General features: G+C 49.0%; 3 protein-coding genes and 1 non-coding gene across 8 annotated transcripts; 2 read left to right on the top strand and 2 right to left on the bottom strand.

Annotated features, from left to right (window-relative positions):
- Positions 1–11,662: 11,662 nt before the first annotated feature.
- Positions 11,663–23,691, bottom strand: RLBP1 (retinaldehyde binding protein 1). Of its 3 annotated transcripts, none has more exons than XM_019460233.2 (8): positions 23,460–23,690; positions 20,735–20,844; positions 20,327–20,455; positions 18,915–19,119; positions 17,020–17,198; positions 13,791–13,949; positions 12,544–12,654; positions 11,663–12,223 (listed from the first exon to the last, which is right to left on the bottom strand). In XM_019460233.2, exons 2-8 carry the CDS (start codon positions 20,744–20,746, stop codon positions 12,065–12,067), a joined length of 954 nt encoding a protein of 317 aa, XP_019315778.1. In that variant the 5' UTR covers positions 20,747–20,844; positions 23,460–23,690; the 3' UTR covers positions 11,663–12,064. The 3 variants fall into 3 exon arrangements, with proteins under 3 accessions (XP_019315778.1, XP_019315775.1, XP_019315779.1); XM_019460230.2 differs by having other exon boundaries at positions 20,735–20,829; XM_019460234.2 differs by lacking the exon at positions 20,327–20,455 and having other exon boundaries at positions 20,735–20,829; positions 23,460–23,691.
- On the top strand, positions 19,648–122,277 carry FANCI (FA complementation group I). Of its 3 annotated transcripts, XM_019460228.2 has the most exons (38): positions 19,648–19,887; positions 38,800–38,901; positions 49,708–49,780; positions 58,192–58,322; positions 58,733–58,889; positions 58,969–59,026; positions 60,409–60,450; positions 61,229–61,352; positions 62,057–62,142; positions 64,336–64,462; positions 69,519–69,611; positions 70,236–70,372; positions 76,914–77,094; positions 78,733–78,820; positions 90,691–90,821; positions 91,296–91,366; positions 92,883–92,997; positions 94,452–94,574; positions 99,109–99,177; positions 101,630–101,731; positions 102,714–102,884; positions 103,513–103,634; positions 104,144–104,308; positions 104,952–105,131; positions 108,144–108,310; positions 108,687–108,763; positions 109,891–110,007; positions 112,287–112,338; positions 113,129–113,256; positions 113,355–113,423; positions 113,597–113,690; positions 113,997–114,184; positions 115,761–115,814; positions 115,896–115,955; positions 118,855–118,929; positions 120,320–120,415; positions 120,687–120,809; positions 121,642–122,277. In XM_019460228.2, exons 1-38 carry the CDS (start codon positions 19,783–19,785, stop codon positions 121,702–121,704), a joined length of 4,116 nt encoding a protein of 1,371 aa, XP_019315773.2. In that variant the 5' UTR covers positions 19,648–19,782; the 3' UTR covers positions 121,705–122,277. The 3 variants fall into 3 exon arrangements, with proteins under 3 accessions (XP_019315773.2, XP_019315772.2, XP_053744653.1); XM_019460227.2 differs by lacking the exons at positions 19,648–19,887; positions 121,642–122,277 and adding an exon at positions 34,685–34,815 and having other exon boundaries at positions 120,687–120,843; XM_053888678.1 differs by lacking the exons at positions 19,648–19,887; positions 121,642–122,277 and adding an exon at positions 35,181–35,383 and having other exon boundaries at positions 120,687–120,843.
- Positions 121,957–138,722, bottom strand: POLG (DNA polymerase gamma, catalytic subunit). Its single transcript, XM_019460229.2, has 23 exons — positions 138,610–138,722; positions 137,070–137,849; positions 134,125–134,320; positions 133,061–133,225; positions 132,793–132,939; positions 132,562–132,641; positions 131,575–131,757; positions 131,321–131,475; positions 131,024–131,150; positions 129,916–130,152; positions 128,954–129,074; positions 128,649–128,735; positions 128,232–128,339; positions 127,275–127,435; positions 126,586–126,639; positions 126,366–126,483; positions 125,764–125,899; positions 125,423–125,669; positions 124,082–124,204; positions 123,784–123,952; positions 123,461–123,669; positions 122,522–122,682; positions 121,957–122,074 (listed from the first exon to the last, which is right to left on the bottom strand). The coding sequence occupies exons 2-23, from the start codon at positions 137,687–137,689 to the stop codon at positions 122,016–122,018; spliced, it is 3,663 nt and encodes a 1,220-aa protein (XP_019315774.2). The 5' UTR covers positions 137,690–137,849; positions 138,610–138,722; the 3' UTR covers positions 121,957–122,015.
- Positions 138,723–139,007: 285 nt separating this feature from the next.
- TRNAR-UCG (transfer RNA arginine (anticodon UCG)) lies at positions 139,008–139,080 on the top strand. The gene has a single exon. It is a non-coding gene; the product is annotated as a tRNA-Arg (tRNA).
- The last annotated feature ends 107,075 nt before the right edge of the window (positions 139,081–246,155 follow it).

Genomic DNA, 246,155 nt, shown 5'->3' with positions numbered 1-246,155 from the left:
TGCTCGCCAACCTAAGCCGATGCTGACGATGCAGGTTGGCTTGGGAGCCCAAGCGCCCGGGCCTCCCACACTGCAGTCTGGCCTCTTACGTGGCCAAGAAAGTTCTCTTGAGTCACGAGCCGGGTTTTTCCCTTACAGTCTTCTAAGGCAGTCTCCCACACTTTTGCCGATGATGAGAATTACCTGGGGCACTTGTTGAAAATTCAGCCTCCCAGGTCCCTCCCCTGGGAGAGGCCGATTCAGTGGGTCCGGGAAGGGGTCTGGAGATTTTAATTTTTGGCCAGTGTCCCTGGTGATCCTCACCACCAGGCAAATTTGGGAAACACTGTTCTGCGGGGCCTTTAAATTAGAAACATCTCGTAGCTCCTTTTACGGAAATGTACACGTAGACGCGTCTCTTGGCTCCCAGGGGCCTCCAAAGTATCGATCAAGGCCTGTCCTCGTGCAGCTGCCTTGTGTAATCACAGCGTGATGTCTCAGGGCCTGGCAGGGAGTAAAGTTTGGGCTACACCAGACTCTGCTTTTTACTGGCTGTATGACCCTGGAAAAGTCCCTTGAACTTCAGTTTCTTCACGTGTAAAACAGGGGACTTGAACCAGGTGGATTGCCGAGGTCACTGCCGGTTCTAAAGATCCATGACAAACTCAGCTCACTGAGGTCTGAGAGAAAGAGCATCCTTTCAGGGAGGCCTCCTGTAGAAGTCATCATTCACCTTTTTTTTTTTTTTTTTCCCCTGTCCCTCATTTTCATATAAAGTGGTGTTTTGGGGTTTTTTTAAACATTCGATTATCATTTTACTTTTTTAACCCAAGTCTTTCTAGTTCTGGCTTTTGATACCGAATAGTTCAAAAGCTGGATCTGAGTTTGGAGAAAGATCTTTCCAACCAAAAAGGGTGTTATTTTGAAACCAGATTTTTAATTTAATAGCCTATATTTACAGTCTGTTGGAGAGATCTTTCCAAAGTGTGTCTTTTCAAATGAAAATGTTATTCGAGGTTTCAAGTACTCCTTTCCTCCAGTCCTGTGGTACTTGAATATCTAAAAACCCTGCACTTTGAAAAATCAGCAGTTGCTATCTGGAACTAAATGGAACTGTGAGTGAAATTGTCTGAATGCTTTTTTTTTTTTTTTTTTTTTTTTTTTTTTTTAATGTCCCTGCTTCATCTCCTTTGCTCCAGGACAGACAGGATTATAAATAGTGGGTCTGTGTGGATCTTTCAGGGGTAAAGGGAGCCAGGGCCTAGATACGCCCCTCAGGGTTGCAGGTGGATGTCTTCTGGGCGTCGGTCCAAGTGGCTGTGACAGTCACGTCTGTAACCTGAAGTTGTCTGACAATCACCAGGTCATCCTAATTAATAACGTCAAAAGCAGCCGCTGTCTCAAAAGATGGAGATTTCTGTGGTCTCCACATTGTGTTGTCGTGCTTTCTCACACACGCCAGATTCATCATTGTGACTTTTGCGCCCAACTGTTATGTTTCTAGTGCATTTCCTTTCCATGTTCTTTTAGCACAGATTGGCACTTTATCATCTACCCCCTCAATTTGGAAGCCGGCCCCTCCCCTCTTGCTTTTCCCTCCACCCTATAACACAGCTGTAACCTAGAAGATTCACAGTCCTGTTTCCCACTGCTCCCTTTGTTTCTCAAGACCTTTTGTGAAATTAGGTAAACGAAGCAATATCTAAGTGGGGCTGAATCGCCATCCTGGGAAGCAAGGGGTGCCTTTGCCTTAGGTCACATCTCTTGACCTGTTCTGACAAAGCACTGGCCAGGTACCCGCCCCATTCAGGAAGAGAAAAGACACCAGTTCTGGAGGGGGACCAGAAGTCCCTGGGGCCCCATGGAGTTGAGGCAGGGGTTGGGCCAGGCCTTGGTCGCCACACGACCGGAATTTACCCCAGGGGAGCGTGGGGGCCCTGTCCCAGCTGAAGTCTTTCTATGTGTGTGACTCTGAATGGCACTCACATTCCGTTTTGGCTCACATGAGATCAACTGAAGCCCTTTGTTCAGGCTTCAGGCTCTCAGGCATGGAAATGAGAATGTGACCGTGGCGGTCTTACAGGAAAATTTTTGTTTGTCCCTGAATGAGAGCACAGAGGCATTGAATTTACAGAGATGCAAACCTGCCTAATAGACAAGGGAGCGGCATTTTATATGTAGGTCAGCCTTTTCCTTCCTGCAGCTTTCTTTGCGTGTCTTCCTGAAGCCATTCATTGCTGATGAAGGTCCTGTCTGGCTTGAAACAAGGCCGAATGTTCAAACATCATTTGAACATTATATCTTAAAATCAGAATAAAGATATAACTTGCGTGGACCTAGCCAGTCCTGTTGCAGGGGTAACACATCGCACCCGCATTTCTGCCGTACTCTCGGCCTCTTAAAGGGTTAGAAGGCACCTTGTGAGCAACTGATCCGGGTCAAATTAAGATTACCTGGAAAATGGCGTCAGGTCTCCTTGATACCTTGTGTCACAAGGAGGTTAAACAGACTTCAGGAAAAGCTCTTCTCTTCCCTGCGGTGAGTTTGCACCAGTGATTCCAGAGCGGAAGGAAAGCAGGAAGTGGTTTGTTGTCAATGTATTTGCACCTCTCTTTAGCACCTTACGCTTGCGAGGAACCCGGTGATGTACCGTAAGAGGTGAAACAGGGCTGAACAGGAGCGTGCCCTTTCTTGACCTGGTGGTAGGGGACCAGGGTCCAAGAGACCCAGGTTCTTGTCCTGATTGTCTCTAATTCAGGCTGGATTGCGGGCAACCACTTCACCTCTCTGAGCCCCAGTTCCCTCACCTTAGACCGCCTCTAAGACCATTCACCTATTTACACACCATTTGCCTGAGGACCCATCCTTGCAAATGGCAGTGGCTGCGTCCAGGCTCCAGCGTCATCTTGGGGGGGCTCGGACAGAGGGAACTTCTGCCGAAGACCCTCGATGTTGCCCAAAGCCCTGTGTCTGACTGGCTTCTCTTTAGACTCTCCGCCGGCATCTCAGTACCCTTGCTGTCCCGAGGGTGGTCTTGTGACTGGGACAGGTGCTGACCATTGGAACTAGGCGAATGTCCCCAGCCTTCTGTGTGATTCAGAGCATTGAGATTCATAGTCTTATTTCCCGGGGCAGAAATCCTTCCCGCTCAGGCTTTCATTCTGAAACTACAGTCTTCATTAAAGCTGAGCTTTCTGGATAGCTGAGCTTATATGCCTGGCATCTGAATGAGAGCTCTCTTTGTAGCTGTGTGACTTGAGATCCCTTCTGCCAGCTCCAGGGGAACAATGCATGCGTTCTTGTTGGTGTTTGCCAGGCGAGCAGATGTCTGAGATGTGAGAGGCTTTTCTTTTCCTGTGGCGTCGATTCGTAGAGCTCAAGGAAAGACCCCTGAAACGTCACGCGGAGTCCAGAGAACTCAGGGCTCTATCCTCCAGGCAGGACAGGAGAGTTATTAAAAAGCAATTCACCACAGCATCGCCTGGAATTGTTCTCTGTGCCCAGAAGGCCTTACTTTGCCTGTGGAGTATCCCCTGCTGTTCCAACAATAGTGCGGCACTGGAATTTAAAATCTGCCGTGGAAGTTCGAAGCGAAGCCACAGCAAAACCAGAGAATCCCTTCGTGTGGCCTGTGAGCTCCTTGTTACGTTAGCTCCCCCCCCACCCCCACCCCTCGACAGCACGCGTGGTTCACAACTGGCCAAATGTCTCGTCCTCCGATGCCTCTCTTCCTTCCCGGCCTCGCTCTGTTCTTCGGAGCCACTTTGGACTACTTGGATGCTTCACAAAGCCATGAAAAGTGGCCTGTCTGTGGCATTTAGAGGCCAAGCAGTGGAGGGAAAGGTTTTTTTCCTCCCTCTGTTATCTAAGCAGAAGGAAGGACCCCCCCCTTATTCATAAACTAGGATTGCTTTTGCCAAATTGCATTTGAAGCTGAGGGAAGGGGCACCGGCCCCTGCTGGCAGTGGGAACCGGAACGCTCTCCAAAACTAAAGCTGCTTCCTCGGGCCTGCCTCACTGCTGCTGCCACCCCCGGATGCCACCCAGGCATCCTCCCCAAGTGGCCCTTAGAAGCAGACTGCAGAGCCCAGCTCACCGGCCATTCCCAGACTCCCAGACAGTAGACAGCTGCCCCTTCTGGAAGAGCCAGCCCCCCACCCCACCCCACCCCACCCCGAACTGTTTTTCCTGGCATGTACGTGGGGAAAGCGTTCGTGTATCTCTAATGAACAAGCTGGAGTCAATTTCTAACCAGTGGGTTGTCTTTCACCTTGACTCCAGTCAATTAGTAATGAAATCTATAACCTACTTTCTCCCCGCTTCTGGTCCCCATTAGCCAAGAAATCTACTATTGCCATAAGTTGGGGACTGTCCATTTATAGCCCCTGCAGGAATACCCTTCATCTCCACGGGCATTCTCCTTCTAGACCACCCACGTTGAGGAGCCCAAGTCATTGACGGGAGTCCTTGCCGCCCCCCTCGGTCGCCACGCCAGCCGCTTCTCTCCCAGACTGTTCCCAGGGACTTGGTTCATCCTGGGCATAGGACTTCGGTTTTGTCTGGCTTTTGTTTTGGCCTCTTCGGTTTTCCTAAAGCACAAGTCCGTGTAGAATCCTGTCACCTCTCCACACCAGTTCCAGAATGACCCGGGCCTCTCCCCACTGCCTCAGGAAGACCTCCACTGTACCTGAGCTTTTGACTTCTGCCAATGCAGCTGCCTTAGCAACACCAGGGGCGGGGGGCGGGATGGGGAGCGGGGGCCGTCTCTCCTTTTTCTGGTTGGACTCGGTCAACCACATTCTTCCGTTGGCAGATCTGCTTCCAGATTGATTTTTGAGAACCATCGCTTTCGCATTCCTAATTTTTGTCTGTTTTGTTTTGATTTTGTTTTGTTTGATTTTCTGAAACATAAAATGCTGCCCTGAAAATCATGTGTTTCTCAGTTTGTGTTCTGACGGCCTCCGTGCTGCCGGATTTTGGGGGGGAAATACAGGATCCTCCAGCACAGAGGCGTTTAAGATTTGCAACTAGCAATGCAATTTTTTCTAAATATGAGGATATTTACCTTTATTAAGAAATTATACTAAACAATGGTGTCCTTGATCATTTTATGTTCCCATATTCCTTTGGGCTCTATTTTGATTCTGTGTGGTGGTAAACGAAGATCATTACAAACAAAAACTGTAATTTTGTTATCTTTGATTCAATGGAATTTCTTTACTTAAAAAAAAATAAAAGGCTAAAACTGTAGCATGGCTGTGTGTCCTTTGCACAATAAGAGTTTCTGTCTAAAAGGGTTCTTCCTGGGGCGCCTGGGTGGCTCAGTCGGTTGAGTCCAACTCTTGATTTCGGCTCAGGTCATGATCTCATGGTTGGTGGAATCGAGCCCCAAGTCGGGCTGTGCCCTGATAACACGGAGCCTCCTTGGGATTCTCTGTCTCTCTCTGTCTCTCTGCCCCTCCCCTGCCTTATGCGCATGCACGTGCATACATTTTCTCTTTCTCTCTCAGAATAAGTAAATAAACGTCAAATAAATGGATGGATGGATGGATGGATGGATGGATTCTTCTGGTGCCTTCGCCAAATGTGAACTTGAAGGAAATGGGCAAAACGCCGAGTTGTTATCACAAGCGCTTTTCACCCAGCCTTGCAAACAAACACCAAAGAAATGACCAACCCCAGCCTTTCTGAGCAAGAAGGCCTGGGCATGAGATACCAACACTGTAATCACTTGCTGTCTAGAGTGACCCTTGTAGACACAATGTAAGGGGACATGTAAATGGTGGGTCCCACGCATGATTTGTATGCTTTTCTCACAGTGTGCTTTGAAAAGACTGAGTGAGGGGCACCTGGGTGGCTCAGTCGGTTAAGCATCTGACTCTGGGTGGTTCAGGTCATGATCTCACACTCTCTCATGAGACCGAGCCCGGCGTCAGGCTCTGCACTGACAGTGTGGAGCCTGCTTGGGACTCTTTCTCCCTCTTTCTCTGCCCATCCCTACCCCCCCAAGTAAATAAACTATGAAAGAAAGTGGAAAGAAGGAAGGAAGGAAGGAAGGAAGGAAGGAAGGAAGGAAGGAAGGAAGGATTGCATGCATGCATGAACATCACCTAAATTAAGATGATACTGGGTGAACTGATTGGTGGCAGTGGTTTCTTCTCCTTTGTATCTGAATCCAAGCTAAGGGTCTTCAGGGCCAGGGACTGGCCCCACCAGGAGAGTTGTGCCAGTCCACACCCTCCCAGTTTTCTTCCCTCCTCGGCTGTGCAAAACCTTTGACGGGCAAGGTGGGGTAGGGAGTGTTGGTTTTGGAGGATGTGCAGTCACATGACCGGAGAATGCCCAATTCCAGGTTTCAGAGCGCGTCCCTCCCTAGTAAGCAAGATTCCCCCACTTCCTTACACCCACAAAATAGCCAGATTATTGTGATCCAAGAAAACCAACTCGCAAAGAATACTGCCTATGAAAAGTACCATATGGAAGAGGTTTCCGGTCCAGGGTGTCAGGTTGGTTGATGCCGACAGCTTCCCAGTGTGGTCGGCACGTGGCTGAGCCTCTCCGGAGGCAGCCCTTTGGATTTGTGCTCGGTGACATTTACCTACAATCACTCGCCATCCCAGTGGGGCTATTTTTTATGATACTTTTTGTTAACAGGCCCCTCTGCCCTAGCCCTGTTAGGGAGTACTTTCCCAGGGGAAGGACCAAACACCTAACTGGATGGTTCTCTGTACGTATGCCAGCCTCAGTGGCTCAGTGGGTTACGCATCGACTTACCCTCAGGTCATGATCTCACAGTTTGTGGGTTCGAGCCCCGCCTCAGGCTCGGTGCTGGCAGCTCAGAGCCTGGAGCCCACTTCGGATTCTGTGTCTCCCTCTCTCTCTGCCCCTCCCCTGCTTGCACTCTGTGTCTGTCTCTCTCAAAAATAAGCAAACGGTAAAAAAAAATTTTAAGAAATAACCAGCATCTCTACTGAAAACAGTTTGGTTTCCTCCTAAGGTTACCTCTGATGATGGTGACACTGACCTGGGATAAATCAAGTTCTAATTTCATTGTTCCTATTTCCTTCCTACCCATACTTCCCCCACCCCCAGAAATAAAACATCTGACGCAAAGCGTGAGCAGTGATGGGGCCAAATGGATTTGGAGCCAGAGTTACTGGTTAAGGCCCCATCCTAGCCACTTCCTGGCTCTCTGATCCTGAGCAAGATTTAACCTCAGGTTTTTGGGGGAAGGGGGGAGGTTTGCCTGTAAGATGGGAATACTTATAAGAATGCCTATCTCTGGATATTGAGAGGATCAAATAAAAGAATATTTTTCAAAGTGCTAGTGTTATTTTGGGGCAGTGGTCTGGCTTTGTCTCCTTGGTTCCCATTCACACATCACCTCCTGGGACAGTGTAGAAACCAGACGAAAAGAATGTACGACTCCAGCTGGGATGTCTTAACTGCTTGGCCCACTGGGAAAGCTGAGCTGGGCCTGGAAACGGTTTTTAAAAACATTCCCGGGCCTGGCGGTCATCATCAAACCCTGATCCGCATCTGTTCCTGCCTCTGGATGGTCACCTTGGGAACGCAAGTGCACCCGCCCACACACTTCCTGCCTGAAGGCCGGGCAGCCTCTGGGCACAGCCCCCAGGGAGGAAATTGCTCTGATTCTGGGCCGGATAGCCACCATGAGCTGCTGCCTTCCCACAGGGGCGTTTTGCAGCCCTGCTCCTCTGTCCTCCCCGCTCAGGAAAGAAGAGCCAAGTGCAAAGTTCGGGTACAAATCCTTAGATATTACAACTTGCCCGGGTGAATTCCTCCATATCCTCACCTCCTCCGTATGTCGGCACACAGGCCTTGGAGCCATGCGCGTTTGAGCCACCTGGGAAGCCTGGAGAGCTCTTCGTGCCCAGGCCACACCCCAGACCAAGAACATCAGAGTCTCTGGGGATGGGGCCCAGGCCTGGAAGTTTCAAAGCTGCCCAGGTAACTCCAGCCTGCAGGGATCTCATTAAAACTTAGATTCTAATTCAGCAGATCCGAGGTGAGGGAGGCCTAAGATTCTGCACGGCTAGCAAGCTCCCAAGTGGCACAGACACCACCCTGGCGGGACCCCACTTTAAGTAGTGAGGGTCCTGAGGATCCTGTGAGCTTCCAGACCCAGCAACACCAGAGCCACGCCCACCACAGTAAGTGGGATGAAAGATGGTCCAGTTCACCCCTCAGGTGCCTCTTCAGCCCTTTTCCTGGCTAGTTTAAGACCCATGCATCCCTCTTCCCGCAAGCTTTGCCGACCGCCAGGTGGCATTGGATTCCTCCAGCATCCCCCTAGGTAAACCAGAGACTGAGCGGTGTAGCCAGTCTCGTTCAAGGCTCTCTGAAGCTGGTGGCCCATTTCCCTACTGAGGCCTCCACCCACACCTTAACAAATTGCCGCCATCTGCTGACAATATTCCCCGAAGACCCGCGTGAGGATGGCAGAAGTGCATGGTTGGGACTTGGAAAACCCTCGCTTTGTTCGAGTTACTTCTAGGTGGCATGATTCCTGCCTCATCCCAGATGTCTCCGGAAAGAAAGCTGTTGAGGGCAGCAAGTGGCTAGCATAAAATTCAGGTTTCATCGTCCCCCGTTCCATACTTGGTGGTTTTCAAGAGAGTATTTTATTCTCTCTTTCCCTCTCATGGCTGTGGCGGTGGTGGCCGCATATAGGAAACCAGCATACAGGCGGCTGGGATTTTGCGAGGCTGAACATTAACCTTTATGGTCCTCAGACACATTCTCCCCAAAGTGGCACCACCTTCCCGGACAAAGGTCTGGCCCAGCTGCCCACCTCTCTTTCCTGTGGGGGGTGGTCTCTGTGCCTGGAGAGGCAGCAGTACCAGGACAAGACCAGCAGGGGGCGATGCCGGCCCACAGTCGGAGCTCACTCACTGGGTCCCAACCACACAGCCTTTCTTGTCAGAGCCCAGCCCCGAGTTAAGGCGCTAGCCCTGCTGACCGCAGCGGAGACCCCAATGATCCATTTGGATCTTAGTTGAGAACTAATGCTGCCCCAAGAGCTTCCTGGTCAGCATCTGCCTGTCGGTTTTCTCCACATCCTGATCTCATTTGTAAATTACAGCCCTTACTAATCAGAGGGTGGGCCTGGGCCGCGTCTACAAGGGCTTCTAGCAACTGGGGGCCAAGGGAAAGATAGGAGTCACGCAAGAGGGATCAGCCTCTGTTTCCCTCAGATTTGGGATACAACTCTTTCACAAAAGAATTCAAAGTATATCTTGAAAGCTTTAAAAATGTCTTTAACTCCGCCTCAACCCCTCCCCCACTCTACCAACACCTCTACCCTACGGTCGCCAGTGCCCCCCATCCTGGCCAATGCAAGTTTCCGTTCTCTTATCACTTGACTCCTCAGCACCGACGCACCGTGGTTCATGCCCTCATTCTTGAAATACTTTCGCAGCTCTAGATGTCCTAGGAGATCCCTTGGGGTACAACCAGAGCAGCTCCACTCTTTCCAGCTCAGATACGAGAGTCATGTGAAAGATTTGATGCGGAAAGGGGGACCCTCGCCTTTCAAAGGGTTTTTGAAGAGTTTGCAAAAAAGGGTTTGGGGAAAATCCTCCCTGGTCAAGCCTCCCACCCCTCCACCCACGATAATTTGCTGTGGTTCCTCCTCCAGCTCAGAAGTCTTAGGTAAATATCATTTATGACCATGGATTGTCGACTGTGAACATTATAAAGAAGGAAGTTACTGGGGTGATGAACATAAACTGCAAACCCTAGAAATGAAAGAAGGGGTATAAGAAATAAATGCATATATATGTACATTCACATATACGTGTACATGTATATACGTACCCACACCGGAAAACAAGAACAAGGATGCTCAGTGGATCAGAAAAATTCCTGGAGCGGGAAGCCTGGGGGGCTCAGTCGGTTAAGCATCCGACTTCAGCCGAGGTCGTGATCTCACAGTTCATGGGTTCAAGCCCACGTCGGGCTCTGTGCTGACAGCTCAGAGCCTGGAACCTGCTTCTGATTCTGTGTCTCCCTCTCTCTCTGCACCTCCTCCACTCGCTCTCAGTCTCTCTCTCTCAAAATAAACATTTAAAAAAATGCATTTTTAAAAAAGCTTTAAAAAATAAAAAGAAATAAAAAGAAAAATTCCTGGAGTGAAAGCAGATGGGACTGGATTGAACCGGCAGCCCAGTAAATAGCTGAAGGTCCTTTCCCAAAAAGTGGGTTCAGTACCAAGGGTGCTTCATGCCCACAAGGAGGGGCAAGAGTGGAGAAGCCCTGGGATGATCACTGGGGTCACTCCGGGGGGCAGGGGGCAGCTGGGCCAGCCAACCCTCACCCACCACACTGGCTAAACCATGGGAACAAGCATCTGTCTACAGGAACAAGGAACATCAGTGGAGGATCTCGGGAGGGGTATCGGTGGCCGCACGCCCGGTGTCCAGCAGCCAGTCCTTCTCCAAGAGGGAGCGGCAGGCTCAGCAGACGGGGGGCCTCTAACGGGGAGTCTCATTGGTAGAAATGAACACGCTTGGGGCGCCTTGGTGGCTCGGTCAGTTAAGTGTCTGACTTCTGCTCAGGTCATCAACTCACCGTTCGTGAGTTCAAGCCGGGCCTTGGGCTCTGCGCTGACAGCTCGGAGCCTGCTTGAGATTTTCTCTCTCTCGCTCTCTCTCTCTCTCTCCCTACCCGACTTGCCTGCGTGTGCACTCTCTCTCTCTCTCTCTCAAAATAAAGAAACTTTAAGAAAAAAGAAATGAGCACGCTCAAAAATCACCACTTGAGGAAGGCCAACTTTACAGACGGAAAGTATTTGCATGCGTCAAAAGATGCACAGCTGGAAAATGAAAGTGTATCACGGTAGAGTGCCTCAGGCTGCAAAGAACTTTCACCGATGAACATTAGGACAAGAGTACTCAGAGATATCATCTATACATGGGGTTTTTTTGTTTGTTTTTTTTTTTTTGAGAGAGAGAGAGTGAGAGCGAGCATGTGCACGCAGGAATGGCAGAGACCACAGTCAGCACGGAGCCTGACTCAGGGCTCGAACTCACGAACCTCGAGATCATGACCTGAGCGGAAGGCAGACACTTAACCTACTGAGCCACCCAGGTGCCCCAGAGACTGGTAGTTTTACCTACATGTACAGATGACGGGGCACCTGGGTGACTCAGTCGTTTAAGGGACTGCCTTCGGCTCAGGCCATGATCTCGCCGTTCACGAGTTCGAGCTCCCAGCTGGGCTCTGTGCTGACAGTGTGGAGCCTGGAACCTGCTTTGGATTCTGTGTCTCCCTCTCTCTCTGCCCCTCCCCTGCTCATTCTCTCTCTCTCTTTTATTTAATGTTATTTAATGTTAAATAAACATTAAAAAAACACACACACACAAAAACCTACCAGTACAGGCAAGGGGGCTAGAGGAGAGAGCCTTTGGTGGGGAGACCCCAAACAGGAGGGGACACAACCGTCACTCTGGAAGGGGATCCAAGTTCTGGACCATCACTGCATGTGTCACACTGCCCCCGACTGAGGGGACCAGGCTACCACAAAATGGAGCCACTTCGAAGCTGCTTCCACAGAAATCCCAGAATCCCATATGGAAACCCCCTCACCTGCCTACCAGTCGCCAAAATTGCATGTTTGCCAGATAATTTTATATCCCCCACTCTTTTATCCTTTAATTAAATTTATTTATTTATTTATTTATTTATTTATTTAGGCAGGGGAGAGACCTATAAATCAGCCTCTTTGCCTGTTTTCACAGACCCTGAGAGGCAACACTGCTAGAAAGGAAATCATCGAGAGGCTTAATTAGAAGAGTCTTTGAAACTCAACCCCGAGCAAGTCACTGTCCTGAGCTTCAGAGGCTGTGGGAATATAACTGCCCCCAATTCTTCTTGTCCAAGGGAACTCCCCCTGCTTTATCGTCCCTGAACTTGGGAGGAGGGTGACACCTGAACTCATCCAAGCACAGGGAGGAGCAGAGGAACCACCTCAGGCAGCCCTTTTCCCAACCTCCTGGGGCCAGGACGGCCGAGGAGAGCCCGGGATGCTAACTACAGGTTGCACAGCCGGAGACGTCAGTCCTCAGAAGGCTGTGTTGTCGGCTTGAGGCCGGGGGCCAAAGAGCTGCTCAGCGACCGCCTTGCCATCATACTTGGGCAATGTGCCCCCAAAGTCGGCGGGCAGGATGTCCTCATCGATCTCCTGGAAGAAGCCAGAGAGGTCATCTCCATGGACAAAGACCTGCAGGGAAGCAGGGGAGACAGAGCTGAGTAGGGGGGGTACCCTAAGTCCGGGGGACGGAGGGGAGGAAAGGGACAGGAGGAGAAAGGCACAGCGTGCCCTCCCTGCCTGGTGGTGTCCTCCTCCACGATGTGCTGTCACTCAGCTCGGGACCATGGCACGGAGTCTGAGGAGGGCTCCCGTGGGGTCCCCTCCACCTCCTCCCACCGTCGTCCCCCTTGTCCGGTGAACTCTCTCCTGCTACCAACAGCACCACCACGCGCTCACGCGCTCACCAGATAAGCACTGGGCACCCTCCCCGTGTGGCCCCGTGCCCTCACCCTTTCCAGCAGCTTGCTCTTCAAGAAGGGCTTGACCATGTTGTAGGTCGTGGTGAAGTACCACGGCTGGTGGATGAAGTGGACGGCTTTAAACCGGGCTGGGAAGGAGTCCTGCAGAGGCAGAGAGCACCCCACCCATGGCCGCGGGGCCCTCAGAGGCTCCCACGCACTCCCCCTCTGCCTCTCCCCATGGCTGGAGGACAGACCTGCCTCACCACCAAAGGTTCCATCCCCAGGCCAGCAATCGGGGGAACCTTGGCTTCGCGGGGGCTCCAAACTGCAGGGAGAAAGCCCCGGAGGCCAGGCACCCCCGCCCTCTCCCTGCTGATGCACCGAACCTTGCCGTTATTTGGTGGAATAAAGAAACGAGGGGCACCTGGATGGTTCAGTCGGGGAAGCATCTGACTTCGGCTCAAGTCATGATCTTACAGTTTGTGAGTTCAAGCCCCGCGTCGGGCTCTGTGCTGACAGGCTGGAGCCTGCTTCAGATTCTGGGTCTCCCTCTCTCCCTGCCCCTCCCCTGCTCATGCGCTCTCTCTCTCTCTCTCTCTCTCTCTCTCAAAAAAATAAACATAAAAAAAATTTTTTTTAATGAAATGGTTTTTAGGTGACCTGAGTTTTTTCACACCCGTTAGCCTGCTGAGCGGCCTGGAAACTATTATAAACCCCAGGGACACTACTGTCATGTCTCACTATCCTTCAGCGCGCCCCCCAGACCCCCATCTCCCACCCCTCCTTTCCCACATACACATAAAGCATAAAGCAGATTAGGGTTAGCTCTGAGAAAGGACTTCTGACACGTCAGCATATACTGGACCGAGTTGTCGGGGACTTTAGTGATAATCCATTTCTTGGGACAAAGTCACGTTCAAAGAGAGGCAGTGTGACATATGTGGACGGAGAACGGGATTCTAGGTCAGACGGTGTAGGTTCAAGTCTGACCTCTGCCACTTTAGGGTTTTACGACCTTGAGAAGTCACTCGACCCTCTGAGCCCCAGTTCTGAGGTCTGTAAAATGAAATGGGGAAGAGGGGAGGGACTGTTCTCAAGGAGTTAAGGAATTAACGAGCATGCGCGGCTCACTGCTGGTCACCATGCAAGCGCTCGTGGCTGCCATCGCTCATTAGGGAGCTAGGGGGTCCTCCTTTTAGGTCCTTGCCCACACGGTTAAACCAGGAGACTGGGCCCAGCCTCCCAGCCTCCTGCCCTGTGAGAGGCTCCCACGGGACAGAGCTCTGAGGCCCCACCTGGAGCATGTCCACCATCTTCCTGAGATCGGAAGCCCGGAGTCCGGCAGCCTGCTGCATGGTAAAGCCCTTGAAGTTCTCAACGATGCAGAAGCCATTAATTTGAGTCTCCTCATTCTCTAGCAGCTTCTCCAGGATGAAACAATACGCCTGCAAGATCTTAGACATAGAATGAAAAGGCTGTAAAACCCAACCTCAAAGATAATTAAGGCTTAAGGTCCTGAGGGGGAGAGCTAACCGGCGCATCCCTTACTGGAGGTAATTTGTCACAGGCTTTAAACTGGAACATTCCACCTCCGTGGCTGTGTCCCAAGAAAATAACCTTGAACGTCATATCCATGGTTAGATGCTAGGGTGTTTATCCCTGTACCCTTACAAGGGTAGAAACACTGGAAACAACCTAAATGTCCAACAATAAAGGACTGGTGAAGTTATGGTACGTTCATGCCATGAAATATTCTGGAGCAGTTAAAATTATATACATATGAATTATAGAGCAAAATATTCATTCATGATGTATTATTGTAGAGCGTGATCCCATTTTTATAGGAAAAAATATGTGTACGTGTGCATGTGTATGTGTGTTTCTAGAAAAAGTGGATTGGAAGGATGTCAAGGATAGAAATCTCTGGGTGGTAAATCGTGGATGATTTTTAATTTCTGGTTTTTTTGCATTTTCCAATATGCAGATATCATTTATATAATAAGAAAAAAGTACTCTTTAGTCTTTTTAAAGATTTTCTTTTTTCTTTTAAATGTTTTATATATTTTTGAGAGAGAGAGAGAGAGAGGGAGAGAGAATGTGAGTGGGGGAAGGGCAGAGAGATAGGGGGACAGAGAATCCAAAGTGGGCTCTGTGCTGAGAGCAGAAAGCCCAATTGGGGCTCAAGCTCAGAAATCGTGAGATCATGACCTGAGCCAAAGTCGGATGTTTAACTGACTGAGCCACCCAGGTGCCCCCCTTTAAGATTTTATTTTTAAGTGATCTCTACAACCAACACGGGGCTCCAACTCACAACCCTGAGATCAAGAGTCACATACTCTACCGATTAAGCCAGCTGGGTACCCCAAGAAGAAATATTTTTGGCAGCTCTTTTTGCCCATGGGTCCTGTCCCCTCCCCCCCCCCCCGCTTTAATAAAATCACCTTTTTACACCAAAAAAGAAAGAAAGAAAGAGAACTACTTTAAAGTCTTTTACACACACACACACACACACACACACACTCAGTCCTAAAGGCAGTATCTTAATTAATGTAAAACACCATAGGTATCCCTGATAAGATCAGGGACAAGATAAGCACTTCACCTCTACCACCATTTAACTCTCTGTTTACAGGCGTTAGCCAATGCAACAAAGTTAAAAAAAAAAAAAAAATCAGAGGCATAAGTAGAAAAGGGAAAGAAAAACTATCATCTCTATTTACAATAATATGACAGCATTCTTAGAAAACCCGAGAGAATCAATTCTAAAATTAACATAAGTAACAAAAAGAATTCAGAACATAAAATTAATATACTAAAACAATAATTCTCATATATACAAACAATAACCAATCGGAAGATATAATGGCAGAAAAAGCCCCATTTACAGCAACACTTAAAACAAATTTAATGAGGGGCTCCTGGGTAGCCCAGTCAGTTGGGTGTCCAACTCTTGATTTCAGCTCAGGTCACACGCGATCCCACAGTCGTTAAGATCGAGCCCCGTGCTGGGTGTAGAGATTACTTAAAAATAAAACCTTAAACACACACACACACACACACACACACACACACACAAATACAGTGTGGTCTTGGAGCATGAATAGACAGAAACCAATGACACAGAATGTAAGTCCAGAAATAGACCCAAATATATATGAAAATATAGACTGACAAAGATCTCAAATCATTGGGAAAAAAGATGAACTCCTCAAGAAATGATGTCAGGACAGCTAGACAGCATCTTTTTTTTTTTTTTTTTTTTTTTTTAAGGTTTTTTTTTCTTTTTATTTATTTTTGAGACACAGAGAGACAGAGCATGAACGGGGGAGGGGCAGAGAGAGAGGGAGACACAGAATCGGAAGCAGGCTCCAGGCTCTGAGCCATCAGCCCAGAGCCCGACGCGGGGCTCGAACTCACGGACCGCGAGATCGTGACCTGAGCTGAAGTCGGACGCTTAACCGACTGAGCCACCCAGGCGCCCCTAGACAGCATCTTCTAAAGTGAGTATGTACAATTTTTTTAAGGCTTGGGGGCACATGTCTCCCAAGACAAACCCTAATTCACCCACCTAGGGTAGCTCTCTTAAGGGCTTGACAAGCAAAATCACACACATATATATATATAAATGCAGAAACCAAAAAATACAAAAACACTAATTCAAAGGGATACACGCACCACTATGTTTATTGCATTATGTACAATAACCAAACTATGGAGGCAGCCTAAGTGTCCGTCGATGGATGAATGGATAAAGATGTGGTGTCTATATAATGGAATATTACCCATTCATAAAAAAAGAACGAAATCTTATCACATGCAACAACATGGTTGGAAACACAGAGTATTACGCTAAGTAAGTCAGAGAAAGACAAATACCAGACAATCTCACTCATAGGTGGAACTGAAGAAACAAAACAAATGAGCAAAGGGGAAAAAAGAGGGGGGGGGGGCAAACCAAGAAACAGACTCTTCACTGTGGTCACCAGAGGGGGAGGTGGGAGGGGATGGGTGATTTAAGGGATGGCGATTAAAGAGCACACTTATCATGATGAAAAAAATAACATATCATGATTTTAAAAAGGAAATTAAAAAAAAAGCATATTCTCCAAGTCATACGGGGAAATAAATAAATACATGCAGAGACCTCAGGCTGGTCAGTAGTTTGAAACCTGGGCTTTCCAGAATCTCTCCCAGTCCACAGTCCATTAATCCCTGTTGTGTGTGTCGCCCCCAGCCTTCAGCGTTTGGCAGGGCTGACCCACAGCTGTCACCCCCACGTGGCAGGAACGCCAGGGGGCAGTCATGTATGGGCCAGTGGACCCCTCCTGGGAGGCTACTAGGTTTTCCAGCTGCAGTGGCACACCCCAGGAATTCTCCCCTGCCCAGAAAAAGGCCGGCCTTTCCCCCTCCCCAACAGACCCTAGCCCCCTGGGGAGCCAGGAATGAGGGTCCAGAAGAGGCCAGGTTTGAGGGAGGGGAACCCAGCCCAGGGGATGGGAGGGAGCCAGGCGAGCCCCCACTGACCTCATCGAAGGTGATTTCTTCACTGTCCCAGTTCTCGATGTTGAAGAGCATGACCACTCGGCCATATTTGTCCCGACTGGAGAGGACACCAGGGTAGCCAGCCTCCACGGTGCAGCGCACGGCCTCCAGGGACAGGCTATCAAAGAGCTCAGGGTACTGCAGCCGGAAGTTCACGTAGCCTGGTGGAGGGAGAGCAGAAGAGCCCCTCAGGGAGCCTGCCCATCTGGGACTGGCACAGAAAGATTCCAGAGGCCTGGACTCCTGCCCGGCTCCTCAACGTGCATCCTGTGTGTTGATGCAGGATCCTCAACCTTTTGAGTCCCTTGTGGAGGAAAACATTGGCCTATCTCACCAAACTGCTGCAGTAACCAAGCAAGATTCTAGGTATGAACACCATTTGTAAACCGTGCAAGCGTGATGTATAATCTTAAACCCGAAGACGACTATTACATTTGTGATTTCCTCTTGCCCACGGGCAGAGGGACAGGTTTTCCAGGTGGGCACAGGGTTAGCTGAGTAGGGATGGGGAAAAGACCCCAAGAGAAAACCTCAACCCCAAGCAGAATGCAAAGGACCTTCCAGATTCCAGAAGCACTTCCACCCCCCACAAACCCCACCGTCACCCACCCTGAACAAGTCCGTGGTTTGTCTCTACCACTGAACCCTGGGAGGCCAGGCCCGGGGAAGTGTTTGGGCAGCATTTGCCTAGGGAATGCCCCTGGCCCCCTCACCGGTCCTACAGTCCTACAGCATCTGGGTACATCCCCAAGGCCTCCCCTCTCTGCCCTATTGCTCCTCCCCCAAGTTATCTCCTTTCCTGTGTTCTTCAAAAGTCCCCTTTGCACTGGAGCCTTCCTGGTCGCTTTACCTAAAACTTCAACCCCTCAGTTCTTTATATCCACTTCCTTTCTTTTTCCTCATTATCCCTTCTTACACAGTCTATGTAATTTTCTCTCTCTGGTTTGTGATTTCCACCAATAGAGCATGAAGTCCAGGAAGGCAGACGTCTTGTCTGCTTTGTTCTCTGCTGCATCCTTTGGCCTAAAAGAGTGGTTGGCAGGGGCACCTGGATGGCTCAGTCGGTCAAGCGTCCAACTTGGGCTCAGGTCATGATCTCACTGTTCAAGAGTTCAAGCCCCGTGTCCGGCTCTGTGCTGACGGCTCGGAGCCTGGAGCCTGCTTCGCATTCTGTGTCTCCCTCTCTCTCTGCCCCCCATCCTCAGACTCTGTCCCTCTCTCAAAAATAACATTAAAAATTTTTTTAATTTAATAAGTAAGAGTGGTCGGCACATCACGGGGGGGGGGGGGGAATTAACATTCGGGGAAGGAAGAAGGAAGAAAAGGAGAATCGGTGGCCTGCGGGAGGACCTGCTAGATACCCCTTCTCTCCACCAGCACTGAGGATTTCATTTCCTTGGGAAACTCGTCTTCCGCCAGCCAGCAGGGCCGGGGCCGCCCTGTCCTCAGGGCTCCTTCCCAGGGCTGGTACCATCCCCAGTTCCACTCTGCACACATAGCCACCTTTCCTGCCGCCCCCCAGAGCCCACGCCTAGGCTGGGGTAGGGGTGAGGGGAACGCGCTCCTGCCTGGGCGCGCAATCGGGGCGACTCAGGTCTATCGAGTGAGTCCCAGAACTGGGAGAGAGGAGCCGGCTCTCTGGGCACGCGGTGCGGCCACACTCATTCATTGCTGTCGGAGCTGAAAGGGATCTCGGCGGCCACTTAGTTCACACACCCATTTTGCGGGTAAGGACAAGGAGGCTCGGGGAGGCTGACTCTCACAGGGCAGGAAAAGGGAGGGGGGATGGAGGGGGCAGCCTCCTCAGCGCCTGGGTGAGAGCCAACACCAGCCTCCCCACCTCCCCGCTGCAGGCCGTCCCTCCCGCGCGGGCTCACCTCGGAGCAGCTCGTAGGCGCGCCCCACGTGGAACTTGCGCGCGCGGATGAAGCGCATGAAGAAGGCGCTGTCCCTCCCCTGCACCCGCTCGGCCACCGCCCGGGCCAGCTCCTGCCCAGACGCCGCCTCCGCCTGCACCAGCTCCTGCAGCTCTCGAACCACGTCCTCCCGGGTCTCCTCCCTCTCATTCAGCTCGTCCTTGGCCTGGAACAGGGTGGGGTGGAGGCGGCGAGTCACACATCGGCGCAAGGCGCGCACGTGGGGGCTGCCCTACCGGTGCCAGACTGGCAGAGGGACGGAGGGGTTGTCGCTGGGGCCGTCGCTCCCCTGCCCCCCGAGAGCCGCCGCCTGCCCCGGCGGCACCTCTCGCGGCCCATTACAGTCGCAGAAAATCGGGTCAAACTGCGCCCCCCGGGTTTGTTGGCAGGAGACCGCCAAAGGTGCAAACGTTTCTAATGACGCTTCTTGGAACCCTCACACAGCACTCTGCTAAATACCTCGGGCCACAACAAGTCACCAGAAAGTGGGTATTCTAGCACCATGCCTCAGGAGGAGCCAGCTGAGGCCCATAGAGGTGAAGGTCATCCAGGCAGGAGGGGGTGGAGCTGAGACTCCCACTCGGGCTGGCAGCTCCCCAGGCTTAATTCTGATCTCAAAGACGAAGGTACCGGCAGATAGCAGCCCGCCCCCTCCTTGCCCCCCGCCGAGCCTCACTCTCCTCCCCTAGGCTGCGCCTGGAAAGCTCTTCAGCGTGCCTCCTCCGGCAGCTCTGTCCTTGGACAGCAAGAGCAAGGGGAAGGCAAAGGAGGGGGGACTCCGATCTGGGGGAGCTCATCTCCCTTGAGGTGTCCAGAGGCAGCAGCAGAGATGGAAGCAGGAGCCCAGGCTCAGCTCAGCTCCAGGACAGCTGGGCCACTCTCCACTGAGCTCGGTCTGATGCGCTCTGAGCTGCTCCAACAACCTTCTCATAAGGTAAGACCCGGAGAGGGAAAGCAACTTGCTCGAGGTCACACAGCAAATTGCAAGTAGGTCTGATTCTAGAACCCAGGCCTCTCGGCTATCAGGTGGGGGCAGCAGTTGGATTTCTGTTCCCCAGGACCACTTGCAAACCAGTGTTCCCACATCTGAGTCCAGGATGATCCCCGGTCCAGATGCCCTAGGTTCCGGCATTGACATCAGGGAACTCTGTTGGTGCTATAGTCTTGGAATAGGCTGGCCCAGGTGTCTGGTCAGCCCAGGTGGCTGACATGGCCTTAACCTCCAGGATGATGGCCCCCTAGAACAGGCCAGTCCATTAGGTTCAGGGTAACCTGGAGAGCTAGGGCTGGACCCTTCTTCCTACAGGAGAGAGGATGCTGTCAACATCGCCCCCTTGTCAGCCCTCCCCTCGATGTACCCGGGGCCACCTCACCTTCTGTAAGGTGTGGCGGGGGAGCTGGCTGCACGGGCCAAAGACAGGCCCATGGTCCTTGGTTGTAAGCCGCTCCAGCTGGGCACGGAGCTCCTGCTCCTCTTCAGGGACCACACGGAATGTGCCCACCTGGGCAGAGAGAAGTCAGGAACACACAGGGAGAGGCCCCCCCATCAGCCTGAGCAAGCCAGGTGGGTGGGCCTGCTCAGACCCTAAATTAGTACTTCCGTCCAAAGTCACTGCTAAGGCCTCCTCCCTTTGGGTGGGGTCACGGACCACTGGGAGGTTGTGTGGGTGAATGCCCTTAACCCTGAGCAGACCAAACAATAGAGAAACAGAGGGGGAGAGGGAAGGGGGTGGAGGAAGGAAGGTAGATGGAGGGGAGACCCAAGGCACAGGGGTACTCACCCCCTCTGACATGCTGCTTCTGGAAGTCTCAGAGGCGTCAGAAAAAGAAGGGCCCAGCTTCTGTCCTGGCCTCTCCAGGCAGCCTCCTCCCTAGACTGTAAGAGTCAAGTCTGCAGCGTTATGGAAAGACAGTTCTCTTACGTCTCAGAACAATGGATCTCCAACTTTTGAGTGCTTAAGAATCACCAGAGGAATCTGTTAGAAATGCAAGTGCCTGGGGTGCCTGGGTGGCTCAGTCGCTAAGCGTCTGATGGCTCAGGTCATGATTTCACAGTTTGTGAGTTTGAGCCCTGCATCGGGCTCTGTGCTGACAGCTCAGAGCCTGGAGCCTGCTTCGGATTCTGTGTCTCCCTCTCTCTCTGCCCTTCCCCCACTCATACTCTGTCTCTCTCAAATACAAATAAATATTAAAAATTTTTTTTCTTTTTTAAATTCAGGTGCCTGAACCCTGCCTTCTGTGATTCTGACTCAGGAGGTGCGGACTGGGGCAGGCCCAGGAATCTGCACTATATTTTCATGTAAAAAAAATTTTTTTTAATGTTTATTTATTTTTGAGAGAGCGGGCGAGCACGAGTGGGGGAGGGGCAGAGAGAGGGAGACACAGACTCGAAGCAGGCTCCAGGCTCCGAGCTGTCAGCACAGAGCCCGATGTGGGGCTCGAGCCCACGGACCGCAAGATCATGACCTGAGCCGAAGTCGGAAGCTCAACTGACTGAGCCACCCAGGCGCCCCAGGAATCTGCATTTTAAAGCAGCGTCCCAGAGGACTCTGAAGAAAATGATCCTTGGGTTACACTTTGGGAAACTCTCCTTTGAGAAGGAATATATATAAAAATACCTCAAACCCTAGTTCTTAAGATGAGTTGGTCCAGCCAGGGAAAAAGTAGCCTTGGCTTCCATTCTGAAATTACATGACCACTGCAGGATAAGGCAATCCCTCCTGCTAGGTGTGGCCCTCTTTCTGCTGCCCAAAGGGGGATCCCAGAAACTTCCCAGCCTGGTGGTGGATGGCCCCTTCGGTGCATTCATGCTCTGCACGGGTGAGGACTAGTTACATAATCAAAATACCGGGTGTGTGTTCTGTTCTTTGTGATGCATTAAGTAGTTTCAAATCCATTATCTCAGGGCCAGAGCTGGTATTATTCCCCCCATTTTACACAGGAGGAAACAGACTCCAGGGAGAATAAGTGACTTGTTCACGATCACACAACCAGAAATAGCCAGGGATCAGGCTAAGCCCAGCTGTGACTTAACCGAGAGGCACGGAGAGGCAGCCTCTTGTGGCAAAAGTTGGACCTGGGTTCAAATTCTGTCTCTTCCACTTGCAGACTATGTACTTTAACCTGAGTCTTGGTTGTCCCCTGTAAAAGGGAGATGGAAGGGTTATGAAGGTTACATTAAATGATGTACACAGAAGCGATGCGTGGCCACCGGAACAAATCTCATCCATTGTCCACAGGACAACCTGCTCAACCCACTGAGTATTTTTGGAGATAGCTCTCCTGTTCCCAGATTTCTTTTCCTTTCTTGCCTAAATACCCCAGGGCCTTGAAGGAGCCGTCACTGACCCGGTCCCCACTGGTCAGTTTTGTCACCTGTTCACCACTGGTAAGTGGCAGAGGTAGGGCTTAAACCACTGCTGTAACATCTAAAGCTGAGACATCTCCAGGCAAACTCCCTAGGAGAATGGATGTCGCAGAAAACCCTTTAGGGTCAGAGAAACTTGGGTTCGAATCAGGAGTTGTCATTTACCACCTGTATGACCTTCAGAAAGTTAGTTAACATTTCTGAGCCTCAGTTTCCTCATCTGCAAATTGGGGATACTAACTGTACCTACCAAATAGAGTTGTAATGACGATGCTATCATTTCTGTAAGGTACGTAGCACGGTGAGTGTGTTGCTCTAAAACATAACTTCCCTTCCCTTTCTTAGCATCACACTGATCGTTGCTCTAGCGTGCCCAGAGAGGCTTGGGGGATCCCAGGGAATGTCTGAGGATCTCCCATTCCCTGCCTCTGCTGCTCCCCAGCCCTAGCCAGGGTAGGAAATCCACCAACAGGAACGAAATCTAAGCTTTCTCTCTGGCAAGTAGACTTCCAAATGTGTGGGCACAGAGATAGACAGACTGCAATCCTTTGTGGCCTCACTTGGGTTTTTCTGGAACGGGAATAGAGAGTCTTATCAAATTGGAGCTTAGACAGGAGAGATAGTGACTGGATACCCCCAGCCAGTTAAGCAGATCATTAGGGCAAGACCTTAGATCCTAGAAATTGAGGGTTAAAGTCAATACTGCAATTCTTTTTTAAATAAGCCCAATCTAATTAATTTTGAGGTTTTAAAATACTGGTTTATGAACTGTATACCATGAAAAAACATTCATCACCATTCCACGATGAGGCTGTTCCCTGCCATCTAGGGTTGCCGGATAAAACACAGAATGCCCAATTCCATGTCAATTTCAGAGGCACAACAACTACTTATGCAGTGTAAGTACATCCCATGCAGTATATGGGACATACTTAAAAAAGAAGTATCTGTTGTTCCTCTGAAATTCACATTTAACAGGGTGTCCTGTCTTTTTATTTGCTAAATCTGCCATCAGGTTGATCTGGCACAACATGGAGAATGGCCAGTGGGTTTCAGTTTTACAGGCACCCCCCCCCCCCCCGACTCCTTACCCCAGTCCTGGGCTCCCTGGCCCAGCTAGACCCCTGCTACTGACTTACCTGCCAGGTCACCAGCTCCTCCTTAGGGCTACCTGGTGCCTGTGTCCTCCTCCTTCTCGGGGAGCCTGGAGGTTGCCTCCGCTGGGGGCGTGGTCTGGTCAGCAGGCTGGGATTAATGTGTCACAAGGAACTTCTCAAAGCCCACAGTTTCCTGTTAAATCAGGTTTACAGGGAGGCCCAGATAGGGGCAAGTGAGGCACCAGGGGGGAGAGGGGATCAGCCTGGGCTGAGCTGCAGCCACCTCAAAGCCCTCTTTTGTGTGCGTCTGCTCCTGAGTTCCTGCTCAGCCATGTGGAAGCCGGGCAGTGGGGGTGGGATGTGGGCCAGCCCCATTCCCTCCTCCTTGCCCTCTCTGTCTCTCGTTGCAGGGGTTCTGAGAAAGACATGCAAGAGATAGAATTTTTTTTTTGATGTTTATTTATTTTGAGGTGGGGAGGGGCAGAGAGAGAAAGAGACAAATCCTAAGCAGACTCCGTCCTCCGCGCAGAGCCTGACATGGGGCGGGATCCCATGAATCAGGAGATCATGACCTGAGCTGAGATCAAGAGTCAGATGCTTAACCAACTGAGCCACCCCGCTGCCCCCGGATAGAGGGATATTTTAAATGTGACTGTGGATGCGGTGGCAGCGGTGGCAAAGCCAAGGCCTGTCACTCTTCCCCAGCCCAGCAGGACCTGGTGTGGTAGATGTCACTTGCACAGTGAGTGGGGTCAGTTGGGAAAGGTAGCTGGTTAAGGCAGAGTGGGACGAGGGCCAGACAGGCTGACCCGCCTTCTAGGCAGTATGGCGGAGTGATAAGAGCCTGCTTCGGAATGTGACCGCCCACCTTTAAATCCTAACTCTGGCACCTTCTAGCTGTGAAAAGTGACTTCAGCACTCAGTGACTCAGTTTCCTCCTCCGAGAAGTAGGGATATAATTAGAGGACAGGCTCATGGCTTTAGTGAGGAAAAAAGTGCTTAGTTCAGTGCCTGGCACTTAGAAAATATAAATGCACAGTAAATGGTGGCAGTTACTCCAAATACGCAATCGGTGTGCATCTGGGTGGAGAGGACCCACATTATCCATCCCTCTGTAAAACAAGAAACCCCTCTGCTGCCCCTCAATAGGTGGCTTCCCAGTCTCTGCTTTGGTATTCCCCTGAGCGCGGCGGGCGGGGTGTGGTGGTGATCCCTTTAGAATATCCTTTCTCTGGGATTCCAAGGGCAGGGAGCCCCCCTGTTTTTACTACTGGAAAATTCTCCTTGTTTTAAAACTCATCCTTGGTCTGACCTCCAAGCGGGCTTCCATAATGTCATCCTGGGTCCTGATTTTGCCTCCTGGGGGTACCTGGGGCAGGGGTCAAGATCCTGTGCATGGGACATTGTCCAGACTCCGTCCCCAGAAATGCTTTTTGGTTTTCCCCAGAAATAGTTCTTGTTTTTCAACCCATTCGTACTTGGATAGGTTTGGGATCCCCTCACCCTCCTATGCCCTCTCCAGACATCCAGGGGCTTATGAGAGTGTCTCTGAGGGGTGGTCCCGGGGAGCAGTGCCTGACCCCCACTTGTCTCTCTAGACCCATTCCTCTAGAGCAGGCTGCAATACCTGGGGCTTGGATCTTGGGGTGCAGCTGAGGAACCTTGAGTCCTTTCCTTCCAACAGCCCCTTTCCTGGGCTCCTGCTCTGGCTACTGTCTGGCTTTGGGCTGTTTCCCTCCCAAAGTCTCCCTGGGGCTGGGGAACCCCTCATTTCTATCACTCTGCTTCCTGGCATCTAGTCCTGCACTGGCCAATACATAAGCCTCTAACCACAGATAGTTTTTTAGCACCTGAAATCAGATAATGGCACCAAAGAACTGAATTGTAACTTTATTTTTTTTTAATTGTAAATTTAATTCACTTAAATTTAAAAGTGGATACCGGACGCAGTTATTGGAAAACTTTTAAGTATGTTTGGAAGAACTTAGGTGTGTGATTCTACTTCCTCAACTGTAAATTCTGTGATCAAGTATTTCTGATAAAAACTTAGAGTTCAACACGAGATGTGCTGTGCGTATAAAACACCTGCTGGTTGGGGAGCCTGGGTGGCTCAGTCAGCTGAGTGTCCAACTCCTGATTTTGGCTCAGGTTGTGATCGTAGGATGGTGGGATCGAACCCCACGCCGGGCTCCGTGCTGAGCGTGGAGGAACCTGCTTAAGAGTCTCTCTCTCTCTCGGGGCGCCTGGGTGGCTCAGTCGGTTAAGTGTCTGACTTTGGCTCAGGTCATGATCTTGCGGTTCATGGGTTCAAGGCCCACGCCAGGCTCTGTGCTGACAGCTCGGAGCCTGGAGCCCGCTTCAGATTCTGTGTCTCCCTGTCTCTGTGCCCCGCCCCTGCTCACACTCTGTCTGTCTCTCTCAAACGTGAAAAATAAACAAACAAAAAAAAGAGTCTCTCTCTCTCCCTCAACCCCTCTCCCTGCTCACACGCACTCTCTAAAATAAATAAATTAGGTAGGTAAATAAATAAATAAATAAAATACCTGCTGGATTTTGAAGATTAGGTACAAAAAAGAGTATAACATTTGTTATTATGGATTTTTACATGGCTTAGTGTTCTGACACAGTAATGCTTTGGATATATTGGGGTGAAGCTATATGAGTTCGCTTCACTTGTTTCTCTTTTTTCGGTGCAGTTATTAGAAAACGTACAATTTTCTAGTTGCAAGTGTAATGGCTCCCATTATATTTGCGATGGACAGCGCTGGTCTAAACCTTACTACTTGAAATACAGCCTGTAGACCAACAGCATCAACATTATCTGGGAGCTTGTTAGAAATGCAGAGTGTGAGGTTCTTCTCCAGACAGGCTAAGTCAGAATGTGCATGTTCACAAGGAGCCCCTGGAGTGAGTCTACGCACACAAAAGTTTGAAAAGCACTGCCCGAGAGTTTCTGGCCCTCTCCCCCTTCCGCCTGTGGTCAACACCCTACCTTGCCTGACCTCTGACGTCCCATCAGCTCTGAGGATTTGTGGGGAAGTTGATTAAGTTGATTGAGGACCATCCTCTTCCTCTTTGGGGCAGGCCAATGGTGGCCCGGTTGGGGGTGCAGGAAGCGGAGAAAGGACAAAGAGGGGGGTATCCTAACCTGATTCTAGGCCTGGCCCTGTCTACTATGAGCCATGGACTGAGGCCACAATTTCGCTTAGGCCTCTGTTTGACACTTGCAAAATGGGGTTATGAGCCGAATTGTGTTTCCCCAAATTCAAGTATTGAAGTACTATCCCCCAAGGACTCCAGAATGTGAGTGTATTCAGGGACACCTGGGTGGCTCAGTCGGTGAAGCAGCCGACTTCAGCTCAGGTCATGATCTCGTGGTTCGTGGGTTCGAGCCTTGTGTGGGGCTCTGTGCTGACAGCTCGGAGCCTGGAGCCTGCTTCCCATTCCGGGTCTCCCTCTCTCTCTGCCCTTCCCTGCTCACGGTCCATCTCTCTGTCTCTCTCTCAAAAACAATCACTAAAAAAAAAAAAAAAAAAAAAAGAAGAAGAATGCGAGTGTATTTGGAGATAAGGCCTTTGAAGGGGGTAATTAAGGTAAAATGAGGTCAGCAGCGTGGGCCCTGATCTAATCCAATGTGACCGGTGCCCTTATAAGGAGAGGAAATTTGGACACAGTTACTGAGGGAAGACCGTGTGAACACACAAGGAGAAGACTGACCTCTACGAGCCGAGGAGAGAGGTCTCAGCGGAAACCAGTCCTGCTGACACCTTGATCTTGGATGTCTAACCTCCAGAATTGTGAGAGAATACATTCCTGTCATTTTAGCCACTCAGCCTGTAGTAGTACTTTGTTATGGCAGCTTTAGCAAACTAATCTAGTTGTGATACTGGATTTTTTCCCGGGCACTTCACAGGGCGTGAGGTTCCTGGGAGATAAAGAGGGTGGGGGAGAGCTCAGGCTGCCCCACAGGAAGGAATCACAGTGGCCCCAGTGGCCTGTCAAAGCCAGGCGATGGGGTGCTTCACGAAGAACAGTCCTGTGCAGGGGCGCCTGGGTGGCTTGGTCGGTTAAGCGTCCGACTTCGGCTCAGGTCATGATCTCACGGTCCGTGAGTTTGAGCCCCGCGTCGGGCTCTGTGCTGACAGCTCAGAGCCTGGAGCCTGTTTCAGATTCTGTGTCTCCCTCTCTCTCTGCTCCTCACCTGTTCATGCTCTGTCTCTCTCTGTCTCAAAAATAAATAAACGTTAAAAAAAAAAAAAAAATTAAAAAAAAAAGAACAGTCCTGTGCATGGAGAACACTCGCGGGTTAACGGCGCAGCCCTGACAAAGGAGGGCCTGCACGCAGCTCTTCAGGAAGCTAGCAGGCCACAGGGCCCTTTTTAGGGAGCAGAGCCTTCTGTGGCACTATCTGCTGCTCACAGGCCTTCTCCTGCCTCTGCCTTGCACACTCCCCCCGCCCGGCCGAGTCACATTCATGTCTCGCTCCTGTGCTGGAACAATAGTGCCCTTGTGTGAGGGGAGACAGTGCCCTCATTGGCCCAGACACCTGTGCTGGCCATGTTGGCAGAAAACCGTGGGCTCCCTGGCTGTCCTCTGCCAGGCTGGGGGCAGGAAGAGAGGGGGCTCCAGTTTGCTGTGCCCCCTTTCTGTACTGTGACAGGCACCTTACCTGTGGTAGCTCATCCAGTCCTTCCAGATGTGAGGTAGGGGGTGTATTCCCCCGTTTTACAGAAGAGGGAACTAAGAGTCAGAAAGATGGGGGCCCTGCCCAAAGCTGCACAGCCGGGAGTAGGTCCTGGTCACTCTAAAGCCCTCTCATCCTTCAACACACAAGGCTGTGCTCCCTCCTCCAGAAGGGAGAGCGACAGGTGTGACTGCCCAGGGAAGTCACTCCTGGCTCCTGGGGAAGGTGACATCACCTCGCTTTCCTGGGAGCAGCCCCGGGGGCAAGAGTCTGGCCACTGCCATCCCTGGGAGAGGGAGGACCCCAAGGAATGCCCTGGCATCAACTCCTTAGGGAAATGGGAAAACCCAAATCAAGGGACATTCTGTACCTTCCTTAAAGTTACCTGGTGGTAATGAGGGGTGGCTGAGTGCTCAGCATCCAGTTTCGGCCTAGGTCGTGATCTCACGGTGCGTGGGTTCAAGCCCAGCCTTGGGCTCTGTGCTGACAGCTCAGAGCCTGGAGCCTGCTTCAGATTCTGTGTCTCCCTGTCTCTCTCTCTGTCCCTCCCCTGCTCACGCCCTGTCTGTCTCTCTCAAAAATAAATCAACATAAAAAAAAAAAAAAAAAGATTTAGGGGTAAAGCTGAGGTCATCTGCTGGGAGTAAAAAAAGAGAAATGTTTGAAATCATCCTCACGAAGGCAGGATAAACTTGCTAGGGAAGGTTGTGGAAGTGTTGAGGTCCCCTGGAGATTGGTTCCTATGGCTTCTCAGAGGTACCCATGGACACAGTCAAGAGAGTTCTCCAGCACAACCCAGAGGCCCACGTGTCCCTCCCATGGAGGGAAAGGCTGCCTTCAAACGGGCAGAGTCTGCCAGCTGGGTGGTTTGGAGGGACAGACGGGGGCGGGGGGGGGGGGCAAATGGAGGATATTGGCTAAAATGTGCTTTAAGTATTAAAGCTTGGAATTGAAGAGGGAGGACTGGGGGACAGTGAAGATCAGGGAATGAACAAGCAGGAGTAAATGAGCAAGCAAACTGACCAGATGGGACGTTGACATCTGAGTCGTGACTTGGGAGGTGGCACAGGATGGGCCCAAGAGCGTGAGTAGCTGAGGTGACGTGGGAGATGGGGACAGAAGCAAGCCGAGAGGCCCTTTGTGGGACACACACGCCACCCCTGTTCTGCAGCCAGGCAGATGGTTGTCTCCCTCTCCTCATCAAAGTGCAAAGATGGGGCCTCAAAGGGCAACTTCATTGATTATTTATTTATAAGCCAGAGCAGTCCACTAGATTCACCACTGGGCTGGGTTTTTTTGTTGTTGTCATAATTTCAGATTGACAGAATAGTTGCAAGAAGAGTACAAAAAACACCCATGTGCCTTTCGCCTGGATGTTAACATGTGACCACACTCGCTTTGTCATTCTCAGATACACTCCTTCCTTTTTCCTGAACCATTTTAGAGTAAGCTGGAGACCGGATGCCCCTCTTCTCCTGAATACTTCAGGATGTATTTCCGAAAAAACAAGGACATTCTCATAATTAACCACAGTACAACGAGCAGAGTCAGGAAATGAACATTGATCTATTACAATTAGAGAATCTACAAACCTTAATCAAATACCACCAATTGTGAGAGGCCAGTTTTTAAGGTTTACTGTCCTCCCTCCTGGTCCTGTCTTCCAGGCCTCTGAGAAATAAGAGACTGAATAGGGGAAGAGAACTAACCTTATTATTATTTTTTAATGTTTATTTATTTATTTTGAGAGGAGGCGGGAGAGTGCCTGTGTGAGCGGAGGAGGGGCAGAGAAAGAAGGAGAGAGAATGTTAAGCAGGCTCCTTGCTGTCATCGCGGAGCCCACATGCAGGGCTTGATCCCACAACCCTGAAATCATGACATGAGCAGAAATCAAGAGTCAGGCGCTCAATGGGCTGAGCCACCCAGATGCCCCCCTTTGTTTGTTGTTTTGAACTTTTAAAGTGTTTTGTTTTTTTAGTAACGTCTACTCCCAACGTGGGGTTCAAACTCACAACCCCAAGGTCAAGAGTTAGATGCTCTACCCACTGAGCCACCCGGGTACCCACTGTTTTGAACTTTTAATCTTCAAATGATTGCAAATTCAAAGGAAGCTTCAAGAGTAGTAATACATTTTTAAGCCAACATTTTGGTTTTGAAATGGAACATTTCGGGGCGCCTGGGTGGCTCAGTCGGTTAAGCGTCCGACTTCAGCTCAGGTCACGATCTCACGGTCCGTGAGTTCGAGCCCCGCGTCAGGCTCTGGGCTGATGGCTCAGAGCCTGGAGCCTGCTTCCGATTCTGTGTCTCCCTCTCTCTCTCTGCCCCTCCCCCGTTCATGCTCTGTCTCTCTCTGTCCCAAAAATAAATAAACGTTAAAAAAAAAAAAAATTAATGAAATGGAACATTTCATTGAGATAATTTTTTTAACTTTATTTATTTATTTTGAGAGAGAGAGAGAGAACGAGAGAGAGTGGGGGAGGTGCAGAGAGACAGGGAGAGAGGGAGAATCCCAAGAAGGCTCCGCACTGCCAACGTGGAGTCCAACGCAGGGCTCAAACCCATGAACTGTGAGATCATGACCTGAGTGATAATCAAGAATTGGACACTTAACCAAATGGGCCACCCAGGCGCCCCCTCATTGAGATGATTTAAAACCATATTTTCTAAGGGTGAGCTCCTGATTTTGCACCCAGCTAACAAATATTTGTGAAGCATTCTCTGTATGTCACTTTCCTAGACACTGAGGATGCACATAGTAAGCTGTTAAACCTCTGTCTTTGGAATTTCTCCAGGGTGGACTCAACTGGCTGTCCTTAACAATCCTGTGAACTGCCCGAGTAGCATTGTCTTTTTTTTTTTTTTTTTTTTTGGCTAATTATCTTAACCATTTTATTTTTTTCTATCTTCACCATTTTTTTAAAAAAAAATTTTTAACGTTTATTTGAGAGACAGAGAAAGACAGAGCATGAGCATGGGAGGGGCAGAGATAGGAGGAGACACGGAATCTGAAGCAGGCTCCAGGCTCCGAGCTGCCAGCACAGAGCTCGACTCGGGGCTCGAACTCACAAACCGCGAGATCATGACCTGAGCCGAAGTCAGACGCTTAACCCACTGAGCCCCCCAGGCGCCCTTATCTTCACCATTTTTAAGTGTACACTTCATAGTGTTAAGTGCACTCATGTTATTGTGAAACAGATCTCCAGAACTTTTTAAAGTTCATTTTATTTTGAGAGAGAGAGAGCGCGTGCATCCAGAGCAGGGGAGGGACAGAATCTTAAGCAGGCTCCACGCCCGCCCCACTCGGGCTCAATCCGCGACCTTGAGATCATGACCTGAGCTGAAATCAGGAGTCGAAATCTTAAGGGAGCCACCCAGGCTCCCCTGGAACTTTTTCATCTTCCAAAACTGAAACTCTGTATCTATTAAACAATAATTCCCTTTTTGCCCCTCCACCCAGCCCTTGGTAAACATCACTCTACTTTTGTTTCTGTGAATTTCGCTCCTTTTGAGTATGATTCCACCCGGTATTTGTCTTTTTATGACTGATTTAACCTAGCATAATGTGCTTAGAGTTCCTCTAGGTTTTGTGGCAAATGACAGCATTTCCTCCCTTTTTAAGGCAGAAGATTATTCCATTGTGAGGATATACCACATTCTGTTTATATGTTCGCTGTCCATGAAGATATGGGTTGGTTCTGCCTCTTGACTATTGTGAACAATGCTGCTGCGAACACGGGTGTACAAAGGGTGAGACCCTGATTTCAATTCTTCTATCTATATACCCAAATGTGGGATTGCTGGAAGGAACTAACACTATGAAGTGTTTCTAAGTGCTAGTCTTTTTATACATACTACCTTGATTTTTCTCTCAAGCAATATTGCCCTTAAACCCAGACGACTGGAGCTCTTGGGCTGGGTGGGTGCCTTATTAACCACCTTCGTAGATGATGAGGAGCTCAAGAAACCTAGAAGGTGACGAGGTGCCTGGATGGCTCAGTTAAGTGTTGGAGTCTTGATCTCAGCTCATGTCTTGATCTCAGGGTTGTGAGTTCAAGCCCTGCGTTGGGCTCCGCCCTGGGCATGAAGCCTACTTTAAAAAGAAAAGAAACAAACAAACAAAAGAAACCTAGAGGGTGTACCCTAAGAAACCCATATGCCTTCCTTCAGACCACACTCTGGGTAGTTTTCCAAAACTCGTCCTTCCCAGGTCGACCCTCTCCAGGACAGGTCTAGTGTGCACAGCCATAGGCCCAGACAGCAGCCACCGGCAGCTCTAGGGAGGAGGCATGGTGTGAATCTTCAGGCTGTGTGTTTACATGCAAACATACGAAGCCCCTCAACACTTCAGGATCAAGTATCCTGAATGATAGGGGGCCTCCATTTGTCCTTTTTCTCTGGACTCTTGCAAAAATATCAGTAGCCATAATGTTATTACACAAATGTGAACTATCGACAAGATCTGAAGAACATTTAGTTCCTCTATTGCAAACCTGTTTTGAATTGGCTGTATTTTCTAAACTCAGTTTGTCACTAGTTGCCCAGTGTAGGAGTCTAGTTGCTACTTAGTAAGGAAGCCTGCACCAGGGTGGGGAGTCTGTTCTTTTCCTTTGCATGTGTACCGCCCATTAGTGCTAATGGAAAACACAGATGATACATTCATGCAACCAGCAGAGAAAAGACCCTGAACTGTCAATGCCACCGGGTAGACACTGACGCAGGCAATTCAGTAAGTGCACCCTGGGATGCACAAATGGAGGGTCGAAAAGGTACATGAGCTTGTTTGACTACATGGACATACAAATTTGTGGCTGTATAGCCCAGTCCCATAAGCAGCCTGGGAAGGAGGTTTTGTGGGGAGATGAGGTAAAGTCGTCTTGTTTCCTTGGCAAGCTAAAATGATTCCTTTCAGGAATAATCTTCCAAATCAGCTGCTTATTACACATATTACAGATCGATATTGGGCCAGGAATGTAGTAGAAGTAAAACTTGCTTGAGAAGGGTCATAAGCAAGGAGCAGCCTTGGACAGCTAAGAGGCATCATTCTCTTCAAGCAGCTATGTTTCCTCCAGGACTGGCCAACTAGACCCATCCCATCCTGACTGGGGGTCAGGCTCCAGACTGAATGCCCCTGATCTTAGCGTTCCTTCCCATGCCACCCCACAGGAACCTCACATTTGGTAAGTCCAAATCTGAGGCCTGGTCATCATCACCCCCGCCCCCCTCCCCAAACCTGCACCTTTCCCTGTGTTCCCTGTATCAGTTCCCTGGCAGTGGCAACCCACCCCCACCTGTCACTCAAGGCTGAATATTCCTCGGCTCCTCCCACATCTCCCCCAAGCCCTTGTGCTCATTCAGCTCGCTGGATTTGCTAATCTCTTTCACATGCTTTTCGCTCAATTCTGCCTGTCCCCACTGCAACCTCCTATTTCCAGGACAATTTATAGCCCCGAAAACGTCCAGCCTTCAGTCCCTCTCACCCCCATCATCTTTTCCGAAGTCTCTGCGGCACTCACCTACCAGAGAGATTTTTCTACAATGTGAATACAATCACACCCTTCCATTTCAGCTGTTCCCCCACTACCCTAGATGTGAAAAGGACTTCCGAGCGTCTGCTTTCCCACCCCCACCCCAAGTATTAGCCAGGGGCTCGCTTGTTGCTCTCAGGCCCTTTGCACAAATTTCTTCACCCTATTTTCTTTTAAACGTTTATTTATTTGGCGGGGGGGGGGGGGGGGGGCGCGGGCACAGAGAGGGAAAGTGAGAATTCCAAGCTGGCTCCCTGCTATCAGCGCAAAGCCCAAATGGGGGTCTTGATCTCAGGAACTGTGAACCATGACCTGAGCAGAAACCAAGACTCGGACACGTAACTGACTGAGCCACCCAGGCACCCTGGCTTCTTCAAACTAAGACTCGATCCTCCTCTCCGTTGCTCTTAGTTTTACTGTTTTTTGTTTTGTTTTTAGTGTTTATTTTTGAGAGAGACTGACAGAACGTGAGTGGGGAAGGATGGAGAGAGAGAGAGGGAGACACAATCTGAAACAGGTTCCAGTCTTTGAGCTGTCAGCACAGAGCCAGACTCCGGGACTCCAACTCAGGAATGGCTAGATCATGACCTAGGTCATGAAGCTTAACCAACTGAGCCACCCAGGCGCCCCACTACTGTTGGTTATTTATTTAACAAATATTTACTGAACATCTACTGCTTTGCCAGGCTATGCCCTAAACGCTCAGGTTTTGGAATGGGAAGAACAAAAAGCCTCCTGGCCACGTGGCATTTACATATTAGGGATTACAGGCACCTCCCCAGCACAAGGAATGGGAGACCTTCATCTGCCCTCCGCCTTCGGAGGGCTCCCCACATTTGACTTGTGGGGGCCATCCCTTGATTTGGCCTCTATCTCACTGACTCTTTCCCTAACAGTCCACGAGAACGGCTTGACGGGTCTACACCACCCTCCGTCTACGTACAGGCCACACTGCGCATGCTCTCTGCGGTCCTGAGCGCGAGTTTGCAAGCTACGCCTACCCGAGGCTGGGAGTGGGAACTTCCGAGCACCCCACACCCCTTCTGCCTTAATGGTACACCCCACGCGCGTGCGCCCGGGCAGCGGAAATAAGCCTTGGGGGGCGGGGCCTGTTGTGTCTCGTGACGGAAGTGTGACGGCGTCCCGGCGCGCGGGCTTTTTGGAAGTTCGCAGCAGCGGTGGAGCTGAGGTAACAACGCCGAGGGGGCTCGCTGCCCGGGCCGTGGGACCCTGCGCCGGGGTAGGGGAGCGGGTGCGCGAGGGCGGGAGGGCTGCCGTTCCGAGCTGGCGTTCTGGTGTTTTCTCTGGGGTGTTTCCCGCCGCGTCTTTCGGTTTCCGCGGCTCCCTCCTCCCGGCCGTGCTACCCTCTCCGCGCTCGTCTTCGATTCTTCGCTCTCCGTCAGGGTTCAGCTCCTGCGCCCGAGAAACGTAACCCCATTCCGCCTCTAGCTCAGTCACGGTCGGCATCGCCAGCTGCCTCGCTCCGGGGTTTCTATTTTGTGGTTACGTGGTGCTGTCGGGGTTTCTGTTTGTGGTTACGTGGTGCTCTCGGGGAAGCCCCGGCGCGAAACCCGGCGCGTCTCCTTCCCGGGGCCGCTAAGCTCGGCGCCTCTGGGCGAGGGGCGTGCCGGGCGCACCGGCGCTGCGCAGCCGCCTGCTAGTTACTCATCTCTGGTGGTCGGCCGAACTTAGCAAAATGCACCTGCTGGGATAGGTTGATTTCAGCATATTCCGCTTCTGGCTGCGCGTCTCTCTTGGTCAGTATGCCCTTCGTGCATTTTCTCTGCCCACCCCGGGCTCTAACCGGGGTAAGGGGGTCGGAGCAGGCGATCTGGGGGTCTGGAGCTGGGCAGACCTAGGCTTTATTTCTGCCTCTTCCACTGCTGGCCTTTTAACCTTGGGGCGATTACTTTATGCCTCCAAATTCTAAAAGACGTTCATCTAAATTGGGGCTGATAACACCTACTCGACAGGGTTGGTATGAGGGTCAAATTAGCGGGTCTTGGGACTCGTAGGGAGTTCAGTGATTTATTCAGCAAATAATTTATCGGGAGCCTGTTATAAGGCAGGTACCGGTGTTGAAATACTGGAGGTTCACTGGTAAACAAAGCCAGACATGGCCCCCTGGCCTCCTGGAGTTCATAGTCAAGGGGGAGATACAGTCCTTAAGCTAGCATTAGAAATACGACTTTGGGGGCGCCTGGGTGGCTCAGTCGGTTAAGCGTCCGACTTCAGCTCAGGTCACGATCTCACGGTCCGTGAGTTCGAGCCCCGCGTCGGGCTCTGGGCTGATGGCTCAGAACCTGTAGCCTGCTTGCGATTCTGTGTCTCCCTCTCTCTCTGCCCCTCCCCCGCTCATGCTCTGTCTCTCTGTCTCAAAGATAAATAAAACGTTTAAAAAAATTAAAAAAAAAAACACGAAATACTACTTTGTTTATTTTTTTAAATTTACATTTTTTTAAAAAATATTTTTATTTATTTCTGACACAGCATGAGCAGGGGAGGGGCAGAGAGAGAGGGAGACACAGAATTTGAAACAGGCTCCAGGCTCTGAGCTGTCAGCACAGAGCCCGACGTGGGGCTCGAACTCACGGACTGTGAGATCATGACCTGAGCTGAAGTCAGACGCTTAACCAACTGAGCCACCCAGGCGCCCCTAGAAATACGACTTTAAAGGTGTGGTGATGGGGACGTAGTAGGATTCTTGCACAGAGAGTCATGACCCCGAGGCTTTTCTTTCCAGGAAGCGACTTTATTTCTGTTGGCACTGTGCGGTTGGGTTCCAACCCGAAGAACTGAGCCCCGAACTTCCCGTGGTGTAGTTTTGTTTTTTTTTTCTTAAATACGTTTTCTATTTCTTTGTCTCCTGTACATGGTAACACACACAAACATGTCGTGTGATTAAGTAGTCTCAGTACATAAGATCAGGAGGGATGTTGTCACGTAGGCGCATAGCCAGGTTACCTTGAAGTTTTTTGTTTTTTCTTTTCTCTCATCTTTTTTTCCTCTCCTTAGGGAAGGGACCCTAAGGAGAGAAGAGAAATGGCTGTTGCCTTCAAAGGATGTAGTAGGGGAGTGTTTAACCTAGACGGAGCTTCTGGGGAAGTGTAGATTGAGCTGAGCTCTGAAGGATTTGTAGGAATTAAAAGATTAGAGGGCAGGGGATGAAAGGAGGGGTATGTATGTGAGTTCCAGACAGAAAAACATCTATAAGGGCCTGTGGCAGGATAACTTGGGATTTGAAGGACTGAAGGCAATTCAGTGTGGCTAGAGTATATAGGGATTAAGGGTAGAGTTAGGTGTGGGCCTGACCCTGTAGGACTTTTTTTTTATCCTGACTTCAGGATATGGGACTGATAGGAGAGAAGATGGCTGAAGAGTTTTAAGGTGAGGATGGAGATGGAGTTTCAGCTGCATTAACAAACAGATTAATTGCTGTGTGGGGGACAAGTTAGGAAGCTTTTGTCGTAGTTCAGGTGAGAGGTGGTAGTGACTTTGGAGTGATGTGGGAATAGTGGATCTCAGAAGTAGACAGATTTGAGAGCTGATTAGGGGTTCACATTGACAGGACTTGGTAGTGGATGTGGAGGAGGACGGTGGAATTGTCATGCCCCTGTGTGTCCCTTTTTATTTATTTATTTTTTAAATTTTTTTTTTTAACGTTTATTTATTTTTGAGACAGGGAGAGACAGAGCATGAATGGGGGAGGAACAGAGAGAGAGAGGGAGACACAGAATCGGAAGCAGGCTCCAGGCTCCGAGCCATCAGCCCAGAGCCCGACGCGGGGCTCGAACCCGCGGACCGCGAGATCGTGACCTGAGTGAAGTCGGACGCTCAACCGACTGAGCCACCCAGGCGCCCCTCTTATTTATTATTTTTGAGAGAGAGTGCATATGCGCACACGCGGAGGGAGAGAGAGAGACAGACACAGAATCTGAAGCAGGCTCCAGACTCTGAGCTGTCCGCACAGAGCCTGACGCAGGGTTGAATCCTTGAACTAACTGTGAGATCATGACCTGAGCCGAAGTCAGGATGCTTAACTGACTGAGCCACCCAGGCGCCCCCTCTCTCTCCCTACTTTAATCTACATGCTTGATACCAGATTGTTCCCTCAAAACCTTTTTCAGTCTTAAACCGGCAGAATCTGAATCAGGCAGATTCTCTTTTGCTCCAGAAGTTTTGATTGCTGTCTATTATTTACAGAATAAAAGCTAAATCCCTTAAACCTGGCATTTAAGATCTTGTACAGTTTATTCCCAGTCTTTCTAGCCATCCTATTCACTGTTCCTCTACTTCAACTCTGTACCTCAGGCAGTTTACTCATTTTCCCCAAATAAGTTTTTCAAATTCTCATAGAAAGGTCTTTCTTCATGTCATTCTCCTTCCCGGTAGTGTATAGAGTATACCATCTGGTTATCTTGACTACCTAATTTAATCTCTTGAGTTCCAGTTCAAGCTTTCCTCTGCTGGGATGCCTTCTTGATGTTTGAGCACACATTTATTTCATTAGTCTTGTTAACTTCTTTTTTTTTTTTTTTTTTTCAATTTTTTAAAATGTTTTTATTTTTGACAGAGAGAGAGAGGGAGACACAGAATCCGAAATAGGCTTCAGGCTCCGAGCTGTCAGCACAGAGCCCGATGCAGGGCTCGAACTCATGAACCACGAGATCATAACCTGAGCCAAAGTCGGACGCTCAACCGACTGAGCCACCCAGGCACCCCAGTCTTGTTAAACTTCTTACTAGTTTTCATACCATTTCATTGACACTTTGCCTTTATAGTGTTTTTGATTTATTCATTTGTGAAATATTATTATATGCTTGTAATAATATTCTTGTGTGTATATTTATAATTTATCACACTATTAAGTGCTAGCTTTGTTCTAGGCAGTGTGCTGGGTAGATGCTAAAAAAATTAAAATGGGCAAAAATTCTGAAACCACTTGATTAGAATACAAGTTTCTAATACAGAAATTCCAGGGAATTTTCCAAATTATTTTGGTTTGGATGAAAATCACCTACTCATACTGGTTAGTAGCCCTTAACCTATGGAGTACCTGCTATGTACACTCCTGATAATGTATAAAGTACTCCGTTAACAGGGAGGGAAGGAAAACAGTCAAGCTTGTTTCCTTGTGGAAGTTTCATCCAGCTCTGACACTTTTCCCTTACAGTTCCCTGATAGAGCAACAATGGACCAGAAAATATTATCTCTAGCAGGAGAAAAAACAGCAGACAAACTGCAGGAATTGCTTCAGGCTGTGAAAGAAGATGATGTAAGTATTAAGCATGTTCTGCTATAAAGCAAATGTCAAGCATGATGACAAATTCAAAGAACATGTTAGAAAAATTACTCTGCCACTTTACCTCCTACCCACCTTAGGAAACAAGGATTTTTTGATAAATGTTAAGAAATGGGGAGAGGAATAAAATAGACAATCGAAGGGCTTTGTATACAACTATATAGCATTTAAGTATTTATGCAATTATATATAAATATATACACATACAATATATATGTACATACATACAAATTAGGGTACTTTTAAGGTTCTTAGAACAATCCTAACGAAGGTAATATCCTGATTATAGTTTTTGATGTGACATTTTGCCTACTGATGCTTCTTTATTAAAATTCATAAATTCATAAGCAATACAATATTTTGAAATTCTTTTTTTTAAATTTTTATTTTCTAACATTTATTCATTTTTGAGAGTGAGAGAGACAGAGTATGAGTGGGGGAGGGGCAGAGAGAGAAGGGAGACACAGAATCCAAAGCAGGCTCCAGGTTTCGAGCTGTCAGCACAGGGCCCGACGCAGGGCTTGAATTCACGGATTGCGAGATCATGACCTGAGCTGAAGTTGGACGTTTAACCGACTGAGCCACCCAGGCGCTCCAAATATTTTGAGATTCTTATGTGAATCTTCTTACTCTCCTGATACACTTCTCCTTTTTGCATAATAATGTGTTCTTAGCTTATTCATATTCATGTATGGAAAGGAATCCCTCCTTAACATTAACCTTAAGTATTAAGTATATATGTCTAAACGAGTTAAGACTTTGTGTATTATGTTTTTAAAGGAATTTTTGCATGCCTGTGTTGTGGTACATTGTAATTTCTGTTAAAATGTGACACTAATTGGGAATTGAGGTAGGGGTGGGCTCTGTTTTGTTTTGTTTTTTTAATTAACAAAAGCAGGACTGCTTTTGTAGCAGCTTTTTGAGACAACCCATTGCATGAGTTGCAGCTTGAGTTATTCTGTAGACATTAAGATTTGGTTAAAACCAACTTTTAATTAGTTTATTGATTTAGAACTTATGTTTTATATGCTTTTGAGCTCGAAGAGGCCTTAACATTAACCATAATAAGCAAACATAAGAACTAGAACAAAATTCATGATATAAATAGATGCTGTGAATTACTTCTCTGATTCTTGCTTATCCCTAGAAAAGATCTCTATCTTTTGGCTTTTGTAAAGATGAAATGAGTTAATGCATGTAAACCATCTAATAGACACTGAATAATTTTTTTTTTAATGTTTATTTTTGAGAGAGAGGGAGAGACACAGCATGTGAGTGGGGCAGGGGCAGAGAGAGGGAGACACAGAATCCGAAATAGGCTTCAGGCTCCGAGCTGTCAGCACAGAGCCCGATGCAGGGCTCGAACTCATGAACCACGAGATCATAACCTGAGCCGAAGTCGGACGCTCAACCGACTGAGGCACCCCGCACTGAATAATTGTTAGCAAAATTCCTTCACTGACACGGACACAGTCTTCTGAACATTTCTGTTTTGTTAACATTTGCCTTAAAAGTTTAATACCTCAAACTGGACAAAATTTCTCTTATTTTCCCATTAATGCAGAATCAACTTTTTGGCCATAATATCATACTGTTGTCTCATTGGTTTTATAAGCAACTAAAATCCCAACTCATTTTTGCGGATGTTGGTATTAGGCTAATTTTCTTCATCTCTGAATTTTTGTAGTTAGTTTTTAGAACCCACATATAAAATTATACACTTATATCTTAATTATCTTTTAAAATTAATTGCATTTTGCTCTATCAAGATCTTTTTGTATCTTGATTCTGTTGACCAGTGTAGTAGTCATCTTTTTATATCCTCTACAAATTTGTTAAGTATTCCAGCAATATATACATTCAGTTTATTTAATGCCCATAGAAGATATGCTTAGAGTAAAAAATTATAAAACACATAAAGAAGTCCATGACAAGAGGGGCACCTGGATGGCCCAGTTGGTTAAGTGTCTGACTCTCAGTTTTGGCTCAGGTCATGATCTCATGATTTTGTGAGTTTGAGGCCTTCGTCAGGCTCTGTGCTGACAGTGTGGTGCCTGCTTGGGATTTTCTCTCTATTCCTCTCTCTCTGCCCCTCCACTGCTCATGCTATCTTTGTCTCTCTCAAAAAAAAAAAAAAAAAGTCCATGACAAGAAAGACTGACATATCCAGCAATTGGAAAATTCACATTGAAGGATTTAGAGAATAGAGGGGAATCTAAAAGGTACTCTAGAGTACACAAATATTTGGGGTGCCTAGGTGGCATTCAACTCTTGATTTTAGCTCAGGTCATGATCCCCCAGGGTCATGGGATTGAGCCTCATTCATGGGCTCACACTCAGTGCAGAACCTGTTTAAGATTTCTCTCTCGGGGCGCCTGGGTGGCGCAGTCGGTTAAGCGTCCGACTTCAGCCAGGTCACGATCTCGCGGTCCGTGAGTTCGAGCCCCGCGTCAGGCTCTGGGCTGATGGCTCGGAGCCTGGAGCCTGCTTCCGATTCTGTGTCTCTCTCTCTCTCTGCCCCTCCCCCGTTCATGCTCTGTCTCTCTCTGTCCCAAAAATAAATAAAAAAAATAAATAAATAAAATAAAATAACAATAAAATAAAGTAAAACATACTTTAAAAAAAAAAAAAAAAGATTTCTCTCTCTCCTTGCCCCCCCCCTCCACTCACACATTCTCTCTAAAATAAAAAATATATATATTTCATGTAAATATTTAATGTGATTTTTAATATACTCAAATATGTAAATGAAGAAATAGAATTCATAAAATAAGAAGGGATAGATTTGGAAAACAGAAAACTTCTAGAAATGGAAACCTTGACAGTTAGCAGTGGACTAAACACTGCTGAAGAGGAAATTAGTGAAGTGGATTACAGACCTGGGGATACCTCAACAAAGCAAAGATTTTAAAGAGATGGAAAATATGAATAGTATTTAAAATATGTGGAGAATACTTTAATAAAAGAATATATCTTTGGGGCCGGCTGACTTAGTTGGTGGAGCCTGTGACTTGATCTCAGGGTTGTGAGTTTAAGCTCCACATATGGTGTAGAGATTGCTTAAAAAAAAAAAAAAAAAAAATTTTTTTTCTTTTTTTTTTTTAAGCGAGAGGGTGCAGGTGAGTGGGGGCAAAGAGAGAATGAATCCTACAAGAGGCAGAGAGAAAGAAGTGGGGCTTACCTGCGGCTTATGTTTTACTTGAAGCGGGGCTTGAGCTCACCTGATGTGGAACTCAAACTCATGAACTGTGAGATAATCACCTCAGCCAAAGTCAGATGCTTAATGACTGAGCCACCCAGGCACCCAAAAAATAAAATATTATTACAATTTTTTTTTAAGTTTATTATTTTGAGAGCATGTGAGCAGGGCAGGGACAGAGACAGAAGGGAGGGAGAGAATCCCAAGCAGGCTCTGCACAGCCTGACACAGGTTCTGAACTGCGAGATCATGACCTGAGCTGAAATCAAATCAAGAGTCAGACGTTTAACTGACTGAGGCACGTAGGCCTCCCTACCCCCGTCCAAAACCAAAATCTTAAAAAAAATATATATATATATACATATATATATATACATATATATATATGTATATATATATCTTTTTAAACATGTAGATTTGTGTCACGTACTAAAGCACAAAGAAAACGTTGATAGGTCTCATAAGGTAGAAGAAATATATAACCACCCTCTTTGGTCACAATTCAGTAAAACTGGAAATCAGAAATGAAATAAATACAAACGGATTTTCTACTGGGACATAAAATACCTTTTAAACAATTTTTGGGTCAAAAGGGATATGACAACAGAAATTATAGGATTTCTAAAAAAATAGTGAAAATACTACATATCAGAATCCATGGAATACTTTTAAAAATCACCTAAGTCAATTAAAAGGAAATAAATGAATTAAATTATCAAAAAGCAGTAAACAAGAGCACAAAGAAAGTACTAAAATAAAAATGGAAACTAATCAAGTAGATCAAATTATTTATACATCAAAATCCTGATTCCTTGAAAAATTAGACAAAACCATTGACTAATCAAGAAAGCAATGTGGTAAACCCAAATGTACAAAATAAGAAATGAGAAGGGGGAAATAACTATTAATAAAGAGAGAATGTCAAAAAATAGTAAGAGACTACTTCATATATATCTATGCAAATAAATTTGAAAATCTAGAGGAAATGGATAATTAAGAATATACAGTTTAATAAAATTGACCCAATTTGAGATGGAAAGCTTAACTGGAACCAATTTCCATAGAAGGAAGAGTTAATCAAACAGTTAAGTCACACAAAAATACCAGGCCCAGATAATTTCACAGGGGACTTCTACCAAACATAGAAATCAGAAGTTAGAGATAGTCTCAGTGCTACATAATTTGTTTGATAGCGTATATAATACATAAGGATCTGTACATACATAAGGAAAACTTGTAGATGCTTTTATAAAGTGTAACACTGAACCCTAAATTTGATAAAGGTAGCATATTTTCACTTACAAATATTGATGCAAAAACCTTAAATTAAATGCTAGAGGACAGAGTCTAATACCAGATTAAAAAAAAATACACGATGACCAAATGGAGTTTATACCAAGAATACAAGGTTGGTTCAGTAATAGAAAGTATATTACCACAAAGACCATGTGATTATCTTCAGAAATTAGAGACAGCCTTTGACAAAATCCAGCACTCATTCCTAGTAAAAACTCTTGAGAAAATAGGAGTGGGTGGCTTTTTCCTTAATAAGATAAAATACATGTATAGATCCGAAAGTCAGCATCCTGTTTTTCTTTATCTTTTTTCTTTTTAAGTTTTTATTTAAATTTCAGTTAGTTAACATACAGTGCAATATTGGTTTCTGGAGAATTCAAGTTAGCATCTTAATGGGAAACCCTGGAGGCATTGATGCTAAGATCAGGCACCAGGCTGTATGCCTACTCTCTCCATCACTATTTAACATCGTTCTGGTCTGTTAGCCAATGCAATTAGTCTAGAGAAAACAATGACGCATAAAAATAGAAAAAATATGTAAAACCACGTGTCTTTGTAGATACCATAATAGTACACCTGGAAAATCCTGAAGAATCCATGATCAAACCATCTACAACAAGAGCTAGGTAGCAGAATATAAAATTGTGTAAAAATCAGTAGCATTTTTTTTAAGTTTATTTATTTTGAGAGAGAAAGTGCAAGTAGAGGAGGGGCAGAGAGAGAGAATCCCAAGCAGGCTCTGCACTGTCATGTGGAGCTCAGTGCAGAGCTCAAATCCATGAACCCTGAGATCATGACCTGAACCAAAGTCGGACACTTAACTGATATAATCATCCAGGCATCTCTCAATAGCGTTTCATACACATAAAAACAAAGCTCATATAGAAAAATAAGAATAGCTAGGAAAACACTGAAATGGAAGATATCTGAGGAAGGACTAGCCCTACTGGACAGTGAACATACCAAAAACCCTCTGTAATGAAGAATGTGGTATTGGTGCATGAGAGGAAAACAGATAATGGAATAACAAAGTCTCAAAATAGACCCAACACATAAAATCTAGTCTATTATAAGGTGGTATCCCAAATAATTGGGGCAAAGATCCTATTTAATAAATAGTGTTGGGACAACTAGTTAGCCATTTAGGAAAAATAGATAAAATTAGATGTATTCTACATACACCGTTCAAGAATAAGCTCCACAATCAGAGGTCTAAATGTAAAAACCAAACCTAAATATTAGAAGAAAACGTGGGTGAATTCGTCTTTTGAACTGTAGTGCAGAGAAAGCTTTTCTAGGATTCAAAATCTGGATACCTTAAAAGGTTGATAAATTTATCTACATATCTATAAAATTTACATGACCAAAAATACCATACACAATCAAAACACAAATGACAAATTGGGAGAAGATATTTGCAGTTTTCACAGATAAAGGGTTAATATTCCTAATTCATAAATAACTTACAATAATTGAAGGAGAAGAAAAGTAAAAAAATCCTATTAAAAAGAGCAAAAGGAGTATAGAGGATAATCACAATGACATAAAAATGACCATAACATAAGAAAGGATGCTCGACCTCACTCATAAGAGAAAATTCAAGTAAAACCATTACTACCTGTCAGTAGGAAAAATTGAACAGCTTGTCTGTACACTCTTGCCGAGACCAGGGAAGCAGTCACTCATACGTTGCTGGTAGGAATGCAAACACAGTGAGACCGTGATTAGAATCTGGTTAGAGGGATAGATAACAAATAAACCCTGAACTTTTTTTTAAGATTTTATTTTTTAGCAATCTCTTTACCCAATGTGGGGGCTTGAACTCACAATCCCGAGATCAAGGTTCACATGCTATAGCAACTGAGCCAGCCAGCCAGCCAGGGCCCCCCCCCCCCCCCAAAGATTTTATTTTTAAGTAATCTCTACATCTAACATGGGGCTCACATTCACAACTCTGAGATCAAAAGTCGCACGTTCCATTGAGCCAGCAGGGCTCCCCAATCCTGAAATTTTAAAATTGGATTACTTATTGTAGTGACACAGGCAAAGCAATTCTGAAGTGATTTTAGATAGATTACAGAGTTCAGCAAATGAGTAAATGTGTCGATGTTGGCATTTTTACTGTTAGAAAGGACGTACAAATCTAGGATATAGGAAGGCAAGAAAGAACGCTGTGGGGATAGATTAGAAATGGAAGTATTGATACAAATTTATGGTTCTCACGTATATGTGTGTATATGCATATCTGCATGCACGTATATATTTGTATGTATTTGCATATACACGTGTATTTTTTTTTCTTTAGCTCTGTTCACTGGAAGAACTAAGAAGCAGTTAAGATGCCACGGTAGTAACAAGTACACCCATGACCTAGATCTTTGTTCTCTTAATAATCAATAATCATTCCCCACTGAAAGGAACCAGGGCTTTTCAGAGAAAGGGCGAATTTCAAGGGTGGGCATGATGGATACAAGATGAGCCGGGAACATCTTATAAACCAGAAAGTAAAGCAGTGCCCAGAAAAAATGATTGAGGGCATGTCACAAAGACGTAGGAACCAGCTTAAAGGGGCTTCCATCACCCAAATCTGGGACCATTAGAACATCAAAATAATTAAGTTCAATTACGAATTATAAACTATTGAAAAATAAATTTGTGAGTCCATACTGATAATAAAAAAATAAATGGAGAGAAGGAAGGTCTTGCCTCTGTGCTAGAGTTAGAAAATCACCATTTTGCAGCTATCATGATGAAGATTGTATCAGGCAAGAAACATCAGTGGGTGCTAAATCCAGGGAGATTTTTTTTTTTTTAGTTTTAAGCTACTTTTGGACTTACAGAAAAGTTGTAAAAATAATACAGAGAATTTCTGGGTATCTTCCTCAGCATCTTACATAACCTTAGTCACAATTTTAAGAATTAAGAAATTAACATTGGGGCAATACCATTAGCAAACCTGTTTCTCCCCTGATGTTGTTTCTCGCCCCCCAGAATCCTGCTCATCATACAACATGCACTTGTTATTTTTCCCTGACTTTCTGCAGTTTGCAACAGTTCCTCGGTCTGTCCTTGTTTCTCATGATCTTGGTAACCCTGAAGAGTATTTTGCTGAATGTTCCTCAATTGGTTCCTGTCTGATTCATCCCTGATAAAAGGAGCCCAGAAATGGTGCTGTACCTTTTTCAGTGTATTGTATCCCTGGGCTCCTGATGTCTGTGTCATTCTGGTGATACTGACTTTGGTAACCTGGTAATGGTGGTTGTTGTTGGGCTTTTCCATTATACAAGGGGAAAATTAGATGAGCAAGATAGGTGCATGGTCAAAGTGTCTGTCTACAAACTGCTCACTGGTTGCAACAGGAGGGAGGAAAGTAATTACAAAGTGGGAAAATTAAGCAACGCCCTTGACTGAATGACCAGAATTAATATTACCAGTGAGGGATAGATGGGCATCACATGCCTCCAGGTGTGATACTATGGGAAGGATGCTGTATCACCTGTGTTGAGACTGGGAATGCATAGACTCTGTAATCGTGAGAAAATATCAGACATTGCAAAGTGAGGACTGTTCTATGAAAAAAAAAAGTTTGTTTTTGGACTGTGCCATTAATTTGGTGGTTCCAGCCTCCCAATTAAAAGAACAACTTTCAGGGGCACCTGGGTGGCTTGGTCAGTTAAGCGTCCGACTTCGGCTCAGGTCATGATCTCACGGTCCGTGAGTTCGAGCCCTGCGTCGGGCTCTGTGCTGACAGCTCGGAGCCTGGAGCCTGTTTCAGATTCTGTGTCTCCCTCTCTCTCTGCCCCTCCCCTGTTCATGCTCTGTCTCTGTCTCAAAAATAAATAAACGTTAAAAAAAAAAAAAAATTAAAAAAGAACAACTTTCATGTTTTCTGAAAAAACAAGGACATGTAATCTTAGTTGACTTTTGTGTTTTAAAATGCAGTAAAAAGCATAAAGTCAAAAAGGAAGATGAAAGATCTAAATGGAGGAAGGAGGCGAGCTGAGGACAGAGGGAGTAGAAAACTCTATTTGAGTTTTCTACTGTTGTACATTGGGCTCTGTGCAGAGTCCTCTACCTGTCATCTAATTTATTCCTCCTAACAGTCCTTGGAGGTGGGGAGATGGACCCACATAACAGTGAAATAATTTGGCTGAGGTTATGAAGCTAGTAAGTGTCATGACCAGGATTCATCTTCTGATTCTGGATCCAGTTTTTTTTCTCCCATGCCACACTGCCTTCTATTGAAACATTGGTTTCAAGATGAGTTGGGGTTTCTTAGCCTTACTGCTTTTCGCGTTTTGGACTGTGTAACTCTTTGCTGAGTGGTGCTGTCCTTTGTCTTGTAGGGTGTTTATCAGCATCCGTGGTCTTAATCCTTTAGATGATTATAGCACCCTTCCAGTTATGACAACTAAAAATGTCTCCAGGCATTGCCCGGTGTACTATGGGTTTGGAGGGAGGGAGAAAATCAGACAAAAGGGTTGACAAATTCCCCTTTGAGAGTTATGTTAAGGGATGAGCATTCTGTTGAGAGGTTCCAGGCAGAGCAGTCAGGTACTCCTTATGTATTTAAGAAGGGAGAAATGGACTTGAGTCCGAAAGGTCAGGCACATGTAGTTGTGGAAGAGAACAAATTCACTGTTATATTAGTCTGCTTCTGTGACACTCCTTTCTATGGATATTGTTAGCCTCACTTTCTCAGTCTTTGTTGGCTGCTGCTTCTCCTCTTAATCCTTGAATGTTGGTGTTTCTCCTCTCTTTACATCTCTCCCTGAATGATCTCTTACATTTCCATTGAGTTCTTTCTTCACTGAGCTCCATTTTGGCATATCCAGTTGTCTACTTGGCATTTCCACTTGGATATCTTAAGAGTAGTAGTTCTGAATCCCACATCAGATTTGCTAAATCAGAAACTGTAGCCCAGCGATTTGTTTTAACAAACCCTCTGGGTGATTCAAATGCTCACTGAATCCCAGGTTTTCAGCATGTCAATGGCTAGTGCCACATTTACACATTTAGTTGCTTTGGCCAGAAGCTTTGCTTTCTTTTCCTTCATCATCACCCCCTTTTCACTTCTAAACTGAGGAAGTCTGTCTTAGTCCATTCAGGCTGCTATAACAAAATACAGCAGGCTTATATATGAGGAATGTTTGTTTCTCCTAGTTCTGGAGGCTGGAAGTCTGAGATGAGAATGCCAGTAGAAGGCCCTCTTCTGGGTTGCAGACTTCACATTGTATCCTCACATGGTGGAAGGGCTAGGGAATTCTGTGGGATCTCTGATAAGACGACTAATCCCATTCACGAGAATTCTACCTTCATCACCTAATTACCTCCCAAAGGTCCCATTCCAAATACTGTCACATCAGGCATGTGGATTTTATGGGGACATAAACATTCAGACCACAGCATATCCTTTTGATTTGACCTCTCAAATGTATCTTCTGTCTGCTTTTCTTCATCTCCTTTACTAGTTTGCCAGGCCTGCCATTTACAAAGTACTACAAATTGAGTAGCCTAAACAACAAAAATTTATTTTTACAGTTTTGGAGACTCGAAGTCCAAGATCAAGGTGCTAGTGATGTTGGTTTCTTTGAGGCTGTGAGAATCTCACCTAGCTTCTGTCAATTTGCTGATAATCTTTGTCATTTTTTAGCTTGTATCACCCTGATCTCTGCTTCCATTTTCATGTGGCACACTCACTTTTTATGTGTCTTTGTGTCCAAGATTCCCCTTCTTAGGAGGATGTTTGTTGTATTAACGCCAGTCTTAATGACTGCAACTAATTACATTTACAACAACCCTAGTTTCAAATAAAGTCACATTCTGAGGTCCTACGGTTTGGAACTCCAACATGAATTTGAGGAGGGACACTGTTCAACCGGTAACATCTTCCCTGCTGTTTGGTCTAGGCCACTATCATCTCTCACTTGAACTCTAGAACAGTCTTCTAACCTATCATTTCACTCATAAACCCCCCACCATTCTCTACATAAGGAGCAAGACTGATTTAAAAAAAAAAAGTACCGTGTCACTCTCTTTTCTCTTTAGTAACTTCTATTGTACTTAGACAATTGTAGAATGAATATATGAACAAATTTCAGTCTTGACAGCTGTGCATCATGTTAAGATTTACTCTGCTCTATCTTAATAAATGTTATTCGTGATACCCAAAGTCTCTGAAGGATATGAACTTGACAGATAAATGTGTTTCATATTGGGAATTTAGGTCACTGGGTACAGAAATTGTTGCCAGAGGTTTGTAGCTTTTCTCTCTTTGATTACAGTTGGCTAATCTCCTTCAGAATCAGGCAGTGAAAGGAAAAGCTGCTGGAGCGCTCCTGCGAGCTATCTTCAAAGGTAATAAAAAACTAATGCTCTTCTACCTCCGAGTACATTGGTAGATTTGTTTACTTGTGGCCCATATTGAAGCTTTTCTTACTGTTTAAAGCACCACTGAGACTTTGGGAATTTTACAAAATCAACTAAAGCTGCAGTCTCTCAGGGGGCCTGGGTGGCTCAGTTGGTTAAGCGTCCGACTTTTGATCTTGGCTCAAGTCATGATCCCACAGTCAGTGGGATCAAGCCCCATGCTGGGCTCTGTGCTGACAGCAAGGAGCCTGCCTGGGATTCTCTCTCTGCCCCTGCCCCACTTGTGAAAATGGACATCCTTATATTGTTCCTGATCTCAGGACGAAATCTTTCAATTTTTTTTATCATTGAGTGTGAAGTTAGTTGTGGGTTTTCCATAGATGCCCTTTATTAGGTTAAGGAAGTACCCATCTTTTCCTAGTTTGTTGAGTGTTCTCATGAAAGGGTATTGGATTTTTCAGATGCTTTTTTGTCTACTGAGATGATATATGCGATTTTTATTCTATGCTGTTCTATTTATATGGTATATTACATTGATTATTATACATTGAGCCAATCTTGTATTCTTGGTAAATCCTGCTTGGTTATAGCGTATGATCCTTTTTATATGTTGCTGGATTCAGTTTGCTGAATGTTGAGCATGTTTGTGTTTGTAGTCACAGGGATATTGATCTGGTTTTTTTTTTTTAATTTTTTTTTAATGTTTGTTTATTTTTTAATGTTTATTTATTTTAATGTTTATTTATTTATTTATTTTTTTTGAGAGGCAGCACACGAGCTGGGGAAGGGGTAGAGAGAGAGGCACAGAATCTGAAGCAGGCTCCAGGCTTCGAGCCATCAGCACAGAGCTGGATGCGGGGGCCTGAACCCACTAGCCGTGACATCATGACCTGAGCAGAAGTCCGAAGCCAACCAACAGAGCCATCCAGGCACCCCGATCTGTTTTTTGGTTTTTTTTTTTTTTTTAACTTTTTTTAATGTTTATTTACTTTTGACCCTGAGATCATGCCCTGAGCCGAAGTCGGTTGCTCAACCGAGTGAGCCACCCAGGTGCCCCCAATCTGTTTTTTTAATGATGTCTGTGGTTTTGGAATCCTGGCTTTATAGAAAGAGTTGGGAAATGTTCCCTCGTCTTCTGCTTTTTGGAAGCATTTCCAAAATATTGGAGTTAATTCTTTAAACATTTGGTGAATTCACCATTGAAGCCATCCAGTTCTGGGCTTTTCTTTGTGGGAAGTGTTTTGGCTGCTAATGCAATCTCATTATAGGTCTGTTGAGATTTTCTGTATTTCATTGAATTAATTTTGCTGGTTTGTGTCTGTCTAGCAATTTATCCATTTCATCTAAGTTCTCTAATTTTATAGTATTTCCTTATAATCCTTTTTGTTGTAAGATTGGTAGTAGCACTCCTCTTTCATTGCTGATTTAATAACTTGAACCTTCTCCTTTTTTCCTTGGTCACTCAAGATTTTTCCATTTTTTTTTCTTTTCAAAGAAAAAGATAATGGTTTCCTTGATTTTTCTGTATTCCTCTATTCCTCTATACCTTATTTCATTTAGGTCTGATTTTCCTCTTATATTCTTTTCACTTGCTTTAGGTTTAGTTTGCTCTTTTTGTAGTTTCTAATGGTGGAAGATTAGGTTATTGATTTTAGATCTTTTTTGTTGTTGTTCTTTTTTTAATAAAGGCATTTACAACTATAGCTTTTCCTCTAAGCACTGTTTTATCTGCTTTCCATAACTTTTGGAATGCTGTGTTTTTGTTTTCTTTCATCTCAAGGTACTTTCTAACTTCTTGTGTTTATTCATTTGACACATTGGTATTTATGACTGTGTTAATTTTCATATATGTGTGAATTTCTTAGATTTCCTTCTGTTAATTGATTTCTAGTTTTATTCCACTGTCATCACAGATCATAAATGGTATGATTACAGTCCTTTTAAATTACTCAGAATTTTTTTTATGGCCTGATATGTTGTTTATCCTGGAGAATGTTCTACGTGCACTTGAGAAAATTGTGTCTTTTGTTGTTGGACGTAGCGTTCTATAGATGTCAGATTTAGTGTGTTTATGTCTGTTTCCTTGATTATCTTCTAATTGTTTTATCCATTATTGAAAGTAGGGTATTGAAGTTTTCATTTGTTGAATTATCTATTTCTCCCTTCAGTTGTTTTGGTTTTTCCATTGTATATTTTGGGAGTTCTTTTGTTAGATGCTTATATATTTATAATTGTATGTATCTTGATGATGGATTGACCCTTTCATCATTATAAAATTTCCTTTGTCTCCAGTAATAGTCTTTCCCTTAAAGTGTGTTTTTTTTAAGTTTATTTATTTATTTTGAGAGACAGTGCAAGTGGGGGAGAGGGAGAGAGAGAATCAGTCCATCAGTGAATCTGTCAGCAGAGCTGGACCGGGGCTCGATCTCACAAATCGTGAGATCATGACCTGACCCAAAATCAAGAGTTGGACAACTCATTAACCAACTGAGCCACCCAGGTGGCTTTAAGGTGCCCCTTAAAGTCTTTTTTTCTTTAAGTTTTTTTTTTTTATTTTGAGAGACAGAGTGAGTGTGCTTATGCGTGGGAGAGGCAGAGAGAGAGAGGGAAAGAGAGTGAGTCCCAAGCAGGCTCTGTGCCATCAGCACAGTACTAGATGTAGGGCTTAATCCCCGAGGTTCTTGAGATCACGACCTGAGCCAAAATCAAGAGTTGGACGCTTAACCGACTGAGCCACCTAGGCGCCCCAAGTGTTTTTTTACTAATATTTGTATGGCCAATCTAAGTTTCTGGTTACTGTTTGCATGGTGTATATATTTTTTGAGATATTTTTGAGGTATTTATTTTGAGAGTGAGAGAGTGTGAGTGGGGGAGGGGCAGAGAGAGAGAGGGAAAGAGAATCAGTCCGTCAGAGCATCTGTCAGTGCAGAGCCGGACACAGGGCTTGATCTCACAAACTGTGACATCATGACTGGAGCTGAAATCAAGATCAGATGATTCTTCAACCAAGTGAGCCAGCCAGGTGCCCCTTAAAAGTCTTTTTTTCCTAATATTTGTATAGCCAATCCAAGTTTTTGGTTACTATTTGCATGGTATATCTTTTTCCATCCATTCTTTAACTTTCAAACTATGTGTCTTTTGAGTCTAAATTGTGTTTCTGGTTGACAGTATATAAATGAATTTTTAAAAATTTATTCTGCCAGGGGCTCCTGAGTGGCTCAGTCGGTTGAGCTTTTGACTTCAGCTCAGGTCATGATCTCACAGTTTATACGTTCGAGTCCCGCGTTGGACTATGTGCTAACAACTCAGAGCCTGGAGTCTGCTTTGCATTCTGTGTCTCCCTCTCTCTCAGACCCTCCTCCAGTCATTCTCTCTCTCTTCTTTCTCGTCTCGTCTCTGTCTCAAAATAAATAAATAAAAATTAAAAAAAAATTTATTCTGCCAATCTTTGTCTTTTGATTAGAATGTCTGATCCCTTTTCTGTAGTTACTGATAAGGTAGGGTTTACATCTGCTATTTTGCTGTTTGTTTTCTTTGTTTTAGGTCTTTTTTTAACTTTATGTGTCTTGTGTTAAATAGATAATTTCTAGTGTACCATTTTAATTCCTTTGTCATCTTTTTTACTATGTTTTTGAGTTACATTCTTAGTGGTTGCCCTGAAGATTATAGCTAATGTCTTAATTTATAACAGTCTAGTTCAGATTAATACCAGCTTAGTTTTAATAGTTTACAGCACTTTGCTTTCTATATAGCTTCTTTTTTCTCCCTCCTGTGTGTTGTTACTGTCATACAAACTAATCTTTACATATTTCTGCCCATCAACAAAAATTTTTTTAAGTTTAAAAATTTTTTTTTTTTTTTTTTTTTTTACATTTATTCAATTTTGAGAGGCAAGGAGGGACAGAGAGAGGGAGACACAGACTCTGAAGCAGGCTCCACGCTCTGAGCTGTCGCAGAGCCTGCCTGATGCAGAGCTCGAACCCATGAACAGTGATGAGATCATGACCTGAGCCAAAGTCAGATGCTTAACTGACCGAGCCACCCAGACACCCCTGTTTGTTTTTAGAGAGAGCACGCATGAGCAGGGGGGAGAGACGGAGAGAGAGAGAGAGAGGGAAACTCAGACTCCACGCTCAGCAAGCAGCCTGATATGGGGCTTGATCCCATGACCCTGGGATCATGACCTGAGCCAAAATCAAGATTCAGACATTCAACCGGCTGAGCCACTCTGGCACCCCAATCAACACTGATTTCTATTTATTGCTTTCTACAAGTCTTATAAATCAGGAGAAAAAGTAATTACTACTACTTTTGTATTTTCTTATGTAGTTACCTTTACTGGTGCTATCTCGTGGATTTAAGTCACTGTCTAGTGTCCTTCATCTCAACCTAAAGGATTCCCTTTAGCATTGAGCAAGTCTCGTGGCAGCAAGTTCTCTCTTTTTTTTAATCTGGGAATTCTTAATTTCTCCTTCGTTTTTGAAGTGTGGTTTTTCTGGTTGTAGAAATGTTGGACAGCCCTTTCAGCAGTTCGACTGTGTTATCCCATTTCCCTTTTTTTTTTAAAATTTTTTTTTTAATGTTTGTCTTTTCTTTTTTTTAATTTTTTTTTTTTTTAAACGTTTATTTATTTTTGAGACAGAGAGAGACAGAGCATGAACGGGGGAGGGGCAGAGAGAGAGGGAGACACAGAATCTGAAGCAGGCTCCAGGCTCTGAGCCATCAGCCCAGAGCCCGACGCGGGGCTCGAACTCACGGACCGTGAGATCGTGACCTGAGCCAAAGTCGGACGCTTAACCGACTGAGCCACCCAGGCGCCCCAATGTTTATCTTTTTGAGAGAGAGTGACAGAGCTTGAGTAGGGGAGGGCAGACAGAGAAGGAGAGACAGAATCCGGAGCAGGCTCCAGGGTCTGAGCTGTCAGCACAGAGCCCGACGTGGGGCTGGAATTCACAAAGCGCGAGATCATGACCTGAGCCAAAGTGGGATGCTTAACCTACTGAGCTGCCCAGGTGCCCTTATCCTTTTTCTTTCTGCCTTTCAGTGTTGCAGGGGAGGGGAGAGTGGTTGGAGCGTTGGTTTTTTGATAAGAAACCAGGTGTTAATTATATTGAATACTCTTCCAGATGACTTGCTTCTCTTTTGTTGCTTTTTCAAGATTCTCTCTTTGTCTTCGCTGTTTTTTTTCTAAGTGTTCCGTTTCAGTGTCCCTAAATACATTAACTATTCTGGAATTCTAATACTGTGTTGAATAGAAGTGGCAAAAGTGGACATCCTTGTATTTTTAATGTTTTATGGAAATTCTTTCAATCTTTAGTAGTTGGGTATGATTGTTATGGGTTTTCCACAGATGGCCTTTGTTATGAGGAAGAGTCTTTGATTTCAGCTGTTTGTTATGGGATGTCTACCTGTGGTTCTCTTGGGTTTATCCTATCGGAATTTATTAAGCTGCGTAAATGTGTAAATTAGTCTTTGTTAAAATTGGGACGTTTTGGGCTATTATTTCTTCTCTTCAGCCCTTTCTGTCTTTCTTTTGGGACTTTGATTATGTCTTGTGTTAGCACTCATATCCCACAGGTCTCTGAGGCTGTGTTCATTTTTCTTCTTTTTCTTTCTGTCCTTCAGACTGGATAATCTCAGTTGCCCAATTAAAAACAATTTTTTTTTAACGTTTATTCATATTTTGAGAGACAGAGTGTGAGTGGGAGGGGCAGAGAGAGGAGACAGAATCCGAAGAAGGCTCCAGGTTCTGAACTGACAGCACAGAGCCCAATGCGGGGCTCGAACTCACAGACTGTGAGATCATGACTTGAGCTGAAGTCAGACACTCAACTGACTGAGCTACCCAGGTGCCCCCTCAGTTGTCCTATTTTTAAGTTCTCTGATTCTTTCTTCTACCTGGTCAGATCTGCTGAGACCTTATTGTGGATTTTTCAGCTCAATTATTGTACTTTTCAATTTCAGAATTTTTATTTACTTATTTACAGTTTCCGTCTCTTTTTTGATACTCAGTATTTGGCAAGACATTGTTCTTAATATTTTCCTTTAGCTCTTTAGGTATGGTTTCCTTTTCTTTGAACATATTGGAAACAGCTGATTTAAAATCCTTTTCTGGGGACATCTGGGTGGCTCAGACGGTTAAGTGTCTGACTCTTGATTTCGGCTTGGGTCGTGATCTCACAGTTTGTGAGTTTGAGCCTCATGTTGGGATCTGTGCTGATGGTGTGGAGCCTACTTGGAATTCTCTCTCTCTCCCCTTCTCTCTCTGCCCTTCCCTTTCTTGCTCTCTCTCAAAAAAAACTTTAAAAACATTTTTTTAAAAACTTAAAACTTTTTTTTAAGTCCAAGAGTGCTCAAGCAGGGGAGAGAGGCAGGGGGGAGAGCAGAGAGAGAGGGAGGGAGAGAGAATCCTAAGCAGACTCCACACTCAGGGAAGAGCCTGACATAGGGCTCATTCCCATGACCCTGGATTCATGACCTGAGCCAAAATCAAGAGACACTCAACTGACTGAGCCACCCAGGTGCCTGTCCTGCTGATTTAAAATCTTTGTCTAGTAATCTAATATCTAGGCTCTCTCAGGGACAGTTTTTAATTGATTCTCTTTTTTCCTGGATATGGGCCATACTCTTGGGACATTTTAAGTGATATTTTGTGGGAACTCTGGAAATGAGATACCACTCTCCTCTTCCAGATGTTTTTGCTGTTCTGATATTCCTTTTTGTCTTTATGGTGGCTCCTCTGAATTAATACAAAATATTAATTGTTTGTTGTGTATGGGCACTGTTGGGTATGGCCACTGAAGTCTTTTTGGTTAGCTTTGCAGTTAGCTAATGATTGACTGGGCAAAGATTTCCTTAAATACCTGGAACCGTTGAGTTTCCCAGCCTTTGCTGAGGAGCCCTGTGATGTTGGAGGTACACCTTCAGAGCTCAGGTGTTTTATAACTCCTGTTTAGTCTTTCTACTTGTGCAGAGCCTTACAGTCAGCCAGAGGGGAGAATTTAAGGTCTTTTTGGGTCCTTTGCCATTTACACTCCCTGTGCATGTGCATAGCCCTGAGTGTATTTGCATGGCTTACTAGATTCCTTGGGATACATCAGAATGTTTCAAAGCCCCCTATGCGCATATTCTCCAGGATTTCCTTTTAAGTTTTTTGGTCAGCTTCTTGCTTGCCTAACTGTTATTGCTGCCTCAAAGCATCTAAAATAGTAATCAGTTGCAACTGATTTAGACAGATGTCCTGGGTAAAAATGGCTGTTTGCACTGAACGAGTTCAAAGGTCAAATAAAGACAAGCCTTGGGGTAGGTAGCTGGCTCAGTCAGTAGGGCATGTGACTTTTGATCTTGGGGTCATGAGTTCAAGCCCCATGTAGCGGGTAGAGTTTACTTTCAAAAAAAAAGACAAAGCTTGGTAATGAAAATTTCTAGGGAACAGCCAGACTGGTCAAATGACAGTTCTTATCTGGGAATTGGGCTTTGGAGGTGTTTCAACCATATTCTGTCCCCTCCAGGGGCTGCTAGGCTGTTGGCTTTCGGCTTTCACCATGACTGTGGGGCTATTGGTTTTAAAGACTACCTGAGCTTGCGGGGGGGGGGGGGGGGGGGGGGGTTGCTATGGGAGTTGAGGGCATGTTAAAATACCACAAAACTCCTTGTACTTACTGAGATTCAGCTGTTTTTCTTAAGTAAATACTCCCTGGATTTTTGCAAGCCTTTGATTAATTTTCAGAGCTGTGAACAAGTTGATTTTCATTATTTTTATCAGTGCTTTTACTGCTTTTATGGAGGAAAGGATTTCTGAGGTCTTTATTTTTCTGCCATTCCCACTGACATTATTCAGTGATTTAAAAAAAATTTTTTTTAATGTTTATTTATTTTTGACAGAGAGACTGAGCATGAGTGGGGGAGGGGCATAGAGAGAGGGAGACACAGAATCCAAAGCAGGCTCCAGGCTCTGAGCTGTCAGCACAGAGCCCGACGCGGGGGTCGAACCCACAGACCTCGAGATCGTGACCTGAGCTGAAGTCAGATGCTCAACTGCCTCAGCCACCCAGGCGCCCCTCAGTGATGATGTTTTAAAGTGGAATATGTTAAAGACATTTAATTTGGGTTACTGGGCCCAAAAAAGGCTCTAAGATATTTTAGAAGGTATTTCTCTTTCTGCACTATGAACTTATTTTAAAAATCAATGACATAGGTGGAAGAAGAAAAGATGACATTTCAGTCATCCACCTAAATTAAATACTTTTGTAAAGTTCTTAAATATTGCTGCTCTAAACACAATGGTAATCAGTAAATTGATAATTCTGCTTCTTTATTAAACTATAGTGCTGTTTTTCCTGTTTGCCCTTCAACTTTCTTCTTTCTTTGTTTCTGTACTGTTCATTTAAAACAATAAGGTTCCCCCTGCTCTGAGGAAGCTGGAGCTCTTAGGAGGCTTAAGATATACGTTCGCTCAATCCAGTTGGTGGAATCAGGGGATTTGCAGAAAGAAGTAGCATCTGAGATTTTAGGATTACTAATGGTGGAGGTAAGAGGGCAAATTTGGAGGGGGGGGAGTTGTAATTTGTTGAGGGAAGGGAAACTTTAACGTGCCAAACCTAGCATAGTTCCTACTTACGAATAAGAACTACTATTAAAAAACAGAAGTTGATGGATGGTCCATAAACCCATGTTTACATTAATTTCTGATATGGTGGACATCTGATATCTTTGAAGAGTTGGTGTATTTGAAAACATTGGAGAACTGATGGAGGATTCTGACCTTTGAAATCTTTTATGATCAAAAGTTTTGTACCAGAGCAGAATGATTTCCTGGATCCCTTATAGGACCAGTTCTGGGTTTCAGTGCCAGTTCTATTCAGCAAAAGACTTTATTTCTTGGAGAGACCAAACATTTAGATTTCTGCTTAACATTTTCTTTGTCGCCTGAATTTTTAGGTTCACAATTTTCCAGGATCATTACTGGTTGAATTAGCCAGTGAGTTTGTTAGTGTTATCAAGGAGGGCAGGCTAAAGAATGGAAAATCTTTGGAGTTATTACCCATTATTCTCACTACCCTTGCTGCCAAAAAGGAAAATGTGGCTTATGGAAAAGGTAATTTTTTTTCCCAATTTTAATGGCCTTTTCTGTAGTCACTTAATCAAATTTATCTCAGTATATTTTTCATTTCTAGGTGAACTAAGTGGGGAAGAATGTAAGAAGCAACTGATTAACACCCTGTGTTCTGGCAGGTGAGTCTTTCTCATTAATGTGTAGCACTTTCTCAGACATGCATGTGGCCAAAAAAAGGATTACTGTTGATGTCAGGAATTTTTATCACTAAGTTTTTAGTCTGTGTTTTTGCTTATAATGTACCACTGTAAAACCATTTAGTTTGCAATGAATTTTTGAGAGATTAGTTACTATATTTTCTGTTCTAAACTACATATAGTTTATTTGACTCTTCGTCTTAACAGAGCAGTGTTGTCTTCTAGCATTACTTGGAGTCCCAAGGTCCTTAAGGCTGAGATGTCACCCTTCTGCTATATCTTTTATGCTTTTTTGAGTGAGTGGGATACATAATGATGTTGTACCTTTAAGCCAGAAATAGGTGAATCCACCCTAAGGAAAGACTCCAACATAATAAGAAAATTCTCATACATAGACATGTTCACCACAGAAATTTGTGACCAACTTAAACATACTATAATAGAAAAATTTAAGTTATGGTAAGTAACCTGTGTAAGCTAAGGTAGAGCTACTCCATGAAATTTAGACCCATTAGAAGTAAAATCTATAAAACCATCAAATTGAAAAATCCTTACCATATAGAGAATACAGAGTTAGGTAATACAATGATTATGTCTGGGTACATTGAAAAGAACCAGAAGCGAACACCCAAGATTATCTAAATCAGAAATAACAGCTTTTATGGTTCCTTACATAAGATCCCTAAAGTATACATGATTTTAAGTACGTATCAGCACATGTGTGCCTATATGTTTATTTGATTTTAATTACACTAGAGTTTATTCAATATACATCATAATATACCTTGCATTTTTCATTTACTGCATCTGTTCATGTCAGAATATACGACTCTACGTCATCCCTTTTAATAGTTCCATACTATTCTGTTGTATTTGGCTAGTCTCCAATTGTTAAGAATATTGTTTTTCTAATAAATAATACATGGTTTTTTGGTTTTTTGCTATTATAAAAGGTGTTTGCAATGAACATCCTTATATATCTAGGTGACTTTTTATAAGTATGTACTTGGGATAGATTTCTAATACTAATTTGGGTGGGTCTGTGCTTATGTGCATTTTTAAACTTGATAAGTATTGCCAGCTTATCTTCCCAGAAGGGTTCTATCAGTGTACACTCTCTAAAATCGTAATGGAGACCATTTGTTTCCCCAAATCTTCCCAGCATTGAATGTCATCAGACTTTGATTTTGCCAGTCTTATAGGTTAAAAGCTGTTATTTTATTGATTCTTTGATCTTATTTCCCAGTGGTACCAAATCAAACTAGAAATGGCCTTAATTTTTCCCTCATTAATTTTACAAAGGAATATGCAAATAAGTGAAGATGAGATAAACTTTCATATTCTTTGTCATTTTCTTTAACCAGATGGGATCGGCAGTATGTAATCCAGCTCACTTCTATGTTCAAGTAAGCATCTTTATTTCCTCTTTATGCCTGCCCTGCTGTGTGAACTTGGCCTGCTAGAAATTGAAATTTAGCAAGTTCAAGCACCACTTTCCCCTGAGTAAGAGTAATGGTAACTTTGTTTTGTTTTCTGTTATAGGATTTTTTCCCCCTCTAATTTTTCCCCCTTTAATTGCTTATTTAAAATATTTTTGGGGGCACCTGGGTAGCTCAGTCGGTTGAGCATTCGACTCTTGATTTCGGCTCAGGTCATTGACGATCCCAGGGTTGTGGGATTGAGCCCCACGTCAGGCTCTGCAGTGAGTGTGGAGCCTGCTTAAGATTCTCTCTCCCTCTGCCCTTCTCCCCAGCTCTCACTCTGTCTCTCTCAAAAAAACAAAAACTGTGATTTTCTTCTCTTAGTATTTTATTTATTTTGAGAAAGAGTGTGCGAGCAGGCAGGGGAGGGGCAGCGAGAGAGAGAGGAAAAAAGAGAATCCCAAGCAGGATCCATCCATGCTGTCAGTGCAGAGCCCGACGTGGGACTTGAACTCACAAACCATGAAATCATGACCTGAGCCAAAAATCAAGAAATCAGACACTCAACTGGCTGAGCCACCCAGGCGACCCTGATTTTTTTTTTTTTTCTGAGATAACTTCCCTTATGTAAGGTTTTTGGTTCCCTTTAAGGTTCTCTGTTACAGAAAAACCAAAGGGCAGTTACAATATTCTAATTCTAATATGATATTCTAATCTCCCAAATAAGGCCATAGCTTTGGCCTTCAGAGTCTTTGATCCACAGGGATGTCCCTTTGGCTGCAGAAGAGGTGGAATTTGTGACGGAAAAAGTGTTGAGGATGTTCTCCAAGTTGAATCTTCAAGAAATACCACCTTTGGTCTATCAGCTTCTGGTTTTCTCCTCAAAGGTACACATAAAAAAGTATTTTTTTTTCTTTTTAAACTCTAGTGGGATGATCAGTTAAGAGCATTCAGTTTACTCATACTCCTGGTTTACATACTAGGGCATAGATGCCTTCATTTCATGTATGATGATATGATTGATAAAAGGGTCAGGCTCTTCAGTCAAGGAAAACACCTGTTATTCTTGTGCTACCACATTTGGTATGTGTGTGTAGTAGTAAAGGGGGTAAAAATCTCACGAAGGGTGGACTAGTGGTCCCTTAACTGAAGTCTAATACCATCATCTAATAACATCAGCTGTTTCAAACCTGATTTTTTTTTTTTTTTTAATTTTTTAATGTTTATTTTTGAGAGAGAGACAGAGTAGGGGAGGGGCAGAGAGAGAGGGAGACACAGAATCCAAAACAGGCTCCTGGCTCTGAGCTGTCAGCACAGAGCCTGATGGCGGGGCTCAAACTCACAGGCTGTGAGATCATGACTGGAAATGAAGTCGGATGCTTAACTGACTGAGCCACCCAGGCGCCCCTCAAACCCAATTTCAACATGAAAAAATGTTCTGTAAATGCTAACTGTGACTTGAGGTTGTCATTTCTCTGTTTAAATTCATACTCGAGAATACTCTAAGCTGAAAAAGTATTTTAAGTTCAGCTTGGTGATCTTGGCCTTTATAGGGAGACCTTACCTAATTTTGTACTTTTTTTTTTTCCAGGGAAACAGAAAGAAGGCTTTGGAAGGAATCATAACTTTCTTCAATGAGCTAGATAAGCAGCACAATGAGGAACAGAGTGGTGATGAGTGAGTAATATAATATTGAAATAAAATAATTTTTGCAAGGCATCTTCTTATGTGTTTTACTTCATTGTTACTTAACCTCTCAGTCCCTGCCTTCACCTCAGCAGAGAACTTCCCTGGCCCTCTTTCAGCTGCTGAGCAGCTCTTCTACTCTTTCATTTGTAGCTTTTCCAGGAGAATAGTGGTAATTATTCTGTAAGTTGCAAGTATAAACTGTCTATAAAGTGCTCTGTACCGGGAGCCCTGGGACTACAGTGATGAACCAGTCAGACAAGGTCCCTGCTCCTCAAGGAGTAATACTGTGAGAAGAGAACAGAAAATAAATAAGAAAAATATTAGAAGGTGCTATGCAGATAATTTAAATAGATGGTCTGATAGTGACAGGGTAGCTATTTTAGGTTCAGTGGTCAAGGAAAACCTCTTGGAGAGGGTGTTATTTTAACCGAATCTTGGATGAGAAGAGCCACGATATGCAGATCAGGGAAAAGAACATTTTTAGTGGGATAGTGACTAGTGAGTACAAATGCAGGATGCAGCATGGCATTTTGAAAAAGAGGGTTTTGTTTTTTTTTTTGTTTTTTTTTTAAAGCAGACATTTGTAGAGTGCTTACCCTGTGTCAGGTGTTCTAAGCACTTTAAACCTCACAACAACCCTATTTGCCTCAGCTTCATGCATGTGTAAACTGAGGCACGGGGAAATGAAGGACTATCCCAGCATAGCTATAAAATGGAGCTGGAATTTCAGTCCAGGCAGTCTGGCCACAGAGCTCATGCTGTTAATCCTGTTGCGGCCTACTGCTTCTACTACTCTAGGGTAACTTTTGTTATTTGGCTTGCACAATTGGTAAGAAGATGGTCTTTTCTTTCTTGTCTCTCTTTTTTTAATTTTAGGTAGGCTCAATGCCCACTGTGGGGCTAGAACTCATGACCCTGAGATCAAGAGCTGTGTGTTCTGACTGAGCCAGCCAGGTGTCTCTAAAGATGGTCTTATACACTGAGTTAGGAAAGACTGACAGAAAAGCAGGTGTTGCACAAAATAAGCTCAGTTTTAACCATGTGAAGTTTGAGAGCTTGTTTGGAGGTTCTAGCAGGGGAGCGCAGCTACTCGTATACCCTTGACCGAAGAACAGTCCTCTATCGGGGAAGCTCATCCTCTTTGACAGAGCACACAGCTTCGGGAGGGATGCACATGGAGCGGTGAGGGAGGAAAGGGACACCCGCCTAGCCAGCCAGATCAGCCGAATCAACCCTGGCGATCGATGGGGTGACAGATGTCGCAGACAGATCGCCCGCACGTCCTAACCATGTTAAGTTTGAGATGTATATTAGCATCCCATATGGAGGTATTGAGTAGACAGTCTGGAGTTCTAGGGAGAGGTCAGGACTGGAGATAAGAGACTGGGAAAGAACTAAATCCATGGGACTGGATGGGGTTCCTTAGGGAAATTGTGAAGAAAGAGAAACACAAGACTGAGCTCAGAGGCATTCCACCACTTAAAGGGAGGTGAGCCAGCAAAAAAAAAAAAAAAAAAAATTGGGGGGAAGAGTTCAGTGACAATGGCCCAGAGGAGAAGAGTGTTTCAAGAAAGAAGTGGTCATTTGTGTCATATCTGCTGAGCTGTTAAGATGGGACTTGATTATTGGTTTTGGCAACATAGAGGTCATTTGTAAGCCTTGCAAGAATAGTCAAATGGGGGGACACCTAGGTGGCTTAGTCAGTTGAACATCCGACTTTGGCTCAGGTCATGATCTCAGGGTTTATGGGTTCAAGCCCTACGTCGGGCTCTGTGCTGACAGTTCAGAACCTGGAACCTGCTTTGGATTCTGTGTCTCCCTCTGTCTCTGCCCCTCTCCTGCTCATGCTCCCTCTCTCTCTCAAAAGTAAGAAACATTAAAAAAATTTAAAAAAAAAAGTCAAATGGCATTGAGGGGAGTGGGTAGGGAGGGGACAGAAGCCTAATTGAATTAGATTTAACTGGGAAATGGTAAAGAAGTGGAATTAATGACAATAGACAGTTCTTTCAGGAAGTTGTGTTACAAAGGGGCAAGGAACGAGGCGGTAGAATTTATACTTAACTGCCTGCCTCCAGTGATGGTACAGGTTCGGCTTGAGTTGGGTCTACTTATTCATCTGAGGATGTGCATGATTGTCTCTTGTTCAAACCGTACCTCATACCTTTCTGTTGAATCTTTTAGGCTGTTGGATCGTGTTACTGTGCCAGCAGGTGAACTTCGTCATGTGGAAGGCACCGTTATTCTACATATTGTGTTTGCCATCAAATTGGACTGTGAACTAGGCAGAGAACTCCTGAAACACTTCAAGGTAGCCCTAAACTCTTCAGGTGATCCAGGGATCTCTTTTTGAAACCGGGTGTTTGAATTCAAGCCACTTAATTCAAGCTAGTTAATGACAGGGAAAAAGTGGAAGCATTGTAGAATGATCCTTAATCTAGAGGATGCCTTTTACTTTGAAAGTAGAAAATATATGATGTCATCACATTCTTTTTTTTTTTTTAATTTTTTTTTTTAATGTTTATTTATTTTTGAGACAGAGACAGAACATGAACAGGGGAGGGTCAGAGAGAGGGAGACACAGAATCTGAAACAGGCTCCAGGCTCTGAGCTGTCAGCACAGTGCCCGACGCGGGGCTTGAACTCACGGACCGCGAGATCATGACCCGAGCTGAAGTTGGCCGCTTAACCAACTGAGCCACCCAGGCGCCCCTGATGTCATCACATTCTTAAGCAAGTTCCATTTTAAATCCAAACCTTAAATATTCTAATGTTTGAAAAAGAAAAAAAAAGCGATGCCTGGGTGGGTCAGTCAGTTAAGCATCTGACTTCACCTCAGATTATGACCTCACTGTTTGGGAGTTCGAGCCCCACATTGGGTGAGCTCAAGCCCTGCTTCTCTCTCTCTCTGTCTCTCTCTCTGTCTCTCTGTCTCTCTCTCCCTCCCCCCCCCTCCCCCCGCCATGGGATTCTGTCTCTCTGCTGCTTGCTCACTTGCTCCCCCTCTCAAAAAAATAAGGAAAAAGAAAAAAATACTGTTCAGCAGGAAACTTAACGTTTAATCCTAACTCTATCATTGTCTTTTGTGAGCTTCAACCTTGACCTCTGCTTCCCCATTTAAGAATTGGGATATTGCCTCTTTCTAGTAGTGTATTTTATGGGATTTTGTGAAACTAAGTCATTTGTCATTAAATAATTATGAAGTAATAAGATAATAATTAGAGGTGTTTTGAGCTCTTTTGAAAGAAAAGTAATATACAGATAAAGGACCTATTTTTTCCTCCATTTTATTTTGAAAATTTTAACCCACAGAAAAGTTGAAACGCTGTAGCACAATGAGCACCTATATACCCTTCACTTGGGTTCAGCTGGGTTTTGTTTTTTTTTTTTAATGTTTACTTATTTTGAGAGAGAGAGTGTGCAAGCAGAGGGAGGGGCAGAGAGAGAGAGAGAGAGAGAGAGAATCCCAGGCAGGCTGCATGCTATCCGTAAAGAGCCCCATGTGGGGCTCGATCTCACAAACTGCGAGTTTATGACCTGAACCAAAATCAAGAGTCAGACACTTAACTGACTGAGCCACCCAGGCAACTCTAGATTCACCAGTTTTTAAATATTTTGCCACATTTACCTTATCTCTCTGACATATATTATTTTTCTGAATCATTTAAAAGTAGAAGTTCTATTTAGTGCCTGAATACTTCCACATGTGTTTCCTAAGAATAAGGATTAGTATTGGGGCATCTGGGTGGCTTAGTCGGTTGGAAGTCTGACTTCACCTCAGGCCATATCTCACGGTTTGTGAGTTTGTGCCCCGCGTTGGGCTCTGTGCTAACAGCTCAGAGCCTGGAGCCTGCTTCGGACTCTGTCTTCCTCTCCCCCCTGCCCTCTCTGTTTTTCTAAGATAAATAAACATTAAAAGGAAAGAATAGGATTAGTATCTTTCAATTGAATTATTTCAAGCATCCAGCCCAATTGTCTTGTGTCTCGCATTGTTGGATTTGTCCTATAGTTTCCTCATGATGAGATTCTCAACATTTTTGGCAGGACTGTTTCATAAGTGATGTTGTATAGTTTCTCTTGTAGGAGGTCAGTAAACTTTGTGTAAAGGGCCAGTAGTATTTTATTTTAGACTTTATAGGCCATATCGTCTCTGTTACCACTACTCAGTGCTACTGTTGTAACAAGAGAGACAAAAATGAATGTGTGGCTGTGTTCTAATGAAACTGTATGGGCACTGACATTTGAAATTTAATTTTCATGTGTCATGAAATATTCTTTCTTTGTTTTTTTTTTTTTCCCCTCAACAATTTAAAAATGTAAAAGTCAGTCTTCGTTCGAGGGCTGTACGGAAATGGGCAGTGAGCTAGATTTGGCCCGCAGGCTGTAGTTTGCCAACTGTTCTGTGGTGTCAAAATAGCAGAAGGCTCATGATATTAGGCTGTCTTCCTAGTGGTGATGCTAAGTCATTTGGTTAAGACAAGAACCATTGGTTTTCTTCATTTGCAAAGATATATGTTTCCTTTTGTAATTAGAAAGTAATCTGTGGGCTCATAACTTGAGATGGTGTGAAAATCCTCAGCAGCCTTTCACCAGTGGTTTTCGTTTTCCCATCTACTGATGATTCTTGGCCTTAATTAGTAATTATACTGGGAGTTGCAAAATGGTAGAATTAAAACATCTTTAAAATTTTTTTACGTTGTTTTTTGTTTATGGTTTTTTTTTTAAATATTTATTTTTGAGAGGGAGCACGTGTGCAAGGAGAGGCAGAGAGAGGGAGACAGAGGATCCGAAGCAGGCTTTGCGCTGTCACTGCAGAGCCTAAAGTGGGACTCAGACTCATGAACTGCAAGACCATGTCCTGAACCAAAGTTGGACGCTTAACCAACTGAGTCACCCAGGCACCCCTAAAATACAAAAAATTCTGTCATTCCCTCTACATTATTAGCTGGCTTTCTTCCGTCAGAAAAGCCTCCCCCCCTCCTTTGTTTATTTGTATATATTTTTTTGTTTTATATATTATTATTTTTTAAGTAGGCGCCCAGCGTGGTGCCCTTTGTGAGGCTTTACCTCATGACCCTGAGATCAAAAGTCAGATGCTTAACCGACTGAGTCACCCAGGTGCCCCGACCTCTGTATTTTTTGAATGTTGTGCACCCACTAACCTTTTTAATTCAATATATTCATTATTCATTACTCAAAATGACCCGTATTTGCCAGTTAGATCCTTCAAGTTGGCTTATGTGTCACGTGTCATCCTGACGTGACTCTGAGCACTGCCTACCAAGGCTCGCCTTGTGCTTTGTTTGTGCCATCCATATGGGTATCAGGCATTTCTCCAGGGAGCTGTGGATCCCTTTTGTAGGAAAGGATATTTAAAGACTGTAATGTGGAGCTAGACTTTCAAGTTCTTCTATCTCATCTGTACGTGTTCACTCTTCTTTTTGTTCAGGTTTATCTTACTATATTAATTGATTTCTATCAAAGAACCAGTTTTGTATTTCTTCATCTTTTCACTGTTTTATTTTTGTTGGTTTTCTGTTTTATCTTTGATTTTATATTTTCTCTTTTGTCTTTTGGGTATTATTTCTTTTAGGCCTCAAAGAACTATTTTTTAAACTCAGTATAGTTTACATAAAATTCATCCACTTTAAGTTTACAATTCAGTAATTTTTCATAAGTTTACCTAGTTGTGCAACCATCACCATAATCCGGTTTTAGAACATTTTTATGACCCTGTAAAATCCCTCACTCCCATTTTTATTAAAAAAAATTTTGGGGGGGTGGCGCCTGGGTGGCTCAGTCGGGTAAGCATCCGACTTCGGCTCAGGTCATGATCTCACGGTCCGTGGGTTCGAGCTCCGCATGGGGCTCTGTGCTGACAGCTCGGAGCCTGGAGCCTGCTTCAGATTCTGTGTCTCCCTCTCTCTGACCCTCACCCATTCATTCTCTGTCTCTCTCTGTCTCAAAAATAAATAAACATTTAAAAAAATGTTTATTAAAATATATCTTTGCAAAAAAATTTTTTTTTAATGTTTATTTATTTTTGAGTGGGGGAAGGGCAGAGAGAGAGGGAGACACCGAATCCGAAGCAGGCTCCAGGCTCTGAGCTGTCAGCACAGAGTCTGACATGGGGCTCGAACTCATGCTTGTGATATCATGACCTGAGCCGAATTCAACCCTTAACCTACTGAGCCACCCAGGCACCCTCTGCCTCCTTTCTAAAAATATTTTTTAATGTTTATTTTTGAGAGAGAGAGCACGCGAGAGAGCACCCTCACACTTTTTTAGTTAATTCACATTCCCAACCCCAGGCTCAGGCAACCACTAATCTACTGTCTCCACAGATTTACCTTTTCTAGACAATTCATACAAATGGAATCATACAATATATGATCTTTTGTGTACGGTTTCTTTCATTTAGCATAATGTTTTCAAGGTTCATCTATGTTGTAGCCTCTGTCAGTGTTTCATTCCTTTTTATTATTGAATAGTTATTCCGTTGTATATGTATATCAGTTTGTTTAGCTGTTCATCAGTTGATGGATATTTGAATTGTTTTCCACTTCATATTGTTTCCACTTCTACTTGAATAGCCACTTTTTGGCTATTATGAATAACGCTGTTATGAAATTCACATGCAGGTCTTTGTGAAGACATATGTTTTCATTCTCTTGGATAGATACCTATAAGTGGAATTTCTGTGCTGTGTGATAAATTTATGTTTACATTTTTAAGAAACTACCAAAGTGCCTATATCATTTTACATTCCCTCCAGCACTATATGAGGGTTCTTGTTTCTTCACATCCTCACCATTTGTTCTTGTCTTTTTTATTTTCGTTATTCCAATACGTATGAAACAGTGTCTCGCTGAAGTTTTGCTTTGCATTTCCTTAATGACTAACGACAATCGAACATTTCTTCAATGTGCTTATTAGCTGTTTTTGTTATCTTCTTTGGGGAAATGTCTATTCAAGTCTTTTGTCAGTTTTTGATCACATGTCTTATTTTAAGAATTCTTTATATATTCTGGGTAGAAGTCCTTTACCATGTGTATAATTAGCAAGTGTTTTTCCCAGTTTGTGGCTTGTCTTTTACTTAATGGTATCTTTTGAAGCATAAAAGTTTTGAATTTTTATGAGGTCCAGTTTATCCCTTTTTTCCGATAAAAATTATGCTTTTTTAAATAATCTTCACCTAATCCAAGGTTTTAAAGATTTTCTGATACTGTTTGTTTTTTAAGTTCTGTAGTTTTAGGTCCTAGGTTTCTGATCACAGGTTTCTGATCCATTTAAAGATTGTTTTCAATAGGTTATGTTATACTTTTAAGATTACTATGAATAATGACTCTTTTTTGTTTTCTTTATAGACAGGACAGCAAGGAGATTTCAGTAATAATACATGTCCCTTCAGCATTGCCCTCCTGCTCTCTATAACAAGAATACAAAGATTTGAGGAACAGGTATTTATTGATGACTTTTTGGTTCCTTTTGTATTTGATGAGGAGTAACAGAGCCCTTCTTTAGCCTATTCTGCTAGCAGCAAATTCCTCTATAAGACATGTGGGCCTCTGCTGTTTTCTGGGGGCTACCTGAAGACTTCTTCAGATAATTAGTTCATATCTTTATCTCCTGTGGTGTGGTAAGCCAGATGGTGAGGTGGGAATAAGAGTGGAAACCTATCACACAGTCCCTTAAGTGACAACAGTAGGAAGTTTAGTATTTTTTTTTATTACTATATTGTAGCAGTTTTATTATATTGCAGCTTTCTAAGAAATTGTCCTTGATGGAGTTGAAATTAATGAGAACAGGCTAGTTGGCAGGGACGAAAATATAAAATCCTTTACCCCTTTTTTTTTTTCATCTGTGTTCCCTGGTTGTGGGTAGTATTAGTATTGATTTTAGCCCTTTTTCTCTCCTAAGGAATGCTTGTCTCACGTTCCCATTGAAAGTCCTAATTTTTGTATCCTACTCATTTAGTGAAACAGTTATTTTAGGGAAATGAGTGTATGGCAGTGAGCGTGAACAGATTCTATAGCATGAGCTATCATTTTTTCTTCATTTTGCTATTTTTTTCATTACATTAGGTGTTTGACCTTTTAAAAGCTTCAATTATAAAAAGCTTTAAGGATCTTCAGCTTCTCCAAGGCTCAAAATTTCTTCAGAATCTAGTCCCTTATAGGTCTTGTGTTTCAACCTTGATCTTGGAAGTGGTGAAGAATAGGTGAGTTCATGAAGCCAAACCCCAGTAGGTTCGTAAGGTATTTGGTGTTAAAAGATGAAGTCTGATACACTTGTGGCCCACCAGAGAAAATTGAGGACTACAGCTGTTGAATCCACATATCAAGGGTAAATCCCTTAAAATTAATTGGTCAAGTGAGCTGTTCCTATATCAAAAAATCCTTAAATCCTAAGGCTTGATTTCTTGGCCTCCTTGATAACAAGAATATAGAACTGAAGTGGGTGCAATTCTTTCTTGGCCTGAATCTTCATTGGCTTTTTAGGTGAGTAAAAAAAATATTAAAAGTTTTATTTAACGGTTGAAGTTTGAGGCTGATGGATGGAATTGAATTAGCAGTTTTAGATAAATCCATTTTAAATCAAATTGAAAAGACTGGTATGCTGGATGTTATTTTAAGTTCAAGATCTACATTAGCTGTTGTAACAATCTTTACTGTGTCATATTTGCTTTGTGGATTAAATAAGTTTTAAAGCTTTATGAGTTAAGTCATAATTTGAGGTAGATCTCATTCCACATCTGGGAATTCTGATTTAGATTGAATTTTCATGAGGTTGGCACATAAGGCAAATTTCAGGCTAGAATCCATTGTTTCTGGGTGGTTTACCCATTGATAAACTTTAAAGCTTCTTTATCTTCTCTGTTTCTGGTTATTCTTCTTTTTTCCTGAGGTTTATGGTTGTATCTCCTATATTTTCCCAACCCAGTCTCTTCAAGTTGGGCTAAAGATAACAGGCATATATATTAGCTAGCCAGGAAATTCCTGGAAAGCTGCCCTCCTGGGAGTCCCAGCCATAGGACCTGGAAGCCTCTCCATCTATAGTTAGGGTGGAGTGGGCAGTTACCACCAGGTAGGACCAAACCTGAGTGAGGAGGCATTTGGAGAATATTACTAGACTCCTTAGAATAACCAGCTGGTTATTTACACATACTTGCTCCAGTCAGTTAATTAACCTGTAAATAATTTTATATGGTATAGGATTAAATTTCTGGACTCCACTTAGCACATTTTGGTGCTATTGTATTTGGTTAGTGTTGATTTTTGGCATATCTGTTATAACAGTGTATTCCTAAAAAAACCTCTTTTTAAAAATTAACACTTTAAAAATGATAGTACCTGTGGGGAAAATAAGGCGACTAGACTTAAAATGTATTTGACATTCAAAAAAATAAAAAATAAAAAAAATAAAATGACATTCCAATTAGAGCACTGATTTTTTTTAATTGAGATATAATTGACAGATAACATTATATTTCAGATGTATAACATAATGATTCAATGTTTGTATGTATTGTAAAATGATCAGCGTAAGTCTAGTTAAAAAATCCAATGTATTCTTTTCTTTTTTGAAGTATAATCAACACGCAGTGTTACACTGATTTGACAATTCTGTACGTTGCTCAGTGCTCACCGTGATAAATATATTCATCTTCTATTATCATACAGCATTATTAAAATATTTTGATTATTCCCTATGCTGTTCTTTTCATCTCTGTGACTTACAACTTGAAGTTCCTCTTAATTCTCTTTATCTACTTCTCTGTAGCCAAGATATGAAAGCAACTCGTGTCCAATGATAGATGAATGGATAAAAAAGATGTGATACACACACACACACACACAAGAATATTACTCAGCCATAGAAAAGAATGACATTTGATAAATTCCTTTTTTCCCCAATATATTCTTTTTTTTTTTTTTTTTTAATTTTTTTTTTTCAACGTTTTTTATTTTTGGGACAGAGAGAGACAGAGCATGAACGGGGGAGGGGCAGAGAGAGAGGGAGACACAGAATCGGAAACAGGCTCCAGGCTCCGAGCCATCAGCCCAGAGCCCGACGCGGGGCTCGAACTCACGGACCGCGAGATCGTGACCTGGCTGAAGTCGGACGCTCAACCGACTGCGCCACCCAGGCGCCCCCAATATATTCTTAACTTAAAAGTTCTGCTACAGTAAATATGGGATTTTCACTTAAACAAGTTGCAGTAACCTGGAAAGGCACAGTAAGGGGAGTATCGAGGCTAAATTCTGGATACCAGAACCAGATGCACAAATACTGGGAAGAACCATACAATAAACACTTCACAGATACCAATTTGCAGTGGCCTAAGCCAAGAGGAAGAAAACAGGGTAAGGGGCATCATGAACAGTCCTGTATTCCTCCATGATTTGCTGTGTTCAGCTCTGTTGATATATTTTGTGTTTACTTGCAGATACTTAAAGGTGCAAAACGTTAGTGTACTAGGAAAAAAATCACATATGAACCAGTACAACTTCCAGATTATATTTACTCCCCTGTTTAACAATCATGTATGAAATCTTTTATGTCACAGATATTTTGTAGCAAATGGACGGTAATCTGCTTTCTCCGAGATGAGAACCTCAATGCACACATTGTTTCTCCACTTCCTTCTTGTTAAGATTTTTTTTTTTTTAATTTTTTTTTTTTTTTAACGTTTTATTTATTTTTGAGACAGGGAGAGACAGAGCATGAACAGGGGAGGGTCAGAGAGAGGGAGACACAGAATCCGAAACAGGCTCCAGGCTCTGAGCTGTCAGCACAGAGCCCAACGTGGGGCTCGAACCCACGGACCGTGAGATCATGATCTGAGCCGAAGTCGGCCGCTTAACCGACTGAGCCACCCAGGCGCCCCAAGATTATTATTAATAAGCACTTATTTAGGCATCATAGTAAATTTGACTGGTTTCTTTGTTTCCCTCTCTTTTGAGTCTCATATTTTTCTCTTGGAAATATGCCATAAGTATATAATTTTTGAATTAATCCTTTCTGATACGGTTTGTAAACTTTTAGGGCACCTGAGTGGCTCAGTCAGTTAAGTGACAGGCTCATGGTGCTTGAGTTCGGGCTGTGCATCGGGCTCTGCACTGACCCTGCTTAGGATTCTGTCTCCCTCTCTCTCTGCTCTCCCCCTCTTTCTCAATAAATAAATAAATAAATTTTTAAAAAGATAAAGGATAGTAATCTGAGTCTTGTCATATCTGAAAATGTCTTCAATTTGCCCTTGCATCTGAACAATAGTTTGACTTCTAAGTTTACAATCATTTTTCGTTGTCTTTTTGCATCTAGAATTACTAATGAAAGTTTGATGATTATCTGATTCTTTGTACTATTGTAGATAATCTGTTATTTTCTTGATGGGAATTTTTAAGACTTCATTTCTATTTTTGGTATTCTGAAATTTAACACAATTTATATAAGTTCCTTTTTATTTATTTATTTTATTTATTTATTTTTTTTTCTTCAACGTTTTTTATTTATTTTTGGGACAGAGAGAGACATAGCATGAACAGGGGAGGGGCAGAGAGAGAGGGAGACACAGAATCGGAAACAGGCTCCAGGCTCCGAGCCATCAGCCCAGAGCCCGACGCGGGGCTCGAACTCACAGACCGCGAGATCGTGACCTGGCTGAAGTCGGACGCTTAACCGACTGCGCCACCCAGGCGCCCCTATAAGTTCCTTTTTAAATTCATTCCTGCTTGGGGTGCCTGGGTGGCTCAGTCGGTGGAGTATTTGACTTCAGCTCAGGTCATGATCTCACGATTTGTGGGTTCGGGCCCCATATCGGGCTCTGTGCTGACAGCTCAGAGCCTGGAGACTGTTTTGGATTCTGTGTCTCCCTCTCTCTCTGCCCCGTTCCCACTCATGCTCTGTCTTTCTCTCATAAACATTAAAAAAATTAAGTAAATAAATTCATTCCTGCTTGATACTTGGTATGCCCTTTCACTTATAAGGATTCATGTCTTTCTTAAACTCTGTTTTTCTTATTTTCTTTGATTGATCCCTCCCTTTATCTCCATTCTCTTCTATTAGCTATAGGAATTTTTTTTTTTTTTAAATGTATTTTTAAGAAAGAGAGCACAAGCAGGGAAGGGGCAGAGAGAGAGGGAGACACAGAATCCAAAGCAGGCTCCAGTCTCTGAGCTGTCAGCTCAGAGCTGGACACAGGGCTTGAACACATGAACCGTGAGATCATGACCTGAGCCAAAGTCAGACACTTAAACAACTGAGCCACCCAGGCACCCCAGCTGTAGGATTTCTTGATCTGTGTGCCATGTCTCTTAATTTTTCTTTGAAGTTTTTCATATTTTTATCTTTTTATGTGAAATTCTACAAAAATCCCTTAGTTCTCTTATTTCATTAATTTGTTCTTCAGCTCTGTTTATTTTACTCTTAGGTTTAACTGCTGAATTTTACACTCCAGCAGTCATGTTTTTCATTTCTAAAATTGACAATTGGTTCATTTTTCATAAGTGTTTTTTTGTTTCATGCTGTAATACTCTTATTAAGGATATTTTTTAGACTTTTAAAATCTCCTTCTGTTGGTTCCTTTTACCTCAGTTGTTAGTTCTCTTCATTGAGTTTGATACTTTTCTTTCAAGGTGGTATTTTTTTCTTACATGTGGTGATTATTGGTCGTCTCATTATTACTTTTGGAGTTCCCTGATTTGTCTGAGAATGCCATGTTTGTTTAATACAACTTACCTCTGATGTAAGGATAGAGGTAGGGGGTGCCAGGACTTAGCCTCCCTGATTCTGCAGCATGTTGCCGTACTCTCAGTGCTGCTCTGCCTCTTAGGCCAAAGCTCCTCCACTCAGAGATCCCACCTCTCAACAGGCTCAGTGTTGCTCACTTCTTGGCATAAACTGGGAGCGTATGGTGAGCTGTTGGGGAAGAAGGTACAGGGAAGGATGCTTTGTACCCAGCTGATCGTGTGGGGGGATTCCAGCCAGTCGTCACAGAAGTTGCCCCAGAGTTCCTGCCAGTGCCTGGCATATCTGCCCTTGGAATCTGCTTTTGGAGCCACCCCTTCATTTTGCACTGTGTGGTCAGTGGCTTCATCTTTCGTTCTCGTGTTAGATTACTTTTCACTTTTCTTTTTTTAAATAGGCTCCCTGCCCAGAGGGGAGCCCAACATGGGACTTGATGTCACAACCCTGAGATTAAGACCTGAGTTGAGATCAAGAGTTGGATGCTTGGGGCGCCTGGGTGGCTCAGTCGGTTAAGTGTCCGACTTCGGCTCAGGTCATGATCTCGCGGTCTGTGAGTTCGAGCCCCGCGTCGGGCTCTGTACTGACAGCTCAGAGCCTGGAGCCTGTTTCGGATTCTGTGTCTCCCTCTCTCTCTGCCCCTCCCCTGTTCACGCTCTGTCTCTCTCTGTCTCAAAAATAAATAAACGTTAAAAAAAAAAAAAAAAAAAAAGAGTTGGATGCTTAACCAACTGAGGCGTCCAGGCACCCTTACATTTCTTTGACTTTTTAAGGATTCTTTATTTTATTTTATTTTTTTTTTAAGGATTCTTTATAATTTCTAGTCCGTCAAAAATGCCTCTTGTTTTTCCACATTGTTATGGGTTGTATATATGCACTGTATTTAGGCACATGCACACAGGTGTGTGTATCTTCTCTATCATTTGTAGGTACTTGGGGTGAGAAGCCTGGAGCATGTGCTCAGTCCATTATCTTGATCCCAGATCTCCAGAGTGAATATTATTAAAGTCTGTCAAAATGTTATGAGAATCTGTTCACGACTGTCTCCTTTATTCTTTAATGCTGTATTATAATTTGCAGCTGTTTAGCAGGTAGATATAATGATAGAAATGTTACTATAAGCATATCGTTTCCACTAGAGTGGGTAACATTAAATGGTATAAAATGACCAAGGATTCTGTTGCTATGCAAAAGGTTATTTGTAGTTTTAGCTCATGCTTTTGAAGTCAGATCGTGCATTGATTCATACTATAAGATGAATATGATATAAATATATGAATGTATAAATATGAACGCAAATATCCCTGCTATAAATATTTACTGTGTGCCTTCTAAATGCAAGTTTTATGCCAGGCTGTATGAGTAAAAATAGGACTACAAGATGGTCTCTACTATAGAGAAAATTTATAAGCATGTATAGAATATAAGTGTTGTTAGTGTTGGAGTGCCTGGGTGGCTCAGTTGGTTAGCTTCTGACATTAGCTCGGTCATGATCTCATGGTTCTTGGGTTCGAGCCCCACACTGGACTCTGTGCTGACAGCTTGGAGCCTGGAGCCTGCCTTGGATTCTGTGTCTCCCTCTCTCTTTCTGCGCCTCCTCTGCTCATGCTCAGTCTCTCTCAAAAATAAATAAACATTAAAAAATTTTTTTTTAAAGTGTTGTTAGTGTCATAGGAGAAGTAGAAGAAGCAACAATTAACTTCCAGTTACGAAATCTTGAATGGAAACGTATAATGGTCAGTACACTGAGATATTCCAGTTTTGTCTGTATGTTTTTGAATATTCTGTAGTTTTTGGATTTTCCCAGTGTTCTGTTAGTGGAAACACTGTACATCCAGGAATTCAGAATTCTGACATAAGGATGCATGAGAAGAAAAGGTTCATGTGAATAGTGTTGATGATTCAGGTCAAGTTTAGGAAATGTGTAAACATGACAATGAATATAAAGGTAAAGTATCTTCCTAAGTTTGTTTTTTTTTTTTTTTTTTTTTTAACTAAGCTTTGTTTTCTTGCAGTGTTCATAGTTGGGATCATGTTACTCAGGGCCTGGTAGAACTTGGCTTCATTTTAATGGATTCATATGGGCCAAAGAAGATTCTTGATGGAAAAGCTATTGAAGCCAGCTCATGTCTTTCTAAAAAACCAACCCAGCATGCTTGTAAACTGGGAGCTGATATCCTGTTGGAAACTTTTAAGGTGAGACCCTAGTTTGGCAGCCATTTCCTAATTCTATGAAATTATAAATGGGGCATGGCGTTTGCCTGTATCATTTTCTGTTTGGGAGCTTCTTTGGATGCTCTTATCTTATACAAGAAATCTTTTAGGTCACTGTAGAACATCCACCTTGAAGAATCATGTTTTTTGGTTCACTGTTTTTGAAGAACTCAGGATAGTTCTATTTTTTAATTCATTACCATATGACAATGATCATCTCAATCTTAATTTCTGAAACAGCTTTTAAAAATTCATTTCCTTTCAGCTAAAACAAAAGCTAGATTATGAGACTAAACAACTTTGCTAATGATTGCTCTACATCATCTTCTTGACATTGAATTGATGTAGCTACACGCCAAAAGTGTCTGTTGGAAATGTTATTTGGGGGCTAATTTAAATGTAAATCTAGGGTTCTGATCCAGAATAATGAAGTGAATGCATACAGTAGTCCTTGAGAGTTGTGTGTTAGATGATATAAATGACCCTTCTTAATAGTAATCTGATTAAAAGAATAAAAGATTTTAATATTCTTTTGTTGTTATGTTTTTTTAAAGTTTATTTGAGAGAGAGAGAGAGACAGCGTGAGCACACAGGAGCGGGAGACGGGGAGAGGAAGAGAGAGAATCCCAAGCAGGCTCCACACTGTCAGCATAGAGCCCAGTGCAGGTCTCGAACTCACAAACTGTGAGATCATGACCTGAGCCGAAATCAAAAGTCGGATGCTTAACCAGCTGAGCTACCCGTACACCCCAATATTGTTTTTAAATTAATGGTTTTTAAAGCTAGTGAGGTTCCCTTTGGTTTTACACAGATGTTGGCTTTGTCAAGGCATCTATAGAAAATATAATTTACTAATAATCTGTTGTTAGTTTGATGTCTGAAAGAAATTAGTCTGTCCCTGGAAGTAATCAAGTTCGTGTAAGAATTTGAATGAAAATTGAAAACAGTTCTTTTTTAAGGTGACTACTGTCCTTCCAGAAACCGAGGAAGGGTTTGGTGAAGATTTTTGAGATTTCCAGAAATTTTCATGGGCTTTTAAATTTTAAAATAAGTCATGCATACTGTCAGAAATATGGGTATTAGCATGTAATGGATACCTAAGTAGAATTAGTTCTGTTTGATGCTGAACCGAACACGTGGCAATACTTTCATGTGAGCTCTCTTTTAGGTTAATAAACATGGTAGTTTGCCCTGCTAATGAGTCACCTGAGCACAGAGTGAGGCTAGAATTGAGTGATCCTATCTTTCCAGATGATTGACAGTGTATCTGTCTTTGAAATAAACAGTCATGGGGTGCCTGGGTGGCTCAGTCGGTTAAGCGTCCGACTTCGGTTCAGGTCATGGTATCAACAGTTCATGAGTTCGAGTCCCTTGTCAGGCTCTGTGCTGGCAGCTCACAGCCTCGAGCCTGCTTTGGGTTCTGTCTCCTCCTCTCTCTGCCCCTCCCCCAGTCATGCTCCGTCTCTCTGTCTCTCTCTCTCTCTCTCTCATAAATAAACAGTTTTGAAATAAAGTCATGTTACACTTCTATCCAGACTGTTTTTCATACTGCCTAACATGAATTGATACAACTGTAAGCTGGAGGTCACCATGGAATATTTTATTGCCTGTTCTTTTTAGATCCATGAGATGATCAGACAAGAAATTCTCGAGCAAGTCTTCAACAGGGTTGTGACCAGAGCATCCTCTCCCATCAGTCATTTCTTAGGTATTGAGCTGTGAGAAGGTGGATAAAGTTCTAGGGAATATATTCATGTAAATGTCAATACTGTTTTGGTCCTGAAAAAAAAAGTTTTTAAAGCTACACTAGTTCAATGCAGTATCTTTGATTATGATGCGAGTGAGACATAAATCCTTCTATGTTGTGATTATCAAGAAGGAAAAGGAGGGGCGCCTGGGTGGCTCAGTCGGTTAAGCGGCCGACTTCGGCTCGGGTCATGATCTCACGGTCCGTGAGTTCGAGCCCCGCGTCGGGCTCTGTGCTGACTGCTCAGAGCCTGGAGCCTGTTTCAGATTCTGTGTCTCCCTCTCTCTGACCCTCCCCCGTTCATGCTCTGTCTCTCTCTGTCTCAAAAATAAATAAACGTTAGAAAAAAAAAAGAAGGAAAAGGAGCACTGGGGCACCTGGGTGGCTCAATCGGTTGAGTGTCCGACTTCAGCTCAGGTCATGATCTCCTGGTTCATGAGTTCAGGTCCCACATCGGGCTCGCGGCTGTCAGTGCAGAGCCCTCTTTGGATCCTCTGTCTCCTTCTCTCTCTGCCCCTCCCCCATTCATGCTCTCTGCCTCAAAAATAAACTTTTTTTTTTTTTTTTCCAAAAAGAAGGAAAGGAGCATATAACTAATGAGTGAAACTTGTCTTACGTTAACTCTGCCTTTTGTTTTACTACTTCTCCAATGATTGCTGTCCTGCTGCAACTCATTGACCTCCCATTCTGCTAACCCTTGACATTCTGGCTTCAGTACTCCTCTCTTTGTATTTTGTTTGTTTGTTTTAATTTTAGAGTGGGAGAGAGGAACAGAGGTGGGGGGAGAGAGAGAATTTCAAACAAGCTCCATGCTCAGCACGGAGCCCAGTGCCAGGCTTGCTCCACCACCCTGGGATCATGACCTGAGCCAAAATCCAGAGCTGGACACTAACCTAATACATATCTTCTAATCCCAAATCTACTGGTCTTTTCTTAGCCACCGACTTTCCTAATTTCTCTATCAGTACAACTCATTTCTCTATCATTACAACTCCCTGAAACTTTTCTTAGATAGGTTCTCTGATAACTAATAGTTTGCTTCTTATCCTGCATGTGGTCAGTTCTTCTCTTCCTCCTTTCGTGATTCCTTTTCGTCTACCCTGAAGGGTCAAGATTCTGCAAAGTTCAGTACTTGACACTGTTCTACTCTTTTTCTTTCTTTACAGCTTTATTGAAGTATAATTGAAGTACCATAATCTGTGCATACTTAAGGTATACAGTTTGATGACTTATGACGTGTACACCTGTGAAACAACACAGTGATCACCCACAGAAGTTTCCTGGTGTCCCTTTGTAATTCTTTCCTCCATCCCACTCTTCCTCCCCACCTCCTGTCTCCAGTCTAGTCTGCTTTCTGTCTATAAATTGAATGCCATTTTTGAGTCTTATGTAAATGGAATCCTTCTGTATGCACTCCTTTTTTTGCCTGGCTTCTTTCATTGAGCATAATTCTTGTGAGAGTTTTCCATATTTGTTGCATGTATCAGTAGTTGGTCCCTTTTTATTGTTAGTAGTACTACCTGGTGTGAATATAACCTCAATTTGTTTATTCGCTCACCTGTGGACAGGTTATATAGGTTTTTCCCAGTTTGGGTCTGTTACAAATAAAGCGGCTGTGAGCATTCATTGTAAGTCTTTTTGAGGAAATATGCTTTTGTTTTTCTTGGGAAGATAACCTGGTAGTGGAATGGGTGCATCATATGGGAGATCTATGTTTAATAGTTTAAGAAACTGCCAGACTGTTTTCCAAAGTGGTTGTACCATTTTACATTCCTGCCAGGAGTGTTGCTGGTTGCTCACATTGTGACCAACACTTGGTATGGTTAGTTTTTTTTAGTCATTGATAGGTGCTTGATAGTATCTCATTGTGGTTTTCATGTGTATTTCCCCAGAGCCCGGTGATACTGAACATGTGCCTTTTTTGTATGTTCGAATCTTTTGTCTGATTTTTAAAATTGAGTTGTTTGCTGCCTTATTACTGAGTTGTAAAAGTCTTCATGTAATCTGAATATAAGTCCTTTGTCCGATTCATGTTTTGCAAATACTTTCTCCTAGTCTGTGGTTTTACTTAATTTTTTTTAACAGTGTTGTTTGAAGAGTTTTATCAATTTATCAGTTTCTTTTTATAATTCCTGCTTTTTGTGTCATGTATTAAAGAATCTTTGCCAAACCCAAGATCACTAAGATTCACTATGATTTTTCCTATATGATCTACTAGAAGCTGTATAGTTTTAGCTTTTTACACTTTAATCTGTGATCCATTTTTGTTAAATCCTATATGGTGTGAGTTCATTCCCCACCCCACCCCCCCCTTTGGCTATCCATTTGATCCAGCACATTTTTTTAAAAAATTTTTTAGTGTTTTTTCATTTTCTGAGAGAGAGCGAGCGAGCAGGGGAGGGGCAGAGAGGGGGGGGAGACACAGAATCCGAAGCAGTCTCCACGGCCTGGAGCCTGATGTGGGGCTTGAACTCACAAACCATGAGATCATGAACTGAGCTGTAGTCAAACATTAACTGACTGAGCCACCCAGGCGCCCCTGATCCAGCACATTTTTAAAAAAAGATTATCTTTTCTAGAGCACCTGGGTGACTCAGTTTGTTAAGCATCTGACTGTTGGTTTTGGCTCAGGTCATGATCTTGAAGTTCGTGAACTCCGCTGACAGTGCAGAGCCTGCTTGGGATATTCTCTGTCTCCCTCTCTCTCTCTGCCCCTCTCCTGTTTGTGCTCTTGCTCTCGTGCTGTCTCTAAATAAATTTTTTAAAAAATAAAAGATTATTTTTTTCATTAAATTAGCATGCTATCTTTGTTGAAATCAACTAGCCATATACATGTGGGTCTATTTTAGGAATCTTCTGTTCCAGTGATCTGTTATTGTCTTGATTGCTGTACCTTTGTAATAAGTTTTAAAATCAAATAGTGTAAATCCTTCAACTTTGCTCTTTTTCAAAATAGTCTCAGCTACTATAAGTCCTTCGCATTTCCAAATAAGTTTTAGAATTAGTTTGTCAATTTTTATAAAGAACTTGTTCAGGTTTTGATTGAGATTGCCTTAAATAATGGATCAATTTAGGAGACATCATCTTAACAATACTGAATCTTCTAACCCCTGAACATAGTATAGCTCTCCATGTATTTAGGTCTTTAATTTCTTCTAGCAGTGCTCTCTAGATTTCAGTGTGAATCTTCCATATCTTTTGTCAGATTTATCCCTAAGTATTTCATATTTTTGTTGCTGTTGTACATGATATTTTTAAAAATGTCTATTTGTGATTGATTGCTAGCGTGTAGAAATAGTTGCCTTTTTATATTGATATTGTATCTTGCAACCTTGTTAAACCTTATTCTAATTGCTTTTTGGCAATTCCTTAGAATATTCTAAATAGAAATCATGTCACCTGCAAATCAAGACATTCCTGATATATTTTCATCTTTTTTCCTTCACTGGTTGAACTTAGGGGCTTGTCAGTTTTACTAATCTTTCAAAGAATGAGCTTCTGGTGTGAATTCTCTCCATTGTTTGTTTCCAATTTCACTGATATCTGCTTCTTATTTCTTAGCTTTTGCTTGCTTTGGGTTCATTTTGCTCTTGTAAGTGGTTGAAAAAATCAAAAGAACAGTATGTCCTCTGAAAAAGTTAGTATTCAGAGTACATAGAGTATTACTGGAATATAGCCACACTCAGTCATTTACATGTTGTCTATCTTGCTTTTACACTATACCAGCAGAGTTGAACAGTTGTCATTTAAACCATGGCTTATAAAACCTAAAATGGTTACTGTCTGGCCCTTTACAGAAAGAGTGTCAACTTCTGGCCTATTACATTTACCTGGAGGTTTACATTGCTTTTTCTTCCTGGTGCTCCAAGTTTCCTTGCGTTTGTGTGAAAGGTTTTAACTGCAATTTCTTTAATAAAACAGGGCTGTTCGGGTTATCTCAGTCTTCTGGGCAAACATTTGTAGTTTATGTTTTTCAAGGAATTTGGCCATTTCACCTGAGTTACCAAGTTTATTGCCATGAAGTTGTTGAGAATATCCTTTTCATGACTCTAGATTCTATATTGATGTCCCCTTTCTTATTCGTGATAGCTGTGATGTGCATTGTCTTTTTTCTTATCACTGAAGCAAGAGATTCATCAGTCTTATTAAAAAAAAAAAAATTTTTTTTAATGTTTATTTATCTTTGAGAGACAGAGCACGAGCAGGGGAGGGGCAGAGCGAGAGGGAGACACAGAATCTGAAGCAGGCTCCAGGCTCTGAGCTGTCAGCGCAGAGCTCGATGCGGGGCTTGAACTCACGAACCGTGAGATCATGACCTGAGCCAAAGCCGGATACTTAACCTACTGAGCCACCCAGGCACCCCAAAATTTTATTGATCTCAAAAAAACAGCTTTTAGTTTCACTGAATTTCTCTGTTTTTTGTTTTTAGTTTCATTTATTTCTGCTCTTTTTTGTCTCCTTTTTACTGCTTTGGGTTTAATCTGCGGGTTTTTTTGGCTAGAAGGTTAGGTCACTGGGGCACCTGGGTGCCTTAGTTGGTTGAGCATCCGACTCTGGATTTTGGTTAGGGATCCCAGGATTGAGCCCCGCATCGGGCTCCACGGTGAGTGTAGAGCCTGCTTAAGATTCTCTTCCCTCTTGCTCTCTCTCTCCTTCTGCCCCTCTCCCCTGCTCACAGTCTTTTTCCTCTCTCTCTTAAAAAAAAAAGAAACAGCTTAGGTCAGTAATTTGAAACGTTTTTAATACGAGCTTTAAACTAAATTTCCATCTAAATATTGCTTTAGCTATATCCCATACATTTTGTTTTTAATTTTCTTCAGTTACAAATACTTTTCAATTTCCCTTGTGATTTGTTCTTTAACCTATGAGTTATTATTATTTTCTTTAACCTATGGGTTATTTAGAAGTATGTTGTTCAGGGGTGCCTGGGTGGCTCAGTCGGTTAAGCATCCGACTTCGGCTCAGGTCACGATCTCACGGTCCGTGAGTTCGAGCCCCGCGTCAGGCTCTGGGCTGATGGCTCAGAGCCTGGAGCCTGCTTCTGATTCTGTGTCTCCCTCTCTCTCTGCCCCTCCCCCGTTCATGCTCTGTCTCTCTCTGTCCCAAAAATAAATAAACGTTAAAAAAAAAAAAAAAAAATGTTGTTCAGCTTTCAAATATTTGGAGGTTTTCCAGATATTTTTCTGTTGTTGATTTCTAATTTGTGGTTATAATACTATCTATGACATGAATTTTTAAATATTAATTAAAGCAATCTCTACCCCCAATGTGGGGCTCAATTCACAACCCCAAGATCAAGAATTGTATACTTTTTCTCCCAAAAAATAAACATTAAAAAAAAAAAAAAGGCGGGGGTGTGCTTGGGTGGCTCAGTTGGTGAATGTCTGACTCAGCTTAGGTAATGATCTCATGGCTCATGAGTTCAAATCCCACATAGGGTGAGTACAAGACCCACTTTGGGTGAGCCTCACTTCTCTCTCTCCCTCTGCCCCTCCTGGGATATTCCCTCCCTCCCTCCCTCCCTTCCTCCCTCTCTAACTCTCTCTCCCTCTCTCTCTCTCTCTCTCTCTCTGCCCTTCACTCACTTGCATCCTCTCTGTCAAAAAAAAAAAAAGCATGCTCTTCCAACTGAGGTAGCCAGGTACCCCTATGACATGAGTTTTTAAAAGTTTATTGAGACTTAGGCTTGTTTTATTCTCAGAATATGGTTCAGTTTGATAAATGTTCTGTGTGCTATTGAAAAGAAAACATTGGGGTGCCTGGGTGGCTCAGTCAGTTAAGCATCCGACTTCGGCTCAGGTCATGATCTCGCGGTCCGTGGGTTCGAGCCCTGCGTTGGGCTCTGTGCTGACAGCTCAGAGCCTGGAGCCTGTTTCGGATTCTGTGTTCCCCTCTTTCTCTGACCCTCCCTGTTCATGCTCTCTCTCTCTCTGTCTCAAAAATAAATAAATGTTAAAAAAAAAAGAAAAGAAAAAACGTATTCTGTTGTTAGGTGGAGTTTTCCATAACTCAGTTAAGTCAGATGATTCAAGTCTTTTTTATTCTTACATATTTTCTTCTAATTATTCTGTTAACTATTAAGATGAGTGTTGAATCTTTGACTTTGTAATTATAAATGTGTCAGTTTCTTTTAGTTTTATCAGTTCTTGCTATATGTATTTTAAAACTTTATTATTAGGGGCATACTCGTTTAGGATTGTTACGTCCTCTTAGCTAACTGACCCATTAATCATTATGAAATGACCTTTTTTGTTCCTGGGAATATTTGCTTTGAAGTCTACTTTGAATTTATTTTTTAATGTTTGTTTATTTTTGAAAAACAGAGTGTGAGCTGGGGAGGGGCAGAGAGAGAGGGAGGCACAGAGCCCGACGAGGGGCTCAAACTCACGAAACGTGAGATCATGATCTGAGCTGACGTTGGATGCTTAACTGCCTGAGCTACCCAGGTGCCCCCTGAAGTCGACTTTGGTATTAATACAACTTCTCTGGTTTTCTTTTGATCTGTGGCAACATTGTATATTTTTTTCATCTTTTTAGTTTTAACTTACTTATGTCTTTATAGTTGGCAAGGGTTTCTTGTAGACCACATACAAAGGTGTTTTACTTTTTAAATCCTATTTGAGGGGCGCCTGGGTGGCGCAGTCGGTTAAGCGTCCGACTTCGGCCAGGTCACGATCTCGCGGTCCGTGAGTTCGAGCCCCGCGTCGGGCTCTGGGCTGATGGCTCGGAGCCTGGAGCCTGTTTCTGATTCTGTGTCTCCCTCTCTCTCTGCCCCTCCCCCGTTCATGCTCTGTCTCTCTCTGTCCCAAAAAAAAAAAAAAAAAAAAAAAAAGTTGAAAAAAAAAAATCCTATTTGATAATCATGAACTTTAAATCAGGGCATTCCATTTACATGTAATGTAATTATCATCTGGCTGGTTTCTGTTTTATCCATCTGTTCTTTTTTTTCTGCTGTTGTGCCTTCTTTTGGATTTTTTTTTTTCATGTTTGTTTATTTATTTTGAGAGAGAGAGGGTATGCGAGAAGCAAGAGAGAGAGAATCCCAAGCAGTCTCTGTGCTGTCAGCGTGGAGCCCAGTGCAGGCCTCAATCTCATGAACTGTGAGATCATGACCTGAGCTGAAATCAAGAGTCAGATGCTTAACTGAGCCACCCAAGTGCCCTTAGATTGCTTTTTTAAAATTTTGTTAAATTCCATTTTGTCTTGCTCAATTTGATTAGCTCTACCTCTTTTTTAAATTTTTTTTGGGGGGGGGGGTTGCTTTAGGGTTTATGATACTTTAACTTACTATAGTTTACCTTCAAGTATTCTACCTCAACAAATAACTTCCATTTCTAACTTCTGCCCTTGTGACTTTTGTGCTATTCTCATACATTTTACTTCTCTGTTTATTGAATTATATCTACATTGTTATGTTTGCTTTAAACAGTCAATTGTGTCTTTCAAGAATTTTTTATTGTATGTTTTAAAAATATTTACTTTTGAGAGAGTGTGCATGTGCACAAGTAGGGGAGGGGCAGAGGGAGAGGAAGACAGAAACCCATGAGAGCTCTGTGCTGATGCAAGGCTTGAACCCCCCAACCATGAGATCATGACCCGAGCCCAAATCAAGGGCTGGATGCTTAACTGACTGAGCCACCCAGGTGCCCCAAGAATTTTTTAAAATAAGAAATGTCTTTTACACATGTGTTTACCATTTCTGGTGCTTTTTCCCTTTGTGTCTAGATTTCTATCCAGTGTTATTTTCTGTCCAACTGCCTTTAACTTTCATATACTGCTTAGAATTCAAGGAGCAAATATAGACTCCACTGTTCAGACACTAAGCTTTGTACTCCTACAGGGTGGGGACTTTAGTCTTTGACTGTTGGTAGCCACCTTGAACAGTCTTCTGTCCAGTGCACCTGCTCAGTGTCTTACACTCCTATCACTCTGGATTGCTGGATTTAGTCTTATTCTTTGTGTTCAGTTTTTGTGTGCTCTTAGAATCAACTTCATTCTATGTAAACCTGTGTCTGCCTCAAAAGACTGGAAATAGAAAAAAAATATTTGCCAAATTCTTCAGAAAAAATTTTTTTTCTATACTACTGATCTGCTGTTGTTGAATTCTTTTCGTGTGTCATAAAAAGTCTTTAATTTAGTGTTAGTTTTTTGAAATATATTTTTACTGGGTATAGAATTCCAAATTGACAGGGTTTTGTTTTTTTCTTTTAGTACTTTAAAGATGTTACTTTACTGTTCTTTTGGCTTTCATCATTTCTAATTAGTTAGCTTTCATTCATATCTTTGTTCCTTTCTATATAATATATATATTTTTCTTTATCAGCGGTTTTAAGCAATTTATGTGCTTTAGTGTAGTTTTCTCCATGTTTCTGGTTGGAGTTTGTCAAGCTTCTTGAATCTGTAGGTTTGTGGTTTTCATCAAGTTTGGAACATTTTGAGATACTCTCTCTCTTTTTTTAAATGTTTGTTTATTTTGAGAGAGAGAGAACATAAGTGGGGGAGAGGTAGAGAGAGATGGAGAGAGAGAATCCCAAACGAGCTCCTTGCTGTCAGCACAGAGCCCGAGGTGGAGCTTGATGTCACGAATTGTGAGATCATGACCAGAGCTGAAATCAGGAGTTGGATGCTCAACCTACTGAGCCACCCAGGTACCCCAGGATACGATTTCTTCAAAAACTTTTCTGTCATCTCCCTCCTACCAGCACACACTCCTCCCACCCCTATACTGCGTTACATATGTAATAGGCTGCTTTACATTGCCTATATAGCTTACAGATTCTTTTTTAGTCTTTTTTACTGTTTTTAGACAGTTGATATTGCTATAACTTAAAGTTCCCAGATCTTGTGCAGCAATCTAATTTTTCATCTTTAGACATCTGATTTGTATCTTTTTTCATACTTTTGCTCTCCTTAACATGCTTCCCTTACCTTTTTTGAACATATAAATTATATTTATTTTAGTTTTTTTAATATCCTTATTTACTAATCCTATCATTTGTAGCATTTCTGTTTTGTTTTTATTGATTTATTTCTTCCTCATCGTGGGTCATAATTTTCCCACCTCTTGCATGCTTTGTAATTTTTTTTAAATATTTTTTTTTAACATTCATTTTTGAGAGAGACAGAATGTGAGTAGGGGAGGGGCAGAGGGAGAGGGAGACACAGAATCCAAAGCAGGCTCCAGGCTCTGAACTGTCAGCACAGAGCCCAACGTGGGGCTAGAACTCGCAAACTGTGAGATCACCACCTGAATTGAAGTTGGCTGCTTAACTGACTGAGCCACCCAGGAGACCCTGCATGCTTTGTAATTTTTGATTGGATAGTAGACACTATGAATTTTTACATTGTTAATTTCATGGATTTTTTTTTTTCTTTCAAATAATTTTGAGCTTTAAATCTTTTGGAAAACATTTAATCATTTGGATGATTATGTTGTGTTAAGCAAGACCAGGTAGCCTTTAATCTCAGGCTAGTTAGGTTTCACAAATGCCTAAGTATAGAACCTTGTATATTATGAGGTGTCTCCACTGTGGTTGTTGTGAATGTGAACTATTATTTGTCTTTTATGACCTCTGAGAATAGATCTGCCTGCTTCTTGCTGCTGGGTCTTCCCTTGGCTTCTAGTAGCTTCCTCACAATCATGCACCTACCAGAACACAACTGACATACACAGGGGGCTTCTCGCACATCTCCAGGGCCCTCTTCCCGTGTAGCTCTTTCCTTTCTAGAACTCTGCCCTGTGAGTTCTTGCTGCCTTGGCTTTTTGAATTCCCACCTCCATCTCTTTAAATTGAGAAGACCACTGGGCTCGGAGTTTCCCCTCTCTGTGCTGCTGCCTAGGAACTCTCTAGGCGGTAAGATGGAGCAGTTCTAAGGCATACCCCATTTATTTCCCTTCTCTGGGGGACCATGGGCCTGCACTGCTTGTCTAGTGTCTGAAAATTATTAATATAATTTGGCCCTTTTTGTTACTGTTGTTTAAAGTGGGAGGATAAATCTAGTCACTGTTTCTCCACGATGGTAGGAAGCAGAAGTCTGCTCCTCTTTTTACACATTCTTTTCCTTGTACATGTCATACCTCTTTGCATGACTTCATTTATTTTTGTGGGCTTCGGTGGACATGGCTCCTAAATCTTTATGTCAAGACTGTCTTCATTCCTTGGTTCAGTGCCCCCATTCCTGCTGGATATTTCCATTTAGGTTTTTCTTTTTCCTTTTATTTCAAATGCAATACAGTTTCCTTCCAACAAAGTCCCCTTTCAGTTGTTCATATTTCTATTATTTGAAGCTTGACTCTCCCAATTCCAGAAGTTGGAATTCCTTTTCATTAGCTCAAACTTAGTACCTAAGTTCTCTCATTTTTTCTGTTACTTTTGTCTTCATTTTTGTGCCCTTCCTTCCCACCTGTTGCCTAGTTTGCAGCCTTACATCCTTGCATTTAGGCTTTTGCCATAGGTTCTGATTTCCCTGCTCTCTCCTCTCTGCAGCAAGTCAGCCTGCATATGCCACCACATGGTGTTACTAAAATACCACTCTATCACTCAGAAATCACCAGTACCTTCTGTATAAATTATCAGCTCTTTATCCTGGCCCTTCAAGTCCTTGACAATTTGATCCATCCTGCCTTTTCAGCATTAACTTCACTTATTTATTTTTATGAATTCTTCACCCCCGCTTCACAGGATTTTCCAACCCGTTTTCTGAATATGCCCTATACTTCTTTTTCCTCATACTTTTCCCTTTACATCTAGTAGCCCTTTCTGGTTCTTGGTGCATCTAAATGTCAGCCTTCTTTCAGAACCCAGCTTAAATACTTCTCTTCACTCTTCTAAAGCACACCAACTCATAATAATCTCTTCTTCCTTTGAACTCCTCTTTAGCCTCTCTAATATTTGCTAGGCAATAAAATATGTTTGCGATTATTAGATATTTGATGTTGACCCATTATTTATCTCTTTCATGCTTTCAAAATATGTTTTTCTATGACTCCTAATTAAAATTCTTGAAGAGAGATCATGTTTGTGTGGTTTTGTATATTCCTTATAGGAGGATACTATACTTGTACTAATAAGTGTTCGTAGCTGGGTTCCTGGGTGGCTCACTCAGTTAAGCGTCTGACTTTTGATTTCATCTCAGGTCATGATCTCACAGTTTGTGAGTTCAAGCCCTGCATCGGGCTCTGTGCTGACAGTGCGAAGACTGCTTGGGATTCTCTCTCCCCCCACTCCTCTCTGCCCCTCTACCACTCATGCTTGTTCTCTCCCTCTCTCTCTTGCTCAAAACTAAACTTAAGGGACGCCTGGGTGGCTCAGTCGGTCGAGTGTCCGGCTGCGGCTCAGGTCATGATCTCATGGTTCGTGAGTTCGAGCCCCATGTCGGGCTCCGTGCTGACCGCTCAGAGCCTGGAGCCTGCTTCGGATTCTGTGTCTCCCTCTCTCTCTGACCCTCCCCTGTTCATGCTCTGTTTGTCTCTGTCTCAAAAATAAATAAACATAAAAAAATAAAAATAAAATAAAAGTTCACAGATACTGACTTCAGCTTAGAAATACGAAGATACTGTATGCTACTTGTCTTGACAGTGTAACAGATTTCTTCCCTTCTTTTAGATAAATTTTTATAATCTTAATATTATCACAGAAGAAAGTTTCAGAAGTATATCCTAGTTACACTGACCATAGAAAAAGTATATAGGATCAGTAGAAATTGCTATTGCAGTATACTTGACAAAAGACACAAAAAGCCTTTTATCATTTATTTTCCCATATTTAATTTTCATTTATTTGAAATATCTTTAGTTTTTGAGACAACTCACTATAGATTCTGTTTTTCAGATTTGCTTTCAAATATCATCATGTACGCACCCTTAGTCCTTCAAAGTTGTTCTGCTAAAGTCACAGAAACTTTTGACTATTTATCCTTTCTGCCGCTTCAAACTGTACAAGGGCTGCTGAAGGCAGTGCAGGTGAGTCTTCAGACTCCTAAGGAATTTGGCAAAACTGAGGTTGAACTGCCTAATGGAAGTCTGATGTGATTCTTCATAAATATCAATGTCTGAGAAATCCTGTATTCCTTGATTTTGAAGCATAAAACTGTATTAAAAGTGCATGAGCACCGAGCGAGACTCTGTTTCTAAGCGTACCCCCTTCTTCCTGGCACACTTGTGTCTCCCGTGACTCGTTGTCAAGTTAGTGAGATAATTGTAAAGCTCTTAGAAATTTGATGACCATAGGTTTAAAGGCATTTCACAATTAGTTTAAATTTAGTATTTCAAAGTATGCTGTTGTCCATATAACTAAGTATAATTAGCATTGAAACATGTATGTAAAAACAGAACCAAATTTCCTTATATGAGCCAAATAGTGACAGTTTTGGGTAGAAATGAGCAAAGGCTAATAAACTTGGGGGTTTTTCTACCTGCTTCTTCTTTGTCTTTCAGCCCCTTCTCAAGGTCAGCATGTCAGTGAGGGACTCCCTGATACTTGTCCTTCGGAAAGCCATGTTTGCCAGGTATTGAAAATCCGTGAGACCCTGGGAAGTAGTGCCTTCTAAGGTTACTCACCATCTTCTCTGCCGTCTCCTTGTACAGCCTGTTCACGGTGGTCCTGCAGACGTCTAACCCAAGAGAACAGCTTTCATCAGGCACAGCCTTGTGCTGCGTGCAGGGTTCTTTATCTCATCCAGTCTTCCGAGTAACCTGTAAAGTTAGAATTATTACAGTCTCCTCCATACAGATCAGGAAACTCAGGCCTAGAGAAGATAAGTGACTTTCCACAAGTCAAACAGAGGTTCGTGGAGCTAGAATATGAGCTTCTGATCTCAGGTACTCTGCTGTACACCCCTAGAATAATCTTCAGGACAGGGTTGCAGTGCCAGCTGGCAAGAGTTCTAGAAAGGAAAACATCTTCATTAGGAAAATATTCAAGAAACTCACTCTAGTGAATATTGAGTTACGGTCTAGTGATTGTAGACTAAATTGTTAAGCGGTCTCAGGTATTTTTTGGCTTAGTCAATGCCTCCTGATCTCTTTTCCTTTATTTCTTAGTGTATAAGCTAAAGATGATAATACTACCTCCCAAAAAGTATTAGGGGAGCTAAAGATGATATTACTACCTCCCAAAAAGTATTATGGGACCAGTAATAGGTGGAAAACATTTGGTACTTTAAATATATGATGCTCAATTTTTTTTTTTTTTTTTTAACGGTTACTTATTTTTGAGAGACTGTACAAGTGGGGGAGGGGCAGAGAGAGAGAGGGAGACACAGAATCCAAAGCAGACTCCAGGCTCCGGGCTCTGAGCTGTCAACACAGAATCCTAACGTGGGGCTCGAACTCATGAACTGTGAGATCATGACCTGAGCCCAAGTCGGACACTTAACCAACTGAGTCACCCAGGCACCCCTAAGATGCTCAGTTGATGTCACATTGACTCTATTATAACGTGTTTGTGGATATACAGAGGAACAACCAGCAAGTATATACTATTATCCCTCTTCTAGAGTTGACAGTTTTTTGTTATTCCTTACCCAGAGGTATGTCTGCTAGGCCAAGGTTTGTATGTCATAACATCTCCCCCATGAATTGATCATTGAGCCTCAGTGAGATGAATGTATCATTTTTCTGGATGGAGGGTTTATAAGGCGCCAAGCACTATACTCCTCTACGAAGAAGGGAAGTGGTCCTTCAGACAATCTGCCGTTTCTATCCTACTTAGTACTTGATATTTGAGTTATTGGCCCTTGTATAGCTTCTCAGTACTCTTGTTCCCCACATAGAAGAAAGTATAGATCGTGTCATGAGGTTAACTGGATAGTGAGAAATCAGCTGAGGTCCTCTACTGCTAACTGCTGTGAACAGCTGATGTTTTATTTTGAGTATATAAATTTATTTTATTTTGCTCTGTGCTTCATTACTTATTCATATTCCTTTTCTGTACAGAGGTAACTGGCTTTTTCTGACCCAGAAGCCTATTCCTGTGAAGCTAATATTGTTGGTTAACTATTTCTCTGTCTGTTCCTGAGCTAGCCAGCTTGATGCCCGAAAAGCTGCGGTTGCTGGGTTTTTGCTGCTTCTGAAGAACTTTAAGGTTTTGGGCAGCTTGTCCTCCTCCCAGTGCAGTCAGTCCATCGGTGCCAGCCAGGTAAGGACTGTTAACGCTGGGTTGTCGTGTGCATTCGTGCAGAAGTTGGTGATGTGTACGCTGTTCTTTCTCTCTCCTGCTCTGGTTGTACAAATGACCCTGTAACAGAGACTGATGATGATGGCAGTGATAACAGCTAACACTTACTTAAAATGATGGGTTTGCTGTGTGCTGGACAGTGCTCTCCACCACGGTAGCTACTAGCCTCAGTGTGGTTGTTGAACTGCGTGCTCGGTTGAAGTGTGTCTGGCCAAATTGAGTCACGCTGTATGTGTAAAACGCATGCTGCATTTTGAAGATTTAGTGTGAGGTAAGGGAAAATAGCTTGTTACTTTTAATTTCGATTACATGTTGAAATAGTTTTGATATATTTGGTTAAATGTTAAAGTTAATTTCACCAGCATCTTTTTACTTTTTGAATTTGACTACTAGAAAATTTTGAATTAGCAATGTGACTTGCATTTGTGGTTTGTCCTGCTAGGTGGTGTGCTAAGTGTTTTATATTTATTATGTCATTTCCTCTTCCTGGTAATCCTCTGAGTCTAGATGTTATTATTATCCCCATTTTTAATAGTTAATTTACTTTGCACAGCCTGGTAATCTGAGAAAATAAGACTTTTTACAGTATTTTGGTAATTCAGACTTTGGAGCAATAAAATTTTTTTTTTTTTTGATTTAAATTATGTACTGTGTGATTTGTAAATAGCAAATTAATGAAACAATCTTATTAGGAATCCTTTGTTGCTCTAGTGTGATTCCGAAAAACTTTGGTTCATGACATATGGCAAAGATTAAATATTAGGAACACTGGGTGTCATTAGTGTATTGTTAAAATCATCCACATCTTAATAAGAAGACTAAGGCTGAGGAAGGTTAAATGACTGGCCCAAGGTGATGTAAGCAGTGAAGGGTAGAGCTAGGATTTGATCTGTCAGTATTAACTACCTCACTGAGATGCCTGTAGTAAGGGTTAGGAGTCTTGGTCTCTAGTTACTGGATTTATTATTTAAAACAAGGGCTGTAATTCTTTGTCTTGTCCATTTCTAAACTAAACATTACCTACCTATAAAACTCTGAGGATTTTGTGGAAGCAAAAAGAGCTAGATTGTGCTAGCTCCTGAAAATATTTCAGGAAGCATTTAGACCTTTTAAGTATAATCAAGTATATTAAGACTACTGGATTCTAGTGGTGAAGTCATCTGTGTGCCATCCTAAGCACCTGACATTGCCAAGAAAGACCTTAAGGGATAGAGAAGAGTTAATTTTGTTGAAATGCTTGAAAATTCTTACTCCAAACCAGAATAAGAGTGACACTTAGCACATCCTACTGATGATTTTTGCATATGGGGAAAGCTAAATTTAAGTTTCTTTGACCAAGAACACAGGCTCGTTTTACCTTCTTTGTGAAAATTAATTTGGTAAAATATACAAGAACTGGCCTCTCTTCCTTTCAGGTCCATGTGGATGTTCACAGCCGTTACAATTCTGTTGCCAATGAAACTTTTTGCCTTGAGATCATGGATAGTTTGAGGAGATGCTTAGGCCAGCAGGCTGATGTTCGACTCATACTTTATGAGGTAAATCAGAGTGGAAGAAATATAGCAACCCCCAACTAACAGTCCTTTTTATTTTACTAAGTTTTTTCTGATTGTAAAAGTACAGTTCACTCTTCCTTGATGCAGTTAGGATTGGTAGTTTTGTGATGGCTAGCCAAAAGGTTGTTTAAGGTGAGGAATCATAAAGAATATTTGAAGTGCACCTGGGTGGCTCATTTGGTTGGGCATCCAACTCTTGATTTTGGCTCAGGTCATGATCTCACCATTCTTGAGGTTGAGCCCCACGTCGGGCTCTGTGCTGACAGTGCACAGCCTGCTTGGAATTCTTTGTCCGCCCCTCCCTTGCTCACGTACACATGTGCACACATACACTCTCAAATCAACATTTAAAAAAAAAAAAAAAATGTCCGCACCTGATAAAAGGAATCTGAAACTTGCGTCTGAAATAAATGGTGAAAGACTAAATGTTTTTCCCTATAATCAAGAACAAAGATACTTGTTCAGCATTATAGTGAGGGTTCTATCCAATACGACGAGAAAAAGAAATAAAGGCATACAGATTTGAAAGGATGAAATGTGGCTGTCTTGATTTGCACTGTATGTAGACAGCAAAGAATCTACAAAAAAGTGAGTTTAGTAAGGTGGGATACAAAAACCAATTTTATACTAGCAGTGAACAATTGGAAATCAAAAAAAATTTATGGTAGATAAAAATAAAACACTTAAGGATAGGTTTAACAAAGAATGTACAAGATATGTGCACTGAACACCTCAAAATATTGTTGGGAAATTAAAGAAGAAAAGGTAAATGAAGGATGTACCATGTTTATAGATTGAAATGCTCAGCACAGTATTTTTAGTAATTTTAGTCTCAAAAAAGTCTGTAGATTCAGTGCAGTCCCAACTGAAATCCCAGGATTTTTTGGACAGAAATGAAGTTGATTCTAAAATGTAAAGGACCTAGTGGTGCCTGGGTGTCTGTCAGTTGGGTGTCTAACTCTTGGTTTTGGCTCAGGTCATGATCTCACAGTTCAGGAATTCAAGCCCTGCATCGGGCTTGGAGCGTCCTTGGGATTCTTCTCTCCCTCCCCCCTCCCCCCTCCCCCCCTTTCTCCCTCCTCCTCCCTCCCCTCTCAAAAACAAAGAAACATTAAAAAAAATAAAATGTAAAGGACCTAGAAGGATCAAGACAATTGAAAAAGTATGAAGTTGCTCAGTGGATTTTTGACCAATATCCCAAGGTAATTTAGTAGAAAAAGGATGATCTTGTCAACAAGCTGTACTGGAACAATTGTTTATTGTATTGGAAGGGGGGGTCCCCAAAACCACCATGTTTAAAGATTTCTCTGGGAGGACTTTTAAACTCCGCATATATTAATTCTCATGGCTAACTATATTCTAGTTAAGGGATACAAAGCAAAATCAGCAGAAACAAGGGATACGTAGGGTAGAGTCAGGAAGAAACCAGGTGCAAGCGTCTAAGAATCCTCTCCAGCTGGGATTGCACAGTATGCACTTAATTCCTTCAGCAAATGAGTTGTGTCAACACATCAGTAGATAACAATTCCTCAGTAAAGGAAGCTTATTAGAGATGTGGTACCCAAGGTTTTTACGGGGTGCTGGTTTACATAGGCACTTGTGCTTATTAGCACATATCCAAATTCCAAACTTCCAGAAGAAAATAAAAATATTCAGCATAAACCACATTGTACAGTTTATACACAGTAAATTTCTATCATTTAGGGAAAACTTTTTATCGGTGTAGGGGACTGTTTACCAGCCAGATTCCCAGCCACCCATCAAGGGGCAATCTTGCAAGCAGGCTTTACTAAGGATGACAGTGTCAGATCTACTGTGTTAACTCTTCTCTGCAGTCCTCCACATGCAAAAAAGAATCTGCACTGAATGTAGCTCCAAATTTTAAAACTTAACTTGATACAGATCATGGACTGATCTATTAGGATATTGGTGTTCATTTGTTCATTAAAGACGTCACATCATCGATTTGTAAGAACTCTTTATGTGTTGGTATCAACACTGGTCATACTTGTTGCAGGGTGTAGGGCAGATGACCGTTTCTTTGATGATGCTGATGATGATACTTTATGTATATATGTATGTATGTATTTATTTATTTTACATCCAAATTAGTTAGCATGTAGTGCAACAATGATTTCAGGAGTAGATTCCTCAGTGCCCCTGACCCATTTAGCCCATTCCCCCTCCCAAACCCCCTCCAGTAACCCTCTGTTTGTTCTCCATATTTATGAGTCTCTTATGTTTTGTCCTCCTCCCTGTTTTTATATTAATTTTGTTTCCCTTCCCTTATGTTCATCTGTTTTGTCTCTTCAAGTCCTCACATGAGTGAAGTCGTATGATTTTTGTCTTTCTCTGACTAATTTCACTTAGCATAATACCCTCCAGTTCCATCCACATAGTTGCAAATGGCAAGATTTCATTCTTTTTGATTCTGAGTAATACTCTATTGTATATATATACCACATCTTCTTTATCCATTCATCCATCGATGGACATTTGGGTTCTTTCCATACTTTGGCTTTTGTTGATAGTGCTGCCATAAACATGGGGGTGCATGTGTCCCTTTGAAACTGCACACTTGTATCCCTTGGATAATACCTAGTAGTGAAATTGCTAGGTCGTAGGGTAGTTCCATTTTTAGATTTTTGAGGAACCTCCATACTGTTTTCCAGAGTGGCTGCACCAGCTTGTATCTTGCATTCCCACCAACAATCCAAAAGAGATCCTCTTTCTCCACATCCTCGCCAACATCTGTTGTTGCCTGAGTTGTTAATGTGAGCCATTCTGACAGGTGTGAGGTGCTATCTCACTGTGGTTTTGATTTGTATTTCCCTGATGATGAGTGATGTGGAGCATTTTTTCATGTGTCAGTTGGCCATCTGGATGTCATCTCTGGAGAAGTGTCTGTTCATGTCTTTTGCCCATTTCTTCACTGGATTATTTAAAAATTTAACATTTGTTAACGCTAATTTTCCTTTGTGTCTTCTCTTTAAAAAAGAAAAATGTTGGGGCACCTGGGTGGCTCAGTCGGTTAAGCGTCCGACTTCGGCTCAGGTCATGATCTCGCAGTTTGTGAGTTCAAGCCCCGCGTCGGGCTTTGTGCAGACAGCTCAGAGCCTGGAGCCTGTTTCGGATTCTGTGTCTCCCTCTCTCTCTCTGACCCTTCCCTGTTCATGCTCTGTCTCTCTCTGTCTCAAAAGTAAATAAACGTTAAAAAAAAATTTTTTTTTTTTTTTAAATAAAAAAATGTTTAGGGGGTCAACTCTCATTTACTTTTTCTCACAAATGAACCATACAGTCTTTTTCCCAGTTCCAAAAAGAAAGTTCTCCCCAGGATTTAATTTTTTTTTTTAAGTTATTTATTTATTTTGGGAGATAGCACACATGAAGGGAGGGGCAGAGATAGAATCCCAGGCAGGCTCCACAGTGTCAGGGCAGAGCCCCATGCAGGGCCTAATCCCACGAACTGTGAGATTATGACCTGGCTGAAATCAAGAGTCAGATGCTTAACTGAGCCACCTAGGCCCCCCACCCCGCCCAAGATTTTAACTTAAGTAGTTTTTAACTATGACTGGGAAATACTGGATGGGAAGAAATATCACACAGTCATTTACTTTAGAGTGCTCAGGGCCAGGAGACATTTTTGAAGCTCTGGAAAGTAAGTGGAAATAATGTCCTAAAAGGGAAGGCTGTTAATGTAGGATGAGAGAAAAGAATGAAGACCTGGAACATTCTTGACTGTAAAGGAGCAAAGTACTCCAAATCCAGAAATGACCTGTTGTTTAAAAATTATGATGATTGTGGTCAGTTTATTAATCTGGTTCTCAGTGATCAAAGATCTCTTTTTAGGGATGCCTGGGTGGCTCAGTTAAGCATCATGACTTCAGCTCAGGTCATGATCTCGCAGTTGATGAGTTCGAGCCCCACGTCTGGCTCTGGGCTCTGTGCTGACAGCTTGGAGCCTGGAGCTGCTTTGGATTCTGTGTCTCCCTCTCTCTGCCCCTCCCCTACTCATGCTCTGCCTCTCTCTCTCAAAAATAAATAATAAAACATTAAAAATTAAAAAAAAAAAGGTTTCTTTAGTTCTTTTTAGGCAGATAACCTAAACTCTCTGAGTCATTTCTCTCTCTATAATTTCAGTCATTTTCAAAGAATTAAGAAATAGTGTAAAGAAATAGTATTGTTTAAAAAAATTTTGTTTTAATGTTTACAGTTAGGATTGTCCAGAGGCGCCTGGGTGGCTCACTCGGTTAAGTGTCTGACTCTTGATTTCAGCTCAGGTCATGATCTCACATTGTGAGATGGAGCCCTTTGTCAGGCTCTGCACTGGGTACGGAGCCTGCTTGGTATTCTTTCTCTCTCCCTCTCCCCTGCTGGTCTGTGCTTGCGTGCACCCATGCTCGCTCATTTGCTCTCTCTCAAAAGAAGTAAATAAGAAAAGTAAAAAAAAAAAAAAAGTAAAGTTAGAACTTAGCGTATCTGTTAAAGAGCTTACTCTCTATTTGATTCCTCTTAGGGGTTCTATGATGTCCTTAGAAGGAACTCTCAGCTGGCTAATTCAATCATGCAGACCCTACTTTCACAGGTAATACATTTTTTTTTATTTTATATGTTTATGGATATAGAGAATAGATAATAATACATGGAGAGGTGATTGACATTTTCCGGACTTTCCAAACTATAGAATAATTCCCAAATAGTACACTGGTACATTACGAACATGCCTGGGGTATGTGATGCTGTCCTGATGTTTTAATTACCACTTACCTACCTGCCCTTTTGCATCATCTTAACAGTTATTCTCTCAGGTAACAGTCTGCACCCTAAGTCAGAAGGACTTTTTGAAGAACCATTTGTATAAGGGCTATTAGCAGCTGTATCTGTTTGTTTTACTTCTAAAAGAATAGAGAGATGTGAAACAAATATAACAAAATATGGATGTATTACATCTAGGTTACAGATGCATGGGTTATATTCTGTACTTTTCAGTTTAAAAAAGGATTTTTAAACTACTTCAAAAAAAAGATTTCAAAAGATGATCACTACGAAAAGAGTTCAGCTGGAGAATATCTGGCATAAATAAGACCATTTACACTCAACATTTATTCATTAAGCATTCCTTGAATCTATTTTTTAAAATACCTTTATTGAGATGTAATTTACATACCATACAGTTGACCCATTTAAAGTGTACAGCTTGGGACACCTGGGTGGTTCAGTCAGTTGGGCATCCAGCTCTCGATCTCAGCTCTGATCTTGATCTCAGGGTTGAGTCCAGGCCCCATGTTGCTCCACGCTGAGCATGGAGCCTACTTAAAAAAAATAAAAAATAAAAAAAATTAAGTGTACAACTCATTGGTTTTTAGTGTATTCATTGAGTTGTGCAGCCAGCATCACAATCGATTTTAGAACATTTATTTCATCACTTCAGAAAGCCTCACACCCTTTAGCTAACCCCCCCTAATTTTCTCATTCTTCTCCCACCCACCTAGCCCTAAGCAGCCACTGATCTACTACTTTCTCTCTAGATTTGTTGTGGACATTTCATATAAGTGGAATCGTACAATATGTGGTCTTTTGTGACCGATGGCTTTCACTGAATGTTTTCAGTTTATCCATGTTGTAGCATTTATAAGTACTTCATTCCCTTTTATAGCAAAGTAATATTTTATTATATGGTATTTGAATCTTTTTTATATATTGAGAGTTTCTTGGTTTGTAACTCTCTCGAAGCTTCCCAGGTATGATCTGAAACTGGCCCCCATACTCAGAGGGCAGGGAGAGACCAAAGAAAGAAGCAGCTCGGGTGCCTAGGGGGATTGAATGTCCCAGTGACTCTTAATTTTGGCTCAGGTTGTGGTCTTGGGTTCGTGGGATCGAATCCCATGTTGAGCTCTTTGCTAATGACGCAGAGCCTGCTTGAATTCTCACCCTCCCTCTCTGTCTGCCCCTCTCCCATGTATGTGCATGCTCGCCCGCTCTCTCAAAAGAAATAAATAAACTTTAAAAGAAAAGAGAAAGAAAGGAAAGGAAGGAAGGAAGAAAGAGAGGGAGAAAGAGAGAAAGAAAAGAAGAAAGAAAAAAAAAAGAAAAAGAACCACTCCAGGTTGGAGGTAGCAGTTTTTTCATGTCCACCACTTGGCTAAAAAGAAAGTTCTCTCTTTTTTTCCCCCTATCCCCCCTACTTTTGTATGTCATTACTTTTGTTATAATTCTGAAGAAGCTCCATTTAAAGTTAAGATCTCGGATGTGTAGAAATTATTGGAAGGTCCTTATACTATTTATCTAAAGATTTCCATTGGGCCTCAAGCCTGATCCTATGCAAAATTTATATCCTATTAACTATAGTGTATCTTTTCAAACTGTTATAATCAGCCCATCAACATTCATATACTTAACAAGCATAGAAAATTGATTGAAGGTATGGAACACTGCTTCCCAACTCCGGTTAGTATGTGTGCCAGTAAAATTGTGCAGACTCTAAAAAGGAGAGAAATAATAGCTAACATTTCTTCGTCTCTATTGTGTGCTAAGTAGTGTTTTTAGCACTTTACATGTATTGGCGTGTTTAATTCTTACACAGCCTCATATGTTTATAGTAATATTTCATCACAGATGAGGAACGAAGGTATGGATGCCTTTACCAAAAGTATTAACACATGAGTCTTAACTGGGACCTGGACTCAGCCATTCTGACTCTAGAGCTTATTTATGTGTTCTTAACTATCAAACTATATTGGAAATGCTGATTGCTTTAGGTTGTAGGTTCGTAGGTTTAGGAATTGATGTGAGACAGCATGATGTTTTGTGAGAAAGTTAGTGGAAATGGAGTAGGAAAGATCTCAACATGATGCCTAAAGCAAGGGTAAAGGATGAGTTGAGGCAAAGCAACACATATTTTGCTGCATTGTTCTTTGGACACTTGGGAAATAGGTCTTAGATGGTGTTAAACATTAAAGGTGCCATTACTTGGACCAGTTAAAGAAGTGAAAAAGCATTCATGAGCCCTGGTGTGTTTTTTTCCTTACCACACATAGTTAAAACAGTACTATGAGCCAAAACCTGATGTGCTGCCGCCTCTGAAATTGGAAGCTTGTATTTTAACCCAAGGAGATCGAATCTGTCTACAAGAACCACTGGTGAGACTTTTATTCTTCCTATAACCATTATTTTTATTGTTAAATAAAAGCATCAACCCTGTTGAAAGAATCCGTCTTCAGGAAGAGATACCTTTCCTGAAAGCACTCTTCTGGTACTGCCAATGAAATTTTACTCTTAAATCTTCCCTCCTTATCTTTTCTTACCCATCATAAACCTTGGATCTGTTGGTAAGATATCTCCATGTTCACATTTTACAAAATCAAGGTATCCATCACCTCCCCTAAGAAGCATTTCATCTCCCGTTTGTGCCTCTTTGACTATATAATATACTAAATATACTGTGGAATGGGGAAAGGAGGTCACTCAGTAGCAGATGAACCCAGGAGACCTGCTTCATTAGTCTGGAGGGAGCGTATGATTTAGGCAGAGCTAGAATTGGCACTCTTGAACCCTCAGGGGAACTAGGATAGGTTGTTTTCCTATTCTTACTATCCAGCCTCAGAAAGACAGGAAAAAGAGAAAATAAAAACTGAAGCTCCACCACGCCAAGCAACTTAGAGCCCATGATGGGGAAGGAGGTGGTCTTTCATATGTGAGATCCTGCCTCCATAAATGGGCCTTTTGTGCCATGAGGTGGAGATGCTCGGTTGGTCTCCCAATGATTCCTTTCCTGTCTTCAGAACAGCCTCTGGGACTCAGTAGCCAGAGAGGATTTAACTTCACAACCAGGCTTCATGGTGTTTCCACTAGATCAGAAATAGCACATTCTGATGTTGCATTCTGAGGTGCCCACTACTTGCAAAGCCAGTTTTGGGAAAAGGTTGGGAAAGAATGCAAGAATACCTTTGTTCAGTTAACTTTTTCCAGTTTTAATTCAGGTTGACTTAAGTAAGTTATTCATAACTTACTTTAGTCTTATAGGCTAAAATAACTTACTTTAGCCTTATAGGTTAGAATTATATGTTATCAACAGCCTCCTTCAGTTAAACACTCAAGAATGTTTACTATTTTCTTCTACAGGATTATCTGTTATGTTGTGTCCAGCACTGTTTGGCCTGGTGTAAGAGCAAAGTGATGCCCCCACAGCAGGAAAAAGAGGAGGAGGAGGAGGGGGTCTATCAAGACCTGGAGGACCTATTGGAATCTATTACTAGCAGAATGATTAAGAGTGAGCTAGAGGACTTTGAACTGGTAATTGCTAAGTCTCAGCTCTATTGAACGATGGAGGCTGTTTTAATAGCTTATTAATTTTTTTAAGTTTGAGAGAGTGCATGCAAGCAGGGGAGAAGCAGAGAGAGGGAGAGAGAGAATCCCAAGCAGGCTCCACGCACAGCCTGACTCAGGGCTCAATCCCACAAACTATGAGATCATGACCTGAGCTGAAATCAAGAGTTGGACAGTTAACCAACTGAGCCACCCAGGCACCCCGCTTATTGACTTTTCTTTAAAATTTTATTTATTTATTTATTAAAAAATTTTTTTCTAGCATTTATTTATTATTCAGAGCATGAGCATGGGAGGGGCAGAGGGAGGGGGAGACACAGAACCCGAAGCAGGCTCCAGGCTTTGAGCTGTCAGCACAGAGCCCGACGCAGGCCTTGAACTCACAAATCGTGAGATCATGACCTGAGCCGAAGTTGGACGCTTTACCGACTGAGCCACCCAGGCACCCCTGTTTTTTAAGATTTTATTTTTAAGTAATCTCTACACCAAGCATAGGGCTCAAACTCCCAACCCTGAGATCAAGGGTTGCATGCTCCACTGACTGAGCCAGTCAGGTGCCCTGATAGCTTATTAATTTTTATCTTTTGTCTTTTAGGATAAATCAGCAGATTTTTCTCAGAGCACTGGTGTTGGCATCAAAAATAATATCTGTGCTTCTCTTGTGATGGGAGTTTGTGAGGTTCTAATAGAATATAACTTCTCCATAAGTAATTTTAGGTAAGGTACTGCCACATATAACTCTCCTTGCAATTTGATGAAGACTCCATTTTATGGTTTTGTTTTGTTTTGTTTTGTTTTTTAACTCCAGCGGCATGGTAGGTACTAACAGACCAAAGGCCATGACACGGTCTTTTGTGAACATCTAGCCTGAGACAGAGAACCAAAACATATGCCACAGGGGCTGGGGATTGTTGTCCCTCTAGCAGGCTTCCATTTAGCCCAAATTTCCAGACCCTGAACCCAAGTTCTAATTTCAGTAGAGCAATTTTGATGGTTTGGTAGTACTGGACTTTCATGCTCTGCATTGACTGGCATAAATAAGAGAGAAAAAAACACAGCTGGATTAGAGTGATCTGGGAGTTAATGCAAGTTCATTCATTTATAATGTGTCTAAAATAGAACATCTACAACACCTAAAGAAACATTGGGATTTCCTTATTGGGTGTGAAAGTAAACTACAATACTCTGATGCTTATCCTTAGTGGTCTCTTTTTCCTTTTATGCAGTAAGAATAAGTTTGAGGAGGTTCTGAGCTTATTTATGTGTTACAAGAAACTCTCTGACATCCTTAACGAAAAGGCTGGTAAAGGCAAAACTAAAGTGGCCAACAAAACGAATGATAGTTTTTTGTCCATGAAATTTGTGTCTGATCTTCTCACTGCTCTTTTCAGGTAAGGTGGTAATAGAGTGCTTAAAGATATCTGTGTAGTGAAGATAGTAACAGTTACCTAGATTCACTAGTATTATCTAGTTTGGATTCACAGTTCTTAATGTATATACAGTAAGAAGTAAGTCAGGAGCTTTTCGTAAGTTTCTTGAAATGAAAGCTGGATAATCTAGGTAGACACTTGAAAGAATACCTTGAATTATTTAAGGAAAACTCAGAAACAATGGACTACTTAACAAAAAGATAGGGATAAGTTGCAGTAAGGTATTGTAGGGAAATCTGCCGAAGTAGCTTGAATAGTATAACAGATAAAAAGGGAAAAAAGAAGAACCTGAATTGAAAAAACAAAGAACAACAACAAAGGAAACTAAGACTGACATTTTAATTTTATCAAAGTGAAGCGATTGGGGGAGGGAGGGGAGAAGATGAGGTAACACTGAGGATGAAGGTTGTAAAAGGTGCTGTGGCAGTGACTGTGGCCTGGGGTACCTGGGGTCTGTAAGTAAGAACTTGCTATGTCCTGCTTTTCTGAATAGTCCCTACAAAACCTAATTCCAGATCCCAACAGCAGTAGGGAAATCTGTTTCTCTCTCTCTCTCTCTCTCTCTCTCTCTCTCTCTCTCTCTCTCTCTCTCTCTCTCTTCCAGGGACAGTGCCCAAAGCCACGAAGAGAGCCTGTCGGTTCTAAGGTCCAACAATGAGTTTATGCGCTACGCAGTGAGTGTGGCTCTGCAGAAGGTACAGCAGCTAAAGGAAACAGGGCATGTGAGTGGCCCCGATGGCCAAAACCCAGAAAAGATCTTTCAGAACCTCTGTGATATAACTCGGTAAGTCACTCTCACCCTCAGAAACCTGTTCTATTTGCTGTGGAATCTCCAAGAGAGGAAACGGGGTGGGGATGAAGGCGGTTTGAAGTTGGGTGCAGCCTAAGAGTGAAAGTGCAGTCGCTAAGTCTTTTTTCCTAGTCTTGCTTTAATGTGGAATGTTAGTTACATAGAAAATGTTCTTCTAATACTAGGAATAAAGAGGGATGTTGTAATGACTAAGTAATTCATCAAGTAGGCATTACAGCTTTAATGTACATGTACCTAACAACAAAACACTAAAATTCTTTAAGCAAAAACCAATAGAACTGAAGGAGAAATAAGTAAATAATTCATCCCCTCTTAGAAATCATTAGAGAGTTGGTATTTAGAAAATCAGGAAGGACATAGAAGACTTAAGCCACATGATCATCCAGCTTGACTTAATGGGTATTTATATAATACTTAACAGTTTCAAAATGTACATTCTTTTCATGTGCACATGGTATATTTATCAAATGGACCATATTTTGGGCCATAAAATAAACTGAACAAATTTTTAAAATAGAACTCTGTATGTTCTCTGAGCACAATAGAATTAAACAAGGAAGTGGTAACAAATATTTTTAATTTTTTTAATATGTTTTTTAAATGGCTGGATTATCCTTGTATATTCAGAAATGAAATGCATTTCTGAATAATCCATACTCAAGGAGGAGGAAGTAAAAAATCAGAAAATGTCTTGAACAGAATGAAAATGAACACACTACATTTCATAATTTGTATGATCCAGCTAATGCGGTTTTAGGTAGAAATTTGTAACAGTCAGTGGTTACGTTAGGAAAAAAATAGCACATCTCTAAGCTCCCATGTTAAGAAAATAAAAAAAAAACAGATTAAAGTGGAAGTAGGAAGGAAGTAATAAAGACAAAGTAGAACCATTGAAAACAGGAACAAATCATAGAGAAGGGATGAAGCCTGAAGCTGAATCTTTGAGGTCAGTAAATGCAATAAATCTTAGCCAGACTGGTGAGGAAAACAGAGAAGACCCAAATTAGGAACAGGAGATGATCACTGCTGACTCTACAGACAGTAAACATTGATAATGGTAGAAGGCTAACAACTTTATGCCAGTAAACTGGATTACATAAATGAAATGGACAAATCTTTTGAAATCAGGAAGAAATAGATAACTTGAATAATCCTGTGACTATGAAAGAAATTGAGGGGGCACCTGGGTGGCTCAGTTGATAAAGGGTCTGACTCTTGATTTTGGCTCACGTCATGATCTCGTTCATGGTTGGGGAGTTCAAGCTGACAGCGTGGAGCATGCCTGGAATATTCTCTTTCTCTCTCCCTCTCTGCCTCCCTTTCTCTCTCTCTCTCTCTCTCTCTCTCTGTCTCTCAAAATAAATAAATAAATAAACTTTATCCGAAAAAAGAAATTGAGGGGTATCTGACTGGCTTAGAAGAGCATGGGAGTCTTGATCTTGGGGTTGTGAGTTTGAGCCCCATGTTAAGGATGGAGGTAACTTAAAAATAAAATCTTTAAAAGAAAAAGAAACTGAATTTGTGGTTCAAAATTTTCCCTCAAAGAAAACTCCGTAACTAGATGTCCTCACTGGTCAATTCTACCAAACATTTAAGAGAGAAATAGTAACAATTTATGCAAACTCTTCCAGAAAATAGGAGAGAATAAATATGTCCTGATTCATTTTATGAGGCCAGCATTACCTAATGCCAGACTCAGACATGGTAAGAAAATTACTGACCAATTTCCCATTTGAATGTAGATGTAAAAAATATCATCAAGTTAAACCTAACAATTAGTAACGAACATGATGTAATTAAGTGGAATTTTTCTCAGGAATGCAAAGTTGGTTCAAAATGTGTAAATCAGGGGGCGCCTGGGTGGTTCAGTAGGTTAAATATCTGGCTCTTGATTTTAGCTCAGGTCATGATCTCACAGTTTGTGGGTTTGAGCCCCAAACACTGTGCCCTGATAACAGAGCCTGCTTGGGATTCTCTTTCCCTCTTTCCCTCCCCGACTTGTACCTGCTCTCTCAAAATAAATGAATAAACTTTATTAAAAAAAATTGTGTATCAGTCAATACAGTTCATATCAACAGACTAAAGGAAAACACTGTATAGTCATCTCAATACATGCAGAAAATTAAATTTGTGATAAAATCTCTCAGCAAACTAGGAATAAAAGAGAACTTTATTAATCTGATAAAGGGAATCCACAATACCTACAGTCAATACCATACTTAATGATTAAGGACTGAATGTCCCCTGCCCCTGCCTGGTGCTCTCACTGCTGCTGTTCAGCATCTAGCCAGTGCAGTAAGGCAGGAAAAAGAAATAAAAGGCATCCAGATTGGGAAGGAAGAAATAACTGTGTGTTCAAGGACATTATAATTGTCTACATAAAAAATTCCAAATTCCAAACTATACAGCAACATAGGTGAATCGAGGGAAGTATATGTTACATTAAGAGAGCTAGACTCAAGGGGTGCCTGGGTGGCTCAGTCGGTTGAGCGTCCGACTTCAGCTCAGGTCATGATCTCACAGTCCATGAGTTCAAGCCCCGCATCAGGCTCTGTGCTGACAGCTCAGAGCCTGAAGCCTGCTTCCGATTCTGTGTCTCCCTTTCTCTCTGCCCCTAACCCACTCATGCTCTGTCTCTCTTTGTCTCAAAAATAAATAAAAACATTTAAAAAAAAATTTAAGAGAGCTAGACTCAGAAAGCTACATATGAGTGCTACCATTTTTATATGTTATTTTGTAAATAGTGACACCATAGGGATAAGGAATCAGATCAGTGAGTGCTTGGAAAATCAGGAGGAGAGAACTGGCTTACAGAGGAGCCTAGGGGAACTTTTGGGATGATGAAAATGTCTTGATTGTGGGGATAGATGCACACCAATAGAAGTTTGCTAAAATTCATTGAACTGTACATGTATAGCATGTGAATTTTACAGTATATAAATTTACCTTGGTGAACCTGACACTAATCACTTTTCCTATTTTCAGGGTCTTAATTTGGAGATACACTTCCATTCCTACTTCAGTGGAAGATTCGGGAAAGAAAGAGAAAGGCAAGAGCATCTCCCTGCTGTGCTTGGAGGGCTTACAGAAGATATTCAGTGCCGTGCAGCAGTTCTTTCAGCCCAAGATTCAGCACTTTCTCAGGGCTCTAGGTGGGCATTTCGATTTTGATAAATTGGCTTGATCCAGGTTTCTCTTTCTTAACCAAACCTCTTGTGATTCTATTTGTTAACCTACCAGAGGACACCTGAGAGCAGTCCTAATGTGGCTAAGGAGTGACATCTAGTGGATTCAGAATTGGCATTTACTGGATTTTAACACGTAACCACAAATAGTGACTGGAAACTGAAAGATAGTATTAACAAATGGCAGAATGGCAGAATGTTAGGAATATATTTAAATCTGCCCCTAGACTTTTTTTTTTTTTTTTTTTTTTGGCTTTCTAAAAATTTAACTTCATATCAAAAGGCCAAAAAAGTGTCATAGTAAGTCCATTTCAGAGAAGATAGCGATCTTTTCCTTTCCTAGATGCCACAGGTGAGGAGGGAGAGGAGGTGGAAGGCAGTGTCACTCACAGAGCAGCGTTCCAGATCCGGCAGTTTCAGGTGAGAAGCCTTGGCAAGCTGCCCTGCTTGCCTGAGGACTCCTGCAGGGGGGCTCCTGCAGGGGGACTGTTAGCTGGGCCACCTGTGGGTGGAGCGGGCAGTGAGCAAGGAGGGCACGATTTCTTCTGGGTCACCATCCAGGCAACAGGACATAGCTCTACTCAGTGGAAGGTCACGCATTTAAGAGGATTCTGGGGAGGACAGGTGTTAAGCCACCCCAGCCTATAGCATTTGTTGCCTCCAAGAATCACTGTTAGAATTGACATGAAGAGATTGACTATTAAGGTAGAGAAGTTATGTCTTTGATTTGTGTCCATGTATAGGTTGATTTTGTCATATTGCATAAAGACCACTCATTGAAGCCTTAGTTGTTTTTTTTTTATGTATTTTTTTTTTTTTTTTTAATTTTATTTTTGGGGGAGAGAGACAGAGCATGAGTGGGGAAGGGACAGAGAGAGAGAGAGACAGAATCTGAAGCAGGCTCCAGGCTCAGCTGTCAGCACAGAGCCTGACACGGGGCTCGAACCCATGAACCGCAAGATCATGACCTGAGCCAAAGTCTGGCGCTTAACCAGCTGAGCCACCCAGGCATCCTTTGAAGCCTTAATTTCTAACCACAGTATTAAAGTTCCTACTCTGTGCCAGGGACTGTTTCAGGTGGTGGGAATATAGCAGGAAAACAAAAGAAACAAAACTCCTTGGGGAGTTTACACTGAGCGAGGAAAGAAGACAAAACGGAGAGTATCTCAGGTGGTGAGAGAGGAACAGGGCAGAGGAAACCAGGAAGGTGTGTGGAATGCTGGGCTTGGGCCATGGTCTAAACGTGAGGTCGGTGGATGGGCCTCCGGAAGTTATGAACCACCCAAAGTTGGGTGCACTGTTCATTCCTGGGCAGGGTGTTAGAGGAGAAGGAGTTCATAGTTTTCAGGGGAACCCTCAGATTTGTGGTCCGTAATGGGGCAGAAAACTACTTGTTCGATCCAGGCTTATTTTCAGATTTTGTCCTCTTGGAATTTTGGTAGCATTGAATCCTTTCTTCCCCAGCCTTAGGAATCTCTGGCTAGAGGACTCTTCTCCGTGATAGGAATATATCTGCTGATTTTTCCACATGTGCTTTCCTTTCCCAGAGGTCCTTGTTGAATTTACTTAGCAGCCAAGAGGAAGACTTTAATGGCAAAGAAGCCCTCCTGCTGGTCACTGTTCTCTCCAACTTGTCCAAGCTGCTGGAGCCATCCTCCCCTCAGGTAGAGAGAAGTGCTACTTAGTCCCACCCAGCATGCATCCCTCAGAGGCAGGGAGTACAGTTGACCCTTGAATAGCACAGGTTTGAACTATGTGGATTCAAAGTACAGTTGATAAGTGCAGTCCAGTACTATAAATGTATCATTTTCTCCTGGTGATCTCCTTAATAAGCTTTTCTTTGCTCTAGCTTTATTGTAAAAGTATAGTGTATAATACATATAATGTACAAAATAAACGATGATAGACCGTTGATGTAATACATAGGTTTCTGGTCAACAGTCAGCTATTCATAGTTACATTTCTGGGGAGTCAGAAGCTCTACGTGGATTTTTGACTATGCAGGGGGTCAGTGCCCCTAACCCCTGCACTGTTCGACGATCAGCTGTATTGTATATATCTACATGTCCTCTTTTTTTAATTAATTAATTATTTTAAAAGAGCACTTGTGAGAGGGGAAGGGGCAGAGAGAGAGGGAGAGAGGCCAAGCAGGCTCCACACTCAGCATGGAGCCCAACCTGAGGCTCAGTCCCATGACCATGAGATCATGACCTGAGCCAAAATCAATAGTCGGACACTTAACTGACTGAGCCATCCAGGAACCTCTAAATGTCCTCTTTAAATCTTATTTTTAAATAATATAAGATAATATATTTAATTATGCTCGTGAGTCAATATAAGATCTGGAAAATGTTCCCTTTCCTACATATTGTGTCTTCCATAACATAATTATATGCAGCCATATAGGGCAAGAACATACTGCTTTTTTTTTTTTTTTTTTGGCCGTTGCCCTTGACCCTTGTCAGCAGTAAGCACTATAGGAAAAAAAAAACAAAAAACACCTTGTTTATCTTTGGTGCTTTTAACATTTTTCGCTTGTTTTTACTTGCTTTTGGTGTTCCCTCTTTTCTAAGATAAAAGCATACTAATTATGAAGGTGGCTCACATTGTGCAGTTGACTTTTCAGCAAGGTTGGCTGGTACCGAGTCCAGCTCCTAGCTGGTACCAAGTCCCTCTTTCTAGCTCCTCACGTCGCCCTGCTGCCAGGCCACTCACCCCCTTCACTGTCTGATGCTGCTGCAGCGAATAGAGCACCAGGAGAGAAAGTGTCAGGGAGTGGGGCAGGGGGGACATTTGCAGGAATTAATTGGATTTGGAAAGGCCCATGTATACAGAAAAATGCTTTAATTCAAAAATCATCACCCACCCACCCCCATCATTTCAGATAATCTCTAAATATTTTTAAATTTGAGTGGGTAATAAAGTCCTATGATTTGAAAACCGGAAATTATAAGAAGACACAATGAACGGTCTCCCTCCTGTCCTCCTCCACCTGTTCTGTTCTTTTCCCCAAATAAGTAATGTTTTTTAGTTTCTGAAGTATCCTTCAAGAGTTGCTTTATTCCTGTGGTAGCAAATATGAATATAGATTTTTTATTCTCAGCCCTGTCTGTCTTCACACAAAAGCTTGTTCTGCATCCAGCTTATTACATTTCCCGCAGTGTTCTGGAGACCTTTTTATACCTGTTCACAGAGATCTTTCAGAATTAGCATCAATTTATTTTTTACCTCAACAGATCAAAATTTGAGTTTTGAGTTTTTCCTGGTCATTTTGCACTTCAGTATACTGAATGCCAATGCCTTTGTGGCTGAAAACCTATTCAGGGAACTGCCAGAGCAGCAGGCAAGCTTGAGTTTGTGTCTGGCATCTCAGGACCCTGCTATCCCAAGACCTTAAGCCTCCTCTCCTTATCTAAGAAAACTGCATCTGGTTGTTTGCCTCTTCTTCCTTTCTTTCCCCTACTGCCTTCTGACCTCCTTTGGCCTCTTGGCTCCTAGAAGCTAATTCTGCTGTCTTTATGGCCAGGATCTTATTCTCCTGCATCTCTCCATTAGACTGATATTCTTAAAGATGTCTCAAGTGTGGAAAGAATGAGGCCTTTGGGAAGGGGTTGAAAAAGGGTGCATTAGTCCTCGACCATGGTGGTAGGGGTAGAGGAAGCTCAGGGGGGTAAGAGTCCAGACCTCAGGACCTTTGGTCCTTAATGAGAGCACAGACTGAGAATTAAGTCATATGTTTATTATATTGTGAGAGAAGAATCACTAATTCTTCTAATAATTTTAGACTTATTTTTATGCTGTTCTTAGTAGATTATCACTTTAGATCCAGGCACATGTTTTGGCAGCTGATGAGATTTGGAAAGGTCTAGACTCCTCCAGTCTGACAGCACCTAGGTCTGTTTTGTCTGTTGGCATGTTTCTTTAATATCTGAATAATCTCTAGTTTTTGCAGATGTTATCCTGGACATCCAAGATTTGCAAGGAAAACAGCCAGGGTAAGTTTCCTTTCTTGTTTCCTTTTAGGCTTTATATAAAATCATCTTTACCAAATATATTGCATTTTGAAAAGGAAAGGTACTCATTACACAGTCACCAGAGTAACCAAACTGAGAAGGATCCACAGTACCGAGTACTGGTAAGGATGCGGCACAGTCAGCCCTCTCATCCGCCTCTGGTGGAGGCCTGCGTTTGACGGAGCCGCTTGGGAAGCTGTTGGGCAGTATCTGATTACAGTCCAGCAGTCCCACTCCTGGATCCTCACAGCAGTGCTATTTTAATAGGCGGAAACAAACCCACTTGTCTGTCAGCAGTGGAGTGGATAAAGGAATGGCCGTGTGCACGCACACAAACTACCAACACATAACGTGCAGGAATTGCAAAAACGTGATGGTGAACAGAAGAAACCAGAGTACTTAAAGAGTACTTACTGCTTGGTTCCATTTACATAAAGTTCAAAATCGGACAAAACTAGATGTGATGGTAGAAATCAGGACAGCCAGTTCCTTGCTGGGGCAAGTGAGGTAGGAGGGGAGTTTCTGGGGTGCTGGAAACATTCTGTTTCTTGATCCGGGTACTAGTTATACAGCGATAGTGACTGCCTAATAATAGGAAACCTCTCCCTTCTTTGGGCCCATGGACAGAAGTGTGCCTTGGTGGGAGAGCTGCCCTGGATGGACTGTGCGCAGCACTGCGGTATCATACATGGCAAGCCACGTTTCTGGGTAGGCACGCCATCCCCTAAAGACTGGGTTATAATTATCAATTTTCTCTCCTTCCCACTCTTAGAGGATGCCTCGTTTTGTAAGGGCTTGATGAATTTGCTCTTCAGCCTCCATGTTTTGTATAAGAGTCCTGTCATCCTGCTGCGTGACTTGTCCCAGGACATCCACGGGCATCTCGGAGACATAGACGAGGTACTGTAGCGAGCCTTCGCTTACGGCACCCTGAGTGGGGATCGCGACTGGGGGACAGCTTTACTGCCATTGTATCTCCCCTGTGTTTGCCTCCTCAGGATGTAGAGATGGAGAAAACAAATCACTTTGCGATGGTGAATTTGAGAACAGCTGCTCCTACTGTTTGTGTAAGTGTGGATCCCCAAGCCATGGGAAATAGTCTTATCGTTCCTTCCATTTTATTCCATGTGAAGAGTAAATTGTAGTGGCTCGTGTCCTGAGGCCTGTAACCCCGCCTGCAGGTGGCTGTGGTTGCTGTGTTCCACCAGTGAGCCACACCGGACATTCTTTGCTTTCACAGTTACTTGTTCTGAGTCAGGCTGAGAAAGTCCTAGAAGAAGTGGACTGGCTGATCACCAAGCTTAAGGGACAAGTGAGCCAAGAAATGTTATCAGGTAAGATGCGTTCAGGATGGCGTTTCAAGAATAGTGAAAAGAGTCCACCAAAATCCAGATTGGTGTGTAAAAGGGCAGCTTGATTCGTTTGTTGGTTTGAGCCGGATTTCCAACATGATGGAAAAAGTAGACTGTAGTGTGGCTTATGACAGAATGGCTACTGATTCACTCTGCATGATGAATTACATGCTCGTTGTCCCTACAGACTTCCCGTTTGATGGTGGTTAGTTGATTTCTAAATTTCCTTCACTTGAACTGGAAAATAAGGTCAGTGGGTCTGAATGTGCCAATTTCATTTCCCTTTAGAAGAGGCCTCTTCTCAGGCAACCCTACCAAATCATCCTATCGAGAAAGCCATCATCATGCAGCTGGGAACTCTGCTTACATTTTTCCACGAGCTGGTGCAGACAGCCCTGCCATCAGGCAGCTGTGTGGACATCTTGTTAAAGGACCTTTGCAAAATGTACACCATCCTCACAGCACTTGTCAGATACGTGAGTATCGGAGAGGTGACCAGAGCCACTCCCACCGTGCTGCCCCAGCCAGCCCAAGACTAGGCCAGGGCAGCTGCTCACTGCTGTGGAGGCCTCTGTACAGAGCTCTTTTTGCTTTTTTCCGTGCAACTCGTGGTTTGATTCTGGTTTGGTCAGTAGGTGGCAGGTGTCTCCATAATGGGCCAGGAAGAAACAGTTGATGACATGAATTCTAAATCTCCTTTAGAGGCTCTTATTTTTTGGCATGTAGGTATGTGACCCCTAATTGAGCATTCTGCCCCTTCGAATGCCTTCTAAGACTTAATCTAAACTATAGCTAGAGAATTCAATCCGATTCCTTATTGCACACAAATTACACTGTTTCAAACCAGTCTGGGCACTAAAGAGGTGTTTATTCCTTCTCTCCTTCCATTAACAAGTAGGTGTTAAATGCCTTACGGGTACTTGGGTCAGGTCAGGTACTTGGGTAGGAGAAAGGTAATTTTTTTAAATGCAAGGCATAGTCTGCCCTAAGTGTCAGTTAATGCACCTTATGCTTAATCTGTTAACAGAGAACTCTTTTCTTGCACTTGGAATATTTTGGTCCTCAGCAAACATTCGGAAGGTGGTAGGAACTGGCTGATTTAGTTTTGATTCTGGCAGTGATCCATATGAAATACTTAGAAAGGTGTAGACAATCCAAGAAAGGTGGTAGACCCCCACGTGGTGTCCCCAAACAGCAGTGCGGCCATCTCTGAGAAGGTGCGGATCTGGCCATGTGGTGTGGCTCCTACACTTCTGTAGTGGAAATACTGAAAGCTGCTTCTCTCTGTTGGCATTTTTCTAACGTTTGTTTATTTTTGAGAGCATGGATGTGCAGGCGGGGGAGGGGCCAAGGGGGGGTTGTGCAGAGAATCCAAGCAGGCTCCGTGCTAACAGCACAGAGCCCGATGTGGGAGTCAAACCCACGAACCATGAGATCATGACCCGAGCTGGAGTCAGTCTGGTCCCTCAACCGACTGAGCCACCCAGCTGCCCCTTTATTGGCAGTTTAAAGAAAAATTTTTTTTAATGCTTGTATTCATTTTTGAAGGAGAGAGAGACAGAGTGTGAGTGAAGAAGGGGCAGAGAGAGAGGGAGACACAGAATCCGAAGTAGGCTTCAATTAAGACTCTGAGCTGTCAGCATGGAGCCCAACATGGGGCTCAAACTCACGAACGGTGAGATCATGACCTGAGCCAAAGTCAGACACTTAACCAACTGAGCCACCCAGGTACCTCTGTTGGCATTTTTAAAGGAAAAACAGCAAAGTCATTGCTTTTTAGATGTAGGGACCATCAGCCTGAAGGATTTTTAAAGTAGTAAGCTGAGCAAGTCGGAAACAGAAACCCTTCATTGCCTGTTGTCTGGGGGGCTCAGGAGTCTTGAGGAGGGGACAAAGGAGAGCTTGTGTCTAGGCTTCTCTGTGAATAGGGTAGCTTGTTTTCTTTCCCATCTCGTCAGCAGTGAGCCCCACTCCCTTAGCCCACTGAGTCACCTGGAGGTGTCTGGGAACATTGCTAGAGGATGTAAACTAAATCTGGAAATTTTTGGTTAGTATCTCCAGGTGTGTCAGAGCTCCAGAGGAATTCCAAAAAATATGGAAAAGCTGGTGAGTTGCAAATTCCTTTCCTAGGAATGGGGAAGCATTTTATTCTTACAGTTACATTGGTTTTCTTCTCTTTTGCTTCAGGTAAAACTGTCCGGTTCTCATCTGACTCCTCTATGCTATTCTTTCATTTCTTACATTCAGGTAAGTGGTTCAGAGTCAGTACCAAAATAGATCTTCCAGTAAGAAAGGACTTCCTGTGTCCCCATGGGACCGCTTGATCATGTGAGCCAAGTGTATACGAAGTTTCTTCCCTACTTACCGTAAGCCAAAGGTGACTGCCCCTTTGGGATCAAGCCAAGGCTTGAGGTCTTCATTTATACAAAGAAAAAAAAGTCTTACTTAATTTGGAGAAAGTGATATGCTTGCATTTGGAGCAGGGAAGGAATATGCATGCTTGGGCTGTGACTTGGTTCATTTCTAGGTGATTCTAAATCTATGCCATCAGCCGTCCTTTAGTGTGTGAGTGAGCACATAAAGGGCTGAGATCAGTGCAGTGTATTTGGGAACAGCAGCCCTTTCAAGGAGGCAGAGGGCGTATGGGCTGTTCCTGTCATTTGCTCAGACCCCTTTCTTTCTTCTCTTTCTAAATTAAAGTGATGGGCTCTTTCAAGATTTGGAGACATTTTAAATGTCATTTGGCAGCAGATACCATCAGGTTCTTGTAATACTTGAGTCACTGTTAACTGTTGGCTTACACCAGGGATTGGCCGGCTCTGCATCATTGGCCTCTCTTGAGCCGGATAATTCCTTGATGTGGGGCCTCTTGCATGCATTCTGGGATATTGAGCAGCATCCCTGGCCCCCACCTTCCAGATGCCAGTAGCAGCCTCCCAGTTGTGACAACCAAAAATGTCTCTAGAAATTGCCAAATGTCCCAAAGGGGCCCTGAAGACCCAGTGTCTTTGGGGGCCACTTAGTCACTAAAGTTCAAAGTATTGCAGGGCAGTTCTTGATCTTCAAGGAGTCCAGCAGATGTTCACTAACGGGTCAGTTCAAGCAATGGACTGTGACTGCTTTCATAGTGAAGCCCTACTTGTTCTCTCCCTCTGCATCGTGCACAGGCACATCTTGCATCGGTAACTGCTTCGTTATGGGTATCGGGGGTGCTTCCTCCCCTCCCCTTGTGAATCAGTGACCGAGCAGTCTGTCATCTGCATTTGGCCAGAAAAGTTCTGAATAGTGTGCCGATAGCTGAGGTTCTCTGTCCCCTTGCCTTTGTGCCAGGCTCGTGCTATGGGTCAGGTCTTCTGTCTGGCCACAGCTTATGACCTGCTCTCACCAAGCTGTTTCTTCTGGCCCTCTCCTGGGACCTCGCCTGCATGCTTGCTCAAAACTGTTCACATAGGTGCCAGAGAGGGAGGGAGGGAGGGAGGGAGGGAGAGATAGAATCCCAAGCAGGCTCCATGCTCAGTGCGAAGTCTCACACAGGGCTCGATCCCACAAACCAGGAGATTATAACCTGAGCCAAAATCGGGAGCCGGTCACTTACCCACATTCGGGGCACCTGGGTGGCTCAGTTGGTTATGTTCTAATGAGACTTCATTTTCAGAAACAAGCTGTGGTCTGGTCTTGGCCTATGGGCTGTAGTTTGCCAGTCCCTCCTCCAGAATCACACCTGATATTTGTTGTCATGTAAAGTATTGGAGGGTTTTGCATATGTTTCTGACCCATTTCCCCCACCCACACAAAAACCAATTTATGTGTTCTCAGGGTGTTTTCCCCCTTCCCCATCTGTATTTGACTTAAAGCCTGACAAGTCAGCTGATCCACAGGCAGACATTTTTCTCTGTGAGATGTATTTAATGAGCAACCCTGGGCAAAAAGTGTATGGCTCCATTAATTCCACCTCTTATCTAAAAAGCAGCATTGCATTTGCCACGTCTTTCAGAGAGCTGTTTATTCTCTTACATCCTCATCTCTTTTCCCCACAGCCTTGGATCTCAATGAGAAGAAAGCAGTGCAAACCAGTAATTCAAAACCCTTAAGCATGCTGCTCAGAACATGTACCTTTAAATGGTGCCTCTTCTGGCTGTGATTTCAGTCCTTCCTAAATCAGCAGGAATGGGCAGTGGACAGGATCCCATCTTGGGTACCACCTCTAGAAAGACCCCTTGCTTCCCACTTGGTCACATGGGTTCGATCTATGGCTGTTTCCCTGCCACTTTCTTAAAAGGGGTTCACTCTCTACCCTGCCTTCCAGGACTAAAAATAGACCTTTATACCAGCTCCTCTGGAATCCCTATCATTTCTTAATTTCCAGAACATGCCATGGGACTAAGACTCCAGCCTCTCACACATGGTTCTAGTGGTACAATTCTCCCCATTTTCAGCTTTGCGTTTTTAAACCTCTTACTTGTCCCATGAGGCCTGTGTGTTTCTTCTTGGAAGGCACACAACGCCCCTTCAGGGAAAGGTTCCCATGTTTTGTGTGCCTCACACGTGACGTAGGTCTTGACCGTCTTCTGCCTCATCTTGTACTTTTTGGTTCCTTTTGCGATTATTTACAACACAGGAAAGTGTTCGTATGACCTCTGAACCCTTCTCAGGCACGTAACCACGTGGCACACGGACATGTCTGGTGTCTGCCTCGAAGTGGGAAGGCTGGAGGCCCTGGGAGCAACCTCTCCAGCTTCCTCTCCTTCGTGGGAAACCCTTTGAGCCAACTGCCGAGTTGGGAAATCCCTATTCCTGCTGCCATCGTGACAGTCCCTGTTTTCAACCATCCTTTGTACCTCTCCAGTCCCTTGGTGGGTCTGGTACAAGAACAGTCATTCCTGCCCTCACTTTCATGTGCTAGTTCTAAGAGGGAGATTGTAAACCTCCCAGCAATTAAAAAAAAAAAAAAAAAATCTGAGGATCGTAAAGCATCACAGAATGTTCCCCCTCTTCCAGCATCTGCTGTCAGTTATCTCCACCCGGACGTGGTCCCCTATAGAGTCCCCATATTCTGCTATCCTCACCTTCTTCGAAAATGACCACTGGCCTGCTAGCTCCCGTGAAGAATCTTCAGGAATGAGAGAATTTGTTTCTATTTCTTCAGAACAAGAGGAGTCAGAGCCTAAAATACACAGGAGAGAAGAAAAAGGGGAAAACCGCTGCTGTTGCCACAGCCATGGTAAGCAGCCCACACTGCCGGCTGACGCAGCAGCACTCGTGAGCCTTGAGAAAGAAGCCAGTCACAGAAAGACCGCACATGCTGGAGGCTTCCATTTATGTGACAGGCCCAGAATAGGCAGGTCTGAGAAGACAGAAAGCAGATTAGTGGTTGTCTGGGGTGGGGGAGTGGCTGCTGTGAAACAGGCATGGGATTTTTCTGGGGTGTGTGTGAAAATGGCTTAAGATCTATTGTGGTAACTGCACAACTCTCAGTATAAAAAACACTGAACCGTGCGACAAAAATGGGGAGGTTGTGAGAGGTGTGAACTAGAGCTCATTAATGCTGCCACCTCAATGTGTGGGTGCACGTGTGCTTCTCAGCTCACAGGATTTGTATTCAGGTGGAACATCTTTTTCCTCCACCAAAAACTGCATACTTTATTCAGAAAGTGCCAGAAAATCTCAAGCTCTTTCTTTAAAAATGGAAATGGCTTTGGATTCCCATTGGAAAGGAATTATTTTAGGAAGGGCTGATGTGTGTGGAAGATGCCCCCTCAAGGACGTGCCAGTGTCAGTGAGAGGACAGGAGGAGGGTTCTCCCGGACACTGCTGGAACAGGTGCACAGTAGTGGCCTCTCAGGGGCCGTTTGGCAGTAAGTGCTGTATTTCAGGAGATCTCCACACTGTGCTTTACAGCAGTTCCACTCTTAGGATGTAGAAACTGTAAAGGCCTGTGTCCAGGACAGTCGTAGTAGTGTCATTTGCAAAAGCGAGATACTAGAAAAACTCTTACAAGATGGAAGATACGCACTAAGTGGACTGGCTAAAAGGCTTATGGTCTATTTATACCGTAGGATACGACTTAGGCATGAGAAAATACAAATCTAAATGTTCACATATAGAAATGTTCAGACGTAGAGCTATCTCCAAGATAATGTGATAAAAAAGAAAAAACAATGTCCTCCATTGTGGGCTTTATAAAAAAAAAAAAAAAGTACAGAACACATCGATGTGTGTACATTTGGGAGGACCCACAGATTACAAATCAGACTGGGAGAAATCTGATCCCAATGGTGAAAACTAGAAAGGCACTGGTGGGCTCACTGTGTTAAGTCAGGGAAGCAACCAGATTTCTACAAACGGTCCTTCTTCCAGCCGGTCTGTAAAACAGGTACTGAGGAATTGTAAATGGAGAGATTTGCTGCTGTCTTCATCCGCGTCCAGGTCCTTCGAGGAGATTGAACTGGCAGAAATCTTAGATTACTGGAATATGAGGAATCCTGCATTTGACTGGAGGGCAGATCTAGCTTTCTCCTGCAAAGCCAAGAGCAGCTCTGCGGACTGTTTCAGAGGACAACTCTGAAAGCCCTTGAATCTGAAATTTAGGTCTCGTCTTCTTTGCCCTGTAGGCCCGAGTTCTTCGGGAAACCAAGCCAATCCCTAACCTCATCTTTGCCATCGAACAGTATGAAAAATTCCTCATCCACCTTTCCAAGAAGTCCAAGGTAAACATCCTCCATTATCTTCTAGTGTTTCCATTTACCCTGCCAGGGGGCCTGGCACACAGAAGCGGCACAGCGTGGGGAAACCACAGCCCTTTGCTCTGTGATCTGATGGCCTGAATGCAAACCTCACATTAGGGACTGATCGAAAAGCAGGTCAGGTGGGCGCATGCTCGCTCCAAGTCGGCACCGAAGGGTTCGTTGGAGGCACAGCAGCAGCACCTCCGGGTGGCCCTGGCGGGACCTGTCATATAGGTAGGAAAACCTGTTGCAGGTGAACCTGATGCAGCACATGAAGCTCAGCACCTCACGAGACTTTAAGATCAAAGGAAACATCCTGGATATGGTTCTTCGGGAGGAGGAGGAGGACGACGACGATGATGATGACGACGACGAGGTCAGTGCCTGCTCCTGACTGGAGCGCAGCAAGCCCGGCCACCCTTCCTACTGGCTGGGAGCAGCATGGCTGAGGGGAGGGGGCCAGAGAGAGGGGGCGGAGGGGGTCAGGCGATGCCGAAACTTAAGGGCTGTCAAGAGAAGGGCTAGGAGTTTGGCACCATATGAAGTTACCCAGTTTTGTGCACATTTTGGGGTAGACCTTTCCAGAAAGGGGGTGGTGACACACGTTCTCACCATGGGGTCTCCTGTGACCTTTTGAACCATTGGAAAATGACTACTTCCTCTCCCTGGGCCCTCGTCGTGAGGGCCTCGCCGTGAGGAGTTCAGGTAAAGCTTCCTGCAGCCCACCCCCACGTCTCAGCCTCCTCTGGCCCGTTAGCTCTTCCAGTTGCAGTAGCGCCCCCAAGCCCCGTGAGCTCCTACAAGTTTCATTGGCTCAGGTCCGTCTGACGTGGAAACTGACATAAGCCACCCTGATCTGTCGCTTCTCAAAAATTTTGAACCTACGTTCTTCGGGCGGTCACATCCCAGGCTGTAACACACCTGGCCCTGTCTCCTGCCCTTTTACTGAGCCGGCGCAGGGCCACCCAGCACCGAGGCGCCTCTGTCCTCGCCCGTGTCTGTCCACAGGAAAGGCATTAGCACAGGCCTGCTCCGCTACTTTAGAGGCCTCCCCGCTCTTCCCCCTCCCACTCCTAGGAGGTTGTTCTGTCTGTGGAGAAAGCACCACCACCACAGGCTTTGGTGAGAAGATAAAGGATTTTTGTTTTTATTTCCACTGCCTCTGAGCAGGCTTATCACATTAGAGCATGACTTCTCTCCCCTTCTAGGGCACTGCGTCAGAGCACGAGGGACAGAACAAAGAACCCGCCAAGAAGAGAAGGAAAAAATAAATGAAATGCCTGAGTTAATGTGAACTTTGGGGCTTCTGCTTTCTTTGTACCCAGCAAGCAACAGTGCCCCGTTGTCCCACAGCCTGCACCAGTGTTAGCGTCTTGGTTCCGAACCCATTGAACTCGACTGCACCTTCAGGTAGAGGCCGTCGTGCCTGGCAGGTCCTGCTACTGACGAAGGGCTGGCCCGAGGGAAACCCTTTTGCAAAAAGCACAGCTGAAAGCCTGAGTGTGGGAGCCCGCACCGCCCTGACGAAGCTCCACGGGAGCAAATACAGGGCCTCCGGGCAGAGCTACGGTCCAGGCGGGCTTCATTTCTCCAAGGAGCCTTTGGTGAGTTCAATTATCTGGTAAATATCCAGCGCTTCACCTGAAAGAGAGTGCAAGCTGGTTAGGATGCTTCCTCGAGAACTGTACCTCTGCGCCCGGAAGGGAGCGGGGAGGCCGGAGGAGTGGGAGTGTCTGTTCTGTACTAAAGAAGTTGTTGCTTTAACTTGTTCAGATTATTCAAAGCACAGTTTTTTTTTTTCTTGAGAATGCACTTTGAGTTTATACAATAAATCTTAAAATGCATTTTTGGTGTGGTTGGAGAGAGAATAATAGTACATAGCGAATATCTTGAGGTCTGGTTTCTTTGTGTACGTGAACAGCTCTCTAGAAACCCGTTCCTCTGCGATTTGAACAGCATGTTCACCTCGGGCCTGCGGCACATGATTAACTGGAGGAGCCGCCGGCAGCCTTGAGCTTCCCGCTGCCCGAGATGGCTTTCGAGTCCACCTTGTGTTCTACGCACAACAAACAAATGCATGGAGCTCACCCTGGGGAATCCCGTATCTCCTTTCCATCCCAGTTGGGTTGGAAGGGGTTTTACAATCCATGGTCACTTCCTTCCTGAGGCACTGGTCAATATCGACTGTACTGAAAAAGGCGACTGACTGGGGCAGGTCATCCAGGCCCAGCTTATGGGCAAACATGCACCTGAAAAAGACCCCACCTCCTCTCAGGCGTGTCCAGCACAGCCCTCCACCCAGCAGCCGGACCCCTCCCGCCGACACCAAAATGAAATCAGGGACCCAAACACATCTTTTCTCCCCCCACGGTTTGGTCCGCTTTATTGACGTACAAAATTTGACTTACTGGGCCAAACGATATTCAAAACCTATGAGGACCCTTAGCTGTAAGAGGGCAGCGGAGACCGTGTTAATGTGCAGAGTACTTCTTATTTGCCCATTAGGACAGATCTGGGTCCCAAACTGGTTCTGAGTGGCAGACTAACATGGAACTATAGTTACCATTTAAGGCACGTAAACTAGGAATCTTACTATAAAAATACTTTCTAAGTCACATTTAACAATGTTTTCTGTTGGTAGTCCAAATAACAAACTTTTGGCACTTAAGGAAACATTTACGGATGAAAGAAAACCCTCTCGTCCGAACGGAGAAAAGCTATCTGGCGTTTGATCTGCAAAACCAAGGTGTGTGCCTAGGGGAGGACAAGAGGACAGCCACTCTTCAGAACACCTCCCAGACCTCTCTCACTACCTCCCTGATCTGGTCTGGGTACATACTTTTCAAACCCAAGAAATCTTTCTTAAAAGTTGAGACCGGTCTTTTCAAGACCGTCTTTTTCAACTAGACATAAAACCTGAAACCAGCACTTCTGGGGCAGTGAAAACGCACAGAGCATGCCCGAGCCTGGTCCACAGCCCCGCACAGGAGCACGTGGCCGGCCAGAGAGGCCCCGGGCCCCGCGTACCTGGTCAGGAGGTTGGTGATCTGCAGGGCCAGGGCCGCGCGGTAGCGGTCCTCTTCTCGCACCAGGTAGCGGACCTCGTCGTGGATGCTGATGCAGAAGCGCCCGTCGATGGCAAATTCTTCAAAAAGCCACTTCATGGCCACGAGCATGAGGTGCAAATAGTCCACAGCAGAGCTCTGCACCACCCAGTTCACACGACTGGTCATAAACTGGGGGAAGGAGGGCATGGGTCAGAGGGGTGGTGCCGCACACCAGCTCGCTCTGGGGAGGAGCCCTGCCCTCCCGTGACCCCTCTGCTCGGGCTCCAAGGACAGTGAGATTACCTCCCCCTGGACGGCCGAGGGCTCCAGGGCTCGGCTGATACGGCAGCCCAGCACGGGGGTACATGGGGTGTCAGACGTGGCGATGCTCTCCAGCTTGTTGAACATTTCTGACTCTGTGCCCCCCATCCACGCTCGTTCGGCGACCACCTCCCACTTCTTCCAGTGTGACCTGGGGACCAGGGGGGGAAAGGGGAAGCTTTGCCTTTCAGCCTCTCAGAACTGAAAACGAGGCATCGCAGCTCTCCTGGGGCCAGCCCGGACCCCTCCCCACCGTCCTTGGTACACAGAGGGCGCTCACTTTCTTGAAGCTTCTCTCTGGATCTTGCGCAGATCCTGCAGGGAAACCCAGCCATCTTCAGTCCTGTCCACGGGGAGGTCCAACTCCCTCACCAGCCACTCCCCCTCATCCGAAAGCCGGTACCTAGGGGCAGCGTCATCATTACCGTTCCTGTGGGATCGCCTCCTGTGTGCCAAGCCCGGGGCCAGGAGTGTCCCCAGATCCCCACGGGCTCTGCTTCAGGGAGAAACCAGCCGAGAGCCAGCAAGGGAGTCGCCGGGCAAAGGTGAAGCCCAGACAGGAGCCCGGGCTATTGTGGGCTGTGCCACGGTAGCCCAGTAAGGGACAGATTCCGCCACGAAGGCAGATGCCGCAGACGCGGTCAGGAACCACCGAATGACCAACAGCTGCCATGTTTTAGTTCCGGAGGCAGCAAAGGCCAGCAGCCTGGCCGGAGGGGCAGTAGCAAATGGGAAGCTCCTTGAAGGGAAAAGGGCATCCAGAGAAAATGACCACAGCCAGGCCGGTTGATGACCTCCATTCCCGTCACCCGACTCCTGGCTTCGCAGCCTGTGACAACACCAGGCCTGTCCCCTCATGGCTCCGGAGCCTTGTCACTCACCACCTCAAAGCAGCACCAAGGCTCCCCCTCCCGCGCTCACGACCCAGACTCTTGTGTGACGCCTTCAGATTCTCTGACAGCCCGACCTCTCACTGCTCTTGCGCCCCCCGTGCAAGCCGCACACCCCCCCTACTCTGCATGGTACCCCCGCCCCCCCGTCTGCACGTGTATAGTCACCGCCACACCATCACCTGCCTACCCTTCGGTCTCACGAGGTGGCCGGCTACTTGGACACGGTCGCTGCAGAGCGTACCTACGGAAGCTGGCCGTGCACCTCTCCTCCAACACTTGCTTCGGGAACCCTCCTAGGAGCCCACTACAACCCTGAGCACACAAAAGGCGCCGCCAGAGGGAACGAGCTGGAGCCTGGGGAGGCTTCCTCCTGTCGCACAGTCAAGGGAGTCCGGTGTTGCACGGCTCCTTCCTATCAACTCCTGCTGTCCCACCCAGGGCCTGCCCGGTTCCCCCTGGGTGTTCTGCATGACCACGGCTGTCGACGTGCCGCCACTCGGTGGCAACGCAACAAAAGGACAGCCTTCGCTCTATGAGGAAGACTGTGTAAGGTTATTAAAGCAGCAAATGGCACAACCTAAGGACAAACCGTCCTGGGGCAAGGTCAGAGGTCTGAACGGCAAGGGGCCAAGAGAAGGCTCAGGTGATGGGAAACGGGAGGAGAGCAGTAAAGGGGAGCAGGGCAGGCCTGAGGCCCCGGGGGTAACAGACGGGGGAGGGACCCTCACCTGCGAAGGCCCTTGGTGACGGCGTACATCTGCTGGGCCTTCTCGGCTGCCTCCTGACGTGTGAGCCGGTGGTTGAACTGCATGAGCAGGCGCTCGGCGAAGGGCTGTCCCGCCCCGTAGATGCGGCCATAGTTGAAGATCTTGGCGTGCTCACGGCTGATGCCCACCGTCGAGGCGGTCTTACTGTGTAGGTCGGTGCCCCTGCTCTTCCTGCCCTGCAGTGTCATCCAGCCGAAGGCCGTGCAGCCTGCGGGGAGGGGCAGAGCGGGTAGAGGCGGGCGTGAGAAGGGCGGCTCGGAGACCTTTTGCCAGCGAACGGCCCGGCCCCGCTTCCGGCTCACCGTGCATGCCCGCGAAGTGGGCGTCTCCAAGCACAGCCGCGATCCACAGCTCCTGCGAGTCCACGTCGGCACCCACGAGGACGTAGCCGGGTGGGGCCTGTACCATGGCCTTCAACTCGCTGCCTACTCGGTCAGGCTGCACAACAGCGAGGTCAGACCCTCACCAGCTACCCTGGTGAGACACCTCCCACCCGCTCCCCGGAGCCAGACTTGAGGGAGGATGCTGGGCCTCTCCCGAGGGGGCAGTTTTAGAAAACGCCACACAACTGCCCCAAACTCCACAGTGCCGGGGAGGGCCAGCTGGCAGCAGTGAGGGCGACAGGTAAAGACGCCCACCCTCCACGCCTGACCTGACCCTGGCCCCACCTAAACACCACCGCGGCCGTACAGATCACGCACACGTCAACATCTGGCTACGAGGCGGTACCCAGATCACGTCTGCTGAAGGAACAGACGAGCCGTGGAGCTAGATTTGAACTTGAGTCCCGCCTGCCCCAGATCTTCGGTTCCTTCTCCTGCTCCTCACCGAAGGCCCTCCACACCCCAGTTTCTAGAGACACAGGAGAGGAAGCGCAACGTCCAGAGGCGCAGAGGGCACGTACCCGGGCGTTGCTGGCAGTGAGCCACGTGGGCTCCACAGCCCGGCGGGTGATGGTGCCGGCGGTCACCACCTGAGGCAAGATGGCCCCGTAGCGGCCTTCCTCATCATAGCGGGGGTGCCTGGCAGGGTGGGGGAGGACACGAGTCTCGGCAGTTTGCCAGGGTCCTCGGGCCCGTCCCCACTCAGTTCTGCGATCCCCACAACCACCCGGCAGGCCATACCTGGTCACGGCACGGGGCAGAGCTGACCTGGGCAGCCACACCACCATCTGGGAGCTGTGGGGACAGATGGACTGAGGCTTAGGACGTCCGTGAGGAGAATCCACCCCCAGGCTCAGCTTTGGAGGCTACTGTGCCCCCTCCTTGCCCAGCCTCCCCCTCTTCACACAGACTGCATTCAGGACGGGCCCAAGAACCTACCACTCAGGAGCGTAAGCCACCTGAGACCTGGCCAGGCCACTACGTCAGTCCTGCCACGAGTGCCTCGGCCACGCCTGGGACGGACCTCAGCAGCCAGGGAAGTGCCCTTGTCGCAGCAGCATGCTGCTGGAGCCCCCCCACCCCCCACCCCCCTTGCCGAGCCAGCCTTGAGGGTGAGTCCACTGCCATTCTCAGCCTCAGGACCCAGCTCCCAGTCCCGGATGCAGCTCTCAGGCCACCAACCCTCCACGGTCCTCAGCCACACCCAGGGCTCCAGCAGCTACACCATCAAGGCCCTACGGCACCACTCTTTCAACGTAAGCACGGAAACTGAAGCTAGGGAGGCAAGAGACTTGCCTGCGTTCCCACGGGACCAGAACCAGTAGCCGGGCCTTGGGTCAGGGGTGCAAGGTGGGGGGAAAGGGGCCAGGGCTGCCGCGGCGTGGCCAGGAGTATAGACAACATGTCTCTGCCCTCCGACAGTGGCCCACCTGATTCGTTTATGGGCATTCCTCCAGAAAGAAATCATTTTGTTGATTTCCAAGGCACGGGGCCCACTGGCGCCTCCTGGGCCGGCCTGTAGCGTGCCGTCCTCCATCTTGGGCAAGAAGTCCTTGGCAAAGGGACTGCCCACATTGAAGCTGCTGCCATCCTGGAAAGGGCAAAGGGAGCAGGGGCTGGAAGCTGGTGGCAGACCCCTGGCCAGAGAGCCCATCAATGCCCTGTGCACCTCAGCTCCGCCCAACACTGAGCCCAGAACCTCGTGCAGAGCAGCCTGGGGCAAACCCCTGATTGCAACACACCCGCTCCCTTCACGACACAGCCATCCCCCCTTGTCTGTGTGTGGGGGGCGGGGGGAGAGGTGCGTTCCAAGATCCCCAGATGCCTGAAACCACAGACAATGCTGACCCATACATGCTTTTTTCCTTATGTATCTACGATAAAACTTAACTACACGCAGGGAGATTAACAATACCTAATAGAACAGAACGGAGCAATGACCTGTAATAAACGTGAAGCGAACGTGGCTTCCCCCTCTCAAGACATCTCACGTACTGCATTCACCCTCCTTGTACTGACGTGAGATGAAGGGAGGGGAGTGACGCAGGCACTGGGACCAGCGTTAGGCTGCTAGTGACCTTCTGATGACACGTCAGAAAGAAGATCATCTGCTTCCGGACCACAGTTGACCCGGGCAACAAACCATCAGTCAACAGAAGCCATCATGCAACAGATGTGGTGGCGGACACCCAACAGGCCCTATGTCATTCCGTCCCACCGCCACGCCCCTCGGAAAACACACTGAGAGACGGTGAGCCGTCTGGGATCACGCTCTGCCCCATCAGGCATGTCGTTCCTGCAGAGGGCGGTTCCGGGCCCGAGTCACCCTGGGGGCCCGTGGGCCCCCAGCACAGCGAGGGCAGCACAGCCGTGAACCGGACACACACCTTGTGAGGCAGCTTGAAGAACCAGCAGCCGGGAACATCCACGTCATTGTAAGGTCCGTTGCCATGGTGATAGGCCGGCTGGCTGGCTCTGGGGCCACCAGCAGCAGTCTGTGGGGGCCACACACCTAGATGAGGCCCTGCTCCAGCACCTGCATTCAGCGAGGGCCACGGGGTAGGGCGTGGGAAAAGGGCCTGAAGAGGCGAACAGGAAGCTGGGAGATGGCAGGATGGCCCCAAGGATCAGGCTTCCTCCTAGGCCTCCGACAAACGCTGGGCAACCCAAGGGCAAGGCAGCTTCTCCCCAACCCCCCGGAGACCTCGGGAACTCTCTGGCAGGGGAGAGCGACTTGGGCACAAGAGCAGGGCCCGGCCACCCAGCACCCACCCAGAGAAGCCCAGAGCAGAAGCCCCGCTCACCGGAGCCGGGGGCTGATCGGGGACTGCTGCTCCACAGCGCTCCTCCCTGGCCTCCGCCTCCGCCTCCAGGCAGCCCAGCTCTTCCACCTGGATGGGCCCAGGTGCCCAGAAGTGAAGCAGGGGGCCAGGCTGGCCCAGCTCCACCGGCCCCTCCCCAAGACATTCACACAGCCCAAGCCAGCCTGGGGTGAGTGACCCAGTGCCCCCAGTGTCGTCCCCCACCTCCCCCACACCGCCCCCAACAAGGCTGTGGGTCGTTGGGAGGGAGCAGAGACTCCAGAGCCCAGGTTCGGGGCCGCCCTCACCGTCTGCCACACGGCGCTGTCGTCGGCGAGCAGGAACTCCTCCGCCAGGCCTGCCTCCTGGGGCTCCGGCTGCTGCTTCCCCTGTTCAAGACAGTGCTTCCTGTACAGGGACTCGATGGCTCTGGGCAGAGAACAGCAGCAGCAGCCTCTGATTACTGGGGCCCGCTCGGGGCCGGGCAGCTCGCTGGGGGCCTTCCACAACTCCCTGTCAGTCCTCAGAACCAGCCCTGAGGCAGAGCCGGACGGCGCTTTCCCTGGTTCTTCGGGAGTGGCAAATCACAAGGGACACGGCCCACCGGTGGCAGGCTAGGGTGCCAGGGCTGGTCTGACCCAGATCTAAGCTCCTCCCGAGCACACGGCCACCGCCTCCCCTGGAAAAGCTCTGCTCCCCTGGAGCAGAGGGAGGTCAAGCCCGGCCGCCCCTGCTGGACCCCAGCCCCTTTTGTCCCGAAGACCCCACGGATGACTCAGGCTGGCCTGCAGAGCCAGGACTCTCAACCTGGGCCACGTCAAGTGCCATGGCTTGTCCCCAACACCTGTCAAAAGCTCAGGGTTTAGGGCCTTAGACAAGTCAGCCGGCTTTCCTAGGCCTTTATTCTGCCAACTCTAAGATGGGGAGAACCACGGTGTCTCACGTGAGGGGAGCACCGCAACAAAAGGTTTACGAACACAGACCATCGCTAGCGCTCAGTACCTTACACTCAAGCCCGTCTGCCCTGCTGCTTCTGATGGCCCCTGCTCTGACGTTCCTGTGAAGGCAGCTGGGGTCCGGCAAGACCCAAGGGCAGGGCGTTAAACCTCCACAGGGCGCCAAGGCCCGGGTGGAAAGGGCAGCCACGGAAAAAAGAACCCAGACTCTCAGACCCCAGCTCTTCCCACTAGCCCGAGCTGGGCTTGCGTCGTTCAGCAGGGGGAAAAGGTCCTTAGGCTCCGCCCCTTCCTGCCCTGAGCCTAAGCCTCACCTGTAGGGGCAGGCCACCCCAGCTGATGCCAGGGCAGCTTCCGCCGGTGCCTTAGCCAAGTTGTCCCGCCGCCCGGGCACCAGGTACCCCCAGCCATGCCGCTCCGAGAAGTGCAGAGGAAAGCCATCCCAGGTCATCGCCATGAGTTTGGGGGTGACCCGCATCTGCAGGCTGAGGAGGCTAGGGCCCGGGGTCCATGCAGGGTCATCTAACCGGGGGCAGAGCTTCCGGTACCACCTACGTCCCGCCAGAAGAGAGCAGTGTCACAGTGGTGGGGGGAGGACAGCGTGGGACTGCAACCCGGGTTCCTTCTCCCGTGACCTGACCCACCCATCCTCTAAAGCCCCCTGGGCTTTCTGATGACTTCAGTCTATGGTCACCAGATGAGCCAGGGCCCCATGAAGTCCCCTAGAATAATTCAAATATCTGAAAAGAAAGATCCTATGTCAGGCCCACAAGCAGGGCCCAGGACTGGGCTCCCTCCCAAGCTCCATTTCGTACAGGGTGACAGGCCAGAGGAGACAGCACATCCGTCCCCACCGCTGCTCTAGAGACCCGCCAGGGCCTCCCAAGCTCCGCCTCTCACGCACAGTTCAGCCAGCACAAGGCGGTGAGGCACCCCGCCCAAGACGACACACCCCGGGTCACGCAGGTGCCGAGTCAGTACCCCGCTGTTCGCCCTGGCCGCCCATTTTCTCATCTCTGCCAGTCGATGAGGCTCAGATAAAAAATCACCTCCTCAAGGAAGCCTTGATTTCCCCAGAGAGAATTAGGTACTGCCTCAATCCTGCTCACTCCTCCTCCTCATCGTGGTTATGAAGACCGGCTGCACTGGCCGGTCGTCACACCTGGCTCCTCCTAGAAGGAGCTCCTGGAAAGGAGCCGTGTTCCTATCTGTGCAGTGGCTGCCGTGGGCCCGGCACACGGCAGGTGTTCAGTGTACTCGTACTGAGTGAGACCAGGGAGCCGGGGGTCAGAGGGAGCAGACGCCAGGAGGACTGGAAGACAGCAGAACGGACGGCAGCCAGGCAGGAAGGGCCCACACGCACACCACCTCTGTGCTGGGGCCCGGAACAGCGGAGGCCTAACGGGAGGGGACAGGACTCACCCAGGGTGTCCAGGAAGGTGCTGGGGGCGCTTGGGCAGGATCTCTGCGGTCCCCTTCAGATGCTCCAAGCAGGCGCGGGCCGTGACATCTCGCTGAGCCTCCTCCTCCTCACTAGGGGGGCCGGGGTCTGCACGGGGTGGGCAGGACGATCAGGCCCGGGGGGGAAGAGCCTCTCAAGAAGACCTGCCCGGCCGACTCCTCCCCGGAAGGCTGAAGCTGCCCCTTCCGATGGCCCCCTGGGGCCCAGGACCTCCCCAGGGACCACCTCTGCCCCACCTCCCGCCGGTGCTTCCCCACCTTCCTGGTCCTTGGGATCCCCAGGAGCCCCAGCCCCCTCGGTGGGCAACTGGCTGGCTGCAACTGGCTCCTTCCTCTTCGCCTGCTTCAACTTCTTCTGTTTAAACTCCTGCAGGCCCCACTCCAGGTCCCAGAGCCAAGGGTCTTCTTTGTACCTGCAGAGCCAGGCCACCAGGGCAGGGGATGGCCAAGCTAAGGCAGGCCTCTGGCCGGCCCACGCCCCCCTAGATCCTGCCCTCCCAAGGCCTGGCTACCTCTCTCCTGAGAGCAGCTGGCAGGCGTCGTCGGCCAGGTCCATCAGTGACTTCTTCATCTCCCGCTGGAGCTCCTCGTAGGTGCTCTGTGCCTCGGCCAGGTACCGCTCCCAGTTCTGGTTGACAGGCAGGTAGGAGACACCCATCTCCAGCATGCCGGCCAGGGTCACTGGGTGGGGACACCTGCGGGGCAAAGGCCAGGGTGGTCATCAATGACCACAACAAAGCGGGCTTGGGCCCCAATACCTGAGCCAGTCCGGAAAGCCGCAGCCCAGCCACCCACGTGGCACAGCTCTTAAGCGAGACCAGGCTCTCGACTCCAGCTTGACTATGTCATAGCCGTGAGACAGTGGGCAAGTCGCTTCACCTCTCTGAGCCTCAGTTCCTAGATCCATAAGCTGGATAGATCTAGGGGTAACCCTATCCTCGGGGATAACACGGGAATTACAGAACCAAATGTGAAAATGGCTGCCACCCCCTGAATAACAGCTAAGTGCCAGGCGCTGTGCTCACAACTGGGGGAGTCCGGTACTATCTGTGTGCGCTTCACAGACGGACACACTGAGGCTCAGAGAAACCTAGTGACTTGCCCAAGGGCAAACGAGTTAGGACAGTCAAGATTTGAGCCAGGCTAGGTGACACTCGTGACTGGCCACACCGTAAGAGTGACTCGCTAGCAAACATGACCATGATGAATGTGAAGGATTCAGATGGCCGGCTCAGGATCTGGGTACGGAGAGGGCGCTGCATTACCCAGGACCAGGCACGTGAAACCCGGGCACAGCCCTCGGCCCTCCCCTCCAGGCCTCTGTAGAAACCCAGAGCCCAGGACCCAGGTGGCCACCAGTACACTGAGTAGCTCCATTCTCACAACCCGGAAAGGCCAAGGTCCACGGCCTGACAAAGACCCAGCACCACCTGAAGACGGAGGACCCAGCTACCGGGAACCTGCTGACCCCCAGGGTTCTCACCGGGGCCCCCCCTCACCTCTCCAAGAAGAGTGGTAGCTGCTGCTGGAAAACCTCGTAGGTGGCCCACACGTCCTGGGCACAGTACTGCATCAGGTCCTGGCACAGGCGACAGGAAGGCGCTGGGTGGGCAGCCATCCCACTACCATGGCCAGGTCTCAGGGTCAGGTGTGGCAGCTATACTCCCCGGGGTCGGGTCGGCTAGGGTCTGCCACACCCACCTCCCCAGAGCCCCGCTCCAGCGCCGTACCTGGAAGTTCTCACGGACGTCCTTCATGCTACCCTTGACAAACAGCTCTCGAGGCTCCTTCTCTAAGGGAGGCCCCCCCACGTAGAGGCTGTGCACGTCTGCCAGGTTATTGACACTGCTGATGTCCAGCCAGTCCCAGGCTGAGATCTAGGGGGCCCGGAGCAAGGGATACAGCACATCAGCCTGGCCTCAGGACAGGCAGGCAGGCAGGCAGGCTGCTGAGACGGTCCCAAGTGCCCCGCTCTGGCCTCCGGCAGCGAGCTCTCACCACTGGGCCGCTGGCTTTCTTTTGGGACTTCTGGCCTCGCTGCGTGGGGTGCCGGGCCTTGCGCTTGCCCTGTTTGGCTGCCATCCACAGACTGCGCTGGAAGCCGCTGAGCCCCGAGATGGCCATGTGCATGCTCATGGTGTCCAGAAAGCGCATGCGGGAACCCTGAGGAGGAGAGGGGCTGCGGCTGGGGCCACTCCAGCCCTGCTTCGGTGCCGTCAACCCACCAGCCCCACCCCGGCCTCCTCCGGTCACACGGCCTTCCAACGCCGAAGACCAGCTCACGCGTGCTCGTGCTTCTCCCTCCGACTGTGACGGGCCTGCCCTCCCAAATCCGAGCCACCCCTGCAGGTGCGGGCCTGGCTCAGTCCCAACACTCAAGTCCTCCCCGGCCTCCAGCAACAGCTCTGAGGGCCGCCTTGGGAACAGAGTGTCCAAAACGAGGCCTTCCGAGCTCCCAGGCTCAGTCCCTGGCCCAGCCCTGCTACTCACAAGACTGTGTGAGCCTCGGCTATACGCCAAGGCTGCCCTCGCCTGCCCTTTCTCCTGGGGTGGTTGTGAGGAGGCGATGAAAGGACACCTCTCATAAAATTCAGGATGCCACAAGCACCCACCGGGCATGGTTCTGAGTGTCTGACGTGCGCACTGTTCAAACCTCCCCGGGGATGCTACAAGGCAGCTTCTGCCAGCTTCCTTTTTTGACAGATAACGAAACCGAGGCTCTAAGGAGCCTCTATCTAATCTCTCTTTTCACAGATAAGGAAACTGAGGATGTTAAGGCGCTCACACTGCTGGTCCCTGGCTGAGGCAGGATGTGAGGCCAGGCTGTGTGGCCAAAGACCCACACGAAGCTCTAAAACGCCACACAGAGACAAGAGATGTTAGTACTCTGTGACGACTCAGGTCCCGTACCAGGCGAGTCCTGGGCACAAGGACCAGGGGCAAGGCTGGTCAACAGGAGGCCCTGAGCTGCTACAAGAAGAGCGACGTCTTCCCTAGCCACTGAGATCAGAGGTCTGGGGCCACCCCACGCCAGAACCTCCAGCTGGCCCCAGGAACCTTACCTGGATCAGGTACTGCTCCCTGATATGGGCGCGATCAAAGCAAACATTGTGCCCCACCACCAACTGCTCCTGCCAGTCCCGCTGGGTGGGGCCGCCGGCGCTGGCTGGGACCTCCAGAGGAATGAGGTCAGCCGGCGACAGCTGGCTGGTCCAAGAGTAACGCTCTTCCACCAGCCGCCGGCTGCACCAGGAATACCTGAGGGAGGTGAGAGGCAGACGGGTTCGGCACAGAGCCATTCAACTCCCGCCCCACAACACCCACCGCGCACCTACCGCCACACGCCAGGTCCTGCACTAGCGGCTGGGACACCAGGAAGACCAAGGGGTGCTCCTGACCCTCACAGAGCTGGAGGTCAGGTGGGTGTGTGGGAGGGAGGTTATAAAACCTTTACTTTTCACTTCCACGGATAAAAACGGAACTAAGTGCCACAGTACTGGGTGTCCAACACAGGCATCCAGCCCGGGCCATCAAGGCGCTTGCTAGGTCCAGTGTTCACAAAGTCTGTGCTGTTTATGAACGCTGTCAACCCCTCAGGTCTTTAAGCACAAGACAGCAGGTGTTCAAAATGCTAGCAAAGGAGAGAGACAATTACAACAGAATCCAAAGTGGAAAAATGTTTTTTTAGTTGCAAGTGGCAAAAAAAGAAAACAAACAAAAAACCAAAAGCAAATGCTGCACATGTACAGGATGAATCACCTAATGGCTGGACAGATTCTGAAGGACAGACCGAATCCCACATCTTGTGGGCGGCGCTGTGCAATGGAAGGACCGTGTGCTCGTGTGCAGGGGCGGGGCCGGGAGGGACTGAGGACCCCAATTCGGGACCGGGGGGGGGGGGAAGGCTGGAGTGCACTCAAGATCCGCGGGGCTAAGCATGCGGAAATGGCCACTGAAGAAAAGCCTGCTGTGAACGACAGATCATGCCAACAGATCAGAGCCAGTCAGCATCAAAGTGGTGACCAGGCCGCGTGTGGCCAGCACAGGTGCAAAGGAGCTTCCTACAACCCTCTGCAGGGGTTGGGGCGGGGGGCGGGGGCCATCTGCCTCAACAGTTTCAACAAACATGAAACTGTTTCTTAAGAGGAGGGGGCTACTGGCAGAAACAGATTCCTAGTTTTCAACCTGCTGAAATCTAACTCACACTCCAACTGCTGCTGATACGCTGGGGCGCAGGCTGAAACCTCCTCCCCGCTTTCAAAGCCCTTGAAAACACCCCTGAAGAAAAGGCTAGAAGATGTCAAATATTCGAGGCTATGGTGAGGACAGGAACTCTAGTAGCAATAAAAAGTCATGCTGGTGCCAAGATCTGGGTCTGTGGCTGTGCACGAGAGCGGTCTTACTATAAATTTATGATTAAAAAAAGAAAGAAAGAAAGAAAGCCAAAATGCAAACAACTTTGGAAAATTTAAGATGAGTCAGATCAATGCCATTAATACTCTACGCTTCTCCTATGAATCTCAGAGAAATGCTGACACCCGTGTGATGCCCCTCTCGGCTGATGACCACGGTCCTTACCGGTGACCCTGGGAAGCTGCCCTATGGGATGTCTAAGCCACCCACCGATCCCACCCCCCCCCCCAAAGTTTCCGGCTGTTCTGGAACTTGGTGTTACACAGCTATGGGGCGGGGACATGCCCAAGTTCGAAGTGGACTGCTATGAGGGCCCCCACCTGGTAACCCTGCTCCCCACCATAGCCAGGCTCCCAGGAGGCAGGTCCCCAGATGCGCCCAGGCCTCAGCAGTGCCCCTGGCACCTCTGGCAGCAACGGGATGAAGATGAGAGGTGGACGGGAAGGGCAGGGAGAGGAAGGAGGAGGAAGAGAAAAGGGGACTTCAGGTAAAATGGCCAAAAAGGACCAAGAGATCAAAAGACAAGTCTTTCTTGCCACTGGTTTCCTAATTCTCCTTCTGCCACCATCGCCTGCTTTACCTTCTGAAACGATGGGCGCATTCCCTCTATCTTGACCGAGTTACATAGTAAGCACTGAGAGGCTCATCTTCACTGGAACTAAATCAATGCGGAATCTAGTTTCGCTCTTTGCAGCCATTAATGCCTACCTTATCTATTTAGCCATGTTTTCACCATTTTCAACTGCATATTTAACATTTCGCAGCTTTCTTTACAAAGATGTAGCTTCCAATAGGAATAAAGAAACTGCTAACTTTTTTGCTGGCCATGCCTGAAAGCTTTAAGGTTGTAAATAGTATTTTAATCCTGGAATGAAGAATAAAAAAGGGGAGAAACAGGACTGCCATCATTGTTTGAAAAAGAAACGTGGGTAGCACTTAGAAAGTTATTTCAAAAGAAGAGAGATTTGGATATACCTTTTGGGGACCAAAATGCCTGCTTGGGAGGCTGGGGGAAGGAAGCAATGTTTCTCAACTGGGGATGGTGGGGGGCGGGGGGTTGCTGCCTCGGGGTGGAGTACATTTGTGACTTGCCAGGATACTCGCTCTGGTATTTAAGAGAGCGGCTGGGGACGCCAAATGTCTTATACCTCCTGGGACAGTCCCACAAAAGGGAGAGTTCTCCTGCCCACAATAACCAATAGCGTCCGCAGACAGAAATGCTGTTTAAACAGTTTGGACTAACTTCTCAGGAAGCTATTAGGGGAGGGGGGGGGGAAGGCACCAAATCATGGTAACCACAAGTGCTCTCCCCGTCAGTCCCAAGTACAACGGTCTACTGAAATTCTCCACATGGCCCCTATCACCACCTGACATCTGCCTGGGAGGCTGTTTCCTGCCTGTATCTTCCCGCCAAAATGGAAGCTCTGTGAAAGCTAGGGTCAAGCCTCTTTGAGTTCACCAAGGAATCCGCAGTCCCTAGAAGAGCACCCGCCTGGCACACAGTGGGAGTTCAATAAACGTTCACTGAGCCAAACTATTAAGCTGGGCCCCCCACGTGAGCTGAAGTCCCCACCCGAGCCCAGCCCCTACTTACCAGGCCGAGGGGGATATGGCCACCGCCAGCGTGGGGCAGGTTCCCTCTGCCAAGCAGACCTCCACGTCGAACACCAGGGCCCGCTCCTCGGGGATGGCCACGGGTACGGCCTCCCCCGCGGGGCCGTACCGGGTCCAGCCCTCCGCCCAGGCCCAGCTCGGGGGCCGGGGGGGCAGCCGGGCCCGCAATAACGAGTTGGCCGCCTCCAGGTAGGGCAGGCTCTGCTTCTGGGCCAGGAGGCGGAAGTGCTGGTCCAGGCTGCCCCCGTAGAGGGGCGGCAGGCGCAGCTCCACGTCCGGCAAGGGCGTGGCCGGCTGCCCCCAGAGCCCGTGCCTCTGCAGGTGCTCGACGCTGCGGCGCACCGCGGCCTCGCCGGGCTTCTCCGCGCCGCGCCCGAAGATTTGCTCGTGAAGCCCTCTCGAGAGCATCTGGATGTGCAACGGGTTGTGCCGCTGCTGCCCGCCCTCCGAGGATGGCACTTGCTGCGGCCGCGGCGGCGGCGGCCCGTCGCTGGGGACGGGGGCGGGGCCGGAGCCGGAGCCCCAGCGCCCGGGAGCTGGAACTGGCCCTGGCCCGACGGTGGTGGCGCCGGCCACCTTCTTCCAGAGCAGGCGGCTCATGGTTGGTGCAGGGGGCCCCCCGCTGGGAGTCAGGACACCGGGCTTTGGGCTCCAGCTTGGCTGCTTTTACTGGCCGAAAGCCGTGGAGAGAGACACGTCCTGTCTCTGCGTTCCAGTCAGTGAAATGGGTCTGACCATGCCTGCCTTCCACCCACAAATCCTGAAGGAGACAGACGACACAAAGTGTTATTTTGGACCCCAGGCATTTCGTGTTAGGTGACGAGTCGTCGCTCCCTGGGCACTTCCTGCGTCCGGGGCAGCGTGCCAGGAGCTTTTAGGGACAGTTTCTCAGTGAGGCCCCAGACAACCACGGGAATCATCAATACCCCTCCTGAGGAAACTGAGCTTCCAGCGGGTTCATCAGTGAACTTGGGGGAGGTGAAGGCAGTGGCTACGAGTGACGGTCCTAGAGGAGGACGCGGCGGGTTTGAATCCCGGCTCTGGCCGTTAGGAGATGCGTGACCTTGGGCAAGCTCCCTAAGGCCCCAATCTCCTACTCTGTAAAATGGGGTTGAGGATTCTACCTGTCACACGGGACCGCTGTTTGGGTGACACAGGGCGAACAAGTCGCGAGGCGCGGCCGTCGGCAAACGGTGGCTGCCATTACCGCGACTGCCGCGGCCCGAGGGCCTAGCGCTGCCAGGTGCCAGGCCCCGGATTCGAACCCTCAGGGCGGGCAGCCGTCCCCCGGAGCCCCCACCCACGCCCGGGCCGTGGCCCAGCCGGCCGAGGGCGCCCCGCAGGGGGCGGCGGCCCCCGCGCGCCCGGCCGGCCGGCCGTGCCCGTGCCCAGCGGCGGCGCCGCGGTGCGCCCTGGGACGAGCCTCCGCCCAGCTCGGGGCCTCGCTCCCTGCCTGGAGAGGGAGGGGCTGCGCCGCCGCTCAGCGACCCGGCCTCCCCCGGGCCGAACCCGCCGGAAACCTCTGTCCGTCCGGTGCTTCCCGGGCCGCGGCTCCCGACCCCAGGCCGACCGAGCGGCGTCTCCCTCCGCGCGGCCTACGCAGCCTCGGGGTGGCGTGTGGCCTCCATCCGACCGGTCCGCCTCGCTGGCAGCCGCAACTTCCCGTCTGCGCCCCGCTCCGTCCCGCGGCTACCCGAGAGGCAGGCGGGAGACTCCCGGCGCGACCAATAGGAGGGCCGCAAGTGGACCGGTCCGCCCGCAGGGGGGAGACGGAGACTTCCGGGTGGGCTCTCCCTGCGGAACTCTGGGAGCCAAAGTCCAACCTCCCCTGCCCAAGAAACAAATGGGTTGGTCCCAAGCAAGCTGGAGGGCGGTAGTATTACTTTTTAGATTGTCCAAAGAGCACCAGGCGTCGGGCGGCCGCGTGGCCTAATGGATAAGGCGTCTGACTTCGGATCAGAAGATTGCAGGTTCGAGTCCTGCCGCGGTCGCAGCGGGTGTGCTAACAATTTTTGGTTAATTCTTCGCCTCCTTAGGAAGGTAGCATCGGGACCACCTGAAATGTTGTCGCCTGTTTCCACCACACACTGAAAACTGGGAACGCCCCGACCCTCGGAAGTAACTGCTCCCTCCCACCCGTCCCTGTGACGTTGCTCGCCTACGCCTCCCAGGAGGAGGGACACGTTTCTAAAATGCACCACCCGCGGGTACCCTCACGCAGGTGTAGGAGAGGGGAGAGCGCGGGCATCCTTTGCGGAAATCCCAGTTTACAGTCGATTGATTCGCCGGAATGACAGGGCTTCTCAACTGAAAGCAAGGTGCTTCCTTCCCCAGCCCCGCGCTCTCCGTCGTCATCCTGGGCCATCCTGATGGGTAAAAGTGCTCCCTTATCGTGGAACCCGAATCTGCCCATCGGTCACCAGCCCCCCGGCCAAGTGCCTGCGGCTCCCTCCGGGCTGGGGAGCCTTCCAGCCTTTGAGGTCTCTGGCCGCCGTGTCCACCTCCTCTTGCTCCTGGGGCCGCGACAGCTCTGCTTTCGATGCTCCTTCGTCCGTGGTGGAGACTGTAAAGTACCTGGCGGAATAAGACCCACGTGAATAACAGGAGCCTGAGGGTGGGAGCCTGAGCCCCGGCTGCGCGGATTTGAGATCAAGAGAGATACGAGGTCAACCTGAGCTCACAGAGCTGATTAGGGACAAAATTCAGGCCTCGCTGAAAGTCGGTCTCCACCTTCCAGCCGGTGCACGTGCCAGGACACCATGAACTGATTGGGCAAACCGATTGGGCGTTTTTCAGGGGTAGGGTGGGGAGATACCCAAGGAAACACACTCCTGGCCTGATGGGCCCCCCCACCCCCTGTTGCCCCCAGAGAGGCAGCGAGAAGCCCAAGCCAAGGCTTGGGAAGGCAGCCTTGAGCCTTGATTTTTCCACACATTTCCCCTTTTCTTTATGAAATATTTTTCACATACTGTTCTGGGTGCATTTCGTATACACACAAATGTTTGTTCTGTTTTTCTTTTGGCCAAAAAAAAAAAAAAAAAAAAAAAATCAGCTGAAAATCCACTATTTTATATAATCTGTTTGTTGTTGTTTCCACTTAATCTTGTACTGTTAACATTTTTGCAAAATACCAGGAGAGGACCTCTGCTTAAGTCAGGGAGTCCCTGAGTGGGGGAAATACTTGGATGATTTCTGCTAGTCTTCTACTGAAATTAGCTTCTCCTTCCCATGTGAGGTTAGGCGGCCAGCCACAGCAGTAGTAGCAATACCTGAGACTTTGTTCCCAAGAGTTGCAGATTTTTCAAACTATTGTTTACACTCATCTGTACATCAAAATAACAGTGTCCCAAGGCCCCTGCTAGATCCTGTCATTTAAATGAGATAATAAAGAAGTACATATTATCTACCTACCTACCTATTTATTTATTTATTGTTGAGAAAGAGCAGGCTGGGGCGGGGGGAAGGGGGGGGCAGCGAAAGACAAAGAGAGAGAGGGAGAGAGAATCCCAAGCAGGCTCCACGCTCAGTGCAGAGCCTGTCACAGGGCTCAATCCCACCACCCTGGGATCATGACCTGAGCTGAAATCATGAGTTGGATGCTCAACCGACCGAGCCACCCACCCGCCGTTAATTACCTATTGTAATATTTCATTATCTTTGGTTTCCTTTCCAATCCTCTATGTTTTATGCATTTAAAAACATTATTCTGGGGTGCCTGGGTGGCTCAGTCAGTTGAGCATGTGATTTCGCCTCAGGTCATGATCTCACTGTTAGTGAGTTCAAGCTCAGGATCAGGCTCTCTGTCAGTGCAGAGCCCCCTTCGGATCCTTTGTACCCTCTCCTCTCTCTCTCTGCTCCTCCCCCCCCCCACCCCACTTTCTCTCTCAAAAATAAACATTTTTTTTTTTTTTTTTTTTTTTTTTTTGGTAAAGAAAGATGGGAATGCAAGCTGGTGCAGCCACTCTGGAAAAAAGTATGGAAGTTCCTCAAAAAATTAAAAATAGAACTACCCTATGACCCAGCAATTGCCCTACTGGGTGTTTATCCAAGGGATACAGGTCTGCGGTCTCAAAGGGACACGTGCACCCCCATGTTTACAGCACCACTATCGACAATAGCCAAAGTATGGAAAGAGCCCAAATGTCCATCGAGGGATGAATGGATAAAGAAGATGTGGTATACACACACACACACACACACACACACAATGGAGTATTACTCGGCAGTCAAAAAGAATGAAATCTTGCCATTTGCAACTACGTGGATGGAACTGGAGGGTATTATGCTAAGCGAAATTAGTCAGAGAAAGACAAGTGTCATATGACTTCACTCATATGAGGACTTTAAGAGAAAACAGATGAACATAAGGGAAGGGAAACAAAAATAATATAAAAACAGGGAGGGGGACAAAAACATAAGAGACTCATAAATATGGAGAACAAACAGAGGGTTACTGGAGGGGGTGTGGGAGGAGGGATGGGCTAATGGGTAAGGGGCACTAAGGAATCTACTCTTGAAATCATTGTTGCACTATATGCTAACGAACTTGGGTGTAAGTTGAAAAAAATGAAAAAAAAAGAAAGAAAAAAGTTTAAAAATAAATAAATAAATAAATAAATAAACAAATAGCATTATTCTAAGAAGAGGTCTATGGCACACAAAAAAGCTAAGAACCAGCCCCCGGCCTGAATGTCATTTCCACGGGATGCTATTGTTGGGTCTGTGTCGTATCCACTGGGAGAACAACCCTCCCTTTAGGTTCAGTGCCAGGAAATGCCCATCAAGATGCCTGCCCCTCTCACCAGGCTAGTTCAGGCCAGTCTGGCACCCTCGTCCCAGAAGTGAAATCTGCAGCAGGGACAAAATAGTTGACAGTGATTCCTGGTGAGGGAGGGTACAGGGAGGCATGAGCACTTCCCGCTGGGCTGCTCCATTTCCAGGCTTCTCAGCCCAGTTCCTCCTTCCTCTCTCCTTTTCTGGGAGCTCTGTCACATCCTTCTAGAAAAGTCCATCCTGCTGGTAATACCTGAAAAACCAGATACATTTCCCCACAATTTCCTGGATGTCTCTTCCCACATGGCAGAAGACCAAGTTCATTAGAAGCCCCTTCCTAATGAAAACACTGTGTACTTTCTTGCAAAGCATGAGCCTCATTGGAACAAACGCTGATTTTTGAAAAATCTCCCCTTCCACTGCTGTAAAGTCCCACGAAGACCGACCTTGTGTCTCATTGTATGTCCTATTCCAGGGCCTGGCTGGAGCTTAGTAGTAACAACCAGCACTGACAAGCTGCTGGGTCCTGTTTTAAAGGCTCATACAGTCAACTAAATTAATCTTCGCCCTGACCCTAGGGTAGAGGTTCTGTTACTTCCCCTCTTACCGTTGAGGAAACTGAGGCAACAAATGCAACAAAGGTAACAAATGCGAGGTTGACTCAATTATCCAAAAGTCGCACGGTGAGTAGGGGGCCTGGATCAGAACCCAAGCACGAGATGTGTCCAAACCCACCAGGCCCTTCTGCAAGCCCACTGAACCCCCAGAGGCAAGACAAGTTTGGAAAGAAAGCCCAACGCTGATCATTGGTTTGCTGCTGACTCACGCCAGAGTGACTGAAATAAGATCCCAGGTCACACTAATATCTGCCCCTCCGATACCTGTCAGAAAGCAGCATGCTTTTCAGGAGACTTCCTCCTTTGTGCTTGACCAACGGGACCCCCCTCTCTTGAAGGGAACTTCAAGGGGACCAGGCTAAGGAAAAGGGGGTGGTGTCTTTTAACTAAATATATATATATATATATGTGTATATATATATATATATATACGTATATATATATATATATATTTTTTTTTTTTTTTTTTTTTGCAGTTTGTTACTTTCCTCATCTGTGAAATGGGGCACTTACAGCCCCAACCCCACGGAGTTGCTGTGAGGGTGAAATTCGTTCCAGGTGCAAAGTGTCGCGAATGATGCCCGCCCCGAGTAATCGCTCAAAAAAATGTAAGGTATGATTCTTCTGTGTCAGCGCCTCTGTAAAAGTTGTGCCAGGCCTGAACACCTCCAGGCCACTCGTCCTGGAAGTAACCAGACCTGCCTGACCCGGCTTCCGGAGGCAGAAGGCGCCCATCTCTTCGGAGCTGTCTCTCGCGGAAACACGTGGACACAGGAGGGCTCGTTTGGGGGCAGCTCGTGCCATGCTGGGTCTCCATCTACCACAGATGGGATCAAACTGGCATATATGAAATCCGGGATGAGAATGATAGGCTGTTTCCACAACAAGCTTCATAGTCCAGGGGGATTCGTGGTTACATCAAACCTGTGTCGTTGAAGGGCAGGAAAAAAAAAAAAAAAAAGAAATTGATGGAAAAGTAAACCATTGTTTTTGTGGATGAGAAGCTCCCTGACAGGAAGAGACTGTACCCCGTCCGTCCATGTTTGTGTCCTAGCATGGAACCTGGGACACAGAAGCAAGCATTTGTCATTCCCTACCGCCCGTGTCCCTCCCTGGCTCCTGGCCAAGGGCTGAGGTGCTCAGCCCCCGGAGCCGATCAGGCATTCCTCCAAAAAATGAACAGTATTTCCTCCATATCATCAAACAGCCGTGAATGATGACATCTCCAATTGGCAAGAATCTCTTTTTGCTTCAGTTAGTTTGGGTTGGATTTTCTGTCACTTGTGATGGAAAGAGCTCTCACTGATTAAGTGCTCGCTAAATATTTGCTGAACAAATGATTGAACTTTTTTTTTTTTTAAGTCTTCAGCTAAATTTTGCCGAAGTAAATTTCCCAAGATGAGACGAGGCTATACATAAGACACTTAATTTGCAGCGTGCTCGGAAGTTTGCAAATCGTGATTCCACCTTAGCCCCACCATTATTTACGATACCGGAGGTGTCTCTGACCCAGGGAAGGATCTTAAACAAAAACTGGATACATTTCTACCATAAATTGAAAACTCTCACGTCCTAATTATAATTATAATATATACAACTACATATTACTATATAATACATAATTGATATATCAAATGCACCTTGAATATATCACACATTTTAATTTAACGTATAAAATTTCAAAATAATCTCCGCCCCTCCCCTGCTCGTGCTCTCTCTCTCTCTCTCTCTCAAAAATAAATAAACATTAAAAGAAATTTAAAATTTTGATGGTATGGGCTGCCTGGGTGGCTCAGTTGCTTAAACATCTGACTCTTGATTTCGGCTCGGGTCATAATTTCACCCTTCATGGATTCAAGCCCTGCAGAGCCTGATTGAGATTCTCTCTCTCCCTCTCTCTGCCCCTTCCCTGCTTGTGCTGTCTCTCTTCCTCAAGACAAATAAATACACTTTAAAAAATAAAATAAAATAAAATAAAATAAAATAAAATAAAATAAAATAAAATAAAATAAAATTTTGATGTTAATCATCCTCAAGAATCTCAATCCACATGTGTATGTGACCAGAAAGACAAAAGATATTGAACTGCCTTCTCCGATAAGCTCTTGCATGCTTACACATATTTTGTTTATGAAACAAGTGTCAGTTTCTGAAATTGACATTTCTACAAACTACTGGGAAAAAAAGTCCCCGTAGGGATGGACAGTTGCACACGAGGACCCATCCTGGGGGTGATGTTATCAGTGTAGGCTGTCCTTCCAGACAGAAGCGCGGAAGCATCGGTTCCAAAAGGAGAAATATCCTTGGGCTCCAAGCCCCCGTCAGAGCCTTGTGGCCTGTTTTGCCAGCTGCAAAATTGTGAATCGCCTGTCCTTTAAATTCGATCCTAGCCAGGCCCAGCCTGGCGAGCAATGTCCTCTTTGGGATGAGCTCTGGACGGCCCGCAGAGACGGTAAATAGGTTTCTTGCCATTTGTTTGTCACAAAAGGTTTTCAGCTCAAAACGTGGGCTTCCGGGTGCCTGGGTGGCTCAGTCGGTGAGGCATCCGACTTCAGCTCCGGTCATGATCTCCTCGGCTCGGGTCGATGTGAGTTCAAGCCCGGCATCGGGCTCTCTGCTCTCAGCACAGATCCTCTGTCCCCCTCTCTCTCTGCCCCTCCCACCCTCTCTCAAAAATAAATAAACACTTAAACATATACTGTAGGAGGAAAAGAAATGCATATTTCTCTCTTGCAGAGACATTTCCTTTGTGGAGTACATTGAGCTAAACTCTAAGTACCAAGAAGTATAGACATGGTCTTGCTCTTCGGTTAAAAGGGCACAGACCACACCCCATCCCAGGGACAAAAAAGGATTAAGTCATTCATTCACATGGAAAAAAATGAGAGCGAGACTCCAACAACAGGTGTTTACATGCAGGGAGGGGACCATCTCCAGCCCCCGCATCTGGAAGAAAGTCACTTGCATTTGGCGTTTCGCTGGCAGGGTTTCTGACAGGCAGAGATTCTGTCTCTTACCCTTCAGGAAAAATGATGGACAGTTTTGGTCATTGCAAAGTACCCATCAGTTTGGATTGGTCTGGTTATTTATTTATTCCTGCTTTGTTCCAGAAAGACCTTCGGGTGGCAGAAGTTAGTGGTGACCACATAATCATTACCCTCTGAGCATAAAGCAGGGAAGCAGCAGAAGTTGGCATCTGGTGGGGTCAGCAGCCATGGGGTCTTGCCAGGAGGCTCGCCGGCGCCTGTCACACCGCACTCCCCGGGGACCTGGCCATGCTTCCCTGGCCACAACTGGCTGGATCCGGGCAGGTACTGAGCCAAGGCAGCCATGGACCAATCAGGCTTGAGAGAGACTGCATGTCAATGAAGGGGGCTCAGCCAATAGGGGCGATCCAAACCTGATGGTTTCAGGAAGCGTGAGAAGGGACCATGGGCATTCTCATCGGTGAGGACAACATGCCCAGGGCCACCAGACACACTGCTGCCTCCACGCCAGCTCTCCCACATCACTCGGAGCAGTGAACGGATGCAAAGTCCACAGTTCCAGGCAGGGCCATGACTATAGCAGATGTGGTCGCTTTGCTAGAGGGCCAAGTTCTAGAAATCGTCCTGGAGGCCCAGCTGAGAGCCCATCATCCAGCCCTTCCAAAGACTTGGATGTACCTTCCAAAGTACGTAATTTCCTGTACCGAGTCTCTTCCACATTATAATGTCTGGAACGGTCTCTGTTTTCAGAAACCAAACGTTGCTTGACGCGAGGACCCTCCTCTGGGCTCCCACTGCACCCGTGGTGTGGATCCTACATGCCACGGTGGTTTCACTTTATCCTCCCCAACAGCCAAGGGCTCCATGAGGGCAGGGGCCACGTCCGGTCCCTCTTATACCCCAGCACCCAGCCCAGTGCCCACACAAAGGAGGTGCCCAACCCTTCTGTGCTTTCTGAACCAATGACTCTGCCTAGTAAGAATACAGTGTTTCACCTCCACGTCTGTTGTATCATTCGGATTTCAGAACCTGAACTAGGAAACAGTCTGGTTATTTCGGAAAGCAACAGAGATGCGATATAGGGCTTTACCCACGTGAGTAAGGATGGTTGGGAGGGCTGCGGGGGTGGCCCAGCAGGTGACTTACTTCAAGGTCACACACCCCAGCTGTGATCTGGAGCCAGATTCCAGAGGAAAGGAGGCCGCTGTTGCTAAGGCTACCACTGTTGCTGCCACCACAGTGTGAAGCCCGTGACTGCAGGCTGTCACCCCAGTTGGGCTGTGACAACCGTCTTGTCAGCCAGAGCTTGCTGGTCTGTGCTAAGACCGCAGAAAGATGGCCCCTGCCTCTTTGGCCTCTCAAGTCTGTTCTGTGTGTCTCGCGGGCAGAATATAAATCCCAACCAGCATCCTGGCTGCAGGGGCATCTGGGAAATGTAGTTCTTAGCCTTCTACCCCCTGTAATTCGTGGGGGGAACAGAGAAGATGATGGGAATGGAGGCCAAGTTCCCACAGACAAGATCTAGCAGACACGCCTGGACTATCCCATTGGCATCTCTCCTGTGACACGTGTCGTCTTCTGCCTGGCCCAGGACCTGGGAGTATCACATGGCAGTTTCTTCATTGCCTTGGACCTTCCTGGGCCCGGCACCGGGTCTGAGGACAACAAGTGCTGCGTTGATGTTTCTGGCCAAGTTCTGCATCCATTTCTGTGGGTTCCCGGGGATTAGGATCCAGGGCAGGGGCTTCCTGGCTGCCCTTAAAAACCTGCCAGCAAGCCACACCGGCCCCTTGCCCCTATTCCCAGAAACCAAGAGGCCAAAGGGAGGAGCTGCGGAGCGCCAGGCCTGGGACCAGAACCCCCTCAGCTCAGGGGCCGGCAGCATCTCGGAAAGCAGAGGGCACGGGCTGGCAGGAGAGCAGGCCGGGACCAGTCAGAGAGAGGAACCCGGGAAGCCTGCTGGTGAAGCCTGGTGGCTCCAGACAAGGGATATGCCCCGTGCATGGGGCCCTCGGCAAGGGGGCAGGAATCCACAGGAAGAGAAAACATGGGTGAGCTCTCTCTCTCTCTTTGGGACTGCAGAGAGGTTCTGTGACCCCCAGATGTAAGCAAAAGCCATTAAAGTGTGACTAGTGTCTGAGAGGCAGGGACATGAGGAGGACTGTGTCCCCGTGCAAAGGTCAGAGAGAACAAAATGGCCCCCCAGACCTGCCACCGTGGGGACTCCTCGCCTCTCAACTCTAAATGGGTGGAATTTGGCTGTTCCGGTTCATCTTCACTCAGTGTGTTGTGAGGGGGTCATTGTGCATTGGGTCCCCTCAGTAACCCATACCTGGCGGAGTGTGGACCCGGCCCGCCCAGCCAAGGTTCTCTAGCCTTCTACTAGTCCTGGGTCTGAAGGGCTATGAAAAGACCCGGGGACAGGGATCTAAGATCCAGCAGGTGAGGGCAGAGAAGGGAGGGCCTGGCGGTAGCTGCCGACATCCTCTAGTTCTGGTCAGGAATGGCAGAGGGTCACCAGGACTCAGAACTCACCTGGGGCACACAGGGCCAGGGAGGGGAGGATGGGTCCACCAGGGAGCAAGGGCCTCCAAGGCTAGATCGGGGCAGCAAACACTGGCTGTGGCCTCACCTCCACCCTGCAAGCCATAGGAGGAGTGCCCAAAGCTCCGTCCCTCCCCAGAAATGCAAGAAACTAACAGCATGATGCCTCCACGGAACAAGGCAGAATTCTCACCTCAATTCTGTCGTAGCTTTTGAATTGTGAACTGTGAACTTCTTACCTATTCAGAAATATTAAACTAAACCTTTATTTAAAAAAGAAAAAAAGAGGGTGCCAGGGTGGTTTAGTCAGTTAAACACCCGATGTCAGCTCAGGTCACGATCTCACTGTCGGTGAGTTCGAGCCCCGCGTCTGGCTCCGTGCTGGCAGCTCAGAGCCTGGAGCCTGCTTCGGATTCTGTGTCTCCCTCTGTCTCTGCCCCTCCCCTGCTGGTGCTCTGTCTCTCTCTGTCTCTCAAAACTAAAGAAACGTTTAAAAAATTTCTTAAAAAGAAAAAAGAAAAAAGGGGCATCTGAGTGACTCAGCCAGTTAAGCAACCGACTCTTGACTTCAGCTCAGGTCATGATCCCAGTCGTGGGATCGAGCCCCGTGTTGGGCTCCACCCTGACACTGTGGAGCCTGCTTAAGATTCTCTCTCTCTCCCTCTACCCCCCACCCCTGTTCACATGCTCTCTCTCACTCTCTCTCTCTCTCAAACAATTTTTTAAAATGTTAATTCAAAAAAAAAATAAAAAGAAAGAGAAGGACCGTCATTTTCCCTCTCCACATACTACCTACTTCCATAGTTGATACACATTCAGGGGGTAGGGGCACTCAGGTCTCTATGATTGCTCTGGCAGGCCTGTGTTACTGCCCCCACCCATCCCAGTATGCACCCCCTGCCTCCCACAGGGAGGCAGGAGACCCACCAGACTCTTTGCTTGGGGCTTTTTTAAGCCGCAGCTAGAAGAGAGAGGGTCAGGTCTCAAACGTGGGTGAATATACAATTAAAGTCACCACAGCCATGCACCTGTTAGTGTAGAGAAAGCTGATCTGATCTGCAGAAAGGAGAGAGAAGGGCTGGACAAGACCCCGATGACATCAGTTTCCTGTTGTCCCTTCCTTTGCTGCAGTTTGACAATATGAGCCAATAAATTCCCATTGTCTGCCAAAATTGGTTTGAATCAGGTTTCTGGTGCTTGTAGCCAAAAGAATTCTAAGTGACTGGCCTTCCCCTCTATAAAATAAAGGGGCTAATGGGTGGGTCTGTGCAGGGGGCGGGAGGGGGGTAAAGTCTTTGACCACCCCTACCCAGTGCCCTGGGCTGAACTGGGGTCTGGCCTGGCTGTGACGGCCTCAGGACCAGAGGGACCTCAATACAGACCACTCCTCTCAGTGTCAGGCCGAACAGCTCAATCCTGGAACACCGCATTCGGGAGGTTGGGCCAAAGGAAGATAAGGCGCTTGGCCACCTTCTCTGGCCCTATCCTGACATGACCTGCCCTGCTGCTGGACTGGCCAGCTCAGGGGAAGTGGGCACCCCACCAAAGCCTCCTCTGAGTAGGGAATCGTGCATGTCACGGTGGCTAAACCTCACGAACTCCCTCCCCATGAGGCCATTACTTTCTATAAGTGAGGAGACCTCGGCCCAGGGCCCCCCAGTATGATTTGCTCGAGGTCACCTAGCTTGGACAGGTAGAGCCAGGATTACGGCCATTTCCCGCGGAGACCCCCACTTAGCTGTGCTGTGGGCTCTGCTGCTCTTTGGGGGACCCCTCACACCCTCAGAGGCTCTAGGCGGACGCTTCTGGAAGGGAGAAGGAAATCCATTCTTTCCCTGTGGCTTGGCCGCCAGGGGCCCAGCTGAGGTCCAACAAGGTCACACTCTGCTTTCTTGTTTCCGCTCTCATTCTGCAAACAAATGTCTTTTGGCAGTTTACTCAGGGCCACGCTTGCCACATTTCTATGCCTTTTGTGGGTGATTTTGCTGTTTAAAAGGATCCCCAAGCTTGGTGCTGAAGTGCTATCTGGTGTTGCTAGGCACAAGGCTGTGACGCGCCTCACAGAGCAAAGACAGGATAGATAAGCTTCGTTCAGGCATGAGTCATAGTGCGGTTGACCCAGAGTTCAATGTTAATGAAGCAGCAATATCTATTAAATAAGATGTCTTTAGGTAGAAGCACACATAAAACGAGGTTATGTAGTTATGTATCGATCGATTAATAAAACTGTTGTGCCCAGAGGCTCACAGGAACCTCACCCTGCATTGCCCTAGGAGCAAGGGCTCACCGTCTGCTAATTCAGCGTCCTCTGCGACTTTCTGCAGTGTAACTGCCGTGAATAAGGAGAATGGACTGTTTACTAGTCTGGACGGATGACTGTGATACTCGGAGGAAACCTGAAGGTTGCAGAATGCTGGTTATAGGATGACCCCGTATTTGTTAAAAACAAAGCCCAGGGACACGCAGGTGACTCGGTTGAGCGTCTGACTCTTGATTTCTGCTTGGGTCTTGATCTCGTGGTTTTGTGGGTTCCAGCCCTGCATTGGGCTCTGTGTGCTGACCGCATGAGGCCTGCTTGAGATTCTTGCTCTCTCTCTGTCTCTCTCTCTCTCTCTGCCCCTCCCCCAGCTGTGCTGTCTCTCTCTCTCTCAAAATAAATAAATAAACTTAAAAAGAAAAACCAACCCAGACCAACCAAACAAATTAAGCAGTTCTGGGTTGTTTTTTTTTTTGTTTTCTTTGCCACCCTCACTGCCCCTTGTTTTTTTTTCTTTTGATGTTTATTTTTGAGAGAGAGAGAGCTCAAGAGTGTGAGTGGGGAAGGGGCACACAGAGAGAGGGAGACACAGAACCTGAAGCAGGCTTCAGGCTTTGAGCTGTCAGCACAGAGCCGAACGCGGGGCTTGAACTCAAGAGCCGTGAGATCATGACCCGAGGCGAAGTCAGACACTTGACTGACTGAGCCACCCAGGTGCCCCTGGTTTTTTGTTTTTTGTTTTTTGTTTTTTGTTTTTTAAGCCCTCTATGTGTGTGTTCTTTGTTTGCTGGAACATGGAGAACATGGGCAACCTGGCTCCCTCGGGTGGAGGGCAGGCAAGCAGAGGGGGATGACAGTCTTTTTTCTATCTACTGCTACGCATTGCTGTGAGAGGCGTGTATCACTTTGTCATTTTTAGAAGCTTCATATGACAGGGAGAAAAAAGGCAGGAACTGCTGCTTGCTCCGGGCTTTCTTTCTGGGTGCCACCACCTGTGGGTACAGATGGAATTACCGTGACATCGGTGATCCTCACTCTGGTCCCTGACCCCAGCCCTCACCCTCAGAATTCCCCTAGGGACATCTCACCTGGGTTCAAGGACAGTTGCACAGTTTGTTAACCCACCAAGGCCTATCTGAATGCCAGGGGGCCTCCAGAAGGCACCCTGAGCACCCGGCTTCTTTGCTGGAAAGAGGGAGGGCTGTTATTCCTAACACCACAGAGAACACTGAAGGGTGGACACAGGTAAGTGGTTAGAAGCCGGGTTCTTGGGTGCTTGGCTGGCTCGGTCCGAGGAGCATGTGAGTCTTGAACTCGAGGTCGCAAGTTCGAGCCCCATGTTGGGTATAGAGATTACTTAATAAAGAAAATTTTAAAAATAAATAAATAGGGGCGCCTGGGTGGCTCAGTCGGTTAAGCATCCAGTTTCGGCTCGGGTCATGATTTCGCGGTTAGCGGGTTCAAGCCCGGCATCAGACTCTGCTGACAGCTAAGGGCCTGGAGTCGGCTTCAGGATTCTGTGTCTCCCTCTCTCTGCCCCTCCCCCGCTCGTGCTCTGTGTCTTTCTGCCTCTCAAAAATAAGTAAAAGTTAAAAAATTAAAAAATAACTAAAAAATAAGAATCAATACATAAAATTTAAAAAGCTGGGTTCCTAATGCTGTGTGACCTTTGGTGAGTCACTTAACCTCACATGGACTCAATTTCCTCGTCCGTAAGGTGGGGATACCGGTGGTACCTATGCATCAAAGTCAAAGCAAACTGCTTGGCAAGTACCTGGCCCCTCGTAAGGACCCTATAAAGATTAGCTGTTATTATTGTTATGTGAGAATTTATTAACTTTCTGAAGGTTCCTATGAGACTGAGATTTATAAGAAATACTGTACAGATTTGGCCCAGAGTTCTAGGCTCACAGCATCCAAAACCCTTGGAATTTCCTTAACAACAAGAGCATCTTGTTATTATGTTGCTTGTTTTCCTTAACAAAAGAGCATCTTTTGTTACAATATTTGATCTCTGGTCCTCGGTTCCTGAGATCACTTCAGAGCCATAAAGGTGTCTTGTCATTCATACCAAGCCCCTTTCAACCGCCTGAGTTTATGTTAATCAGGTGACTTTTGGAAATCCCCTAACGATGGGGGAGGCGCTGGTCTCCAGGGGAACCAACCACAAATAGAGGAGTGGGGCTTTCTGTCCCTCTGATCGGAGGTTGAATCAGTCACCAACGGCTAATGATCTAATCAGTTGTGCCCCTGGACTGAAATCTTGCGTAAGAAAATCAAACCCAAAAGGCAGGTGTTCAGAGAGCTTCCAGAACGCTCCCACGTGCCACTGTGTGAGGCCCCAAACTCCCTCGGGACAGAAGCTACTTTGTTCTGGATCCCACCCTGTGTATCTCTTCATCTGGATGTTGGCACATACCTTTCAGTATCTTTTGTAATAAACCAGTAATTTAGTGTTGACCCGTGAGCCACTCTTGCAAATTAATCAAACCTAAAGAGAGGGTCATGGAAACTCCTGATTTGTAGCCGAATGGTCAGAAGCACAGATAACAGTCTGGACTTGGAATGGGCACCTTGATGTGGGGGTGGTCTTGTGGGGCTGAGCCCTCAGCCTGCGGAGTCTGGTGCTGTCTCTGGGTAGACAGTGTCAGAACTAAATTGAATTGTAGGACACCCGGCTGGTGTCAGAGGACTGGTGGCGTTGTGGGGAAAAACCCCTGCACGCGTCAGAATTCGTGATTCCAATCCGAGTTGATAGGATAGAGGCACAGAATTGTCGTTCCCAAAGGTAACAGGAAAATAGCCTTCTGGCCGCAAGTCCTATGCGTTCCCCAGGCCAGCCCGGATGGGCTGTCTGAATCCCATTCAGATCCAAGCTGGCCCTGACCACCACCCCTCATGCTGATAAGAAGGATTCAAACCTTCCTCGAACGCATCACCCAGAGACAGGCACTAACATTTTGGTGGGCGTCCTTCACGATGTTGCTGTATTGGTAATTCTCGGTATATGTTGTGCACCCACACCCCTGACACTACAGAGGGGTTACTTTTCCATGATCCCACGTAACCCCTGACACACTGTTTGTGACTGCCTGGACACTTCGGCTCTTTTCCACCCGTTTCTTGTCTCACGTGGCCTTCCCCACCGCGGATGCTTTCTGTGCACCCGTGGGCTTTGCCGAGGTGATGGCGAAATGTTCAGCAGGGCTGGGAGCCGCCCCTGTGGCACAGAAGGGTAGCGTCACTACGTTTCGAGTTAGCTGAGACACAAACACCCACAGAGGCCACCTGCACAGGCTGCTGGGAACGTGCCCCTGGTTTATACCACAAGATCCCTCACGATCTAGAACCGGCCTGTCTCTGGAACAAAGAGGCTTTGGACCGATGAAAATAGACCGTTAGAGAGACAGGCGTTATGACCCACTCCAGCCTGGAGTGAGGCGATGCCCAGTGGTGGCACTAGCTAGGCTCGAAGCAGGAACAGGACAGGGAGGACGCAAAAGAACAGCGTTTCCCTCCACAACCAGGCTGTAATCAGGGCCAGCGTCAGCCTGGAGCGGTCCCAGTTTCCAGGGCGAACGGAGGACTTGATGGTGTGCAAGAAGCCGATGGCAGATTCCAGAGCGTGTGTTGGGTGGGGGACGGGCATGTGTGGATCAGAACAGGAGGGGACAGCAGGGGCCACAGCAGGCTTCAGGAAGGGTGGTAGTGGAGCCCGGGGAGGGGAGGGGAAGCAAGAAAGACCTGGTGACCCAGAGTAAGACCGGGTAAGACCACGCTCCTTCGGACATGGAGGGGGATGGTCTTTGCATGATGATAATCCCTGTGCCCCAAATCTACACTAGCCCCGGCAGGCCGGAGTCCACCAGCCAAGATGGGACATGGGGTTGGGATATAGCCCATCTGCTGGGGCTGATCTCGGTTCCCCCTACCTCATTCATGCTGAAGAACAGAGTCCTAACCCCACTACCTCAGAATGTACCTGTATTGGAGGAAGGGTTTTTAAAGAAGTTAAAATGGAGTCATTAGGGTGGGCCCCAATCCCATCTGACTGGTGTCCTTATAAGAAGAAGGGATTAGGGGCACCCGGGTGGCTCAGTCGGTTAAGCCTCCGACTTCCGCTGTGGTCGTGATCTCACGGTTCGTGAGTTCGAGCCTCGCATCGGGCTCTGGGCTGACAGCTCGGAGCCTGGAGCCTGTTTTGGATTCTGTGTCTCCCACTCCCTCTGCCCCTCCCCGACTCGTACTCAGCGTCTGTCTCTCAAAAATAAAATAAATGTTTAAAAAAAGAGCGAGAGAAGAGACTAGGAGGGGAGCTTGGCCGGCTCACTCAGTGAAGTATGTGGCTCTTTTTTTTTTTAATATATATATTTTTCATGTATATTTTATTTTTGAGAGAGAGACAGAGACAGAGTGTGAGCAGGGGAGGGGCAGAGAGAGAGTGGGAAACGCAGAGTCTGGAAGGGAACAGAAACTACCCCCTCAAGCAACGAGGGGCTGCCTCCAGCCAGCAAGACCCCGCCCGTGATTGAGTCTGAGACGTGAACTTCACTGCCCCCCTGCGCGGGCCCACCTGCCTCCGTCCCACATTCTCCTCAGATAAACTGGAGGTGTTCTCTGCACTTTGGAGACAGTCCTGGGGACGACAGTCCGCTGTCCTCCCGGTGCCGGCCTCCCTGAAATACACTCCTTTCCTGTCGCACCCCCACTCACCCTCTGCCTTCGGATTCTGTCAGCGGTGAGAGGCCGGGCCCGGGGTGTGGGGGAGCCTGGGAGCCGGGTTCTCTCGCACCCCTGCGCCCCGGCTACAAACGTGGCCATCTACAGGCCAAAGAGAGTGGCCTCAGAAGCAACCAGCCCAGCCACACCACGAGGACTGTGAGAAAGTAAATTTCCTTGTCGCACCCACTGAATCTGTGGTACTTTGTTATGGCAGCCTGGCAAACCATCTTCCAGAATGTGGATCCCGGCAGAAGGGAGTGGCCACCGCGTGCCCAGGACTGTGCCAAGCATGCAGGGTACTCTGTGGATAAACCGATGTGGTCGCTGCCCTGTTCCCTGCCAGGGGGCACACCGCGTGTTCTTAGAGCCTATGTTCAGACGACCCCAGTGGCAGAAAGTACTTGACCACTTCGTGTTCCTCCCCTTCTTTATGTATGACCCTGATTGCTGCTATTCTTTGGGTGACTATGGGAGGCCGTTGGAGGTTATGGGGGGCCTAAAGCTACCCCCTTGCCCACCGCTGGCACTGAATGGCTTGGGCCCCCTGCCTTTTTTTCCCCTTCGTTCCTCACTGTATCCAGTGCCCTCCCCTGTGCACTGTCCCCTGTTGGAGGCTCAGAGGTAGCTCACCCGCTCTTTGGGTTTCTCAATTTTTTTCTTTGATCACCTTTTTTTTTTTTTTTTACTTTTTTTTTAGACAGATGGACAGACAGACAGAGTGTGAGCTGGGGAGGGTCAGAGAGAGAGAGGGAGACACAGAATCTGAAACAGGCTCCAGGCTCTGAGCTGTCAGCACAGAGCGCGACGCGGGGCTCGAACTCACGGACCGCGAGATCGTGACCTGAGCCGGAGTCGGATGCTCAACAGACTGAGTCATCCCAGGTACCCCTAGACTTCTTTTTAACTTTATTTTTATTTATTTATTTTGAGGGGGGGAATAAGCAGGGGAGGGGCAGAGAGAATGGGGGACAGAGGAAGGATCTGAAGCAGGCTCTGTGCTGTCAGCACAGAGCCCAACACGGGGCTCGGACTCACGAACTGTGAGATCATGACCTGAGCCGAAGTCAGATGCTTAACCCACTGAGCCCCCCAGGTGCCCCTCATCACTTGCTTTTTTAAAAAAGATTTTAAGTCATCTCTATGCCCCGTGTGGGACTCGAACTCAAAACCCCAAGACCAAGAGCCACAGGCTCCACCTACTGAGCCATCCAGGTGCCCCTCTTTGATCACTTTTGATTGGGCACAAACATCTGCTTTCCCACGACAGTTAACACGCTGTTAAGAATCCAGATCTTCTCCATGGGCCCCATCAGAAGAAAAGATTTCATCCACCTCTACTTCCCATAGTTACATTGCATGAACAATGCAGGATTCATTTTTCTGAAACATAAATTATATACCAATATATATATTTTTAGTTTTTATTTACATTCCAGCTAGTTCACTTACAATGTAATATTAACTTACACCATATTAAATGGGTTTTTTTAATGGCCTTCTTTCTCGCCTACATGTTCCGATATGCACTTCCCCCCATTCCCCCTCTCTCTGCAATTTGCACCCCTGGGAGGAAGGAAGGACCAGGGCCCATATGAATGGCACCCCTGAAGTTATCTAGTACTCCACCTGTACAAACTGTCCATGGTGGCCCTGGCTCAGGAGGCAATCCCAGGTAAACGTGGCTGCTCCACAAGCTGTCAAAGCTGGACCGTCAAAGTGCGGGGGCTGCAGTCCCCAAGACAAGCAGAAATGTCTGCGGAGAGGGAGAAAGAGTACCTGCCCAGCTCCTTCTGCAGCCAGAGCAAGGATCGAAGTCCCCTTGTTTCAGGCCCTCAGGGAGCTATCCAGGGCTTGGCTAGCATCCTGTGGCCTTCGCTGGGAGGGCGACTTCGATCACCAAAAGGTATGGGGAGGCAGCCAAGCCACAAGGGCTTCGCAGAGACAGAAAACTGGGGCCTGAAAGCAAGGAGATGGAGAATCGGGAGGGGAAGGCGAACAGCACATGGGGATTTAACATGGTTCCCGGAGCCCCAGATGAACTGTGGCCTGAAAGCACCCCTGTCCGGTTCATCCATCCTCTTGGCTCTGCTTACACACCTCCAGCTACAGGAGGCTCACCACCTCAGCAAGAAGCCCATTTCCTGTTTGGGCAGATCAGGTTATTGAAAACCTGTTATGTATACAACGTAGTGTCTGAGACCACACCGCAGAGTGGAGTGGGCCGCTGCTGTCGTAAAAGCCAGCGGCTGAGGCGCATTGGTCACTGGCATTTGGCCATTATTCTCAGCACTTTCTAGCAATTATCCCATTTGATCCTTTCAATCACCCCCAGAGGAGGGGGCTGTGATAGCCCCATTTTGTAGATAGGAAAATTCAAGGACATAAAAGTTCTCAGTTGCCAAAGTCCCACGGCAAATAAATGGTGGAGTGGGTGTGAGTTGGGACCGTGAGAACATTGGTCTCAGGCTTGGGGTCCCCTCCTTGGTAGGTGCCAGACGTCGGCACACACCTGCCTGACGATGTCAGGAAAGGCCCTGGGGCTGGCCGTCCTGTTCCACTGCCCTGTGTCTTCTGCTCAGCTGCTCAGCCCGGGTGTGGGGTGGCAGGCCTGTCCTCGGTGAACCTTTGGGATGGGTTCCCGCCACCGACCTGCATGTCCTTGGGGTGTCGGTCCTGCCTGCCACCACCTAGGACCTGCACTGCCCGGCTTGCCTGCCATCCTGTGCTGGACCTTGCCATACTGCCACATGCCCACACGATCCTGGAACAACGTGGCTTTGGACTGCATGGGTCCACTTATACGTGGCTTTTTTTCTGATAAATACAGTCCAGTCCTGTAAATGTATTTTCTCTTTCTTATGATTTTCCCGGTAACGTTTTCTGTTCTCTTCTTTTTCTTCTCTGTTTTATGTTATTGGGAAGGCTTCCACTCAACAGTAGGCTATGAGTAGTTAAGTTTTTTGGGGGGGTCAAAAGTTCTATGAGGATTTTTGATTGCACAGGGATCAGTGTCCCTAACCCCCATGTTATGTGTGTGTGTGTGTGTGTGTGTGTGTGGAGAGAGACAGAGAAAGAGAGACAGAGAGATACAGATAGGGTGAGAGAGCAAGAGAGAGCATGCCAGATCTAGAAATCTAGAGATCTAGAGACATGGGGGCCAGCAAGTCTAAGATGTGCAGGGCCGACTGTCAGGCTGGAGACCCAGGGCACAGTCGGTGCTATAATCTTGAGCCCAAAGGCAATCCAGAGACAGAATTCTTCCTCTTCAGGGGACCTCAGTCTTTTTCTCTTAAGACCTTCAACTGGTTGGATGAGGCCCACCCAAATCATGCCTTACTCAAATCTGCTTTACTGAAAGCCCACCAATTTAAATGTTAATCACCTCTTTAAAAATACCTTCACAGCAACGTCTAGACTGGTGTTTGACAAAGTCACTGGTCACGATGGCCTAGCCAAGTGGACACATAAAATTAACCATCACAGGGCAATTCTGGCTTCTGGAGGCCGCTCACGCTGTTCTGCCTGGTCTTTTACAGGCTTGCCCTTCCGATGTTCCAGAACTACAAGCATCTTCTTGGTCTTCTCTCTCCAGGACTTGTCTAGTCAGACAGCCTGATGACCAAAGTACCCACTGGCTAGATCACTCTGTCAGTCAATGCCCCCTTTAAATGATGGTGCCATCTTCGGTCAGTTTCTGCCAGAGCAGACCCCAAGGCAAGGCTCTGCATGCTACCGAAGTGCTCCAGGAGGACTAGGAAGGGAGTGGGGCAGCAGGGAAGGGGCGGAAAGGGGATTTCCAGCAAAGTCTCAGCCTGTTCCCATAGAGGGCTCTAGGGTGTGAGTTACACCTCAGAGCTTGTCCTTGAGGGAAGTGGACTTTCATACACAAGACATCATGGGCTCTGGGCTACTCTGCAGCTGGAGTGGAGGCATAAAGTCAGCCCTCCGCTCATGTAGCTGATGAAGCTCCGATCTTCCCAAGGACACTGCAGGCGCCGGGGGCTGGAAGGACGGATCAGGTAAGAGGGGTGGGAGGGAATCTGCCTGGGGAACCAATGGTGTCCGCTCCTGGGCTCACGGGAACACAGCGCCCCAGTGTGGTAAGACCACACAGTCTTCGAGACCAGCACAAGGCTGAGGCTGTCGGAGGGCACGGGTTGTTTCTCTACCATTTGACTGGCATTTCACCGGCATGAGCACCCAGTGGCCTGCCTAATCTATGCCCTATTTTCTTTTTTTAATGTTTATTTTTACTTTTGAGAAAGAGAGAGAGAGAGAGCATACGAACTGCGGAGGGGCAGAGAGAATGGGGGACAGAGGATCTGAAGCGGGTTCTGCACTGATGGCAGAGAACCCGACACGGGGCTCAGACTCATGAACCGTGAGATCATGACCTGAGCTAAAGTCATATGCCCAACGGACAGAGCCACCCAGGCGCCCCTGATCTGTGTGATATTTTCAAGAAATACTTGTGAAATTAACAAAGGAAGGGACAAAAGTTACGCCAGTCAGGCACCTGCACGGGAAACAGATACCATTCTGATAGTTGAAACAGAAAAGAATTTAACAGAATTTAATTTAGGGAATCAGGCAATTCCAACACGCTGGAAGCACTGGAGAAGCAGCTGTGGATTGGGTCTGCAGGAATGGCTCTCAGAACTCCCCCAAACCGGCCTGCCAGAGGAGCCTCTATTTCCACCACTGTCTGGAAAGTAGGGAATTAAGAGGCAGTCCACAGAACTGTTGGCTTTAAGAGTACACTGCTGGGCTTGTGATCCAGGAATCAGAAGAGTTACCACCATCAACTCTGGACATGCCTATGGACACTCAGGAAGCTGAAGAACACGTTGGTGGAAAAGCCCCACATCTTCACACATCGCTCAAAGTCAACTGGAAGATGGTCCCTGCACACCTTCCCCCTCCAAACTGCTTCTAATTAGTGCATCCCAATTCATGTCCAGAATACAGGATTCGAGCGAGTCTGGATAAGGCAGTTCTGGCTTTCTAGTTTGTGCACTACAGCCTGGTATGTTATGAGCTTTGTTCGTATCCTTGCTACCAAATTGTTGGCTTGTGATAAACTTGTGGTCCCCAAGGAGGCCCCATTCCCCCCCCCCTTTTTTTTCTCCAGACCCTGCCCCAAACCTGTGTGGGATGTTAATGGACAATAGTTCAAAGAATTTGGTGGCAGACTCTGGAAGAGAGATGCCAGAATTTGCCATGGGAACAATGAAAATAAGCAGAAACTTAGTATGTAAGTTGCTTCTTATTTCTAGAAGGGTGCATTAAATGTTGACTTCATCTTCTGTGTTGGGAGCTGAGAACGTGGAGAGGAGTAAGAGTGCTGCCCTCGCTGGGCTTGCAGTCATACAAGGGAAAGAGACAAGCTGAGAGAGTCTGACAAGTACTGGCAGGTTGGTTTTATGGACATTTGGATTATTTGAACTGAGAAGGGGATAATAGAAAACTATTACTAATAGGCAGTGGGGGCGACTGGCTGGCTCATTCAGTGGAGGATGCGACTCTTGACCTTGAGGTTGTGAGTTCAAGCCTCACACTGAGTGCAGAGAATCTTTTTTTTTAATTTTTAAAAATGTTTTTACTTATTTTTGAGACACAGCATGAGCAGGGGAGGGGCAGAGAGAGAGGGAGACACAGAATCTGAAGCAGTCTCCAGGCTCTGAGCACAGAGCCCGACGCGGGGCTCGAACTCACAGACTGTGAGATCATGACCTGAGCTGAAGTTGGACGCCCAATCGACTGAGCCACCAAGGCGCCCTGAGTGCAGAGATTCTTAAAAATAAAATCTTAAAAAAAAAAAAAGAGGCAGTGTAACAGTGGTAAAGAACTTGGACTCTGGTTCTCATCTTGGTTTAGCCACCGATTAGCTGTGACTTCGGGCAAATTACTTAACCTCTCTATGCCTTGGTTTCCCCATCTGTTGAATGAGAGTAAGAGCATCTGCGGCATAAGGCAGTGGTGAAGATTAAAAACAAAGTGTTGCGAATAAATAGCGTCTCGTATGACGTACCCACCTAGTGAGCATTAACTGCTGGCAAATCCTCACTCTGGGAGCAAATTTGGAAGATACAAATCCTATAATATTTTAACGTCAATCAATAAACACATCCTTCTGAGCTGGCAGGGGAGGGACTGTAAACTGTGCTTGTCATAATGGCCACACGGTGGCGCCCCTGCTGCTGGTTCAACAGAAACACTTCCTTCAGGTCAGTTCCTCAGGAGGGAGGATTCCAGGGGAGGTGCCCCCGCGCCCCTTGACATAGGCCAGGTGCTGCCAGGACGGGAGGTCACACGGGGGGAGGAAAGCTAAGCTTGGAAGGAGGGGGGTGGGGTCAGGGAACCGGAGGTGGCAGAAAACAGAATGCTACTCAAAGCAGGCCAAAGGAAAGGGGCTTACTTACTGCAACACTTTCCTGCCACTGAAGGAGCAGCAGCTGTCTGAGAAAGTCTCAGGCACTCTCTGGAGCCTGATGGCCTTTTCTCTGCCAGCCTCCCTACCCATCTGCTCCATTGTCTCTGCTTCTCCGCTCCTTCATCACGTGGGCTGACCACAGCACCCCCTCCATCAGGCCCACCGTGCACCCTCCCAGCCTGAGCCTCACTTTGGTGCCCGGGAGAGACTCTGGTGGGCTCAAGGTGGGCCAGAGATCGGCCTGGGTGGGCCAGCACCGAGGAGACATCAGCAGACTGACATTTTATTTATGTGTATTAAAAAAATTTTTTTTAATGTTTATTTACTTTTGAGACAGAGAGAGACAGCGTGCGTGAGGGAGGGGCAGAGAGAGAGGGAGACACAGAATCCGAAACAGGCTCCAGGCTCTGAGCTGGCAGCACAGAACCCGATGCGGGGCTCGAACCCACGAACCGTGAGATCATGACCTGAGCCGAAGTCGGATGCTCAACCGACTGAGCCACTCAGGCACCCCTTGTTTTTATTTTTTTAATGTTTATTTATTTTTGGCAGAGACAGAGCATGAGCGGGAAAGGGGCAGAGAGAGAGGGAGACACAGAATTCGAAGCAGGCTCCAGGCTCTGAGCTCCAGGCTCCAGGCTCTGAGCACAGAGCCCGATGTGGGGCTTGAACTCACGAACTCTGAGATCATGAACTGAGTTGAAGTCAGATGCCCAACCGACTGAGCTACCCAGGTGCCCTCAGACTGATATTTTAGAAGGGTCTGTGCCCAGGGGTATCAATGACATACTGAGTTCTAAGGTGAAGCCCTAGTTAGGATGCTTCTGAAATCGTTCAGATGAGAGAGGAGAGATGGGGGTAAGGTGGCACACATCTGAGGCTGAAACCCTGGCTCTAGAAGTTTCTAGCTGTGTGACTTTGAGCAAGTTACTTACCCTCTCTGAGTTTTGCCTTCAGAAGTGCCTGGCATATGGTAGGAGCTCAGTGTGTATTTGTTGAATGAATGAATGAATGAATATCGAGAATCTGTCAAAACTTATGACCAGAATGTCATGCTTGGGCTGGCAGAGATGTCCTGCTGAGGGAGGTGAGGGCCTGGGGGAAATCTCAAGGCTCCCGAACCCCGGCCCTGCCTGCATGTCCTGTCATTTCCTCTTACTCATTTCTCACTTGCCCTTGGAAGATGAGATCCTCAGGCGTGATGAGAAGGGGCTTTTGTTACTTAATTTTTGTAGGTCCTGAAAATATGAAAGGAAAGCCACAGATGGGGAAGGTGAGGCTGGAAATAGGACAAGGGGCACAGCTTGCCTGGCTGCAAGAACCCTGGGGAGGTCGGGAGCCTGCTCCATCCACCTCAGTCTCCATGGGACCTTCCAGAAGGAGGTCAGAATAGCAGAGTCTCCAGCCTCAGATAGAAGAGGAGGTGAGCTGTAGGCCTGACGTCTGGCTGTCCCCCTCATTACCAGGAGGGCCTGTTTGCTGATGGGTGGGAGGGCCCTGAGCACGGGGGAGGGTGCTTTGCGTGGAGTTTGAGAGGCAGAGAAGAACCAAGGGGGGGAAGGGCTTCCCAGACGGCTATTGCTTCCCTGTCCCCGCTATCCAGACCCCAAGCCTTCAGGCAAGCGCCAGGACAGAGCTCACCGGGGCAGGGAGCGAGTCCGTTCGGCCGGCTGGCCTCGGCCGCGAGTCGTGTGCGCCTGCACCTCCCAGGAACTGCCGGCAGAGGGCGCTGTTGGACAGCGCGCAGAGCGGCGCTCTGGGGCCGGAGAGCGGCGAGGTCAGGACTGCAGACGGGAGGACCCGAGACGGGTGGGGAGGATGACAGAAGGAGGGCATGGGGGTGGCAGCCTGGGAGACTTTAAGGGGTTCCTGCATCCTGCAAGAGCCCTAGCGTAGTCCGGCCGGGTCTTGGGGGTGCGTGGGCCTCAGCCTTCCCAGCTTTAGATCTGAAACCCCGTGGGAAGGGGATGGCTGGGCGGCATTGCTCGAGCTACAGCAGAGACGTCAGGGGGCGCTAGTCTCACATCCCCCGCTACGCATCTAGGCCACCGCCAGGTCCACGAAGTCTCCCCACCCCCAGTTCCCTGCGGTCCTGGCCTGTGGATCCAAGTCGTGGGGACTCGGGCGCGGGAACGATGCAGCGGTGGCCGCCCTCCCTTCCCTGGCCAGCGTTCTTCCTGTGCTCCCCGCGCGCTTATCCGCGGCCTTTCCCTGGTGAGGGGCACCGCCCTCATACCCTGGCCCCGGCCCTGGGCTTCTCCGCGAATCTCCCCTCCAGTTTACTCCTAGGAACGGCATGGCCGATTCTCGAACTGGACAGGGCGGGTTTGACCCAGGCCTGAGTGACCTGTAGGGCTGGGCGTCTATGTTCGCCCTGGACTCAGAGACCCCATAACCCCGGAGTGGAGGGACAGAATGGGGGCGGCGCGAAAGAACCTTCAGGCACCAAAAAGAGATACATTAACAGCAGCCGACCCTTTCCTGGGCACTCCTGTGCATGCTGGCCCCTCTGAATCTCGATCTTGGGTTCAGGCTGAATGCTCAGTCTCTTCTAGGCCTTTCGCGGGCTCAGAGAGCATACACCTCGGTACAGGAGCTGGGGGACACTTGCTGAGGCGGGCTGCAGGACACCGGTGCGCAACTCTGGGCTGCGCTTGCTGGGGGAACTCACGCTGTCACTGTCTCCGTGGGTCCTGAGGCTGGAGAGGGTGGGTGGGATATTGGAGACAGACAGCCTGGTTCCAGCCCTGGCACCCTGGGATCCATTTGTCCTTTTCCCGGTAAACTGAGGAAGAGTAGCCATGCTGGGGAAACTGGCCTGTGAGGCCACATGGGGCTGGCACTTATGCCTGCCCCCTGAACCTGGACTGCTTCTTTTCACTCTCTTAACTCAGGGCAGGCTTGCACCAACTGGGAGCTGGGGTCTGGGCCTGGAGGAAAGTGGAAGGGGAACTCCAGGCTGTAGGAGTGCAGCTGGGAGGCTGGAGAAGTCCAGGGAGGTGTGTCACTGACCGTTCCCTCAACCTCCATTCCTGAGGTCAGGGCTACTGCCTCCTGAAAAGCTGCTTGGCAGATCCAAGTGCCAAGGGGCAAACGACCCAATTTGGACAGGACCCTAGCGAGGGACAGAGTCAGCCAAAATCATACTAGGCCTGCACCTGTGGTCCAGTCCCTCCAGACAGGGTGAGACCCAGATAACCCTCCCACCATGGAGCAGCATCCCGTGACTCTGCTGCGGCATCCAAAAAAGGCAGCTGAGGGCGGGAGTGGAGAGGATGGGAGGGGGGCCGCCGGCGCCCGGTTTGGCGGGCGCCTCAATGGGCCGCTGGGGCCAGAGCAGCGGCCTAATGGATTCAGGCCTGCCGGGCAGAGGCGCACCCGCCCGCCCGCTCCTGCTCTCAATAGCGGACAATGGAGTCCCGGGGTGACCCGAACAAAGAATTTGGAAGTAGTTAAACTGCAGAACACGTTCTGGGCCTGGGTGCCTCCTTTCAAAGAGAGCGAAGGGAGAAGAAAAGAAAGCACTGGGGGGTGGAGGGGGTGAGAAAATGCCCAGGGGAAAAGTTGGTAGGTCGCCCTAGTTGCCGCCAGCTACCAGACGCCAAGAATTCAATAGGATATGGGGGGAGGGGGAAGTGGCCCAAGTCTGCCTGACCACAGGGAGAGGCTGAGAAAGTTCTCCCAGAGATGACTGGGGTTCCCCAGCCTCCCCACCCCCCACAGCCTTCCATTCTGGGCCAGGCTCAGGAGCTGGGCTGCCCAGGAAGCCTGAGAGAAGCTTCTCTGGGCTTTGGAGACTAGAATAGGGGTCAATAGGGGGTGAAGGAAGTGAGTGGGCTTTGTCCTGGTTCCACAGCAGAGACTGAAAATGCACTCTCTTTGGGTCTACCCCTGAGTCTCTCCAAGCCTCTTCTAGCAGTTTCTTTCTGGACAGGTTTCCCTTTCTGATCCCTTTCTCAGAATTTGTTTTTGTTTTTCCTTCCCCAGTTTAGAAAGGCTGGGTACCCCTGCCCCTTGGCTCGCCCCATCCCATACAAGCAGCAATCTAGATTCTTTTGGTGAGAATATTCTTTTTTTTTTTTTCTTTTAAAGTCAGGCCTCTAGGCATAGCAATTAAGGCCAATTATTATTATCTCTTATGTTTTTCTGAACTTTCCCATTTTGCCACAATGAGCACAGTCACAAAATGGGAGAAGGGGAAGACATTTAGAAAAGTAGTGAGTTACACTGATATCCAACTAATTTACAAGAGGAGACTCTGTAGAGGTTATGGAGACCAAAAGAGTAAAATGACAGGAAAAACTGTCAGGAAATGCATTGAGGTGGGAGGGGGGAACAAATCCGCTTTCCCTCTTCTAGCCCTTTCCTCAAGTTGTTCAGAAAAGATGGAAGTAGGGAAGAAGAAAAAAGCCTTAGCGGCCACTGCTTATGAGAAGTGGTGCCTCTGGAATCAGAGAGAGCGCGCCCCAGCCAGGCGGCTCTCTCCTGCGGGAGGCGCTTGGTTTGCAAGGGGTTAACAGCGTTGCTCGTGAACTTGGCCTGTCTGTCTGGCTCGTGATGGATGGTGAGACCCGCTGACAAGTTCAGCCGGAGGGACCTCCCCTGCTGTGGCGGCGGGAGAAACACGCAGGCGGAAGGGACCCGGGGCGAGCGGTCGGGACGCGCGGAGAAGACTGTAGTTTGGCGTGGCAGGGCGACCGAAAAGGCGAGCTGCTCTGCCTGCCCTCTCGGCTCCCGCCTCCCCTTGACCGCTCGCCTTCTCCGCTGGAGCTTTCCCATACCGTCCTGGAACACCAAAGTTTCCCGGAGCTTCGCGCGGTAAGTCCCACAACCCCCTGCCCTCCCCTGCGGGCAACCGAGAGCAGTGGGGAGCTGGGTGTCGGGAGCCCGCTTCTCAAGAGGCCGAGTTCAGCATTTGGACAGCGGCTCCGGGGCGCTGTCAGCCCTGTGCTTGGAGTTTTCAGGTGCACAGTCCAGGGCGGGTGGGGGAGGGGAAAAGCAGCATCAAGCCTGGAGGGAACCCTCGGCCCCGAAAGGGACACCTTTCCGCAAGCCAAAATATTCCTTCCGAGCTTACATGAGGCCCCCCGGACCGATCAACCCAGCGAAGATACCCTCAGCGTACCAACACTTGCTTAGAGTAAAAAGCCCCCTTTCGGCCCAGAGAGTAGACGCCCCCGTCTCCTCAGCTCTCCATTCTCCCCAAAGCAGCCTGGATCCCTCAGCTTAGAGCTGCCTGCGAGGCTTCCAACCCGCTGCTCGCCACCACCTCCCAGGTTGTTGGTGGCTCTGGACGAGCCTGGCAGCGCGCGGGGGCGGTGCGGGGGGGGGGGGAGGACCGAAGGTTTGAATGGCGCCGCGACTCCCCGGGCAAAGCTGGGAGGCAAGCGGGGCGGGGGGAAGGAAGCGCCGGGGCGCGAGGCTGGGCGCCCCTCACAGCTTGCCTCCGCCCCCTCCATTCCGCACTGGTCGGGGTGAGGGGAGGGGGGCGGGGGGAGCCGCGCTGACGTCACTGCGGGCCGTGCCCGCCCGAGAAGGCGGCGCTGGGAGCCGCTCAGAGCCCCGAGAAGCCGCGCGCCGCCAGGAGCCCCCGCACCGCCGCTACCGTGCCCGCCTCCCGCGGCTCTCGGCCGTGCGCCCGCCGAGGCAGGGGCGCCTGGAGAGCGGCCGGAGCCGGGCCTGGGCCCGCGACCGCGCCTCATCAGGGGCCGCGGAGCCGCTATCCCCGCAGCCGCCCCACCCCCGCCGCTGCCTCGCGGGCCCCCGGCCCCCTTCCCGGTCCGTAAGTGCCGCTGCCTGCTGTGTCTCAGCGAGGCTGGGGAGCGGGGGCTAGGGCGCGAGGGCGGTAGCCTCGGCTAGGGCGGCGTCAGGGAGCTGGTCTGGACTGGGAGAGGGGGCGGGGGCATCCCTGCTCGGGCCCCCTTGGGCAGCACCAGCGGCGCGGGGCTTCGCGTCGCTGCCCGGCGGGGTGAGGGGTGCTCTCTGACTGCGGGTGGAAGGCGGGGCTCAGCCTCGGGGGCCTGACCCAACATCCCCTGCAAATCGTCAAGGCCAAGGTCAAGGGTCGTGGGGCAGGGGGAAGCGCCCAGAGGTTAAGACTCTGGGTGTGCAGAAAGGGGAGGGGCGCGGGGCCGGATGGAAGTTGTGGGACTGCAGACAGGTTCACCAGAAAGGAGAGAATGTTTCCCAAGTGAGGCTCCCGGGAGTCTCCGGACCGCCCCCTTCCTCACCTTTGCTCCTGACCCCCCTTCTTTCGTCTCATCCCCTCCCTCGCAAAAAATAATAACCCAGAAAGTGGCTTCCTGAAAAAAAAAAATATTTTAAGAAATAATGCAACACACAGCACCCACTCTGGACAAGATTTATGGCACGCTTTCCCCCTCTGTAATGGGAAGTTGTTAGGAAAGCCTTTCTGCTCTGCTCCTCACCCCGCCCAACCCCAGCCGTCGCCGACCCCCCGCGCCCCGCACTCCCCACCCCGTGCCCAAGAACAGGCCTCTTGGATCTGTTTGAGGGTGTTTCTGCAGCCTCTTCCAGCCCAGGCTCTGAGGAGCTTGGGAAGAATGAGGACAGCAGTGGGGGTTGAGGCTGTGGTGAGGGGCTTCTCTGGGAGAAGACAGTCCGGGGGGGGGGGGATCTAGCCTGGCCCCCCAGCAAAGCAGGGAGGTAGCAGAAGCTGGGAGAGACTGTGGGGTCAGATCATGGGAGTAGTGCATGCATTCAGAAATACATGGTTTGAGTCCTTGTGACTGGGGAGAAATTCAGGTGCTGGGGCTGAAAGAGAGACCTTTTTGGAGCCTGCCATATCCTGGAGGAGGTGGGTTCTTGGCTGTAGAAAGGGAAAGGATAGAGTTTGAGGGTCTGGCTTTAAATCAAGGGACAGAAACCAGAGGGTAGGCTAGGTGGGCATTGGGGAGGGGGTGTCATGAGAGGTTCAATGGCAGGAACCTCCATTAGCAATGCCAGCTGCTGCAGACCCCAGGGGGAGAGGTGCTGTTCTGCCCAGGCCTTTTCAGGTGGGGTGTTTCTGGGTTTGTGCCCAGCCTGGGCCTCCCCAGAGCCCACACCCTGGATGCCTGAGCCTCAGCTTCTGAGAAAAAGGAGGCCAGATGTGGAAGCCAGAGAGGGCACTATAGCCCAGGTGACCATGTCAATTTGAAGGTGGGTGTGGAATCCCTGGGGACCCTGAGTGCAGGAAGCGGGGTCCATAGGCCTTAGTTCAGTGCTGGACTTCAAGAATCCACACAATAGGAAGACCCAGCTTAATCAAAGCTTGGGCCTGAGGGAGGAACCAGGGAGGGAGGAATAAGGGAGGGAGGAAGCAGTGGGGGGAAAGGGCATCCTGGACCTAGCCTAGGTTGTGACTGGTGATACTGTCTCCTAATTAAGGCCCATAGGGGCTCCGGAAAGGAGTGCTAGTTCCTGGCAAGTGTCAGGTCTCTACTGGAGCTTGGGGGGCTCCATGGATCTCAGGCTACCAGCCTGATCAGGGCAAGTCTGGTCACAGGATATCGGGTGCTTGAACAGGGCTGTTGGCTAGAGTCAGAACTGTCCACTCTCCTTCCATTTAATCCCTTAATTCACTGTGTCCTGAATTGGGGCAAGGGGAGACACACTCCTGTGGGTCATCACGGCCCCTGTGTAACCACCATCACGAACAGGAACTTGGACCAAAGCCAGCTTGGAGCCCAAGCAGCTGAGGTTACCAAATGGGTACAAGAGTGCTTGTATATACGTGTGTGTGCACGGGCAAGGTATCTGCCACCTGCCTTAGGCAGCTGCTAGATGGGTATATGGGCCAAGTGTGTGTGTATGTGTGTGGGGGGGGGAGACGTTGCAGTTGTATGAATCTAAAGGGGTACAGGGCACACATGTGGCTGCAGCAAGAATGGGCATTTCTATAGACACAGGGATTGGGGGTGGGGCGAGGATCCTCTCTGGCCTTTGATGGAGGTTTGAATATGAAAAATGGAGTCTCTGGCCTTTGGTAGACACACCTAGGAAAGAAGCCTCCTCTTGAGGAGACACCTGCCACTGGGGCGCTCTCTCGGGCTGCTGTTACTTTCTCCTGGTAGCTGCTGATGTCCCTGGAGCTCAGGTTCAGGGAGAGACCAGGAAGTTTGGGGCAAATGAAGCTGTGGAGAGAGAGGTCTGATAGGCAGCTCTCAGCACCGTGGCCAGGGCCTGGCCACTACCACAGGCGCTTTGCTATCAGTACCCACACTCAGGCAGACCCAGTGCCTGCTTCCCCATGATCATAGGGCTTGTATTGCAGCCTGTGGGCCCAGGCCAGGGGCTTGGTGTGAGACCAAGTGCATAGAACATGCAGATGAGAGGGTGATGGGGCTAAGGCTGATGGGGTTCTCCCCGCTCCAGTTTGGAATGGGCCTGCCCTACATCCTGCCACCCTCATCTGATGGTGCCAGATGAGATGTGCCTCCACCCAGCATCATCCTGGACCATTTCCTGGCCCCTGTCTAAACTATGCTAGGCCGTGGAGGCCAGACACCAGGCCACAGAGATTCAGCCAGTCCTGACCCACCAGGGCAGCACCCTCTCTGCAGCCTACTCACCAGATGTCACCGTGGCTTCCTTCCTGGGAGTGGTGCTATGATGGCCAGGTGCTGGAGGTGGAGGTGGAGGGATTCCAAGACAGTCACACTCAAGCAGAGCACAGAAGCCCCCAGCCAGCCTCACCTGCTCCCCACGAAGGGACTCAGTTTCCCAAAAAGGGCAGCAGAGATGTGGCCCTGATGACAGTGGCCTCCCACATTTGAATTCAATCCAAATCGGGCTTTTAGTTTTTTTCTCCCAGAGCCCCCACCCGCCCTCAGCTTGCCAGTCGGGCCTCCGGCGCCGCTGTGTTACCGTGAGCCTCGCTGAGGAGCCATTTTGTGCAGCATCCTGCTTAAATCACACTCCGAGGGGCTCCTTCCTCGCTCTCTCCCCCCTCTTGTTCCCTCTCCCTTCCTCTCCCGCAGGTGAACCTTGCTTCTCCGCCCCTTCCCGCCTCCGCAGCCCCACCCTTCCCACCCCGGGTGGCCCAGAAGGACTAGGGCTCAGGAGGCCGCCCCCACACACACCAAGATGGGGAGACAGTGCGGGATCTTGGAGCTGCAGGAGGAGGGAAAGCAAGGGGCGCCTCCCAATTATGGTAATCCTTTGGAATTAACTATCTCGGGCCCAAATTCGGGTGGTTCCTTCCCAAGGGCTGCCGCCAGCCTCTCTGTTTCTCCACTGTTGCCGCTCTGTCTGGCTCATGTTTGCCTTCTGGTAAAAGGGATGTGTATGCAAAATGGGATTTGGAGGGAGATATGTAAATGCCAGGTCTGGTCTGGCACTGGCTGGCTGGGATGGGAGTGCGATGCAGGCCGCCTTGGATTTAGGGTCAGGATGAAAATTGAACAATATTGAGATAAGCGGTAGGGCAACGGGAACTTGGCAAAATCAGGAAATTGACAAAACGGAGATGTGTCCTTTTTAGGGGGAAATAGGGGAGAAAAGCATGTTTAGAAAAATCATGAAATCCCTTCCAAACCATCCGCTTCTGCTCTCTTCTTTGGAACCCATTCTGCAGGGATTTGCCTGGCTCAGAGTGGTTCAGTGCCCCAGGCCCTACTAAAATGTACCCTCATATAGATCCCTCTGCCCGAGCTTATGGTGGTCCTCACAGACTGCAGCATTAGGGGGCCCTGAGAGGAGAAAACCCATGTATATTGGACCACCAAAAGCTGGGACTTCACCTGCCAGTTTTGCTTCGGAATCTCTCTCTCCCTATATCCTGGACTGATTTTTTTTTTTTTTTCTGGGAGCATCTGAGAGCAAAGATATCACATTTTTTCATATTTAATCTTTGTGCATCCTGAGAGTGACTGGCAGGGGAAGGTGAATCCCAGCACCCAAGGCTGGAGGGTAGCCGCAGCATTAAGGAGGAAGGGAGGAAGCGAGTGATGGCTGGGGTGAGCGACGAGCGGCATACATGGGCCACTCACCTCTGGAAGGCTGCAAAAGGGGCCTCCTGGTCTGCTGGTCAGGCTCAGTTGGGGGTCATTTTGGGAGATCCAGCGTGGCAGCCCCTTTTCCTGTTGACCCACTTGCTGTTGAGTAGGCCGGGTGTGTGCTGAGAGCCCTAGAAGGAGGGCTGAGGCGCGGCTTTGTGTGTTCATTTTTCGGTGGAACATGAATTTAACCAGCAGCCTGGTTCAGGCCCAGGACGTCTCCAAGCCGGCGGACACAATCGGTTGTACCTTCCTAAATTCTTCGAAAGAGGAGGGACCCAGCGGCAGGGTATAGTGGGCACCAGGGCCTAGCCCCAGTGCAGCATGGCTCGGAACACTATGGGTGAGACATCGACCCTCGCGCTTAGTTCCTCCCTCCACTCTCAGTTTCCGCGCGTGGGCTGGTGCTGGAAGGTGCCGGGCGTGGGGAGAAGAGGGAAGTTAAAGGTGAACCGGCTCCTACCCTCGGCTTAAGGCCTTCCAAGTGCGCACTTGGCCGCCCTGGAGAGACCTTTACCACGCCCCACCACGTGTGTCCCTAAACCTCCTCACCAGAGCTCCCTAACTCTGAAGGTTCGCGGTGGCTGCCAGGCTCCCTGGCGCTTGGGGAAAGCAGAGGAGTCTGGGGGTGGGAAAGGCCAGACGGTGCGCACACAGGAGCGCTGCCCTAACGCATTTCAGGGCAGAGTAGACGCTCTCTCCGCCTCGGGGAAGGAAAGCCGTGAACGCCGAGGCCATTGTAAGGCTGGGTGGTGCGGAGCGCGGGAAGGGGGCTGGGATTTGAATGAGAGCCTGTGATTGGCCGATCCCTGGACTGACGTCACTTCCCCGCGGGGCGATTAGCGTGCGAGAGGAGGGCTGGCGGTCCAGTGCGCTGGGGGCGGCCGCGGCGCCCGAGGCTGCCGAAGCGCACCGCGCGGGTGCCCTCAGTGCGCCCTGGGACGCCGTCGGAGCGGGCTGCAGGCGCGGGTGCCCGCACGCACAGAACGGGGAGCCGGGGAGGGACGCGCTAGGAGGGCGAAGGAGGGAGGGAGGGGACTGGGCGGGGGCTGCCGGCCTTGGCTATGGGAGTCAGTGTGTCTGTGTGTCCGTCCGTCCCCTCTGGCTCTCCGCGTGCGCCTGGGGCTCCGGGAGCGGCGCCCGCTCCGGTTCCCGCGCCCAGAGGGCAGCGGCACGTGGGGCCCACGGCGCGGCAGCGGCGGTGGCGAAGGGAGGCCCGTTTCTCTCTTTGGTTATCTAGCTGTATGAGTGCCACAGAGCCGTCATAAAGCTAGATAACCGAAAGTAGAAATGACTCTCACAACTTCTGTGTGCGAGCGCCCGCCCCGCTGGCCGCCCCGGCCCGCACGAGCCAGAGGAACCCAGAGGAGCCCAGTGCCGGCCCAGCGGACTCCAGCCCGGCGGAGCGGCCGCGCCCGGACCAGGTACCTGACCTCGGCTCTCTCTCCAGGGACACTTTCCGTACCCTGGAGGAACTTGCCAGCTTTCCCCCTACTCCTCCTCTTTCCCCGCCCCCACTCCATCCCTCAGCGCCAAAGCAGGAACCCCAAAGTGGAGAGGACAGGGGGAAGGGAGGGGGTTGGGGTTGCAGAGGGGTCGCTGGCGGGGAAGGCACCAGCCTTCTCCTTCACCCCATAAATCAGGCTGGAACAATCCTCTCCCGGAGCTGCGGACGGGGATTTTGGGATGCAAATGCGATGGGAGAGAGACAGCGGCCGGTAGGGGGTGGGGGGTGGGGGGATTGAAGGGGTGGGCAGGGGGCTGCCCCGCCGCTAACAAAGCGGCCTTTATCGAATTATTCGAGGAGTCAGCCCCTGAGCGCCATTAGCATACGGCTTGGGGGTTGCCGGAGCTTCGCCCCTCGGTGAGGTCAAGTTCTTGATAATTTGATCACTTTTCACGGGCTCTGGCAGCTGCCTTTGTGTGCAGTTGGGGGGTCTGTGTGCAGCGTGAAGCGGAGCAGAACTGGCGAGGAGTGCGCTCAATGGCTAGGGGCCGGGGCGGGGGCCTCCCTCCCCGACGGGCGGGCCCTGCCCTGCATACAAACCAAGCGCTGGCGGGCGGGCGGGCGGGAGGGACGGAGCCCAACCCCGCGCCACCTCTGCACCAGCCCTGGCCAGGCCACTCCCGCCCGAGCCTCCCCAACTTCCCTGAGTGGTTAAGGTGCAGGCAGTCTCCCAGCGTCATTCCCCCCCCCTTCTCTCCCCACAACCCCCCCCCCCAACATAAGATGTATTACAATGTCTAGCAAATAAAAAAGCAATTGGGGGAAATCTGCATTCCGTTCCCATGGCAACCCAAGGCAGCACACCCGGCCACTCAGGCTCCCAGCCCCTTAGCTGGGTGTGGGGAGTGGGGCCGCCCCTGATCACTGCATGGGGATCTAGGTCCCATGTAGCAAACAGTGCTGGGGGCCCTCCTGAGGTTCTTACCTACCTCCAGGTTACTGTTTTCCTCTGACACCTCAACTTGTCCTGAAGCTCGGGGCTCCCGGAAGCTTGGGGAACCACCTGGGCTCCTGGAGGATGAGTGGCTGTAGAGCCAGCCCTGGACCCTACCTTGCCTCAGGGAAGAAAGATTCAGCCCCCTTGATGGTTGGAAGGCTTTCTAGGTATGTGGGTGTGTGAGCGCTGTGACAGGCAGGTTGGAAGGAACTTGAGCCACCACCCAGACACGACCCCCATCCCCTTGCCCTTATATACACCAGGAAACATGTGGAAGTCTGAAATGACTCCTCCAGAGGCATAGAGCTCGGAAGGGCAGAGCTCGGCCCAGGCCACTTCACCCCCATCTTGGCCCGCTTCATTCCTCAGAGCCTCTTTCTCAGTTATTTATAAGGCCCTTATTTCCAGCTCCTACCCAGAACCTGCCCAAGTCCCCTTGTAACAATAGAAATCTTTTTCTACTCTCATTCCTTCAAGCACCCCCAACCCTCGTGTTTGGCCTCTGCTTAACAAAATTATTCTGAAAGTAGGTTGAATGTGTAAAAGGGGAAAATTCAAATAGTATGAAAGGGAGATCCGTTGGCCCTGGGAAGAGGAACTTCGAGGCTAAGGTGGATGGTGGAGTGAGACTTTGCACTATACCACCTTTTGAATTTTGAACAACATGGATGTGTTAGCTATTGAAAATAAAAATGAAATAAGAAAACAAAAGAACAGGCAGGAAAGTCAGTTGCCCTTCCTCTGTCCCCCGTTCTCCTCCCCAGAGATAATCACCAGGTAGAAGGTTTTCATGGATCCTGCGTGTCTCTTCTCCCCCCTCTTAAAAGCCGGTCTCCCTATTTCCTGGGAAGAGGCTGGGGAAGGGTGACCAGTGTGATTCAGGATCCACCAGGCCTTGGGCGGCATACCCTGGGCTGCCCTTCCCTTCCAAGCACACCTGCGAGCCAAGGCTCCGATCCTGACCTCATTTCGCAGGAAACCAGAGCAGCTCTTCCCACCCCCTCGCCCTGTGCTCCCTGCCTCCCTTGCTAGCCAGCTGGCCCTGGGCCCTGGGGCTTCCGTCTTCCTTTCCCACCACCCCCCATCCCTTTGCTATTTTGCAAGAACTAGTCCTTCTACCAGGAGCCTAGTGGCTTTGCAGCCTCACAGCTGTGTCTATGCAGTTCAAATGAGTTTTTTTTTTTTATTTTTGTTTTTATTTTTAAACACCAGGGTTCCAAACCGTCCAGGCAGTTCTGAAATCTGGGTCCGGGGGGAGGAGGAGTCTGCGCAAGGGAAAATGCGGTTTTCTTTCCGCTTTCTACGAAAATCCGTTGATGCAAACCTCCCAGGTCAGGGGACGGATCCCAGCGGCGGGGCATCAGCGGGCTGTGTGCGCTGGAATCTTAATCTCCGGGACCCGCCCCACACCCACCAGAAACGGCCCTCTGAGACAGGCCAAGCCTCCCGAGTTCGGCCTCCCGGTATGAATGCCTTCCCCTAAAGGGCCACGTTCAAATCCCCTCCGGACACTTGACGTCTCAGGAACAGGCTCAGATCGGTGCCTCACCCCATGAAACCTTTTCTGACTTGCCCGGGCCTGAAGGAGCCCTTCTCAGCCCTTGTCCCCCATGCCCCAGGGAAGCCTTCCCCCAGGCCTCCTCTGGCCCCTCGGCTCCGCATGTTTGGGCTTCACTTTTGTCGAAAGTCTGCACTACTCCTCTCCACCTTGCCCCAATCCGAAAAGGCTTTGGGGAACCTGAAAACGCAATTGAAGCTTCAGCTTGAAAGCCAGAATTGATTGGGATCTCAGAGATGCTCTTCACCCAACCCCTTTCATTTGACATCTAGAAATACCGAGCTCAATAAGGCCCAGTGGCTCGCCAAAGGTCGCACAGCAAGCCACTGGTGGGGCAGAGATCAGGGCAGCCACCGAGGTGACCGAGGCAGCAAGGGCTTGCTTCTCACTGGTCCAGGAACTCCCAACCCCGAACGACTGTAGGAGCTGGCGGGCCTCTGCCCCAGCGAATGGAAAGCTGGCGTCGCCGGGCGCCGCCGAAAGTCAGGCTGCGGCGCGACCAGAGGCCTGGTGCCGGCTGGCCGGGGAGCCGTCCGCGGCCGCGGTCTGACCTCCCGGGAAATGGGACCAGAGCGCGGAGGGAGCGAGGCCAGGAGGCCTCCCAGGGCCCAGCCGCGACGCTGAAAAGCATGAAGGGTCGGAATTAGGCGCTCATTTAGCGAGCGTTACTAATCCGAAGTTACAGCGCTAATTCCCTGATCCGGCCGCTCCCACACGCAGCGCGGGGATTAGACGCGCGGCCGCCGCCCCGCCCCGCCCTCACACCCCCAAACGCGCCCGCCCCGCGCCCTCGGGTCCGCGGGCTCCGGGCTAATCCGGCGCGCCGCGCTCGCCCGGCCCGAACGTGCCACGGGGCGGGCCCAGCCAGCTGGGGTGTGTGCCGGCCCGCGCGCCCCGGGCCGGGAGAGGCGGGAGGGGGCGGCCCCGGCGGGATCTGTGCGCCCTCCGGGACCCAGGCGGCGCGGCGCGGCGCGGGGCCGGAGAGCCGCCCGGATTTCTGCAACCCGGGGCTGCGCTCCCACGGCGGCGGCCCCTCGGAGGCCGCGGCGCCATTTTAATAGCCTTCATTTCCCCCCTTGGCATCTAGCGCGCGTGCATGTGTTGGGGTGTCTCTGCCCCCCATCCCGCCTTGACTTTACCCCCAGCCCCCCAACCCCGGCAGCCTGGATAGAGTGACCAATCAGCTGTGGCCCAGGGTGGGATGCGCGTCACCATGGCGACGGCCAGGGCGCCCTGGCAGTGCCGCCCATCGCAGAGGGCGAGTCTTGACGGCGCCTGGACGGGTAGGAAGGAGGGGAGGAGACGGGTGGAGGAAGGCTGTGGCACCTCCCCACGCCCACCCCATTCTGCCTAGGGTCAGTTCAGTTTGGGTCGGGCAGGGGGACGTTGGAAGATATGGGCAGGGCCTTCGGAGGGCCCCGAGTTTGTCCCGCAGGGGCGCTTTTGGGAGGATTCCCATTACTCCAAGGTCTACTCCCCTCCGTTATTTTCCTCTTGGTCCAAAATCCCACCCTGGTCTAGCTCTCAACCTCTTCTACCTCTCTCTTCCTGAGAGAGTGGTGTTCAGGAGCTCTCAGAGGTTTCCCCCACCTTGCCTTGCCCTTGAGTGCTGTGATTTGGAACAAGTCACTTCCCCTCTCTAGTCTTAGTTTTCTCGTCCCTAAGATGGGCTGGTGTGTAGGCTCATCACGGAGAGCGTCCAGTGGATGCTCTACCAACGTTAGAGACCCGGCTCCCAAAGCCGGGAGGGCAAGACTCTGGAGGGCAGAACTCAGAACTTGGGGATGTCCTTTCTGTCTGGGGGCAGCCAAGTTTGGGAGTCTCATGGCTTCCTAGAGCCAGCTTTTCATCTCTCCTCCAGACTGCTGGGAATCAGAGAGAAGGGGAGGGTGTTTAAAAATAGAGCCAGGGTGGGGGCTGTGGCTGGAACAAAACCTTGGTCAGTGGCGCTGAGAATGGGCCCTTGCACCTCCTATAGCGCTGGTTCCTTCCTTCCAGGCCGGTCCGGCTTAAGCACCACTTTAAGTGGTCCCGGCATTCACTGGCCGGCCCCTCACCGCAATTGAGCCGCAGGGGTTTGAAAAGAGGGCCAGGGCCTCAATGACAGGACCTTGGGCCAGGCTAATTGGTTTTGGTTCAAGGGGATACTGGATTTGTGAAAAGCTCCAAACTGCCTTTCCCACGCCAGAGCCAGGCCACAGCTTTAAGGAGAAGGGTTTGAGGAGCTTGGGGCCCAGGCGAGAAAGCTGGGAGCCAGGTGCCTCCAGCTGAAGATCCTTTCCTAATGGCCAAGACATTTCTCTGCTTGGAGGGCGGGGAGTTGGTACAAGGCACCTCGTGGGTGCAGGCAGGTTCTCCTAACCCTGTCACACACACATGTGGTGGTGTCTAGAAAGGGGCCCTCGTCTCTGAGCCTTTTGCATACCTTAGTTGTGGAATGGCCTTGTTTTTCCCCACTGGAATCATCCAGTAATTGTCTAGCTAATAGTTCTTGTCCCCAGACCTGGACCAAAGCTAGGCTTTTAGACTCTGGGAGAATTCTGGACTCTATCCTGAGGCGGGCAGTGCGTTTGTCTCAAGGTACCCAGCTTCTCTGTCTTTAAATGTTCCTAAGCTACCCTGGGCATTGGCAACAATGTAGAGTTGACAAACAGGGGGCCTTGGTTTATTTTATTTATTTATTTTAAAATAAAGGGTTAACTACTTCTTTACATTTAAAAAGTAAGCATTAATTGTATTATGACAAGCCCATCGTTATTGTAGATAATGTTAGTGTAAATACTTTGGAGCATATATCTTGAGGTATACTAGATTTCTATGTGTTTGGACCAAATGATTGCACATCTGTGTATCTAATATATCTGTTCTTGTATATATAAGGTCTGCATATCAAATCATACACTTATATGACCATCAGGTATATTAAGGATGGTGGCAGGGTTGAGGGGGAGCTATAAAAAAAATCAGTCCCATTTAAAATGACGCTGCATTGACTGAGACCCGTTTCTCGTGGTTCATTGTGTGTCGAAGGGAGCATTTCCAAGTAATCACCAGCTAAGAAACCCCCTACCCTCTTTATTATCCTCCACATTTTTCTCCATGTTTGCCCACTTGAGGCATATGGTAAGTAGGAGAAAGGTACTTTGAAGAGATATAGAACTCTGTGTATCACATTTTCCATTTTTATTTCAATTTTTAATTGCCCAGAGCCTAATTTCTTTGGGCCTCTGCTGATTTGCACATTTGAGATTCATGTGTAAATATGCATGTGGCACGTGTGCACGCCTGGGCCTCCTTATCACAAAGTGTGCTCTCTCCGTGTTTAAATACACACAATCCACATCGACACACGATTATGGGCTTGCGTATTTGCCTCTTCTCCAGAATCAGGTTAATTTTCCCTCTGCTAATCCTCAAACCCATTAAGTTCCCTCCACCACCCCACCACCCCCACAAAAAAATCGAAAACCCTACCACAGACCAGTGGCCTCACCCCACTTCTCCAGCAGGCGGGGTGCTGGAGTGAAGGTTCCTATTAGGCAGACTTCATTAATGTTACCAAATATACCCCAGCACATTTACTCGTCTACTGTGAAGTATTATCATAAATAATTAAAATTAAACTGCACTTGTCAAAATAAATGAACAAAGTAGAGTTAGTGATGTCTCTGCCTTGATTTGCTTGCCTCGGTTTGCTTAGTCACTAATTTGAAGAAAAGAAGAAAGACGGAAGGAGAGAGAGGAGGGAAGAGAGAAGAGACCGCCAGGGGAAGAGGACAGGAGAGATGTGGAAAGAAACCTAGGAAAACCCCTACCGTCTCTGCCCTTAGGTTTCCAGTCATTAGGGCGCTCTGGGAGGCTGGAGTGCAGCCTCTAACGTCAGCTCATAATGAATATTGAGGTGTGGATGTGGAAGGAGGGATTTCTTTGTTTACTGAGGAATGGCCATGGGAATGGGGGAGAGGATTGCCTTTGGGGATTAAGGAGTGGGCTTTGTTTTTATGAAGGGCCTTACTTCTTTTCTGAAGTTTTCTGCAGCTAATTGATTCAATTCAGACATTCCTCCTCCCTACTTGGCCAGCCAAGGCTGTGCGTTTGTGAGATGTGCACAGCCCCATTTCCCCATCTGCTCTGGCCCCTTTCTCCACGGTGACCCTTGAAAAGGGTGTGAACATTCACATTGGGGGATATCACGGGCTATAGAGAAATCAGCTAGGGGCCAAGGCCTTTGTATGTGTATGTGTGTGAGGTAAGCCACATGCATAATACACCTGAATATATATTATTAAAAGTATAATTTACATATAGAAACAGATCACAGCTATACAGTTGTATGGATTCTGACAAGTGCATTTTACACCTATGTAGCCAACACTCAGATGGACGGCCTTTCCCTCACTTCCAGAAGCTTCCTTCCTGCCTCTTCTCACTCAATCCCTGCTTACCTGCCTTCTGATGCCTCGTACCGTACCGTGGATTACTTTGACCTATCTAGAATTCGACACACATGGAATATATGCTAGGACTAATTTTTTTTTTAAGGCTTTATTTCAAGTCTGGAGGGAGCACTGTCCTCAGAGGCCTGGCTGAGCGAGTGTCCAGATTTCATGTTTACAGTCACATTGGACTTGCGCTAAACACTTTCCCCTCGGATGGGCCCAGAAGTCAAACCTGTAATTAAATTTGGGGGAGGGGTTGCCGATTTGGGCTGGTCTTCTGCCAGGACAGCCCTGTTCTCACCCGAGGTCTGTTAATGAGCCGGGGACAGGTGAGCCTCACACATTCCAACTTGCCTCTCTTCAGCGGCATCCAGGAGCCCACGGAGAGCTATTAATGGAAGGTGCCGGCTTTGTGCTAATTAGAACTTCCTTTCAGCTTCCATCTGCACAGGCCCTCTGACCCCTCAGTGGTCAGCGTCACCCCTCCCCATCAGCTTGCAACTTAGTCTTGCGCCCCTTCCCTATGAATTAGGGGGTGCTGTGAGTGGAGCTGCTCTCCTCTGTCTCCAGCCAAACCCCGGGGCTTTGTGTGTTGCAGGAATATACAGGGTGGCATTTCTCGAGTCTTCTCTGTCTTGTTAGGGTGGAGATGCACTGCAAGTGGGGCAGGGGCTCAGACACCACAGCCATCCTCCTGGCTAGGCTGGTCTCACACCACCGATTTGGGTTTATTTTGAAAGGGACCCGCTATCCTCCGCCCCCTGGGGAGTGTGGCTGCAGACCCTTGTGCCCTCCATCCCCCCTCCCAGGTTCCCGGTGCCTCCCAAGTCTGGTTGTACCCACCCCGTCTCGTCTCAACCTTCAGGTGCCCCTTTATCACCTCAGGCAGCCTGGGGGTGGGGGCTGTGTCCCTGGCTCTCTTCTGAAAAAGCCCAAACTTGCGATTTTCTAAAATTTATTTCACATCAGGCCCAATGGGCATAATTTTTTAAATGGAGGTTGTCTCTTACAGAGGCTTCATTGGAAAAAAAAAAAAAAGAAACATTAACGTCACATTAACGTCATTTAAAGAAAAAGCGCCTCTCAGCTTTGGAGGTTGGGGGAGTTAGGGCTTTCTGCCTGATTATCAGTTGGGATGAAATCTTTTGCAGGAAACCAGAAAGAGGGGTATTTCCTTGCAATGTTCCTCTTTTTAGCTCCTGAATCTCCTCAGGTCTCCATTGGGGTTTTGTGTAAAAATATCATGGCCAATCTGCGCCTTCATCTCATTTTCTCCTGCGTGAATTATCCTGGTAATAACGCAGGTCACCCACTTCTTTGGCTGTGTAGACTGGGATTTTAAATTTTTTTTAACGTTTATTTATTATTGAGAGACAGAGAGACACAGAGCGTGAGCAGGGGAGGGGTAGAGAGAAGGGGAGACACAGAATCCGAAGCAGGCTCCTAGCCGTCAGCACAGAGCCCCACATGGGGCTCGAACCCATGAACTGTGAGATCATGACCTAAGCCGAAGTCAGTCACCTAACCAACTGAGCCACCCAGCTGCCCCAGGACTGGGATCTTAAAAATCAGGAGCGGATTATTGGCCAGCATGAGGTTTTGCCAGATTCCCCCAAGGTTCTGGACTCAGGCTAAAGAATTAGGATGGAAATGCCTCTGGAGTGCCCAGAGAGGCTGCAGGAATTTCTTGTTCTCTGGTCATGGGGAGAGCAGGGGGACTGGCCTGTGGCCTTTCTGTCCCTAGGGGTGACAATTCCTGAGCTGAGACGCTAGAGTGGAGGACCCAGGGCAATCCTAGTCTGGGTTAATAAGCTGGCAATCCACATCTATAAGGGCAGCAGCTCATTGGGTGGGGGAGGATGCCCACACCTGTGAGGCAGGGTTTTTTGGGGGGTTGGGGGCGGGGGGAGGCATGCTTTTACCATTGCAACTCAGTGTATCCTTGACAAGACACATCACCTCTCTAGACTTGTTTCCTCATCTGTGAAATGGGGGTGACATAAGTAACTGCACCTCCAGGGCTCATGTGAGAATTAAGTAAAATATACAAATGAAAAGTCCCTGGCATACAGTGGGCGCAGAGCAAATGGTAGCTCTTTCTCCAGGCTGGAGCAGGGGGTGCATATGAATGTCTGGATATGAAGTTCAAACCTCCACCAGCTGGAGAGAGTGAAAGCACCAATAAATGGCCAGAGTTTTGTGGAGAATTGACCAGCTGCCTTCTTTCCCCAGCGCCTGCCATACCAACTGGTCCTGAACTGGGAGACGTATTAGGACTCCAGGGAGCACCCTGTTGGAAGGGGGGTCGGGGCAGGTGTAAGTTCCTTGCTTGGCTGGCCGGGGAAGTGTACATGCGAGTGTCCTTAGAGATTTGAAGGGAGCAGGATCCAGATTGACTTGCGAGGCCAGGAGGACGCCGCCAGGAGGCCCACTTTAGCATGGGTTCTGCATTTCTAACATTTGGGCTTCCGGAAAATGGCCTGGGGTCCCGGTTCGGGCGGGTTTCCAGCGTCAGGACTCAGGAGCTGTGCTGTCGGGGAAGCCGGGGTTGTCCTAGGGCGGTCGCCGGCAGGCTCTCCGCGATGCGCTTGGCCTTAGGTGCACGGAGGTGTCTCACCTCACGGGTGGCTGGATGCCTGGCCCGCTGGCGGGTAAGGAGCTCCGGGGTCGGGACGGAACCCCCTTACCCAGTACTGGGCTTCCCTCTCGCGCCCTGCGCGAGCGAGACTGAGATGCGGTGTGCGCCCAGCAGCCGCCCCGGGCTGTTGTCGTGACCTGGAGGACGCGCGTCCCCTACCCCCGCCTCCGAGGGGGCCGCAGCACGCTTCTAGGTGGGTGTGGGGGGCGCCTGATGTCTCCTTTCTGTTTTACAGCTACTCCCCTGCAGGCGCCTCCCTCCTCTTCTCGGGCACGAACTTGCCATCAGCAACCGTTCGTAGGAGGGCGTGCGGGTGGAAAGGTGAGTGGCCAGAGCCGGGGTGTGGGAAGAGGAGCTCTACGCCTGCACCCTCGCTCTGCCCGGGGGTGCCAAGAGCGGGCGCGCGGGCCGGCAGTCCGGAGTTTGGGAGATTCCACCATCAGATCGGTGGAGCGTCTGTGTTTTTTACCTTGGTCCCCAAAAAAGGCAACCCCTCCTCCTCCCTAGGCCCGGATCCGGTGTCATCCCCGTCCGCGTCCCTCCCCAACACGCCGGGATTGGGCGTTAAGCACACACCTAACAGGCACTCCGGGCTCTGTGATACAGTTCGGCGGAGCACGGCGTGGGGCTCCCAGTAGGCGCCCAGTAAAGGCGGCGCTGATTCTGGCCTCCGACGCGGCCTCCTGGACGCCGGGGACTCTCCCCGTCGGCGTTCCGCGGCAGTCCGAGGCGCGCAGCCCCGGAGCCTTACCCTTCTACCCGGGGTGGCGCGGCGGCCTCCCGCCGGCCACGCAGCCAGCCGGGCCGCAGCCGCACTCTCCGGGCTGCAGAGAGCGGGCTGAGCCGCGCGCACGCGGGGCCGCACCCGCGCCTCGTGTACGCCGGGACGCCGCGTGGGCCTACGGCCTTCGGACTCCGCGGTGCCGCCGGCCACGGAGCGTGGGCGCGGGGAGGGGGGGGGCCGCGCACACCGGACCCCGGGCCGGGCGGGGAGGCGGGCGCCGCGGGGCCGGGAGGCCATTTTGAGAGAGCGAGGAGCGGCGGCAAGATGGCTGCGTGGGCACGAGGTAGGTCGCGGCGCGGCCCACAGGAGCGGAACGCGCGTCGAGCGCGCCCGCCCGGCCGTCCCCGCCGCCGCGCTCCGGGCGAAGGCCCTTCGGCCGCCGATGACGGCGGGAGGCCGGGCCCGCGGACGGCCGCGGGGCCCTCCGTCGCGGCTGCTGCGCCCCGGGCGGGCCGGGGCGTGCGCTCCCGCCGGAGCCGCGCGCGAGAGACGCGTGCGGCCCGGGCCCTCCTCGCCCAGCCGCGCGCTGCGGGTAGGGGCGGAGCGGTGGCGCCGGCTCGGAGTCCGGAACCGCGCGTGCCTCGCGCTTCTTCATTATTTTCGAGGCGTGTCAGGCGCATGGCCGACGCCCGCTTTTTTTCTCCCCCCGACACCGCGAGGCCCGAGCGGCGAGCGGGACCAGGCCGCCCTGCCCGGGACCGGCTGCGGTCCGGGGCTCGCGGACATCAGGGGCCGGGAGCGGAGGAACCCACGCGTCTGGTGCGCGTGGCCCGAGGACGGCCCCGGAGGCTCCGTTCGCATCCACCCGGCGGTGCCGCCGGAGCAGCAGCTCCGAGCTCGGCTCTCCACCCGGCCTCGGCCCAAAGTCTGAGCAGTGGCCCCGCAGAGGCCCCCTTCCCACCGATTGAATTATTTAAGCGCGGTTCCCTTCCCCCCACCCCCCACCCCTAACTGCCCCTATTGATCCACCGCTGCCCTGAGGCATTTGTACAGTGACTAAGAAACTCCAGTTCTGTTCGTTTGTGTTTGTATTGAGTCCTCGCTTCGTACCTGGCGGGGCACTAAGCACTTCACATGCATTCGGGCCTCAGCTTGACAGGGAGAGTGGTGGCGATTCCCTCTTTGTGACTTTGGCTGTAGCCAGGTTGTGGCAGAGTCCAGATGCGGATTCAGGGCTGTCTGCCCGAACGTCTGAGTTCTTAACCACAGGCTCTGCACATGCATACGGTACGCACAGACACACGGATTCATCACCATCGTGATCTCATCTGTCCAGCACCGAGTCTGTCCTGAATCCAAGCCCCATCTCCGCACAGCCCTACCTCGCATATGAGAGCTCTCCTGTCATACCCTGCTTCCCCCACCCCTAATCTCCTGGCCTGAAGTCCTGGCCTAAAATAAATGTTGTATTCAATATTGGTCTGAGCCTCCTGGCAGCCAAGACAAAGAAGAAAATGGGACGATTTATAACCTTGTTAAAAAAAAAAAAAAAAAAAGGAAGAAGAAGCTGATTAGGGTTTTTAGGGATATGAACATTTCTTCCTCTGTAAGATTTATAGAAAATTTAAAGCTTGGTTATCATGGAGGTCAACTGCTTATGTCACAGATGAGGAACCAGACCCAGAGAGGTTAAGTGATTTTCCCCAAGGTCATAAAGTTAGCTGGCAGAGCAAGAACTGGGGTCCAGTCCAATCGATTCCCAGTTTCCCATTCTTTCGTGAGCAGGTTTTAGTGGGTTTCTCAACAGTGAAATAGTTCAGTTACGTTTGGTGACCCCTCCATCTTCCATAAATTCTTCGGACCTGAATGCTGTCTGTTCCTTTCTTTTCCCTCAGTTCCCACTGCTGGGCCGGGCTCATCATTGTGGATGTCTGTAAATATTTGGTAAATGAATACGTGGTTCTAAAAAACTAAGCTTCTGGTTCTTGGAAATGGTGGCGGGGGTGGTGGAGGAAGAGGTTCTAAGTTGTTTTTTGGAGGGACTTGGTTTTTTGAATGTTGCATCCCTGAGCCCATGAATTCCTTAGATTTCTCTCTTTTAGCAAGTGGTGTGACCTTTTGGCGGTGGTCTGGCCCCTAACTGTCCTGTCACGTTGTTGGTCTTGTGGGAAGGAGTCATTTCTCTCCTGAAGGACTATGCTGTCAATGAGAGCCGTAAGTCCCTTTAGAGTAACTGACGAAGGTTTCCCCATTACACCGGCACAGTCACCGTGAGACCTGGTGGACCCATTCTTTTGTCTTGGGGTGGAGAGCCAGCCTTTCTGTGCCAGCCCAGCTTTGGTTCCTGTGGCTTAAGTGCAAATAGCAGAATGTAGTTCACCAGGTCCCCAGAACTTCTACAGATTACTAAGTTTCCATGGCTCCCAAAAGGTAGCCGGCCTTTGAACCCTGGCATGATAACTGTGGGTGCTGAATGCATTTAGTGAGCCTGCCACGGACCAGATTCTCTGAAAATTTGTACCAGAAAGTTGTCATCCTTGGGTGCGGAGAGGGGCGTCTCCTTCTTGGTGAGGAGCCCCTATTGGCAGAAACGCTCCAACACATCCTGGCCAAACCCTGACCATCATCTTTGGGCTGGCTCTGGCCAGGCAAGGCAGGGTGGAGAGCTGAGGCCCAGTTTACAGCGAAAGCCCCAGCTGTGGAAGAAAAACAGGGTTCAGCTCCCCAGATTAGTTACTGTCTACAAGGATTAAAGGCCCCAAATAATGGCTGGCCTCTCCCCTCCTCCGTGCCAAGGGAAGACATGTAAATACAGCCGCACGCCAGCTTAGGCAGTAGATGTGTATAAATCGAATTTAGCAAATCAGATCATGGTTTAAATGCACTATTTAAAGCAGTCCTGCAGTGAAGCCTTTTACAAAGGGAATAATCATTTTGTGATGCTAATCATCGGCGTCCAATTTATCTCCTTTGTAAGTTCAGATGTTGGTGCACTGGGTGTTCTGAAATTGGGGCGCTCTTGTGTCAGGCTCTGGTGGTGGCTGTCTGCCTCCTTTTCTTGACCTCTCATTTTAAATGGGTGCATGTCCTTGTCTCACTGGGGGCCTCAGGATGCTTGTCACTTAAGCTGATAGTTCTCATCCATCTCACCCATCTTTTTATAATCTGATAGAGCCCACCCTTCAGCTGCTCCTGGCCCCTTTTCTGAGATTTGCACCCTTCCTGGGGGGAGATACAGGCCCTGCTGTTCTCAGGGTATTAGAGCCAACTCCCTCTCTGATCTGAACCTTCTTTTGTTTCTCTGAGTTTCTGGTACCCTCCGGTGCTGCTCATAAAGGAGATCTCGGAGTCCACTAGATACGTAGCAGCCTCTGAATTTAGTAGGTGAATTAAATGCAGGCACCCACTTGCTGAATAGGCACTGCCCGAAATACTCTCCCCATTCACGGCCAGATAACTAGGCCTGGGTGTTAAAGTGACTTTTCCCACAAGTTAAAATCGGGACTCAAAGGAGAACCTGTCTCCTAATTGCTATAAAAGTGTTTTATACACTGAGCTGTAGTGCCTTTCTTTGCAGAGAAAATATAATAAGAGACCATCTGGGTGGGAGAGAAAGAATGAAGGGAAAGAGATGGATCAGAGTGGAATAAAGGAAGTGGGCAGGAAGCTGGGGGGGGGGGGGGCGCGAGGAGCCTGACCTTGCTTAGCTCACAGGCCCTGATATAGTGTCTTTGTCAATGCTGCCACTATTGGCGCGTTCCTCGGTAATTATGACTGTGTGTTGGCATGGCGACTCCGAGTAAGAAGCACCGGGTAAATGCACGACTTGTTCTTGCCTTCTAAAGCAGAGAGGAGCTTTTGTGGGTAGTTCCTCCAGGGAGACGCGGCAGAAAATTCACCAGACCCAGTGCTGGAGCGTGGGTATTTGCAGCCTGAAGGAGCCGGGTGGCCGGGACTGGGGGCGGCACGCCCTCCTCCAGACCTGCCTCCAATGCAGAGGTCAGGCCGAACCTCCCTCCTGTTCCTTTCTGTTGGTCTTTGTTCCCGAGCTTGTGATGTCAAGTACACCCATCTCTTCTCCCCTCCAGGTTTCCTGTTCCAAACAGGTTCGTGTTGCGCTCGTCCCCCTGAATTTGATTTATCGTAAACTCAGCTGTCTCGTAGGCGGGTATTAATTGGGAGGCTGGGAGGAAAGGCCGGTGGGCCCAGCAGTAGGGATGGAGTTTGGGGCTCCCCTTCCGACCCTGCTCCCCTCTCCTTAGAGATACTTGGGCCACCTCATCTTCCCAAAGTTGGGGAGGTTGCTGGAGCCAAGAGTTGGGCCGCCCAGTTAACCGCTGTTGATCTCATGATATGTGGTCAGCACAGCAAGCTGAAACGATGATACTGGGTTAAACGAAACATTATTAAAATAAGTTTGATCTGTTTCTCCTTCCTTTTTAATGTGGTTTCTAGGAAGTTTAAAATGATACATGCAGCTCATAGTTTATTGGTCTAGACTAGAGGGTTAAGATCTCTTCCAGGCCTGAAGTTCAGTAACGAATCTTCGTCTGTCCCTGGAAGGTCCCTGGCCAAAGAGAGCTCTCTGTATAGAAGAAGGCCATGGAAACGCCAGGCTGGAGGCCACTGGAGAGGCTCAGGTCTTATGGGGCTTTTAGAAGTGCCTAGTACAGCCCCTTAAATGGGGGTTACCCCACAGTCCTTGGAGACAGAAGGCCTTGAATCTACAGGCAACATTTTGTTTTTGGAGTTTAGGAGATGGGGAAGAAAACCAGTGGGTAACCCCCAGGAGTCTTTGGATGGAGTTTGTGTGGACATAGATGTAGGTGACAGGAGCGTTGTCCTGGGGGCAGAGCACCTCCCCACCCCGCGTCCCTGTGCTTATGGTGATTTTGTAGTGTCTCAGGTGTGTGGAAACCACAGGGCATGGGAAGGTGGCTGTGCATCTCAAGTTCACACTAAACCCCCTTTAGGCAGGTTTCCTTTGGCCCGAGGGTTCCTCATTGCCCCTCTCCCGGCTGCCCCTCCTCCCCTCGGCCTGTGCTGCTCTGTGCGAGCTGAAGCTTCTGGGATGCGCCTTGGCTCAGAGCCAGCGTCGTCTTCTTCGAGAGGCCTCCTGCCCTGGCTCCCTGCCAAGCCTTGAGTCTTCAGAGAGATTTTCTGGGGAGGTGCTGGGCTCATCCTGCTGCCAGAGGGCAAAGGGGCCTTCTCACCTCAGAGGACTCTTGGCCGTGGGTCCAGCCTTGCTTCCAGCCCCCTTCTCCTGTCAGAAACTCCGGTTTCCTGCCCCGGAAACCCTGGACTCCGTTAATGGTCTCCCAGCCTCAGTAAGCCTTGAGTTTATGAAAAGACAGCTCCTCACACGAGCCTGGGAGGTGAGGAATGGGTCGTCAGGAAATCATAATGACGCTCGATAATGGTGACAGGAACCATTTACTGAGCACTTCTGCTGTGCCGAGTCCTGTGCTAATGCTGCGCATGCTTTATCTTCTTTAAGGCCTGTCTCTTTGGGGAGCAGAAAGAATGGAAAATGTAATCTAGGGTCTACCCTTGTTTTTCTAAGCCAGATGTCATGGGGTGATTGCATGGGGAATGTCTCAGAAGCTACAGCCCTTGAGTAGGCGGTAGTCTGGGTCCCCCCGTGGGCCCTCATCTCCCAAGGAGTCTGCCTGGGCTTTGGGGAACGGCATGAGCCCATCTGGGTTACTAGAGGGTGGCTCCGAAGTGCCTCCTGCTTTGGGCTGGCAGTGTACCTGGAGAGTGTGAGTAGGAGGGCTCAGTGCTGGGCCCTCGGGAGCCTTGGTGAGACTCTAGGAGGGGTGAGAAGTGTCCCACCCAACCCTGGCTTCCTCCTGGTTGTCAGTGTGGACTGTAGCCTGGCTGTGCCTCACTCTGTAAAATCGGGTTGGCCAAAGTCCACCAGTCTGCCCATGGTGCCAAGGGATCATACCTGCCCAGGGCGAGGCTGAGCCTCTGTTTTCTAGAATGTTACATCCCCCTGAGATAGCACTGAGTCTTCTGGAGGGGGGTGAGGGATCCACTTCTCTGTCCAGTCTTGTCTGGTGCTTAAGCAGAGAATGCTAGACCGTCTTCCTGTCCCCGGAGTTCAGTGGCCCGGGATAGGAGAGGTGGCAGATGCCCCCGAGGGCATGTCATTTCCTTGGGGAGTGCTGGGGAGAGTGTTAATAGAGAGGAAAGGCTCAAGTTTACAGCCACCCCTTCCACATTGAGCCTGCAGCTTCCTTTACCCCATTTTTAGTTGTTTCAGGTTCATTTTTCTCTTTTTTGTCATTGGATCGCAGGTTTCAAGATCATGGTGGTTTGAAGCAGTGCGTGCGGCCTGATGGGCATCAGGGGTCTGTCTGCTCTAGTTCAGACCCTTTCGGGCACGTTATTTCACCTCTCTCTGAGCCCGTTTTCTCATCTGTAAAATTGGGGATAGTAATACTGAGCTTGTGGCACTCAGGAATGTCAGTTTGCACCCTCTATCCACTGCTGTTAGAGAATGGGTGTATATGTGTTGGGGGGCGGAGGCGGGCTGAGCACGCATGAGCCAGCAAGGCTGTGCCATAGGGGACCATCTCCCTGGTGGGCCGCACATTGGTAATGTGTGGAGGCGCAGGGAAAGCAGCCAACGAGGCGTGGGGCTCAGCTCTCTGTCAGTCACTGGAATAAGTCATGGTGTTTACTGACCATGCATAAGCTCCAAGCTCCAGTACAGAGAGAACCCCAGGAGAACCCCAGACCTGCTCCCTGGCCCCTCCAAGCAGAAATGAGCCTAGTAAAGCACACATTCAAGAGTCGATGGCTTGACTCAGACTGTGGGAGTTAAGAGAGGAGGAATTAGTTTGGAGTGGAGTCATCAGAGAAGCCTCACTGTACCCAAACAGGTCTCCTAGGCTGAGCGGGGGAGGGACTCCCCAACAAAAGTTTGGGGATGGAGCAGCAGGGTAGACTCCTGCAGGACCGGGCCAGAAATCTGGGTAGAGATGAGCAGGTCAGATGGTAGAGGCTGAGAATAAGAGGGGTGGAGGGCAGGCTAAGGGAGCTGGTCTTGTCACCACCATGTGCGAGATCCATGTGGGAGGCTACTGGGCTGGCCTGAGCCGAGCCGGTACCTCCCCTGGGCTCTCACGTCTGATGGCTCTTGGCCAGGACTTTAGCACCTCTGGACTATGCCACGGAACCTCAGAGCTCAGGAATCGGAAGTCTTCCCATGCCAGGCTGTATTTTTGCTATTGCGTTCGTTTATCCACTTAACATTTACTGACCGAGCGCTATGTGTCAGGCTCTGGACAGTGCCTTGGGGATACAGAGAAGCAAACCACAGTCCCGTGCTCAGCACTTTAAACTTGTGTAATACAGAATTTCATCTGGCCATCCAGGTTGGGAAGGCCAGGCTGGGGGAAGGGGTGCTGGGGGGGATGACAGTTCTCACCAGTTTGTAGCTTCCTGGCTTTCCAGTCCCAGGAGCCTCGGAAAGCAGGGTCAGAGGTCATTTCATGCTTTGCCTGTGGTGACCTGAAGTTGCTATTTAGCCTGGGCCAGAACTTTGCTTTTCCAGATTCCATTGGTTCTTTCTAGAACTGTGATATCTCAATTGCCTTTTCTTCGTTTGAGGAACAACTTTGATCTTAGAAATCAGCATAGCAGGAACCTATTGAGATTTGTGTGTGAGGTTGGTAAGGAACATCTTCAATGCAATCAAATAATAAATTACATCTGGAAGAATTCACATACGGAAGGTTTCTCCTCCTTGGAAGAAATCAGATACTGTTTGGGGCATCCAAGCCAGAATTCTCTCTTGGTTCTGCTCAGACTGGATCCTGAGCACAGGGGCTGGCAGGTAAGCCTGCCCTATAGCAGCAGTGGGCACCCAGATGCCTCCTGTCAACACAGCTGGAGTTTGGAAGAGTCATCCACGTAGCCCCTAGGCTGGGGCCCGACTTGCAAATGACTCCACTGGCCCTAACGCCCAGACCGCAGGCTGTCATTCTGTCACTTGCCCCCAGGAGCAGGAAGGCCAAACAGGTTTTATTTTATTATTACTATTGCTTTGGTGGTTTTCTTGTTGAAGTCAGTGTGGGTGTGTGTGGGTGTGTGTGTGTGCGTGCGTGTATGCATGCATGTACGTGTGTGTGTTTAGAGAGATAAATCTAGAACTTACATGGTATTTTTGGTTAAAGTACTTGTCAGAGATGTAGGAGGGACCATGCCATCTCCATCTGCATGGAAGGTGGCTCCAGGTCTTTGAATGGAGCCCCAGGTCCTTGGCCACTAGAAGACTCTCAGTGGACGAATCTACCCCTCGGCTCCTGTATGGACCACCCACCTGCTACTGATGGGGTAGGATGAGCATATGTGAAGCAGGCTTTCCTCGGTGGGCAAGAAACAGATAGTGGGATACAGAACAGTTCTTGACTCTGCTTCCAAAACCTTCCACTTTCCTCCCATGGGAACCCAGAGACGTTCTGGAGAGTGATTTCCCGGGACTGGACACATGGATATCCAGATGCTGGCAAGGAGTGGGCCTTCCCTATGCCGGGGTGGCCTCAGCACCCTTCTGGCTTCCCTTGTGCCTCTTTAGAGGTAGTCTGAATGAATGTCATGTGCACAGAGACTGGCCTTGGGTTTACATTTGGTAGCCAGTTGACAGCGGTGCTTCAGAGATGAAGCTCTGAAGCTGACATTTCCTCCAGGACAAAGTGCGTGCATAGTCTCCCATGCTAGCCCCTGACACTCCTCCAGAGAAGCCAAGAGCATGGTTGTCCCGTTTTCCATCGTGTTCTCTCATGTTCCTTCTGTCCCCTCCAGGACACATTCCGGAATCAGAAGACAGGGAACGAAGAAGCGGGAGCCCCGGTGGAAGATTCCGAAGGTGGGTCCTGGCCTGACACAGGCCGTGGGTTGTGTCTGCGTGTGTGTGCATGCGTACACGTGCGTGTGCGTATCCACAGTTCATTCCAGCGGCTGCTCCAGACTCTGTGCACGATGCGGTTATGTGGCTGTAGATGGGTGATCCAAGGTCGATTTGGGTCTTGGGTTATGTTTTTTTTTTTCTTTTTTTCTTTTTCTTCTGATCAGGAGTAAAAGAACCCAGTTTGGGGAGGAAATAAAAAGGAAAATCCCCTGATGGTTCTTGGACCAGCTGCCTACTTAAGTTGACCTATATGAAATTTCTTTTTTATCGATCTAAAACAGTCAAATATCGGTACTTTCATATGGTTGAGCCTAATGCATTTCTGCTCTGCTGGGCCAGTGCAGAAGGGGTCACCCCTTCCCCTGTATCCTTAGAAGCACTTTTTACTGGGTCTCTGAGATGTAAACCCTTCGTGTTCCTCTGCATCCTATATACCCTGCTCAAAATTATTTTAACTGAAAAGAGGAGATCACCCCAACCTGTGGGTTCTGCTGCTTGTGAAAACAATGCCCACAAGGTTCCACTTTGCCCTGACTTTAAGCCACACCATCTTAAAATGCAGGAGAGTTAATATGACTTTGAACACCTCTCTTTCAGTATTAAAGAAAAAAATCCTCAGGGCAGTTCAGACGAGCCTGACTAAGGGCCGAGACCGGTTCCGAACTTTTCTGGCTCGTGGGGCATTTGCTTCCATCTGGATGCCTGGAATCGTATTCTTACTTCGCCTCCCGTGTAGTCCGCACTCCTGGGAGACGGAGCAAAGGAGCAGGTCGTCAAGAGCTGGCTCGCAGCCTGTCCATAACCTTGCAGCCACCCCCGGTGCTGGGCGAGCAGCGATGTGGGCTTTTGACTGAATGCCGTCCCGTCCTGCATTCATTACACTATTGTCAGTGTGTGTGTCTGGGGCTGCCTCTGGGTGGGTGTGTTTCTTTTTGTGTCTGCGTGTCAGTGTCAGGCTGTGTGTGTCTGTTTACATCGGCCTGTCTGGGCCGCTCACTGCGACAAGGAGCTGGGGGTTGTTGGTAGCAGGGAGGGCATTTCAAAGCCCCACATCTCCCCCCTCGGGGACCTCGGGAGATTTCTATAGATGTGCGTATACATGTGTACACACATGCACACGTCCATGTCACGCGCGCGTGTGTGTGCGCGTGGTTTTCTTAATGGGGCTCATTGTGTGGGGATGCATGGGAGTGTCTGACCAGGTGCGGTGTGAGCAGCCTCGAGGCTGGGTGAGCCCCATCTGCCGTGAGCTCACAGACTCGCCTTCCCGCCCGCCCGCCTGCCGTCCACCGTCCGTGGGGAGCCTGTCCCTTCGCAGCTCACCATCTCCTCTCTAATTTATTAGCTGGGAAGGAGGAGAAAATGAAACGTTGCCTGAAGACAATGGCCGAGACAGCAGGTCCCACCCTGCACGGCCTGCCAGCACCTCTCCCCTGAGCCCCTTCTCCTCCTGCAGCTTGGATCTGTACGTTAACACTGCTCGTCTGCAGTAAGAAATAAAAAGAACTACCCCCCCCCCCCCCCCCCCCCGCCACCTCGGAACCAATCTATAAAAACAACGTGTCTGGCCATGAACATGCAGGGGCGGCTATAGACTGTCAAAGGTGGAGGTTTGAGCCAGACTTTGCTGACTGCTGGCCCAGTGGATACAAGGCCCCTCATCCATTCTTGGGGCCCCCACCTCTGAGTCCTAGGACTTCTCCCCAGCTGCCAGCCAGGCGGGGGAGGGGAGAGGGGCCCAAGCAGCTGCAGGGGCTGTGTTAGTAAACACTTTCCTGGGTTCCCATTTTCCTCACCACCCCCTACCCTTCTCCACTCCTGATGCCCCGTTACACACCACCCCCCCCCAACCCCAGCATCCCCTTTTCTGTGGCCTGCACAATGAGCTCATTGTCCTGGGTGTGATTTGAATAAGGGATCGGCGGGCCCGTTCCCAGCATTGTCCGAGGGGCTGGGAAAAACCCCAGCACAGGCAGGAGGACCAGGCCAGACAGAGACAGATGCCTAAATTAGCAACAAAGCTTTGTGCACGTCCCCTGGACAAGGGCTCGCCTTGTTTGCGTGGACTTGAGGGTGTGGAGCTGGCCGGCTGCTCGCATGTCTCCCCATGTTAATTAGTTTTGCATGCATGTCTGAGAAGGTGCCAGGGGGGATGTGTTTGCCTTTCCCCGGGAGGGGGACCTGTTTGTGGCGGTGGAGCTGGGCTGGGCCGGGCCTACCTGGGGAGCCAGGCTCTGAGCCTGGGTGGGAATTTCAGCGTCCTCATCCTGCTTTTCTGTTTCTCTGCCCTTTGGGGGGCCTGGCTCTGCTCCCTGTACCCCCCCCTCTGTTCTTACCCTAGCACGTCTGAAAGTTGGTTAGCTCTGACTACAGGGGACTCACTGGCTTCCACCCAGACCCAAGCCAGTGCCTGTCCATCTGGCAGTCTGTCTCTCGTGACACAGGGCCCCCCGGGACGGGCAGCAGAAGCGGCCAGTCTGGGCTCTCCTCCGTCCCCGAGCCAGATGGCCAGTCTGCTTATCGCATTACGGCCTCCCTTGGCCCCAGACCCCCGCCGCCCACAGTTGGGCCAGGATATTATTTGGGATATGATGGAGAAGCCCTCTTTCAGGCCCTGAACAGGAAAGGGGTCTGGAAGACAGGCACGAGGATGTCCTTGCCACTGGCTTGCTGTGTGACCTCGGGCAGACCAATTCTCCCCGACACCCTGAATCTTAGTGTTCTCACCGGCAAAATGAGTGAGTTGTACTTCCGAAAACTCTTGGTTCCTTATAGCTCAGAATGTCTGTGACGGTGAGCATTGCAAAGCTGTGTTGATTTAGCACTCGCCAATTTAGCCCGAGGACAGGGATGGGACCCGTGAATTCTGGCCAGGGGTGAAGGAGGGCATCGTGGGAAAGATTTCACTCCTGTTGACTCTGGAGCGTGGACCTTGGTTTTGGGAGCGGGTGGGGAATCAGGAGCTGGCAGAGTGCCTCTTCCTGGGCTCTCACAGACCCCCCGTTAGCAACCCAAGCCCTTCTCCTGCCCCCATCCAGCAGAAGGGAGCTTGGCGGTGGCAGCAAAGGAGAAGCTGAAGGGAGAGCAGCTGCTGGCCGTGCCCCGGGTATGTCCGGGTCGCCCCCTGCAGGCCCTGGCATGGGGGACAGGGTGGAGAAGGGGCTGGAAGCCTGCGGAACTGGGCCGTCAGAGTTTCCTCATAGTAACGTTGAGAGGTGGAGGGGGACGTGGGGCATGGCCCCTCGTGTGCAAGTGCAGGGGTCTCAGGATCCAGTGACCAGGCGGTCTGGCTCCCAGACCCTCCGCAGCCTTCACCCCCCTCAGCCACACTGGCCCTGCCCTCTCACCACCGCTCCTGGGTCAGAAGCACCCTGAACCTGGGGTGCTCCCAGTCCAAAAAGCCCTGTGCCAAAACCTCCAGTTCCTTCCTGTGGGGTCTTTATCCTGGATGGACCCATCCCATCTCATTTGTTACAGATCTGGTGACACCCTGCCTACAGAAGGGAACTCTTTTTCCTGTGTTTGTGATTTAAATGACTTGGGATGACTTTGGTTCAGGAAACGCTGGGGTCTTGGGGAAGAGCTTTGAGTGTCCAAATTCCTTCCCTTGGCCCTTGCCAGCCTCCCCTGCCTCTGGCACTTCCTCCTGCTCTCCCCTCGGGTATACGGGAGGCACCTTGCCCTGGAGTCCGGCAGCCGCCCAGAGGGACCCACAGGGAGCCTCTGGGATTACCCTTCGGTGGCTCTCAGTCCAGGCAGGGAGGCTCTGGGCCTGCCTCCCAGCGCCCACCTTCCTTCCCTCCCATGTGGCTGCAGCCGGTCTGCACGGCCCAGCACGCTCACTCCTAATACCCTGGCTGCCGCTCCCTGCCACTTCTCCCGTCCTACCCTCTCCTGGGCTCCGGAGCTGTCCCAGCTCCAGCTGGGTATCTGTAGGGGGAGGATGTCGGAAGCTCAGTGAGGAAGAGCACAGAGATTAGAGCTCATGGCAGGAACAGAGAAAAGGACCCACAGTAGGAGTGGGGGAGGGAGACAGGGGAGGCAGGGCCTTGGGACGCTGCCCGCTGCCCTCCCTGCCCCTCCCCACGCCGCCCTCCCGGTTTTAGCTGCCTCAGCTGTAGCCCTGAGCTCCTTAATCTGGTGATCAGCGTGGTGCTGGGGGGCGGGCTGGCAGAGGCTTTAGGAGGTGACAGGGGATCTTGGGAGTCGCACTCTGCTAACCGAGCGTCACGCAAAGCCAGGGAATCACATTCCAAGCGCGGCTCCCCCTCCTGAGGCTGGACCCGGCATGAGCAGTGCCCAGTGGAGTGGTGGGGCCCAGGCCGGCGTCACCTTGTTCTTTGTTCCTCAGGAGGAAAATTCCCAAGACCAAGGCTCTCCAGCCATTTCTGCATGGCGAAGGTTTTATTGTTTGGTGGCTGTCCCCACCCTTACCCCAGCCTCCTAAGTCCTCTGGCTCCCGTTTCCCAGTTAGAAAAAGACATCCATAAGTGGTAGGAATTCCTCCCCGCCCCCCACCGGCAACCTGTCGGGGTCCGAAGATACGCATTTGTTCTAGAACTAATCAAATATGCTGGGCAGTACACCTCCCTTGCTCACCAGCTTAGAGTGAGTAGCCCTGAGAGAGCCCTGGGGAGATAGGAAATTGAGGCAGAGATCTGAGCACAGATCCACGTGGTTCGGGCGGCTTCTGGCACCTCAGGACAGGGTGGCCCCAGCCTGGGACTTAGCTGGAGAGGAGGGACAGAGGGAGAGGTGCTGGGGGCAGAGGCTCTGCTTCTGGCATTACTGTGCAGCAATCCCCTAAATGTCTCCAAGTCTCTAAACTCTCATCTGTAAAATGGGAATAATAATCCCCATCTATAGAGTTGTAATGAGGAGTGTTAAGTACACAGGAAACCCTCGATAGGGTTCATTTTCCTTCTCCCTTTCCCCTAGGTACAGGGCAGGTATGACGGCGTCGAGCTCCTCAGGGTCAGGTAATACGGCTGGGATTTGAGGGAGGAGGACAGCGGTGATATATGGAATATTTAACCGTGGGCACCGGCCAGTCGGAATGGCAGCTGGCCCAAATCATCAGCCCAGGGAGGAGGGCACAGCTGGGCCAGAATAAGTTCATTTGTCTTTGTGTCTTTCTGCTCCATCACGTGTCTGTTCATCAGCAAGTGCACAGACTTCCCTCGAGGGCAGTTGCTGACAAGGTTGTAGGGTGCGGGCTCCCTCTATCTCCTTTGCGTTCTGAGCAGGTCAGGTCTGCCTGGCATGGGGTGCCGTGGCCCCGCCTGGCAGAGGAGCCGGCGACAAAGGGCAGGGAGCTGAGGTCCTTTCCAGTTTGAGGCCCTGCCCTGGCTGTAGCTCTGCCACCAGGCTCTGTGGGGACAAGCTTCTGGTAGCCCCTACCCTCCCTACATCCCTTAGAGCCGGCCTCCTTCCTGTCCCTTCTTCTCAGAAACATCATGGGTCAGGATTAGGGGCCTGTCTGCATTCAGATCCGTTTCCTCCTGCCTGTTTTGTCATGAGCAGGAGAGGATCCTGGCGGTGACTGGCTGTGGAGTATTGGGAGGGTGGGTGGTGGTGGCGGTGGTGTGGAGAGTGTTCTCTCATTTTCAGGAAGGCTTCTGGCCTCAAGGCTTCCCGAAGCCACCCCTTTGCCAACAGGAGCTCCTCTTGCCTGGTCCTTCTTTTTGCCTCATTGTGTAAAATCCCTGCCTTTAAGGGCCCAAGGCGGCCTGGTGGAGTGACAAGGGCATGGGGAGATACAGCCCCACTTAGCTGCAAGTCAGAGACTTGGCCTGCAGTCCATCTTCCTGCTGCAGAGTCTTAGGTGAACCAGCTCCCTTTTTGGAGCTGGAAAAGCAGCACTGGATAGAATGGCATCTAAGGTCCCTTTTAGCTGTGACGTTTTATAATCTGGAAGTTCTCCCTGCTTTTTCTCCTCTGTTGCCTGCCAGCAGTGCCCCCCGCCCCACCCAGCCCCCTGGCTCACAGGAAACCCAACCAATTTGGTTCCCTTCAAGTTGCCCTGGGATGCAGGGAGGCACCTTCACCCCGAGGCTACAAAAATGAACACCCAGCTCACTGCTGGCAAGTGTCACGAAGCTGGGAGGTGACCCGCCCTGGAGCAAGACTTGCGCTGGAGAGCACACTTGTCAGCTGAGTTTGCTCCCGGCCTCTTACCGGAAGCCTCCTCTTCTCTTCCCCTTTTCTCTGACTGGTGTCTGCCCAGGTGCCTCTGACTGCCAGCTGCTGGCCCCTTGGGCGGCTTTGCAGTGTTCTGGGGACCCTGCCCGTCCTACTTCCCTGGGCCAGGGCCTTTAGACTTAGAAGCCAAAGCCCCCAGAAACAGTCCATGGGGAAGACACTATCTCCCAATGGCTGGCCCCTCTCCCCAGCACCCCCAGCCAGGTGGCTGTGTCACAGTGTGGACACAAGTGTGGGCCATAGCGTCAGGTCAGCATGGGCTCAGGCCCTTATATGGCCAGCATGACCTTGGGCCAGCCCTTTACCTCTCTGAGACTGTCTCTTTATGTCCAAAATGGGAATAACCACACCTTTCTCATTAAGTTGCAGTGGGGGGTAGAATACGAGTAAAACACCTTGAAATTATATGGTCGCTGTCTTTTACCTCCCAGTGCCAGCTGAACCCAGAGGTTCCAGAGGCCACAGACATAAACCATAAACCATTGTCTTTCCTGACCCCTTGCCTTTGAGTTTCAGTCCTACTGTGCTGGGGAGGTTCTGACACAACCTTCAGTGAGCACCTCCCCCCAGCCCCAGGGAGCAGAAGTACCTACTTTCAGCCCTAATAATACCTGAATGAGATTTATAGGACACCTTCCTCCCCAGAGTGCAAAGCTCCTTCTCACATATTATTTCTCTTATCTTTAGATTGTCCTGTGAAGTGTGATGGGACAGCCTCTTTTCAGCTTCTCCGAAAATGGAGACAGAGAGGAAAACTGCGGGTCTTGCCAAGGGCACGGGATCAGAATCCAGAGCCACGCCACTCCAGGACACTAGAGATCATCACATCAAGCAGAAGTCGAAGCTGCAGGAGCCGCTGTCCTGAGGCTGCAGCGGGCAGGGGCCAGGATGGAGGAGGCGGCCCTGGGCAAAGGGGCAGGCTCCACCCCTACCCATGCCCACCTAGGACTTGGCAAAGGACCTGGGGACACGCGCCCTGACCGTCCATCCTGCAGGGAGGGGCCTCTGCCTTTGGCCAGTGGGCCCCCGTTTCTGCCCTTGTCACACCACGTGCCTGTTTCGGGTCTGCGGTACTCTGACCAGGCCTCCAGCAGACAGAAGCTCTTTGCTCTCCGTACGTCCGCCCCAGAGGACCGAGGGCAGCAGTCTGCGAGGTGGCCAAAGCAAGGGGCTCCAGCCTTCTAGGAGTTAACGACTCCCTCTCCCCAGCTGTCCTCCCCTTGGTGCTCCTCTTCCTCCCTCCTCCCGCTCACAGCAGGCAGGGCCTGGACCTGGGAGCCAGTGCCGCTGTGCTGTTGCCAGGGGAGCTGGGAGGCGGACCTGAGCTATGCAGGGAAAAGGCCCGGCCTGTCAAAGTGTCTGAGATGAACCGCCGCCGTCCCCGTGCAGCTGGGCTCAGACGTGTCTCAGCTCTTGTTCTGTGCCTGAGAATGGCGAAGCCCAGTGAGGTTCAAGGGCACACTCACTATTCATTAGTCAGGGGTTCTTGACGTCCCGTCTCTCCCAGGGATGAGATCCCCCCCCCGCCCTTCCTCTTTCTCTCCCTCTTGCGACACATTCCTGGGTGCCTTTGGCAAGGACTGCACCCTCCTCTTCCTCCTGCCCAACCCCTTCTCCGCAGGCCCCTAAACAGACTCCCCCCAAGGAGACCTGGCAGGGCAGAGACAATGGCCACAGGAAACCATTCAGGCGGGACTCTAGCCATGCTGGTCCGCCCTCTGCTCCCAGCACCCTTGTGGCCCCCACTCCCCTCTGACTCAGGGTCCCCCTGGGCCACTGGCATGTACAAGCCCAGACAGGAGGAAGCCACTGGGCACTGCCCTTGGGACAACAGGCCTGTTCTCAGCGGGCCCCCGGATCTCACACAGCTGGCTATTTTGGGGCCTTTCTCTACATCATGTGTCTATTTGAAGACACTGTCAAACACTGTTGGCTGGAAAATGTAAATTGTACAGTATTTTCTGAAATGTGGCATTATCACAATGTAAAAGACATATATATACTCAGCCACAAGCAAATTGCACTGCTAGGAATTCACTCTACGGTTATATATGCAAAAATTTCCCAAGAAGTCTGTACCAGGATGTTTGTCAGAGCATTTCTCTTTGAGAGTATAAGACAATGGAAATGAACCTATGGGCCGTTCATACTGTGGAATATTAGACAGTCGAAAAAATCACTGTGGCACAGCTCTCTGTATAAACTGATCCAGGAGGTTGGCCAGCGTGTTTGTTGCCTGAGGAGAATAAACTGCAGAACAGGCAATAGAGCTCGATCTTACTTGTGTGTATTGAAGTCAGTCCTATATGCTTCTATATGAAGAGTTTCTGGAACTCTGTATTGGAAGCCTGTCTCTGGGGATGGACGGATGTCCTTTTCTCTACTGTTCTGTTTCCTTTCCATGCACCTGGAATACTTGTATTGAAAATTTTAAAGAGGCCGTTGAATATAATAGGCTTAACTTCTGTTAACCCACATTAGGGTAAGAGCTCTAAGCGGATGCTGGTGATGTTGCAGCAAAAAACATCCCGGAGACTCTGCCATTGGCCATTTGCAGGCCTAATAATCCCCCATCATCATCATCATGGCTGCTGTTGTTAATTAAAGGCCTACTAAGTGCCGGGCTTAGTATCTCTGGGTCTTGCTTAGGTGGGTATCATTATTCCGATTTCATCGTATGGAAGAGAAGGTGATCAGTTTGTCCCAGCTCCTCAGCAGGGAGGGGGGTGGGGGGGCTCCCTGTTTCACTGGGAGTAGACCTTGCCCCTCCACCTTCAGGAGCTGCCTATTTAGGAGGGGCCCTTGGAAGCCCCAGCCTAGTCACCTCCCCACACGCCTGAACCAGTCCAGTCTCGGGGTGGGCTGGGGCCCAGGGTAGGGGAGGAGGTGCCCCCATCCACTGCCACCCAGTAAAGGTGTCACCATGCTGGGGTGGCTGGTGGGCTTGGGCTGACGAATGGATGGAGCTGTGAAATCTCCCGTGTTCCCTGAGAGAGAGGCCACCATGCTGAATGTAGGTGCCCAATGCGGATTGCTTCCTCCCCCTGCTTTGCCCCTGTCCCCCCCTCTCCCCCCCAACAAAAAAGTAAATGGACCAGCAAGTGTCTCTGAGGAGGCAACAGGTGGTGTAGTAGCAGCAAGGCCCGGGGTGAGTTTGCCTCCTGCAAGCTGGATCCAGCTGCTGTAGCAGCTCTCCAGGGGGCCGCCGCCCCCACCCCCTACCCACCTGCCAGGGCCCGGAGGAGCAGAGGAAAGAGGCACCCCTGGGCCAGATTGAGTAGCTGCGGGAAATCCCACGGGGATCCCTGGGGCCTGGGTGATAGCAATGGTCAGTCACCGCAAATCAGCTGTGGGGCCAGCGGAGAGAGGAGGAAAGAAGCATGAATGACCACGTGTTTAGGCACCTGCGTGGCTCAGTAGGTAGAGCATCCGACCCTTGATCTCAGGGTTGTGAGTTCAAGCCCTACATTGGTTGTAGAGCCTTCTTAAAGAAATAAATAAGCAATGGCCACACGAGGAGGGGTGTAGTGACTCCCCATGACTTCATGGGCTGCCAGTATTACTGGCACATTCGTTTTAGGGATCAGGACAATGAGGCACAGAAAAGTTATAGGTCCCAAGCCACACACACACACACACAGGGTCAGAACTGAGGTCCAAAACCAAGTCTCTCTCTCTCTTTTTAAGTTTATTATTTTGAGAGAGTGAATGCTTATGAGCAGGGGAGGGGCAGAGAGAAGGGGAGAGAGAATCCCAAGAAGGCTCCACACTTCCACCATAGAGCTCGGCACAGGGCCTGAACCCACGACCTGAGCCAAAACCAAGAATCAGATGCTCAACTGACTGAGCCACCCAGGTGCCCCAAAACCAAAACCAGACTGCCCCCAAACCAGTCTCTTTGACTCCTAACCCCAAAGCGATCCTGTTTGGCTGGGCCACTTAAAGGAGTTTCCTAAAGCTGCAATGCCCCCTTGCCAACCCCCACACATAGAGACATTAACCCCTCTTCTGCAAGGTCACCGCAGATGGTCCTTTGCCTGAGGTCCTCCCCCAGTCTCACCTAATGCCATCTATCTCCCTCAGTGTGTCCAGCCCTGGACTTTTGGGGTCTTTGTCTTCTCTGGTAGTATAGTCTCTCCTCCAGAGCTGTCCAGGGACAGTAGGATTGTCTAGGTGGGCTTCCTGGAAGTGGTGGCCTGGAGACAAAGATGGAGCCCAGCTGGTCAAGACAAGCCTATGTGAGCACTGGAGAGCTGGGGCAGGGTTCTGGGGAAGGCCCAGGGTCTCCAGCTGGTGCAAGTGAGGGTGGGTGGGGTCTGAGGGTCAATTAGCATCATAGTCCCCTGACTGCAGTTCCTCTGCACTCCTGCAGATTCTGCTGCTTCCTTGACCTGAAGGGGCCTAGCAGGAAAAGACACTCCCAGGCTTGCCCCAGTGCTTCCCAGAGGCTTGCCTAATGGGAGGCTCGGGGAAAGTTGAAGTTGCAGAAGCGGAGGTGGGAGAGGAGAGACCTCACCCAGTCAGCTTGAATCACTGGGACTTTTCCAAGGCCAGTAGGTCCCTGGATGGTCCTGAGGGAAGACTAGGGCAAATTCCGAGAGAGAGGCCTCTTTCTGTCCTGTGAACTCTGCCCCCTGAGTCTCCAGACTCATCTTCCCAACCCACAGTGGATAACGTCCATGTCTCTGGTCTGTTTTTCTGGAAGAACACGGGTAGGACAGTACGACTTAGCCACTAGCAAAGAAAACGTATGGTGGGGGTGGGTGGGAAGGGGCCTAGCATGGGTGGAAAGAGTGGGTTTCTTTCCTAACAAGTTCTTGGAAAGTCTGTCTCCCTGACCCGGGCTAGCGTCCTTTGGGTAAGAGGATGAAGGCTGCTGGCTGGCCCAGGGCCCGCCTCTCTAGCCTTGAGGGTGGCAATCAGGTGAAGTGCCCTCAGGAGAGGAGCTTTGGAGGCTCTGGATTGTGAGGCAGCTCACAAGCCCCTTCTAAGTCTCCAACTGAGTTTCTCATTTCATCCTTCACCATGACTCCACAAGACTTAGTCCCATTTTACAGACTAGGAAACAGAGGCTAAGGACTATGCAAAGCCACACAGCCGAGGGCTGAGCCGCACACGGTGTGAGAGGCAGTGGAGTTGGGCTCTGAATCTCATCTCTGTGACCAGAATGGGATGCAAGGAGTCGTAAATCTCTTGAAAGCCTCTGACAGGTGATTCCATGTATGTGCAAAATCACAGCATTCATGGTCACAAGGCCCTTGGACCCCAGATAATAATCACCACTCTCTTGGGCCAGGCACTATTCTAAGTGCTTGTTCGTGTCCTAAATCATGGCTTAAGTCTCAGACATACATACGCATAACTGGGCACTATCTTACTTCCTATTTAACCAACGGAGAGAGTGAAGTCGTGTAAGCCGGCCAAGGTGGCCCATGGGTCACCTTGTGGGTGCGGGTGCCAGTGTAGCCAGGGTGCCAGCACAGGCCCGCCTGTCCAGGTGCCAGGCACTTAACCACTGCCCACACTGCCTCCTCGAGGGTTTCCTGCGCCACCGGCCTCGCCCTGCCCCACGACGCCAGTGACACTTCTCTCGCTCCGGCCCCACGACAGCCGGGGCGCGTTTGGCCACGGGCGGCGCGGCAGGGTGTGCACCTCTGGCCGGCAGGCGGCGCTCCGCGGGGCGCCCGGCTCCCGCCTCGGGCCGCGCTCCGCCGGGCAGCAGGCTCGGGGCCCCAAGGCCCCGGGAGGAGCCAGGACCCAGGACCCCGGGCGGGAGGGAGAGGACGGAGGGGCGCGCGCGGCACAAAGAGCTTTTTATTTAAATTTGTTTAGAGTTTCGCGAATTTGCATGAAAAATGTGTGAGAAAAGCCAGCTCCGGTGACCTCATCCGCACCTGCCATTAACGTTCAATTAGCGGCTGAATAGCTGCCGCCGACGCGACGTGCAGAGAATCCGGCCAGCCCCGCGCAGCCACGGCTGCGGCCCGGGCCCAGAGTGGGGTGGGAGTCGGGGGTGGGGGTGGGGGTGGGGCAGGGCCCCGGCCCACTCCTCCCGGCCGGAGACCCAGAGGCCTCGCCCGCACCCTGACTCTCCCAGGGGGACGCGAGGACCCGGGCCCTCGGGTCCGAGGCACTTTGGGGCGCACCGGGGCCCCGGGGCACCTGGGGATGCTAGGGTCCCGCCCCGCGCCCAGGGGGGGGCCGGGGTCGCTCCCTCCCCGGGACGCGAGGTGAACGGATGAGCCTCCGTCCTAGCTCAGATGGGTTCCCTCGCCACCTTCCGGACGAAGTGTCAAGTACAAGTTCAAGTTCAGGGCCAGGCCCGGGGGGCTCGGAGCCTTCCCCGGCCTCCTTTGTTCTGGAAGATAATCGCTCCCAAGTCCCCTCCGGGCGGGGCCCGGCAGACGCCCCCGCCCCGCCCCACCGCGCCCCGCAGGAGCCGCCTCCTCCCGCCGGCGCGGCGCCTGTCCCCTGGTCCCGGCGCCCCCGCTCGGGGCCACCGTAGGGTCTGGGGGCTCGGGGCGGGGGGGGAGGCGCGATCCGCGTCCGTGGGAGCCTCCCCAGCCCCGCAGTCCCAGCAGCAAACCGAGCTTGGTCGGACGGACGCCCGCGCTGAGGTAAGAACCCGTGGCGGGGTGCGCCCGCACCCCCTGTGCCCCGCCCCCCGCCCCGGACCGTGCGAGCCGGAGGAACAGCGCGGAGGACCGTGTGCCGCGAAGCGGCTGGGAGACTGGGCAGCCCCACCGGGCCTCCGGGGGGCGCGCTGCCGCTCCAGGGCTCTCGGGGGTACCAGGCCTGGGGCGGGGGCCAGGGCACGGGGAGCAAGGGCGCCCGGTGACGGCCTGGTGAGGTCGCCGGCCTTTCCCGAGGGCGCCTAGCTTCTCCATCTCTCGTCGGTTAGCCTCTTGGTGTCCACTTTCCGTGCCGCTAGCTCTGGTTCTGGCTCTTCCTCGACTCCCCTCCGATTCTGGCCGGAGGAGCCCCCGGTTAGGGTCTAGCCCCGGAATGTGTGCGTATGGCTCGGCTCTAAGGAGAATCAGCTGAGGGCACTCCCTCCTCGCTCCAACCTTAGCACCTGAATTAAGGCCCCGGGCCAAAGGGTGGTGGTAGCTGGGGTGAAGGCGGGCGGGCTGGGATCTAGTGGCAGTGCAGGGACCACAGCGGGCCCTTGTTTCTGCGCGTAGAACTTCTTTCTGTCCCTGTGTGCCTAGTTCCTGGATTCTGTGTGGGGACAGGTGTTCGCTTGTACCTCACCGGCCGGGCACACTGCCAAGCTGACCTGGCACAGAGAGCTGCTTCTGAGAGGTCCAAACCTTGCCCTCCGTTCCTGCCTTCCTCTCTCTGATGCTCGCTCTGAAGTCGTTTACGCCCTCCTGCTGTACACACGGTTCTAACGTAACATCCCTGATATCTGGCTTCTAAATTCACAGCAAATTGGAATTAGCAAATTAGAAAGGGGGAGATGGCCTTTCCCCTGAGGCCACACTGCTCCCCTTCTCGTCTTCTTCTCTGTTGCAGTCTCCAAATTTCTCACCTGTGGGATTTCATTCATGCTAAAGTTTCTGCCTCCTTCTCCAGGAGGGCTGCCCAGATTTCCCCCACATCACTTCCCCTTTTAACCCCTTTGGCTGCACTGCCAAGTGCTTAGTAGACACTCAATAAATAAAATCGTTTCTGGATCCATTAACTGAAATCAAACACACATAAATTTGAAAAGCATCGACGATTGAGATTTTTTTTAAACATTGGCTCAGACTGAGATACCATCTCCCAGGGGCGCTTTGCTTCTAGTCCATTACATCCGAGGTCTCATTCACAAGCAAGAAGCAGCCAGGAGAGGCTGGTCCCCTGTACTTTTGTTATTAAAAACAAAAACCAAAACCCAAGACGACAAATTCTATGCAAATTGCTTTAAAATTTAAAAGCTAAGAAATGTCAGAAGGGAACCCTCCTCTCTGTAAGGCTCTGCTCTCCCTCTGGCTGGGTCCCCGAGGGCACAGAGGGGCTGAGGTTTCACGCGCTTTATCAAACCTTGGGCCCTCCTGCAAGGCCTCAGCGGGGCCACCAGGAAGTTGACTAAAAATGGAGACTGTGACCTACCTAGTGCCTGTGTTCACGCTCCCAATGATTCATCACTGACAGGCTGATGTCAGAGGAGCCTGGGAAGATGTTTACATCCCTTTTAAAAAGCGAGACTGAAACGTTTTTCTGCAAAACCAACTGCAGATGCTGCTCTAGACTCTTCCTCTTCCTCAGCGAAGAAACTTCTGGCCTGAGCTCTGCTCTGATTCTCCCTGGGTTGTTGTGACATCTTCCACAAGCTGCCATTTTCTCCCCTAATAGCTGAGGCTCCCAACTCGTGGATGGGTGGAATGAGGAAATTTAAGGCAGCATTCTGCAAAGGGCAGTGAGCTAAACGCTACTAAGCACTACTCTCTGTAAGTAGACTGAGGGGAGGGAATAATCATTTGTTATTCATATATAATAACTCCCCACTAAAGGAGATGGGTCTTTAGCCCCCTTTTACAGAAGGGGAAGCTGAAGTGTAAAGGCATTCAGTAAATTGCCTTCAGCGTCGAAGCTAGAAAGAGGTCCAGGTGTCTTTGGTTTAGAATCAGTGCGCTTGACTGAACTACCAACATTCTAGCTTTGTTCCTAAGCTAGTCATGGAAAATTCCTCCCAAACCAGATTCCGCACGGGTTCTCTTGCTTTCCTTATCACTCAGAGACAGAAAAGAGTTAGAGAGTAGGGATGAACGGCCTTTGGAATATTGTGTTCAAAGCCTGACTCTCTCCCTTACCAACCGTATGACTTTTTGCCAAATCTTCATTTCCTCATCTGTAAAATGGGCTCGCAAATGGATCTCATGGGTTCCTGGTGAGGATAGAAGACAGATGTGCTCAGTCAGGTGCCTGAGAAATGTAAATGTATCCATGAATGAGAGCTGTTATTATTTTAACAGCAATCACCTTTAATGACTAAGTCACTTTGCGTTTTCAAAAAACAATGTCCCTCCTCCCTCAGAAAAGAAAAAAACTGACACCAGTTGGTCTTCCAACGCTTTAACCAAACAGCCGAGGAGGGGCCTGGACTGTGGAAAGATACCAGCTCCTTTCTGTGGGCAGAGAACCCAACCCCCAGGAGGTCATGTAGATTCCCCAAATGTCTTTGAAGGTGATACGTTAAATACGGACCCTTCCGATCTTGTCTCTCCTGGAGCCTAACCACTTAGAGGTGTGTGTGTGTGGTGGAAAAGTTGGAAGAAGGATCCCACGGATAAGTGAGAGAACAGGAGGGTGAGACGGAAGACTTTTATGGAGAGAACTTGGAAGTATGTTCTTTTCCCTTCTCTCTTTTTTCCCCTTAGCTACCAAATCTATCACTTCTCAATGTGGAAAATAAATTAAGACTAGACCCTGCCACAGAAGCAGATCTGGTCAGTGGGCACTTCCTCCTTTCATTGACTTAATGTTATTTTTGGGGGATGCTTGTTCTGTGCCAGGCATTGTGTTGAGGCACTGGGATACAGCAGAGAAGGAGACAGAAAAGCCTCTGCCCTCAGGGAGCTGACTGGTGTGTGTGTGTGTATGTGTGTGTGTGTGTGTGTGTGTGTGTGTGTGTGTGTGTAGAGAACATCTGTGGTTCTGTGCAGTATAGTCCTACCGCCTCTGAGCAGGACCCCTCTTGTGTGGAAATGGATCAGCTGGGTCTCCCTCACTCTCTCCCTCTTTAAAGCCAAGGGCATAGGTTTTCACACAGCTGTCTCCGTCTATGGGTGGAATTGAGGAGAGAGAAAGGGAGGGAGTCTGACCCAACTTCCTTCCATATCAGAAAATAAGGGCTGGCACAGAGAGTCCTCAAAGTGCTCAGCAAGCAGGCAATGCATGGGTGTTCTGCCCTCCTCCCTCCCATTCCTCGGGTGCTGGGACCTACAGGAGGCTGAGATCCTGGCAGTGGTGCAGGGACAGAAATTGTGACGGTCAGTGGAGGAAAACCCAGAAGACTGGGGAGGAGTGAGGTTGCATCCAGGGGTCTGGGCAACTCCTATTAACAGCTAACCTGTGCCAGGCATGTTTCTAGAAGCTCTGCATGTATGACCTCAGTTAATCTGTCCAGTGCCCTGTGAAATAGGGATTGTTATTAATCTCTGTTGCAGAGATGAGGAAATTGAGGCACAGAGAGACTGAGCAAAGTGTCCCAAGGCCACATGGGTAGCAAAGGGCAGTTCTGTGTCACATTTGAGCCCAGGAAGCCTGGTTCCAGGGTCTCTGTGCCTAACTCTACTACCAAGCTGCTTATCAAAGGACCACGTTTCAGAAAAAGATGTTCAGGGAGTAAACCCAGGTGCCCCCAGTGTCCTCGGAAGTCTTCAAAGTCTTCGTGTGCTGCCTTCCCTCACATTTCTTGGAGCCCCAGGTTAGAGATGTTAAGAGGCTTCTTTTATAACCCTCCTCCCGTGGGCAGACGAGGAAGCTGAAGAGGGGGAGGGACCTTCCCCAAAGTCATTGGTGAAGTGGATATCAAAACTAGTTTCTTGGGGGAGTGTGGCCCACCTGTGCCACACGGGGCTGTGTGTCCAGGTCTTGGGGGGTGGGGGAAGAGCGTCCTCCCGTACTGGAGACTCTTCAAGGGTCCTGGGTCAGAGAAACCTCAGTCCTTTCCTCACAAACCCAGAAACAGCATCAGAGATGACCAGGGAAGAGTGGGCTTTCTCGGAGTTTCCCCAGCGCAGGCTTCATCCTGAGGGCTGCCTTTGTCCTACTTCGCGGAGGGGCTCCCTGCAGCGAGGATGTCGCTGGGGGTGGGGGGTGAGGGCAACAACACACACCAAGCTGACCGGTCAAGGAGTCTGTCTTCCACCTTGAAGCCTTCTGGTCAGAACGTGACACTCAGTAGAGCTCACTTGACATCTGTCACTGGCCTGGGGATGAGGAGGGTGCCAGGTTAGTGAGATATTCCTGGCTTTTCCAGGACACAGCGATTCTATCTGTCACCAACCAGCTGAAATATAAGGTGTTTGTGACATAGTAGCTGGAGTAACAGAAATCCTTTGGAGATTCCTGACCCAACTTACTTCAAGACCAGATAAGGCTCTTCATGGGTGACAAGGTTCTGGAAAGGAGCAGATCCACCCAGCCACAGCAGATCCACCCCCCACCCCCTTGGCAGGCCTCATGGCCTAGACTGCTAGATGGAGGCCCTTGGTCCGTGGACCTTCGAAAGAGTGACATGTGTGAATCAGAGGCTGGGGACGCCCATGCGGGCCCCATATGCATTTGCCCAAATGGTTTTCCTTGGAAAACAAAAACAACTTTCAGCCAGTGGAAGCCGATCTGAGGAGTCCAGGGCCAAAGATGACAGCTGGGCATAACTGCTTCCCCAGGAATCTTATTCATTATATTTTTATGATTTATTCGAAATCTGTAATGTGAAGAAAATCAATGGTGGAGTTAGTATGGAGGGCCCTCCTCCTGCCCACACCTGCTTCTTTTGGGTGTGCCTTAAAGGTTTGGTGAATGGATAGTCTAAAAACTGCTTTGGAATGCATCGTCTTTAGTCCCACCGACGCCCCGCTCCCCTTCCAATTTATCTCTCACTTTCTGCCTAAATTTGGAGCCACATGCCGGCCGGCAGCCATCTTGCGGTGGAGACAGGAGAGGCCGGGCTCCGTCGCCTCCAGCGCCTGGCGGTCCCGACTCCCAGCTTTTCGGACGCGGGGATTGGCATGGCCCGTCCCTCGCCCCTGAACGGCCCGCAACACTCATCCAAGGCCGTCGTGCAATGAAGCTATTTGCAAGACGTTGGCCACACCGCGACGCGCAAGGAGAGGGGGTGCTGCGTCTGGGGTCTCTGGCCTTCTGTCGGTAACGGTTGGTCCCCTAATCCCCCGGTGTCTCCTTGGAGCAGGGGACACAGGCTGTAACTCGAGAGAATGCTTCACTCTCCCACCCTAACTCAGCTTCTGGCGCAAGGCAAGAGGTGAAGCCTTGCCTCTCTTGCGATCCTTTTAACCAAGGACCGCCACCGGCCGGGGCTGGCGCGGCTGGCGGCTGGCAGAGCCGTCCGGGGCCGTGGGCACTGGGCTGACCTCGCCCCTTCCCTGCTGCTCTACTGGGTTACCACTTTCGGTTTGCATGCACACGCCGAGGGTCGGATTTCCCCGGCGAAATCGGGATTATTATATCTGCAATTTATTCGAACCCCAAGGTTCTAAGGAAACCTATAATGAAGGTTCGTGTCTACAATTTCCTGGTCTGATCGAATGGGAGAGTCATCGGGTTCTTCGTGGTGGAAAATGAAAATACTGCCTCGTGGTGGGTCACATCAAATCCCTGCCCCTTGCTTACGGTCATTCTGAAACAATTTTCTTCCAAGGGGGAACCCAACTTGTTTGCAACACATATTTCTCCTCATTCTGTGGACTGGAGAGAAACGATCTTGGTCTATTTTTCCAAACGATTAAAAAAAAAAAAGCGACCCCAATAGGCCCCAGGGAACAGGCCGGGGGTGCCTACCCCACGAGTGCCTCAGCCGACCCAAGGTTACACACATGAAGCACCCTCAAAGATGCTGGGGAGCAGGGAGGGATGTCAGACACAGGTTGCCCCGCTGGGCCCCAAGGGAAACGCGCTGCCGCGACCCTGCGCAGAGGACGCTGCACTTGGCCCCCCAAGGCCAGACGCCAGCTGCACTCTCTCTGCGCGCGCCCAGCCCAGGCCGCGATCATGGGCAGAAAACTGGGGGTTCTTAGGGATTCTGGAGCCACTCTGAGGGCGAGATTGAGTTTGTCCCACGACCTTGGCGCCAGGAAGCTGTGGAAAGAGACAGACCCCAATTTTCTCCCCTTGGAGTTGAAACAAAACCTGAAAGCCCGAGGTTACCCGCGCGGCCAGAGGTGGCGCCTCGGCGGCGGGGGAGGCCAGAACTGCGTGCCCGCGTGGTTCCCAGGCCCGGGTTCTGTTTCTTCCCTAGTTGTTGAGTTAGTTACTCAGCTGGTTAGCTAATAGCCTGCTCATAAGCAGCATTTACGCAAACGCCGAACCCGGTCTCACGCTGCGTCCCCGCGTCCGCCAGACCGAGAGTTGCCCGACTGGGCTTCGGCAGGAGGGATGTAGGAAATTCTTGGTAATTAGAGGGGAGGTTTTCCCGGGACGCCCCTCGGTGAAGTGGCCTTGGCTTCGGCTGAAGAACAAAAGGCTAAGGTGCCTGCGCGCCGCGCGCCCTTGGGGCCCGGCGAGGCCCGCATTCACGCCCCTCCCCGCGCCGCAGCGGCCGCGGGCTTTGTGCGCTCAGGCCGCGCGCAGCGCTGCACCTGCCCGGCTTTAAGTACCTTGGCGAGGCGGCGCGGGCGGCTGTTCTAATCGCCATCTCCAAAGTACCTGCTCATGAATAAACACCAGCCCCATTTATCAGGTACTTAGCGCTCATTGTGAAGGGGAAATTGGCCCTTTTCTGAACGTGTCTATCCTCAGCCCATCTGCACAGTCGTGGCTGCAGAATTTCCCCCACCCTTTAGTCACACACACACGCAACACGAGGCTCCTCCAGGCTAAGATAAACTCGCTTTTCTTTCGGTAAATGCGTGATTGAGCCGCCACAATAGACGGAGAGGAGAAGGCCGCTGGGTCAATTGCCCACGTCTCTTCCATTGATAGGAAAAGTCATCACGCGGAATGCACGGTCTTGGAAAAGCCTAGTCCTGTGTTCCGGCTACGGTGCCTGAGGACACATTTGCACACAATCCCGCGAGTCCCCCAGACATTGGGCAAAACGTTGGCAACGGCGAGGCGAGCCAAGGTGTCCTCCGTGCCCCTCAACCTTGGCTCGATGCGCCGCAGCTGCACTCTCTTTCCCAACCTTCACTATCCTCGGTTTTCCTCTCTCCAGTAGGGCTCTACACCTGGGTCTGACCGTTAAGGCGTGGGCGTGCAGGACCGAGAATATAAGGATCGGGACAACTCAATTTGCGAAACCGTGGCCAGTACAAGGAAAAGTGGCTCTTCCGGGGCCGGTCCGAATGGTAGCTTCCGGCCCACGCAGCTAAGGTTTCTCCGCGGAGGAAGAGGAGGGGTGGCCGGCCTAGCCCACACAAATATAGCAGCTCCGCAGAGGGTATAAAAGCCAGGTAAACAGGCATAAATGTGTAGATGAACTCAAAGTCGCGCAAGTGAGTTTACAAGCACGTTTGCGTCCGGCGGGTTCGCTTGTTTGAGGGCTAAGTCCGCCATTCCTTCCAATATATGTGTTTCCAATGTGCGCGGGGCGGGTGAGCATTCCCAAGGCTCTGTTGTTCCCTGGGTGGAATTCGTCCGGAAATACAATCGATTTTTCTGGACTTGCCTACGGCCACGGGCGGCTCTGAAAATGAAAGTGTTTGCTAAGTGTGGCGATTTCGCCAATCGAACGTTTTAAGATGGCTTTGTCTACATTCAGCTCTCCCGATTTCATTCTGTATTTTACAAATAGAAGCCCGGAGCCACTGCCAAGAGCCCAGCTCTGCCGCCCAGCCCTTGCTTGGCTCCTGGCAATGGTCACGGGTGTTCAGGAATCCGGGATGTTTAGAAAATCTCAGCATATTAGGGTTTCCCTAGCTCGTTCCCTTGACGCTAAAGACAGGCAGCCTCCGAAAATGCAGCCTCCAGTCTCTTGCCAAAGACTATGTAGGACCCTTAGGGTCCCGCTGTCGTGCTGGCTAGCGTGCCCGGCCCCGGGCTCTGGGGGAGAGGCCTGCAGGGGAACCTGGGTTCTCCCCTCGAGAGGCACGCGGGGCCGGAGCACGAGACCCCCAGACTGTTGCGGGGGCGTGCGAACTCTGGGTTGCGGTTCTCCGCAGAAGCGCCGGTGGCCCCAAGGCCCCAGCCCTTTTCCGGTCGGTCGGTCTCCACCACCGTGCGGGCGACCGGCCCTCAGAGATCCTTCCCGAGCCCTGGCAGCGCCATCGTGCTGAAGAAAATAAGCTCAGCCCCGCTGGAATTCACCCAAATCCGGCCGCTCGTTTTTGAATATTCTAGAAAAAAACAAGATCCCGTTTCTCTTTATGAGTAAAGGGAGGTAATTGATAGGGTGGGCCATTTGCACGGAGGCAGACGCAGAACTGTGAGGGTGACTTAGGGAGACATGCATTATACTGAAAACGACTCGAAATTCCCCGATCTCTGGCCTTTCTGGCTACACATCGGACTCTGGCGGCTCCTGTGTTGGGAGAACTCGGGGCGTTTCTGCATGGCAGCTCGTGGGCCGCCTCCACGGCACACAGGTTCGTTTTGTGGCCATGGAGTTCGCCGGGCGCTTTCCTGGCCCCAGATCGAGGGCAGCAGGCCGCGGGGCATCTCCGGAAAGGCCGGCGGGAGATGCTCCGGTAGGGTATCCAACAAACCCCTTCTCTGGTGCCTCCTCCCCACGTCAGGGTCTAGAGGCTGAGCGTTGCCTCCTGCAGCTTTATTTTATTTGGAGAAAATTCTGGAATTTGAATTCGTTGCTCTTATATGCTTATGTTGAATGCCTGTGTGATGTGGGTGTGTGCGCTCCCTCAGGAATCTATGGATTTCAGGGCAGCTGGCTGCAGCGAAGGGCTTCGGGGACCGGGAAGAGAGGGCGCCCTCCCCAAACACTGGGACTGGCCACTGAGGCATGGCTGGAGCCTGGTGGGAGCAATTAGGGCTTCAGTCCGCTCCAGTCTGCCCTTCCGTTTTCATTCTTCTTGGCCACGCCCTTGGTTCAGTCTCTGCTATCCCTCAGGGATCCAACCCCACTTCCCCCAAAACCGGGGAGGAGCAGAAAAGAGCCAGAGCAGGCCTAGGCAGCTCTGGGGTTGGTTCCCTTACCCGCTGGGCGCAGCCAGGCCCCGGGCCAGGGCAGCCGTTTGGCAAACGCTGGGGGCCCAGGCGAGGCTTTCCTGGCTACATTGGGCCTCAGCGCTGGGCATAAGCCATGCCCTCTCCACCCAACGTGGCTGGTCCTGAAACGGCTCACCTTCCCCAAATCTCCCCCCACCCCCATTTCATCTGGGTTCTTCCGGACCTGCGGGAGTTTCCACAGTCCCTGTGACAAAGGTGTGCCAGGCCGCCTGGCCTGGAGCTGGAAAGCCCAGAGAAGGCTTGTGGGGTTCGGTCTAGATACCACCCCCCCCGCCCCGAAAACGGAGCTCTGACAAAGCCAAGCAAGTCACAGGCTGGGGAAGCAGCCGGCGAATGCTTGGGGCCTAGGAAGAGCGCTTAGGGCGCATGAAGCCTGTTATTTGACCTCACAATTAGGCTTCAGCAGACCCACGTTCTCCCACCCCACCTTGGGAGTACCTGTGGCCCCTGGGCAGATACCTTGGTCCCCGTGGAGTGGGTGGGGAGGGATTTGCCATCCCTGTATCTTCCCTCCTTCTGAACAGCCTGGTTCGTTGAAACAACCCCGCCTATAGGACGTGCCTTTGGTCCCCCAGACCCCTGCTCTGCCTCCCCAGTCCCATGCACGATCAGCACTTCACTGCATCTGGGTGCCCAAGCTTGGAAGATCTGGATTGTACTCCCTTTTCCCACTGCAGCCAGGGGTCATGCCCCTATTCTCAGCAGCTAGCCTCCCTCCAGGGACCAGAGGACAGCGGGGGCCTCGGCTGACCCTGAGGGCCCCCAAGAAAGGTCTTCTGGAGGTTTGGGGTCCCCACCTTCTCTGAGTGGGTGGGAGGGAGGTTCCTGCCCTTTCTGGGTCTTCTCCTTGGCTGCCCAGGGCCCTGCGTCGCCCACAGCACAGGTGGAAACGCTGAGGCACATTGGCTCAGGTTGGCCAGCTGCTGGTGGTGGGCCTGGGTGTGTCTGCCCTCACCCTGGCCCCCTCCACACACCCGGGTCTGCTGGTTCTCTGAGGGGCTATGAAAGGAGGGGAATGTTCCTAGAGACCAGGAGGGGAAAGGTGCAGGGAGGTCGGGCCTTGGTTCCCATGCTCTCTTCCCAGTTTCCTCTTGCAGTCTCCGTTCCAGTCTAGCCCACGGCTCCCTGACTCCTACAGTGGAACAGAGGACAGGGGTGGGGTACGTACTGCTCCGACTCTTCGGGTCACGTCTGAGGGTCACGTGCATTCCTCCCTGCGCTGCGTTTCCAGATCCGCCGGCAGAGGGAGCCCCCGACCGAGGAGGAGCCCGTTTGGATGCCTCTCCTGGGTTCTGGGCGCCACACGGTGGGGCTCTGTGGTTCAGATCCGTCCCTGACTCCCCGGCGTCACAAACTGGCAAAATTGCGTGGACCCAGGCATAGATGAGCGAGGCTCAAGGCGGGTGGACGAGGTGGTTGCCCCCCGCGTGCAGCAGGACCTGTGCGGATGCAGGCTACTGGGCTCCTAGGCCTGCCCTCTAGTTTGTCAGAACACTGGACAGAATCATTGTCCTGTGCGCTGTGGCGTATGTGTGTATACACAGCTAAGTGTGCAGAGGCAGGGAAGGGGCGGGGGGGGGGGAGTAGCCCCTGACACTTGGCCCCTCCTAGTTTCTGAACTGGAGGGGGTTTTCTGCGCCATTTAGTCCAAGCACCTTGTTTTAATGGTAGGCAACTGAGGCCCAGGTAAGGGCCAGGCTTATCTAGGGTCTTGCAGCAGAGATAGGGCTCACTCAGGTGGTGCTGGGAAAAGCCTGTACCTTGGCTGTATTCTGGGCCCCGGTATCCTTTGCTGTAAAACATTGAAATTATTCTAGGTCCCTGGTTCTGGGAGCACATCTGAAGTGCTACGTGCATGTGTGTGTGTTTTCATGTCAGGGAGGCAGCACGTGGTCATCTGAGAAGCAACATGTCTCGGGCCCGTGAAAGTACGGGGAGGCCTGTGTATACTCCCCCACAGAGGAGTCCCCGTGTTTACAAATTGTGCTCCTACAAAAGTGCGTTTGGGAAGGGGTGTAGGTAGAGGGAAGGCATATTTGCGTCTGCGCCTGGCGTGTGTAGGTGTGAGGGTTTGCACCGTCGGAAGGGGTGAGCGTGGGTGTGTATGCACGCTCACACACGTGCACACCGCCACTCCCCCCACCCCTCCACCGGGACCTGTTGCCAGGCCCTGAGCCCACCCCACTGGAGAGAGGAGGAAACGGGGTGCGAAGGCCCAGAGGCATAGGCTCCAGGGTGTGGCCCTGCCCCAGAGCCCAGCAGGCTCTAAGGAGCTGCAATTAGGCACCACTTCTCCTGGGTTGGGGACAGGAGCCGGAGGAGGAGGATTATGGCAAATTCATTTCTATTTTCCAGCCCACTAAGCCTGCAGTGTGTCCCTGGTGTTAGCATGAGAATGGGCCGGGGCTCTGTGAACCCCTCCCGACCTACTGACCCCTCCTCCCCCCCAAGTGAATAGTGGGACTCACAGCTTCCTCAGCCCCTCCAACCAGCTCTGCAAAGCCACGACTCCTAATCAGGGTAATTTAATATATTTTAAGCCCCCGGCGGCTTTATTTTCCCTCCTTTTCGAGTTTGTTTTAGGCATTCACAGCTCTCACCCCGTCATTAGACAGCCTTATTTGACGGATGGAAGGAGCTGCTATGAGATCACAGCCCTTTGTGTCCCCTCCATAAGCTGGGCTTCCCTGTAATTAGAATGGTATTCCCAGCCATTGAGGCCTTTCATGAGGCGGAACAAAAACTCCCCGAGATGAATATCCCCCAACTCTCAGCCCCCTGGCCGGGAAGGGGCTGTGAGTTAAAGGGACTCCTTGGGGAAGGCGGTCTGGGAGCAAGGACAGCCAAGATCCTGCCAGGGTGAGGAATTTAGGGGCCACAGGGAGTGGGCACCAGACAAAGGCTCTAGCGGGGTTGCCCATAAACACCGGTCACCTACACACACTCCGCCAGCCAGCCTCAGGACCCGTCTGGGCTCAGCCTCTGTGGTCAGAGCACCCAAGTATGTCTACGGGGATGCGGAACCAGGCAGGGTGTGCACGTAAAACACTCGTACACCCAGACTCATCCAGACCCTGATTCAGATACAGCTTCACATTTAGACACACAAACACAGCCACTCACATATAGGTTTGGGATTATATTGTAAACACACTTATTTACATGCAAATTTGCATACATGTGCGCTCAGCTGCGAGATCACAATGTCACAGAACCGGGTCGGGGAGTGTTTGTAAATATGCACCATACCACAGACACTGTCACCCAGGCATAGAAACAGACTGTGGTTTGTCTTTGTGTACACACACACACACACACACACACACCGCTCAGACTGGGATTTGCTTATGAATACACATGCACTCCTGCACACTTGTATGTATACATACACCCCTAGGATCATCCAGACCCCATTTTCTTCTGTGGCTGTAGGACATTTACCAGCTTGTGCGCACTGTGGTGATGTCACCCCACCCCCCACACCCCAGGAGAGAGGCTTGCTTCTGGTCACATTCTTGGATCCATGCTTAGCCTGTATTCAAATACAGAAACTGATAAACACACATGTGCATGGGCACGTGCACACCCCCTAGCCCACACTGACACATGGAAACTCAGGAAAATACTGTGGGACTGAAATACCATTACGGTATTTTGGTGTATCTAGGCCAGCCTCTCCTAGACCAGATATAAGGAGGCTTGGAAGGGCACGCCCCCGTGCAAATACACACTATGCTGTGAACCCCAGATGCTCCGGATTTTCCTCTGAGGCTCAGGTGGGTCTCCCCATGCCTTTTGAGGAGAGAAATTTCCCCTTTCCAGATTTCCTCTCTGGACTGGGCTCTGAAGACAGAAGGCAGGTATCTGGCTCTCAGTAAAATCTGTAGCTTTCCCCAGGTCTCAGGAAAGGCTCACAGGGCAATGCTAGGTCTGGGAAGCCACAGAAGGAAGAACCCAACCTACCAACTGTCTCACGGGGGAAGCAGTCCTATGGAGAAATATTGTGTGCTCTCTTTGCTGGAAGATCCAGATAAGGGCAGGATGATCACCAGTCAGATTTTATGGGGAAATTTATTTCATTCAGGCCCTCTTCTTGCCAAGCACCAAAGCGGTGCCCAGGCCCATGGTGAGTGTGGGACTGGGGCCTAATCCACATCCCCCAGGAACAAAGGAGAGGCTCACGAAGAGAGTGATGAATCCACTTTGAGGTGGAGAAGCCATCAAAGAACAGCAGTAGGTCAAATTCCTTCTCGATTCCTGGCTTCTTAGGAGTGTAGAACAGGCCACTGAATCTTACTAAGATTCATTCTCTTCTCTGCTGGAAGGAAGTCGTTTTGAGAGATAGGGGTGGGGATCTCAAACTGCTGGTGATCTGCATGCTTTTGTTTATTTATTTTTTTAACCTTACCTCTCCTTTGAAATGTAGGGAAACTATCTTATCCTTGTAACTGCTGCTGCCACCAGCAAACACATACCCAGGAAACGCCCAGCAAAATTCCAACATCGCTGTGTAGATAAAACATTCGTCGGTTTCTTTTTCTAGGAGAAATTCCCCAGGGAAATTAGAGAACAAGGAATGCTTTGAGGCCACTTCCAATGTCTTTTTCTTACCACAGTGTTTTACCACGATGGTGTAAAATAGAGGCTGGGGCTCCGGGCTCTGGAGGTGGATTCCACGCTGTTTACCAGCTAGGCCTGACCTGGGGCACATCTCTTGGGGCCTGAGTGTCGTCGACTGTAAAGTGGGGATAATAACAGTACCACCACGATAGCGTTGTTGTGAGGGTTAAATGAGCTAATACATGTAGGAGAGCCACGGAGGCAGCAAGTAAGTGCTCCGTGTTAGCCATGGTGATTAATATTAAAGTAAATATTTGTTGGGTAAATGAGTCCATTTTTCATTTTGTTTGCATTTATGATAAAACTGCCAGAAAATGAGATCTTCCTGAAAGCCTCTTTCGTGTGCCTTTCGCGGAAGTGGCGGACGGGGTGGGAGTGGCCGGGGGGGCGGGCGCGTTGGTGGTGGTACCTTAGGAGAGTCCCCTGTATTTAAAAACAGCTTTCTTGCTTTTCCTCCCCGCGGCTACGGCTCAGGTCATTACCACGTGAGCCAGCAGGGGGAGCCCGAGGCGCCGCAGCGCAGCCGGCTCTGGCCAACGGAAGCGGGAGGGAGTTACTCCCCACAGAGCACCTACTGTGTGCGGTGTCCTTGCCAGGGGCTGGGCGGCGTCGCAAGGGCAGGAAGGCCAGGAAGGTGGGGGCATAAGTGGCACAGTGATGTGCCCTGGAATGAATACAGACGTGGAGGCCGGACTTTTTGAGCACGAGGGTCCCTTTGCTATGGCGTGGCCCAGGTTTGGGTCCTGGTGGGGCCTGTGCTATGGAAGCCCAGGTGGTGCAGGGCCGTGCATTCTGCTTCTCCGCTGAGCCCTCAGCACTCAGCTCAGAGGAGGCACCCCGTACTTCTCGCCTAGAGTCGCAGGGAGACTTTGCATATAGCCTAGAGGCGTGGACATAAGGAGTCCCCTTCATTGCAGTTTGGAGGTGAAGTGAAAACAGTACCCCTCCTTCAGCCCTTCCCTCCACCCCTGCACAGGTCCGGGAAGAGATAAAGCCTGGATCCCCCTTGGCAGGAGCCAAGTTGTAACAACTGGCCTTGAGCGTGACATTTGATTCTGCTTCTGGCTGTGCCATACTTTCTCCGCCACTACCAGGTGGTATTGGGTCCACTGCGGAGAGAAGAGCTAATTCAGAGCCCTGGTAGTATATATGTATGGGCATGATAGCTGTTTTCATAGATATCGTAAAATATCAGAGCTGCTGACAGTCCATCAGTGTGGCTAGTTAAAACCCAGTTTGAGTCTCGGCTTGAAAATGCAAGAATCAGAAAGACGTTGAGGAGTGAAGCACCCTGATGGTTTTCTCCTTGCCCCGGGACAAGAGGGATCCCCCACCACGGTGAGCGTGTGGTTGGGTGGCGGGACCTGGACGGGGTGGGACCTGGACGGGGTGGGACCCGCCCGGGATGTGTCCGCTTTTCTCCCTGAGCACCCGAGGGCCCGGGGATCATGGGGAGCCAGCGACCAGCTCAGGTGAGGCAGCCTCACCAGCCCTGTAGCTCCCCACCTTATAGCTTTTGGTCTGGAGCCCGTTTCCTGCCCTCCCAAACACTCTGAGAGAGGCTGGGTTGGAGTCATGGAGCACTACATTTCCAACTTCGTGACCCTGGCCAGGTCATTTAACCTCTCTAAACCATTCGGAGCCAAAATGGTTGGCTCCAGGCCATGGGGGTTACTTTAGGGAGGCAGTAAATCCCACAGTGGACCATCTGTCAGAACCAAGTGCTGGACAGCATTGCTGGGTTTTTCATCCTATTTACTCCTCACACTCTTCTGCAGAATGTCCTTCTCCTCATTTTACCGGCGAAGGAGTTGAGGTCTCTGTATATGGGGAGACGGACACTCTTGTTCCTGGAGCAGCTGTTACTCCCCAGCCCCCTGTAGAAATTCCTGGACTGGTGTGCTGGGACCAGGGGAGGAAAGAGAGGCCCCCAAGGTAGCTCTGGCTGGGGGCTAAGGTCCCCTTCACCTGGAGTCTTGGTCTGAGGAACGGAAGTGGGACCCTGGGCAAGGTGGGTCACCTGCAGGGCCTCACTTTTCCCATCTGTAAAATGTATGTGAATGTGTCTGCCCAATCCTCAGTGGACGTCCCAGAGGTCTAGAGAGATACCAGAACATGAACTGGTTGGGAGTGGGGGAAGTCTCCCTTAATTCTGGGAAGTCTCCTCAGGCAACCCCCTTTCCAAGAAGGCACCCACATCTTTTTTTTTTAAAGTTTATTTATTTATTTTGAGAGAGAGAGAGAGTCAGTCCCAAGCAGGGTCCACACTGTCAGCACAGAGCCCAGCATGGGGCTCGAACTCACAAACTGAGAGATCATGACCTGAGCCGAAATCAAGAGTCAGATGCTTAGCTGACTGAGCCACCCAGGTGCCCCAGCACCCACATCTTAATAACAGAACAACACTTATTGGTGCTGTGATAAGAGACTTGCTTTTGTCTCAGTGATTCCTGATAGCAGGCCCCCTGGGAGGCACTCTTTCGCCCCCATTTCAGAGGTGGAGAAACTGAGGCTGAGAACAATAAAATGAAAAGTGACTTGGCCAAGGTTACCTAGTGAGTAAGGAAAAAGAGAAGGAGCTGGGGTGTCAGAGATCTGGGTTTGGCTTTCATTCACACTAAGAAACCTTTTCCCAGCTACTCCCCCAGTTCTGTATCTGTCTTATTGTCCCAGTGTTCAGTTTTCTGAGGTTGGGGCACATAAACCCCAGTCTTGTTGAAGCCTGGCCACCTGCCCTATTTCAGAGAGAAGCAGGCCAAAGGACTGAGCCCCCCTCCCAGTATGGGAAGCTTCCCAGAAGACTCCTGGGCCTCCACACTGGAGGGAAGGAGAGGAGAGAGGGCCAGGCAGGTGGCGAGATGACCTGGCAGAGAGCTGGGTCACTGCAGGGTTTAGCAGTGTGGGTACCACTGCGGATGCCCTGCTGGGCTCCTGCTGTGGTTAGCTTGTATTCCTAAGGCCAGGGTCCGACTCTTGGCTCCTTTTCCCTTAGGGAAGCTGAGAGAAATCTCCTTTGCGGACCTGAAACCCAGAGGTCATTTCAGGGAGAGAAATCCCGAGGCCCCACTGTCTTCCCTGACCCAGCAAGATTGCGCCTTCAGGAGCCTGAGTTGGCACAGCAAGGCCCCTCAGTCTGCGGATCCCAAGTGGTGCTCCCCAACTCCAGGAGAAGGAATCCTGCTGAGCTCCAAATAAGAAAATCAGTTCGGACGCATCAAGGGAAATTAGATTTGGTTAGGGTGGCAGGGACCCCGGGGACAGGAGAGAATGGAGCTCTGTGCTACTCCATCCAGGAGAAACTCTATCAGAGGGCGAAAATCTGCATTGGGCCTGGAACAATTCAGACTGATTGTCCAAGTCTTGGAGAAACAGCTTAGTTCTCCAGAGCTCGGTCTGCAGAGACGCGGCGCAGAGCGGTGCTGGCTACCTGGGACTGTGCGGGGGGGGGGGGGGGGGGGGCGACGGGGGGACGGGGGGACGCTATGAGAATAGGTTTCAAATAGTCCTTTCCTTCAGCCTGCCGCAGATGTGGCTTCATTTTTGCTCTCCCAAGTCGAGGAAATAAACTCCGGAGTCCGTGACAGAAACGATTTTAAGAGGCCCTTAAGGGGCCTTGCTCTTGGGCAACCTCTTTCCTTGGTGTTCCCCAAAGTCCGTGCGCGCTCCTGGCGGCTTTGTGAGGCGGCGCAGCGGCATTACTGTTATCTGCGTTTTGCAAAGGGAGGTTTCCAAGAGAAGGGAATTCGCCGAAGCCTGGTCCAGGGCCCCTCCCCCAGCCGCAGGCTTCTAGGGCGTGGGACTGGAGGGGGGCCGCGCGCAGGCTGAACTCCCAGGCTCTGAGGCGGGGCTGGAGCTGTCCATACAGTGGTGCTGAAACGCGGGCCCCCTCTGCTGGGGTCACAGAGTGTGCTTGCTCAGCCACACCCTGGGCTCGCCTTTCCGCCTCTGAAACGGGCTCCTAGGGCATCGAGGTGGACGATTCTTCATGGAAGGAAAGTAGTCCACGCCATCAATTATTCCCCCTTCAAACCTCCATATCCACCTACTGGTCTCACCACTTCCCCTGTCACCCCCTTAATCCATTCCTCACTCAGCACCAGAGAAGTTTTTTTTTTTTTTTTTTTTTTTTTTTTCCAAGAGGCAAATGTCATCATATTCAAAGTCTTCATATGGTTTCCCATATAATTCAGAGTAAAATTTAAAGTTCTTGCCACAGCCAAGAGAGCTCTTCCCCTCAATGACTTGGCCCCTGCCTACTTCTCCCACCTTAAACACCTATCAGGATGGGCAGTGGTTGGTGAGTGAACTGGTTGATTTCTTACGTATTCTGAAGACAGAGCTGCTATGAGTTGCTGAGGGGATGGAGGTGGGATGTGAGAAGAAAAATGGAGTCAAGGATGATGGGGGTGGGGTGGGGTTTGATTTGAGCAACTGGAAGATGGAGTTTGTCTTTCCTGAACTGGGAGAGTAAGTGGAGGAGTAGAATTTTTTTGGGGGGGGGGATATCAGCTTGACTCTGAAATTTGGGAGGCCTGGGGCGCCTGGGTGGCTCAGTTGGTTGAGCGTCCGACTTCAGCTCAGGTCACGATCTCACGGTTCATGAGTTCGAGCCCCGTGTCAGGCTCTGGGCTGATGGCTCAGAGCCTGGAGCCTGCTTCCGATTCTGTGTCTCCCTCTCTCTCTGCCCCTCCCCCATTCATGCTCTGTCTCTCTCTGTCTCAAAAATAAAAATAAACATTTTAAAAAAAAAGAAATTTGGGAGGCCTGTTAGATAGTTGGCGGCAGGAGGGAGGATAGGGAAGGCCTAGAGACAACTGGATATATAAGCCTGGCATTCAGGGGAGAGGTCCAGGCTGGGAGTTGTCACCTTATAGACCTTATGTAAAACCGTGAGGCAAGATGAGATCACTATGGATTCAGTGTAAAAGGAAGAAAAATGTCCTAAGGCCTGAACACTGGGATACTCTGATTTTGAAGGGAGGAAGATGAGGAGAATCTAGTAAAGAAGATCAAGAAGGAGAGTCTTTAGGAGGAGAACAAAGAAAGTAGTGTCCTTGAGGCCAGGAGGAGGAAGTCTTAAGAAGGAAGGAGAGATCAGAAGTGTCCAATATGCTGACAGGTCAGCTTAGATGAGGATTGAGAATTGAACCCTTGGATATAGACTTGAAGATGTCCTTTTTAGGAAATTGGGCTATGGTGGTGGGGGGGTGATTAGAGGGGAGACCAAGAGAGAATGGGAGGAAATAGTAGCTGGTGTTGACAAACTCGGGGCAGGCTAAGGAAGAGAAAGATGGACTGGGAGCTGTCAGGGAGGCCAAAAGGAAGGAAGGAACCCCAAGGGATAGTGAAGCACTGGGCTAAACATCTTCAGCCAGGTAAGTGCCCTGTTGGCAGACTACACCCTCAGTCTTCCACATGCTTCTAAAGTCCAGTTCTAAGGTTCAATCTTTGCCTTAATAAGACATCCAGGGTACATATGTTTAAGGGGGTTTTCATTTTCTTCTTTATTTAAACTCAAGGTCCCAGCTGGCAAAATGATTCGACATTCCCTCTTCTGGGATCAGAACTTCACAGCCCCTTCCCTTGTGGGGACCAGATTGGGGCTGGTGCTGGGCACATTCTTGCCTCCTGACAACCAGTGAGTCTGAGTCCAAGTGGCCTTGGACCACATGCCCTTTGGCAGCCTGTACTCCTGAACTCAAGGCCCTCCAGAGTCACCTTCCTTGCTCAGTCTGCCCTTGGGAAAGCAACTGACACCTCTTTTAACCTTAGTTTTCAAGTAGGGAAAGACATAATACCCCTATATGTTGTCTGGCTTTGCTTGGCTGGTCATTTATGCAGATGGTAGTGGCATTCCTCTCAGGGATCCAGGCTCAGGGAGAGTGCCATGTCCCCGACAGCCAGTGGGGACTCTAGGGTGGTCCCCAAACAACCCTGATGAGCAGCCTTGAGAAGCAGAGGCAGGCTGTCTAGCTCGGTATCTGCGTTTGGAACAATGGCTGAGAATTCAGTGTCTGGAGGGGGAGGGTAATGCCCCCAGTCTCAAGCACCAAGGGCAGAGACAAGGTGAACCTTGTGCTCTCAGGTGCCTGGGGCCACAGTAGGGAAGTGGAGTGAGGACAGAAGATGGACTCATGTGGTCTCCTTGGATGCTGCCTTGCCTCTTCGGCCTCTTTTGAGGTGCTCTGCGCCCCCTCCTGATATCATGGAGGAACTGCAGAGCCAGGCCAGTGCAGCTCCCAGGCCCCGTGGATGTGTGTGTTGTCCTGGGGCTACCAAGGGAGCTGCTGAGGGACTGAGGTGTCTGAGGACATGCTTGCCCATCCTGTTCCTGCATGGACCATGCCTCCTAGCATGATGTCTCCAGGACTGTCCCTTGTCCCATAAAACATCTATATATACAGGCTACAGCCTAGTAATGCAAGTGTAGTGTGAACACCAGTGGGGAGCCAGGAGTCCCTGCTGGGCCACTGTGTGACCTTGGGTAACTCACTGCCTGTCTCCAAGTCTCAGTCTTCTCATTGGTCGGATGGAGGCAGAAGAACAATTGGAATCCATCATCAGAGGCTGAAAAGTAGCCCAAGCTTGCCTCCCGCTGGCATATGGAAGGCCAGCACATCCCCAGCTCAGGTCTTTCTTTATCCCTAGACAGCAAAATGCTTCCTCCTTCCCCAGCCGAAGTCTGAATGCACACCCTTTCCTGTCTATCCTGGTCACACCTTCCTCTCTGTCCCTAAGAAGGCTTTAGAGAGGAGGCGGTGTTCTAATTAAATGGAGTAGAGGCCAAATGGCATTCCAGGCGTGGGTAAAGGCATGGAGCGATGGCAGCATGGCTGATCCGGAGAATGGCCAGTGGCCTGGTGTGGCTAGAACGAAGGGTACGAGGGAAAGCAATGGAGCCAGATCCTGCAGGGCCTTATAATCCATGCTCACAAATTTGGAGCTCATGATGAAGGCAGTAGGGAGCCATTGAAGGATTTAGATATGGTGAGAAGTTGTAGGTTGGAAATATTACTCTGGGGTAGTATGAAGAAGGACTGAAAGGTTTGTGGCAAAGCCTTCAGGTCAGTTCCCTTTCCCTATGGCTGGCCCCGGTGAACACTGCATTTCCAACCTCTCTTCCAGCCAGGTATGGACATCTGACTAAGTTCTGGGCAATTGAATAGAAAAGCAAGAAATATCTTGTGCACCTTTTAAGGAGTGTCCCTGAGGGGTATGTGTTGTGGCGTGGGGTAGAGCCTGTTAATCTTGCTTGCTTCCTGCTGGCTTTAATGTGCCTTGGTGGCTGGCACCTGGACCTCCTGATCTGGTCTAGTTAGGCTGATGTAAGCGTGCTCAGTGGGCAAGGCCAGGGCAAGATGAAGGCTGCCATTTTTGGTCAACGGCTAGACTCTGCCATTGCAGTGTATTCTCAGGTACCTGAGCCTTTTGCCCACCTATTCTAAAACTGGTGGCAACTGGGCCTCCTCCCCTGCTTCTTTCCCCACGTTCCTGACCGTTTGCTCTCTCCCGGAGGAGGTCTTTCACAGGGGCATCCACTTAGTGAAAACAGGAGCAGCTAATATTCACTGAACACTCACGATGGGCAGGCACTGTCCTCAGGGCTTTGCATGGATAATCACATTTATTATCTCTTAACCTTCGTGCCATCTTGCCTCTGAAACCACACCAGGGTGAAGACAACAGGAAGGTTCTGGTGGAGTTGGGAGTCATTACTGAACAGAACTGATGAGGCTCTCAGGCTCCTGCCCCCACTCCTGACCCCCTTGAATCACCTTCCCTGTTCTACATGAGAAACCAGGCTCAGAGATGTGAAGTAAGTGACTCAGGGTCACACAGCTGGAAAGTAGCAGATAAGAAACTCCAAGTCTTTGGGCTCAAGAGAAGCAGGTGACCCCGTGAACTTCATCTCCAGTGGAGGAATTATGAGGGTAGCTTTGGAGCCAGAGTGCGTGTGTTGAAATCCCAGCCCTCCCACGGGCTTAGTCTCTCTGTGCCTCAGTTTCCTCATCTGAAAAAGTACATGCCTCATAAGATTACTGTGAAGATTAAAAGACATAATGCATATAAATCGCTTAGCATAGTAGGTATTATTGTTACTCTGCTGTTGTTGTTATTAGTATTACCATGGGTCTGAGCCCCTCCCCTGGCCATGCCAGGGAGAATCAGGAGGTAAAAAAGAAAGCCTTGCTGGAGGCCAAAGGACAGAGGAGGGGCCGCGTGACTGCCTGGGCTGGCGGGCAATTTAGTAGAGGAGCTCATTTGGTGACTCCGTCGCCGAGTTAATTAAAGATGGCCGCTAGGGGTCATTGCCATGGCGACAATTAGGCTGGGAAGGAGCCTCATTAAGGTGCGGTTTAACAAGGCCCGTTGTTTTTAACCTGGGCTCTTGTAAAGGAGGAATTCTTCAGCTTGCTTCCTTTTCTCCTGTTTTGTTTTTCGGGTCCATTTCTGGAGACTCTGGGTGAGGACAAGGCAGAAGAGAATTCCTGTGTTCAGTCCCTCTGAAGAATCCACAGGGCAACAGGCTTCCTCTCCTGGTTGCCATCCTCAAATCTGAAAGGAGGCCTGAGTCTCCGAGGTGTAGAGAGGGAGGGAAGGGTGGAGGTGACCAAGTCAGGGCAGGAGGTGAGGAAGGAGGATTTTATTAAACATGGAACTAGAGGCCTTTCCTGGAACTTAGAAAGGTCCCTTCTGCCACCCAGGCTGCTCCCTAACCTGCACAGGAGCACCAAGCCTGTTTCTTTAGAGAGGAAGGAAGAAAGGGAGGGACTGAGGGAGGGAGAAAGAAGGAAAGAAGGAAAAGAGAGAGGGAGGAAGGAAGGAGGTTCAAGACCCCTCTTAATTCCAAGCACTTAAAAAGTGTATTTACTTTTCCTATTTCCATAATAAAATAGGCTCACTGAGAAAATATAGAAATTTCGGAAAAGGCCACAAAGAAAATACCCCTTACAGTCCTGCTCCAAACTTAAAGACTTTTAACAATTTTGGGAGAGGCAAGAACTGAGCAGAGGTTACACAGGCAGCTGAATTGAGGGAAGGGGAATATTTTTCCATTTATTCCCTTTTTTATCGTTTGAATTTTTAACAGAAGAATGTCAAATAAAACCAAGTTAAAATAGCACATAATGCAACATTTTCCTATACATTGAGGTGCAGTATACGTTTTTCTCTACAAAAGCAGGGGTCTTATGTACCTACAGTTTTGAAACCTGAATTTATTACTTCAAGATAATAAGATATCGTGAATGCTTTGCTGGGATGTTACATTTTCTTCCTGACTTTTTTTTTTTTTTTTTTTAAGTAGGTTGTAAAAAATATTCTGTCTGTACAAAGGGTAGACAGAAAGGTAAGCCTCCTACCTGGGGCCCCATCCTTGGTTCCCCCCTACAGAGACAACCACTAACACGTTTCTTTTGTATCTGTCTAGAGGTATTGTAAGGGTGTACCAGCACACTTTCTTCCCCGTATCTGTTTTGTGCAACAAAGTTAGCACACTGTACAACTGTTTTGCATCTCACATTTTTCACTTTACAGTAATCTTGGAGAAGGTTCCATAGCAGCATGTACAGAGCTGTCTTGTTTTTGTTTGTTTATTTTGAGAGAGAGAAAGACAGCAGGGGAGGGGCAGAGAGAGAGGGAGAGAGAGGCGCCTCTCAAGGTGTCCCTTGAGTTTGGAACCCTAAAGGAGATTTGTTAATTCAAAGAGTATTACCCCATCATTTTAATGTTGTTTTTTTTAACATTCCAGAATATCCCATAATATGCCTGTGACATATTTAACAACTCTTTATGGTTTGACATTTAAACTGTTACCATTTTTGGCACCTGGGTGGCTCAGTCGGTTGAACGGCCGACTTCGGCTCAGGTCATATCTCACGGTTTGCGAGTTCGAGCCCCGCGTCGGGCTCCATGCTGACAGCTCGGAGTCTGGAGCCTGCTTCTGATTCTATGTCTCCCTCTCTTTCTGCCCCTCCCCAACTCATGCTCTGTCTCTCTCTGCCTCAGAGATAAACATTAAAAAATTTTTTTGAACTGTTACCATTTTTTACAGGGGATTACCCATCATAATCTTTGAGGAGCCCACAGTCTGCTGGCAGAGACAGACAAGCGAGGAAGCCCTATAATGACACATTGCATAGCTGCTGTGCGGGCGATGTGTCCAGGAGTGGCACAGCCCGGTTTGCAGAAGTCAGGGAGGAACTGGGCTGGAGGTGGGAGGCGGGAGGGTGGCAGGGCCTTGGGCAAAGGCCCTGAGGTATGAGATCCTTGGCAGGCTGGACCTGGGAGTCTTTAGGTGTGAACAAGAGGTGCTTCTGGCCCTTCAGGGGCTCACAGGGGTGGTCTTGGATATGCTTTCATGCCCAGAATTTGGCATAGTGGTCAGCATTCGGTGGATATTTATGGATGGATAAGTAAGTGGGGGATAAAGGCAGAGGGGCTGGAGAAGTGGGCAGGGGCATGGCTTTGATGGCCATGCTGACAGTTTGAACTTCATCAGGTCAGGGGTGGGGTCCCCCTGAAGGCCCTCAAATGGAAGCAGGCACAGTCAGATCTGCTCCCATGGAAAGGTTCCTCTGGGAGCCCAGGTAGAATCCGGAAGGCCACATAAACTGTAAACCAGGTGTGGGACACTGTAGTACTGTTTCCCTATAGGTAGTGCCCATCCCTTCATGCATGCTCCCTGCAGGAAGATTATATATCCCAACCCTTTGCTGCATGTCTGGTGAACACGGGCATGGCCACAAGACCCGTTTTGACCAATGAAATACAAATGGAAGGGATATGTGACATTTTTCAGGAGCAGCTTTAAGGGGCAGCGAGTTGGGGTTTGGGCATGTTCTTGGTGGTCGTGGAAGCACGGGGTCAATATGGAGCTCCCTTCGGCCTGCATCCCTGGGTGATTATAATGAACAGAGGTCCCTCACCGACCTACAGTGGGCATATAAACATGAATGAGGAGGGGCGCCTGGGTGGCTCAGTCGGTTAAGCGGCCGACTTCGGCTCAGGTCATGATCTCGCGGTCCGTGAGTTCAAGACCCACGTCGGGCTCTGTGCTGACAGCTCAGAGCCTGGAGCCTGCTTCAGATTCTGTGTCTCCCTCTCTCTCTGACCCTCCCCCGTCCATGCTCTGTCTCTCTCTGTCTCAAAAGTAAATAAACGTTAAAAAAATTTTTTTAAATAAAAAAAAAAAATAAACATGAATGAGGAAAAATGATGTTTCAAGCCACTAAGGTATGGGGGATGTTAGTGTAGCATAACAATGCTATGTGGACTGATCCACGGTGAAACTGTACCAGAAAATTCCCAAGTCCCTTCCAGATGTGTGTAACAGGCCATGATTCTGCCAAGCAGACTTTCCTGTGGTTTGTGTTGAGTCTACTCTTGGTTAACCCAGGGACACTCAATCTCAACTTCTTATGGAGACCTAGAATCATGGCTTTTCTGCTAGGCCCACTTTGAGCCCCGAGAACATTTCTCAGAGGTGGAGGAAAGCCTATGGCATAAGTCTCCAGAAGCTGCTATCCCTTCTGAGACATAGGTCCTGGTGACATTTAGAAGGTCAGAAATATCAATAGCCATGTTGATATCAACAGTAAGAGGAGAGGGTTTCCTTGCTCACCAGGGTTCCCTCTTTCTGAAGGGGAAACCAAGGCTTCAGTGCTATCTTAACCTCCTCCTGCCATTGTCCCCAAAAGTTGGTTGCTGCTGCCTTCCTACTAGGAACCCGTATCTCCAGAGCTGGAGGTCCAGAGGAAGGATGTCCTTGCACATCATAGCATCCGGCCCAGGGATGTCACTAAGGACCCAACTTCATCCTCCACATTGGCTTTATCCTTGGAAGCACTCCCATTTCACGATCACAAGGTAGCATCCAGTGGCCATAAGGGTCGTGTGATTCCCCGCTTGTTCACGCCAAAGATGAGAGGAAAATGCTCAACCCAGTCCATGGATTCATAGTCATCATCAGGACAGATGGCACCAGCTGGCCCAGACCAATGGTTCCCAGTCCCATCAGGCCTGGTGCCTGCTTTGCATAATAAATATTACTAGCCTAATGAAATCTGTAGAAATTAAAACCCACTTAGGCATATAATTGCAAAAAAAGCACCCCAAAAACCAAAGACCAAAACACCAATACAATATACACCAATACAATACCCTAAAGAGTATAAAAGAAAAACAAAATGAAATGTATAGTGAAATAATATGTAGGTCAAGATGTATGCTCAGGTGTAAGTATTCTAAAGGACAATGAGATACCTTTACCTCCATATAAAATCTCCATGAACATGGCAGTGATGGATGCAAACAGATACAGGTGGATTGTTTCGGTGACTAAAATGCTACCTCGTGCGTGTTTGTGTTTACCTAATAACGCTTGGGAAGATTTCTCAATGTACACAGTGTTTGTTGTGCTGTGGTATATATTTGATATACATATTAAAGCTGCACAAAAACTTCTCTGTTAACATGTAAAGTGGAATTAGATTCTAGGCTCAGATTTTTTTTACCTACGTCTCTATTTAGCGGGACATTTAAAAGTCTCGTGGGATTTAGGCCAAAGCTTTGTTATCCCAAATGTCAGGAATTCTAGCCCCCACCCAAGCTTACCAAATATCTTCAGTGCCCCCATCATTATGACAAACAAAAATGTCCCACAGAAATAGAAGTGCCCGTAGGGATGCTGCTGCCCCTATGGAAAACCTCTGGTCTGATCCAATCAGGAATCCTTTGGTGTGGAGTGGGGTGGCTGCCTGAACAAAACTGGAGTTCTTCTGGCAAGAAGGAGGAGGGGCGGAGGTACTGGAGTGACCCAGTGTTCACATTAGGCCTCAAGCCCAGCTGTTTCTCATAGGATTCATGGGTTCCCTTCCTGGGATTGAAAAATCTTAGAAGATACACAGAGGGGCTCTTAGGAGAAAGTTTCCTCAGCTCTCTCTCGTGTGTGTGTGTGTGTGTGTGGTTTCTGAATGTCACAGAAAATACATTTCTCAGCCAGAGAGAGGCCAGGACAGGGTAGGCTGGTCCTGTACCCACTGAGAGAGAATAAACCTCCTTTCCCTGACTTCTTCCAAAACACCGACACTCGGATTTGTGTAGCTCCTCCTATCATATAAAACCGCTTTCCTGCTGTTAACTCACTGTACCCTTGCCTTCTGTTGGATTACTCATCTTTTAAAAAATTAATTTGTTGAAACTCTTTATATATTATAGATACTATTCCTTTTATTTATGTTGTTGATGTTTTCTGCCACTTATCACTGTTCATTTAACTTCATTTAAGGCATTTTTTTTTTTTTGCCTCATGTAAGTTTTTGATTGTTATGTAATCAAATCTGGAGATCCATTACTTTGTGTACATTAGGATTCTAAGGCTGGACGAGCTGGTGGTTTTCATGTATTGATGTGAAGGAGGCCCGCTGGGACAAGAGAACTGTGTGATGGGAAGGCTAACTCACAGGCCTGCAATATAGGTGGTTCCTTGAGCCTTCCTGGGTCAGGCAACTGTCCTGGAGCTTATACCAAGACCTTCTCTCCACTCTTCTCCCCAGAAAGTACAGCCATGTGCAGGACCTGGGATTCCTTATAGAGCCATGAGTGGTTGACAGTTCTGCCTGAGGAGGGCTGAGGGATCCCCCAGAGGTGGCTTGGCGAGTGGGACACGCAGGGCATCAGTGGCCCAGTGAAGGCCACCAAAGGCTGGGAGGGAGAGGAGGTGGGGTGAATCTCAGTGCTGCAGCTAACTGGCTGTGTGGCTTGGGGCAATCTCTGCCTCTCTCTGGGCTCAGCTTCCTCTTCTGCCCAAGGAGGGGTTGGCCATCATGGTCTCAAGGTTCCCTTTCATGACAGATATCCTACCTTGTTTCTCCATACATTCCTTCCTGGAAAGAGCCCCGCTGCTGGGAGCTGCCTCCTCTTGCCCTTGCTCTGATTCCTCATTTGGGGCAGGAAGGGGCCTCAATGTGAAGATATCTGGAAGGATCTGTAGTCGCAGAAACTTGCTCCTGACCTGGGTGTGACTTCTGAGTCTCCCTGGGGCCTGGCTTCAGCCCTGGAGGTATAGAATGCACGCAGGTCCTAGAGGGCTCCCCTGGGGCTTCCCTTTTCTGATACCAAGCCTATTAAGGTGCACTCACATTGAACATAATTTACCCTGTGTGTTGTGTGGTGACTGGCTGGTATGGAGTTCTATTCCATAGACAGCTTATTAAACATTTGTCCATTTGGATTTTGCACTTTTCTTTTAAAAATCTGGAAGCAATATTTTTGGTTTTCATGACCCTTATATTTTTGTAGCCCCAGAAAAGCTCACAAGCTGAACACTGTGCCTGTCACCAGGCTGGAGACTCCCAGCCCTGTGCTCACACCCACCCCCAGCCTCCCTGCTTGGCCCACGTCCCCCCCATTTCTCCCCAGGACCAATGCCTCAGTCTTCTGCCGGCCTTCCTGCCTCCAGTCTGTTTCTCCAATTCATCCTATACAACACAACCAAAGAGACCTTAGTTTGTTTGTTTCTTTCTTTCTATCATAGAGACTTTACAATGTAATAATTTCTGTTTATTTTTCAGAAAGGTGATTCAATCCATGGCTCAAAATTCAATATGACCAAAATGTACACAGTGGAAGTCTCCCTCCATCCCTGTGCCCAGCCAGGAGTCCTGTCCCTAGAGGAAACCAATGTCCCTCATTGTGGTATATCTTGCAGATATAGTCTATGAATACTCATGACTGGTTGTATACATATTGTTTATTTTGGGAGTCTCCTCCATTTTTTTTGAACACAATGGAAGAAGACTACTTTCTAAGTGTACTCCCTTTTTTTTTCCAAAAAATTTTAATATCTATTTCTGAGAGAGAGTGTGAGTGGGGGAGGGCAGAGAGAGAGGGAGGTACAGAATCTGAAGTAGGCTCCAGGCTCAGAGCTGTTTGCATAGAGCCTGACTTGGGCCTTGAACTCACAAGCCATGAGATCATGACCTGAGCTGAAGTCAGATGCTTAGCTAACTGAGCCACCCAGGTGTCCCTCTAAATGGCCTTCCAACCAGACCGTTGGGTGGCTCCCTTTTGTCCCAACTGGGAAAGACCAAGCTCTAAAGGCTGGGACTGAAGGCCCTCCATGGCCAGTCCCCCTTCTGACTCCCCAGTATGCTTGCTCACCTCCAGGCCTGTGCACGCCTCTACCTCTGGTCAGAACACATGTCCCCTGCTCCTGGCTCCTGTAGTTTCTGAGGCTTCAGTTTCCCTGGCTCTGCTCGCTGCACTGGCAGTATCTTTCCTGCCCGTGGAAACATGCAGTGCAACCACTGGCCACTGTCCCTGTCGGCTTCCCTGTGAGTCTCCCCCGCCAAGCTATGCCGTACTTGGGGACGAGAGGCTGCAACTTACCCATCTGGAATCCCAGGGCCGCGCACGGTGCCTGGCACAAACTGGGCCATCCACAGTCTTCGCTCAGTGGGCTAGGAAGGGGCCCTTAGGCGCTTTGCCACAGCGGCACCTCGTGGTAGACCTCGGAAGTGCAGCGAGGAAGAGACCTTGGGGCGAGAGCCGGTGGGAGTTCCGCAGGCTCCAGAGAGCCCTCTGGGGTCTGAGTCGGAGGCATCTCCTGTCCGTCAGCTCCAGACGCCAAAGGCGCCCAATCAGGGCAGAGCCCGGTGGTCGGTGACCCACCTTCACTAGGACTGCTGTCCACTGAGACCTACCCACCCACTCTATGATCAGTGGCTTGGGGCATTTAGCAGTGTGTGTGGGTGTGTGTGTGTGTGTGTGTGTGTGTGATGTAGTGTGTGTTTTCGAGGCATAACTAGCATACACCCTGAGCAGATACTTAACACCATCCCTCTTCTAGAAGACAAAATTATTGGCAGTAATTTCAATAATCATGAAATGAATGGCAGTAAATAGATGGCAAGGAGCCAAAACTTTCTTTTATTGAATTTCATCTATAAGGTCAGGCCATTTAAAAAGAAATGAAATTACCAATACAATAACCATTATAGTGCAAAAAAGGAAAAAATGGACACATACTTTTATATTATTTGTATTATTTGTATTTTTTTAATGTTTATTTATTTTTGAAAGAGAGAGGGAGACAGAGTGTGAGCAGGGGAGAAGCAGAGAGAGAGGGAGACACAGAATCTGAAGCAGGCTCCAGGCTCTGAGCTGTCAGCACAGAAGCCCAACACGGGGCTTGAACCCACAAGCTGTGAGATCATGACCTGAGCTGAAGTCAGATGTGTAACTGAGCCACCCAAGCAGCCCTATATTATTATTTTTAAAGGGGGGGGGGGACATATCCCTATATATTGGTCTGTCCCAGTAATGAGTAAAATTACACTAGAATTAAATAGGAACAATTTAAAAGGAAGAAACTTCCATTTTATTATTAAACTTTTTTTTATGTTTGTTTATTTTTGAGAGAGAGAGAGAGCACAAGTGGGGAAGGGGCAGAGAGAGAGGGGGAGACACAGAATCTGAAACAGGCTCCAGGCTCTGAGCTGTCAGCACAGAGCCAGACGTGGGGCTTGAACTCATGAACCGTGAGATCATGACCTGAGCCGAAGTCAGACGCTTAACTGACTGAGCCCCCCAAGCCCCCCAAGAAACTTCCATTTTATTTTATTTATTTTTATTTATTTTTTAAAACGTTTATTTTTTTGATAGAGACAGAGCATGAGCAGGAGAGGGGCAGAGAGAGAGGGAGACACAGAATCCAAAGCAGGCTCTAGGCTCTGAGTTATCAGCACAGAGCCTGATGCAGGGCTCGAACTCACGAACCGTGAGATCATGACCTGAGCTGAAGCCAGACGCTCAACTGTCTGAGCCACCTAAGTGCCCCAAGAAACGTCCATTTTAAACAAATTGCTCAAATTCAGTAAAATATTGTCTATTTAATCTAAAATTTGCACTTTCTGAACAAAACTATTATATCCTCAGAATTCACTCTCTGGTTCACTGTTTAATATTTTATTTATTTGTTTTCTATATTTATATATGTATGTATTTGTTTATATTTCTCTTTTTAACGTTTATTTATTTTGAGAGAGAGAGCAAGCATGGCAGAGAGAGAGCGAGAGAGACTCCCAAGCAGGCTCTGTCAGACCCGAGCCAAAATCAAGAGTCGGCTCTTCAACTGACTGAGCCACCCAGGAGCGCCTATTGCCTTATTTTAAAGATTTTATTTTTAAGTAATCTCTCCACCCAACGTGGGGCTCGAAGTCTCCACCTCGAGATCGAGACTTGTATGCTCCACTGACAGAGCCAGCCAGGAGCCCCTGTTTAAAATTTTAAATACAAGTAAAACTAAGTGATTCAAGTCCTGTTCTTCCAAGTCCACTGTCACAGAGCTAGGGTTTGGAGACAAACCACACTTGAGGCCACTCGGACACTTTCGACCATCGGAACCTGCCTGGGGGCCCGTGTGGAGGTAGGAGCTGTTGAAATTAATGCCCACGGAGAATACGGGATTAAGTAAAGGATAAGCAATAGAAATGTGCTGGCTTGAATTCTACATATTTATTATCAAAGCCAACAGGCTAAGACACCAAAGGACCCATGTTGTAAGATTCCACCTACATGAGGAAGCTAAAGTAAGCAAATTCACGCAAACAGAAAGGAGAAAGCAGTTACCGGGAGCTGGGCAAGGAGGAATGGGTGTTATTGTTGAAGAGGTACCGAGTTTCTGTTTGGGACGCTGAAAAAGTTCTGGAAATAGGTGGTGGTGGTGGTGGTTACACAACAGTGTGGATGTGCTTAATGTCACTGAATTGTACGCTTTAAAACGGTTAAAATATCCTCAGTAAAAAAATACCCAAAAAATGGTTAATACGGTAAAGTTTATGGTATCTCTGTTTTACCACAATGAGATGAACGAATGAAGTGAAAACAATATGAAAAAAATATGAAAAGAAACCCCAGCGGGTTAGAATCAACAAAATAATTTTGGGAGGGGGAAGAGTGTCTTATCACTGACCTGCCTAAAGAGTTAGTGGTGCACGATGATGATAAAAAAAAAAAAAAAATCTGAAGGTGGGTTTTATTATTGTTTTTCAATTCTCTGTGGGTGGGGTACTCGCCTGCCCCCAGGTTGGGTCCCATAGGACACCCTTGGCGCGTTTATCTTTGTGGGTCTGTGGTGTTTGTCTTTGTCTGTCTGTGAGGTATCTGTTTTCGCTTTTGCAATGTGTACGCGTGTCTGTTTATGTCTCTCGGTGTGTATATTTGTGTGTCTGCGGTGTCTTGTGTAAGGATGAATGAGGTGATCAGGCCCCCATCCCAGCGCCCACCATGAGGCTCCAACAACTGTTTCCTGCCGTGTGCTTGCTTGTGAGCGTTCATCTTTGGGTCTCTGGCTCTCCCTCCACCTGAACACGGCTCTCCACAGGCTTCGGCGCGTGTGCCTTCCCCGGGCCAGCAGGCCGAGCCCGTGAAAGGTCTTCAGAGCATTCGGTGAGTAGGTAGGGAGGTACGGAGGCAGAGGGCCAAGCGGGGCTGGGAATCCTGTAGTGTCGGAGTCAGGAGGGCGCAGACTTGACCCACAAAGGGGGTGACACACTTCTCTTTCCAGCTCCGAGGTTCCCAAGGGGAGGCTGGGCGAGGGTGGTGGGAAACCTGTTTCCCTTCCCCCCCCCCCCCCCCCCCCCCCCACTTCTCTGTCGCTGATGCTCTTTTGGGAGCCTTGGCTTTGGCCAACAGGGAAGAAAGGCTCCTTCTCTCTGGGCGGTGATAGGCCTGGCATGGGGCTGCCTGGGGAACAGAGTCCAGTGTCTGGCTCCAATAGGCATTCAGAAGCTCAGGGCCTGGAAGGCTCTGCCAGCTGCCGGAAAAAGGGGGTATTGTCCCTTCCTCACCCGAGCCACCAGGGCCTTCCCTCCGCTGCTCTTGGGGGTCCGGCCAAGTCCCGGCTCCCAGGGTGGGCTGTGATTCAGAGGTGCCCACGGTCGGGCCCCACGACCCGGCTCTGAGGGAGGAATCGCAGGTGTGGGCTTAAGGAATGGGCAGGGACTACTGATTCTCATTCAAGTGCCTGGGGGTAGCCAGAAGGACATCTGGATGCGGAACCACCCTCTGAACTGTAGGAAGTCCTGTCGTAGGCCTGAGGGTGTGTGTCTGCACCAAGCAGCAGGGACACAGCTTCCATCTGTGTGGTCCAGCACAGCTCTGAAATTCTCCCTGTGGACTTCCAAGCCAGCAAGAAGCCACCAAAGTCCTTCGCTAATCCAGAGTTCTGCTCCCCTGTGCGCTAATGAGCGTAGCAAACCCACTTCCTGGTGGGGGAGGCTCGTTGCTTCCACAGGATGGCTGGTGTGGATCCTGGGCCCACAGAGGACACAGCTCTTTTGAGAGCTCTGCCTTTGGGGAGTCCGTGAAGCTAATGAAGAATGACACTTCTGTTCTTTCAGCCATTAAAAATCAGGTGGCTGAAGGCAACATGGCACCCCGACTGGACCCTGGAACAAAGGACATGACTGGAAACACTGGTGAAATCCAAATACATCTGGCGTTTAGTTCACGGTACCGTCTCGGCCCCTTAGCAGTGGTCACCGTTTCAGTTACTGGAGGTCAACCTTGGTCCCGAGCAGACGATCCTCTCTCCGACACATCGTCCGAAGGTCAGCAGTAGCCTAACGCTACGTCACAGCGCCTACGCCACTCACCTCCCTTCTTCTGTATCCCTGTATCATCTCACATTATCAGAGAAGAAGGGTGAGTATAGCACAGTAAGATATCTGGAGAGAGACAGACCACATTCACATAACTTTTATTACAGTGGATTGCTTTAATTGTTCTAGGTTATTATTAGCGATTGCTGTTAATCTCTTACCGTGCCCGGTTTATAGATTAAAATTTCTCATAGGCATGTATGTATAGGAAAAAACATAGCATGTATAGGTTCAACCCATCCGTGGATTCAAGCATCCACTGGGGGTCTTGGAATGGACCCCCACGGATAAGGGGGCTGACTGTATCATACAAACATTACCTCGTTGATTTTGACAAATGAGCCATGGTTATAGAGGATGTTAATGTTTGGGGAATCTGAGTAAAGGGTACACCGGAACTCTGTACTATCTGCAACTCTTCTGTAAGTCCAAAGGAATTCCAAAAAAAAAAAAAAAAAGTTCCTTTGAAAAAGTGGATACTGTGGTACTGTGGAAGGAGCCCTCAGTGCCCATCACACCCCAGCCCATCACTTTTACTAAGACTGCTGGAAGCCTTTGTCTCAGCACGACTTTCGGACACAACTAATTTGGAACACTCAAATAAGGGCCTAAGAAATACACAAAATGCCATTTACAGAGCATAGCCTATGTGTCGGGGCCGATGCCTACCGCCTCACGCAGTGCACGCCCCTGCAAGCACTGTTTCTATTCAAGCCCTGTTTGGAGATGAAGAAACCGAGGCCCAGGGGGCTGTGAGGGCCCTGCTGGGATCACCTAGCTGGAGCTGCCCAGCCCAGGCCTGCTGACTCCCCAGTCCGGGCCCTTCTGGAGTGTTTTCCCCGATACTGGGCCCCCAGGGGAGTTTGCCCTCTGACAGCTCAGCTGGTGAAGGACGTGGGGCTTGTGGATATGAGTGGCCCGTGGTGGGGATGGTTCAGAACAGGAGCTCTGTCCAGGCCTCCTGGAGCTGCGCCCTGTTTGCAAACCAGCGGCCCCTCAGGAGGCCCATCGCTCACCGGGGGGGCCTGAAGGCCTTTCTCATCAGCCACCATCTCATTGCTGTCCTTGCTGTCCTGGAAAGTGAGAAAGCAGCATTTCCCCCACCCCACCCCTGGGGCGCTCTTCCGGTACTTTCCAGGCCCTCTGAAGGGTGGGGGGGGGGGGCAGGTTCCCTCAGCTTTTATCAGTCTCCGGCACAGCTGCCAGGCTGTGGGTGGCTGGGGCCCAGCTGGCCCCCCATGGTGGGGCCGGTGGGGGCGTGTTGGGAGGATGCCTGGGTGGGCGGCAGGGAGAGCTGGCTTCCTGGGGCCTCCCCGGGTGCTGAGCAGCGTGGCCACTTCCGAAGGCCCCTTTGTCTGCCCCTTTATCCAGAAGAGTGGCTGCAATTGTGTAGGGTACAAAGCCACTGCGGGCCCTGACTTCCCACCCCTGCCTGTGGCCTGGCAGGGAGAGGGTTTCCCAGGCTCCTCATGAAGGCAGCCGGAGACCCAGACCTACTTCTGAGCCCAAGGCCTGCTTCTCTAGCTCACATCAGCTCCTCTGCCCGCCCCCTCTTCCCGGGACGGGGCCATTCACACAGGCCACCTGCTCACTACTCTTCCATTGCTCATCCCTGGACACACAAAACAGGTGCTAAACGCTGGGGCCAGGGGACTCCAGGAAGATGCCCTGTGCTCCACTCACCTGTTGCATAGCATTTGGGGGTGTGGGGGGGGGGCATTGCTGGCATACAGGCAGCTTAGGGTGGACAGAGCAGAGGCCACCTGAAGAGGCAGCTGAAAGTAAGGGGAGATGGGCTGCAGGGTCCTCCTTGCTCCTACTGATGGGGTTTTGGGGTGATGGTGGGGTTCAGAGCCGACGGCCAAGAAAGAATTCTTGAAGACATCTTTGGTGCAAAAAGGGTGATTTTATTAAAGCACGGGACAGGACCCGTGGGCAGAGAGCTGTCTGGTGGGTTGTGAAGAGTGTCTAGTTATATACCTTCAGGTTGGAAAGGGATTCAGGACAGCGTAAGTCTCTAAGGAATTTTGGAACTAAGATTTCCAGGACCTTGAGGGGCTAGCGGCCGTTAAGAAAACGTCATTTATTACTGGTTGGTAAAACCTCAGTCAAGAGACCCTTCAGATGTATATCAGGGGGCCATAAGCCCGGAGTCCGATTGCCAACATGTATCTTGGGTGGGGGTAGAGATAAAGGAAGTTTCCAAAGGAATTTTTATGTGTTTAAGGAGATTCACAGGATCCTGGGGGGTCAGGATAATGTTAAGCCAAGATTCCCTTTTGTCCCTAACAAAGTGTCATCATCGAGGCAGCTGAGCTCCTAGAGGGAGGTCACTCTGCCTGTTTCAAGGACTCGTCACTGGGCTGTAGGCAGTAAAGGAATTTAATTCTTCATTTGCCTTTGTTTCCCACATCGCCATGGCAAGCACTTAAACCCCCTTCCATCTTGATGAGGGTGATTATTAGGGCTCCAGGAAACGGAGTCTATAGGTTTCTGGAGATTAGACTATGGATAAAATTGTCTTTTTCTTGCAGTTTACTAAGTTATCCGTAAACTGACGGAGATTCCTGTCCTGCAGGACTGATCTCTATCAGTCAGCCATCTGCTTTCTTCCCTTTCTCCTGTTCTTGGGCGGCCAGGAGTGTCCAAAGAATATCACACATATCCCACCTGGGGGCGGGGCATGCTGATAACCTGTACTTTGCGCTCAGCCTGCCTCACGCTCCCTTGTCACTACCATGAATGGAGAAAGGAAGAGAAGGAAGGAAGGAAGGAAGGAAGGAAGGAAGGAAGGAAGGAAGGAAGGAAATCTTTACCACTGCCTCCCTCACCTCCTTAGCCTTTCCACACCGGTCTGTCGAGCCCTGTCCCCACATCACAGTGTTCTGCTTCCCCTGTTACCCTTCCTCTAGAAAACTAAGGCTGAGAGAAGCAACTTTCTCAAGGTCTCACAGCTCATAAGTGGAATTCAAGGCCATGGATGTCTGACTCCTTAGACTGTGCTTCTAACTGTTCTTCAGGAAAGAGAGCAGGAATGCCAACCAGGGATGAACTACACGGCCAAGGTCCCAGAGGCTGCTCCAGGGCTGGCTGCTATGACCCCCTATCTGCCCAGACAACCCAGCCCCAGCGATCCCCTGGGAGTGGCCACCTTCACCGAGTGGGGGAAGTTCTGGCCCTTCCAGGAAAGAGACAAAAAAGCTCTTTGCCCTTGTCTCGCTGCCTGCCCCTCACCTGGGCCAGAGGGAGCTGCCTGGACGTGCTCGTGGAGGAAATGGTTCACCTATCGGCCAATGGTTCTCACCCAAACTGTGTAACTCTGGGTCGGGGGAGGCAGTGACCCAAGGTCTAGGGCTCCATTCCTGGAACCCAGAAGGTCATCCCTGGTTCCAGGGTCAGGCTCTGGACATCAGCCCTCAAAGGGGAGCCACCTGGCCCCATCTGCAACAAGCCTGAAGTCCTTCAGGGATCGCTGGGAGCCAGCTAACTCCAGGCTGCTCTCCCCTGCAGAGACCGCAGCAGCCCAGCTGGGTGGGTCTTCCCTCTCATTCTGCCTCCTCCCCTCTCCTCCCTCCCTCCCCTGCCCTGCCCCCCCCCTCCTCCGCCTTCCCTTCCACTCCCCCATCTTTCTTTCCTTCCTCCTGCTTCTCATCCCTTTCTTCTTCTCTTTTCCCTCCCCTTCCCTTTCCCATCCTTCCCCTAACTCTCCCCTACCCCCCCCCCCCACCCCACCTCATCTCATCTCTCCCTCTTCCTCCCCTCCCACGTTGTCGAAGCCTCTCCGGGGGCCCAGGACTCGAAGCCCATACAAATGATGCAGTGAGCACAGCACCCCCCCATCAACCCAGAGTGCCCACAAACCATAAAGCTCGTGCCAGGAGGCCTTGGGCTTCCTCCATCAAGCCTTTCATTCCGCAGATGGCTCAGACAGGGGATGCAGTTTGCCCACAGTCACAAGACCCAGTGCACTAAGGTACTATGGACCACCTGTCCGTGAGAACAACAATACTCTCAGCACCATTTACTGAGCACCTACTGGATGGTAGGTGCTATGCTAGGTACTTTATTCCATGATAGGAACCCTTTAGAATAGGTATCACTGTTTCCTTCTATTAGGCACCAGAGAGCCGAAACATTGAGAAGTCCAGTGACTTGTGCAAGGTCACACAGCTAGGAAGTGGGAGAGTGTAGATTCAACCCAGGGCCGCACCCACTCCGACCATTCGTGCGTGTGATCTGTTAGGATCATTTGTTTCAACTCCCTCCGGCTCAGGACTCATCGGTCACCGACTCCGAGAGAGGTTGCTCGAAGCCCCATAGTGGCCTCTGTATTATACCAGACAGTCCTCTGTCCCGTGGCCCCGCCATACATCTCGCTCCTACCCCGGATGCTGCCATCATTTCATCTCTGGGACTCTGTCCTGCTCACTCAGGCCCTGCAAATGAGGGCAGAGGAGCGTCAGGGGAGAATGGGGGTAGGGCCTGGAGCACCTCCCCCTCCCATCTGACCGCCCACCGCCCACCCGGGAGCCCTCCCTCTGAGATGTCACACAAATTCATCACTAACAAAAGCCCAGGGCAGAGGTGGGAGTGCAGACACAGCTGTAGGGATGAATCGGGGAAGGAGGGAGGCAGCCAGCCAGAGACGTCCCCAACCCCTGATGTCCCTTGGAGCAGAAGGAGGCCTGTCCCATGTGGGATAACAGGAGCTACCCCCCCAGCTGAGGAAAGACACTAAGCTTGGGCCTCTTGCCTGCCCTAAAGAGGGCCTGACCCTGGCTGAGCCAGTTTGGGGCCAAACAGCAGGTTTGGGGTGGTACTTGGTCAGTAAGTAACCAGGTTCTTGCCCATCCCTGCATTTGTAGGTCGCAGCCCCCCCTGGGTGTGGGCCATTAACGGATCAAGGCAGCAGGGAGCCCCCACTGCTGGCCTGCTGAGCACCCAGACTAAATGGGTGTAAACACCAGAAATTGAGAGGCAGAAGGAAACTGATTCACTTCACAGATGAGGAAACTGAGGCCCAGATAGACGAAGGGACTTTCATGAGTTCACAGAGCAGAATATAAGCAATCAGACCTTTTGGCACTTAGAGGAGAGGATTCAGAGAGGGCCGCCAGGGGATCCCCTTGTTGTCCCACACTGGGTCACCAGCCCAAGAGGGCTCAGAGTCTAGAAGATTGCTGTCGGGAGGCTGGAGGACACTCCTTCCCAGGACAGGGGCTCAGGCCCAGAGGCAGTGCTCACGGGGTGGGGGGTGGGGGTGTCCCTGCAGCACCAGAGCCAGCCCCTGTGGCACCTCCATTTGAACGAAAAGAGAGGACCCTTGTCCCTAACACCTTACCTCCCTATGCTGGTAGCTCCCAGACTTCCTGCCCCCCAGTGCTGGGCGTTCTGCTAACCTGGCTTATCTCCACCCCCATCTCCTCGCGCCTTGGGACTGTCCCAACTCTCGGTGGCACTTCTCTGTCCTACCTTCCCATTCCCTGAGCTCAATGGTGCCCATGTCTCCAGTGCCTGAAGGCCAGGCTCCCCTGTGGGGCTCACACAAGCTTCTTGGGAGCTGGCCTCCTCCTCCCCCTCCTCCCTCCCTCCTCCCTCCTCTTGCCCCAAGCGAGTGGACTGGCCTTGCACCCCCCCTTTCTTCTGGTGGAACACAGTCCCTCCTCCTCTGCCTAGACTGCTCCTGAGCCTGCAGGCTTCCATGGTCCCCTTGGCTGAGTCAGCAGCCCCTCCGAAGCTCCCCATTATATGGGCCTTGCCTCCCAGCACTGTCACACAATGTGGCTGTCTCTGCCTCCGTGGACACAAAGCTTCTGGAGGGGCGGAGCCTATGCGCCTCATCCCAGCAGCATCCCTGGGCCTAGGCCCACAACACAAATCGCTACCATTTAAATGAGTGATTGAGATGGGGCGCCTGGGTGGCTCAGTCGGTTAAGCGTCCGACTTCGGCTCAGGTCATGATCTCACGGTCCGTGAGTTCGAGCCCAGCCTCGGGCTCTGTGCTGACAGCTCAGAGCCTGGAGCCCGTTTCAGATTCTGTGTCTCCCTCTCTCTCAGACCCTCCCCCATTCATGCTCTGTCTCTCTCTGTCTCAAAAATAAATAATAAAAAATTAAAAAAAAATAAATGAGTGATTGAGCGGAGTGACCGTTTCCTGTACACTAGGTACTGTGCCAAATACGTCACACACAGCTCCTCAATGTGTCTTCATGGTGACCCTTTGGATGTGATTACTAATAACAATACATGCTGTTATTAAGCCCATTCCACAGGTGGAGAAACCGAGGTCCAGGGTGGCCAGGTAGGCACTTTCCTGCTAGGGGATGAGTCTCAGTCTTCTATCATGTGCGGTGCCTCGGGGGCGATGTAAGTTGCAGGCATTAAATGAAGGAGCCGCCAGGATTTGCATGGGTAGGCGGGGCATCTGGGGGGTTTCTCTCCCCACAGAAGGGCACCAGGTCCCCGGTCTGATCGGGGACTGTGTCCCAGCTCAACGGGCTCCAGGATCTAGCCTCAGCCTCGGCTTCGTCTGGTAGGAGATGCGTGAGTCCCATTCTCCGAGCTTCTGGGCCGCATCTCTAGCGGGGACTCCGCACTCGGGCCCTGGCTCCCCGCTTCCTGGTTCAGTTGAGAGGCTCAGACAAAATCCTGGAGGTGAATGTGCTTCAACAGTGACAAAACTTCACACAGACGGAAAACAGTGTTCAGTGTTAATAAAAGCGACCTGCCCCTCTCTGGCTCCTCTGCCCCCTTGTAAAGGGTCTGGAGCTCCCCAGATTGCTGGGCCGTCGGGGTCACCCGCTTCTTTTCCTAGAGCTGGGGTCCTGATGCCCCACCCCCCCAAGTCTTTGTGAGGATGGGTTGGCAGCTCCCCAGGGGGTCAACCTAGGAGATATAAGACAATGGGTTTGGGCCCCTGGCAGCTGGACGCCCTAGAACAGGGGGCATCAGTTTCCCCATGCGGAAGATACAATCTGCTTGTTGCAGGGTTTCTCCTGAACACCCAGAGGTCAGGGGTGTGAAAATCCGGCCTGTACCCAATCTCTAAGCTGTTTGCCCTGCTAGAACTGCATTTGCTCAGGGGGAGTACCCTTTCCTAATTTTCACATGGGCTCTTCTGGGCCAGCACCCGGGATGGGGCCTAGTCCCGGATGCCCTCCAGGATTCCCTGAGGTTAGACAACTTTTCCAGGCACGGACATTCCGCGGGTCTCTGAGGTGGGCAGGGCCCACGAGGTTGCTGAGTGGTGACTTGGGTGCGGAGGTGTCCCCGCCAGGCCCTAGGCTATGAACCCCGATCTTGCATCACTCGCAGAGGTGGCTTCCAGATGCCAGGCCCTCCTCCCAGGCCTCCAACTCCCGTTCTTGGAAAGAACAAAACAGAAAATAAAGTTCTTATTTCCGGGGCGCCTGGGTGGCTCAGTCGGTTAATCGGCCAACTTCAGCTCAGGTCACGATCTCACGGTCCGTGAGTTCGAGCCCCGCATCAGGCTCTGGGCTGATGGCTCAGAGCCTGGAGCCTGCTTCCGATTCTGTGTCTCCCTCTCTCTCTGCCCCTCCCCCGTTCATGCTCTGTCTCTCTCTGTCTCAAAAATAAATAAACGTTAAAAAAAAAATTTTTTTTTTAAAAATTAAAAAAAAAAAAAAAAAGTTCTTATTTCCATCACATT

This window comes from Panthera pardus, unplaced genomic scaffold, assembly GCF_024362965.1.
Source record: "Panthera pardus isolate Hobbes unplaced genomic scaffold, ASM2436296v1 HiC_scaffold_23, whole genome shotgun sequence".
Lineage (NCBI taxonomy): Eukaryota > Metazoa > Chordata > Mammalia > Carnivora > Felidae > Panthera > Panthera pardus.
This window is presented reverse-complemented; position numbering and strand designations above follow the sequence as displayed.

Bases quoted from the DNA above. Each gene is read 5' to 3' on its own strand.
- POLG (XM_019460229.2), bottom strand. From the start codon at position 137,689: ATGAGCCGCCTGCTCTGGAAGAAGGTGGCCGGCGCCACCACCGTCGGG. The intron at 131,151-131,320 runs GTGGGGAAGCAC...CACCCCGTGCAG, and splicing joins GGATCCCAAGGACCAGGAAG to ACCCCGGCCCCCCTAGTGAG. The intron at 123,953-124,081 runs GTGAGCGCCCTC...CCTGGTCCCCAG, and splicing joins CAGAGAGAAGCTTCAAGAAA to GTCACACTGGAAGAAGTGGG.
- FANCI (XM_019460228.2), top strand. From the start codon at position 19,783: ATGGAAGCAGGAGCCCAGGCTCAGCTCAGCTCCAGGACAGCTGGGCCA. The intron at 49,781-58,191 runs GTAATAAAAAAC...TAAAACAATAAG, and splicing joins CCTGCGAGCTATCTTCAAAG to GTTCCCCCTGCTCTGAGGAA. The intron at 120,416-120,686 runs GTAAACATCCTC...AACCTGTTGCAG, and splicing joins ACCTTTCCAAGAAGTCCAAG to GTGAACCTGATGCAGCACAT.
- RLBP1 (XM_019460233.2), bottom strand. The intron at 19,120-20,326 runs GTGAGGTGGCCC...ACCCTGTTCCAG, and splicing joins CCCGCCACACCTTACAGAAG to GCCAAGGACGAGCTGAATGA. The intron at 12,224-12,543 runs GTGAGGGCACGG...GCTTCCCTGCAG, and splicing joins AGAGCAAGCTGCTGGAAAGG to GTCTTTGTCCATGGAGATGA.